Source organism: Melozone crissalis, unplaced genomic scaffold (genome assembly GCF_028551555.1).
Source record: "Melozone crissalis strain CALT ecotype California unplaced genomic scaffold, PUWL_Pcris_2 ptg000062l_1, whole genome shotgun sequence".
NCBI lineage: Eukaryota > Metazoa > Chordata > Aves > Passeriformes > Passerellidae > Melozone > Melozone crissalis.
Genome location: NW_026535840.1, coordinates 1,638,895 through 1,907,465, shown reverse-complemented (window position 1 = coordinate 1,907,465; position 268,571 = coordinate 1,638,895). Strand labels below are relative to the sequence as shown.

The window sequence follows — 268,571 nt, the reverse complement described above, 5'->3', positions numbered from 1 at the left end:
GCACAAGTAAAAGGAATCACTTTCCAAAAAGAATTGCCAGATTTTTGCTTCCTGCTTATGTCAGATTGCCTTCAAGAAAAATTACTCATTTTTTCCTTTAACAGATTATATTCCTTAAAATGAAGCATGTGTCAGAATCAAAAAAACTTCATTTAATTTTATTTGGTCATTGTGTCATTTATATATGTGAGAAATGGCTGTTACAATATTCATTCTTTCCCACAACTAAAAAATCATAGATTTTCAAAAATAATAGATTTCTTCTACAAACCATTAAGTAAGACCTTTACAGCAGAAAACCCTCAAGCCTTTTTACCTTTTGTACTATACCTGCAAAAATATTTTTTTTTAATTGAAATCACTCTTTGTAAGTCTCTACCAGAAAGGCAACTGCTCTGTGAGTTACTGAAGCAGGTTTTACAAGTCCCTGTTGATGCCATTTTCTCCACCCAATTTGTATTCTTTTGGGTTTCTGCTCAGGAAAAGCCTCCTCCCACCACAGCAACCATACTGTGTTAACAGCTCCAGCTGTAGGAGCCCAATTTACTGATTTCACACAGAAAGCATTGCAACTGCACCAACAGCTGAAAGTCATCACGTTTCTAGAGTTTCACCACAGACCAGAAAAATCAATGATCACAAAGATGGGCTGTCACTTCTCTTAGCTACAGGCAGGATATTTCAAGAAGATGCTTTGTCAGCCCTCATAATTTAGGGAAGGGTGCAAACTGTTTAGGGAAGCAGTAAAAAATTTGCATTGCAAAACTAAACAGAACATCTTGCATGGATATACTAACACACAAAGGAATTCAGCAATGAGCTTTATGTGCCTAGCTTTGTTGGGGTTTTTTTTAATACTTACTGGAATAAAGTGCTTTCAAGGTCTGTTTTCTTTATTAGAGACTGTAGTAGTTCGTTTGCACCTTTAAATCTTAACATTCTCCCCATTGTCACTTCATCTTTTTACCTCAAAATGCTTACACCTTTTACAAAATTTCTCTGGTGGCATCTCTTTTATGATGCATTCTTAAAAGTCATTAGAAATTTTAATGTTCTTTGGGTTACACTCATGTGTGACACTATGGCATCCTCCCCCAGTAAATCAATCAGTAGGGGAAGACATTGAAATTACAATACTCAGGAGCAGAGCTACAAATTTTTAAAAAGTCAAGCAGGTAGGTAGTTTTATCAATTGTAATCTGTTTCTGATTTTTCTGTTGCTAAACATACTTGGTTTTCTAAACACATTTTGAATATATATCAATTAAAATAGACTATTAAGGTTCTACTTAGGTAAGCTGTCCTTGTACTAGTGGTTGCCAAAAAGATTATTTTCAGTGCTCTCAAATGCTGGTGTACACCAAGCCCTATTTTGAGATAGCTGTACAAGTTACCATCAGGTGTCATACCTCTGTAAGCTTTTTTAGGCTTTACTAATTAGTGATCTGATGTAATAACTATCTAGTTGCCTGTTCCCTTGCCCCACACCATATCTACAGACATCAGATAACTTTCCCCACATGATAATCATTCTTCTCCTACCACAAAAATCACAGCTTGCAGGTTACAGCCCTAGCAAACCTCAGTTCCTCGGGACTGTGCTGTCCTGAACTCTCTTCAAGTCTGCCAGCAAGCAGCTGAAGTGCTTCTTCCTGAGGGGAGGTGAGCAAGGAGCCAAAGAGGAGCACAGCACAGCAGGTGCAGCAGGACTCACTGACAGCACAGTCCTGCAGGACAGACAGAGCTGGGAGGTGAGCAAGGAGCCAAACAGGAGCACAGCACTGCAGGAGCAGCAGGACTCACTGACAGCACAGTCCTGCAGGACAGACAGAGCTGGGAGGTGAGCAAGGAGCCAAACAGGAGCACAGCACTGCAGGAGCAGCAGGACTCACTGACAGGGCACAGTCCTGCAGGACAGACAGAGCTGGGGCTGGGAACAGCCTCAGCCAAGGGACAGCACAGGGCAGCTCCATGGCACAGCCATAGGGACAAGAACAGAAGATAAAGCCCAAAGCTAAGCTAGAGGCAAGCCTGAGGGTCACCTAGAAATCAAACCCAGACAACAAACAAACCCAGAACCAACACACAAAACAAACACACCTACACCAGAGCTTAGACAAGAAGCAATTACCTGGCCAGGCCTGAGCTTAGAGGGAGTTCAGGACCCATGAATCAGGTGTGTGGGTGGGGGCCCCAGGTGAGGCTGCTCAGGGCCAGGAAGCCTTGTTGACAGCCTCAGGACCCTGACAAGCCCAGTCAGTGAAGTCTTTAATGAACAGAAATATCTGACTGATCAGTTACCGAGTCTGCAAATGCAGTTGTGCCAAATTTCTCTGGCTAAGCAGGTGCCTTCCTTTCTTTCAGGAGCCAGGAGGAGGTGCGCCATGTGTGACCCCTGTACCACATGGCTTACTGCAAACGTGCAGCACACGTGAAGCATCCAAACCTCTTAGGTCTGTGCATGCACAACTCACCATGTCTTGCCAGATGTGTTTGCCAGCAAGGTACTGCACAATCATTCCGCTGTCATGCTTTTTATCACTCATGCACAATCATGCACTGAAGCAAGGGCCAAGATTTCCAATGGAAATAGAAACTGGCAGCAAACTGCTGGCCACTGCAGGACAGGAACATCTGTCAGGAAATATTTAGAATAAATGCAGTGGGCCTGTATCATGGGTATGAAAAGATGAAATCATAGTCCCTTCTGGCCTTATTTCAGTGTTAAATGGTGTTAACACTTAAAGTATCTGTGTTCTGTGTGCCTACAAATGTTAACCTGCTTTCAGTGCCAACCAGGCAGGTAGATACTATCTACAGAACCAGGGCCAAGAAAGACTAAATGAGGAAGTGGTTGTCAAAACCACAATTAGAATTCAAGAGTTTCTGCACTAAACTCATGTTGTTTGAGACTCCACTCTTTCAGACAGTGCCAACTAACAATGCTGTGGGTGCCTTATCTGATCATCTGTATTACAGATCCAAAGGCATTGACAGTTTTTGGCCTGTGTTCACCTGCATTCACAGGCACAGCACCCCATGCCAGTGTGGCACAGCTGGTCACATCTGGGCTGGGAGCAGGCTGGGCACTTTGTCATGCTGGACTCCAAGCTAATGAATGTGAGGCAGGCTTTGATAGAAGTGGAAGCTGTAATCTGTGTTTTGTAATCTCACAAGCAAACAGCCTAATGTTTCAGTATCACCTTTCCACTACAAGGGAAGCAGGGCTAGCTAAGATAGGCCTGGTTAGATCAAATCTGTCCCTTAAAAAGCAGTTTAGGTGTCTTTGCAGTGTAATTCTCAGAGCTTTTGTGTTGTGAAGAGCTGAAGTTCAGCATCAATCTAACCTTTCTTAGCTTGGACTGATCCTTTGCAGAGGTCTGATGCAGATGACTGCAGGACTAATTCAGGCATACCTGGATAGTTCTGCTTCCAGGGTCAAGGCCCTGAGGGCACTAAGAGGTCTTAATGGACCTGACCAGCTGCATCTGAAGTCTCCACCCACATCCTTTGCCCATTAGCCCGGGAGCTCCATTTAACTCTACCCTGGCTGAGGAATCAGTTTTGTTTATTTAGAGCCTCAGTTTGGGCTTGGCCCCTTTTAGACTGTATGGACTCTGTTCAGTATTCATTTGGGTTGTGTGTATTTTTCCTTACTCTGTGGGTCTCCAGACCAGTAGCTTGGGTCCTTGGTCAAACTTCAGCCCTACCTCATCTTCTGGAAGCTGTTTTGTTACCTGGCCTTGTGCCTGCATGCAGATGGTGTCCCTGGGCCTGTTCTGTTTACCCTGTGTGTGTACAATGGGGCTGGCTGGTGAGGTCCTTGTCCTGCTGGCTGTTGTGTGGGGCTCCCTGTCTCTCAGTGAGCAGCTGCTCCTCACAGCTCCCTCATGTTTACCACAGATTGAATTTTGCCAGAGCTGCCTGCAGTGCAGAGCTATTTACAGGTTTGTGGACTTTATTGCCTCATACCACACTGTTGGACTGACTTCATTCTATAGGTGGGTGTTAACTTGATTTTATCCTGGAGAATAGCATAGGGGTAGGAGCACTGTGTGAGACCAAAGGTCCAGCAGCTTAAAACCTTCCCCAGAAAAACAGGCAGTAGCACATTCACAGGGAAGGAGGCTGGGGCAGCATCCAGGGCCCTCCGTGCACGCTTTCAGCTTCAAGTAACATTTAGTTAAAACAGCACTGCTGTCTTGTGTGGTTTTGGTTTAACTTTCTTCCATCATTTTTGCTTTAAAGAAAGAAACTCCCTGAAGTGTTTTGTCTCTTCAGTGTGCTGTAGTAAGGAGTTCTGTGGTTTGAAAACATGTTGTATGAGGTTGCTGTCTATGTTCTGATTATGTGTTTGATCTATTGCCTTGATATCCTCTACTTTGTCTTTAGAGAAAGAGTTCATTGCTTCTCTAAACACACATTGAGTGAATGAGTAGCTCTCTCTGATATTACTTTCCATGCTGGATTTGTTTTTAATGTATTGGTAGGAATTTCATCCAGATTGCTGCCTTTCTAGGGTGGAAATAGTGGTGCATTTAGCTGCTCCATGTGCTTTTAGGGATAATTGCTATGTTCTTATGTGTCTTTCAAGTTTCCCTTTGTACCTTTTAAACCAACCAGACCTGCACATTATATTTGAGATATAAGTGCACAAGAGATCTGGGCTAAATAATGATGGTGTGGGGATGTTTCTGTTCACTTCTCCCCTTCTTTTGTAATGATCCCTGACACTCCACTCGAGCACACAGAACAGCTTCACTGCAGCACCTTCACAGCACCAGGGTCTCTGTTTTGAATGGTAGGAGTTAAGTCAGAAGCTGTGATTTCCATGTTTCATTCCATGTGTCTCACTTTGCATTTCAGTGAAACGATTTCATCTGCTGTTTTATTGCCCAGACAGTCATTTCTGTGTGATCTTTTTCTAAACATCTCAACTCAGCTTGTCTTGCTAGGCTGAGTATCTTACTGTAGCCAGAAAAGATTGTGACCTGGTGCTACTTGCTTCCCAGGATGGAAGCCCTCAGACCATGAGCACATAGGCCTGTAGGTGTGAAAATGAACAATTACTAGTTCTTGTTTGTTTCCTAGCCTTTAGCATGTTTTTAATGGAGCTGTGATTGTGTGTGTTGATGCTTGGGTGCTCCTGTTAACCTGTTTATTCTAAATAAACCTTAGCCCTCATGGTTTGTTGCTTTCCCTCAAGTCACTAATTTCTTACTCTGCATTTTAGTCAAGCCCATAACCTCTAACTTACTGCCATCTCCCCAAGAAAAATACTCTGATTATATGGGGTTTTATCATTGAGTTCCAGTTCCTTCAATTTCTACTGTGTGCAGCAGTTTAAGAGCAATAGTTCATTTACCTCTCAAATCACCTGTGGTTTTATCTTACAAAAATAGCTTGTGCTACCTTATATCTTAGCAGGACAAGTCTTTGGAATGATATAAGGCTTGATATCCAGCCTTGAGGAAGAGATGGAATGATTACACCCAGCAAAGAGAACTTGTGCATTGCTAAAATTCCCTGCCACAAAATTCAGGTGTCTGTGGTGTAGGTTTCACCTTGTTTCAACTGGAGTGCCTGTGAGCTTAGCTAAGATTCCCAGACTGTATTTATCTCTTGATGCAAGGAAGTGTAGGGCAGGTGGGAAGAGTGTGGAGGTGCAAATTGGTGACAGGCCACCTAGCCACCATCACTGAGGAGCAGCAGCGACAAGGAGTGTGCAGATCTGTGCTTCTCCTTCATCACACGGCACTTAAACCAGCAAAACGCTGGCATTTAAAGCATCTCTAGGAACGGGTGGATGTGGAGAGTGCTGCTCACTTGTGTGCAGCAGAAAAGCCTCTCTGCAGACTCACATCTGACTGGGCTGGCTCACACTTGAAGTGCTTTATATTGCAACAGCTACAGACTTAATAATAATGAAGCCTTTCTAAAAAAGTACTGCTTGGGTATATCGTTTCACAGATCCTATTTCCAACATCTGTTTTTCAGTCTGAAGAGATGTTAGATTTGGTGGCCTGCTTTTCACAAAAGGCTCTGGTGATAATGAGGGCTGGAAGAAGTCGGTCAGTGGACTGACTGTTCCTCTTACCATAACATTTTACTCACCCGTTTGTTTCCCTCTGGGAAGGAGCAGCAAATATCGTCAGTGGCTCTTAATGAATGAGGTGGGGGATGGGGAAAGAGCGAGGCTCATTATGTTTTACCTCCTTGCAGGAGGGAGAGGGCGGCTCAGCAGCTCTTCCTTCTCAGCCAGCATCTTCCCCATGCTTCTGGGAGGGTTTTTTCCACGCGTGGGATGGCCGGGCCCTGCTGGACGCTGGTGTCCGAGGCTCCTCCTGGATGGCACATGTAAGGGGAAGGGGGTTTGGCCCCCGGGAGCCCCTCGCCTGTCACGGCTGGCCCGGCTTTCCCTCTCCCAGGCTAAAGAGAAAAGGGTGATTTTATAGAGTGCCACCACCGCGGCTGACCGGGGGTATGCGGCGTGAAAGCACAGCCTCCGCAAGTATCGGGATAATTTACCTTTTCTCTTACTGCCGTCATTTAATGTTGTTGTTGTTAAATAACCCCCGGCGTTACCAGCCCGGCACGCCGACGGCGGCTCTCGTGGGCAGCCCTGGGGGCACCGCCGCCCCTCTCGCTGTCCCGGGGCCGCTCCGGGTCCCCCGGGGCCGCGGGTGGGCTGCGGGGGGCGGCGAATCCCGCTCCGGCCGCGGGGATCCAGGGCGCGTTTTGCCGCCCGCCGGGAGGGCTCGGAGCGGCGAGCGCCCCGCCGGGCCGCCCCCTCCCCGCTCCCTCCCGGAGGGTCCGGCCGGGGGCGCCGCCGCCGGAGCACCGAGCACGTTTCGCGGCCCGGGGCTGCTCTCCGCGCCATGGGAGCCGCCCGCCCGCGGGGGCCCGGGCCGTGACCCGCGCCCCGCTCCGAGCCATGCCGGCATCGCCCCTTGCCGAGAGCTGCGGGCCGGCCGCGCCGCAGCCCTGGTACGTGTGCGGGACGGCTGCCGGGCTGCTGCGGGCGGGAGGGGGAACGGCGGGACCTCCGCTCTCGGAACCCCACCTTTCTTCTTTCCTTTTTTTGGATCCCTCTGCTTTTCCACTCCCCTCTCTCTTATCCCCTTGGCTAGTCGCAAAGTTGAGCTTCGGGAGAGCGGGGAGGGGGAGGCAGAGGCACCGCCGCGGCCGGGCTCGGAGCCCCGCGCCTCGGGCCGCTGCGAGCCGAGGAGGAAGGCAGCCTGGGGGTTATTCAAATGCAAAACGGAGCGTGTTGGCCGAAAAAACGAAGGAGTCCGCTCTCCCTGGCTGTGCCGGAGCGTGTTGGAGCTGCAGCAGCCAGAGCCTGCCTGGAAAAACCCGCCAGGCAAGAGAAACTGCCTGCAGCCTGCGTGGAGGACAGGGAACAATTAAAAGGGACCCTGCCCGGCCGTAGGGCCCCCGGCCAGCCGAAAAAACCCGCAGCTCGCTCCCGGCGAGCGAGGGCTGTGCAGCATCCCCCTGCGGAGGTGCCGCCGCTGCTGTGCGGGGCTGGGGCAGCGTCCCCGCGGCTCCTCCCTGCCCGTGCCGCGGGAGCAGCCGGGCGCGTCCGGATGGGCGCTGCGGGTCCCCAGCGCCGCCGCCGGGCTCGGCCCCATTGTCTGCAGCCCCAGGGACGGCTCCCGGCGCTGGGGAGGCACGGCCAGCGGCGGGGCCGGGCCACGAGGAGCCCCTGCCGGCCCCTTCCTCCCCCGGGGTCCGCCCGCCTGCGCCAGAGGAGCCGGTGCCCTGCAGGGCTGTGGCCTCCGGGGCGCTGAGGGCTTGTCCAGCTGCTCCTGGAGCCGGGGGACGAGAGCTGCTGCTCTTATGGCAGCTGGAGGCTTGGTGCTGGCGGGAACGCTCCCTGCCGTGCCCGTGAAAGAGCCCGGGGAGAAGGATGAGGTTCCTCGAATGGGTGAGGAGAAAGGAGGCGGCGGCCTGGCCTACTGGGAGCCAGGAGCAGCTAACCTTGCCAGGTACGGTTCCTGGGCCCGGGCAGGAGCAGCTATCCTGGCCCAGGTACGGCTGCAGGGCCGGGCAGGAGCAGCTAACCTTGCCCAGGTATGGCTGCTGGGCCCGGGCAGGAGCAGCAAACCTGGCCCAGGTACGGCTGCAGGGCTGGGCAGGAGCAGCAAACCTGGCCCGGGTACGGCTGCTGGGAGGCAGGAGCAGCTAACATTGCCCAGGGCCGGGCAGCAGCGGGAGCAGCCGGCCCTTCTCCCGGCCCAGGCACAGCCGCAGTCAAAGGAGACACGCCAGTTGTGTGCCCAGCCTGTCCTGCCCTCCGCCAGCCCATCCTGCTGCACCCCAAAGATATTTAAAGGGCAATGGAGTCCGCATCTCTTGTGTGCCGTCCTAGGCAGCGTGGTGAGATTGCGACTCCTTTAAGGAGGAGAGGGGAATGTGGAGCAGGGCGTGAGCGCACCAATGTCAGCGCAGTGAGGCGGTGGGACTCGGCTCCTGTAAACAAGCTGGCCGGCTTTTTAGCATCTGTCTGAAGAGCTCTTCTTCTAGAAATTACAGTGTAATAATGGCAAAATGGACAAAGATCGCAGCATTCGGTGTTTTAACATGGCTGAGTGGAGTTCTAAGGCAGAGGTGTCTCTTTAAATTTTCAAGACAATGGAAAAACCTGTGAAAACAATATAATAGTAATATTCCAAATAATAATAGTTCTCCCCAGCTGTGCTCAGTGAGTTTTGAGGTACTCTTGTGGAAAGGCAGAAAGCTCTTCTGTGGTGTAATTACCCTGGTTTTGTTATGTCAGTCAACACGAATTAGGAAAACAGATTGAATTGGGAAAATTTAGCATTTAGTATTGGTCTGGGCAGGTAGCCTGGCCGACCCTGCCTGTAAAGGAGGGGAAAGCTGGTTTATGCTTTTCTGAGGTAGCACAAGGGGGGGTGGTGGCTGCTCTTGGGATGAGGGTCAGTCCCTCAAGATAAGAGTTTGTTGTGCTTGGGGGAGACAAGGGCAGACTGGGTTGTGTAAAGCAGGTAATGGGGAAGAGCTCAAGGTGAGATGTACCAAGGAACTTTGATATTCACAGTTTCTGTAAGACCTAATTCACTGTGTACTAATTTAAAATCTTCACTAATGGTGTTTTATTATGACTGGCTGTTGAAGCTGGCCTAAGCACTTCCATCCTGCTTTCTGTTTTCAGATAGTTAAAATTTCAAAACACCTTTCAGGCTGAAATTTTCCAGGCTTAATCTTTGCCTGAAGGTTCTTCCCTCCACCTCCCCCTTCTTTTAGCTGAGTTTGAGATAAGGTGATTCAGTTAATGGTGGTGGGAGTTTTTGTGTGTGTTTTTTTGTTTTTAAGAAAAGGCAAACCCCCTGAAGAATGTGGTCATATTATCGACAAGAAATGAAGTGTTTTAACTTCATAATGCAGAATTAGAGAGGCATATGATGAGCCAGGGTGTTTTGTTTGGTTTGCTTGCTTTTTTGTATTCAGATGTATCTGGAGTGTTCTGGTGGATGGGGTTTTCTTTGATGAGCCTTTAGAAATTCCTTGATATTTTTTTACATTTAGCATTCCCCCTGTGAAGGTCAGTGCTTGGCTGACTGCACATAGGTTAAAGTAAGCCCATGCTCCTGCCTGGCTGGAGAGAGGATAATGCACATGTGGTGTGAGTCTTCACAGTTGATTTTTGCTTCAAGTTGTTTGTCTGAGCCTTAATCTGGTTTGTGGTTTAGGCATGTGCGGTTCCTTGCCACAGTTGTATTTTTGTTGTTGTTGTTTTTTTCCCCTAATTGTTCTGATAGAGCTTTCTCCAAAGTGGGAGGAGGTTTTTTTTGTGGTATCCTTTTATCTGTGTGACTCACTGTGGAAGCTCCAAGGTGCATGAAGGCATTGCACAATGCTGCCCATGGCCATCTCCTGCTGGATTCATGGAGTGTGCCCATTTCCCAGCTCCTTGTGCGGTGGGGTGGCAGCTCTGCCTCATCCTCCACACACAGAGGTGGCTTCTGGGGCCAGCAAGGACAGAAATTTAAGATGAAGACCTTGCTGCTTGGTCTGCTCAGCACCATCCTGTGTTGCTGATGAGTGAGCAGAGGACTGTGCTTTGTGTGCCTTTGTCTGTGAGGCTGGGGTGGCATCCTGCAGTGCCTGTCCCACATTCCTGTGCTGCTGGAAAGTGTTACCTTGAGCCAAAGTTTAATCTGTGTGGATGGAATATGTCCAGCTGCTGAAGAATGGCATGGTCCTGTAACACAGAGCAGAAAACCTCTGTGGAGGAGAATGGAGTGGGGAGGCCTCTGTGCATGGAGTTACTCATGGTACTGACACGGCAGATGAGAAGTGTTGGTTTTGTTTCTTACCCAAGGCCAAATGTGTATTCAAGGATTAAAGAAGGGGGAAAGGGAAAATTGAAGCTGCTTCTCCCCTCCTAACCCATTTCCCTTCTTTTCATATACAAAGTGTTCTACAGAGCAATGAGTGGAACTAGGCCAGATTGGAAAGCAGGCTGGCTTTGGTGCAGCTGGGAAGAATCTGCAGATATGTGACATGCTTCTGCACCTGAGGGTCAGATTTTTTATTGTCTGTCTCCTCTGGTGTCTCTTGCCTCTTTCTCTAGAGCATTTGCTGCCAGAAGATGAGGTGGTCTTGACTTCTAAATTGTGCATCTGAGCTTGTGTGACAGCTTAGTCACATTGTGGCCCTTATTGCTTGGGACCTGCATGTTATTGAGTGCCTCTTATGAAAACCTCCAGATCTGTTTCTCCTAAGGGCAAATCTCAAGGGGCTTTTTAAAAGATACCTAAACACTGAAACAAAATGTGCTTAAGTACATCTGACTGTAGTGAAACCAGGTGACTAGTGGAACTAGTGACTGTGTCATTTTTCCCCTATACTGCTCTGTTTGTTCAGGGGTCACTCACCATTTTTCACAACACCGTAAAAAGCTGCCATCATTTTTAATGAGGACACATCTTCTAATATCTTTCTTTTTCCCCTGCCATCTTCCAACAAGAATCAAGTTATGTAACAGAATCTTGATTGACACAGTCTCTAGAGTGAAAATTTATCTTTTTTTTACCCATTTGTGTAAAGTGAAACATTGTGGGTGGGTTTGGGTTTTGTTTTTTTGGTCGGGGGCTTGTTGGTTTTGGTTTTGTTTTTTTCTGAAGGCGTTCTGAGAGTATAGGGTTAAATTTCTTAATTACTTTGTAGGTAGAGTTCTCATTATAATAGTTTGGGATTTTGAGAGGAGACAGTACTAGAAGATTTAGCCTTTGATTAGCTTTTCTAGCAGTGTTTGTTGAGGATTATAGCAGTCAGTAGAATTGTTCCAGATTTATTACCACGGATGAGCAAAACTTAAGCAACTGGCCTTAAACCCAGCTTTCAGCTTTGCACATGGATTAGGAGAGATAAGTTGCCTCAAGAAACAGCTTCAGGATGCGCTGATATTATCTAGGGCAGTTCCCTGCAAAGCCTCCTGTCACCCATTGCCCCTCTTACATCCCTGGGATGCCTGTGCTCCCCTGCCAGGGGAGGCATGGCAGGTCTCGTCTGGTTGGGCTTTCAGAAGAAAGCATTCAATAAGTTTGTTTTTCTCCAGGATGATAGAAAACTGACAAGTTATTATATTGCCCTGTGAGGTTTATGTTTTATAATCCTGTTGAGTCTGCATAGATGTTTTGGAAATATAATGAATTCCTTGTTGTGAAATATGAGCAATGTGGTAAAGCCATTTGTTGTCCTTTAGAAGCAGCACGAGATGATTTGCAACTGCTGCAGATCTCAACAGTCCTTGCCAGTGCTTTAAATGGAAAAGGGAAGGTAAAATATTTCCTGGGGTTACAGGAAACAAAACTTGAAAACCAACCTTGCAGCCACCTAATACTCTGGTGCTAGCTGTGGAAGGGGACACAAGAAATAGCCATGTAACTTACAGGACAGGTTATTTAAAATGTCAGGACAGTTTTTAGTGAGCAGTTAAGTGGTTTTGGCAGACTGGCATTCAAGGCTGGGGTTTTTAAGGGAAGCAGAGATCTCTTGCTAACAACCATTTTGCCTGAGACTGTGGGATCACCCTGCAGGTCAGGCACTCAGTGCCAGACAAATATAACTAAAGTGAAGCATCCACCCCTGCCCCCCCCAAAAAATTTCCTTTGGGGGTCTATTCAGATCTCTTCTGAAAAACCCAAAGTCACTCCAGTGACAAAAATGAAACAAAATGGATTAAAGTGTTGATGTTCTTGTGACCCTGTGTTATCATCTCTGAGTCAGACAAAGCCTTTGCCATCTTTTATAATGCAGCATTTAAAGCCAGGCAATTTCCTATGAATATCAGCATTCTTTTTTTAGCAAAAAAAAGGGAAGTCTTGAACCACTCTGTTCATAGCCTCTGTAAATTTGGCTGTGAAGAGAAGCAGTGCTTTGGCATTGATAGTTTTCTACATTCTTGCCAGACAGGTGTGTTTCTCTGTATTAATTTTTTTTCTTTTTTATGACAGAACCAACCAAAGAATTTCAGGATGATCTTGCCTCTTCAGTCCTGAAGCAATTATTTTACAATTTTCAAATTATGTAATTGCAGAAGGGTTTGAGTGGGAAGGGACCTCAAAGCCCATGTCATTCCACGCCCCTGCCATGGGCAGGGACGCTTCCACCAGCCCAGGTTGCTGCAAGCCCCATCCAGCCTGGCCTTGGACACTGCCAGGGATGCTGGGGCAGACCCTGTGCCAGGGCCTCACCTCCTCACAGGGAACAGCTTCTTTCTGGTATCTGAGGGAACTTGCCCTCCTTCACCTTGAAGCTATTCCTCCGTGTCCTATCCCTGTCCAAATGCACATAAAGACATTATAATGTACTTGTAGTAATGATTTAAAAAGTTACCAGATTGTTAGAAATTAAGCTTCAGATTGATAATTTTGATGGTCATGCTTCCTGAACTTGCACAGTAACAGCTGCTTGTGTAAGCAAACAGTGTGAGCAAAGCATCACTCACATGCAGCATTCTCAAAAATCCACTCGCTGTTTCCACTGCTGGCCTCCTGTATTCTCTGGTGATTCTGCTCCTGTTTTAGGGCTGATAAAGAGAAAAGACTTTGTCACTTCAGTGCCCCTCCTGATTCACACATTGCTGTGTTGCCTGGTCTTTGTTGATGGCTTGCTTTCTTCCTTGGTCTCCTGGCTGTGAGCTCTGGAAGTAGCTCAGGTTTCTTCTCCTGCCTCTGCCGTGGGTGCAGATGTGCCTGCTGCTTGCTTCCAGCTGGTTCTGCAGCCCTCCAGGCCATCCTTTGGAGCGAGATCCCAGTCTCTGTCACAGCCCCAAGACACTGGGGAGGCTTTTGCAGGCTGCCGACAGCTATTTCATGGGCCTGCTGCTGTGATGCCCTTTCTGATTCATGGAGTGGCTCCTGATGGCCATGTCCCCTTCCCCCATGTGCCTCCAGAGAAGGGCAGGGGCAGGAGAGCACTCGGGTTACCTTCCTTTCAGTGTTGTGTTTATTTTACTGTTTCACTGTCTGACCCAGCTTTTATGGAGAGCTTCTGTGGGAGCTGTTCAGGTGTCTTGTGCGACCTTTGAAGCTTCAGCCATGACTGTAAACAGCTGCACGTGTCTGCTTAGTCCCTCCAGGCTGGAAGTGTTGCTGTGGAGGAGGGATGCTATTGATTCAGCCTGTTCATTGTGTGTTTGGTGGGCACTGTTTTTGTTGTATCTTTTGAGATGATTGAGTTTGTTTGGGGAGTTGAGGGGCCTGTGCATTGCGGTTGTGACTGGGTATAAAAGCTTGGGACAGATGTGTGGTGGTTTTTTGAAGGTAAGTTAAGTCTTAGTGATGAAGCAGAGACATCTGTCTTGCATAAAACATGATATAGACCCAGTATGGAATTAAGGGCTGGAATGTAATACATTGTGAAGGTATTCTGGAAGGTAACACTGGGAAAGATCATTCTTCCCTAGTCCAGTTCCCCTGTAAAAATCGCAGGTTGATCTCTTTGGGGAGCTACTTATCCCATTTTGTATGGAAATTCACCACAGTGGGCTGCCAGTGGGTGGTGAAAGAATGATGGATGCCCTGTGATGATATATTGAGTATGCACAAAAAATAAACTCAGCTTTGTTCTTTTGTTCCTCAGTGTCCTTACACTGATAAATATTAACTTCTCCTTACTCAGGGGAAGTGTATTGGTTAATGAACTGGTAATAAAATTGAGAAAACTCAAACTTTTTAGTGCTGACATAAAATAGTAAATATGTGGTGTTGCCTGATCATTTGAGTTCAGTTTGCTTTTTTGTTTGTGTTACAGCTCTTTAGACAACCTTTTTATTTTATAGTATGCAAATATTTTAAAAGCATTTGTGCTAGTTGAACGTAACACCCAACACTGCTATTTCTGATTCTACTTCTGTATTTTTAAATATCAAAAATGGTGAGCTGAATATATGTGCACCTTTTTTTAATTAGAAGTCTATTAATGCTGTTTTGTATCTTTTTCTGTTTCAGAGTTGGCATTGTATGAGCACAGAAGGCAGCAATGGGAGTATGCAGTTTCCTGCTGAAGAGGTCTCTCAAGAGCTCATGATTTTTTTCCATCTCTCCTCTTGACATTGCTCCTGCTCCACAGACATGGCTCACCATGCCAGGCCTTCCAGATCAGCCAAAAAAGAAGAGTTTGGCAAAAGGAAAACTAACCAGGGCAAAAAGAAATCTAGCCAAGTGAGAAAGAAAAGCACAAAGGCTTCCACAAAAGCTGTTAGTTCTGGAAAAGGTAAAAAGCCAGGGCAAGAAAAAGATGTTAAGAAAAAACAGCAAGAAAAGAAACCAATCATGAGCTCTTCAGGTAGACTTCTCAGGAGCAATGTGACCTTGTCTGGAGCCTCTTGGGTGAGTTTGGAGAAGGCTGACAGTATCCTCTTCCACAGCCAGGATTCTTTCAGCATCAATGGCTTCACCATGGCTCTCCGGAACCGATCCTTCTCCAGAAGCTTGGCCCAAACTCCAATAACTGCAAAGCCCAGGAAAGCTGCTGCACAAAAAAGGCTGGAAACAAGGGAAAAACATGAACAAGAAGCCCTGGCAGTGGTAGAAGAGAAAAATGCTGCAACAGGTGAAACAGCTTTGAAAGAAGATGTAGCTCAAGAGGAGTTAGCTGGTCTGCCTGTGGAGGGCTGGCTGTGTGCTGCAGGTGAGGAGGAGCCTGTTATCCCATGTGCCAGCCAGCACCAGGAGGCAGAAATATCTGAAACAGACGACTCCATTCCAAACACTCACCTAACTGATGATGGTACAGAAGCTTCAGAGCTGAAATCTAAGCTTGAAGACCTGCCCTGTGAGCAGATACTCAGTGATCTTGATACAGGTAGTTTGGCTGAAGCATTTGTTGAAAGTGCTGCCCTGGTGCTTCCAGCTTCTCCTTCTGACTCTGGAATTGCCTCTGAATCAAACTCAAAGGTGCTTGCAGAGGCTCCCTTCAATGTGGTGCCCAACAGTACAGAACCTGACTCCAGCTCTGTTGATACCTCAGGCCTCAGCTCTGCAGTGCTGATAGAGTCAGTCACACTTGCCAAATTCCACATTGGAGCAGGGTTGGACATGGTGCTACCTAGGCAAGAACAAGACTTGCATTCTGCATCTCTAGTTACCTCTGAGTTTAACTCACAAGAACATTTATTAGAAGATGCAAGGTCACTGGCAGATTCCTGCTTGAAGGCAGGCTGGGGTTTGGAATCTGAGAATAAAGACATTGGTTCAAATTCCAGTTCTGTAGCTGCCTCTGAATCAAATTTGCTTTTACATTTTGAAGGTGCGAGCTCACTTGCAGAGTACCCCATGAAACTGGTTGTGGATTTTGTACCCATTCACAGAGAACTTGATTCAAATTCAGATTTGAGCTTTACAAAAGAGAATTCAGAATTTGACACAAAGAACATATTTAGAGTATGTGAACCAGTCTCCAATACCTCTTTAAACAACATTGAAGTAGAGGACATTGAACAGCTTGTTAAATGTATCGATGCAGAGACATTAATTTTGAATTCAGGGTATGTCCCCACTTTATCTTCAGATCTAGGAAAAAGCACAGTTGATAAAATCTCTGCTGGAAGCTCTGGACAATTCTCTGCAGGTTTTGTTTCAGAGTTGCCTTCAAGCATGGGAATCTCTGCTCTCGCCTCAGCAAAAGCCATAAATGCAGATTTGCCAGCTGACTCAAGACTGCAGCATAATGATTATTCATCACAGCTGGGAAGTGTCGGAGCAAGCTTGAATTTGGTTCAGGACAACAACGTGAACACCAGCACTGAAGCAGCTGAGGCCTCAGGGCCATGCTCTGTTAAAAATCCAGCTGGTGATTACCCTCTTCCATACTCATCTCTGCTCCCTATGCTGGAGAAGAAGAAGCGGAGGCGGTGTGGGGTGTGCGAGCCCTGTCTGCGCAAAACCAACTGCGAGGAGTGCAGCTGCTGCAGGAAGCGCAAAACCAGCCACCGGATATGCAAAAAGAGAAAATGCGAGGAGCTGAAAAAGCCACCGCCGCCAATCATGCTGCCTTTTGAGGTAGGACAGAGGAGTTGCAAATTAAGTCACTCTTCTGAGGCTTGAGGTGCATCTTAAAATTGTGCAAAGGGAAGTGCTGGCCGCATGACAGCTTCAGAGAGTTCAGGGTTCCCGTTGGTGCTAACAGGTTGTGCAGTAACTTCCCCTTGTCAACTACAGAGGTTAGAGTGAGCTGGAGTCAGTCTTGTTCCTGTTATATAAATGTGTCAAATCAAAGGTAAATATGGCTTTAACTCTGTGTCCCAGATGTTGGTATGTTGGCCAAAACATGTTGGAGTGCGTAAATGAGGAAGACTTAGGCACAGAATGCGGGAAGGAGGGAGATTGAGGGGAGTCTTAGGAGACAGTGAATTACAAGGGAGAGTGTTGGTATTTCAAAATACTGAAGGCTAAAAGCTAAGGAAGGCATGTTTTCTGCTCTTTGGTTCAGTTACAGTAATTTGCTTGTGATGACAGATTTGGTGGAAATCAATTTATAAACTTCAGGACCAAGTTGTAGCTGCATTTTCACCTTTCGCATCTCTCTGCCTTTCTAATTGCCTGTTCTTCTGTTTCTCTCATTTCACTTCTCTTTCCTCTCTCCCTTTCTCTTTTACGACATTCCCCATACATCCTTTCTTTTTCTGTGTTTCTTACTCATTTTTCTGACCCATCAGCCTTTTATAACCCAGGTGATAACTTTTGGAACAAAGAGGAGGGGAAAAAGACAGTCTGTATGCCCATGTGATAACAGCACTGACCTCCTGAGGGATTTCAGTTTCAAGATCAGGCTTTGAATCAGGTAAGTAGGGAGTTGAAGGTAGATTTCCCACATCCCAACTGAATTCCCTGAGCTGCAGTGAGACTCTGCAGTGCTGGGTCCTGCTGGGAGTGTTCTCCTCACGGGATCCAATAGTACTTGAAGCACAGAGGGGAGAGGCTGTCTGGGTAGTTAAATCCCATCTGCCTTGGGATGTGGGAAACTGAGGTTCCAGTCTCTGCACACCGGCTGTGCTCTGAGAGGAGCAGTTCCATGGAAATGCTGTGTTCTTACAGCAGGTAGGAATTCCTGTCAGCTGCAGAGGCTTCAGGAGAGCTCCTGCTTGCCCTGCTCTGTGCTGTGCTCACCAGGCTTGGCAGAGAAGTCCATTCTGTTCTCAGGTAGGCAAGCACAAAGCAGAGTCCTGGAGCAGTGAGGGGATATGGTGTATTCCCCTTTGTGGGGGGAGTATATTTTAGGGTATGATGTTTAGGGAAGTAGGCTTAAACAGTTTGGCTCAGAATTCATTCACAAACCTCTTTCTGTATCAGCTGCTCCTTAATGCTCTTAAAAAATAAGTGAGGAGAGGGACAGCTGTAATGTGACTTCAGATGGATATTAAAACAATAAAGGTGGTAGAGACTCATCCTGACCTTTTACAGCAAGAGAGTACTCACATTGTCCTTCTGTGTATTTAGTCAGTGGGATTGAAGAGAAGTTCATGGGAGAGGGTTTGTGGAGCTGAGGTAGGAAGGGATGTAAAAGCCGTGTTTTAGAAAGGGTTTTGGCAGGGTCAGTGAAAGGGAGCACTCCAGCTTTTCTGTCAGCCTTTGTTTTCCAGGCTGAACATACTGCTTTTCTTGTTGCTCAGCCTGACCTACTCCTTGCAGATTAGCTTTGCCTCTTCACCTTTGTCCTCTCTGGGCACTCCTTTTACTTTCTTTATGAGAGATTCCTTGTTTTTATTCTTTCCTTTGGCTGCTTTTATTTCACCTGAGTGGTCGCATTCTGTATGATACATTCAGAGCTGCACCAGAAGCCTCCTTCATTTCTTGTTAAATTTTGTATGAAATTTCAGGGTGCTGCATGGAGGAAATGAAGTATTCCTGACATTTAAGAACATGTCAGGTATTTTCTTACAAAATTGTATTTGAATGAAGCCTGGTGTCTTTTCAGATATTCCTAGAAAGAGGCCTTGGTTCATTTTCAGTCTCTAGAAACTGCTCTGAGGAAATGAGAAAGTATTTCTACAGTGTTGTATCAGCTCTTTCAAGGTGTTGGGGGATGGGGAATGCTGTCACTCAGTTTAGCAGCTGTCCTTTAGATAAGATTGCAGGGAATTCCATTGTTTTCCCAGACTGGTAGTACTGGGACTCCTGTGGCAGCAATGTGTTTCAAATAGAAAGCAGCTGAGGAAAACCCAAAACTGGAGGTCTCTGTCCATGGTATGGAAAGTGAACATAAATAATGAAATGAGATTGGCTTCAGTGTGTTCCTTGTTCAGGAGAGTCATGCTTCTTTCTCTCATGTTGGTGGAATGTAAGCATTTTTTGGAGGTGATTCACTGGGAGGAGGGTGTAGGGGGATAGAGCAGGAGCATAGTTGAAATGTTGCTGTTTTGCCTTAAAGGAATTATCTCTCCCCATTCTAACTAAAAAATGCAGAAGTCCCAGTGAAGTCAGTGAGAGCTGTGTGCAATAAATGGCTTCATAGCTACTGTGGAAAAGAAAACCAACACTTTTTCTTTCCTAAGCAGCAAGCAGTCCATATCTGCTGCTTAGGAGTGGAAAGGTGTTGGTTTTCTTTAAGATCTGAGGTGGATTTCCAGTTGCAGGGAGTAAGGCCTGGCTGGTGGAAGCCATGAATGTGAACTGAAGTGCATTTTCCAGCACCCATGCCCACGTGTGCAGCAGCACTCGGCCCTTGGAGAGTATCAGCTGCATGTTTGGAACTGGCAATAGTTTGGTTACTGTTATTTCCATTAATTCACACATCATCCAGATAAAGTTTTGAAAACTGTATTGGATTTAAAAATACCATTTAAAAATAACAGCCATATAAACATTAGGTGATACTGTACCTTCCTGAGTGTAATGGGTTTTGCAGGGATGTGACATCATGAAAGTCTGGATATGAGGCATTGTGGGCTCAAGTTCCCAGCCCCTGTGTGAGCAATATTGTTGTATATAATGCCCCTCTTCCTGAGGAATTCACACTGTGCCTGCTTGGTTTGGAGCTGGTAAAGAAGAATCCTAAAATATATAAGGGAAAAACATTTTCTTGCTTATTGAATTTTTTGAAAGGGCAGCCCAGTAAATAAAATGTAAGGAAGCTTTCATAAGAAGAGGAAAAAGGCTTTATCTTGGGTTACTGTCCCTCTCAGAATGAATAATGCAGGAATACTTCACAGTGAAGAGCTTGAGATGCTTACCCACACAGGATTATGATGCTGCCGCATTTTTGTCTTATCTTTAAAGACTGCTGTTTTCTGAAACAGCATTGCAGTTACTGAGGGCTTTTTACAGCTATTTTGTTCCACTACACTAAAGCAGCACAGAATGTGAAAAATATAAAAGCTAAAACCTGAGGCATCATTTTGCAGGGCTTATCAAGGCAAGGTGGCCGTGCTTTAGGGTCCTACCTAGTCAGGGAGCCCTCTTGAGTTGAAACCATCTGCTGTGGAGAGCTTTAATTCCTGTTAGAACTAAATAGCTGGATTCAGGGGGACCTGTAGTCAACAAACTGGCCATAAAAATGAGGTCACTGAGTGTTAGTTCACTTGGGTTGCCCAAGGTGTCTTGAGACATCTTATTTAATTGCTGCAATCTGAGTAATATGAAATATTAAATAACAATAAGGGCCTGCTTGTCTGTGGGTGTTTAACACGCTGCTGGAAAACCCAGACATATTGAAAAAGGATGCTGCAATTCAAGTTGCTTGGGAGCTTTCCAGCAGCCATTCCTTGAAAATGCTGAATGAACAGGAACCTTTCACAGCTACTATCTGTCTTAATGCAACTATTTTTGGGGAAGTTTCTCGAGGCTTGAGAAATTAAATTTCTGTTTAAAACTTAAAAAGGGGATGAGAATTATTAGAACATGTTGGTGGTAAGGGATTTTTGCCTGATGCAGACCAGGGGCTTGAACTTTTGTCTCCCACATTTTATCTGTCTCTTCTTGAATTTTGAAAGTTTTGCTCTGCTTTGGAACAAAATCAAGTGCTGAAATCTGAAAGAAAAAAAAAAAAAGCAAAATGGAATTCTTGTGTTCTAGCCAGGCCCAGCTATAATCAAGAAATTTAGACTTTGTGGTATTTATTTTACAATAGACTCCAGAAATATTTAAGCCAGTTGAATTTTAAAGGGAGTGCGCATAAAAGCACTCCTGAGTAGGGTACTTGAGAGTTTTGTAAGGGGTAGCACAGAGCCAGAGGAGTTTGGGGAGGTGTGTGATGAGCAGAGCTGCATGCAGCCTTCCCTACCCACAGATGCAGGGCAGGGAGCTGGAGCTGTGCAGTTCTCCTGTATTTTACACTGACACTCATTCTGTGGGAGTGTAAAATAATCCCAGCTCCCAGCCCTTTGCCATGGCTGTGTTCCTGGGCGGGGACCATAATGCAGGCTGAATTACAGTGAGGAGGATTAGTGTGTGCTCCAGTTATTTTCAGAGGCTGTATTTAACAAAAATTGCCTCTTCACTGCTCCTTATTTTCTGTGTAGGTTCTCAAACCTTTAAGGGGAAATTATTTGAAGAGGTTTCTTTCCTTCCTTGTGTCCGAGGACCTCTAACATGAGGTTACAAGGAAACCTGACACTGCTGTCCAGTGCATGCACCAGTCTGGGACTCAATCACAATTTGGGATCTTGGGTTTCTGAGCAAACAAAATACTGTTCATTTTCCCCCTGTATTGAGAAGCATCCAAGTAGCCAAAACTACCAAGAAGAATCAGATCACTAAGTGTGTGTGATTTCCACTCTCTCATTCTTAATGTGCAAAAATGACCCTTGCAGGTGTGGGGTAATTTGGGGGAAAGAATACAAATCAGTCTTTTAATTTTGCCTTACCCTAAATCCTATTTAATGCATCATTCTGATGCAACAAATTAAGAGCTTAGATACAAGGTAGCATCAGACAACAAAAAATGGGTGACAGCTTTCTCTGATTGAATTGCTACACTGGGGAATGAGTTGTGTGAGCATTTCTGCTGTTTAATTGATTTGGACCAGTAAGTGGACAATAATTCCATTACAGTCTAGCATCAGATGAGAAAACAGATTGCAGTTTGTAGCTGATGAGAAGGTGTTCTTACTGGTTTTTATATTTAGTGCATAAATCCATGGCCAACATTCTGGTTTAGATGTCAATTGTTGGGAATTCAGGGAATGCTTGGGTGCCTGCAGTGTGAGATCTGCTGTGGTTGGTTTGTTGTCCCTGGTTAGGGAATGAGGGCTCGCTGTGACCCCTCTGATGTGTGGAGCAGGTGGAGTTGTGGGGAAACAATTGTGTTTGATGTTTATATGGTGGCCAGTTCCATGGCAGTCCGTGTGCAGTAATTTGTTCAGCTGGGTGCTTGTGAAAAACGCCAATCACTTGGTTTTAAAACTGTAAAAGTTTAATAGTAATAAAATGGTTATAAAAATAGTAACACAATTAGAGGAATAATAATTTGGACAAATTGAATTAGGACAATATGAGAAAGTAGAGACAAAGCATTACAGAGGTCCGGGTACCTTTTTCTGGGCAGCAGGAGCCTGAAAAAGGAGCCACGTTAACAAAGGATTAACCCTTAAAAGCAACAGCCTGTTGCATATTCATACACCTCATACATGGTTCATAAATTCCACTCAAACACAGGATTCTGTCTGGGCAGTGTCAGCTTCTTCCTTTGAATCCTGTCAACTTCTTCCTTTGAATCCTAACAGCGCCTTCGAGGCGGGAAGAAGTTAATTTCTTCTGATAAGAGGGCAATAAATTCTTTTTCTTGGAAAGATTTAGGTATCCTGGCAGTGCTATTTCACTGCAAGTCCTTTCTTTAAAAAAAGTATCCTAAATAGCATAGTTTCTATTTTAACATTTTTTAATAACCCAAAACTATATTTAACACACTACTTAAGAGAATTCATGCAGCATTACTTTCTAACACAACGCATATAATATTCATTTGAATATTTGTGAAAAGCCAATCATAAAATATATGCATTTTTCACAGTGCTGTAGGAGTAGGTGAAGCCAGAGGAGTCTGTTGGAGCAGGGCTGCGGTGGGCGCTGGGCTCCCGGCCCCGGGCTGGGACTTTGGAGGGGCTGCTGCAGCCGCGGCCGCTCGGCTGGGGAGAGCAGGGGCAGGCAGGGCCTGTGCTGCGAACTCCACCGGGCAGCGGCGATTTCACTCTTGGCGGGGCGATCCGGCCGTCGGTGCCCGGTGCCTCACACCCGGTGCCCCTCAGGAGCGGGTCGGGGCTGTGCCGCCCGCTGCCGCTCAGGAGCGGGTCGGGGCTGTGGTGCCCGGCGCTGCACGCCCGCTGCCCCTCAGGAGAGGGTCAGGGCTGTGGTGCCCGGTGCCGCTCAGGAGAGGGTCGGGGCTGTGGTGCCCGGTGCCGCTCAGGAGAGGGTCGGGGCTGTGGTGCCCGGCGCTGCACACCCGGTGCCCCTCAGGAGAGGGTCAGGGCTGTGGTGCCCGGTGCCGCTCAGGAGAGGGTCGGGGCTGTGGTGCCCGGTGCCGCTCAGGAGAGGGTCGGGGCTGTGGTGCCCAGAGCTGCACACCCGGTGCCCCTCAGGAGAGGGTCAGGGCTGTGGTGCCCGGTGCCGCTCAGGAGAGGGTCGGGGCTGTGGTGCCCGGTGCCGCTCAGGAGAGGGTCGGGGCTGTGGTGCCCGCTGCCCCTCAGGAGAGGGTCGGGGCTGTGGTGCCCAGAGCTGCACACCCGGTGCCCCTCAGGAGAGGGTCAGGGCTGTGGTGCCCGGTGCCTGGCGCTGCACACCCGGTGCCGCTGAGGAGAGGGCCGGGGCTGTGGTGCCCGTTGCCCCTCAGGAGAGGGCCAGTGCTATGCCGCCCGGTGCCTCACGCCCGGTGCCGCTCTGGAGAGGGCCGGGGCTGTGGTGCCCGGTGCCTGGCGCTGCATCCCCGGTGCCGCTTAGCAGAGGCTTGGGGCTGCACGCCTGGTGCCTCACGCCCGGTGCCGCTCAGGAGCGGGTCGGGGCTGTGGTGCCCGGTGCTGCACGCCTGGTGCCCCTCAGGAGAGGGTCGGGGCTGTGGTGCCCAGTGCCCCTCAGGAGAGGGTTGGGGCTGTGCCGCCCGGTGCCTGGCGCTGCACCCCCGGTGGCGCTCAGCAGAGGCTCGGGGCTTCACGCCCGGTGCCGCTCAGGAGCGGGTCGGGGCTGTGGTGCCCGGTGCTGCACGCCTGGTGCCCCTCAGGAGAGGGTCGGGGCTGTGCCGCCCGGTGCCCCTCAGGAGAGGGTCGGGGCTGTGGTGCCCGGTGCCGCTCAGGAGAGGACCGGGGCTGTGGTGCCCGGCGCTGCACGCCCGGTGCCCCTCAGGAGAGGGCCAGGGCTATGCCGCCCGGTGCCTCACGCCCGCTGCCGCTCTGGAGAGGGTCGGGGCTGCGCCGCCCCGTGTGCGCACGCGTGCGGGTGCGCGGGGCCCGTGTCCTCGGCTGACCCCGTTCTCCTCGCGGCCCCGGCCGAGCCCACCGACCCTGGCCCCGGTGCCCGCGAGGGGCGGCCCGCACCGCCGGGGCCGTGCCCGGGACGCGGCGGGTCCGTGCCGGCCTTTGCGGGCGGCCTTTGCGGAGCCCCTTTGTTCGGGCGGGCGGCTGTGCGGCCGCCGGGGGGCGCTGCGCGGCGCTGCGCGCTCCCGCGGGGCCGCGCGCGGCCGCCGCTGCGGCAGGAAGCAAAGATGGCGGGGCAGGGGCGCCGCCGCCGTGAGGGGGAACGCGGGGCGCCCGCCATGTGAGGGGCGCCGCGGGGGCGGCGGACGGGCCGCCGGGAGCCGCCGCCGGCCCGTGCGAGGGCCGCGTGTAAAGCACTCGGGGTACTGCAGAAATATCGCTGTTCCATAATAAAAATCGGAGGTGTCCGCCTGCCTTTGTGACCACAACTTATATTCTGCAATTTGATGTTTTTTTAGGTCCTAACAGAAAACAAAAGGCCTCAGAGGAGGAAGCAAAGAGTTTTAAAGGTAACCGATGATTGCTTTGATATTTATCCCCTCCCGTTTTGAGCAGCATTTTCTTGTCATAGGGCCCAGGAAGGCAAAGGGTTAAAGGCTGGGTAGCGGCGCTTTCCAGCTATTAAGCAGATTAGCTAATTTTAAAAGCACAGAACATGTCCTTTCTTTCCTCTTTCTCCTCAGCGTGTTGTAGACATATTTGAACCTCCCTGCACAAGTCTGCAGACCAAAAGTTTGCTTTCCCTTGCATTGAACGTTCCCTTTAATTTCTTCTGCTCCTAGTTTTATACTTTCAAACGTAACAGTTAAATGTTTTTAGCATACAGGTTTTATGGCAGCTGAAATTTCATGGGGGAAGTCAACGTTAAACTGCGAGCCAAGTTAACAAAAGTGGAATTTTTACAGTTACTTTAATGAAGTTTTGATATTCTCCCTTTCTTTAAACTTCAGAATACCTCAACTGAAACTGAAAATCCTGTAAACTTACAATACCCTTCAGTTTCAGTGGTAACATATTCCTTCCACACTTTTAAAATGGCTATCTTTCATGATAACAAAAGATTGGTCTTTCAAATGCTAATATCTTAGTTTTTATACCAAAATACAGACTTGTTGCACTCATGGCTAATGTTTTGGGTTGTTTGGGTTTGTTTTTTTAAGTAACAGGTAGTATATTGGTATTGCTTCTCTCAGTTAATCTTTAGACTGTTTTGAATAGAAGTAAGTCATTAATTCTGTTGTTGCAAACTAACATGTTGGAGGGTGAATGGGACAAGTAAGGTGGATGGTATGGGTAAGATGAAGCTAGTGAAAATGCAAACAAAAAGTATGTTGTTAAATTTGCTTTGTTGAACTATTCTAGCTAAATGTAATAAGATAGTGTGTATTGTTATTTAGTATTGTTTCAGCACACTAAAATTTGAGAAGTTATTGGATATAGTATTTATAAATGCTGACTGGTCTGTAGTATCATTTTACTTGAAATCATCCCAATTTCTTAACAGTTGTGTTGTCATTGTTACAGTTACAGAAAGTTTGGTAAGACAAACCAAAGTTAAGATTAAGTAAGGAGCAGATAACTTGTCCAACCTGAAGGGTGTCTGTCTTTTCTTGTGGAGTAGTTGTGCAAACTAATTGTGGTTTTACAACACTGGCAAATATTAGTGGGCTTGTTCTGCATTAAAATAAGCCATTGAAATGTTTGTGTTTTTGTTGTTCTGGGTATGATCTTAATTATTCATTTTAATGCTGCTGCTCTTTGTAATATACCACATGGGTATAGCTAAAACTTGAAGCATTTGCTCATTCTGTCTTCTGTGCTGTTGACAAATGCAAAATAAGGAGTGTTTGTAAAGGAGTCAGTTTATGATGTGTAATTGGTGTGAAGAGTGGAAAATGTGGGTTTTTGGTTACAGACAGATGGGTGTCTGTCTGCACTCATGGCTCATGGTTGGTCTTGAGATTTTCCTCTCGAGTGCCTTTTGCCTCTGTTTGTGATGTGGTGGCCCAGCAGGTTGCTATGTAATAGGAGTCTGTCATTCCTGTCCTTTCCAAAAAACCTTCTGAAGAGTTTTTTTCCACCCTTGATTCTTGAATGGAAAGGCTTGTCTGCTTCTGTGTGTGTAATATCCATGTCAGTCGTTGGACCTGGGCTGGTTGTGTTTGACTTTTTCTTTGCTGAACCGATTCTGTGATATTTCCCTTTTGGTTTTAGGTACTGGGTTTGTGTTTTCTGGTATTTGTATTTGTTTTGTGGTGCTGGGGTGTATGTCCTAAGAGTTGGTCTCCTTGCATCCAGTAGCTCTGGAGGCATCTCATGGAATGCTGCATTGGGGCTGGTGGGGCTGCCTTTGGTTTTGGGTGGGAGAAGTGAGGCTGGGCACCTGAGTTACACTGCAGCTCTGTCAGCTGCAGCAGACTTCCAAAAAGCTGCATGCTTTGCACACTTCTTTCCTAGGGCATTTTAGAAATGTGGCATTGTGTTACCTGGCTCTAACCTGCTTTCTGCTGTTGCTGGGACACCATTAAAGACCATGACAAGTGGTGTTGTTCTCTCTGTTGAATTATGACTTCAGTGTTTGACTTTATGATTGGTAGTGGCTGAGGGCATCTGGCCACTGACATTTTCAAAATTCAAACAGGATGTGTCCTTTTTAATTTGTATTTTCTTCAAATACTATTCTTAGGCTCCTTAAAGGAGGATTTGTCGTACTTTCTTCCAATAATACATGGAGCTCTGGGTTTTTTCCCAACTCTGCTGAGTTTTGATAGATGCACATTTATTTACTTAGAGGGTTCATGTTCTAGGTGTGCTGCTGAGGACCAGGCCATTCCCAAATTCTGTACAGGGGAAAAGAAGCAGTGCTTTCCAGGTGCAAATGGGTTGGACAGATGAAAACAGGGATAAAAGTGATGCACACTATTACACTGTACCTTTTGTGTACTATTTATAGCTTTCTATACTCCTGTCTTAATGCTGCTTTCTGGTTATTGGGCAGCTTGTTTGGGAAATTCATCTGTGCCATAAATACTGTATTAGGTTCTCCATGTTTATTTTGAAAGAGCATCTGAAATATTCATCACTTCTAGCAGGCAAGTGCTCATTAAAGAAAGGAAGCTTTGTAAGCTCCCAGTAATGGATACAAGGGAAGGAATATACTTAGTTTTCCTTAGGGTTTATATTGTGTTCTTTTCCCAGTTGAGCAGACACTTCTTTAATTTTATTCCTGCTAATGGAAAATCTATATAGAAGGGATTCATACTTAAAAATTAATTTGCCTGCATTTCCAAAGTCACATTTTACATCCTGCTTCACTTGCCATCATCCTTTTTAGCCATTTGCTGGTGCAGAGCTCAGAAGAACAGGGCAGTTGCACATGACCTCGTGTTGTGGTGTCAGGGAAATCTCCAGGAGCACGTGCAGGAGCAGAGAGGAAAGTGAGGAAAGCTCCCCACAGAGGATCAATGAGACACAATCCATGGTGTTAAACTCCTGGGCTTCTGGGGAGCCAGCGCTGCCTTTGGGTGGCTGCAGGGCTTTGTTGCCCTGGTGGAGATTGAAGAAACCCAAAACAGCAACAAAACAAAAGGAAGGAGAAAGAAAGGGAGGGGAAACTAGGGAAGAGCTGGGAGAAATCCTGAGTGAGGTGTGCAGTGCTGGGTGATGCTGTGGCTGCTCTTCACAGGAGCAGCAGCTTTCACTGCAGGCTGGAACAGCAGCACTGCAGCTGTGGTGTGTGCACTGCAGGGCTCAGACAGGACCATCTGCCACAAAAGTGAATGCTCTGCATTTACACACACACAGCAGCCTGTCCTCTCATTCACAAGTCCAGCAAACCCCTTCTCTTAGGAAAATTAAATGTACAGCCCCATTTTACTATAGGGCACTGATTAAACTATAATGCAATACAGACAGCACCAACAAAACACTGAGAAAGGAATTCAGTAAGACACAAACCACTCAATTGTAAGTCAGCTCCAAAAACACTGTGCTGTGTTTGTGCATCAACACTGCAGCAGTGCCCACGGTGCCTGCTCACCCTCTGCAGCATCCCCTCAGCTGAGGGCAAGCCAAAGCCACACATGACTCAGTATCCACAACTTTGGGCTGTTTATAAACACCATACCAGGAACATCAAAGTTTTATTTCCATCAAGGCTGCAAATAGCTGATTGAGCACCCTCTTAATGTTTCTTTTCCAGATGTGCAAAGCATAGTCTTGTAAAAAAGCAACTTGAAAACATTAAGTTGGCTTGGCAGACCTGCTGTTGCCCTTTTTATGATGCAGTTTTAGTTTTGCAGCTTAAAGAAACGAAAAATACACTTTTTTGATCAAGGTCATACATGTGTTAACAAGGTTTAGAAATACAAGTGCTAAATTTCATGATGGTGCTTGGAGGGACCAAGGATTGAACTGATTTGGAACATTTATTCTAAATTATGGTGTATATTTTTAGTGCAGAATATCTGCCAAAATTTTTAGCTGGATGAAATTAAATTTTATTGCTTTTTTCCCTTTTGAACTGAGATATGAGCAAGTCAATGGATGGAGTGGCACTGCAGTGGAATTTTACAGGGAAAGAAGGAAGAATGGTACAATACAAATTGGAGAGGATGCTGTCCAGAAAGGACTTCTCATATTTTGTTGTGGTGTTTGTTTTTTTTTTTAATAGACATTATCACCTTGGAGCATATTCCTTCAGTAAATCCCAACTGAAATTGCTTTGAGTATGGATTGAAAGTTTCTTCTTGTTTTTTACTCCCTGTCTTTTTGCTCCTGTTTTTTTGATAGGTAGACCTTACTTTTGGTATCAAAGCATCCTACACAAACCAGTTCACTTGTATTTTTAAAAATAAGATAACTAACTTAGCTGTTACTTGGATTTTTTCCAACATTTTTTGAAAGAAATGTTCTCTTTTTCACCTTTATCAAGCTGAATGTACACCTGTTTAAATGGGATTAAATCTTTAATATTCTTTGCTTTTGTTAGAGTCATGCAACCCCTTGATGTGAGCAGGCATGGTTGTGGTTGTGGTTTAGCACAGGGCATTTGCCCCTCAGCTTTCCAGCACTTCCACATGAACGCACTCATGAACATGGGAGGCACTTGCATGTTGTTTGTGCAGTTCAGCCAGCACCACTCATGGATGTGGATGGTTTTGAATAGAGCCCTTACAATGAAAGCCTTTGTAAGTGATCTGTAAATTATTAGTCCTACTCTGTTTTCTGATCCTTGATTTTCCCAGTTTCTGGTGGAGTGGGAGCCTGTTCCTTGGGAATTCTTTCCTGGTGTGCAGAGATGCTGTGCTGCCTTTGCCCCATTCCTGGAGGGCTCCCTGATTCTGTGCAGCTCCCTCTCCTGCACCCCTGTGCTGCTCTTTGCCCCACAGCTCCCCAAAACATTGAGGGAAGAGAGGATAAGTGCCCTGGAGAGGGAACAGGGAGGAGCAGGGATTCTGGATTAACTCCTTCACTGCTGGAGCAGAGCAGTTGTGAGCACAGTGCCCCTCCTCAGGGATTGGTGGGGTGAGGCCCGGCTGAACCTCATGGTCACAGTGGTTTTGGAGGGGTTTGTGTGTTTTGAATCAGGATTTATTTGTAGATCTTGACTCTCATGGTCTGTTTTAGTGTAGAGCCTTCCACTTCATTGTATTTAGAAGTGGAGCTTCAAAAAACTAGAAAATGTGTTTGTGATCAAAAATGTCATAAAATATGCAGTAAAAGTAGCATAGCTTTTGGAAAGGGAGGAAAGTGTGCGTGTGGAGATGAAGGTCAGTTGTGTAGGTATGTTGTTTGATACATTGTTTAGATGTTCTTAATGAGCAATTACAAAATAAACACAGGTTTCTCTTCCAGCTGTGTTGCTTTGTTGCCATTGTTTGCATTCAGTACTGCATAATGTGCTTTATTCCATTCTTGTCCTTTCTGTGTGTGATGCAGACACTGAAATAACTGAGCTGGCTCTGCCAGTGCCAGTGATCAGTTCTCAGTGTGCTGCTGGCCATACATTTATTGACAGTAACACCTAAAAAACCCTTTGGAAATGGCTGCTCCCTGGTTAGGATCTGATACCACATTGCCAAGCAAGGTTGTTTATTGCTTTTAGCAGTTGGTGTGGGAGAAAACCATTGAGGAGCCCTAGACTTACCTGAGTGGCAGCAGACTCAACATTTGTGGTTTGTTTTTTTCTTTCTGCCATGTTATACCAAGAGTTTTGTTTAGTGTTACTGATTATGGGAAAGCTAATTTAATTGATTCTATGACAGCAAACTTTCCCACTGGCATTAGCAGGAGCCTTGCTTTTCTAGAGACCAAGAGATCTGATTTGTACTAAAATAAATTCTTAATTTTAGGATTTCACTGGGGAGGTAAGAAGAATTCATGCTTTCTTTTTAAATGTTAAATGTATGAAACTTAAGTGACATGAAGAAAAAGGAAGACAGCATTTAATCAACTAACAATAATCCCTTTTCATTCATTTCTGTAAAATTAATTTATAGACTATAGACAACAAGGCTGTCCTTGTTGTCCTAACAACTTTAATATTGAGCCTTCTAGAATATTAGGGGTTTTTGGAGCTGACTTACAATTGAGTGGTTTGTGTCTTACTGAATTCCTTTCTCAGTGTTTTGTTGGTGCTGTCTGTATTGCATTATGGTTTAATCAGTGCCCTATAGTAAAATGGGGCTGTACATTTAATTTTCCTAAGAGAAGGGGTTTGCTGGACTTGTGAATGAGAGGACAGGCTGCTGTGTGTGTGTAAATGCAGAGCATTCACTTTGTGGCAGATGGTCCTGTCTGAGCCCTGCAGTGCACACACCACAGCTGCAGTGCTGCTGTCCCAGCCTGCAGTGAAAGCTGCTGCTCCTGTGAAGAGCAGGTGGAAGTTACAGTGCAGATTCTGCCTTGAGCTTTACTTCAGCCACAGGTGTGCAAGCTCTCAGGCAGAAAAGGAATCACAATTTGCCATTTTTTAGGCTTTTTTGCCTCATGAGAGTAAGCAAAACATAGACGAAAAATCCTGAATAGGCCTGCCTCATAGCCTGGTGCCTTAAGAGATAAGCATGACTTATTTCTTTTTTCTTTTTTAATCTGAGTTAAGCTGCTCCTGTCACTGAGTTTTCTATTTCTAAAGAGTATGTTACTCCTTTTTATCTTGTGGCCCGTCATCAGCTTTAAAACCAGGCTGGAATGGTGTTGTGTGTTCTTAGTAGTTCTGGTCTGAGAGCTGCTACCAACCTGTAGTAACTTGTAAATGATGTGATTGCCTGTACAACAGGTGGTGGGGCACAGACTGTGGTCCTAAATTAAGGAGCTGAATATCTTCCTGCTTAGATTACAGGAACTGTGGAAAGTTATGTTGTTAGTTCAACACTTTGGATCTTCACTGCACTGAACCTGAAGAGAAGTTGTCTCAGTTTGGTTCACATGTGGTAAACCCAGGAAAGACCATTATGAACACTTGTTCTTGTGCTGGGAGGTTGTAAAACTGTATCCTTTTGTTTGGCTTAAACATAATTTTTTAAAAAGATAGCTGAAAGAACTGGAATTTGAAAATGCCCATGGATGAAAAGTGTATCCAAACATCTAACAAGATGCTTTAAAAAATTCTTTGCTCGCTCTGTCTTGTTGCAAAAAGTGCACCATAGTTCAAGGGCAGACTTCTCCAGCCTTAACTTAAAGTCATTGAGTCTTGTTAAACTTTTGTGTGCTAGAACAAGGAGCCCTCTGTTATCAGCATTCTTTTCCACATAGACTGAGCAGGAGTTTGTGGCTTTTCAATTTTCTTTCTCTTTGCTAAATTGGAGAGAGTGAGTAGAGATTGAACTTGAGGCTTTCACTTCAAGATGTTTCAGTCCTTTGTCATTCCTGTGCTCCTGGGAGCCCTCTCCAGCATATCAATGTCTCGCCTGAATTGGGGATGCCAGAGCAGGATGCTTTATTCTGCCAGCAGGTGCAAAAGTGCCAAGTGCAGGACTGAAAGTAAGCACTCTTTTCCTAATGCTATTGTTATTTATGCACCCAAGGATCTCAGTAACCCTTTCAGCCATAAGGCTGTGAGGAGTTTCTGTAGTTACTGTGCAGCTGTATTGCCCGTGTTAATGTGCCCCTGCTTTCCAAGGTGCAGTCCCAGCCTCCTGCTAACACAGAATGGCTCTCTAGCTGTAATGAAATGGCTGGCCTGCCAGATTCATTTATCAGGCATCATGTCTGTCTCTGAATGATTAGCTGTTTTCTAGGTGTTAATTGGCTGCTCTGTCAGATTGTTGCTAAGGAGGCTGCCCATGGCTGTGATTTGCTCCCTGAGCCCCTCTTGGAGCACTTGGTGATTCTCCATTTGCAGGGAAGGGCCAGGCAGCTCTTCCTAAACCCTGTGCTGATGGTTTCATAAATGAGTGAACCACAGGAGACATCAGCTGGGGTGGGCAAATTCAGAGACTGCATTTCTTTCATCTCTGCCTTTGAGCTAAAGCACACTGGGGCAAAGTTCTCTCAGGGAATACATATTGTTGCAGATTGTATCATTTTTCTTTGCTGGCTTAATTGAGTGCTGTATTTTCCAGAGCTGCCAGGGTCTCTTTGAGTGCTTGGTTTCAATGTTGATGACAAATGATTGAGTAATTCAAAACACCAGTAAAAAACAAGCCAAACCAAACCCAAAACCCAAGGAAAACAAAAATGACCAGGCAAGCTGCTTGTTTATATTTGCTTCTGTGGCAGAAAAAGTGCTGTAATGTTTGGGGCTTTTTCTTTCTTAACAAATCAGCTTTGGATGCCTGTGTAGAAGAATGGGGTCTCCTTCACCCTGGTTTCTCTTGCTCCTGTTTGTAGCTTTTACAAGATAGATATAGGAGTTGATGGAAACAACAATTTGAGTTTGTGACTGAGAGAGCCCCTTTCCAGGTAGTCATTCAATAAATACATTTCCATGGGAGCCACCATTTGAAGCCTTTGCAGTCAGAATTAGTATCCTGCAGTTTTTAATTTTGTAGTAAGTGTATCCTTTGGGGTCTGATACTGTAGATCTGAGCAGTCTCACTGAAGCTGTTGCACCCGGTGGGTGGGAGGGCTCTGCTCCGGTAGTGGTGTAGGAGAGAAAAGGAAGAGAACAAAGGTATAAAGACTTTGGGGCCATAATGTGCTAATTCCTCCTGGAAAGAGACAATGTAGATTAAATGGAGACAAAACTGAGAGCTAGGCTGCAGCTTGGAGAATGTTCTTTGCTGTTGTGGCTACCAAAATGGATATAAAAGCAACCAGCTGCTGGAGCAGACTTTGCAGCTGTACTAGGATCCAGTGTGGAACGCTCCTTGCTGTGATGCTCAGGTTGGTGAGTGGGTGGATCGATACTCAGGGAAGCTGGAAGTGAGTGGGACACCTCCAGGAAAGCCTGGATGTCGTGCCCCAGGTCAGGTTCCTTTCCCCAGAGTTGCAGAACCTCTTGTTCTCTGAGTTTCTGTCTAAAGCAGCTTCTGTGGTAAAACTTGTCTGCATGATCCTGTGCTGTCCCTCAGTGCCATCTGTGAACACTGCTCTCTTGCAGAGCAAAGCCCCTTGTACATCAGGCTGTGTTGCATTAACAAAGGGCCCAATCTGTTTCTGTGCATTAATAGTTAGAGAAAATGTGCCTTAGCTGGGGCACTGCAGGGGTGTGGTACCCTGAGAGACTCCTTCAGTGTGCTGGTAGCTGCTTTATTCCTGTGGTGAGATGGATGGGAACATTCCCCAGCTTCAGCTGGGCCCCTGCTCTGCTGTTCTCTGGTTTGGGAGCCTGCCTGGACACCCTGCTCAGGCTGCAGCCTTGGGCAGCACCCCACAGCATGCTGCTGCTGTCTGCGTTACTGCAGTATCAGACACGTCAAGTGGGCAGAAACAGAAGTTTGTTCTTAGTTGTATCGCTGTATCTGCCTTTTAATTAAATCAAAATCCAAGAAGAAAATGTAGCTGTATTCAGGAGGTGACCTACAGCTTCCACAGCATCCCCCTTACATCTGTCTGTTCTAAGCAGTGCACGGCTTCCTGCACAGCACTTGGCAGAAGCAGCTGCCTCTCCCTGGTGCCTGTCCTACCCATGTCCTATCTCCTTGTCCCTGTATTTTGGGCCTGTCCAGTGCAAGTGCTCGATTCTGCTGAATTTCTGCAGGAATTTCTACATGTACCAGGGAAGACAGCAGGAATAAATGACAGAAAATTAAATTGCTGCTCAGCTGGGTGGTGCTTTCTTGCTTCTTGGTGAGGCAGTGATACCTGACTGTTGGACCATGAGCCAAACACCTTGTTTGAATGTTAGATTAAATGCATTTGGGGTCTTCTCCAAACAGTTTTTCTGGAACAGCACTCATATTATATTGTGGTTTTGGCTCTCTGAGGAGCTGCCAGCTCTGTCCCAGCTTGGAGGGACACGTGGGGCTGGCTGTGTGGCTGCAGACCCTGCAGCAGGATCCAGGCTTACCCGTGGCACTGCAGCTGCCAGGTGCTTCTCACCCACTCATCCTTTTGTGCTGGCGGATGTGGTGACCCTGGAAGAGCTGTTCTTTTGGGTCATCCCCGTTTTGGCACGAGCAGGGGGTGCAGTTATTGTTTGGGCTGTTGGGCACTGGGTTCACATGGGACCTGAGCAGAATCTGACAGGGAGGGCTGCCTGGGGGCTTTGGCACAGTTGTTGTGTTACTCATCAAGACTTGCTTCTAGAGGCATTTTATCAGTAGTTGGATAGGACATCATCCGTTATTTCTCATTTATGAGAGTAATTGATCGTGGTGGTGTCCTTCAGTGGAGTGTGTGTTGTTATCACCTGTGGAGGTCTGAAAAGAGACACACAAATCAATGGGCTGCTTGCTGCTCAGATATGGAATTATCTTTGGCTTAACTTAAACATTGCATTTTGATTGGGAGTTGGTGAATTCTGCATTACCTCGGGGGCATCACGTGTTAAAGGAGAAGTTCTAATAGTAAATCCAACTTCAGAATGTCAAATGATTGCTGTAAGTGGCTGTTGGTGTGTGCTGAAGCGTTAGCTCACAGAGGAATTCTTGTGTGTGTATATGTGAGATAATATTTGGTTGAAGTTTCAGTAGAACAGCCATGGCCACAGCAGCTCTGTGATTCCCCATGGCCCAAACTAGCTCAGAGCCAGAGCCTGAGCATGGTTTGTGAGTGGCTGTGTCTCCTGGCAGAGTAGAGCTCTCCTTAGTGAGAGAGGAAATGGCTGCTATTGATCTGCTTTATTCCTCAGCTTCCATTGCATTTGTGTGAAAGCCTCAGAAACAGATCAGATCTGTGCTCACCTCCTGGGACTGCTGTCACTGTTGTTTGGGGCTGTGATATCCTTGGCTGTGCTTCTCATTGGGATTTTCACATGCAGGTTCAGGGCTTGGGGATTGATTGTTCCTAGGTGTGTGCTCACCTCCTGGGAGTGCTGTCACTGTTGTTTGAGGCTGTGATATCCTTGGCTGTGCTTCTCGCTGGGATTTTCACATGCAGGTTCAGGGCTTGGGGATTGATTGTTCCTAGGCAGAGGGGAAGAACCAAATGAGCTCTGTCCCTGGTAATGTGTCTGCACTTCTCTCTGGGCTGGAAATATTAACTGCTCATGCTAACAGACTATCCTGGGGCCTTTTCCGCTTGTGAGGAAAAGAAATGTATCTTTAGTATCCTCTGCAGTTCAGTAACAGGAGATAAAGCAGCACAGTGCTGGAAAGGCAGAGCTTAATTAAAACAATAACAGCTGATTTAATGACAATATTTTGCCTTCATGTGGAAAAATAGAATATGAAATAACTGACTCATGCCAGTGATATGATTCATCTGGGGTTTTTTCTTCCTCATTGCATGTGGGCAGCTTCTAGTAATGTTAGGAAAATATGAAGTATGAAGATTTTTTTTTAGGCAAGTCTACCTTTGCTGCTGGGATCACTGCAGTTCTGTAGGGACACAGCACTGTACCTGTGCAGCACTAGCAGATCATGGAATATCCTGAGTATTTCTGAGCATAGCAGTGCTTTTGATCAGATATAGTATTTTACTGAGGAACAGGCTAGTTGGGGGGACTGTGGTGACACTTTTGTACTGAGTGCTGTCAGTGGATTCTGTATCAGATCTTCTCATCTCTGCTAATTGTGGATGAAGCCTTTTCCTTCCCTATGCCTCTTATTACTCCCAAATTACCAGACCTGAGTTATTAGATTCTTCAATGTAGTGAACAATCCCTGTAATGATGAATGGAATACAAAATGTGGTGTTGTGTTGAAAATGTGCACTTGATGGGGAATTAGTTTTCATCTCTTTGATTTTATGTCTGCAGCCTCCTCATTGTCTGATTAAATAATTTTTAGTAAAAATTTTACATGGTTGGGAATATTCTAGATTGGTAGAGATGTTAGATGTACTTTTGCTTAAGAAAGAACAACAATTCTACTTCTTTCTGAAGTTAAGGCAATTGAAATTCAGCTTTTGTGCAGGTATAGAGTTGTGGGTTTTACTCTTTTATGGTGGACCCTTAAATTATTTTCTGGCACAGTGACAGAGACCTGTGTGATGCATCTACCCCTGCCAGTGACAGAATGGTGGGACCTGTTCAGCTTCTGTGGATCCCTTAGAAATGCTCAGTGACCCCCTGGGTCTGGGAATCACTCACAGAACATCACCAGGATCCAGAGGAGCTCCAGCTCACTGAGCATTAGTCAGGATCTGTGGCTACTGGAATTAAACATTAGTACATTAAATAAGGAATCTTTCTGTATATAATATTGACTTGGCTGCACAGGTGCTGGACATGTTTTTACACATTTCTGTGAGAGGTTATGAGGCCCCTCAGAACATCCAGGATGTGCTGTGGACTCCTGGGGTTGTGCTCTATCAGTTCTAAGGTGACCACTGAGCTCCAGATGGAGCTGCCTTGTTTTTTTGGGGGTTTGTGACAGTTCCATCTCTATGGCTGTAATTAATCATAAATCCATTTTGCATTGATTTTCCTGAGTTTTGTCAGAAGCCCATGCCCTTTGTTGGTATGAGCCCAGAACCATCTCTGAGTTAACTGAGTGGTTCATACTGGTGGGGTTTTCTGGGCACTGCTGTGAGGTACTGTGCCTACACAGGATTCATTAGCCCCTCATGGTGCTGATATTTGATTTGAAAAGCAGTCCTGGTTTTCTTTTAAGTGTAGCTTAAGGTTACAGGGGACTGAAGAACTCTTAAATGTTGCAATCAGATAAAGGAACAGCACTACCCACTGTGATTTAAAATTATTTTTAAAGGAAATTTAATATAAATAAAATCTGAATAGCATAAGAAAAATTGGATTCCTGCCTTAATTACAGTTCTGCATAACTTTCTGCCTTAATTAGTTTTCTTTTTACTTTGTATAACTCCTTACTTCATATCCATAATACTATCTTAAAACCTATATATATATCTATTCTTTCCAGGGCACAATGTTCTGACTCCCTGTAGATTTTGACATTGCTTCAACCACATGAACTGTATAATATCAGTGAAGATGAAGAACATATTTAACAAAACACTAAAATGTAGCACTTAAAATACAGTTTTGAGTAGCTTACATGAGGGACTGTGGAGAAACCTGGACTTTTCCAGCTAAATACAGAAGCTAAACAACTTTTTAAAGAGTAACTTCCAAGTGAGCTGATGTAAATTGGCTTTCTGTCATTTCTGCTTAATGAAATTAAGGTTTGTAATTATTTAAGGACTTGAAACAAGAATGGTTGGTTTGCAGGATTAGCTAGAGTATCCAGCCAAGAGGTATTGGTTAAGCCAGTTTATTGGTCTAGCCAAATGAATGCAATTATGCCAAATTACTGCTGAACTTTGTAATATAATGCCTTGGATTTCAGTCTTGCTTTTGACATCATTTTTTTACCCTTTTTTAATCTGCTCATGCAAGTGAATTCAAAATGGAATCCTTACATTTCCTTCTAAATGCTAACATCCTTTATCTGGCTGTTCATTTCATTAGTCTCCCACCACCACACTAAGCCAGTTTGCTCCTCTGTCCCTCAGCAGTGGGGAAAACTAGCTCTAAAAATGGATAGGGTCTTTAGCCTTCAGGTTGTTTTATAACTTCCTGTTTTGCTTATTTTCCAGTGTCTGTGCCTAATTAGGATATTCCTTGTATCTGTCCAAGTGGGGTTTAATTGCTGTAAATATGAAGCTTCTTATTTTGAATGTGCTCTGAACAGCTGTTACAACAAGGGTTTTTTATTGTTGTTTTATAGGCAAATCTAGAAAACAAAGCAGTCAATGGCCGCAGACCAGAACTCATGGAATGCAGTATATGTGGTCATGGTGAAAAATACAGGGTGAAGACAAACCAAGCGGTGCCCATTGAGAATGTGCTGTGTAAGGAGAAGGAGAGCATGACTGGCCTGGAAGCAGAGAGGTGGGCACATGCAGAGAAGCCATCCTTTGGTGTCCACGTCAATGGTGACATCCACGGAGCTGTGACAGGCACCCAGCACTTGAACCACGCTGAGCACAGCCACAGGGCAGCCCCTCCCTGTCACCTCCCTGAGCCAAAAAAGCCCTTGGTGCCCCCCATCAGAAATGGCATCAGCACCCTGCATTATTCACCACCAGAAGCAGTTCCCTCACTGAACGATGCACCTGCAGAGGAAAGGACAGACCTGACAAGCAACTCCCACATGCAATGGCCAACGGGTGGCACTCTGAGTGACACAGTAAGCACTCTGACAGGCGGCTCTGGCTGTGTTCACCCAGAAAACCAAGGGAATGTTTCAATGAAAGAGGAAAACTGCACCTGCAGCATCTCTGAGTATTCTGATCAGTCAGTTTTGCAGACAGGTTCCAGCTTGGATGTGCAAGAAAGCTTGAGTTGTCCTCTGCTGCCTGAAGGGGAGCTGCAGGCAGGGAAGGATGGCCTTACAGTACCAAGTGTGGAGACACAGCCTGAGAATACTGCACTCCAGCCCACTTTCTTGTCCCTGATTAAAACCAGAAATTTAACTCTGGAGCAGGTTGTAGCTATTGAAGCTTTAACACAGTTGTCTGAAGCTCCTTTAGAAACAACTTCACCAGCTAAAAGTGAAAGTACTGAACATACAGGAGAAACAACTTCCCACTTGCTCCACAGTTTTAAAAGGGATATCTCATCCTCCTTTACATCCTCTGCATTACAAGAAATCAAAGACACTTACTTACAGAATGAGCAGCAGCTCTTGGCTCACTGCGCTCACCCGCAGAAGCAGCTCCCTAATAAGGCAGTGTTGTACAATGGCCAAAGTTCAGTGTCTGAGTTGTGTGATAAACCTGCCAATCCAGCTGGGGGGATGTATAAATTGCAGTTACCCTCAAGAGATACCAAACCTTTATCTGACCCAGCATCTACTGCAGCATCGTTTTCGCGATACGATTCCAGCGAAAGTTGTGCTCCTGATCCACTGCCCCTCCCAGGGTACTGCAATGCTTCATGTGATGTCCAGCATTCAGGGAACAACTTGGAAGCTTCTGGCCAGTTAGAGCAAAAGCCATCGTGTGGTGATGTGAAATTGGAAGGTGGTTCTTTGGTTAAAGAAGGAGGAATTCACAGCCAGGATGAAGAGGACGTGGCCGCACAGCTAACTCAACTGGCAGCCCTGATTGAATCAAACCAGACGAATCCAGAGCACAAGAACAACATAAAGGCATCCCTGCTTAATCTAATATCACATGAGAGGCAGCCAAAATACAACCAAGAAGTGTTGCAGAAAAAAGAATCTGTATTTTTTAGGCGTAATTATAGTTCCTTGCTGTTAAAGCAGAAGCAAGCAACCAATAAGAAAGGAAATGGTGTGCCATGGAAACAGAGACACAGAAAGAAGCCTCAAGAAGCACGCTATCAACAAAATAATCAAAACCAGCTAGAGCTGTTGTCATGCCAGCATAGCGAGTTGCAGGACATTTGGATATCATCAAAACTCCATAAGCTTGGTCAAACCATGCCACAGGACTCCAGGGTAGCTCCATCTGAAAAAAAATCTCCAAGGACCAAAGTACAGAGAGCGCTCAGTCAAAACACTTTAGCATCACAAGAAAAAACTAGATTATTTCTTCCACAAGCACAGATAAAATTCCACAGGTGTTTACCTGAGGCACCACAGGAGAAAAAAAAAGACAGGTTGTTTGGCTGTGAAGTGGTGAATGAGCAAATGAAAACTGTGGGCTCCAGTGACCCACTAGGTGCTGATCCAATGAAAAATGAAGTTGCTGCACGTAGCCAGCACAGCGACCTGTCCTCCCGTAATCCTCTGGCTGGTTCTCAGCTGAAAACAGCATCCTTGTTGAAAAGGCCAACTGAAAACCTACAGATGTTTACAGAAAAATGTAATTCTCAGGTACAGCAAACAGCAAATGTCAGTCAGGCGCCTCCTTTGCCAGCAAGCGTTAACCGGTGTAACCTGAGAGCTAACCAAGTGTGTAGTGAGAGCAAAGCCCATGGGCAGCAGGGCACGCCGCAGGTAGAGCCGAAGTGCCAGGTGCTGCCCGCTCCCTGTGCTGGGGCCCAGGCGCCAGCTTCTGCTGGAGCTCTCAGGAATGTGGAGTGTGTGGGTGAGGTGACTGTTCTGACATCAACCAGATTGGGTGCTGACCACGCCCAGAGCACAGGCGACTCAGGGTGTTCCCCAGCAAAAAACACGCTCAGCAGTTTCCTTGAATCACCCATGAAGTTTCTTGATACCCCTACAAAAAATTTAATAGACACACCTACCAAAAAAGGACAATCTGAATTGCCAACTTGTGACTGTGTTGGTAAGTGGTTTTGCTAACTTTTGCCTGTACGTTTCAAATGGAGGTGTGCTCACGTTGCTTCCTCTAATGTGAGGAGGTGGATGTGACAGCTGTTGCCCAGGGACCAGTGTTTCACCATTGGAAGACAGGAGGAAATTGTCTTTCCCCTCTTTGCAACTTTTGCTTGGTGCTCTTCGGGCCTGCAGAGCACAGCACAATTGAGTAGGTTTGTACTGCAGCTGGCAGGATTAAATCCTCCAGTGAAATTTAAACCTGGAGGAAGGGGAGTTTTTCTGTTCCTTGCTCTGCCATTGCTGACCTGTGCTTTATGTGCACTTCCCTGCATTGCTTCAGGTCATGAATTTGATGGTCTAGAACTGGTTTGTGCCTGAATGGGCTGGCAGCAGTGTCCCTGTGTATTGTTCTTGTTGCTGAAATCTGTTAGACAAGCAGGAGAGCATAGCTGGGGTGGCCTTGCTCCTGCCACTGTCAGTCCTGATGGCTTGGAAGAGTCCAGGCCCAGGCTCCTGACACCTCTGGCCATGTGGGGAGAGCTCAGGGGCCACTTGCAGAGTGCCCCTGTTGCTGCAGGAGGTGTCACAGCAAGCTGGGCGTGGAGGGCTTGGCTGAGGGTGTCACACATGCTGTGCTGTCACCGTGGAGGCACCCAGGTGGAAGGACAGGTCAGAGCCTCACAGTAAATGATCTGCAGGCAGATTGTCACCTGGCTTCCATGTTCTGAATCAACAGAGGGCTTGTTTAGAGGTCTGGGTTATGGTTTCTGTTCTGTAGGATATGACTATCAGTTAATTTATTGTACTGCCCTCAATTCCTCTTTGTCTGAAATGAATTAATAATGTTCCTACCAACAAGGACATTGGGAATTTGATGTAGTCACTACATGCCAGCTCCTCTAATGAAAGTTTTACAGCAATGTTTTGCATTCTTTAATTAGGGTTTTACTTTATAACATTAAAAAAATGCTAGCAGAATCATTGGAGCATAAAATAATTTCAGAGTGTCTGAAGAGAAAAGCCTGTCATACTCTTTATTCAGGCTCAAACTTTGTGTTCTAATTTAGTTTGGAAGGCAATTCTGTAAACTGTTTCTAAGTTTACTTTTAATGGGGTAAATCAATTTTTGGATGTGCCAACATAGTTTTCTTTACCTGTTTCCAGAGCAAATTATAGAAAAAGATGAAGGCCCCTATTACACACACCTCGGGACAGGACCAAGTGTGGCTGCTGTGAGAGAAATTATGGAGAACAGGTGAGGAAAACCCAGCTTTTAATGTCATTGTGTTTTTGGCTGTCTAAACAGGGAAGAAGTAGAGCTTTGTGAAAGGAAGTGCTGTGCTTAGCTTTGTTTTATTGCACTTTTGTCAGTACTCATTTGTAAAGTGTTTTCTTGTTCAGATGTCATGAGGTGAGCATGAGCCCTGCAGGTCCAAACTCGTGTGTCTTCCCCGAGCCCAGGGCTGGAGGTCAAGTGCAGTGAGTTCTGAGGTGCCCTTGAAGTCAATAGGAAGGACAGAGATCAGCAGCTGGCAGAGTAAGGTTTTCTGGTGTCCTACCTGTAAAGAAGCTGTGGCAAACTGGAAAAAAAAGGTCATAATAGTGACTGATTGCACTAGGATTTATATGCAGATAACATTTCCTTAGTGGCAGAAGTTTATCAGAAGAGAGATGTCTAAAACTGCTCTTGCAAAGTAGGGTTTTAAATAAAAGGATTTTTTTTTGCTTTATAAATACTTTGTTTTTCTTCTGTTCTAAGAAAAAATAAATTCATTAATCTTTTATTGAAAATGTTTCATCTTATAATTGCCTACAGTAGTTTGTTTTAGTTATGAACTTTTTTTAATGCAGGTATGGAGCAAAAGGAAGTGCTGTAAGAATTGAGGTGGTGGTTTATACAGGAAAGGAAGGAAAAAGCTCTCAGGGGTGTCCAATTGCCAAGTGGGTAAGTTTTTATATTAAATCAATAAAGTTGTTTTGTGTGGCTTTAAATGATGTGTAGTCCTTGACCTCAAATCTAATCTGATCTTTAATGAAGATCTGATTTTGATTGAAGATCTGATCTTTAATGAAGATCTGATTTTGATTGAAAAGCCTGCCTGAATGATGAAGGAAAACATTTTTTTTCTTTTTTCTTTAAATTGAAGGTATGGTGCTGTATGTTATGTACTGTGGTTTGAATGAGTGTGAAAGGGAGAGGCTGAACAGAGCTATCGGGGATGAACAAGGGTAGAAACACCCTGAGAGCTGGAGTGTTTTCTGAAATATGCCATTGGGAATTGGGAAAGAGGGAAAAGAAGAGATGGTTGCTTGGGGCAGTTGGAAAACTCTCTGGGAGTGTTTTTAAAAACCCTTCTCAGTTGCATGACCACTTGAAGAAAAGAGAGTGATGGAAGAATTTCAGTCTCATATGCCAAAGGGCTCATTGCTATTTTTGAGGAACTGAACTCAGTATTTGAAAATGTAAGTGTTATGATGATAGTTTTCACCAAAGTCTTGTCTCACATTGCTTCATAGGAGCCAGGAAATGAGGTAACAGACACAAGCTCCAGGAGAGAGCTTGGAAAGAATTGATTGTCCTTAATCTTTGCTGAAACCACTGAGGGAGGTAAAAAGTAGACTGGAAATCTTGTAAACTGAGTTTTGGAAAATAATGAAAGAACTTGGTTGTTAAAAGAAAATATGTATTGCTGTATTTAGGGATTTCAGAGTTGATTGAAAAAACTGTGAAGGTAACTGTAGAGTTGGTAGGGTAGTGTTTGTAACCATGTGCCAAAATAAGGTTATTGCATATTGTGTGTGAGGGAATTTGCATGTTAAACATTTACTGCTTGTGCTTGGAACAGTCAAAATGTGTTTTTTATACTGAATACATAAACTGTTTTTTCAGAAGGGAATCATATATGGCTTGTGCTTCAGTTCATATTTAACACCAAATCCAGTATCCAAGAAAAAAATATTAAACTAATTTCATAAGCAACTGACCCAAAAAGAATGGAAAGATTTTTCTCAGTGCTTCAGCTAAGTGAAACACTTAGTTTGAACAGAGGACAGGAGCTAAAATTTGTACCATAGAAAGAGTTGTGAGCAGCTAAAAGGAGGAAGGCATTTCAAGGTAACTGTTAAGGTTGATTTTTCTGCAGCCAGTATCTGTGCCAGTGCTGTGTTTTGTGTTGGAGCTGTCCCACAGGAGTGAGCAGTGTGACAGTCAGAAATCCCTGGGGTGCCTATGGAGAGGGCTGGTTTCAGCTATGGGGACCTGCTCTCCAGTTAGATTTTCACCTTTCTGCATGTAAAATGTTTGTGAGAGCCAGCTTTAGTGTTCATGTAGCTGAAATTCTGGGGAGCAGTGACTTTCTCTTGTGTGGGTTCACACCTAAAGGGGAGAATGTTTTCCAAGTCCGCTGTTGTGTGTGACTGTGCAGTACAGGAGAGGGAAGGAATCCCTGACATCTCCAGAGCTGATTCATCCTCTATAAGATGCACATTTTGGGTTTAATGTGTTGCATTCATTTTTCATAGGCAGTGCTATTTTTAATCCTTTTATGGAGCATATTTGTATTTTGGCTATAACCAGAGAAACTGGATGGTGAGGTTTGTTTCAAAGTGTCTGGAAAAGGTTTGCTGTGCTTTGATACCTGCAGCTGCACAGGGACTTTCACTCACTCATTTCCAGTGTCCCTTGGAACAGACTCACTTCTGCTCTTGCCTTAGGGCTCCCCAGGGACTCTCAATGCTGAGAGCACTGGGATGGAGTTCTGCTGAAGGACAGAAGAATGGAACTTACCTGTTGATCCCATTAAACTATTTTTTCCCGACTAATTTTCCCCATTTCCATTAGAAATTTTTTTCCATTAGAAGTTATTTTCTCTTAAGTGACTCCCAAGATGCACCTGGTGTGTTAAACACCTTTTGGGACAGGCTCCTTTCGTAGATTTCAGGTTGCCATAAATTTGCAGAATTACTTCTTTCACTCTTTTAATACCAAGCATCTCTTTCATACAAAAGAGATGTATTTTTTTTTTTACAAATACGTTACATTTTTACAATACATTTTGTATTGTATGTTTTACAATACATTGTATTTTACAATACATTATATTTTACAATACCTTATTTTTTTATAAAATATCATGCATTTTTAATGTATTATATTTTAGGGTGATACTTTGCCCCTCTGGATATGAACAAGAATGCTCCTATTAGTTAAATATTAGTAAATATTGCCCAGGGTTGTAAACCTTGTGCCTGTTCAGTGTGTAGGTGTCAGACTGACACCCACATGGACTGGGAGATGAGCTTCTGATTGTTTTCACTGCATGAGGCAGCAACAACATTGCTTGACCTTTGATGGGGAGAAGGAAAAACCCCAAATTGTGTTGCCTCATTGGTTTGTCAAAACAGAGTGAATCGAGTTTTGCCACAGACTCCTAATGTGTGCATATCTGTGTGGGTGACAGGTGTGTGGTCAGAAAATAAAATAGCTTCCCATCCTGGGACACTTGCTGGGGTGGATGGATGCTTCCTTCTTTTCTGTCTGGATTTCTGGTGCTTTGTCCAGCTCATCATCCTGCTGTGTAGTATTTTAGAGAAATGAAGCTCTGAGGTGCTGCAATGCCTGCCTGTCACCCTGAGCAGCCTGTTTGTGCCGTGACAGGTTTTGTGGTGCTGTGCATCCCTGGCACAGCCAGTGGGGCCTGCACTCACTGTTTGCTCAAGGGCTCCAGCTGCTGACAGATGTGCTGTGCTTTGGTTTCTCCTGCTCTGGCCAGGGGTGAATTACAGTTACTCAGTTTATGGGCAAGGGTTGGGGAATTTGTGAGTGGTTCATGAGCAGCTCACTGCAGGCATCATCCTGCAGCACTGAGGCCAAAGACACATCAGTGCTGACCTCAGAGAGGGTGAGATTTGGGGCTCGCTGGTTTTTGATTAAATCCATTTCCTGTGGGTTCCTTGGATCACCTAAGGTATCATTGCTATCTTCTGCCTTCATTTGGAGTTGCAATGCAATTTTTAAGGCTCCAGCTCTGGGAAAAAGAAAAGAGGGAGAGGAAATGACAAAAGCCCTCCGGGGCAGGCTGAGGTTCCTTTTGCCAATATTGTGTCTCTCTGGCTGATCAGTAGCACAGAGGTGCAGGAGCAGGGCAGTTCCCTCCCACAAGACTCACTTGGTTTGCAGTAATTCACAGCTTTGTGCTTCCCTGAGCTGGAGGCAGTGTGTTTGTGTTCAGTTGCCCTTCATAAATGTCATCTTCTCCCTTTCCTTCCTGTTCCCTATGCTGGAAGTTAAAATGCAGGCAGCAGTGATTTCAGCCAGTGCTCCACTCCCAGTAATTCCTTGCAGTTGTTTTTGCTTTTCACTGTTGCAGAGCAGTGATTTGGCATTTCCATGGCCCTTTCCATCCTCATGCCAGAGTCCATTCCTGCATGGTAATGCCCAGCTCAGAGCCCCTCTGTGTCCAAAACCAGAGCCACAGAAATGCTGATTTGGGCAGTCTGAGCTGTCCCTGTGCATCAGCACTGCTGAGTGATGCTGCCTTGCCCACACAGACAGCCCAGGCTGATGTGAGCATGGCTTCAGGGGCTTTTTGCAGGGCTGGGTCCTCTTGGCAATCTGCAGGCCCTCTGGTGATAAGGTGTTAAAAGTCAAAACTGCAGATCACATTTAATACTGCACCTGTTTCATCCTTGAGTTTCCTGTGTGGGCATCATCTGAACTTGGCAAACTCCTGACTTTTTGGGGCAGGGAGTGGGGGTTTGGCTTTTGTGGGGTTTTTTTTATGATTGTCCTCCAACCACTTCTGTCAGGGCTTTAACTTCAGGAAAAAATTCTTGGGTGTCCCCTGTGAAGCTTTTCTGACATAGGAATCTTTGCAAACTCCTTGTTTGTGAGCATCTGAGCCTTATCTTCTCTAAATGCCTTTTTTCCCCCTTTTTTTTGTTTGGTTGGTTTTGGTTTTTGGATTTTTATTAACAATTGGGTGATCTGTTGACCTTTTGGATTCTGTTATACTGGTGGTAGCCCTAATTTCTTTGAAAATACAGTGTTATGGTGCTTTAATGCCTTTTGGAAGCTGTTCCTTAGACTCTTTCACTCATGGACTGTTTGCCTTTTTTGAGTTTTTATTTATAGCTTGACAGATCCTTATTTTCTTTATGCTGGCTGTTTATTAGTAGGCTGTATTAAAAAAAATAGGGGTGGAATAAAAACAGATAAAAATCCTCATTACAGTCCTATACAAACACAAACCTGATATTAGCCACTAAAAGTAATGTTTTTAGAGTAATGCTTTGATAGCCCACTGTTATAATCAAGATTTTCTAGATCACTGAACCAGTAGGAATTTGTAACTAAATGCCAGAAACTACATTTTGTGAAGTGCTGAGTGACACTCAATAACAATAAACTGTTCTATAGATGCAGAGAAGATTTTTTTTCAGTTTGGTCATTTGGTTTGAGTTGAGAGAGTCATTGAAAGTGGGAATTGAGAAAGTGAGGAAATGGAGAAGTTACTCCTGCTTTGACTCTCTGTTACTGTTAGTATTAATAATATTGTTAGTGTCATTATAGTACTGTTAATTATTAATTAGTGTCAATAATCCATTGAAGGAAAATGGCTCTGTGATCTGGTTATTTCTGTTCCTGCTTGGCAGTTCAGGGCTCTGCAGTTCTGGTGCAGCCCTGCTTGGTAGGGGATGGTGAAGCTGTCATGCAGTTTGGAACATGACTGGGGAATTTTTACAATAGATTTGCAAAAGACTTCAAGGTAAATTCAGTGGACTGACTGTCCCCTGGACACAGGTGTAAGAGGGATGTGCAGTTCCATTCTGCCTTAAACAGCTCACTGTACTTTGTGCTTTTATTGCATTTATGGAACTGTCTTTGTGATGAAGTGATGTACTCCATAGGAGAAGTCTTAAAGGAATTATTTTTAGCAGATAGAGAGAGTGGTTGGTGGGGGTTTTTTCACTTTTTTCCATGGTGTTTTATTAGAGCATCACTTTCTTGCCATGGTGTTGTACCACATTATGAGAGTGCGTGTAGCTGTGCAGGCACCATTTTCACTGTTGGCTAAATACAGAATTGCAGGAGTTTATTTGGGACAGAAATGTTTGTAACATCATCTGAAGTAAAGTTGTTCTTTAAGTAGAAGTAATAAAGTAAAAATGAAGTAGAAAACTATGTTAAGGTAAACAAGGGTAAGTATTATTAAGGAGCAAGAATTTTGATATTATCACTGCTTTATTTAGAGCAGTGTGACCTCTGAACAAACATCCCTCCCAAACCAGGTGCTGCTTTCCATGGCTGCAGTGTGGCAGAAGGGGAAGCCTGAGGGAGTGAGGAGGGGAAGGGCCCTGGGAGCTGAGCTGTGGGTTTTGTCCTCACCTCTGCAGTGCTGGTGGTGTGATCACAGAAAAATCCCTGACCCTGAGAGTGCTGCACTCTGCTCATCTGTAACCACTGCAAAATCCCTGACCCTGAGTGTGCTGCACTCTGCTCATCTGTAAGCACTGCAAAATCCCTGACCCTGAGTGTGCTGCACTCTGCTCATCTGTAACCACTGCAAAATCCCTGACCCTGAGAGTGCTGCACTCTGCTCATCTGTAAGCACTGCAAAATCCCTGACCCTGAGTGTGCTGCACTCTGCTCATCTGTAACCACTGCAGCAGTGCCAGGAGCAGCTGCAGAAGTGCTGCAGATATTGCACATCAGTGATACTCCTGCAGAAATGACTAAAGAACTTTACAGGGTTGGAATGACAGCAGCCTTGCAGAGCCAACTCTTTGATGTAGTCTGCCAGCAGTGAGGAGAGAAAATTCAGCAAAGTGGAGTTTATTTCCATTTTAATATCTCCTAGACATGCTGAGAATAAAAGGCTGTAACACTTTCCAGTAAGAAAAGTTTTAATGTGATTTAGTGTGTGTGTTTAAAGGGGCAATTAGGGAAAAGGAGGGCAGACTCACTTCTGTGACAAGCTGAGCCCTTTGTTCTGCTGTCTGTCAGAGCAGCAGCAGGTTTGGACAGCACCCTGCACTGGTGGAAGGAATTGTATTATTAATTATTAAGGAATTAGTTGGGTCTTGTCCTGTGTTGAGGGATCTCCATACACAGACTCTGTACAGAGGCAAAATCTTCAGGTTAGAAGACTTGAAGGCACAGTGCTGTAAATGAGTTTCCTATTTCAGGAAATCACAGGGAGCATTAAACTATGTTCTCACTTTCAAATCAATTGCTTATACCCTGCAAAGCAGCCATGGTTTATTTTACTGAAGAAATTCAGAATGGGCTGGAGGGAATACTGCAGTGGAGCCACATGGAGATGAAAAATACCTAAAAAGGACCTTTTTGTTGGTTCTGTTGTTTTGGGAGAGTTTATCCAGTAATTTACAGGAGTATTTAACACAGTTAAAATTTTGGGCTCTTTGCTATCAGTGTCTGGTTTCTGTCATGTTGAAGTTAACACAGCTCTTGTGGTGATGGTAATTGGAAAGTAATTTCTCATCCATGTGGTAATTCAGCATCTGGGGCACGGAGCTTCTGCAGGCTGGCTCTGAGCTACTTTCACAAGTCCTGTACGTGCTAATTTAGATAGACTGGCTTGTGTCTCAGGACATTTTTATTCAGTGTTCTTATTCCTTGTCCTAGAGCTCCTGCCAAGGAAGTAGAACACGAGCATTTGGACAGCTGAAGCAGGTTTTATTGATAGTGTAACTTTACTGGTGCTCTTCATTGCAAACTGTTTAGAAATTGTTTGAAAAAAATGGGAGACAGGAGCCATGATAAAAAGTTGTTTTTTAAAAAAGCCATCATGAAGAGCAGGAATGACTTGAAATCACAACAAATGGCCATTAAAATAATAGCTAAAATTCACTCAATTTATAATATAAAGTCCCACAAAAAACCAGTGTTGTGGTTTCATATACACAGTGATGGAGCACTGTTCATGCTCAAGATAATGGTTCATTAGACATCAGCTCGTTCAGCTGTGATGGAAACAGCAAAACAAACAGCTGGGAATTATTGGGGAGGAGCAAAGAAATCATGGAATGGTTCTGCCTCTGTGGAAAGTGTGTGTCCCTCAGGCTGGCTGGGTCTGGTCCCCATGTCCAGAGAGCCCAGCAGGACTGGGAAGGGAGAGGAAAGCAGGGCTCTCTCAGGGCTCTGTGGAGAGCTGCACAGCAGGGTCTTAGCCAGGCTCACCCTGCATCAGAACTAGAGGGCACTGGCAGGAGAGAGCTGTGCAGGAGGAAAAGGCAATGGTTCTTTCTTGCACATAATCTGTGTTTAAGCTTTCCTGGTAATTTAGTGGGGGGTAAATTGCTGCATGGATTTAAAAATGAGTGGAGAAATGCAGAAAAGGCAAATCCTTAAGAAGCTGGGAGAGAGCACATCCCCTGAGCTGCTGGGGGGTGGCTGGAGGTGCCTGCCCTCCCTGAGAACCATCTCTGCACATCCCAGTGCCTTTTTTGCTGCTCCTCCGTGAGCAGCTGCTGTTGGCCAGGCTCAGGGTCAGGGTAAGGCTGGCCAGTCTGCTGCTCTGACCTCATTCTTGTACTCTGCAGTTTTTAGAATCCCTTTCTGTCTCTTGACTATCCTTTTATGCAAAGGTGTGAACAATCTGAACTTCTCTTGTTTATCCCATAACTTGATGCTGAATTGCTGGAACAAATTCTGCTGGATAAAGCACCTTTTCAATAAATATGCTGTAGATTTTGACTCATGCTTTCTGGTAAGGAAATTGGATAAGCTTAGACCTTTGTGGCTGTAGAAGAAGATGTAGCTGTGGTGTGTTGCCCTAAGAGCTGCTGATTGTGTTTGTGTCTCAGTTAGCTGTGGCTCACCTTGAGGGCTTGCTCATGTTCTCAGGTTCTGTTTGAGCCTCTCTGGGCTAGCTGATAAGTTGAATTACTTGAGTTGCTGCCTTCCCTTGGATGTACATATCCACAAGGACACCTGGACAGCTGCAGTAATGCAGGACATGGTGGGGTGGGTGCACAACTACGGCACCAGAGCCAATCTAAACCTTCCTTGGGTCAACTTGAGGCTGTAGTTGCATTTCAGTGTTACATAATGCTTCACAAACTTGTTACAAGTCTGTTTTGTTGATTATGTTATTTTTTCAGTGTGAGTCAGACAGTCAGTCATGGTTAGCTTGTGTGGAAAAGCAATTGCAGGAGAAAGGTTTTTATTTTCCCATTCTAAAAACCTAGCTTTGAAGGTCCCCCACTTAACAAATGATTACTTTCTCATGCCTTTTAAATTCATTAGGGACCAAAATTAAACAAACTGAAGCATTAAGTTATTTACTTTATCACTGTTGCTAACTACATCACAGAAATCATGAGTAATACCAAAAACCTTTGGACACAAGGTTTGCCAGCTGATTTCTGCATTGTTCCAGAGTTCAGAGCTCAGTTGTCCTGCTCAAAACTTCTTTTCCTTACATTGAGGGTGGCATTGCTGCAGATTTATTACTATTCCACAAGAGAGACTGAGTTTAGCCCTTCTGTGAGGATGGGAGCACATGGTGTATCCTGACCCACAGGAGTGACCTTCACACCACTCTGAAATCCCTTTGTGGCCTCAAGGTGAGGGACTCTGAACTGTTTTGGGGTCCTGTAAGAATATTGGATTCTCTGCTATGTACACAATTGTTATTGTTAGGTTGGACATGACATACACACACATGTTTAGGGTCCAAGAAGAAAAAAGCTTTTTATTCTGCATGTTCTCCAGCTTATATACTCTTAACAAAGTGTGATCTTAAGTCAGTAACTACGTCACAATAACCTGTTATATTCATTGGTGCAAAGAAATTAGCATCAATATAATTGGCAAAAGTTTTACAGAAATTTAATAAGGCACATATACACACCCACTTAAGCACGTAGTCTAGCTTACAGAAATTTTCATGTATCTTTTCTAATCTATTTCCATGCTGATGGCCTTGTCTTCTTCCTTGCTATGGATGCACTTAAAAATCATGAATTATTTCTTCTATTAACTCAGCTTTCCATGCAGGCCAGCTGTCAAGCCTCTCCATACATAATGAAGCAAATTCCAGCTACATTGAACTCCAGAAAAGTGGGGTCTTGGTTTAAAGGAAACTATAAATTTTCTTTGTGTTCACTTGTTATTTTTCCTGGACGTTCTTTCTAGTTTAGAGGTATAAGAGAACTTCAAAAGGGCAACCTGGTGTTGTACAGTACCACACTGTGCTATTGAAGTTACAGCCTAGAAATAAATTTTTTTTAAAAAATTATAAAAGAGAAGTAAAAGCATAATTTCACACTGAGTAATAAAATTAAATTGTTCTGGCTTGAAGGAATTGTGCAGCATTGACATAGTAACCTGTACTGTGCATCAGCCCTAACAGATTACTGTAAATCTCACCTAAAGGTGAATGAGTTGGATTGTTTCTCTTTCTTTATAAAACATACTGAACTGTTTTGGAGTCACAACCAGGACTCCTTTTGAGGAATGGTCTATCAGAGGCATTTACTCATATTCTCATTAATCCTAAGGTTATTGTAAGAGTATATGATTAACTTTAGAAGGGCCATGCTTTATCCCCTGACACAAACTTTAAGCTTGCTTCTTCCTGCTCAGCCTGCACAGATGCTCTCTCCAGCTGCTCATTTGTTGCACACCTTTTCATTTACAGATGGACTGCAAGTGTGCTTTGGTCCCTGCTTTTGATGGGTCCAAATGACTTGGATGTTCAGAAGTGATCAGGCTAAGGGGTCACACATGTATGACATCTGCACATCTGGCAGCAAAGCAGATCTGACACCAGTCCAATAGGGAATCTGCCTGAATGCTCAGCTATTGGGAGGTATTGAAAGAGCAGGTGAGCTGTTGCCTTCCTGCTTTTCTGGTCCATGCCCAGTGCTGTTTGTTACCTGCTGGAGGGTGCTGGGTGAAGCCTGGCTGAGCAGCTGCATGCCTGCAGCAGGTGCATTGCAGCACAGCTGCACAGAGGGCTGCAGGGCAGGGCTTGGGGTGCACAGAGAGACACTTGCTGGAAGTTTTGTGCAGGCTGTGCTGGCTAAAACACATTGGATGAATAAATAAATCTGTTTTCAAAGACTATGTTCTAGTATTACCTAGCTTTAATGTGTTTTTGCTGGTCTTAAATACAGCTCTGTTTCAGATTGTGGCAAAAACTTAAATATGTGGGAGTAGGACTGTAATTGTTTCCCATTTTTATTCAGTGGTGTACTGTACTGTTCCATACTGGTTAGTGTGTGTGAGGAATAAGATTGTTCTGTGTATCATACAGGTAGCAAAAGCTTCAGCACTCTAAGAACTTTAATATAGGTAGTCTGGGGATATGTTCTGAAAAGTCACATTCCTTCCCTCACTAAGAGCACAGTCTGTTCCATCATTTTTTTCTAGTTTTTCTTTGCAAGGGGGGAGCCATCTTAGATATCTGTGACAGTGGTGGCTGCCCTAGCACATGCCTGTGTGTGCTCTGGGAGTGTGGTTTCACATAGGTATGAGCCTTCTGCAGTGTTAGGGACTGTTTTCTGTCACATTTTTAAGGTAATGTTGGGTTCTCAGGGGATTTGTTGTCCTTCTGGAGGTTATTTTCCTTGTAATTCATCTTCTTTATTGTTTGTGTACAACACCTAAATTATTACTCCTCCTGTAAAATGTACTGCTATTTCTGCTGCAGGGAAAAAAACCAGCACAAAATCATGTTCTACACCAGAAACTACACCAGAAATGAGTGTGTGATGCTGTCCCAGTCCTGCTAGCAATGGACACTCTCTGGGCAGCATTTCTTTTTTTTTCTTTTTTTTTCTTTTTTCCTTTCTCTCTTTTTCTCTCTTTCTCTCGCTCTCTTTCTTTCTCTCTTTCTCTCTCCCTTTCTCTCTCTCTCTCTCCCTTTCTCTCCCTTTCTCTCTCTCCCTTTCTCTCTCTCTCTTTCTCTCTCTCTCTTTCTCTCTCTCTCTTCTCTCTCTCTCTTCTCTCTCTCCCTTTCTCTCTCTCCCTTTCTCTCTCTCCCTTTCTCTCTCTCTTTTTCTCCTTGCTTTTTCAGGCCTACTTGTCCCAGAGGAGAGCAGCCCCTGCGGTGATGCCCATGCTTGCAGTAACCCAGCCATTGTTGCAGGTGATCCGGAGGAGCAGCGACGAGGAGAAGCTGCTGTGCCTGGTGCGTCAGCGCGCGGGGCACCACTGCCAGACGGCCGTGATCGTCATCCTGATCCTGGCCTGGGAGGGCATCCCACACCTGCTGGCAGACACGCTGTACGAGGAGCTGAGGCAGAGCCTGCGCAAGTACGGCTGTCCCACCAGCCGCCGCTGCGCCCTCAACGAAGAGTGAGTGCTGCTCCTGAGGGACAGGGGCTCAGTGGGGCACCCGCAGTGCCAGAGCGCTGCTGGGAGCTCAGCTGGGACACCCACAGTGCCAGAGAGCTGCTGGGAGCTCAGCTGGGACACCCACAGTGCCAGAGCACTGCTGGGAGCTCAGCTGGGACACCCACAGTGCCAGAGCACTGCTGGGAGCTCAGCTGGGACACCCACAGTGCCAGAGCGCTGCTGGGAGCTCAGTGGGGCACCCACAGTGCCAAAGCACTGCTGGGAGCTCAGTGGGGCACCCACAGTGCCAGAGCACTGCTGGGAGCTCAGTGGGGCACCCACAGTGCCAGAGCACTGCTGTCACTGCAGGATCACACCTTGCTGCTGGTCTTTCCTGGAGAAAAGGCTCTCATGGGAGCTTTGTGTGCCATGCCCAGGGCTCTCAGTGTGTGCCATGCCCAGGGCTCTCATGGCAGCTGTGTGTGCCATGCCCAAGGCTCTCATGGCAGCTGTGTGTGCCATGCCCAGGGCTCTCAGTGTGTGCCATGCCCAGGGCTCTCATGGCAGCTGTGTGTGCCATGCCCAGGGCTCTCAGTGGCCATGAGCTGCTCCTGGCTCTGCCCAAACACCACCAGTGTGCCCTGTGCTCACAGCAGTGCTAACAGAGCTGCCAAGAAAGGAGATGTGACTTGGTCAAGTAGATATGAGGTTGAACACTCAAAATCAGGATCATCCTCTGTGCCTCTGAGAGGAATTTAAATTGATTAGAGAATATCTGCAACTGCAGTGCTGCCTGTGTGCTGATTGCTGTGTAGCCCACGTTTAACAGACTGAGAGCTGTATGGGAACCTGAATCTAATGGTTGTGCTCTTAAAGGGTCTACTCAGAAAGTCAAATCAATTTGGAGTTAATGGTTTTGCTGCACATAACACAAGAGCTATTGGATTTAGGGTAATGTTAAGTAGCAGGGCTATTTTCTTGGTTGAAGATGTTATCTAACAGGATAAGTCAAAATGAATGCATGGCTGTATTTATATAGCTGTAACTGTTTATATTTCTGTCCCAAATTTGGCTGTTGGGGAAGTTGAGACTGTCTCCATGGAGAAAAGTCAGCCCTCTACACAGGAGTATTTTCTTAATGGAAAATACCTGGTTAAGCCATGAATTTCACAAATTCCTTTGTTATGCTCTGTGTTATAAAAGAAATAGCAAAATAGCACTGACCTAAAAAAAACCCAGACCCAAGAGCTGTGTTGCCAGCTGACCTGCTATGTCTTTATTTCCTTTTCCAGTCGTTCTTGTGCATGTCAAGGACTTGACCCAGAAACTTGTGGAGCATCATTCTCATTTGGCTGTTCATGGAGTATGTATTTCAATGGCTGTAAGTTTGCCAGGAGCAAAAACCCCAGGAAATTTAGGCTTCTCACTGATGACCCTAAACAAGTAAGATATGTTTTTTCTCAAAATGCCTTTTCTGATGATTTTCAGAACTAGACATTCTCCACCTCTTCTCTCTCCCAGTATGTTTAACTGACCAACAAAGTTTTTGTGACTGTAGTATTTAGAATAAATGGGACTGAGATTTCATTCAGTGGAATGATTACTATGTATTTATATACCATAAATGATTCTGAATGCTTTTGTGCATGCCTGTTTAGCTCACTGTGTAACTCTGTGTGAAATTTTAATTCTTTGTAAGTAACAGCCTTTTCTAAGGACCAAGCTTGCAGCTCAGGGTTTCAGGCCTTTTGCCTTGGCACAGAAAATGTTGCACCTTGGGGTTGCACTGCTTTCCCACTGCTGTAGGACCAGCTGACAGCCTGGGCTCCCCAGTCACCAAGAATAAACTGGATTTTTTCTGTGGACAGCATGTTTTTTAAAATAGTTTTGAAGGAATTAATACACTAAAATGAAGTGCAGTTAAATGATACCAAAATTTCTGCTTATGAGTGTTAGTGATGCCATAAAGGTGAGGCAGCACAGAAAACAGGGATGGATTATGTGAAGTAACAAACCTCTAAAAAAACCCAACCACATTAGTTACTTTACATTGAAATATTTTCCTGAAGAAGGAATAAAGGTGTTGTAAGCTGGTGCACAGAGACCTCTCAGGGTGACTCCACAGTGCCTTTTGTTATGACTGTAGGTGTGTGCAACCCCATTCCCTATGGATCTCCTAGGTAAAAGTGCCACATCTTTGCTAGCACAGCTGGCATGTTTTGGGCACTCTTGGGGTTACCCTGCAGTAATTGTTCTGTGTACACACAGTGTGAGATATCCTTTCTTCTTGATAGATGTCACTTGATTCACTGCAGGTAAATATTGCTCCCAGCTCCTGACTTGTTGCCCTAAAAGGGTTTTTGAGGTGTTTCTCATGCACATGAGTGCAAGCCCTCAGTCTCCCCTGAGCTGTGTGGCTACTCACAAACCTCACTGGGGTACTCACAAACCCCATTAGGGTACTCACAAACCTCACTGGGGTACTCACAAACCTCACTGGGGTACTCACAAACCTCACTGGGGTACTCACAAACCTCACTAGAGTACTCACAAACCTCACTGGGGTACTCACAAACCCCATTAGGGTACTCACAAACCTCACTAGGGTACTCACAAACCCCATTAGGGTACTCACAAACCTCACTGGGGTACTCACAAACCTCACTGGGGTACTCACAAACCTCACTAGGGCTGAGGGAAAGCTTCTGCCTCAGCACAGCACTCTGCCCCTCTGCCCTCCTCACCGAGCACCTTCTTGAGGCTCTGCAGCCAAACCCAGCCCTGCTTGTCACAAGAGGGAATTTGTTTTATAAACTTCCACTTAATAGAAAAATGCATTTATTTGGCATCCTTGCATTTTAGGGGTCCTGTTCCTTCTCTGTCCTTTGCCTGTGTGTTGAGGTTATCCCCTGTCTGATGCTGTGCATGGAGCATTCTGTGCATGCGTTTTCCCTGTAGGTTTCTGATGCTGAATGAGAGGAGGTTAAGGGTGTAATATATTGAGGAAGGAATGGTTCCTAGGGTAGATATCCTTCTGGTAGGATGGATAATTAAGGATACATTAACTTCACTGTGGTTCAGAAAACCTTGTGGTAGCCATTTACAGCTGACAAAACTGGGTTTAGTACAAGTTAAAAATACAGCATCATCTTGTAATGTTACATGCCATTGAAAAAAGTAAAGTCTCCTGGTGTTTATGTTGGTGTTTACAGTGTGTGGTGATAAGTGGGTTTTTTAAAATAAGAAATAACAGCTTGCTTCATTTTGCCACTATGCACTGGGAGAAACTGAAGCTGCAGTTCTCTCAAAGCTTGGTCCTTGGAGGAAAAGAAATTAGGGAGTGTGTCACTGCCCTCTGCTTTCCCAATTAGTTGGTGATTTTCCTGGCAAAGCAAAAACTTAGGATAAGAATTTAGGGATTGTTTCTACAAATAAGAGCTTAAATATGACACCGCTGTGGAAGCCCACTTCGCTAATTCTGTGTTTATATGGATCAGCCATATAAAGGGAATGTTATTTCTGAATCTAGTAGTTACTTCCGTTAAGTCCTGATTTTTGCCCCTCCAAAGAACAAAATAGTTATCAGAAAATGAGAAAAGTGCCTGAAAGAAGACCTAAGAGCTGAAGATAAATGCTATTAGGAGTTTCTCACATGGTGTCAGCACAGACTAAGGCTCCATAAATAAAACACCAACAGAAGGCCTGGGCTTCCATCCCCACTCAGCTTGGGGTGTGATTTTTCTCCTCTGGATGTTACTTCTGTGGTTTTGTGTGCAACACACCTCACTCCTTGACTGCATATGGAAAGTGATGCAGAATCAGTTCCTGTGTGCTGGGTTGCTCTGACCTAGCAGGTATCCTCTATTGTTATTTGGCTGATTTCTGTTTAACAGCTTTGATGGGTTAGTCATGCAAAAGCTGGCATTTATGGTTGGTGACAAAGGGCAGCAGAACAAAGTCAGTTTAATAAAATATGGGCTAGGAGCTGACCTGTTGGGCATGTCTAAACTGGCTGAGATTCTTTTCAAGCAAGCTGCAGCACCAAATGTTGCCTTTCCCTGCAGGAGGAACTTCTTGAAAACAATTTGCAAACGTTGGCTACTGATGTGGCTCCGGTTTATAAGAAGCTTGCTCCAGAAGCTTTCCAGAACCAGGTGGGTGTGTGAGATCCAGCTCTGATAAACAGTTTCAATCCAAGGAGCAGCCCCAGAGGGTGTTCCTGATGGCTGTGCATTTGGAATCCTGGTGCATTTGGCAGGTTTCCACACACTGCCCCTCTTTACTTGAGCTGCTTAAGCTACTCATGGTGCTTAAGTAGCACCATATTTTTATCTGTGAAAAATGCTGAGAGATAAGGCTGTAAATAAAATGTTTTTCTATCCAAGACATTTGATTGTGGCTGACCTGATTATCTCGTTGGCATCCAGCCACAGATGTTGCATGTTTCATAGGAAAACATGAACCCCTGAGTCTGCCTGGCTGCCCTGATGGTGTCCCAGAGCTGTGTGTGGCTGGTGGGGTTACACAGCTCACTCTCAGTGCTCAGTGTCTGCAGTTTGCTTTCTCTCTCCAGGTGGAAAAGGCTGCCCTGGTGGTGTCCCAGAGCTGTGTGTGGCTGGTGGGGTTACACAGCTCACTCTCAGTGCTCAGTGTCTGCAGTTTGCTCTCTCTCTCCAGGTGGAAAAGGCTGCCCTGGTGGTGTCCCAGAGCTGTGGGTGGCTGGTGGGGTTACACAGCTCACTCTCAGTGCTCAGTGTCTGCAGTTTGCTCTCTCTCTCCAGGTGGAAAAGGCTGCCCTGGTGGTGTCCCAGAGCTGTGGGTGGCTGGTGGGGTTGCACAGCACTCTCAGTGCTCAGTGTCTGCAGTTTGCCCTCTCTCCCTGCAGGTGGAAAACGAGCACATGGGCCCCGACTGCCGGCTGGGCTGCAAGGACGGCCGGCCCTTCTCGGGTGTCACCGCCTGCATCGACTTCTGTGCCCACGCCCACAAGGACACGCACAACATGCACAACGGCAGCACCGTGGTATGTACCCTGCCCTCCTCACTGTGCTCTCACAGAGTGCTGCTGCTGCTGCTGGGGGCTCATTTCATTGCAGTGGTTTCACTATTAACTGCAGGTTGCCGTTTATCCATGCTCATCTTGTTTGTATATATTTGTTACTGTCTGCAGAGGGCATGGGTTCATTTTATTGCATAACAGATCAAAATGGGAATGGGAGTGATCCTTCCTACAAAATACCTCCATTTTGTAAAGACTCGTTTGTTACTGTCTACAGAGGGCATGGGTTCATTTTATTGCATAACAGATCAAAATGGGGATGGGAGTGATCCCTCCTGCAAAATACCTTCATTCTCTAAAGACTCCTGGTCCTCTGGAGAGGCCTGGCCAGAGGGCAGGTCACTTTTTCCTGGGAAAGGGCTGATACTAAAGGGAAATGATTGTCTAACCAAGGAGCTGTACAGACCGCTGTGGAGGGAGAGCTAAAGCAAACTTATTAATTAGTAACTTACCTCCCCCAGGCTCACCAAATTCACTCTTTCTTGCACTGGGCACATACCAGGTTCCCTGTTAGTGTAGGTACAGGTCAGGAAGCAGACAGTATGGATTGTAGTGGAGCCAGGTGACCATTACAGTCTTTGAATCTCAGTATGAAAGGAAAACCCACAGATTGGTGTGGCTGTGTTATATACCTTGATGGATTACCAGTGAGAAAATTGGTTGGGAATTACTCAATTAAGTGATCTTTGACAAATTAACACCGTAGTGTTGAAGAAAGACAAGGTCAAGGCAGAAAAGATACAACTGGCAGTGTTCTTTGAGCAGCTGGAGCATCCCAGTGCTCTGAATAGTGAGGGTGACTGCTTGTACAGCAGTGCAGGTAACAAAAGTAACTTCCCTATCTATCAAAGGATGTATATCTGGAAAAAAATTATCTGAAATCTCTGCTTACTCTAGATTTTTTTGGTTTTGGAAATGCAAACTGAATTATTGTGTTGCTGTGATTCAATAAAGTGTTGCATTTACACCTATAGTTAACAATGAGCATTTCTATGTGACAGCAATGAAATTACTGGTACAGTTGCTTTAATGTTAATTTGTGTTTGTAAGGGGAGCAAAGGTCCATTCCTTTAAAGTATGGAAGCAGCTCTGGGAATCCACCAGGAATGCAGTCATCCATTGACTGTTATTTTTGCTTAGTGTTGGCAGTATGCATTGCAAAATTGCTTCTGAAGCATAGGAATTTGATGCCCTTAAAGATTCTAAACTTGAAAATGAGACCTCCTTGTCAGACAAACTACATTATGTGCTTTTTGATGAAATTTACTTTAGATGTTCTGAAAAGAATAATTTAAGTGCTCCATTGCCTCTTAAATTAGAGACGAAATGGCAGCTGAGTCTGCTACTCATTTTGCCATATGGATCCAAAAAGTCATAATATGGCCAGAAGCAGCTGGAGGGACAATTAAACCTTTTTTCTGGAATCATTGGGGAATAGTTCTACAACTGCATTTATCTGTAAGCACCTGCTGCCATTGCAGCTTCACATGGTCCTTGCTGGTGTTGATGCTTCGTGGATTCTGTGTGGTGTGTTTGCAAGTGGTTCCACATCTCAGAAACATGGAACAACTTGTGTGAGGTCATTGTGTGCTCATCACCATCACTTTCCACCCAGTTCTGCCAAATTTTGTCAGTTTTGCAGAACATGACCAACTGATTAGAACTGCTGAATACTCTGCCTTGCAGTCTGGTTTTCATGGGTAGCTCACTCACAAATAAACACTGCACACCTGTGTTCTGTTTATTTAGATAGGATTTCTCTTTATTTTGGTATCCTTGCAGCAAGGGGCTGTTTGTAAATAGAAACCAGCTGCAAGTATCAACACTCGAGTTTACCAGCTGGAATTGGGCCATTATGAGGGTGAATTGGGGTTGGGAGTTTCCTCATGGTCTGTGCAGCCTCCCCAGTGAGGAGCTGGGGCTGTGTTTGCTGTTCCTGTCTGTGCCCAGTTACACTCACATGAATTGGAAGCCTAAAGCAAAAAACATTGGTTTTTGCAAGCAGGGTGGTAGGACAGGCTGGGCTTGCTTCAGTCCAGATTTTCATGACAATCAAAATTAGGGTTGTTAGTTTTGGCTTATAACCAAGTCTGGGAATACCATAGGAAATGTGGTAAGGTCAGAAGAAGAAATTAGTGCATGTGATACCAGCACCTCCTGCACCATTCCTGTCTGGTTCCAGACGATGCTGTGTGACTGCCTACAAGGCTTAAAATCCACGATGATTTCTTATAAATCACTGATCATGATGGAGGGGATATTTACATTTTGTCTGTAAAATGTACTGAGTGCAGGTACAACTCTGAGGTGACGGCTCTCCCAGAGATTGCTTTCTCATCATGTGGTCATGAACAGAATGAGAACAATTTTCCCTGCACTGGAAACCTCCAGCATCCATCACTTTACTATGTTTCACTTTTTTTTTAACTGCTTGTCACACCTTACATTTTAAGGTCCCTACAGAGTGTACTTGTCATCCTGTTAGTGTTGTTAAGATTTCTTCCCTTTCCCCTTACAGGAACACAAAATCTTTATTTATAAAATTTAAAGTTCTTCTAGGCTAAAAAGGTTAAAGTAAATGCCTTGTGAGTTGATAATTGCAAACGCTGCTGGCTCTGTTATTGTGACACCTTTTCATTTTCTCCCTTCATCATTGGTAAATCACCTTTACTGCAAGTACCACAGGAATTCTGCATGGGCCACCCAAAGAAAAAGAAAGCCAGAGTCCATTCAAATTGTTTAAACCAGGCACAGACATAAGTTCAGCAAAGGACTTCAATGAGGTTAATAATAAGGAATAAGTTTCCTGTACACTTAAAAGAATATATTTTAAAACATTCTTGCATTTTTCTCAGTTTGTGTGTTTGATCAGCTGCACTATTTGTATCTGACTCTGAAAATTATTCATCCTGTAAAGTTTGTGTTAGCAGTGGGAGTGTCTTGGAAATGCCCTCTGGAGATACAAGAGAGAATAGCAGACCTTAACCTACACAAATTGGGGATTGCTGTTACATGGTAATTAGCACTGAAGATTTGAGTTGCTAAACATTGTGTCTGGCTAGCAGAGTCAAGCTCTGAATTGACCCTGCTTCTGGTAGAAAACTAAAATCAAACACTCCCTGCTTGCTCTGGAGTACAATGACAGTTCTACAGAGATGTAAACTAATGTGTTTGTCTGAAAGAAGCAGAAATAATTTCTGCCTACAAAGTGAGTTTTTAAAGAACCTTTAAGGCAATAAATGTACCATTCATTTTTACTTAGACTCTTTTGTCATCTCAAGTTCTCCTGAGGGCCACTGATGTGTGTTACAGCTGCAGTGTAGGGTGCATGCTCCTTATGGATGTGAAGCTAAATGGGCAACACAGATAAAAGCTTTATAGCTATTGATGGAGCCTGTGAAATGTGAGGACTTCTGTTCCTTTATCAGATTAGCTGTGAAGGGCCATGCTCTTCATAGCTGTGGAGATCCATTTAAGGCACTGGCAGTGTTCTTGTTGGGGTTTAAAGGTGACTGGGACACAAAGGCTGCTGCTGGTTCTGCAGTTTGTGTGGGTGTTGCTCATCCTTGGGGCAGGGGGCCCTTGGTGCTGGGCTGAGGAAGGACAGACCAGCTGCAGTTCTGCAGCAGACATTGGGAAGAAGGGGAGGAAGATAAATCTCTGTTTTGAGGGCACCCACAATATGTCAGTCATTACTGGCAGTAGAGCTAAGTACTGACAATCACCAGTCTGTCCCCAAACTCTTTGGGGTTCAGATAAACCCCCAAACACTCTGCTTTTGCCATGCCTTGGTGTATTTTGGCAGATCACAGCACTGGCAGGGGGCTCCAGGCCTTTGCAGGGGCTGACAGGGTGGCTGTGCATGGTCACACCACTGTCTGCACCCCCTGCCCACTTTGGGGGCTGCAGCAGCTCCAGGTGCTTCAGTTGGTGCTTCAGTTTATCACAGACAGGAGGAAGATGAATCCCTGGGCCTGTAAAGGAGGAATTTCTGTTGGGTTTTTCTATTGTGCAAATGGAGAAACGTGAGAGGGTCACTCTGCTGACCTGTGAGCTCCAGGGAGCAGTTCTGGGCTGCACCCTGTGTCTGATGGCACAGCCTGGGGGCATCAAGTGGGCAAAAGCAAGAGAAGTTTGCGGTTCCCTGCTCTGGTTTTGACCTGCATACACTGGTTCAGGGTAGAGCAGGCCAAGAGAACAACGTGGTTTGTGCTGGCTGCAAAGGAAAAGCAAAGATGTTTTATCCATGATGGTGGGCAGGGCTGCAGCAGCCCCTGAGCCCCCAGGGGCACCCACTGTGTCTCCAGCTGCTCTGGGAGGGGTGCAGGAGCCTGATTCCATCTCCCAGGTTTGGAGAGGCTGTTTGACTGCTGAAACCTGAATGGGAACCATCTGTTATTGCAACACAGTGGAAAAGGCTCCATCAGTGCTACATGTGGGGTTCAGGAGGACACAGGCACATCAAAGAGAGCCAGAATAACACACTGGGAGCTGTGTGGCTACACATGGATGTCTGCAGGGGATTGCACTGAGTTCCTGGTGCATTTGAAGTTTAAATGAAGGGAAAAGTAATCAAGTTTCATAAACATGCAACTTTTACCATGACATCACTAAACCCAGAATAGGTAATGAGTTTGATCACCAAGCACATTGGAAAGCTAAACAAACCTTTTGGCCAACACTTCTTTGGCCTTTGAGCATCCTGGATGGTTTAGCTGCCTGTTCTGGAAAAAGCAGAGTAGCAGGATATGCAGCTTCATGCTGTAAATGGCCTTTAACAGACTTGATGGCTTTCTCATGCTTGTGTTTCATTTTGGTCAGTTTGCAGCAGTGTCAGCACCAATGGAAAATTCTGCTTTTCACTTCTCAGCAGTGGCTCCTAAGTTAATGGAATATTTTGCACAGGTTTGAATATTGGAGTATTTTTTAAGCAGAAATTTCTCAATTGATGATTTACCACCTTTAGCTGTAAGTTTTTAGGTAATCTGTACTACCTGAATTTATGGCTGGTTTTCTCATATTATTATTTTCAGTTTAGATAATCTGTACTACCTGAATTTATGGCTGGTTTTCTCCTATTATTATTTTCAGTTTAGATAATCTGTACTACCTGAATTTATGGCTGGTTTTCTCCTATTATTATTTTCAGTTATCTGTTTGCCCTAGCACCCTTACTTTCACGTTAAAATATTTTAAGGGGACACTAACTGTGAAAGTATATATGTATTAAAATTGGTGTTATGGCATTTAGGCTGTAGATGTATTGGTCTTCAGATCTGGATACAATTTTGGTTATACATTAATTTCCTAATATGTATTTGAAGTCAGTATTTAATATCCAGGGTGTGCTGGAGTTGACAGTACTTGCAGCACAGTTGTGTCAATACAGTACAGCCCCCATCTTGTTCAGTTCCTCAGAACAGTTCTTCATCTTGTTCCACAGGGTGTTGGCTTTTGCATGGAAATTTATAATTGTGAATTGGATGAGGGTCTCAATATTCAAAATAAAAAATATTGTGGATTGAACCTTCAAGACTTCTTTCAGACTAGTGCCTGGGCCAGACACAGGCTGGACATGGTATTCTATAAGACCACTGCCCATTTCTGGTGAAAACAAGAGGGAGCCAGGCCCCTCCATGCTGACTTTATTACTGCTTTTGTTTATCATTTAGAAGGGGAAACCTTGGGGTCTTTCTGGGTAACTGCGATCCCGAGAATGTTAAAAGTCTCTTTTCCCAGCCTGGCACTTGAAGAAGGAGTCAGAGTTCTTAATTTCTCAGTCTCAAGGTTGTTTATTGTTCCTTATCTATAAAATTCTTTCTCCTGCCCTGCCGAGGTTTGCTCAGCAGGACAGTCCAGGCACTCTGCCTGCCCCAGGGTGGTGTTATGTCTTTATACTAAAAACTACCTGTACAATATTTACCATAACTTCCCAATGCCTATCACCCATGTTAGACACTGAGCTTCTACTCTAAACCAGTCCCAAAGTGCCACCATCACAGCAGAAGATGGAGGCCAAGAAGAAGAAGGAGAAAGGCTGGACATGCCCAGATTCCTCCATCTTGCCTCCTGAACCCCCATACCAAAAACCCCAAAATCTATTTTTCCACCCCATGATAACTTCACTATTATTCTACCTAAACTGTTGTGGCCTGCTGATCTCCATCTAAGGTTGGTAACTTGCTCCATGGGTGACAATCAAACCCACAGGTGTTTTGGGCTCTGTGCCAGGGTCTCTGAGCCCCCTGGCAGGGTCTGGGCCGTCCTGGACAGCCGAGGGATGTCCTGGGTGCCCACAGGGACACTGCACTGGGCTTTCTAAAAACATCACTCCTATATAATGATGCTCTCTGTATGTGCAGCCCTCTGACCCTCCCTGAATAAAGTGGCATCTGCTGGCCAGTTTCAGGCAGGTGTCGCTGAACTTGGCAGGAACAGAATTGTCTTTGGGATTTGGAGGCAGTTGCTGTGGGCTGTGCAGTGTCCCTGGGGGTGAGCTGGGGGGCTGCATGCAGGGAGGAGGTGCCCAGGCAGGGTGGGAGCAGGGGCCCTGCTGGGCCTGGAGCTGTGGGAATGTGGCTGGCAGAGCCCACAGGCAGCAAGGTTCCAGTGCTGCTCACTGAACAACTTCTGTTTTCTCTAAATCTGCCTCCTGGTGTAGAGGCTGCCCAGAGGAGGTGAGTACCTCAGTGAGTGCTACAAAGCAGCTGCTAACTGCCCTGGAGCCCCTCTGCATCCTTCCCACTGCCTCCTGAAAAGCTCTTCCTCCTCTCTGCCCCCCAGATTTCCTCCTTTTGCTGCTCTGCAACTGCCAAGCTTTGCATAGAGCTGTTGATAAGCCCGAGCCACCACGTTTTTGGTTCAGGATTTTTTAGTTTGTGTTTCTGTACTTTTATTTTTCTAGAAATAATTGTGTGATGCCTTTATGCAAAAGCTGTGCTATGAAATAAAAAATGTTTGAGTTTTTTCATCCCCTAAATAATAACATTCTTCTCCCCTGGAATGTTAGGAATGGTGAGAAGATTGGGAAATTGGATTGACTGTTTCTGATAGGTGTCAGATTGAGCCTGCAGAATGATGGAATGCTAAGCTTCCATTTAGGGAATAGAATTTCATCCTTGGATGGTGCTCCTGTTCCTTTCTGTGTGTAGTTAGTGACTCCTGTGGGGCAGCAGCTTCCCTGAGCCATGGTATCCATGTATGGCTTTCCAGCCTTGGGAATGGAGGTGCCAGAGCTGCAGAAGGTGAATGTTTGTACCAGTGCTCAGGGGTGAATGTTTGTACCAGTGCTCAGGGGTGAATGTTTGTTCCAGGGCTCAGGCACACAGAGCTGTTGCCATCCCTTGGGAATGACCCCAGGGATTGCAGTGCCAGTGTCAGTGCTGCTCTCTGGGGGATGGGTTGGTGTTGGTAACAGCTGGAACTCAAGGAGTGCTGGAAAGGTTCAGCATTTATAATGATAACAAGAAAACTATTGCAGTAAATTGGAATATTTATTCCTATTTCTGATGTGAGCTCATCAAACTGGATATAATCAGCACTCTGCTCTGGGCTCCAGCATCTCACAGCTCAGAATAACAGGAAGTAGGGCAGTGGCCTAAGAGAACATTTCCTGGGTCCTGTGAGTTAATTACAGTGGGGTGTTGATTTAAGAAAATGTTGAGAGAGGGAGAGAGTTAGAGCTGAGATTTGCAAAATGTATAGAGCAGTATGAGTGACCGTTTGTGCTGGTTTGGGGTTTTTCAATTACCAACCAAAACCAATTCCAAATCATGGAATAAATTCCAGATCATAAACACTTTTTGTTTAATGCAAAAATAATTTTTCATATTTTATAATCCTTTAGAATTAATCTGAACATCAATGATGTATTTACGTACTTAAAAAAAATCAGAATGCTTAGGAACTTTACAGTATATTTACAGCTGAGATTATTTACCAAGGTTGGCATACTGTAAGCTGAGACAAAATTTCACTTTCTCGTTGAAGACACGTGCCTTGATCTTAAAGTATAACAGTTTTTCTGTGTCATCACAGATGATGCTATTTGTCTGACAAATAATTTGTCCAATTATTTGTCAGCTGTTTGCATTTCAAGCCCGCTGGTGTTGAGGCCTCAGAGCAGGAGCCAGCAGTGGAGGATGAGTGCCTGAGCCTTTATTAGCTGCTGCTTTGTGCTGTGGATGATTTGTGGCCCTTGTGCCCCTGGCAGGTGTGCACCCTAACCAAGGAGGACAACAGGAGAGTGGGGGTGATCCCGAGCGATGAGCAGCTGCACGTGCTGCCGCTGTACAAGATCTCCCAGACCGACGAGTTTGGCACCGAGGAGGGCCTGGAGGCCAAGATCAAAGCCGGAGCCATCCAGGTGCTCACAGCATTCCCCAGGGAAGTGAGGATGTTGGCTGAGCCTCTCAGGGCTGCCAAGAAAAAGAAACCAGACACAAGGAGGACCCCGAGTGAAAAGCAGCCATTAATAGATAAAAAATATTCAACACCGGTAAAACTGAAAACTGAAGCCCCAGAACATCTTGGCAACGCTTTGCATTGTTTAGGTGAGTGATACTTGGGAAATTCTACCAGTCTGTTCTGATTCTGTGTTCTGTTACACATCTGATGGGAGGGAAAAGCCCCTTTAAAATAAAGCACTTGTATATTCTGCATTTTAGGGGTTAATGAACAAGTCACTGCAGCCAGTGTTGTCTCATGGGGCAGAATAAACCTCAGGTGATCACCCAAAAATAGTTTGTTGGTGGTCTGTGAACACCTGTGAAGTATTTCCAAGTTCCCTTATTCTAATAAATAATGGCAGTTTGACCACCTTGAAAGAACATTGTTGGAATTTTGACCTAAATAAGCACTTGAATTTGTGTCACTTTGAAGTACAAGACCTGTGTTCTCCATTCCTGTGGCAGACAGTGGCTTTCTCAGAACTGAGCTGTGACCCTTCCCTGGCAATGGCATGGACAGTGCTGCACACCAAGAGCTGTGTAAAAACCCCAGATTTCATCAAGTGGCACTGCAGATTGTCCCTTGCAGGGCTGTGGCAGGAGCAGGGCAGGGCAGGCTGCCAGCAGCCAGGGAGGTGCCAGGAGGCCCTGGTGGCTCCTCCTGTGCCCGTGGGCAGTGCAGGGCTGTGCCAGGCTGGGCTGTGCCTGGTGTCACATCCTGGCTCAGGCCTCCAGGGAAGGGCTGCTGCCTGGGACTGGCCAGTCCTGAGAGACAGAAAAGAGGAAAGAGGTGGAAGAAGCCATGGAGTTAAACTCCCTGATTAGCTGGTGAAAAATAAATACAATTAAAGCACAGCCTGTTAGGAAGAAGAGAGGAAAACTAGCCCATCTGCTGTAATTTTGAATTTCATTTCATAAGAGACATCCAGACTGTCTTGGTTTGGAAAAACAGGTGCCTGCTAAGGAAGGCAGGAGCCTCCCCTGAAATGGAGAAAATGAACCCCCCCCCCAATTGCTATAGGTTTTAAATTAAGGGGCTCTCAGGCAAAAATATGGGAGAGGAATAACAGTTGTTTAATAGGGAAGAAAATAAAAGGATAAAATAAATAATGCAGTACACTAGAACAACACTGACAGAGTCAGAACCCAACCTGACACCCTGTGGGTCAGGGTGTTGGTGGCAGTCCCATTGGAAATGTGACTGCAGCCCTCCTGCAGTATCAGGGGTGGTTCTGCTGGAGCAGGAATCCTGTAGAGAAGGATGTATTCTGCCTCTGAAGATCCAGTGGAAGGAGAGACAGCTGCTGTTCCTCTGGGGAATCCCATGGAGAAAGCCGTGCTGGTGTCTCAAAACCTCTGGATTATATCTGGGTAGCAATGCTTGGCTCCTCCCTCTGGATTATATCTGGGTAGCAATGCTTGGCTCCTCCCTCTGGATTATACCTGGGTAGCAATGCTTGGCTCCTCCCTCTGGATTATATCTGGGTAGCAATGCTTGGCTCCTCCCCCTGGATTATCTCTGGGTAGCAATGCTTGGCTCCTCCCCCTGGGCGGAGCATCTCCCAATGGGATGTTACAGTTCTTATCAGCCATGCAGTGACATTCAATAGTCTGTTATCAGCAATGTCCCCTCCCGAGGGAGGTGTGATTGTGGTCACTCAGAGAGAGAGATAAGGCAAACTGCCCACTTTGCAAAAGACAACTGCCACACAGATGGTAATAAATACATCTTGCCTTGCAGTCTGGAACACAGACCTATGTAGCATTTTTAAGGGGAGGAATAACAGGTAAATGTTTCAAAGAGTATCTTCGTTTTGGGGGAATAACATTTAAAAAACAAGTAAAATGCATTTGTTACACTTCCATAATTGAGTGCTGAGAGTTGTTAAAACTTATTTTTACAGAACAATCTCTCTCCTGACATGATGGAGAATGCAATTCTCAAATGCTGTGTTTAAAGTCTTTAGGGCAGAGGCCTTGCCCTGGGGTGGGGGCTGTTAAAGTCATTAAACACTTTGTGGTTTATTTCACAGAAAGGTTTTTATAGACTTGATGTGGCCTCCTCCTGTCCCCATAGAGCTTTCAGTTTCTGCATACTAACTATTGTGCCTCTCATTATCCCACTTTGACTTTTGTGCATTCCTATGGGAGGAATGTTTTTAATTCTTCACTGATTTATAAATTACTAGGAGACAGACTAGAAGAACAAATTATGCTTCTACACTGTGTAAAACTATTAACCATTGTGTGTATTTAGGGAATAAAGAAACACTGACAGTCCTCTGTGAGAGTAAGCAAGAGCTGTGTGGGTGCCAGCTGCCAGCAGAACATGTACAGCCATGGCAGGGCATGGCAGAGCCCAGCAGAGTCAGTGGAATTCTTCATTCCATGGGCTCTGAACCTGCCCATGGTGAGAGCGGCCCTGGGAGGAGCCTGGTCCCAACCCAGCCCAGCAGAGACAGCCGTGGCTGCAAACTAGTTCAGGGCTGACACAGACTGCACAAGGATGCCTGCAGAGAGACCTGAAATAGTGGGGCAGTTAGATGGGAAGGTGCAAGGCAGCCAAATCACATGACTCAAAATCCATTTTATAGGGATGGGTTTACCTGGAGCATGTTGCCAGATACCTTTTTTTTTTAAGGTAATTTCTGAGTCAGCATTGGAATACATGAGTCATTGTAATGCAGTAACTGTTTTTGCTGTGATGGACAAGATCCATAAACATGCTTTTTCCTTTCATTATAATGTGGGGTTAAGGCAGGCCAGAATTTTAACTGATTCATAGACTGAATTTCATCAATTATGTAAAAACTGAAGGCCAGCAGTCAGCTGCTGGGAAGCATTCCTGTAGGCCTGGGCTGTGTGAATTGGGAATTAGTGGTTATTTAATTTTTTCTGTTTATTTTCTTCATCTCTCACTGAAATACTTTTTTATTTTATGTACCAGCAGCCTGACTGGAAAAGGTTAAGGCATTAATTGAGCAAGGTTATTTTATATGTATGTGTGTGTGTGTGTGTGTATACATATATATATGATAAATATATGTGTGTGTATGTATGCTATATATATATATATAAAGAGAGATGTGTACAGTCATAGACATACTCCTGGAAAGCTAAAAATAATAATTTTGAAAAATCTGTATCAGTGTGCATTTTTCATGTTAGAAAGCAAGTATGCAAATAGAAGAGAGGTATTTTATTGATTGAGAAGTACTTACAACTTTGGTGTGCATTTCTTTCTTCTAGGGAACAAACCAGATGCTTTAAAACCTGGAATAAAAATGGAGCCTTCCAACCACCTTTATGCCATGAAACATTCTTCAAACACTACTAAAAATTGCTCTTTACTGAAGCAGTACACGGCCTCCTCCCCCTTTAAGGTGGATGGTTTACATCCTTACCCATCCCTCGCACACAAGTCTGGCCTAACTGCAGTGACTAATATTCAACAGGATTTTTCAGTTCCCTACGGGTATTTTGAATGCAGTACCAAGCAACCTCACGTGCCACCTTACGTTAGCTGCAAGAGCTTTGATGTGTCAGTGAAGGATTATACTGGAATTGTGCTGGACGAGGAGGTGAACGGCGCGCCACCCGTCCTGCCCGAGGTCACTGCTCCAGGCCCCCCGGCCCACACAGAGCCCCTGCCCACCGTGCTTGAACAGCAGCCAGACACACAGAACTGCCAGCTTCAGCTGGACACCTGTGCCCCCCCGGAGCAGATCAGCTCCTGTGACCCAGCGCTCCCACCGAGCTCCTTGGCACAGGACGCCCTCGCACCCGCGGCCGACTGCTCCCATGGGTGCCCCGTGGAAAAGGGCAGCTCCCATGGGGGACAGAGCTGTGACTTGGACTGTGCTGATGTAAAGCAAAGCAGTGCGCTGGGACAGGCAGCTGATTCTGAAGAAAAGGCTGAGGAATTGTGGTCAGACAGCGAGCACAATTTTTTGGATGATGACATCGGTGGGGTTGCTGTGGCCCCTTCTCACGGTTCTATCTTAATTGAATGTGCGAGACGTGAGCTCCACGCTACCACGCCGATTAAAAAACCCAACCGCAATCATCCCACCAGAATTTCTTTAGTTTTCTACCAACACAAAAATTTAAATGAGCCAAAACATGGCTTAGCCATGTGGGAAGCGAAGATGGCCGAGAGGGCGCGAGAGAAAGAAAAGGAGGCGGAACGATTGGGAACGGAGAACGCCGAGCTGGGCTCCTGCAGCAGGAACGCAAAGCAGCCAGGTGAAAGCAGAGATATCTTTTATGAAGACAACGAGTTCAACCAGATTCCATCCCGCAGAGCACTGACAGTGACCAAGGACAACGTGATCACGGTGTCTTCGTACGCCCTGACGCGGGTGGCGGGGCCCTACAACCACTGGGCGTAGTGCCCGTGGGGCCGGCACACGCTGGTGCTTTCGGGGGCTCACACAGAACAAGCCTCGTGTCCTTTACTCTTTGCTCATCTCAACCATTCTAAGGCTGAGGTAAAAACAAAAAAAAAGGGGGGGGATTTCTTCTTAAACTGTGACTTTAACATTTGGTGGTGCTCAAGCACATTTTAAGCAAAAAAAAAAAAAAAGTTGTATAGTTTTAATACATTCTAAAGAAAGATTTTGGTTAGGTTATTAACCTTGATTGAATCATTCAGTTTATTACCTTTAGGAATTTATATTTTGGTGCTTTAAATTGTCTGTTTACTACAAAAATCATTTATAGCTATTTTAACAGGTTCACATTTTATGGTGTTAAATCAAGTTATACAGTTATAGCTCTACACAGCTCTTGGTGCTTAACCACATCAAACAGTTAAAAATAAATAAGCTGAATTATTACTTCATGGTGCCATTGCTTTAACAACTTCCAACCATTGCTGTATAGTCCAAATCACAGACCAATCTTTTAGAAAACCCACTAATTTTGTTTTTTAGATTCGTCAGTAGAATGAAGTTATTGGTAAGGATGGCTGGAAGTTGTTTCTAAGCTGTAAATATATATTTTAAAAGCACTTTCTATTTTTAAAATTAACTTGAAATAGTATAGTATAAGGATCATATTGTCTAAGGTTTGTGCATACTCTACAGAAGAAATGATTTTGTTCTTGCTGTGCAGAGTTCCATGGTGTTACAGGTGCAGGATGTATGCTGACAGCATATGTGGTTGTTTTGAACTTGCCCTTTTTCACTGAAGATTTTATGTTGCATATAAGCAAGCAGTTATGAATTATAGCCCTTTTTTTTCTTTTCCAAGAGAGTGTACAAACGTGGAAGAGGAGATCTCTGGTCAATCTGTGTGTTGCTATTGGGAGTTATGAATATTACCTGTTTTTTTAAGGCAGCATTTGTTATGGTTTCTTTGAGCAATAAGTGCATCAGTCTCATTTGTTTGCAGCCTTCTAAGTTAACGTGGCAACCAAATGTTCCTAATGCCTCAGGGGTAGGATTGTTTTGGGATAAAAAGCTACCCCCTAGAGCTGCCTTATTCTATTCTGATAGAAAAAATAATTTGGGAAAAATACAAAGGAAGTGTTGGAAAACTATCAAATTTCTAATATTTAGCAGCAAAGTTTTTGTTAATAACCTATCTGTTATATTCACCAACTTTCTGAGTTCAGTTTTTTTACAAAAGTGTTTTGTAAATTTTTGAAGCAATTTATACATTTGACATAGAAAAGGTTGCATCCTTCCTTGAAATTTATGTTCTTCATTTCTGTTGAGAAAGTGACATATCACAAAAGGAGTATTTGCTAAACCAGAGGAAAAACAGACACTCCATTGCTTTTAAATACTGTAGCATCCCACTCTTCTTTCTGATTCTCCTCTCCTATGTATTTCTTGTTTAGACTTATTTATTGAATCAAATTACCAAATGACAGCATAGCTAAGGACTGACCTCATCCTGCAGCTTCTTCCCCGTGAGCCGGCTGTGGGCAGGAGGAGCCCTGGCCCGGGGTCCCTGGTGCTGGGCAGCCACAGCCACAGCTGTCCCCTCCTGTCCCCTCGTGTGCCTCAGCCTGCAGGCACAGGGGGCACTGCAGTGTGGGGCATAACCACATACTTGATACAATTACACTGTAGTGGTGCTGTCTAGAGGAGTAGCAGCTATCTGGATCTGCTTTATTTCAAGACAAGGTGCTTTTCCCTTGAGGAGCTGGAGTGCAAGAGCTCCACTGCAGTTTGGTACGAGGTGCATCAGCGTTTGACACACAGAGCCAGTCAGGACCTTGGTGCTACAAATCCTTTGGTGCAGGGCAGATCCAGGAGCCTCCTCTGGAGCCAGGGCTGCAGCAGCAATCCCTGTGGCGTGATCCTGGCTCCAGTTCTGCACATTCCTGGCCAGGTTGACAAAGCTGTTAATGGCAGAGGGTGGAGGAATTGAACCAGTTCTTTGGATCTTACCTATTTGAAGTAAAACCTGTAAAAACCGGGTATGCTGCAAATTTTAGTTCAAAGCTTAATATTAGTTCAGATAGAGGATATGAAGGGATTGTAAATAATGATGAAACAGAACCAATATTATGGCATTGTTTTGTACCAGCGGTTTTATGCTTATTGACTATGTAATATACAGTATACATCAAATCATTATGGTATTTTGTGTGCCTTAGATTTCCATTTTAAAACTTGTATATTTTTGGTGAGCCGAAGATGAGTAGGAATTGCAGCTGCCCATCCAGTCAGTGGTGCTGTACATTCCATAGCTGCTCAGCCATGTTCTTGTCCCACCATGCAGAGATTCATTTCTTGGTTTCTGATAGCCCTGACAGCTTCAGTTTCTGCAATGCTGTAATTCAGCACTCTGGTGTGACAGATTTCCTACACAAAGTTGGTAAGCTACAGAGCCATCTCTACCTTTTAAAATGTTCATACCATTAAAGTGGATCATTTTTACTTGAATCTTCTCCTACAAATGCCCACATTTAACTTACTGGAAACTTCAGATTAAAATGTTCCATTGAAAAACCAGCAGCTTCCCTCTAAGAAGTGAGGCACTGAAAGGTGGACCTAAAAGGATCCCTTCAAACAGGTAGCCCAGCTCTACCTTTTCTTGAAATGGCAATTCTAACAAAGAAATGTGTATGTTAACATAATTAATACTATTAACTGATAGGTGCTAAACTCACAGTTACTACTTCATTAATGTTACTTACATGACAGAAATAGATCACCCACACAATAGCAGATCACCCACGGTGCTCCTTCCTTGGCTTTCACCTAAATTGCTTTTTCAACTTCTCCTGCCAGGCAGGCTGGGCACTTCCACTTCCTGCTGTGCTTTGAGAAGCTGATCCTTTCTGTTCTCTACTGAAGTATAGGAAATGCAAATATTTACTGCTTTTACAACTCTGTGCTATTTTTTGTAACACTTCAGGATATTTATCAGTCTTGTAACATAAATTGCATTGTTTTCAGTAAGGTTATCATTTTACAACAGTGTTTATCTCTTAAAATCTTCAACTCTGTGGGTCTGTTCTTTCCTTTGCAACCCACACAACCACTTGTAATTTGCTCTTAGGTTTTAACCCAAGTCCTTCTTGGATAGCCAGACCAGGAGCTGGATCAGAAATGAAGGTAGCTGGCTTGGTCAGACCTGCATGTTTTATTTGGTTTCCAGATGCAGGTGTGGGCTGGCGGTGGGGTGTGCTTGTCTCTGGATCAATTCTTACGGTGTGCCAGGACAAACTGTCGTGATCAGCACAGGGCACCTCTGACTTCCCAGAATTGTCTCATCCCTCTGTCCCCTGGCTCCAGTCCCACAGCCCCACCTGCCCTGGGAGGGAGGAGCAGGGCTGGTTTGGCTCCCTGGGGCACTCACTGCACTTGTGTCCAGTTAAACAGTGAATTTACTGATTGTTCACGTGCTGGTGTATTTCAGGAAATAGAAATATTTCTATGCATACTTTAGTCACAAGATCCAAGAAGCTTTTTAACTACTTACAAATACTTGCAGCTTCCAACCTGCAACAGTTGTATTCAGATTTTTTAAGGACTTTCTAAGAATGTTAACTGCTGGTGAAAGTCCTTGTGTTACCTATGACAGTGCTCCTCTAGATGTAGAACAGAAATAACAAGCAGTTAATCTTGAACAACATTTTATGTTAAGCATGGCTAAATGACAACTTGCCTAGTACTCAAGATTCTACCATACAACTGTATGGGTTTTTTTAAAGAGCTTTTTAATTTCATTGTAGTATTAACTGAATATGGTGGATTAAATCTGGGTCCTGTTCACACTGCTGCAGCCCTGCTGACTGCAAAGGGCTCATCCATGAGGTTTTCAATTGGATGGATGTGGACAACAGTGGACCAACATTTGTGCCAACTCAGAGGTCACTCTTGCTCTTTCACTTCCCATGTAGCTTCTCTAATGTTGAAATTAGCTCCATTTATCAAGCAGTCACCAGCTTTGTAATCCATTTATGTATTTGGTTGTTCCTTTTCCATAGAAATCCTGTCATTTCTAGGCTGTCAGGAGGAAATGGCTGTGCTCTCAGATACAGAAAACTCAGTTGCATGGCCACTTGCATGCTTTGTGTGTGTTAACACCAGACACATTCAGGCAGTGGGGAGAAACTCCTTCTGGCTGATTGTGGTCACTGAAATTCAGGTTAGGGTCTTTGTGATGTGTGCTCCATGGAATTGGGTTTGATCTCCTGTGTGAAGGGTGTGCCAGCTGTGAGCTGGGATGAGTTAAATAGAGATGAGGAGCAGTGCATCACTTTTGGGAATTCCTGCTTTAGCAGTGTTGATGGGACTTGCAGGAGGAGGTGTGGAGGGAATGTCTTTGTATGGTACTGCCCTGCAATGTCAGTGTCCCAGCACTGCTCTGGCCAGTGAGGTGTTTCATTGTGGGTATTGGGTACAAATTCACCCCTTTCCACAGTTCCTCCACAGGCAGAAATCTCTCCTTTGGTCTCTGCCTGCATAATCTGGTTTACAAAAGCATCAGAGGAGGGAGAGAGTTGGCCCCCATTGTCAATGTGCACACACAAACAAGGCAGCAAGTGCTGCTGTCATGGGCAGCCTGCTGCCCTCTGCCCCAGCACAGGGAGCACAGAGAGCACAGGGAGCTGCTGCTGCTGCTGCTGCTGCTGGAGCTGCTGCTGCTGCTGCTGGCCCTCCATGGTCTCCAAGGTCCTTTCCAGCCTTGGTGATTCTCTGCACAGCACAGGTCAATCACAGGCAAAGCTGTGAAGGTACAGTTGGGTTTTGAGTCAGCCTTCTGTGTACATGTGGTTGCCATGGTACTTCTTGATCCTGACACTTCTGTTGGCCATCTGACTTTAAATTCAGTGGCTTATTTTATTCAGTCTGTGACACACTTAACATTCTCCTTGAATCTAAACAGTGACCGGTGTCAGCAGTCCAGAGGATGTGGCTGCTTACTCTCAGCAATTCAGGAAGTGGTTTCAGTCTCCTCTGGGATTACCTGATGTTTAGCCAGTCTTTCCAAGTTGTCCACATTCTGCTTTAGGATGTTGCTACAAAATTGTGATTACATCAAGGAAGGAGTTTTACATTCGAGGTTTGCTGAAAGGCCAAGGATTTCTAACAGCAGAACCTGATCAGGCACCAGGCTACATATGGATCACTTCCCCTAAGGAGAGGCTGAATATGTGCTGTGTTTGTACTTCCCTGTTAAAGCCTTTTTGGTGCTTTTAGAGAACAGGCAGAACTTTTTAATACTGTCACATTCTTGACTGAATTATGAAGACTTAGTGCTATGTGATGTTGTGTTGTGTCCCTGAAAATCACTTAATATGGCTTGTGTGGATCAGTGGGTACCACTTTTATTCTGTGCAGCTGACACTGGATTCTCTGGCCACCTTTCTCCATGCTCTTTCCAAATCATCATCAGTGCTCAGTTATTGTCACCTGCTGCTGGCTGCTTTCAGTGCTTGTAACTGCCCCAGGAGTTTCTCCCTTCACAGACCTGGTTCAGCACTGGGCATGAGCAGCACTAAGGCTGCCAGCCTGTCTGTGAGCCCCTGCACTCTGTCCTGCTTGTGGAATCAGCCACCTCCACCTCAGCAGTGTCACATTGAGCTGTTCTCCTTGGACTCTCCCCCTGAAATCCATTTATTTTATATCCTGGAACAGGCTGCCCAGAGAGCCTGGGGATGTGCCCCATCCCTGGAAGTGTCTCTGGCCAGGCTGGACAGGGCTTGAGGTAACCTGGAGTGGTGGAAGGGGTGGAAGGAGGTGAGCTGTAAGGTCCCTTCCAAGCCAAACCAGTCTGATTCCTTGATTTTATACTCTGTATGTGACAGTTCCAGGGCTTTTACTTCACATTTTCTCATACAGAGCCTAGAATATTACAGGTGGGATTCCTTTAATGTCCAATTCATAATCTGTCCAATTTAAATTAAATAATCAGTTTTCCAGTTAATTTTCAGATTTTTTTGGTGTAGTTGTTACAATCTTGTATCTGCAAGTAGCCAAACAAAAGAGACTTTGCAAGACTAGAAAACCATCATTCCCTGAGAAGGAAAAGTCATTCCTTCTCAGAGTACAGGATTTCTTCATGTGGGTTGCATCTCTGTGTCCTCTTGTCTTTTGAGTCACTTTTAACAGCTCTGGTCCATTCCTGACACCAGACAGCTGCTGCAGCCCTGCATGATTGCAAGAGCAGGAGTGTTTCTTTGCGTCTTCTGTAAACCTTAGCTCAGTCTTTGTGAGATATCCAATGTACGTTAAATGCCTGAACAAACACAGGACTGCTTGGAAAAAATGTTCTTCCTCCGGCAAAAAATGGAATTGAAGGAGCTTGAGAAGAACAGGAGGTGGTTACTGCCTTTTATTAGAGGGTATTGAGGTGGCAGCATTGCTGTTTCTTTGTCTCTCTCAGAATTAAGACTTTAGGATTTTTTCCAATCCAGTTCCCAGTGCACCATCCCAGCAATTGCTCATGGTGTCCAACCATGTTCTGCTGAGCTTCAGTTTTAAAAGGTACAAGTTGCTTCTTGGTGCTGTATCCTTAATTCCTCCAGACAGTGTATTTTCCTTTCTTCTGCTGGGCCATATGTTTGGCATTTTCCACACACCACTTCTGTTCCTGTGCCAGAATATTCCAGCAGCATCCCTGCAGTGGTGCAGGACTGGGGTGCTCAGTACCTGAAGGTGACAGGTCTGGTGTGACACCAGTGGTGCTTTTGTCCACACCCTGCTCCCCTTGCAGACATTGCTCAGAAGCTGCAGCTGTGGGCAGGGCAGGTTGGGCACTAAACTCCAGAGTTACCCCCCAGAGCAGCTGAGCTGTGCTGCTGTTGCTGCACTGGGGCCAGGGAGCTGCTGCTTTGGGTGTTCAGAAGTGCAGTTGTTGTCACAGAGCGTTTTAATGCTGTCGTGGGAAGTTTTGTGACCGGATCAGTATTTTACATGTATATCTGTATTTTTATTATACTGTAATGGGAAAAGGGTCTAGGGTTGGGGAGTTGTCTTAAAGTAAGAATGGAGGCCCTGATTCTCATTTATGCTACTGTCCTTTCATTGCACTGGGAGGATGAAGGGGCCCTAAGTGGAGCTCACTTTGGCTTCCATCCTTTGGGGTATCCACCACACTGATCAGGGCATAAAAGGGCAGTAGTATAAATAAAAGCAAACAGTTAGCAAGTGACTGATTTGTACAATCATCTGAAATTATTTCATGGTATCCTTACTGCACATGTACTGGCCAGTAACATCCACATGTTCTTAGTTTAGAAATTCAGGTTGAACAGACCTGCTTGGGTTTTACCAGGTTTGAAATATTTGCTTGTATTGGCTGTCCTTTGCCCAGCACTCTCTACAAAGACAATGTGCTAAAAGATTTGTACCTCTAGGTAATGGCCAGCCCAGAAATCTCACAAAATTATCCAAAATGCTATTTTTCTGGTAGTTCTTCTTAAAATACTTGCTACCCTTTATCACAACTTGGATCCCTTTTACTTGACGATATAAGCTGGGGTTGTGACAATCTCCTGAAGTCCCCTGTGTCCTGACTGCACCCCAGCAGTGTGCAGTGCTGTGTGCTGCGTCACTCTCTGTGAGTTTGGGGACACAGAGCTGAAGCCAACACCTCCTGCCTCCCCTGACTGTGGTGCTACTTGGCAGGGAGAGCCCTGGCCTGGCTCTGATCCCGAGTCCTGCAGAGCTCCCTTGCTGCCCCTGCAGGTTCTGCGCGAGCGGCAGCCCCGCCGCGTGGCAGGGATGCAGTGCCAACTTCTCCTTCAAACAAAGTGTGAGGAAAAGGAAATATTCAGGAAATGTACTTTCCTTCTGAAATTTGTACACTGCAGTGATACTGCAGAGCCTAATGAGAACAGATTTTGTACCAGCTTTGTGAAGGCCTGTCTAACCCCTGCGACTCAAAAGGCAGCAGCTGAACTTCATGAAGCTCTTGTCCTCTAAATGAAAAAATAATCGGAGTCCAGAAGAACAAATGGGATATCCCATTGCTAAAAGAAAGGCGGTTCTAACCAATGCAAACATTTGTACATTTCAGTTTTTAAAGTGAATTACTCTATGATTATTTGCTCAGTTTGGAAGAGACAGCTCTCCATAATGTGACAATTTCATGCCAGGTCACAAGTACTGATCAGAATTTGCTGTCATTAGGAAAGAACGTGAATTTGTAAGGACATGCTGGACTGACGTGCAGTGGCTAATGAATTCCTTCCTGCTTTGGGAAGATAACAGATTATGCCAAAGCAAAAGAAAAAAAAGTCATTGTTTTTTTCCTTCTCTCTTTCTTCTTTTCAATCTTTCTTTCTTTCCTTGGGATGCGTTTGATATTTATTTTTCAACTTCGAGTTTGAGGTTTTCTTCCCAGCTACCAACGTACTGTATTGAAATCTGGAACATAAAATTAACATTTTTAAGCAAAAGGTGATGTACAGGGAGAAAAAAATCAGAAAGAAAAAGCACTTCATTATGTCACAGAATTTACAGAAGAAAGTGTAAAAATGACTTCTTTTCTCACAAAAACAAAACCATTTGGGGCCTGATTCTTTCCTAGTGTAACTGAGCCCAGCTCCCCGAGGCTGGTGGAGCTGGGCAGAGTTGTGCTGGCTGAGAAACTGAACCTTAAAATCTTCTTTGCAGACAAGGGAACCCTTACCAGCAGTACTTGAAGACTTGTGAGTTGTGACTGCATGTTACTTGAAAGATCTAATTAAGCTATGTTTTTTGGTGCAAGCAGTTGTTGTACATGATTTCATGTTTATGTAGCAAGATGCATTGAAATGTTGATACTAGTATTGAAACATACATGTAAAAATTGTCGTTGTGGAAATTGTCCGTTCTGTTCTATTTTTCTTGTGTGTCTCATCTGTTTAGAACGTAAACTTTCTTTTTTTATTATTGTCCTAACTGAATAAGGCTAAATGAATACTGTAATTGAAAATATATTTTAAATCTTGTCATGAGTTTTTAAAAAGACTATTACAAATTGTATCATTCCTGATTACACAGAACTTTGTGGGTGGTTTTAAATAAATTTTATACTTCTATTTTGCACTTAGTCGTCTAATTTTTCTTTCCTGCTCTTGGCAATTATAACCACTGTCACGTGTAGAAGTGTATTTGTTAATTAGCAATATCTACAGGGGCTGCACCCAGAAGGTCAGCAGGTTCTGAGTGGGAAGGGACAGGCATAGAACCAGTCCCTGTTCTCAGTCTGCCTCTGCTTCGGCCTGGGCTGACCTGTGCCCAGAGCAAGAGGAGCAGCCACAAAATCTGAACTTCATTTTCTGACTGAAAAGGACAAAGCAGTTTGTGACCACATCTGTACAGGGCCTCTCTTTGCTGCCTGTCTGGCAGAGCAGCTTCTGGGAATCACTTACTGTGGCATTGAATTACCAGCCACTGGAAATGTTTCTATCAGGTTTTATTTGCTGCTATCAGAGGATGTGGCTGGGGCTTCTCCCTCAGCACTCAGCACCAGCCTGCTTCACTGGCATGGCAGTGCACAGCAGTGCTAACCAGAGTGAGTCCCTGTTGCTCAGGTCTGAAGGAAAGGAGGAACACAACTCTGCTCATACCTGCTGCTTTTCCTTCTCCAGTATGTGCAGCAGCAAAATGAGCAAAAAGCACCTTCCAGGTAAGTGGAGTCTCCTAGAGAGCAGAAGAATGCTGGTGTCCTCTGGCTCACCAATGGCCTGGACAGGAGCTCCACCATTGTGTGATGTGTACCTGCAGTTCTGGGGATGGATGGGTGTGATGTGGGTACATCCTGCAGGGAGCCCTCTCCTCACCCCTCCTGTGTGAGCTGCTCTTGGCAGGGCAGTCCCTGCTGGGCTTTGGCAGCAGCCTCTCCCTGCCCAGCTGCCCTAGCCCTCCATGAACTGCCCTGTTCATCCTTGTTATCAGTCTGTTATCAGTCCCACCCTCCAGGGTTCAATGGCAGTGAGGAGCCCCCAGCACGGTGGCCTAACAAAGCCCAAGGCTTTCTAAAGTCCCTCCAGCCTTGGGGCACACCAGGAGCAGCATTCCTGAGGAGGAGCCATCCATGAGGAACATTTCCCACTCCCACTGTGAGGTGCTGCCAGCCCTGGGCTGCCCTGGCACTGCCAGGCAGGGCTGGAGTGTTCCCTGAGAGGGGGCAGAGCTTCCCCTGTGCCCTGTGGGACAGAGCCGGCCCAGCCTGGGCTGCCCTGGCACCCCTGCTGCTGCCAAGGGAGCCACACCTGGGTATCCTGGATCTCTCAAACACATCATGCAAGGTAACAGAATGTTCATGTGGCACACTTGCCTGCTTTGAAACTCTTAAACCTTAGATTGCAGTGCCTACTAAAATGGTGTTAATTGTTAACAATTAATTAAGCTGCAAAATGAGCTTTTTTGCTGGTGTTACAGTTAAGTTTTCTGTAGTACTCCTGCACTGCTACACATCACAGAACACCAGGATTTGCTGTTCAACAGTGCTAATGTTGGTTCCTGCTGCTGATGGTTAAATATTAACACACAGGAGTAGTTTACATTCAGAAGGGTATTCACCAAAATATTGGGGTTTCTGTGCACTCTGTATATCAGAGCAAGCAACACATTCAAATGTGATGTAAACACAAGCAAGGTAATGCTTCAGTGAGTGTTTTGGTTCAGGATGCAGCCTAGGTAGTCTAAAATAAAATACCAACAATCCCCATCTGTGTTTTTAATCTCAGACAAACTGAAAAAGTATTTAAAATGTGAAAATTGAAACCCAGCTATTTCAATAACCATTGGCTGGAGCACACATCCCAAGATGGGCCTCCAGTTCCATGTCCACTATTTACTTCTGGATACTCTAATAAAAAATCCTTATTGTTAGCATTTGAGTTCTTGAAAATGTCCGTCTTTTTACACCAGGCCTAACATGACTTACAATCCTGCTGTCCCACGTGTACATCTCCATTTGTAACACAACTGGGCAGTCCTTCCATGCTGTTTGATCCTCAGGGAGTCCTGAATGGCTGCTGCAGGAGTGATGTGGCCTTCTCCCAGCTCAGAACAGCAAACCCTTTGTTTCCTGTGGTGCAAGAAGTGAGCAGTTGAGTTTCTTGTGACCCCTGTGTTTTACACACGGGCTGTTTGTGCATGGGGATGGCTCAGTCCCTTCAGGAAATGAAGCACTGAGCCAGTGCCTCACCAAGCAATCGCTCAGTGCTGGACCCCAACTCCCACAGCAGAAAGCCTGTAAGGCCTCACCTGGATGATGGATCCTTTAAGGGTGGGAGTTGTTGATGTTTTGTGCTGTTCTGTCAGGGTAAGAGGCTGTGAGTGCTTCAGGTGTGTCACTGCATAGCAATCCTGCTCAGGCCACAGCTCTGCCTAGGCAGGCACTCAGCAGGATTCAAAAGAAGAGAGAAAGCCCAAGGGTGCTGTGTGTGGAGTGCTCTCAGCAGGCCTGCCAGGGGCTCTGGAACCCCCAGAGAACACAGAATTCATTCACAGGCAGCTGCTGTGGCACCTGAGCAGGCAGCAGCAATCCGGTTTAGTGCTCCTTTGCTGTCTCAGCTCAGTCTTGGTGAGATATCCAAGTATTGTGTATGTTAAATGCCTGAACTAACACAGGACTCTGTGGCAAAAGTTGGAATTGAAGGAGCTTGAGAAGAAAATCATTGATGTGGTTCCTGCCTTCTATGAGAGGGCATTGAGGTGGCAGCACTGCTGCTCCTCTGGCCTTGGCTGTCCCTGCCTGGCTCCTGTTGCACACAGAGGCTCTGGGGCTGCTCCTCCTGGCCATGGCAGCTAAACTGGCAGTCTGTCCTGCAGCAGGAACTGTGTCTGTCTGTCTGTCTGTCTGTCTGTCCTGCAGATGGCAGGGGCTGAGCACTGTGGCAGGGGGGAAGGGAAATGGGTTCTCAGCCTCCATCTCCTGCTTCCCCAGCAATGGGGCTGAGGTTTTGAAGTGGTCAGGATTGTTCTCCTCACTGCTCTCCTGCAGTAAAGGAGTACATCTGTGTACATCTGTGCCTTCACTGGGCACTCGTGGGCTGGGTTACCCCTGGAAGGAGAGAGCTGAAAACCTTCTCTGGGTGTGCAGGCAAACCCACACACCTGAGAAACACCTGAGAAACAAACCCCACACCTGAGAGACAAACCCCACAGCTGAGAGACAAACCCCACAGCTGAGATACAAATCCAGCACCTCCCTGAAGGTGCTGAGGGCTTGATCCCAGGCCCCTGCTCCTGTGCTTCCTGGGCAAGTGAATTACAGCTCTTTTTTTTCATGTGATCTTATGAAAAACGCCAATCACTTGGTTTGGAAGTTTTAAAATTCCAAGAGTAATAAAATGGTTATAAAAATAGTGATATAATTAGAGTAATAATAATTTGAACAATTGAGATTAGGACAATATGAGATAATAAATACAAAGAGTTATGGACAGTTCTAGTGCCTTTTCTGGGCAAAATAAACCCGAAAAAGGCCCCACGGTAACAGAGGATTAATATATGATGTATAAATTTTATTTGAACAAATTATTTTGTTTGGTCACTGTCAATTTTTTTGTTTTGAATCATAATGGCATCTTCAGGACTGAGGAAGGTGGGAAGAACTCGATAATGGAGCAATAAATTCTCTTTCTCTGAAAGATTTAGGGGTTTTGTGGCTGCTGTTTTGGTGGGAGTCCTCTCTTTAACAAAAGTATCTTAGTATAGTTTCTATTTTAACCTTATGTTGTAACTTAAAACTATATTTAACACACTACTAAAAAAATGAATACAGCATCACTTCTAACATAACACAGATAGCATTCATTTGAATATTTGCCAAAAGCCAAACATAAACCACACATTTTTCACAATCTTCACAGATCACAGAGCCCCCCAGGTGCTGGGGACCCCAAACCATCACCTGGGGCCACCTTTTGGGGAAAACAAAGCCCAGGAGGGATTTCCCAGCACCTGCCCAGCTGTGCCTGCAGAACCTCCTGGGATGGGCACTCTCTCAATTCCTCCACTGAAAAAAAATTCTCTCTTTCATCAAGATGAAGAATTTCCTCTGTGCTTCTGGTGTCTATTACCTACAAAATAATTAAGAATTTATTGATGCCATGACATATTTACTCATTTAAAACTTTGTCAGAAATTTGTTCTCAATGCACTTAATTTCATTGCAGTATAGCAATAAAATATTGCCATATAGCAGAGCACAAAAGCTTTTCTGTCCTTTCTCTGGGACTCTTAAAAACAACCAACCAACCAACCAAATAATTGTTACTTGCAATCAGCTAAACCTGAGCAGGTTGGTTTAATTCTGTTACATCCTTCCTGTATTCTTGAGGGGTCTGGCCAGTTCAGAATATATATATATATATGTGTGTGTATGTATGTATGTATGTATGTGTGTGTGTATATATATATATATATGTATGTATGTATGTATTTTTATATATATATATATACACACATAAAATATATATTGTCAAATACTTCATGCAGCAGTATGCAATAAATTCAGTTTATTGTATTTCAGACTTGAATTTTGGATTAAATTGTCCAATGCACTTAAGAGCTAGTCTGGGGGCCTGGAATTATTTTAAGGAACAAGACCAGAAGTGCAGATGTTTTCCCCTGCCACTTCCAGTACAGCTGTTTTTCACCCCAGCAGCGCGGTTTGGTCTGAGCAGAGGATGCAGAGACCTCAGCAATTCCAAAGGAATCATTGCTGTGCTAAAAATGGACAAAACCTGCCAGGTAATGGCAGCAGTGTGCACCTGGGGAGGGAAGTACCAGAATGTTCTGTCTGAGGTACAGGAATCAGGGCTGGGGTTCCTCCTCTGGGCTTCTGGGGCTTTCCTTGAGAGCCTTTATTGTCTGACAAAGAGAGCCTGGGCCAGAGGAGTGCAGAATGCTCCCAGTACTGATATTCCAAGTCCTGCAGCCTTTTCAACATTTAATCTTGTCTCCGGGTTAAAGGGTACAGATTCTGCTTTGGTCAACTGGCTGAGCTGGGTGGAGCTGTGCCAGGAAGAGACAAGCATCAAATGTGTAACATTAAAAGTAAGAACTGTGCTTCTGAGTGTAAAACATCTAAACCCTCACCTAATTTGAAATAGAATTTAAAAAGCAAAGGCAGATCTGTCTTTATATATTATGAACTAGCAGATGCTGGCAGAAATTTACTTGCACCTGGTGATCTCCTGCTTCTTTATCCAGATGCCCTCCTACAAGATGACCCACCTCACTGCAAGGGAGTTTGATGCTGCTGCTTCTCAGGATTGTATTCCATCACCCACTTCTGTTTTTAATGACAATGTAACTCTTCCAAGTCCTGTTATCACTTACGAAGTGCTGGCTTAGTCTCAAACGTAGATAGGAATTAATGTCTCTTATCACCTTCAAAACAAACTCGTGTGAAAATTTATGTGATGGAAAGCTGTTTGTAACAACCCAAGGTCAGGGGTTCCATCAATGCCTCCAATAATCGGCCACTCACTCAAAGAGCCGGACTCGACGATCCTTTAAGTCCTTTCCAGCTCAGACTAAGCAAGAAGAGAAATGACTCTTGCCAGAACTCCTGAACTGCTTACTGCACTGATCCTGGCTGCAATTTCCGTCCCAAAGCATCTTAAGAGCTTTGATGCGTCTGTGGCGCGTCTGCCCTGCCTCACCTCAGCTGACCCCTGTCCCCACAGCGCGGCCCGAAGGTGTGGGCCGGGAGGGGGCTGAGGGCGCCTATCTCGGACAGGGATGGGGCCCGTTGGGTGTGTGTGAGCACTGCCAGCCTCGGTGGGGCGGAGGGGCCCGCACAGAGAGCCCGAGCCGTGTCCCGGCCCGCACAGAGACCCCGAGCCGTGTCCGGGCCCGCACAGGGACCCCGAGCCGTGTCCCGGCCCGCGGGGCCCTCAGGGCGCTCCCGCCGCAAGATGGCGGCGCCGCAGCCCCGCCCCGCCCGCCTCGCCCAAGATGGCGGCGCGGCCCCGCCCCCGAGCGCCCGGGCCCCGCACGCGGCCGGGCCGGGCCGAGCGCGCGCCGCCTCGCGCGGTCGCAGCCGTGACGTAAGCGGGGCAGGGGCGCATGCGCGGGGCGGGCGGCGATGGCGGCGGCGCGGGCCCGCGCAGGTACGGCGGGCGCGGCGCGAGGGGCCGGGGGCGCGCGGGGCCGGGGCTGCCCCGGAGCGGGGCCGGGCGGGGCGGCAGCGGCACCGGCACCGGCACCGGGGGCAAGGAGGACGCGGAGGAGGGGGCGGGAAGGCCCCGCTTCCCGCGCGCCCGGCCCGGCGCCGCCGCCTCCGCCTCCCTTTGCCTTTCTGCCGTGCGGCGCTTTCCGGCGGGCGGCGGGGCCCGCGCACGCGGCCGGCAGCGGAGCCTGCCCGGGGTAAAGCAGCTCTGGCGGGCCCGGGGGGAGGCGGCGGGGCCGGGGCGGGCCCGGCCCGGCTCGGCTCGGCTCGGGCCGCGTGGTGCCCGGGCCCGGCCCCGCCGTGCGGAACGCGAGCGGCGCCGGCGCTGCCCGGGCACGGCCGGGGAACAAACAGCGAGTGTGAACTGGGGGCCGCGCAGGCACCTTCCCTTCCCGGGGCCTGGAATGGGAATTTTCGCGTTTTCAGACGCGTTTGTCCCGGATTTAAGAAGTGGGAGATGGCGATTGGGCCTTGGGAAAATAACGTAACTTGCCTTACAACTTTCTGCGTTCCCCATCCGCGACGCGTGTTCCCCACCAGGCTTTAGGGATGTAAAACTAATATTTCGAGACTTTTTTTGTTTTTTCTTTTCTGGTATTGAGGTTTGATTTTGATTTTTTTGTTTTGGGTTTTTTGTGGTTTTGATATTTTTTTTTCTTGCCCTAGAATTAAAATAACCTGCCGGTATTTGTTTCAAAGATTGCAGCTGCGCTTTATTTTATATTATTTTATTTTATTTCCCTAGATTGCAGTTCCGGAAGATAGACACCCGGGCGGTTCTACCTTCTGCCATGGCTCAGTTTGGAGGACAGAAAAATCCCCCTTGGGCTACTCAGTTTACAGCCACGGCGGTGTCTCAGCCAGGTCAGTTTACACTCGGTGTTTGAGCCCTGACCCCTCGGGGATTTGGCGATTCCATTCTTGGCTGTGCATTTCAGAGTGCCACGACATATGCTGACTGACTTATCCAAAGTCTGTTTAGGTGCTTTAAATCAGGAGTTTTTTCCCACAATAGAGCCTTTAAAAGTCGTTGCCTGATGCTGTCTGTTGGTTTTGTTTGTTATTTGGGTTTCTTGAAGGGTGTGAGTAAAATCCCCCGTGAGTTTGTATTGATTGTTTCAGTCGATAAACAACATATCCAGTTAGTCACAGCCCAAGATGTGTAAATCAAATTACCTCCTATTAAATTACATGGTTCTGGCCTAAACAATACCAGCTCTACTAAGGTGTTACAGATTTCCTAAGTGCTGCCTGAGTTTTATTTCCTGGGCAGCCTGAATCGACGTTTACAAATTATTTTATTCATTTGTTTTGTTAATCGATTAGAAATAATCAAATAATCCACATAGTGGGAAGTTCTGTGGAGTTTGTTACGTGGGTGGGAAGGGGGTAATTTATTTTTTAATGCTGAGATAGAACTCAAAGGTCCCTATAACCAGAGGTATTACCCTTGTAATGGCAGAGAGTTTCCTTTGATTTAGCTGAGAAGTGTTTTTAATTGCAAGGCACTGGTTAACAAACCTGTCTGGCTCCATTTGCATGTTCCCTTACAGCACAGAAGGTTTGAGGCAGGATGTAAAGTTTGATGCATGATGAATTTTGGTGCTTCCATTTCTGGAGCCACCTCGTGCTTTTCTTGAGTACAGAAATTTGTTAATGAAATGTTGGAGGTGTGTTGTGCAGAGTGAGGAGAGCTCAGCAATGCTGTGGCACTCAGAGGGGTCTGGGTTTGGCATGGAGTTCATGTCACACCTCCTTTGGCAATGCCAGCCTGGCAAAGCTCGGGAATTGTGGCCGTGTTCAGAAGGGTCCCAGAGACGAGAATGTTGGCTCCATGTTTCAGAAGGCTGATTTATTATTTTATGATATATATTACATTGAAACTATACTAAAAGAGCAGTAGAAAGGATTCCATCAGAAGGCTGGCTAAGCTAAGAATGGAAGAGGAGTGGAATGATAACAGAGGTTTGTGTCTCAGACAGAGAGTCCGAGCCAGCTGGCTGTGATTGGCCATTAATTAGAAACAACCACACGAGACCAATCCCAGATGCACCTGTTGCATTCCACAGCAGCAGATAACCATTGTTTGCATTTTGTTCCTGAGGCCTGTCAGCTTCTCAGGAGGAAAAATCCTAAGGAAAGGATTTTTCATAAAATGTGTCTGTGACAGGGAATGTGTGACATTTTTGGAGGTGTGTGACATCTCTGGGGTGGGAATCCTTCTCCTCTCCTGACTCAGTTCCTTTCCCAGGGTGACTCCTGTGTCTGCAGTGTTTCCCATGGCACTGCTGCACTCACTCTGTGCATCCCAGGGAGTGACTGCATCCTCTTCCTTCCCCTGGGATTGTTCTGCCCAGCTGCTGTCTCAGTGCATACTTGTTCCCCTGCTTTTTTAATTTTTAATACAAACCAAGAGCACAGGAAGCATCTTTTGGGAGGTGAGCAGTGCTCTCTGACCCTGCTGGGAGCTGAAGAATGGTGTTTGTGCTTGAGCTTGCCCCTTTCAGTGTGAAGTTGTGACCTTCAGGGAGGCTGTATTCCCAAGGAAGAGGTGCTGAGAGCTCAGGTGTGCTGACCAGCCTCACCTGCTGCTCAGCACCCAAGAAATGGTGCAGATTGGATTGTCCTTGTGACCCCCAGTGATAGTAAACTCTATTTAGAATCATCCTTTCAGAGGGCTGGCCAAAGCTGTTGCATGTATTTATGCATGGCAGCTGTTTTTATCCAAGTGTCAGGTTCCTTCTGCAGAGCTTTGAGGTGCTTGGCTATGAGGGAAGGAGATCTGGATTTTTGTAACACAAACAACATGATATATGGTTATTTTCAAGCTGTCAGAAGCAGTGAGTGATGGTGTTAGAAACCCAATTTGATTATTACAAAAAAGGTAGGATCAGTGTTGGGGGTTTGTGTTTTTCATTGGTTTGGTTTAGGGGTTTTTTAAAATTTCTGATGTGGAGGCTGTCTTGGCCATCCCTGGTGAAGAAGTAACTAAATGAGTTAAAGCTGTTCATTATTAAGGGTTGGCACGCTGGTTGTGGACTGAGGGCTGTGTAATGAAGGGTCTGTGATCCCTCTGGGAGGGTTTATTAATTACTCTCTGAGGAATTAAAAGAGGGATGGGCAATTCCAGGTGCCAGCAGAGATGGATGTGTGAAGGGAAACTCCTACATGGAACACAGTGAATTTTTGCCTGCTCCTCATCTCATTTTGAATTTTGAAGATGTTTCCCTGACTTCTAGGGATTTTTAGGGTTTAGATGTAGGAAGAGGGACTACTAAATACTGTCTTTGTGTTGTTTGCAGTGTCTATAACCCAACCCAGAGCTGCAGCCTGGGAGCCCAGGTTCTGTCTGAGCCTGCCAGCTGGAGGTGCCACTCAGTGTTTGGTGCCAGTTGGGGTTATTTGCCCTGCATCTGAAGGAAGGCATCTCCATCACTACTTACTGAGATGGTTACAAACCCTGAGGAGCTGTTGTTTGCCACTGCAGATGCTTGTGGCAGTCAGATGTGGATTGCAGACTCAGTCTGATTCATTCGGTCTCGTTTTTCTGTGTGATTTTTCCTTTTTGTTCTCTTTTTTTTTTTTTTTTTTATTTTTAACTAGTAATGCAAGCTCAGTTGCCTAATTAATTGGAGCCTGTTTGGCCAAGATGAGTACACAGATGAAAGGCAGTCAGATGAAAGTCCTGGAATACTTTGGGGCAAATCAGTGGGAACAAGATCCAGCTTTGAAAAACTTGTTACTACAGGTGTTATCTTCTGAGAGGATCTGGGCTGCCTTTTGTCTTTGCCCTTTCTCAGTAGGTTGATCTGCAGTGTTGCAGACTATAGACACCCAGTTAATGTGAAATGCTCAAAAAGTGACAGTAGAGATGGTAAAATTTCTTGGTTTTCCTTAGTTGACAAAATGGGATAAGGGTCTTAGGATGGGCTGGGGATTGCTTGAGATAATTGTGGGTTATGCTGAAGTGGAAATTGCCATAGTGAAGCTGAATAGTCCCAGGATCTGGTTGGGACACAAAGTAGGAGAAAACTTGTGAAATTTGCTTTTGGTAATGCTTCCCAACTCCATCCCCCTGTGCTGGAACAACTTTGGGATGGAACTTTGGACTGAGTGACAATAGCTGGCATAGTCACACACGTTCAAAGGTGACAGCAGGCAGCAGATTTCTGCACTAATGGGAATTTCTGCTCGGTGTATGGAAGGAAGAGGAGAAAGATGAATGCACTGACTGAGCCAGCAAAGTGTTCCAGCCAAGAAAAGTCCCAGGATACAGCAGCAAAGCTTGTAAATTATATTTAAAGGTCTGTTTAAGGTGTATTAAGTGAGACAGTGGTGAGGGTCCAGTTGAGGGTGTCCTTCTGGATGGTCCAAGCTGCACATTCAGATTGCAGCTGGTGATCAAGCAGGAGGATGAAGACAGTGGAGGGTTTGTCAGGAGAGAAGCCTCAAATTTTGTTTGCTGGCTTCTAAAGAAATGCAAATTTTGGAATTTTCCAGGGGGGAAAGTTAATGATATGCTGTACACTGTAGAATGCTTGATTTCACTTTTAAAATCCTGTTACTTCCTGGAATGCTTGTGTGGCAATATTTGATAGAGATCATAGTGATAGGAATTATTTTCAGTGCTTTATGTATTTCTCTCCTGTTTCATCCCAAAATTACAAGATGATCAGTGCCATCAGCAAGGTCTGCTCTGCTGGAAAGGGCAGTGTGGTGTGGTGGGAAGGGTGACATTATTATTCAGGACCTGTGGAGAGGGTACAGCATTATTTATGGTGACAGTCACCAGCTACAAGCGGGGTTTCACTGCATCCCTGGATCAGGAGTGAAAGGTTCCTTTTGCATCAGTAAGAAGAGTGCACAAACTCTGCAGGAACACTGTAAATCTGTTCCTCATTCCCCTGTGTGTCTCTGAGGGCTTTGGAAGAGAGGAGAGCTGTGTTAATCCTGAGTGTTGCTCAGTTCTGAAAATGGCTGCCTGACCTGTTTTTGCTGGCTGTGTTTCCCTGCCCAGTTTCTCTCTGGTTTTATTTAAACATGTGCACTAGGCTGATAGTTTAGTGAAGTGATATTTGATCATGCAGCTGCCCATAACTTTTTACAAAACTCCTGCCAGAGAGGGAGCAGGTTTCCAGATAGGTTTGCAGTTTTTTGCTGAGATTTGCATTTTGCAGGGCTCTTTGTCACCCAAGAGATCCCTCTGTAAACGTTGAGCATACCTTGTTCAAAAGCACAGCCTGTGCATAGCTGCTCCTCATGATTTGCTTATGTTCTGTGGTGAATTAAAAGCCAGCATGACAATAAAATAAACGAATCTTTCCTTCCAGGCAGCGTGAGCCTGGGCAGCACAAACCCTTCCTACTGAGAGCTGCAGAGAGCTTGAGTCCCCTTACACATGCAGGCTGATCAAACTCTCTGTTGTTCCAGGGCTGCTCCTTCTCCACCAGCCCCCCTTCACAGGGCACAAAGACAGCACCGAGTGAAGCAAGAACTTGGTGATTTCAGAGGACACGTTCCATGAGCCTCTGTTTCACAGATGCTGTTACAGTAAAGCTTTCTCTTGCCCTCAGTAGAATGCAGTGTATTCATTGACAGAGCAGAGCAGCAATCTTCATTTGGCTCATCCAAATAAAGGTTGTCCAAGGAAGTACACGGGGGAGGGGGTGGGTGCAGGTGGGGATGACAACTACAGAGCTGGAAAATCATGAGCGTGGAAGCAGAGATGTGTAATGGTCTCTGCTCCTCTGCTGTGCTTCACTATTGGCAGATGAATTTAGAAGAATAGTTTGGTAGATTAATCTAGAAGAAAAGCTTGGTAGATGAATTTAAAAGAAAAGCCTCTGTGACCGTGTTCACAGGGGTCCCAGGATGAGGGAAGAGACGAGGATCTGACTCCATGTTTCAGAAGGCCTGATTTATTATTTTATAATACATATTACATTAAAACTATACTAAAAGAATAGAAGGAAGGATTTCATCAGAAGGCTAGCTAAGAATAGAATAGCAAGACGAATAACAAGTTTGTGTCTTGGACAGAGAGCCTGAGCCAGCTGACTGTGATTGGCCATTAATTAGAAACAACCACATGAGACCAATCCCAGATGCACCTGTTGCATTCCACAGCAGCAGATAATCAATGTTTGCATTTTGTTCCTGAGGCCTCCCAGCTTCTCAGGAGGAAAAATCCTAAGGAAAGGATTTTTCAGAAAGTATCAGAGCTACAAGGTTGGTAGATCAATTTAGAAGAGAAGCTAGTGGGATGTGATGCTTTGTGTTGAATGTGGGAAGTTGATTCATTGTAGGAGCGTCTGGGGGTGGGATGGTTGGGACGGAGAGCAGAGATCTCTGCAGCCAGGTTGTGGAACTTACAGTTTATTGCAAAGAGCCTGGGGCAGGGCCCTGCTGGGAGCTGCCAGCCTCAGCTCAGAGAGGGGCAGAGAGGATGAGAGGCTGAGAGAGTAAAAGAGGTAAGAGAGTGAGGTTCCCATTACAATACCATAAATCTTCTGTGTTGAATATTCTAGTTCTCGCTAACCAATCTAGTGCAATATACAAATCCTATATCATTTCCATACAGCCTGTAACAATCACTACATTACCACAGTGTTACATTTTAAACCCTAAAACCTCCTCTTTGTGCCCCTTCTGCCAAGCTGCAGGGTCTGCTCTGACCCTGAGGCCTGTCTGCAAGCAGAGGGTGTTGTTCCATCAAAAGGGGATCACCTTCAGCTGGCCATGCCATTGTTTTCCAGTTGTTCAGTAACTGAGGGATCTCAAAGCTTGCTTTCATTTCAATCTTGCTTATAGTTTCCATATTCTCAAAATCTTTTGGCAGGCAATCATACTATAAGGCTTTCCTGTTCCATCTTCCCCACCATAATGGTCTCTGCTCCTCTGCTGTGGTTCAGTAGATGAATTTAGAAGAAAAATCAATTTAGAAGGGAGGGTGTTGGGATGCGATGCCTTGTGTTGTATTTGGGAGGTCGTTTCCCCACCGCGGTGCTCCTGGCTGAGGCGAGCCCCGCGCCGCGCGTCCTGCGTGAGGCGGGCTGGCCGCGGTGCTGCGGGCGCTCACCGGCCGCGTCCCCCCTTCCCTCCCTCCGTGTCTCCGCAGCTGCCCTGGGCGTGCAGCAGCCCTCGCTGCTGGGAGCCTCCCCGACCATCTACACGCAGCAGACGGCGCTGGCAGCCGCGGGGCTGACCACGCAGAGCCCCGCCAACTACCAGCTGAGCCAGAGCGCCGCGCTCCAGCAGCAGGCGGCAGCCGCGGCCGCGGCCCTGCAGCAGGTAAAGCACCCACCGCGGCCGGCGCTGCCCGAACTGCGGCCGGCTAAAGGACCCAGGAGGAAAGGAGAATGGCAAATGGTGAACATCGCAGTGTGAACCTGTCTCTTATCCATGGCGGGATGGGGGGGATAGATGGCGGAGGTGGAGTTGGTTAGGGGGAAGTTGGGATGGGGAGGAGCTGAGTTGTAGCGCTTTGGGAGAGTGGGGCTGCTGCATCTAAGCTGAGAATCTCAGTATCTCCCATCTCTCTCTCTCTATATATATGTATATATCTCCTTTATGGAATTTTGCATGATTTTGTAATGTGCCTTAAATACTATCTTAAGTGTCAAGCTTAACAAAAATTGCTGACTTTAGCTAGAAAGTGAATTAGTGGGAAGTTGGGCTGTAGAGGAGCTGATTTTTAGCCCTTTGGGAGAATGGGCGTTGCTGCATCTAAACTGAGAATCTCAAGTATCTCTCACCTCTCTCTCTCTCTATATATATATATGTATCTATCTCCTTTATGGGATTTTGCATGATTTTGTTATGTGACTAAATACTATCTAAGCATCAGGCTTAACAAAAATTGCTGACTTTAGCTAGAAGGAGAACATCAGGGCCCACTCTAAAGGCTCAGAATAATTGCTACGAAAATTATATACATTGATATGATGAAAATGATATACATGGATATGATGAAAATTATATACATTGATATTATGAAAATTATATACATTTGTTATGAAAATTGTACACATTGATATTATTAGTTATTTTTAAATTAAATTTGTTAAAGGTTAATTGCTTTTATCTAGAACTCGCTAAGCAGGTAACTTGTATTTGATGTTGTTGTGGTAATAATTCTCCTGTTTATGAGATATTTTGCTTTTATCTGTTTCAGCAATATTCACAACCTCAACAGACTCTCTATAGTGTACAGCAACAGGTTTGTCTGATTCTTACTGTGTACATCACAAATAACTTTAAAATAATGTTGATTGTGTGTCTTGTAGGATTTGTCTCCGAAATCATCCTCATGTGGGAAGTTGTTAAAGAAACTTAAATAACTTAAAGAAACTTTGTGTGGCAAAAGAGAGCTTGAAGTTCATAAACTTGGAAAGATGTGTGCAGAATGGAAACCTGCCTACCTTCCTGCAAAAACAAATTTTAGAAATACTTTCTGTTCCATGTGTAAATGATTTTCTGCTGAACTTTGCTCCAAACAGGGCCGTGTATTTTAACTGCTGGAAAGACGCTGTCCAAAAACGTTCCCTTTTGGATTTTTATTATGATCTTCTAACTTAACAGGATTTTTTAAAAAAGAATAAAAGTACAAGGGAATTACATGCCTAAGCTGTTCCAGCTGCCAAAATTTTTTTGGTATTGATATTAACTTTCAGTTCAAAAAAATTTAGCCTTTCTCCTTTCTGTATAAACCTGGGTTATACAATCTCAAAACTAACCCCAGAGGCACAGTTTTACAGATGTGCAAACTGCTGAAATGACCAAGCCCTAAAGGACTATTAACTGACTCAGATTAAGCAAAAACTCTTACTTGTAAAGAAGAGGTAGAATTGTACAATTTCCTTAAGCATATAAAATTAATTTATAACTTTATTTATTTTAAGTTGCAGCAACCTCAGCAGACCCTTTTAACTCAGGTTAGTTTGGCTTTATTGTTTGGTCTTCATCCCCAAACACAGATAATGCAAGAGTGCAAATTTGTGACATCTTGGTATTTTAATCTGTAAAATGAACTAATATGAATGAACATTTTATTGGTACAGGTTTATTTCATCCAGATGTTAAAATATGCATAGCCTTGGTTTCAAAAATTAATAGCAACCACTCTTCCTTAATCTTGAAGGGAACATGTGTGTTGATTATATTTTAATTTTTTTTTTGTTTGAACTTCAAGTGTCCATTTGTTTTGCAGTAAATAACAAATGGGGAAAATCTTTCTCTTCTCTGTGAAGGAATTTAATTTCCTGTATTAATAGTATGTGTATAAAGAGGTTTAAAAAGAACCTTGCTGAGCTTGACAGGTTTAAAACATGCAGCCATTTAACACATTGCAAGTTCCTCTAGTTCCGTTTTCACCTGAACTTTTAAACAGGCTTTAAAAAGGTAAAAATGTTTGACTTGATTTCATTACCTTACTGTGTTCTGCTTTTGTGAGGGAAGTACATGACCTGTTGAGCTAGGGAAGGGTTTTGTTGTCCTCAGCCTTTACTGACTTCTAATTCCAGGTGGGATTTAAATGCAGAATGACCTCTTAAGCATTTATTCCTAGCAAAGCTGGGAATTTATCTCCACTTCAGGCCCACTGTGTGTGTTGCCTGTAGACAGTAATGCATCTTCATGCTTTTTGTCTGGACAAGGTACATTTTTGGGGGAAGCTGACTCTTACAATAAAGGATAAACAAAACCAGTCTTCATTAAAGTAAGAAACATATCATCTTCAAAAAAACTAACAACCTGACAAAAACCACAAGAAACTTCCATCATCTGAAATATCTGTTCTAGGTGCTCTAGTCCCTGGCAGTGTGAGAGCACTGAGTGTTGCTCTGTTTTACCTGAAATGTGTATTCTAGGTGCTCTAGCCATGTTACACTGCTGTTTCTGTGGCTGGAGGAGCTGCTCCATGTCAGAGTGGCAGCTGTGCCAGCCCTGAGCGTTGCTCTGTTTTACCTGAAATTTGTATTCTAGGTGCTCTAGTGATGTTAAACTGTTATTTCTGTGGCTGGAGGAGCTGCTCCCTGGCAGTGTGAGAGCACTGAGTGTTCTTTTGTTTTACCTGAAATGTGTATTTTAGGTGCTCTAGCCATGTTACACTGATGTTTCTATGGCTGGAGGAGCTGCTCCCTGGCAGTGGCAGCCGTGCCAGCCCTGAGCTTTGCTCTGTTCTGCCTGAAATGTCAGTTCTGGGTGCTCTAATGAAGTTAAACTGTTGTTTCTGTGGCTGGAGGAGCTGCTCCCTGGCAGTGGCAGCCGTGCCAGCCCTGAGCTTTGCTCTGTTCTGCCTGAAATGTCAGTTCTGGGTGCTCTAATGAAGTTAAACTGTTGTTTCTGTGGCTGGAGGAGCTGCTCCCTGGCAGTGGCAGCCGTGCCAGCCCTGAGCTTTGCTCTGTTCTGCCTGCAGCCGGCGGTGGCGCTGCCCACCAGCCTGAGCCTGTCCACGCCGCAGCCGGCGGCGCAGATCACCGTGTCCTACCCCGCCCCTCGCTCCAGCCAGCAGCAAACCCAGCCCCAGAAGCAGCGGGTCTTCACGGGAGTGGTCACCAAGCTGCATGACACCTTCGGCTTTGTGGATGAAGATGTCTTTTTTCAGCTTAGGTAAGCTGTGAGCGCTCACCTGCAGATGTCATCACTTTGGGATCCATCACTTTGGGATCCATCACTTTGGGATCCATCACTTTGTGATGCTCTCGGTAGTCAGAGGTGGAGATGGTTGCACACTAATTCTGTGTGCAGTAGTGTGTTGTTTTCATTCAGCAGTGAAAGTCAGAGAGGTTAATAGATGTCTGAGGTACTTTGTGGTGCTGTTCACAGGGGTCCCAGAACGAGGGAAGAGATGAGGTTCTGACTCCATGTTTCAGAAGGCTTGATTTATTATTTTATGATATGAAAACAATACTAAAAGAGTAGAAGAAAACATTTTATCAGAAGACTAGTATGCAAGAAGTGGAATGATAACAAAAGCTTGTGACTGACTGAGAGTCTGAGCCAGCTGACTGTGATTGGCCATTAATTAGAAACAGCCACATGAGACCAATCACAGATGCACCTGTTGCATTCCACAGCAGCAGATAACCATTGTTTACATTTTGTTCCTGAGGCCTCCCAGCTTCTCAGGAGAAAAAATGCTAAGGAAAGGATTTTCCATAAAATGTGTGTGTGACAGTACTTCATGTGACCTTTTGATTTTTTTTTAGTATGAAGCCCAAAGTCAGGAGACCCAGGGCTTACTAGCTTCATGTAGTAGAAAATTGCAGAATTTGTGAGTGATTAAAAGCATAAAACCTGCTGTCTGCATGTCTTAACTTGGTACTGTTTGGGGATCTTTTCCTTTAGGGCCAAAGACAGGGAATTACTAAGTTCCTGTGCATACCTGAACTGAAGCAACTAATGCTGAATTTGGGGGTAGATGCTCTTCCCATAAGCTTTTTTTAATTAATTTTGCCTACTTTCTCCCATCTTCAAATGAGACATGCAAAAAACCAAGCTAAAGAAGCCTCTCACACACATTTTCTGTAACGTTTGCAGCGCTGTCAAAGGCAAGACCCCTCAGGTGGGTGACAGAGTTCTGGTAGAAGCCACGTACAACCCCAACATGCCGTTCAAATGGAACGCCCAGAGGATCCAGACCCTGCCCAACCAGGTGGGTGTGGTGCAGGTGCCAGGGCAGGGGCCCGGCTGCAGCTCCCTGCTGACCCTCGGTGTCTCCCCAGAACCAGAGCCAGGCGCAGCCGCTGCTGAAGACGCCGCCGGCCGTGCTGCAGCCCCTGGCCCAGCAGACCTTCGGTGTGCAGGCACAGCCACAGCCACAGTCCCTGCTGCAGGCGCAGATCTCTGCAGCCTCCATCACACCCCTGCTCCAGACACAGCCTCAGCCCCTGCTGCAGCAGCCACAGCAGAAAGGTGCTCCTTCAGTGAACTTCTGGGGGTCACTCTGGTGGGAGTGATGGGGGGGGGCACAGACAGAGACGAGATATCTCTGAAGCCGGGTCAGGAACTTGGGGTTTATTGCAAAGGGCCGAGTGCAGGGCCCTGCTGGGAGCTGCCAGACACAGCTCAGAGCAGGCCCCAGAGGGAGAGAGAGGTAAAGAGAGAGAAGGCAAGAGCATGGTAAAGAGGATGAGAGATTAAAAGAGAGGATCAGAGAGCGAGGTTCCCCTTACAATACCGTAAGTCTTTTTCTGTCCTCAGTATTCTGATTCTCACTAACCAATCTAGTACAAGATACAAATCCTGCAGCATTTACATACAGCCTATAAGAATCATTGCATTGCCACACTGTGTTACATTTTAAACCCTAAAAACTCCTCTTTGGGCCCCTTCTGCCAAGCTGCAGGGTCTGCTCTGACCCTTGGAGCTGTCTGCAAGCAGAGGGTGTTGTTCCATCACAAGGGGATCACAGCAGCCCACACCATTGTTTTCCAGTTGTTCAGTAACTGAGGGATCTCAAAGCTTGCTTTCATTTCAATCTCACTTATAGTTTCCATATTCTCAAAATCTTTTGGCAGGCAATCATATTTATAAGGCTTTACTGTTTCATCTTCCCCAACAACTCTGGTGCTCAGTGGGTGATGATTGTTTTCTTGTTAATCAGAAGGTTGAAGTAATAGCTAAAATAATATGGAGGGGACTGTGCTGAGTGTTCAGATTGGATATGTCTTCCTGCACCTTTGTGCAAGGCACGTTGCCTGCAGTAGCTCAGAAATCACCTGGTTACTGAAGTCCCCATGGACTCCTGTTCATGTTAAGATTTTGTAAGCCAAAAGCAAATTCAGTGTAATTTTTGTTCTTTCTCAGACAAGTTGAGGAGTTGAAAGTATTAATAGCACTGCAGTCCTTCAGCATCTTCTGCAGTTTTCCACAAAATCAGGTTTCACAGTTGTGTTCTTAAAGCTGTTGTTTCTTTGCTTATTAATTTCAATTAGCCAGGTGGGCATCTGAGAGAAGAAACACTGTCAAACATGGCAACTCTAAAACAAAGGCTGTGAAGTCTCTCGAACTTTGAGTGGCTAAGGAATCAGTGACAGAAATGATAATATTAGGACTGGTCTTAACACAGTAAAGGCAAGGGCAGAAGAACCAAAGCAGAATTGTTTTGCATAAATGCTTACTGCAATTTAATTAGTCCTAGTTGTTCATTGGAGTTCAGTAACATTTGCTCCACTTAAATCACTTGCTGAAATGTCTGAAGGCAAAGAAATTACCTGCTGAGGGATTGGTGAGCAGTGTAATATATTGATTTAGGAATCACTTTTCAGGATGCCAGTTATTTTTATGTATGAATAGCCTTAAAATGAAGATTTCAGTTTTACTTCAGTAAAATGAGTAGGTAGTATATCTGTAATTTAAGTTTTTGGAAAGGCTTAGCTATTTATTAAGATTAATTCTGTGTGCTTAGGTTATATTAGCTTCCATCTCAGGAAGATGCTTTTAACCAATTTCACTTTGATGAGTGTCAGCTTGCCTCAGTGAAGAAAAGTTTAGTTCTCTTGAGTTTCTTTGGGGGGCTGTTAAAAGATAAATTTAAAATCAGCAAGTGAAGCAGCTGCAAGCAGCAGTGTTTGCCACGTGTAGGTGCTTGCCCCTGTTCTGTATTGGTGCTGTCCATTCTGTTGCAGGTGGTTTGCTGCAGCCCCCAGTCCGTCTGGTTTCACAGCCACAGCCAGCTCGAAGACTCGACCCACCATCCAGATTTTCTGGCAGGAATGACCGAGGTGGAGACCCCATGCCAAACCGAAAGGATGACAGGAGGTAGGTAGGCCAGACTGTGATCCATAAAGAGCTTTCCTCACCCAGAGCTGAGCTGCCTGCTCCAGAGTGGGTCAGCAAGAGCCACAGGTGGTGTTACCCTTAGGAATTAGGGAAGAGTTCCTATCTGCCTGAAAGTAAGGAGCTGTGTTATCAGTTTCTCTGGTAAAGAGACTACCGAAACCTCTTCCCTTTTTTGAGCTGTGTCTGACAGTTGTGCTAGACGTCACTTTGTGTTCCCAGCCCGCATAAACCCTTGCGTTCTGTGTGTCGTTGAAGCCGAGAGCGGGAGCGGGAGCGGCGCCGGTCCCGGGAGAGGTCCCCGCAGAGGAAGCGCTCGCGGGAGCGATCGCCGCGGCGGGACCGGGAGCGCTCCCCGCGCCGCCCGCGCCGCGTGCTGCCCCGCTACACCGTGCAGTTCTCCAAGTTCTCCTTGGACTGGTACGTGTGCGCGTGTGCCTGCAGCTTGTGTCGTCGTGGCGCGGCTGCTGGAGCTGTGTCGGTCACCCGCGTGTCTATGAGTGATGGTCCTGGCTCTCAAGCTCTTCCCATAAGTTTTTAAAATGAGTTTTCCCTATTTTCTCCCATCTTTAAATGTAACATGCAAAAAACCTAGCTAGTCAAGTATGTAATGGCTAAGAACCTCATATGGTGAACTTGTTGGATGTTCTGTGTTACTTTAGAGTGCTATTGCAAAATAGCTTTATTGCATTGCTTAGTGAATATTCCCTAACATGCAGACCCCTGAATGGGAAGAGTGTTTAATAGTTACTTTTTTAAACTTCATCCATGACATTCAAACGCAATATTCTTGAGATTTTATGTATCCAGCACCAAATATACAGTGGTTGTATTGCCAGTTAATGCACCTCTTGAGTTAATAGTCGATAATTCTGTATCTTTGCACCCTGCCTGTGTTCCAGCCGTAGCTGTGATATGATGGAGCTGAGGAGGCGTTACCAGAACCTGTACATCCCCAGCGACTTCTTTGATGCTCAGTTCACGTGGGTGGATGCTTTCCCTATGTCCAGACCCTTTCAGCTGGGAAACTACTGCAATTTCTACGTAATGCATAGAGAAGTAGATCCTATCGATAAGAACGCTGCTGTCCTCGATCCACCTGATGCTGATCATCTCTACAGTGCTAAGGTTTGTGTGCTTTTCCACTGATAGCACTATTCATTAGAAGTTTTTAATCAATAGGGTGCAAAAGGAGGTGTAACTGAACTGAAGACATTCTGCAGCCATTTAAGCAAAGTACAGCATTTTAAAGTTTTCAATAAAAAACTAGTATGTAGAGCTTAAAGAATCACAGCTGAAATTCAGTTTGTATTTCTGTGACTAGAGCTGTGCTAAATCTTGTGTTTACAGAGGGCTCTTCCATTGTCTGCACCCAGTTGCAGTGATGTGGTTATAGGAAAGAAAGCCAGCTCCTGCAAGGTCTCTGAATGATTTCTTAGGCAATTCATTTTGAGTAGTTAATGGAGTCCTTTTTATTCCTTCAATACAAACTTGATGGAAAAATCTTGAAAGCAAGAAGGAGTGATGATGTTTTAAACCTATTCCATTGCTGAAATAGTCTGTGGAAAAAAATAACTGAACTCTTTCTGTGCAGTTTGTGTTATTCTGTTTAGTGGTATTTTTTTTCCTTATTTCCTGTTCATCTCAATATTTATTTTTTTGTTTGAAGTAAATTGAGATCTATCTTTATAATGTAATATTTCTAACACAGATTGGTAAAATCTCAGACCTAATTTAATGACAGACTTCAAATGGAACAGGTTTTAGGAAAATGTTTTGGTAAAGGGGTCTTTTGTACATGATTACAGCCCTTGATGCAGCATATTTTGACATTCACATAGAGAGACTTAACTAACTTGCCTTCTGTGTGCAAAACTTGTAAAGCTCAGGTATCAGACATGCTGGTTTTTCAGTCTGTGCAGAGCAAGAGCTGCCTTTCAGAAAGCTGAGCTTCAAAACATAGTAACTGAGAAGGAGTTTATCATACACCTGTTTAGGGTGTAGAGCAGCCTTGTTAAGTGTTGGTATGTGTGTTGGTGCTCGTTGTTGATCAGTTGTAGTGAGACCTCCACCAGACTGCTCTGACTTGCCCCACAGGTGATGCTGATGGCCAGTCCCAGCATGGAAGATCTCTACCACAAGTCCTGTGCTCTGGCTGAGGATCCCCAAGAGCTTCGGGATGGATTTCAGCATCCTGCTAGACTTGTAAAGGTAAATATGCTTCCATGCCAGACACTTTTGGCAATAAAGGTTGGTTATAGAGCTTTGCTGTTTTTGACAGTAGGACAGGAGCTGGTAGACAGCTGAATGATGATTTCATTTTTCCTCTGAAGAGACCTAGTTTATATGTCAATTCTTTTCCACATATAGGAGCTTCACATTTACTGCTTTGTTCCACTTAGTCAAACTAAAACAATTAACTTTGTTAGCTGCTTTTTACAAGCACTTAGTGATTTTGTTAGGGCTCAGCTGTGAAGAGAATACACCTGAAACAACAGTTAAGCAGTTGTTGTGTTAAGTGAAACTTAACCATTAAACTGAAGAAGCTGTAAGTGCTGTGGTGTTTCAGGACAACAGACTTGTTTTCCAGTTAAATTCTAACTTACAGCACACAGGAATACTTTCATTTATAGGTATGATGCTCTTGTGGTCTCACCTTCTGTAGCTTTTCTTCGTCACTTTTAAGCAGGTGCATCTCTAAATGTGCATCAGAGTTAAGGCACTATTTAAGTTACTGTCTGTCTTTTGGGTTAGAAAGCTTTGAATTGCAAGGGGACAAGCCTATACCAGTAAACAAACTTGATGGAAAATCTTGAAAGCAAGAATGAGTGATGATGTTTTAAACCTATTCCATTGCTGAAATAATCTGTGGAAAAAAATAACTGAACTCTTTCTTGACTGATTTTCATTTTCAGATTTCAAAGTAATTTCACGGTGTATTCACGGATTTCAGTGTGTGTGCTATGAAATATTCTTTGCACTTTGGGAAAATGACCTTTTACCCCTAGCAGGGGAACATTCAGAAGCCTCTTTTTGTCTAGTTTTTAGTGGGTATGAAAGGCAAAGATGAAGCTATGGCTATTGGAGGACACTGGTCCCCCTCACTGGACGGGCCTGACCCAGAAAAGGACCCCTCGGTGCTGATAAAGACGGCAATTCGCTGTTGCAAGGCTCTTACAGGGATTGACTTAAGTGTGTGCACGCAATGGTAAGTACTGCATACTGCACTGCACTGCCAAGTGCTCTGTAGAAATAAATACTTGTCTGTTACCAGGACTTAAAAAAACAAAACAAAACAAAAAAGGCTGGGAAAACCCTTTTTTCTTTGTCAACTGCTCTTGGTAGTTCAGGTGAACTACTCAAAGGATGTTCTGTTTGGTAATCAGCTTGATTGGTGCCAACTGTGCTGAATACTGCATTAAGAACTAATTAAAAATTCTGGGTTTATTTTGACATGTTAAACTGTAATTTTTTTAATGAATGTGCGTTGAAAATATTTTTCATTTTGTGCATAGCTGGAGAGGATCGTCAAGAGAACTTCATTTCATTATTCTTTTGTTATAAATAAATAGCCGTTTGTTATACAGCCATATTTTCTCTTGATGAGTTTCTGTCCTGCATTAACACTCACTGTGGTTGTACTTATACCAGGAAAGCCAATTGTATGCTAAATTTGAAGTTCTTCCACGACTTCTGTTTGCACGTAAAACCTACTTGGTCTAAACAACAAGTTTTATGAAAAGCATTTTGTCGATTTTCCTCCTTTTCAGTCGCGATACCTTTTTACAAGTGTGCCAGAAGAGAAAATATGGCTCCCATAATTTTTTTCTTTAGATAAACCTCAAGGTCTTGCAGCAAAATTTCTTTACTTGATGTGCTACAAGTGATCTAGGCTCTTGAAAAATGTATTGTAGAATTTTTTTTCCAACATGCTTCTTCCCTTGCAACAGGTACCGTTTTGCAGAGATTCGCTACCATCGCCCTGAGGAGACCCACAAGGGGCGTACGGTTCCAGCTCATGTGGAGACAGTGGTTTTATTTTTCCCGGATGTTTGGCATTGCCTTCCCACCCGCTCAGAGTGGGAAACCCTCTCCCGAGGATACAAGCAGCAGCTGGTCGAGAAGCTTCAGGGTGAACGCAAGGAGGCTGATGGAGAACAGGCACTGAACGCTAATCCCTTTTTCTATTTCTGCTTCTCACAGGCACAGGAACACAGGCACAAAATGCACACCACATACTACACAACATACATACACAGGAGGAACATAACTGGTAACAATGACTGGTAAACCAGCTTTCAGCAGTGTAGTGAATGTTGCTTTTGATTTTTATTTCAGCTAGTTCACTAACTGTAAATGTGTATGCTGATATCACAAACGGAATTAAATTGTGCTTACGATGCGCAGACATCTTTATCGTAGACGTAGTTGCTGGAATCTGGGACCAGTTGTTGAGTGAGATTCAGTTTATGAATAGCTGTCTTCAAACATTTTGCCATTTTCTGAAATTTCTAAATTCTCTCTCGTGGCCAGTTCTAATTGTGATATTTGAAATTGAACAAACATTAGTCCGAAACATCTGAATTTCAGGCCATGTGGCTGATCAGCATCTTGGAATAAGGGAAGGTCTGACTGAACAAAGAGTAATTTGGGGCATTTAAAATGTGGGGGAAGATCACCCGCTGTGTGGTTACTGGAGACCAGCAGTGTCTGTGTAACCCCAATATCCTTTGTGGTGTTGCTTATCACCCTTTTGTGTTCCACAGATCTGGCTTGTATTGGCTGAGTGGCACTGTGATCATTTATAAAGTGGTAGAATGTGTGTGTGAACTTGTCTAAATAATAACTTTAGGAGAAGACTATCTGAAACAGTTGTGACCTTGCACAGATCAGCAACAGAATTTTAAAAATAACTGAAATGCTTTCAAGCTTTCTGAAGGATAATTTTGAAATTTTGTTTGTCAGGATGAAGAGGAAAAGGATGATGGGGAAGCTAAAGAGATCTCTACGCCTACACACTGGTCTAAACTGGATCCAAAAACAATGAAGGTAACAAACACTTCTGAAAACTTGTACTTTTTCACTTCTAAGACGTGACCTGAAATGCAGCAGTATGTTCCCTTAACTAAGCAAGAAAATTCAGTAGTGTTCTGCTGAATGTATAGGTACCAGATGTAGTATCACAGTGTGCAGGGATGACTCCTGCTTGTACAAAGTGAAAGCTAACTAAATCTGTTCTGAACTTTGTACAATTGTACAATTAAAGGATTTCACCTATGATACATGAACTGGAAAACAAGAGTTCTGCTGTAATCTGCCAGATTACTACTTAACTAAGAAATGTGGGGTCTAAAATAGTTCAAAAATTGTACATTTTTGTACAATTACTGCCTTTTTAAGAAGCTCTGTCAGGAGACATAATAAAAACTTTCCTTGAAAGCAGTAGTAACAATAAACTATTTTACTTTAGTAGAATCCTTTCCCCGCCTCTGTGAAAAGTTCCCCAGAAAGAAGTTTTTTGTGGAAAACATCAATTTAAATGCAATGGGGTTTTTTGTGACAGTAACTATTAGTGTTTTTCAGCACATGTTTAAAAAGTTCAGTTGACTTTTCAGAGCTGTTGATTTTTACCTCACTTTCTCTGCTAATCCAGTGTTCTGTGATGTCACTGCCTGCTGCCACTGACAGAGTTTTCCTTTGCCAGGTGAATGACCTTCGCAAAGAGTTAGAGAGTCGAACCCTCAGCTCCAAGGGACTGAAATCCCAGCTGATAGCTCGGCTGACAAAGCAGCTCAAAGTAGAGGAGCAAAAAGAAGAGCAAAAGGAGCTGGAGAAGTCTGAGAAAGAAGAGGAAGAGGAGGAGGATAGGAAATCTGAAGATGATAAAGAGGTTAGGATTTGGATTTACTTGGTTTAAGTCTTAAGTGCATATGAAATATATTAAATATTTGTATAAATATATATATAAACACAAAAAGTAGAGGCATGTGCCTACTTCTGCTGGGATTTTGTTGTTCTCAGGTGACTGTACTGGAAACTCTTGCTGTACCTTGAGCTTGAATTGGGAAGAGCTCTTGGCCAGTTTGAATTATTTTGTGTCAGCCAAATCAGCTCAAATGTGCCACTGCACTAAGGGTGTCTGAATTAATGTTTGACCTTAAATCTACGGAAAAATAAATCCAAGCCTCCTGAGAAAAGCCATGCTCAAGATGAGTGAACACACTTAACACTACCTTAACTCCTTAAACCTACATGAAAAGCAGTTTTAGTTCTGTTTGCCTCTGTCTCTCACAGTCCAGCTTCTTCACGTGGCAGATGGTTTGCTTGGGTTTGTTTGGGTTTGTTTTCCCTTATTATGAAGATTTAATCTTTACTTTTGGATACTTGCTGTGTATTGGAGTTTCTCAGTTTTGTGGTTTGTAGTTGCAGTGCCTGTCTGGTTTGCTTCTTCACAAAAATTGACAAAATCTGTGCAGTAAGGCCAAAGCCCAGCCATAGAAAAGGGGCAGAGTGTCTGGAAAATGGCTTGTGCTTTAGTTGCTTTTAAACCTGCCTTTTTGTATGTTACCTGCTAACCTGTATGGGGTGATTGGAAGTTTGATATTTTTATACATCTCTGTAAACCTTGTTGGGGGAGGAAAGGCCAATTCTGTTTGCTAATTCTGTCAGCTGCTGCTGCCTTTTCCCACAGCTTGGATGGGGTTCAACTAGCTTGGGTTTCTTGCCACAGCTTCCTTTAGGGTTCAAGGGGAGCTGTGATTGTGCTGGCTTTTTATGAAGCACAAGCTCTGCCTTGACTTTCTTTGTAGTCAGGAGACTTCAGTATTTGTCTCTCGGCAATCAGTAAGATGGTGACGTTTTACATTTGGTAACCCTTCATTTCATTTGCATCAGGTATATCTATAGAGATTGCATTTCCATAATCAAGAGTTAGATAAATTGTCATCTGTAGCTGTTAGAGCTGTGTTGGGTGTCTTTGGAGAGGTGGGGTATGAACCTTTCTCTTCCTTTGTAAGGAATAAACACCTCTCTGTGCTGTACATCTGTGTGTTCCTTCCAGCAGCTTGGGCTTTCCTTTGCTCAGGAAAGCAGTGAGTCCCAAAAACTCATGTAGAGGCTGAAACTTCAGCTATGGAGTGTGGTGTTGGTTTCCAGGACGAGGTGAGAGATGAGGAATCTGACTCTGTGTTCTCAGAAGGCTGATTTATTATTAATTTATGATATTATATTGGGTTATATTATATAATATTTATTGTATGTTACGTTATATTATAGTGTATTGTATTATAGTGTATTATAGCATATTATATTATAGTGTACTATACTATATTTATTATATTTATTATAGTATATTATACTATATTATATATTATGCTATCCTATATTATACTATCCTATATTATACTATCCTATATTATATTATACTATCCTATGCTATCCTATACTATCCCATACTATCCTATACTATACTATATTATACTATCCTATACTGCTGCACTATACCTAGTGTAGTATGTCTAGTGTAGTCTATCTACTATATTTTATATTATAGAATGCCATACTAAAACTATACTGAAGAAAAAGAAAGATACAGACAGAAGGCTTAACAAGAATGATAATGAAAAACTTGTGACTCCTCAGAGTCCGACACAGCTGATGGTGATTGGTCATTAAGTAAAAACAATTCCCATGGAACCAGTCAAAGAGGCTCCTGTTGGATAAACAATCTCCAGCCACATTCCCAAGCAGCCAAACACAGGAGCAGCAATCAGATGATTATTATTTACATTTTTCTCTGAGGCCTCTCACCTTCCCAGGAGAAAACCCCGGCGCAGGGATTTTCCCAGAGCACGCGCAGCGCCGTTGGAGCGTGCTCCACCTTGCTGTTGTGTCCCCTTGCAGGAGGAGGAGAGGAAGCGGCAGGAGGAGCTGGAGCGGCAGCGGCGCGAGCGGCGCTACATCCTGCCCGACGAGCCGGCCATCATCGTGCACCCCAACTGGGCGGCCAAGAGCGGCAAGTTCGACTGCAGCATCATGTCCCTGAGCGTGCTGCTGGACTACAGGCTGGAGGACAACAAGGAGCACTCCTTCGAGGTGGGGACACGCTCTTAGCTCTTCTTGTTTCTCTCCAATTGTCCTGTGAAGGTTCCTGAGTTGCCACGGCTTTGGTACATGTTACGATAGGAGTGCGCTCACTGCGTGGCATCCAGAGGAACACACAGGTTTTCAGATAAAGTTGTGTGAGGATTCCACGTTCAAAACAGATAGTAAGAAATCTGACACTTCATAAAATTCTGATATGGTGGGAGTTGCTAAAATTGCACCTTCTCGGGGATCTCTGGGTCAGGATGACCCAGATGTGTTAGGGAGTCTCTTTTCCCAGCCCAGCAACCAAAGAAGGAGTCAGGATTCTTCTGTTCTGCTTTTCAAGGTTGTTTATTTTCTGTTATCTATGACATTCTTTCCCTGACCCACCAAGGTCTGTCCAGCAGGTCGGGTTGAGGCACACTGACACTTTCAGGGTGGTGTTATCTTTTTGTACTAAAAACTACCTGTACTTTATTTACAATAATTTTCCAATACCTATCACCTATGATATATATATATATATATATATATATATATATATATATATATATATATATATATATATATATATATCTTTTTATACTAAAAACTACATGTACATTATTTACAATCATTTTCCAATACCTATCACCTATGTTAGACAGTGTGTTCCTACTCTAAACCAATCCAAAAGTGCCACCATCACCCAGAAGATGGAGGCTAGGAAGAAGGAGAAAGAAGGACAAGGCGCACCCAAATCCCTCCATCTTGGGACCCTGAGCCCCCATTCTAAAAACCCCAAAATTCTGCTTTTTCACCCTGTGACAAACTAACTAGCATTCTACTCAAACTTTTGTGGCTTGCAGACCCTCATATAAGGTTGGGTATTATTTCCATGGGTCAAAATCAAAGGCACAGGAGTCTTGGGCTCTGTGGCAAGATCTCTGATTCCCCTGGCAGGGGCTCAAGCCATCCAGGACAGCCAGAGGGATGTCCTGTGTTCCAACAGCACCTCATAGCTATTTTATCATAATTATACAAGTTTTTAATACATGTTTTAAAAGTTTTTGTCACTTTTCTTCTTTGTGTGCAGGTATCATTGTTTGCAGAACTCTTCAATGAAATGCTTCAGAGAGATTTTGGTGTCAGAATTTACAAAGCACTGATTTCTCTCCCAGAGAGAGAGGACAAAAAGGACAAAAAAAGCAAAAAAGATGAGAGAAAAGAAAAGAAAGAAGAAAAAGATGATGAAACAGATGATCCAAAACCTAAAAGAAGAAAATCTGGAGACGATAAAGATAAAAAAGAAGAGAGAGATGAAAAGAAGGTCTGTAGTTAGTTCATATGCAGTCTAGCCTGTCTGGATAAATTTTGAAGTGTTTCTATTTCTATTTTACATTGCTCCTTTCAGAAACTCAGCTCTTGTTATGTTAGTTAATTGATTTGACTTTTTGATCTATTTAAATATGCTTCAATTATATTCAGTAATTTAAAATTTTTGCAGGTGTATTGGGAGTAGTATTTTAACATTCAGCTGTATCATATAAATTTGTATCTGTGTTCTTAGTTGACTTATGTATGTATGTAATGTAGGCAAATTTTGACTGGCAATGAGGGTTTTACTTTGCTGGGTTTTGATTCTGACTAGATAAATATTTAGGAATTTTTGTTCCAGAGGGAAGATAAAAGGAAAGATGATTCTAAAGAGGAAGAAGAAACAGAAGAGGACAATAATCAAGAAGAATACGATCCAATGGAGGCAGAAGAGGCTGAAGATGAAGATGAAGGTATCTTGAACTATGACTTTTGTGACCTTTAACATTTTTTTTATCATCACTGATTATGTTCTTTCAAGCTGGAGAAGGCACTGGAACTAGACAATTCAAAATTGCACTATTAAGCTGATTTTATTCTGGGAATTTTAACCAGTTGTACATCAGATGTAAGTACCTTTAGGCAGGCCCTGGATGAACACAGTGACTGTGAGCAGGCTGTGCTGCTCCCAGCAAGGCATGCATATAGAAGTGGTTTTATTTTTTTCAGAATGCAGACCACTCACAGCTCCCATTGAAGTCAGTAGGAGATGTGAGTATTCAGCACCTCTGAAAAACCAAGCCACTTTTACATGCCTGAGTTCCTGCTCCTCAGTTCTGGAATGCCATCCTGGCTTTGGCTAGGACACAGTGCAGTGTGGGTGCTCTGCAGCCCATGGTACAGGAGGTTGTTCTTTGTTTGGGTGGAGTTGTTAGCTGAATAAACAGGAGAAGGGTCTGGAGGGCGCTGCAGGCAGTGGCAGCAGCTCTTCCCCTGCTCAGGGGGTCAGGAAGGTGTAAAACATCCTGTGTGCTTTTTGGTTTGCACTTTGGGGCAGTTGCCTTTCTGTGCAGAGGTTTTGCTGGGCATGGTTTGAACTGCAGTCCCAGCATTTTCACTTGTATTTTTGGCAGAGTACTGCACCAGCCTTAAGGAGCTGATGCTAATCTGTGGTTTCCAGAACAACTCCTATTTCTTATAATTTGTCTGTAAGAGTGGCCTGGGCTTGTCTGTTCTGTACAAGTGCTGCTGCTGCTTCCCAGAGTCTGTCCTTGTCCCATTCCCAGTCAAGAGTTGCTGAGAAAACCCAACAAGCCTTGGAGGTGCAGGAGAAGGCAATTGGTTCTCAGAAAAGGGTTGGTAAAATTAGCCAAGTGTTGTAATACATAGTTTTTCCCAAGTTTTCCTCACAAGGAAGGTGAGCTTAAAGCTGAACTTGGGACATGATTCTCTGTCCCAAGACTTGCATGGAAGGTGCAGAGCTGCATGCCATAATCCATCCCAGCAGTTGGTTCACTTCTATCTCTCTTTCAGTCTGGTTTTTCTGTACTGCCTGCCTTTAGATAAAAAACCTGCCATTTGTAATTCACATGTAATAAGTGATGTGATCTGTAACTTCCTGGAGAATCTAAGTCATAGGAAGAGTCATCTCTCACTCAACATAAGCACATGGTTTTAATTACATAGTGTATATGGGTTTATTGTATGAAATATTTGAGAGTAAATAATACTGAATTTGAATAACCATAGCTGAGTGCAGACTCTGCCAAGCCTCATTAGGGAGAATTGTGGTGATTTCCTGCACACCACTGAAATAGATGGACATGTTGGCAGCACTCATTTTGGCCTAGTTTGCATTTGTTTCAGCTCTGCTGTCCTGTGTGTGAAACAAACACAGGGAAAAAATTATAAATGGCTTATGTTAAAATAAGAGAAAAATCAGAATTTAACAGCTCTCACTTGAATGCATTTTTTTAATAATTTTTCAGGGAAGCATATTGCAGATGTTAGGGGGTTTATGTGACTTTTATAGTGGCGTTATGTATTCTGGTGATGGTTATACAAGGGTGTGCTGTGGGTATGCTGAATTTCCTTTCTGTCTTGCAGATCGGGACGAAGAGGAGATGAACAAACGGGAGGACAGAAAAGAGGGAAATAAACATTGCAAAGAGAGGGCATCCAAAGATAAAGTAATTAACACCTTTCTTAACGACTGCACACACCTTGTTAGAGGTGTCCTAATTACAGCTTAGCTTTATTTTTATTATAAGAGCTGTTTTCCCTTTGAAAGCAGCTGTTAAGTAAATGATTGAGGGCAGAGGGGATGTTTCCTAGTTTATAATTAGATTAATTCTATGTCCATGTTTTACATACTAGCATGAACAAAAGGAAATTGTGTCTACCAGCTATTACTATCCATTGTGATGTATTTCTTCTAAATACTGAAAGATTACTTTTCATATATAGCTTAAAATAGTCTTAAGTAAAGTGATCTAAGTAATTGATAGTAACATTAATTACTTTACTTAAAGTAACAATAAAATGAACAGAGAATAAACTTCTGTTAGGTCAGAAGTTGGAATATTTTTGGAATGATATTTTAACTCCCTAATGATGCCATAATCACTTTTCTCTAGGAGAAAGACAAGACCCAGATGGTGACTGTTAACAGGGATCTCCTGATGGCTTTTGTTTATTTTGATCAAAGTCATTGTGGATACCTGCTGGAGAAGGACATGGAGGAGATCCTGTACACTCTTGGACTTCACCTGTCACGGGCTCAGGTTTTGTGTACTGCTAAAAACCTTTCCAGATGTTACAGGACTGGTTTAACTGGGATAAATGTAATTTAGCTTCTACAGGCTTTGCTTGCATACCCGATCTCTTATTTTTATGCAGCCACTTCATATTTACAATGAAATCAGAGTTTAAGCTTTTGTAAATTGACTGGGAGTGAAAAGGTGAAGTTTGCAGTTTATAATATGCCCATACTGTATATGTAGCTTTTGTCTCTAAATTGTATTTATTCTTTTCTTATTTTTATTCTTATTATTTCTTACTTTTGCATTTTAAGCCCCAGTATGTTAAAATTCAAAAAGCTGTGCAATTTCTTTTAAGTTCTCCAAGCTAAACCGTTCTTGTTTAGGTAACAGGATGTCTGGGTATTAAATAATTATTAATTATTTCCTTCCATGTGTTGTAGGTCAAGAAGCTGCTCAATAAAGTAGTGCTTCGAGAATCTTGCTTTTACAGAAGACTAACAGACACTTCTAAAGATGAGGAAAACCAAGAGGAGTCCCAAGAGCTACAGGAAGATATGCTAGGTGGTATTTTCTTTTCCCCACAAATTTGCAGAGAGTTATTTCTGTGTGATAATGAGAGTTCTGAGGTACTTGATTTCTTGCAGAAACTACTTGAGCCAGTTTAGAAAAGCACATCCTTGGCAGTTCAAAAGTAACAGGGTTTTTTGTGCTTCCAACACATAATGTTGCAACTCTAGGATAAATCTTAATGTCTTGGAACAGGAAAGAGGACAGAGGTTAATGTTCAATATTGATGAACAGCATTCCTTGTTACTAGTTTTGAAGTCAGGAGGCTCAGAGCTGCAGGTAGTAGAGTGGAGCCTGAGTTTTGAAGACGATTCCTGCAGGAAAGAGGCACAGAATGATGTCTTGAAAGAGAATGCTGCTTTTTGGCAGGGGGGAGCATTGGGGTCAGGAGAAGGAGAGAGAGAAGTGTGAGGGCTAGAGCAGCAACCTGGAGTCTGTATTTGTTCTCCTGAGGAGTGTGTGGGGTTGGTGTCTAGAGAATGATCCTGTGGTTATTGAGGACAGAGCGGCAGCTTGGGTCAGTGTTTGCTCTCCTGAGCAGTGTCTGGGGCTGGTCTCTAGGATGATGTGGTTATTGATGATGGAGCAGCAGCCTTGGGTCAGTGTTTGCTCTCCTGAGCAGTGTCTGGGCTGGTCTCTAGGATGATGTGGTTATTCAGGGTAGAGCAGCACTGAGAGGTGTCTGAGGCTGGTGTCTGGAATGACCCTGTGGTTATTGAGGGTAGAGCAGCACTGAGCAGTATCTGAGGTTGATCTCTAAAATGATGCTGTGGTTGTTGAAGATAGAGCAGCAACCTTGGTCTGTATTGGTTCTCCTGAGGGGTGTCTGGGGCTGGTCTGGAATGACCCTGCGGTTATTTAGGATAGAGCAGCACTGAGAGGTGTCTGAGGTTGGTCTCTAGGATGGCATTGTGGTTGTTGAGGGTAGGGCAGCAGTGTCTGAGGTTACTCTCTGGAATTATGTGGTTATTCAGGGTAGAGCAGCCCTGAGCAGTGTCTGAGGCTGCTCTCTGGCCTGACCCTGTGTTTAGGGAGCACAGACCAGCACTGAGGGGTATCTGAGGCTGCTCTCTGGCCTGACCCTGTGTTTAGGGAGCACAGACCAGCACTGAGGGGTATCTGAGGCTGCTCTCTGGCCTGACCCTGTGTTTATGGGGCACAGACCAGCACTGAGGGGTATCTGAGGCTGCTCTCTGGCCTGACCCTGTGTTTAGGGAGCACAGACCAGCACTGAGGGGTATCTGAGGCTGCTCTCTGGCCTGACCCTGTGTTTAGGGAGCACAGACCAGCACTGAGGGGTATCTGAGGCTGCTCTCTGGCCTGACCCTGTGTTTATGGGGCACAGACCAGCACTGAGGGGTATCTGAGGCTGCTCTCTGGCCTGACCCTGTGTTTAGGGAGCACAGACCAGCACTGAGGGGTATCTGAGGCTGCTCTCTGGCCTGACCCTGTGTTTATGGGGCACAGACCAGCACTGAGGGGTATCTGAGGCTGCTCTCTGGCCTGACCCTGTGTTTATGGGGCACAGACCAGCACTGAGGGGTATCTGAGGCTGCTCTCTGGCCTGACCCTGTGTTTAGGGAGCACAGACCAGCACTGAGGGGTATCTGAGGCTGCTCTCTGGCCTGACTGTGCCCTCCCCCTGCAGGGAACCGGCTGCTGCTGCCATCCCCCACGGTGAAGCAGGAGTGCAAGGCTGTGGAGGAGAACGTGGGGCTCATCGTGTACAACGGGGCCATGGTGGACGTGGGCAGCCTCCTGCAGAAGCTGGAGAAGAGCGAAAGGGTGCGGGCAGAGATTGAGCAAAAGCTGCAGCTGCTGGAGGAAAAAACAGGTGGGATGTTACTTTGAGGGCAGTGCTTACAGGGGTGCAGGGCACTGAGACTTCTTTAGTAGAGAAATCAATTTGGGTCATATTTGTGATTAAATTTTATCCAAGTTGAATGCAAGACTTTAAATGTGGTCAGAATTAAGTATTATCAAATGGTAATTCAATGCAGTTTTTAATGTTCTTTAAAAATTAATATTATGGTGTTGCACACAAATGGAATATTAAATTACAAAGTACCCAGCATTGGAAGTGACTTGACATTTTCATTTCTTCCCTTCCTAAGATGAGGATGAGAAAACGATTCTACAACTGGAGAATTCTAACAAAACTCTGTCTGCGGAGCTGAAAGAAGTAAAAAAGGACCTTGGCCAACTGCAAGAAAATTTGAAGACCTCAGATGATAAAAAATTGCAATTTGAGGGTCAGCTGAATAAGACAATCAAAAATTTAGCTACTGTTATGGATGAAATACAGAGTGTTCTCAAACAGGTAAGAATTGTTTAATTAAATTCTGGTTTTTATTATTGTAGACAAACTTCTGTAGACTAATTATTGAAACAAACACACCAATATAAAAACAATTTTGACGTGAATTCAGGGCAGGAATATCTTAACATATCTAGAGAAGAAGCTTAATGTTTGATTGAATATTTAAAGATAACAAATTAAATTAAATGTGTCTTTTTCCTTAACCTGCAACATATGTTCTTGACTTCAGTGTTTTTAAAAAGGCATAACTATTCATGTAGATCTCAAACTGTCTGAATGTTTTCCTGTCCTGATCTTGTCCAAATCTGCTCCTCTGTTTTACTGGTCAAGAGTACTTTCACAAGGCAGAATTCAACTATTTCAGTATGTAGGAGTATCTCAGTAAAATGAGTTTTAAGCAAAACCCAGAAGCTCCAGAGCATTTCTACCCTTCAGTTTTTCAGGAAGATCCTAGAATTGGTTGTAACTAACAGTTCACACAGTATCTTAAAGATACAAACAGTATCTGTCTCATAAAACTCATAAAGTATCTGCTGCTTTACAGTTTGCATGAGAAGTGTAGATTCTGCAATTCCTCTCATCCTGTCCCTTTTTCCCTTTGAAGGACGTGGTGAAGAACGAAGATAAAGATCAGAAATCCAAAGAGAACGGAGCAAACGTATGATAAACTGCTGCTGTTAGAAGAATGGTGTTACATAATGTAATATAAATCATGATACCAGAATGTATGGGAAGTGATGCATGTTTGATTTTAGTAGTATAAATATCTTAGTTCCAAAAGATGTATAAAGTTTTATGAATGTGTCTGCTCCAGAAGATTGCTTGTAATTCTTAGCATTCAAGTTGAGACACTCCTCGAGTGAAAATAATTTTGCATTGCGAAAAGTTTTAGGATGAACTTTGTTATAGTTTTAAGCCTAATAAAGTTCATCAAGGTAACAAACAGTAGCAAGTATTTAATTACCAAATGTTTTTCATTGAAGTCTAGTGAAATCAAATTTTTCATTATTTATAGACTTGCCATTTTTTGGTTTTTGTCTTTATTTCGGTCTAATTAGTCTTTTTAAATTCAAATATAAGTCACAAAGTAGCATGCTGCTTAATTTTACAAGTAAAGTTTTTTTTAAAAAACAGCTTCTTGGATTTTTTTTTTGTTTTCACTTGTCACAACTTTTTTTCCCTTCCAAATATACCTTTCTTTCCCAAAGCTGCTGTATTAAAGCCTTGTAATAATACAGCAGTTTGGATGAGTTAGAAAGCAATAGAAACCTACCAAAATACTGGTAGAGTTGTGAGATTTATATGAAAATACATGGGGCTGGTTTAAATGTGTTTCATTTGTGTTCACTAAATTGTTCTTACCTTTGGATTAATATAAATACTCCTTTTGAATAACAAATGCAGTCTGTTCGGATGTCCAGTTGGATGCCAGGCCAGCAGATGTCAGAATAATGCCTTACCTGGAGAAAAGCTGCCAGTGTCAGCTGCCTTGGGTTATGAAATTTGGACTGCCAGAGTGGGTGATGACTGCTGAGACTTCAGTCCAACCACAGCTGGATCCACAAGTGACTGTGCTGCATGTTGTAATTGCAAAGGAGCAGGACACGGTTGGTTTGTTGACAAGGGGTGAGGTGGCCTTTCTTTGTGCTCACACATCACCAGAGATGGAAACTCACAGGTTTGTGTGACTTCCTTGGCAAAGGCACCTTACTCAATGTGAAATATCAACACTTGTATTTTGGTGCAACTTTCAGGAAAATTAAGGGTTTGAAAGTTGGGACAGAAGTGTTTTCTTACAGAAATGGTTAATTTTAGCAGATGTTTTCTTTTTTAGCCTAGATGTCCTAGGTAACTAAATACCTGTTAGGAAAGTCCAAGTGCCATAAAATGTATGAATAACCTACATGGAAACTCATGTAGCTTTAATGAGATACACATTAAAATGCCTGAATTTATGTTCAAAAGAGTCTAAGCTGGTGCTTTTATCCCTTACCTTTCTTGGCTCTTTTGGGGCTAGACAAGTGAAATATCTTTCATTCAAGTAACATGCACAAACTTCCCCCTCATTCATCTCCTTTGAGTCATTGTATAATACCTGAGCTGTTCACAGTCCAGCAGGAAATACTATAAAAACACTAATTGTATATAAGCACACAGAAAATACATGCTTTAAAAATTGGAGATAACATCTCAGAATGATTGAATGAGGATGGTGATAAATTTATCTTATGGAAAGCATTATCTGTGGTGTACAGATGGTGTTAAATTCTTTTGTAATCAAATTCTATTTTTCACCTTTACCTTTGTACAGATTGTTGACAGCATGTTTAATTTTTGACGTTGAGCACCATTTGTGTAAATGGACTTGAAAAAATTGCATCTGAAATACTTTGTTCCTGAATTTTAGCAGTACATGTGAACATACAAGAAAATTAGTCTAGAATTTAAGATAAAAACATTTTAGGCACACTGAAACATCTGAAATATTTTGCTTGGGTATTTTTACCTTAAACTGCTGAGCTGGAAGCAGTTTTAGAACAAGCAGGCCTCCTCATCTCATTCAGTGAGGGCCCTGTGAGACACTTGCTAGAGTGATACAGATTTTTACAATATTTAAGAAAAAGAGTATTTGTTAGAATGACTGTAATCTTTATATTGATTTGATGTAATAGTGTTTCAGATACTATGTACAGTCTGCATTTATGTTGGAAAGGAAATTAAATGGGTAAAGAATAACAGGAAAACAACCAAGGAAAGGTTTTGCAACCTGCACAGAGCTTGACCAATGTCCTGAAGCACAAATAATCTGAGGGAGAACAGGCTCCTCTTACAGCCTGTGTGACTTGCTGGGCCAAACAGCACAAAGTTCTGTGTGTGACCCACACTGATGCTGTGTATTAGCTAAAGCTTCTTAGTGTTATTCCAGAAATAGAACTGATTCTAAGGAAAATTGAATAGAGTATCAGTAATGGGGGGTTGGAGAATCAGTCTTTATGTTTTGATTTATGAACCAAGTTTTTGTGTTTCATGTCCACGTTTCCCACCTTACAGTCTTTGTATTCTGAGTTTGTTATGTCCCAGCTACTGGCAGAAGGCTGCTGAAGGTGAGCCTTGGCATCCCACCTGTTTGGACTCCTTAACTCATCCCAGATGCTCAGTAGGAAGTGGTAAATCTTGGGCTGCTTTGTTCTGTAGAGAGCCCTACTACAGCAGGCCATAAATGGAACCTGATCTCTGTTTATAGACTTATTTCCCTCCCTTTTGCTATTTTGTCTAATGAGGGCAAATTAATGAGTTTAACCCTTCCAAAATGCCATTCAGCCCCGTGGATGTCTGTGAATGAGCTGAAGAAAGATCCAAGTGCCCCGTGCATGCAGGCTGGCCTAGGATAACACAGGCTCCAACATTATAAAGCCCAGTCCTGTAACATAACTTCATTTCAGTGTTTAACTGCTTTGAGAGAGGAATGGCTTCCAGTCCCTCTTTAATATGCTGTGTGAATGTGTTTGGACTTATGTAACAGTTAACTTTCACTGATCATTTTGTCAGGAATGTGCACAAAATGTGTTTTTTCTCTTGCTTTTCTGTACTGTTTGTGTACCCAGGTCAGGTTCTTACCTTGAATGCGTTTGTTCAGTGCAGTTTCTATTTTAAAATATAAAAGATAAAAGAATTCATTTGGAGTGACTGAGTCTTACAGCCAGCAGTAGGTTGCAGAATGTGTAGGTGGCACAGTCACTGCACTTACACTGCTACCTTCAGAGAAATGGGTCAAGCAGAACTTCAGCTGGGACCTGCACATTGCCATGGAGTGTGACAATAAAGATGCCATGAATAATGGATACTTCCACTCAGCCATCAGAACTGCCGGTGTTCCTCCAACAAGCTTTGATGCTTCTGCACACTGGGTCTCATTGATGCATTGCACAAAAGTTGTAGTAAAAAGCTCTAATAACAAAATGCATTGCTTTCAAGTAAAACCAATTTCCCTTATTTATTCATCCTCTATATAATCCACAGCACCACCATACAGAATGTAAACTAGAGCTTTGGAACACCAAATCTCACCTGACATTGTGTGTGTGGTGGCATAATTGTGTTTTGGGATGTTGCTTTTGAATTTCTAGGCATTTAATACCCGAACTTTTCTTGAAAATGTGATGCTGCTTTTGATTTCTTGTATCCAGCTGCTTTTGAATTGTCTCTAACAAGTGAAAACCAACTGGTTTGAGGGTTTGGATCAGGTGCCCCACAGCAGGTGTAAGAATCAGTACCTTTGCAGGTGTGATTTAATGATGCTCCAAGTTGTTGTATATAGTCAAATATTAGTTCAGCTCACTTTATTCTTTTCTTTAAAAGGACAGCAGAATAATGCTGCTGGGTAGATTTGTTGCATGCTGCAGTTTGATGTTTATTTGTAGCAATTTCCTGAGCTGGATTCCAGCCCAGTGACAGATTCCCAATGCTGGATTCCAGCCAAACTGACAGATTCCCAGTGCCAGGTGTTCTGATGGGAATCCTGAGCTGGATTCCAGCCAAACTGACAGATTCCCAATGCCAGGTGTTCTGATAGGAATCCTGAGCTGGATTCCAGCCCAGTAACAGATTCCCAATGCCAGGTGTTCTGATGGGAATCCTGAGCTGGATTCCAGCCCAGTGACAGATTCCCTGTGCCAGGTGTTCTGATAGGAAATGGGTTCCCAGGTTATTTTCTGAGGGACACAGTGCAGGGATGATTGACTGAGTGGCTGTTCCCATTTCATCACACACAGCTTGGTAGGGGGAAGAGTGGGGAGGAGGAAAAACTGCAAGGAATTCCAGTCTGAAATCTCCCCACCCTGCTTTTCAGCAGGTATCTTTCAAGTACCAATTTGCTTTATTATTTTGTTGCAACTTTTTTGGTGGTATACAGGATTTGAGTTTCAGTGGGGTTTTCTTCCCTGTATTGCTTAAATCTTTTCAGTTTTCCTGACACAGGATCATCCAGTTACATTCCTGTTTTATCATGCAAGGGGCAGAGACAGCTGGAGAAGTGCAGCCTTCATTTTTGGTCCCTTTTTAGCAAGGCTGGGTGGTAGCCAGCAGATCAGATGTAAAAAGCAGGAATTGCTGCCACATTTGTTGTAGAGATGAGCAGCTGCAGACAGAAGTACCTGGCAGTGCTGCTCTCAAGGACACACTTGTCTCACAGACCAAGCTGCTGTGCTGTAAAACACAGAGCACCAGGTGAAGGAGAAAAGGGAATTTTGCCTCCAGGTATCAGGTACATGCTGGGTGGATGCCTTGTTACATTCCCAGCTTGGACACTCTAATATTAAACAAACAGCAGAGCTGTGGAAGCTCTCTGAGCAGCTGGAAGGGCTCCTGTCTGTTCCACAGGAGGTAATTTATATCTCCCATAAAAGACTTGGAGTGCTATTCAGGTGAGTTAAACACTTCACTAACATTAAATGTAACTATTAGAACATTCATGTTACAAGTTGTGAAGTCTTGGGAAAGAGTTTGCAAAAGCAACTTCAGGGTGTTCATAAATAGAGAAAATGCTGCCTCTGGTGTAAAAAAGCCATGTATAATGTGACTAAACAGATGAAAATACAGATTAGCTGCTTACCACTATTGAACCTGATTTTTCTCTTCATGTTCCTCCTGAAATCAAGCTAAGAACTTTTTTTTCCTTTTTTCTTTTTTTCCTTTTTTTTCTTTTTTGAGTGGAGGGGTGATGTTTTCATTATAACAAGGAGAGGAAAAATGAGTGACTGTTGTACTGGGACATTTATGGATGGCAGCACATCTGTAAATTCTCAGACCATCCATGGCATCCAGTAATATGCTTGGAAAGAATGTGCACTCAGCATTTCCAGCCTGGTGATTTGAGCATGTAGTGATGGGCAGTACAATGCATAATACTGTTATTATTATATTATATATATATTATAATAGAGTCACACTATATCAACTCTGCTTTTGTCCATGGATTTCATGGACAAAATATATAATATAATAATATAATATAATATATATAATATAATATAATATAATATAATATAATATAATATAATATACTATAATCAATGTGACTTTTGGGTAGTAGTGGCTCGATATGTAGTATTGCTAAGAGGTGGCTGTGCAGATGATGTTTTGAGCAGTGAATTAATTTTGTTACCTACTTCACCCTTTAAAGAAAAGGAAGATTAATCCACTTAAGGTCTTATTTTCAATGCAGACAGTTGAAAAAAAGATTATTCTAATGCAACATGGAATTTAAGAACCTATAAAAATTCCTTAATAGCACAGTGAGTTGGACACCAGATCCCTCTGTGAAGGCAAGCTGTGCCCTTACCCTGTCTGGCAGGGATTTTGCAGGGTGAAGGAGAGGGTGCAGAGCTCTGCAGAACAGGAACAACCCGTGCCAGTGCTGTCACCAGCAGGCTGGGCAGGGCTGGAGCTTGGCCTGGGCTCTGCCGGCCCTTCCCCAGTGTAATCTGAGACAGGGCAGGAGATCTCCCCGCTCCTGGGGGAGAAGGGGAGGGAGCCTTTTGTCTCTGTGAAATCTCAGTGCAAAACAGAGGCAGGTTCCTCGAGCCCAGAGTGGGGCTTTCTGCGGGAAGAGAGCCCTGCCCTGGAGCTGGGAGCAGCGGGGACAGGGGGAGAGCTGGGCCAAGGCTTGGCTGCAGGGCAGAGGCACAGAGCCAGCGCTGGAGCCCCCCGGTGCCACCGACTTCACTGGATTTCACTCTTCTTCACTCTTCTGTCTGCATTCTGCGTGTGGGACCCCGATGGTGACATCTTCTCCTGTGGAGCTGCCACCAGAGGCCTCACCAGCTGGAGCACCAAACCACTCTGAGGGCAGGTTAACTTCTCCTCTGGCATTTTGTCACTTGGAAATCCTGACAGGCAAAAGCCCTGTGGCCAGGCTGCTGGGAAAGTGGTGAGCAAGCAGAGCATCAGCAGGACAGCTTTGTGCAAAGGGACAGCTTTCTGCAGAGGCACAGCTTTCTGCAAGGACACAGCTTTCTGAGAAGGCACAGCCTCCCCATCAGTCACACACTTGGGCAAACTGGGTTTGTGATGGCCTGGTGACTGCTGAGTGCACTGCAAGGGACACTGGGCCCTCGGCATTCAGGAGAAATGTGGTAGAAGCAGGTGTGCCAGGGTTCTGGTGTTTTGTTTCCTGGAAGAAGTGGCTGATTTAACGTGTCTGGAGCCCCAGAGTGAGATGAACTGCAAGGTGCATTCAGAAACAGTGGAAGACTGAATTAGGTTCATTCTTTGTGGATGTTTTAAGCAAAGCATTGGAAAGAACGCTGGGGCTGGATGGGATGGATTGAGTCAGCACAGAGATTCCTGAGACAGAGCTCCACAACGTGCTGCTGCTGCTGGAGAAGGTGAAAAGGTAAAGGGGGAGGGTGCAGGGCACAAAGGGAGGGGTGACAGCTGCCCACTGGGGCAGGCACTGCTACTCTGAAATCAGCAGCTGCTTTTAGTCTTACATCCTCTGGAAATGCTCACACACACACACACACACACCAAAAAAACCCCAAAAACAGCCCTACAAAATGATCCTTATGATCCTTTAAACCTTTTCTAAAAGTTTATAAAAGTGGTCATGATGAAATAGCTAAGAGGAAATCAAGCTCAGATGCATTCAAGTTGCTACCCTAAATATCTAAGTATTCACATTAGTATTTACTACATCATGCTGGTGAATGTTTATCCATAGTTTTCATTTGCTACCTGCAATTAGTACATGTGCAATTGACTGTTCTATTGACCTCTGCAATACAAAGAGACCAGGCTGCAATGAAGGGTTTGGTGTACACAGCAACTACAGCTGAGTGTTCTTAATGAAAGTTTGTCAAGAAAAGTCCTGTGAAATGTGATTGCAGAATACACCCACCAGCATCACAGTTGTGGGTCAGATTAAATTTCTGCTCCTGGTACTGACTGCTGCCTCACAGCCCGTCAGTTTCACTCGGGGCATTGGTTCTGGTCAGTAAATCCCTCCGCAGTTCGGTATGCAGGGGTCATTAACCCTGGAGTGTTTTACTCTCGGTCTGTCCTGCAGAATGCTGCTCTCTCTGACCGACCTCCAGCAGAGCAGACACCACCACAGCACCTCTGCAGTTCTCGCAGTTTTCAGAGTGCTGTGGGCATGGTCAGTGAGCACTGCTCTCTGTGGAAGGTGCCACAGGAGTTCTCACAATCAGCCTAGGGCAGGTGAGGGACACCCGAGCAGGGCAGCGCTGCTTTGTGCCGGCTCAGACATCAATGTTTGCATGGGAAGGGCTTTGTGCTTTAACTTTGCCAGGATAAAGGATAGGAAGCATTAACAACCCAACCAGGAATGCTGCAGTGGAGACATTCAGCTCTCCAGCTCAGCAGCAACTGCTGGGTGCTTGGTGAGGTGCAAACAAATCTCTTTTCACTTGGATTTCCAAGGGTTAGTAGGGATTTTCATAGCTGTTATGTTTATTTGTACTTTTCCCTGACTGCAGCTCTGCAATCCTCTCTGTCTAGGGAGGAATTATATCATAATTCATATCCATTCATATATCTTCATTCAATTCTATCTAGAAGTGCACTTCATTTCAAGCAGGACTGCATATTAGATCACAAAAGCTTTTTGCTGAAGCTAACTAGCAATTCTTCAAGAAAGAATTCAAAACTGCACTTTTTGTCAAAGCAAGAGAAATTGCCAACTTTTGGAAGACTGAGGAATTCTTAATGATACATTTAAAAACGTTTAACAGGAAAATATCTGATGTCTAGCCTGTGTTATCCTTGGCTAGCTCAACCTCATTATTATTTCTTAACACTGTTTAACTTCAATCACATCATTCTTTTTTTCCTGTTTCTGGTATTTACCCTTCTTTCCCAATAATTTGTATAGAACAGCCACTCCCAGTTGCAGCCCCATTTTCTGGCTATACAATTTCTCTCTTCCTCAGTCATTTCTCGAGCACTCTGCTAACTTCACTGAGCTGGTAACATCTGTTAATGCCAGCTGGAGTTCATTTCTCTAATCACAAATTCACCTGCTGCCCTCTTAACTCAATCCAGGTGAGGAGAGGAGTTACAAGGAGCCAGAGTGCTTTGTTGGTCTCCACCTAAAATGCAGTAACATCTATAGGTATGTTGGGAATGGTTCTCTCTTGTTCTAGTTAAGTTTTATATCACTGATGAAAAATTATGTTATTGCTGGTCTCCTGGGCATGATTTAGAGAACTTTACTCCATTGTTTTTACCTCCTCGTTCCCAGTAAGCTCTTTTCTGATGCTCAGGATGGCTAGCTGAATACAAATGTAAGGTCAGTAAATTAATTACATTATTTCCCCTATTGTCCTGCCTCTTGCTACAGTAACAGCCAAAGGGTTTCTTACAAGTTAGAATTCTCTCACTTGTCTCTGTGAATTTCACTTTTTCTGATAATTAATGTTGAAGTGATGTTTTCATGATTTTACTTAAATTTCTGGAAGCTTTACTGAAAAAAAAAATCTATTTGAATGTCTTTATTTAGGTAATTTTCTGATTTTAAATTATATATTCTATATATAATTTATCTTCTTTCAAAAGTCATCATAATGGCCATTTTTCTGCTCTGGATTACTTTTCTCACATTTCTTATATATATTTTGCTCTAGAAAAGCAAGTAGCAAGTTACACAACTAAAATGCAAAGGAGAATGTTTTATTGGGGTTTGGGTTTTTAAAAGAAACTGCCATATTTAAAAAATGAAGCTACTGGTATCAGATTTGCTGTCTGTATTTAACACAGAGATTTGACTGCATTTTTAATCTATCTGCTCTCATGTAACTATTTGCAATAATGAGAAATTCGAGCCACTTGGGTTTTTCACGTTTCCTGACCGAAGGCTGGGATGTTGGGAACCCAGCAGTGTGGTTCCTAGGAATCATTTCCTGCACGTGTAGCAAGAGCAGCATCTGCAAATTCCAGCAGCGTTTGTGAAATGGCACAAATACCTGGGTGTACCAGGTGCCAGAAACAGAAATCACTCAGCCTGCAACCTCTATTCTTGGTTGTGGTACGCGAAAAGAGTTGGGAACGAATTTCCAGACTCATGAGAACAATGAGCTTTTGAGGTTTTTCCTTTGAAATCCACCCCCAATTGTTTGCTGGGCAGCAAGGGGCGTTTGGCGCCGCAGTTGATGTTGCCCAGTCCCATTTCAGTGCAGAATTACCCAGACCCTGCTGTGTGCTGGGTTTAAAGCCCTGGGCACCCCGAATTCCTCCTCACTGCTTATATCAAGGAGCATTCCTGGCTGTTGTTTGTATCAGAAGGCGCTGTGGTCCCACAAATCGCTGCTCTTTATCCCAGCAGCTCAAATGAGCTTTGTTCTGGAGAAACACACCGGGGCACTGGAACCCTGACCCTGAGTCAGGTACACCCTGACTCATACTGGTCACCAGAACTTTAATCAAATAAAGGGAAACTTCAGTCCCAAAATCTTGTAACTAACACAAACTGCCCTGCTTTTTTCCCAGATAAAATCCAGCAATCTCTCTCTGATGGGGATCTCATGGGGTCAATGGTACACACAGAACTGGGTAGGAGCTTTTATATTGTGCTTGGGATGTGGAGGGGAAGGGAAAAATCACGGCAATTAGAATTTTCCTCAAAGGGTGAAGCTAATTTTAAAAACTCTTGATCTGATAACTGTAGGAATGCCGAGCATGTCCCGTGCTTAGCTGAGGTGTTCAGCCAATTGTTCACCAAACGAGGGGCGAACTGCTCCGTACCACCCTTCCTGTCCAGCCCGGGGGGATGCACGCAGGGAATTGGAGCGGGGGACTCCCAGCTGAGATTAGATACAATTACAAACACTCGATTTGAGCGCACTGACCTCCTGAGCCTTCGCAGAGGGAAACTGGGGTGACAGTCCAGGAGAATGTGTCTCAGTAGCTGCTTGCTTGCTGTCCTTGGTGGTCACCAGCTCCTGTCTGCCATCCCAGCCTGCCTGCAGCATTCTCCTTGTGCCTGAACCGCCCCACTCCTTTGTGGTTCCTGTCGAGTAGAAGAGAAAATACCAAAATGAAACATTTTTGCTTGGCCTATAGAGGCTGGATTTGCTGTCGGTTCAGCGTCTCTCTTGCAGAACTATAAATTATTCACAAGGAAAGTTAGGAAAGCCCTGTCCTTTCCAGCTAGGCTGGAGCTGGGATGGGCATGCAGACTGGGACTTGGTCACCTTTTCCAGTGAGGGCTCTGCTGCAGGCTGGAAATTTCTGTCTCTTGGGAAATATCCTGTTGGCGAGTGACATTGGAAGGATGCACTTTTCTGTGAAGTGTCAAGTTTTATACGTTTTTGCTGGAGGTATTGAATGAACTGGAATGAGATCAGACAAGGAATTGTTTTGTGCTCTTGTTTGTGCATTTGTAGAGTTATCTGATAGGTCTAACTCCTCACTGTTCCTTGTGTGACTCCCAGAGAACATGAGGAGAAGAGAAGCAGCTAAAAAATGGGCAGATAGTCCCTGAAGCTGCTTTGAAACTCAAACAGAATCCTTATGATAAGAGAGGCATGGAATTGAATCTCCTGAAAATGTTCAGCAACAGGTTAAGGAGTAGAGAGCAAATGTTCTGCAGAACTGTGGCCTGCAATAACTTTTCAAAGAGCTGGCACAGCTTTGGGGAAGTCTATTAGTGCCCAGGTGTGACTGATTTAGTGTGCTCAGCAGGCCCTGCCTGGCTGTGGAGCCCCTCATGCTCAGCTTCTCTGCACCAGCTTTTGGGAAGAGTTTTGAAGTGCCACTGGTACACCTGGGCCCCACCTACAGCTGGGTATGTGAGCATTTCCTGCTTATTAGCAATTCTCAGAGTTGTTTAAAATGAGAGGCAGATTCCTGTCCCCAAGCTACCTGGCAGCCTTTTAGGACAGATTTGTTTTCTATTGAGTAATTTAAATTTGTGCACAGCAGTGAATGTCAGCGTCAGCTCGGTTCTGCTGCACATGTACTGAAGCCACAATGAAACTGTGGCCCTGTGAGCAGCTGGTTTCTGTCTGGCCTACAAAAGGTCACTGCAGTGGGTATGGTGTGTCAGGCGCTGCAGTTGCACACAGGAACACACAACTTTAGTGAGGATGGCAGCTCAGCAAGAGGCTGGGATGTGCCTCCTGGCATTCCTTTCTTTTGGAGCCCCTTTCTTCCAGAGTCTTTCATCCTGCCCCACAAACAGGGATTTGTTTGTAGGTTTGCAAGTCAAAGGAGAATAATTTTGTATTTCAATGGTGCTGTTTCTGTGAAATGTAACTCACAGCATGTGGTCATGCTTAGCTGGTTAGGATTATTTAGAATTCTGTGTCTTTTTATTTTTATCAGGCCTGAAAAGAGTGGGTGACTTAAAATGGTGCTTTATTTTGCACTGCTGTGGATAGGCTGCCAAACATGAAGAACAGTTCGAGTTTCTAAGAGTTTTGTTGTCAAACACTCCTTAAAAAGTTATTTTCAGTAAGGTATGTGATTCAGAACTTACATACTCACATATTCTGTTGTAACTGGGTTTTACCTGTTATCACAGCTGCTCCAGTGATAACTCTGCTGATATATTTTAAGGAGGAAAAAAGGAAGAAAACATTTGTGCTCTTTGAAGGAGCTTTTTATCTACCTTGCTATTGTTTGCTTTTGATCTAATTCTCTTTGTGTGATGATTGTGTAAAACTTCCACTATTTCATAATGTTTAGTACCTGATTTTAGGGGGCATTTAGCCCTTACCACTGACATCAGATAATACCCTTGCATGTTTAGTGCATTTCCATATAAAATTCTTACCAATGTGTTAATCCTGTATTACAAAAGCCCTTTCTCAGTAGAACATGCATTGCACTGGCCTTAAATGCTGTACTCTACTACTGATTGAACTCACAGCAGCAAGGTACCAGGGCCTGTGATGTTCTTCAGAATCCTGATGCATTCACCAGATCTGCTCAGATTGAATCACTTGAAAGGTGCAATCTGTAAAATCCCTTGTGCATGCAATTTTTTTCACACTACCCCAGCATTACTTTCTAATCATACTGTTTAGCAAGTACCACTGAACAGAAGTGTATAATTTTTTATAATAAGCTCCATTCAATTTAATTTACTCTGATTTTTTTTTTTTTAATAATCTCTAAGCAGATTAGTTGGAATGAACTTGGTATGTATTGTGTATTTCTTGGTGCTAAAGACTTTCAGCAGCAAAAGCTATTGCTTCTGTCTTTTGGGTGAGAAAATAATTCAAGAAAATAGGCTGAGCAGTGCTATATCCTCAGTCTTTTGAATTCTTGCACCTTGAATCATGAAAGGCGGATCTTAACTGCCTTAATGCTCTTTTAGAATCAGGGTAATTTAACAGGCCTACTTTTTTCTGTCTCAGACAAGACAACAGTTTGTGTTAATATCATGAAGTTAATGAAATAAATTGCATTAGTTTGTAGTGCTTCTGCTGTGGTTTTTGATATGGTTTCAGGATCAGAGACTTCATTTCAAGGCTGCTTTTGGCCTTTTCTCTACTGCCATCTTGCTTTAGCACACATCCTGTGCAGAGCCCCAGCACTAACAGTGAGCCCGTGTTGGGGTCCCCAGCTACACCTGGAGTTCAGCTATGCAGCAAAAGTGAATAACACAGGAGCTATTTGTTTGAGAGCTGAAGAGAAAACCAGCAGTTGTGTCACACGGATGCTGCTTGGATGGCCTCAGTACCAGCGTGAGCACAGTGTGACCTTGTTTCTCTAACTCAGTGTCACCCCAGAAAGCCTGGCAGCTCCTGGAGGGCAGCAGTGCCCCTGTGCTGGGTGCCACAGGGCAGGGTGGGCTCAGGGGGGCTGTGGGAGGCACAGGCACAGCCCAGCTGCGCCAGGGATGCTGCACTCGCTCATTCCTGTCCCCCCTCCTGCCCAACGGGGTCAGACAGGGCCGCTCTGGGCTTTGCTCAGCCACAGCCTGGGGGCTGCACAGGCTCCCTGGGCACGCTGCCCCACAGCCACGCTCTCCTCAAAGAGAAAAGGCTTTGGGGATGGCAAACCTGATCCTCTGCTGCTCCAGCACGTGCCTGGTGTGTTTCACTGTCCCACCACGCTCTGCTGCTGCAGGCCCCTCCAAAGCTCTTTCTCCTCCAGATTCTACAAGAGCCATTCCCTCTGCTGTGCCTCCAGGCCTGCCCATCTTAGTGTCCCTCTGCTGAATTTGTCAATTCCTTAGCTGCTTCATAGATTCTGTAATTTATTTTTGCCCCTGAAATTGTTCTGCATTTTCAGCATCCCACAGACACATGCACATCTCTATAATTTCCTTTGGAGGCTTCACCTTGGTCTGTGGGATTCAACAAGCCAGTATCTTCATTGTAAGTGTTCTGCCAAAGTGGCTTTTGAAAAAGCATTTACTATTTACTGAGTCCTCTGTAATACAGAGGAGTTGCTTGGTTGCACTGTTGGTCTTCTGTGACATCCTTTTGGCTGAAATTTGGATTAACTGAAACATGGAAAGGGTGTTTTATAGCACTAAAGCCATGGAGACAGTATTGGGAACTGCAGACTAAAGTCCTTGAGTTCAGACTAGTGCTGTTTAATCTGCAGCATCCAAACAATTCCTCTGAGACTTCTTATGGCGGTAAAGATGCTGCTTTTCATTTCTAAACAGGTTTGTTTTGTTTTTCCCTGTGAACCATGAATTGCAGTCTAATGAAAGGGTGCAGAAAGTCATTTTCTAGTAAAGGGAAGAGCCTTGAAGTTGGATTTCCATTTAGAGAGAGTGGAAGGAAAAGTGGCTGTGCACATCCATCAACTTCCCAGGCAGGTGTGAAGTTGCCCCTACAGCATTGAAGTCTTGTACTCAGCTGAAAGGAAAACCTCCCTGCCATAGGATTTGTCCCAAAACAAGATCTTGGGCCTGTTTAGTTTTGTGTTATTTTTTATCTTCTTGCAATGAATGTTTTGAATCAATCTGTCTTTTCCACCAAGCCTGACACTAAATGCTGAAACAGTTAAAGATGATCTTCCTTGCTATCAGCTGTGCTCTGTGTGCTCAATGCATACATGAATTGACTTAAAAGCCATCAGCATGCTACATTATATGAAAAATAATGATCTGCAGTGCTGTTGCTCATAGTGGAATTGTTCTGCCAGTTTTGCAGTGCATGCCCCAAAGGTGGCTGTGCTTATGCAGTTCTGCTTGTTGGTTTTTGTGCTAGCTGGGGTGAAATGCAGATTCCTGGACACCCTGGGCTGTGCTCATGCAGTTCTGCTTGTTGGCTTTTGTGCCAGCTGGGGTGAAATGCAGATCCCTGGACACCTTGGCTGTGCTCATGCAGTTCTGCTTGTTGGCTTTTGTGCCAGCTGGGGTGAAATGCAGATCCCTGGACACCCTGGGCTGTGCTCATGCAGTTCTGCTTGTTGGCTTTTGTGCCAGCTGGGGTGAAATGCAGATCCCTGGACACCTTGGCTGTGCTCATGCAGTTCTGCTTGTTGGCTTTTGTGCCAGCTGGGGTGAAATGCAGATCCCTGGACACCCTGGGCTGTGCTCATGCAGTTCTGCTTGTTGGCTTTTGTGCCAGCTGGGGTGAAATGCAGATCCCTGGACACCCTGGGCTGTGCTCTCTTGGCCAGTGCATTTGGAGCTGCATTCCTGCCTGTGTGCTCAGGCAGGGCCTGTGCAGTTTGAAACCTGCTCCCAGGATGCTCTCAGCATCCACCTGGACACATCAGTGGCCTTGCTAAGGGCTGAAGGGGTTAATCTCTTTGGAAGTCAGAGAGACATTCCACTGGCAAAAGCTGACCCCCTGTGCTCTGTGGTGGTGCTCACGGGGGTCCCAGGATGAGGGAAGAGACGAGGATCTGACTCCATGTTTCAGAAGGCTGATTTATTATTTTATGATATATATTATATTAAAACTATACTAAAAGAATAGAAGAAAGGATTTCACCAGAAGGCTGGCAAGCAAGAAGAATGATAACAAAAGCTTGTGACTGACAGAGTCCGAGCCAGCTGACTGTGATTGGCCATAAATTAGAAACAACCCCATGAGACCAATCACAGATGCACCTGTTGCATTCCACAGCAGCAGATAATCAATGTTTGCATTTTGTTCCTGAGGCCTCCCAGCTTCTCAGGAGGAAAAATCCTAAGGAAAGGATTTTTCATAAAATGTGTCAGTGCTGAGTTTAGGAAAACTGTACCACACTGAGTGTGTTGCTGTCTGCTGTGTGCCCTGTTCCTGTCTGGGCACTTGGGCAGAGGTTGCAGGACAGAGCTCTTCCTGTTCTTCCTGAATCTTGCTTTGCTCTCACCATATCTGCCTGTGGGGTTTTTTATTAGCTGGTGAAAGAAATTATGGCTGTGGGTTTCCATTGGCACTGACATTAGAGTAAGGATTTCATGATGGCTCTTGGGTAGGAACCTCAGAGAGCACTTAGAAGTCGTATTTCCAAAAATTCATAACACTTGCACTTGGGAATAGGCTCTCAGATGTTGTTGGGAAGGCAGAAAAAGTGGTTGGCTTTTGTTGGTTTTGTTTACTTCTTATTAAGTTGCATGGCATCATCCTTTGAAAGTTGCGAGAAATAAAAAGTCAATAAGGACTTAGTAAGCATAAGTTAATCACAGAAAGTTTGGGACTGTAAAAACCAGAAATTGTGACCAAATGGAGGGCACTCTGTCTAAATGTCCTGATTTGGGAGTGTCTGTCCTGGCTGGAATCAGTAGGTACAGAAATCTGACATTTTCATGTGTTTGTAGCTTCTTTGATGTCAGCTGAAGAAGTGCTGGTGGCCTTAAAGTGACACTTAATTGTTTCTCTGGGGGTTGTACAAAGTAATCAAAGAACAGATATTTGCTGCTGCTGAGAGCTTTTGTTTGTTTCAGTAATAGATCAGACACATTACAAGGTCTGACAGTTTCATTGAGCTATTTACTCTTTGCTTCACTGAAAGGATGTTTCTGAAAACAGCACCTAGTACAGAGTACTTGTGCCAAAACAGAGTTTCTCTGTTATATACTTAAAATTGAAAATGCTACTCTTAACTGCCTTTATAATCTACATAGAATTTTTATTCATTAATAAGAACACGTCTTGTAAACTCATCAATGTTCAAAAAGGGTTTTGCTAGAGTTCCCAACTTGCTATGATGTTCTTATTAACATTTTGTTCCTTAAAAATCTTTAACTGTAATATGTGATTTTTGCTGTAAAATGTGATTATGATGCACTCTAGTCTACAGAAGATTCTTTAACTATGACATGTGATTTTTGCTGTAAAATGTGATTATGATGCACTGTAGTCTATGGAAAATTTTTTAACTATGACGTGATTTTTGCTGTAAAATGTGATTATGATCCACTGTGGTCTATGGAAAATTCTTTAACTCTGATATGTGATTTTTGCTGTAAAATGTGATTATGATGCACTCTAGTCTACAGAAAAGCAGAAGCCTTGCAGTTGGCAGCAGTACTGCTCTTGCTTATGATCTTCTGCAAAACTGAATTACATCAAACAAGCCAAGGCTCTCATGCAGAGGATCTGTGGCATCTTTTGTATAATCCATTCCATGATAGGTTCTCCCAACTACAGAAATACCAATCTTCTATTTCCACATGCTGTGTCTTCTCTGCCCATCAGATGTTTTGGGTTTTTTTCTGGAATGGATTTACTCCTAGCCCTTTATTGCTCTGCAAACAGCTTACCTGAACTCCTAAGAAGTAAATTGAGTGCTGTTGTAACAAATGCCTCTCTGTTCAATTCCCCAGAATCAGCCTGGGTTTCACCCAGATCAACTTGTCTTGTGTGTAATTTTTCTGAATAGCCTGAAGATGCACAAACTCTGCAGCTGTTAACCCACTCAGTGAAAAATGATAATGCTCACATTGCAGAGATGGAACAAAAATCACTTTGTGCTAGTCAAGAATACCCAGAGGCTTTTCTGTGTGCTGAGTTCTGTTACCCAATGCTCACATTACAGATGATTTCCCACTCTGTGACCAGTAAGTGCTCCAAAAAGGGCATTCTTGGGTTTTAGGTGTCCAGGTAATGAGCAGAGCTTGAGCAGACCTGTAAAGCAAGCTGAAGGGTAAGAACAGCAGAGCCCTGGGCAGCTGCTTTAGTTCACGTGGCTCTGCAAAAGCTGCAGAGATGGAGGGTGGGAGGTTCAGGGGTTGCTGTATTCACACCAGCAGGGGAGAATTTGGGTTTTTGACTGCTGTGCCCTCACAGAGGTGTGACCAAGGCCCTCCTGAGACTATGAAGGCAGCAGGAAGGTGATTGTCATCACATTTATGTAGAGTAAGTGGGCAGGGCATTCTGCAGGGGACTTTGAGCTGTAAAAGGACAGACTCTAAGGAGCTTTAATGAGAATGGTGTTCTGGTGATTTTGCATCAGGCCTATGAGGCACAGCTTGCACAAACTGATAAATCTTCTCCATGTGCAAATCTAAGGGATGCAGCTTTTTAGTATTTCCAATGAACTTGGGAGACTGTTTGAAGCACAACAGCAGTTATTTAGCTATGCAAAGTAAATCTACAAAGTTTTTCATAAGAACTTGATAGATACTTGTAGGGGTGCTGCCTGGGCCTTATCAATATCACCAGTGATCTGAATCTTGCTTTCACAATTTCAGATTGTATTTCAAAGTCAGGAGAGAATGATATCTAATATTTATGTTGTTAGCACATGTGCACTATTGACTCTGCAACATTTTACACTTGTGTTCAAACATGGTTTTAGATTTTTTAAAATTCCTTCAGTATCAAGCTAGCTTTTGTTTAATGCTTTGAATATTATTCTGAAATAGCCTTCCCTGAGTGGAGGCACGGGATTTGATGCTGCAGAACAGATACAGACAACAACAGCAAAATAATAATATAAAGATAATGAACAAATTTTAATTACACTTGGTATTTTACTCCTTAGCAGCCTGGTGCTCTGCAGGAGCAAATGGTCAACTTGGCAGCACACAGTGTGCCCACAGCAAACTATTCACAGGAGTCATTCCTGAATGCTCATGGCCTTTTCCATAGAAAAAAAAAAGCTTGCAATGGTTTCTGCACCTGCAAGGAGTTTCCTAGCAACACCACCGAGCAAACTGTGTGCCAGGATTTTCTTTTCAGAGCTCTTTTTGTTGAATATAGCAGCAGTTGTAAAACAAAGGTCAAGAGCAACTTCAGCTCTTCAAAGCAATGTTGTGCATTACATTTACTCAGAGGAGAGTTTGTGTTGCAGTTCTCTGCCTGGAGGATAAATATTGGGTTACAGTGTCATCCAATAGACAAGGGTGGTTCAGTTAAACGTGAACACAGCTTAATCTAAAATGTCACTTTTTACTTGGGGAGATTGCTGTTAGTGTTTAACAGAGGGTTATCCTGTGAAGGAGGCAGAGTCCCTGCTGCCTGCCTGCCTGCCTGGCAGAGGGCACAGCCAGGGAGCAGGGCAGCACAGAGCATCACCTGGGCAGGAACAGAGCATTAGTCTGACTGCAAAAAGAAGAAAGGGGGGGTTTGATTTTTGTTTTGTCTGAGGAGGTGTCTGCAGTCACTGTCTCACTGTGTGCACGGACCTCAGGTGAGTCCCTGCAGGGCAATCCTTATTTCAGCTGCAGCACACACAGGTACCGGGTCAGGAGTGCTTGCTGGGCTTGTCCTCTGCCAGCCTGGGGAGAGCTCAGAGTGTATCTGGGATTTTTTATGGATGGGGAGTTCAGGTGAGGGACTGAGACCCTTTCCAGCCCTCTGGGCTGGGGTTGCAGAGGTACTGGGGAAGATGGGCCACACTCTGGGCCCCTCCAAACTTCTGCTTTTGTCATGCAGAATAAGAACAATGTTTTTGTCTCTGACCAGGACAGATACTGAGGTAGCCTAAAAAATGCATGCAGTTGTAATAAGAGTTTTTGCTCTCTACCCAGTTTACTAAATAATCTCTAGTTCTAGAACCCAGTCTAAAAGTGGCATTTTACCATTTGTATTCAATTTTATGTGCAAGACAAGGCACAAAGCCTATTACTTGTATTTTTTTCCTTGAGCTCTGACTTGGTGAAAGCATTTTGTACTTAGATCATTGGATGTTGACCTTTTCCCCATTAGCTACTTGGAGAAGTACAGGTTCTGCATGGTTTAACGTGTAAGCAGTCTTCTAAAAAATCAGCAGTCATCAGAATTAATTCTCTCTCTCAGCTCCCTGTTTATGAACCCAAATTATGGCTTTGGCTGGAATTCTATACCAAACAAACTAACGTGCTTAAGGCAACCTTGTGTTTCCTTCATTACAAAGGCTCCTGACAAGTGCTAGCACCACCTCCTTCCTCTCAGAAATATTTCTGAGTAATTTGCTAAAGAAAATTAGCTGGGGACAAGGGAAAATTTCAGTGGAAGTCTTTCAGAGCTAATAGAAAAAGTGTGCACTATTCCAATCAAATAATTTTCTTTTCTTTTAGGTGATGTGAGCCCTGCTCTGATGAACACTCTCTCACAGCCAGGCTCTGTTCCTCTGGCACAAGGAATATGCTGGACCATATCAGACATGAATGCAGAGCATGTGGTGGTCACTCAGGAAACTCTAGTGGAGCAGTTAGTGAAAAATTATCCAGGTAACTTGTTTGTTTCTCCCTCCTTTAAAAAGTGGCTGTACCATCAAGCTTGAGTTTCTGATGTTGGACAAGGGATGAGGGAATGCTTACAGGCAAAGCTGGCAAGGTGAAGGAGGAGGGAACAGGGAACTGGTGGATAAATGAATGTGCAAACTTCTCATCAATCTGTGAGTGTCACTGCACTGACTTCAAATCCTTTCCACAGATGTAATGAATCTTTGAGAATCTGAGGGAACTGGCTGTAGTTAAGAGTGTGCCCTTTTAGGGGCTGGGGAAGCACAGATGTGGTATTTAGGTGCTAGACATGGAACAGCATAAAATAGACTCTTAGATCACAGAGACTCCTCCTTTAAGAGCCAGGAACACAGCTGACTTTGCCAAGGGACTGGGTAGGAGTCTACATCTGGTGTTAGCTATCAAAAACTATAACCAGCCTCAAATTCAGGTTTGTTGGTTGTATTCTAACTCTTTCCTTCCTGAAAGGAAATTACTTACACTAAGTGATCTTTAGTTCTTCACTTCTAGCCCAGTTAGTTGGAGCATGGTGCAAATAATGCAAAGGTTGTGCATTTGATTCCTATATGGACCAGTCACTTAAGAGCTGGGCTCGATGATCCTTGTGGTCCCTTCCAACTCAGAATATTCTGTGATTCTGAGGGGGTGGCAGCTACTTCGCTTAATATCTGAAAAATATTCCATTTCCCTTAGATCTGTAATATCAAAGTGTTATTGTGATGGAGACTTTGAACAGGCTCATTCTGGCCCTCTCAGGAGGCTGCTTTGTTTGATGCTGAGCTGCTTCTTTTGAGTCCTCTTAATGTTACAGCTCTGTGAATGTTACAGGCTGATCTGGTGGGCATTTTAACCAGTGGGAAAAATATTAATGCAACCCCACAAAGTGGCACAGAACCATGCCAGGAATGTGTTGCACTGTGATAACCACAAGGCAGAATTTGTAGGTCAGCCAGCAGTAGCATTCTCAAAGTTTCAAGGGTCTGGAGGTATTTTTGCTGTGTTTTCACCTTGCTGGAAGTTCTTAATTTGATGGGCAGGAGGTCAGCTGTGACCAGACTAAGGACTCTGAGACACCTGATGGAAAACTGCAGCTGAGCCCAGTCTCAGTGAGGTAATAAACTGACATCTGACCAAACTACAGAAACTTCAGAGAGTGATGAAAGCCATGTTAAATAACATGCCAGGAGGGAAATGCTTTGAACAAGAGGTTGTTTGCTTTGTACCTGGCAGAAAGTCTCTCTCATGAATATCGTGTTCTGACAGACACAAAGACAACATCCTTGCTCCCTCACAGTGCTGCTGCAGTGGCAACACAGCTAAATGCTTTACTATTTTATTTTCAGATTATTTTAGGGCTGTTGTATGAGAGAGATCTTTTGGCCAGCATCCATTTTATTTGAAAACTTGTTACTGATTTGAAGTATCTGTCTCTTTGTTCTAGGCATTGCAGTGCCCTCCCACAATGCATTATATAATATCCTTGGCACTCTAATTAAGGAAAGAAAAATCTATCACACAGGAGAAGGATATTTCATTGTGGCTCCCAACACTTACTTCATCCCAAATGATGCCACAGAAGACAACAGAAGGATCCTGCTGGAGGACAGCTGTTGCTGTTCATCCCCTTCCGTCACTGACCTGGTGAACATTAAGTCCTGCACAGACCTAGTGAAAGAAAGCATTCCTACAGTATCCTGTTACAGATCCTGCCATTGCTTCCCTGACCAAAATGAACTCTGTGAGCAAAGGCAAGGGCAGGTGAGTAGCCATGGATCTAATGCACAGGGACAGAGAGGCTGCAGTGAATTGAAGCCTTCAGCTCAAACTCAAGGCATCTCCACATCTGCTGAGAACCATTCCTGGGACACCATCAAATCCCTGACATCTGTGAAAGCAAAACTGAAAAGCAAAATGTTTGGCCTTGGCCTCTTCTGGAGAAGTGGTTCTAAGCAAGAAAAACACAAGAAGGAGTACTCCACTTTCTCAGGCCAGTTTCCTCCCCAGGAGTGGCCAGTCAGAGATGAAGATGACCTGGACAACATTCCACGTGATATTGAACATGAAATCATCAAGCGAATTAACCCCACTCTTACCGTGGATAATTTGATTAAACACACAATATTAATGCAGAAGTTTGAGGAGCAGAAAAAATGCAGCAGTGAAGAGAAAAAATACATCAGTGATGGTACCTTGGCTGAAGTGCCAACACTCAGGCAAAACCACCTCTCAAAGGATCGTATTCAAAGGGCACCAAGTAAAACAGCAAAACACACCAGGAAAAGCAGATCCAAGAGGGAAAAGCAGATGAGCAGGAAACCTTACAGACAGAAGGTAACACCCCAAAATGTGCAACTGGCAGAGAGCTTTTCCCTGCCCAACAAACCCCAGGAGCCGCCTGCTGCAGCAGTGCAATCCCAGGGGATCTACAAGAGGCAGATTAAGAATCCTTTCCAGGGTCTGCCATGGAGAGCTCGCAGCTTTCCTGCCAGGGGGCACCAGGGTGGTGCCAGCAGCCAGCTCCAGTGCCAGACTCGCAAGGGAGCAAGGGCTTCCCACAGGCCACAGCCCTCGGCCTCCTCAGGACCCTCTGGCTGTGAAACTGAAAGGCTGGGGGCAGAAAGTGAGGCTGGCAAAGCCAAGCAAAACAACCCACTCCGTGTTCATAGGTGTGACCTTCAGCTAAAGACAGACAGTGTCAGTGAAAGGGGTGGTTATGCACAAGGCAGTAATGTGCACATAGAGAACAGAAGGAGATACTTCCTGGACAGTAAGATTTGTGAAGAAAATGTCTATAAAAGAACAGTAAACAAGAAATCCCCTTGCTCCTACGCTGAAGATAGTGGTGTGTGCAAAGAGGATGCAAGATGTCCATCCCACCTGAAGGATGAGCATTGCAGATGCAAAGCAGACGCTGTATGTGAGCTCTTAGATCAAACAGCCAGTGACTTTCAAAATGTCCATCTTTCAAATTGCACGGCCAGTGTTAAGCTGGCCCCCAAAAACGGTGTGACATACAGAGCAAAGACTGATACAGAGTGAACTTCCATTTAACCACCCTGGACCAAGGGAGCTGGAAAGGGAAGGGTTCACTGCTAACTCCCATCTTCTGTACCAAAAGGGACACGATGGTGACACCTGTCCCTTGTCACACCTGGATGGCAATTCTGAGCACCTGCCCCCTGGCCATGCCTGGTCAGGCACGGGAGACTGGAGCACAGCTGTGTCCCTAAAAGCCCCTGAGGTTGGTACCTGCCCTGCCCAGCACGACACAACCATAAATAGATGTGATACGGGATATGAGGGGAGTGCTGGCAGTGCAGAGGGCTCCAAGGAGCACCCTAACCCCCAGTGCACAGAGGAGAGCTGGCTGTGCAGCCCCAGCAAGGAGGCAGGAACTGAACTCCCTGAGAGTGGGCAGGGCTCAGCTGGAGCAGGCTCCTGCCAGGCTGGCTCTGGCTGTGGCTCTCTGCAGAACCTCACCTGTGGGGTGGGAGAGGGAGCAGCACGCTGTGCTCTGGGCCCATGGATGAGAGAGAGACACCCTGCAGGACAAGCAGAGCAGCTTGTGAAGGGTGCATGTCCTGTGAGGCCAGAGCAGAAACACCCAGAGGGCACAGAAAACCACAGCACCACAGGGGACAGTGGCATTGACTCCCCAAGGTAAGCAAACACGGGGCACTAAATGCTTTATCTCCAAAGTGACCAGCAGGCTTGGGCAGAAATGCTGCAGTAATCACAAACTCCTTCCCCAACAACATTTGTAAAAAAAAATTACATTTGTAAAAAAAAATTCTATTTTTTTAGACTCGAGTGTTCTGATCCAGAAACACCCAAACTGCATAGCTCTGCTAACTCCTTTAACAGGAACATTCTCCCTGCATTGCTGCTGTTTGCATCTTGCATTTGTTTTCATGAGGCAAGAAAGCAGCACAAGTTCTGTCCTGCAGGTAGAGAGGACCTAGGACAGAAATGTGAACAGAAATGAGGTTTGATAAATTCAGTGTTAAACACAGTGTTGTTTGCAGGCTCAGCTCACACGGATCTCCCCATGTGACACTGGATGTTGTCACAGACTCCCCAGCTGGACATAAAGAACAGAGATCCAGCAGAAACTTAAAGCAGAAAACACCATTTGACTTGCTCACAATGTGTACATCACCTGGGCTTTCACAGTGTACATTTTGCCTGTAATTACTCCTGAAAATCCCTTAATGGAAAATAAATTGCTACGCAACAAACTTTTATACAGAGACCTCCAAAATTTAACTAAATTGGCAAGAATCTATTTTACAAGTCACATCCTTTTTTTTTTTTTCAACAGCAACACACATTCTTAATAGCTTAAATGAGTGACATTTAACTGTAATTAAACCATTGGAGTCTTCACTAGATTTGTACTGTCCCCTTGAGAAGGCACAAACCACAAACTCCAGTTTCTAGGGGAATGCTGCTAATTGTTCATCTTTCCCTTGGCTGTGCACCCTTCCAAGCACATTTCCTGTGCATTACTTGGACATGAAGACTTGAAATCTTCAGCAAAATTTATTTTTCAGAGGATCATTTTGACTGTGTGTACATATGCCCATCTGTGGCACTAAAAGCTAAGCCAACCCAGTTCATCTTTGGAATGTGGAGTCTGATTGGTAATAATTATATTGTTTTAGGTGGACTGAAAAGAAGATGAAGCTTCCTGCCAGATTCTAAAAGTACAAATAACAATGCAAAAAGAAGGACAAGTGAAAGGACAATTGCAACAAAATTCCTTCCTTCATCTAACTCTGGTTGTGAATATTTGATTATTTTTTAACGAGGTTGGAAAACTTTCCCCTTGTAACAAGGTAACCATGGAGCTGGTCACATCAGTGAGGCAGTCTCTAAATCAAAGCTGTTTGTTAAAACTTTTGATAGTGTTTGGAGAGGTCACGTGTGTTTTGTTTGCCCTCATCTTTAATTATTTTTTCGTGTGTCCTCGTGCTAATAAAAGTGAGAACTGGCATTCTTCATTCATACCACAGCACTGACCTGCAGGGGGTTTGTTTCTGCAATAGGAACTGCTGTTGGCTGTTTCACACTGTAACTCTGCAAAGTGTGAAATCAGCACGTGCTTCACTTTCCCTGCTCAAAAACAGAACAAATGAACTGGACACGCACCTGCTGCTACAAAATTTCCTTCACTGCCAAGGTTCTCTGCCCGTGTCCTGCAGCACCCTCAGCTATCCATCCTCAGTGTGTGTTTGTGTCTGTCAGGCATGGTTTAGGCTCTGTAAATGAAGCTTTGGCAGGAGCAGCAGCTGAGGCCGGTGCCACTGCTGCGGGTTTGGGCTCTGTAAATGAAGCGTTGGCAGAGCCAGCAGCTGAGGCCGGTGCCACTGCTGTGGGTTTGGGCTCTGTAAATGAAGCGTTGGCAGAGCCAGCAGCTGAGGCCGGTGCCACTGCGGCGGGCCAGGCCCTGCTCTGCTCCTGCCCTCCCATTCCCTCAGGAATCCACATCCCGGCAGCCGCCAGGATTGCTTCACGCATTTTCCTTCACACATTTTACTTCCCAAGGCTAACTTGGACTTCTTCCTCTCGATTTATCTACGAGCGGGTTGTGCAGGGCTCATGCTGCGCATCACCACAGGCTTGTGGATTTTAAATCTCAGTCATTTGGTCACACTGCCCTTTCCTGCTTCAGACTTTTCACTGCTACTGAACGCCTCTCTGCGGTAGTTTCGGAGGCTGAAGCCGTCGGTTTGTAAAGCTGCCGGAGATTTGCTCTGGGGACGGCAGGGCCTGGCGGGGCCGGCGGGACGAGCCGAGCCCTCATGGCGGCCCCGTCATGGCGGCCCCGTCATGGCGGCCGCCCGCTCCCAGCGTGCAGCGCGCGCAGGGTGCGCCGGGACTTGCAGTCCTCGCGTTGTCTCCCGGGGCACGCCGGGAGTTGTGGTCCCGCGCCGACGGCCGCAGGCGATTGGCTGCCGGACGGCGCGGCCCCGCCCCCGCGCTGCCGGATCCGCCGTCCATTGGCTGGCGGGCGCCGGGGCCGCTCGGAGCGTGACGTGCGGCGGGCGCGCGGCTGGTGCGGAGCGCGGCGTGGCGGAGCGGCGGCGGCGAGCGGAGATGCCCGAGGCCACCCGGTGCAGCAGCAGCAGCAGCAGCGGGGCCGAGTCGGGCTCCGACTGCTCCATGGACACCGAGGGGGTCCCGGAGAGCGGCCGCCGGCGGCACAAGGTACCAGGGAAGGGCTCCGGGTACGGCCTGGCCGCGCCCGCCCGCTGAGGCCGGCGTCCGGCGAGCCCGGCCTCGGGTGGCGGCCGCCCGCAGCGCCGGTGGCGCGGGCCGGGCCGGGCGTGCGCGGCGCGGCCGCGGGGCGGCCCCGGCCGGGCGGCCACGTGCGCGGGCGGGCCGGGCCGAGGCCTCCTCGCCGCGTGTCGGGGCGGCCCCGCCGGACGCGCTGGGCCTGCCGGAGCCGGCCGGGAGCCCGGGACGCGCCCTCCCCGGCACCCGGAGCGGGGAGCGCCCCCCAGCCGAGGCCCGGTGGTCTCGTGGTCGGTAACGTGTCTCCCGAGCGGCGGCGGCCGGCGGGGAGCTGTTGCCTTGTGTCAGCCACCGCCCCCGTCAGTAACTAGAACGTGCGCTTGAAGCTTTAACTGTTCTGCGCCCTCTTCTCTGTTCCGTGTCGCTTGGATCCACGAGCGTGTGTTTTCATTTGCTCTGTGCCTTGTCAGAAGGAGAAAAAGGAGAAGAAATCTAAACGCCGGGACAAGTTTCAGAGGGGTAAGACTCAGACAGATGACAGCGAGGAGTCGGATGAGGAGCGTTATGCCCCGAAAGCCAAGAAATCAAAGAGTGTCAGTAAACAGAACGGTCACACGAAAGAGGAGAGCGTGGAGAAATCGAGATTGTCCTTTAGCAGCAAATCCTCCCGCAGGAGCCGGCAGAGCAGTTCCAGTGAAACGTCAAGTGAGAGCGAAAGTGAGAGCGAGCAGGATCAGGTAAAGCTCGTGGCTGGTTTTAGTTATAGAGGTGTGTTAGGGCTTTTAACTCCTGCAGTGTAACACACCCAAATTTTGAAGGGTTGTATTCCATTTCCCCCCCTTTTCCTAGTCAGTCCAAAGTGCTGTAAAAGGTCAAGATTTAAAGCCCTTGAATTGCTCAGTCTGCTAAGAATTTGCAAGAGTTTTTAATTATGAAAGTGCTGAGGTGTTGGAGCAGTGCGTCGTGATTTCCTCACTTCAGCAGCCTGGTGCTGTGGGGCTGTTGCAGGACAGACAGATTGCACTGAGATAGAGTTAAAATATGATCCAGCATCACGAGGTGTATGTGATTTTTGGGGTTGTCCTGCACAGAGCCTGAAGTTGGACTTGGTGATCCTTGTGGGTCCCTTCCAATTCATGATATTTTATAATTCTAATTAATTGTTTGCAGTTTTGGTTTGAGTGTTTTGCTTCACTGTGCTTTTAGATATGAAACAGCCTTAACCTACAGATCACTTTTGCTAACTTTGTCCAGGTTTGCAATAAGATGTTAAAACAAGGCTCTTTAGCCACAGCTGTGACACTGTCCCTGAAGAGTATGACACCAGTGCCTGTGCTGAATTTGCTTGAATTACCTTGAATTTATTGACAGTCATGAGATATTCTCGTGGAATCTTACCTGAGTTATTGCTTACCTAACAGGAGTTGACTGGAGAACAGAAGGAGGGTGCTTTCTCCAATTTTGCTATTTCCAAAGAAACTGTCCAGCTTCTTCAAGGTAAGTTTCGTGGCAAGGTGTGACCGTAGAATTTTGTGTTTTTATGCTCAAACCCCATGGATCAATAAGCTTTGAGATGTGCTCTGCTCGTGCCCATGCAAGCAGGGATGCTGTGCAGCAGACATTGATTGCCTGCTCTAAATACACCTTAGAGCACACAATTTCCTGTTTGCAGTGTTGTCCAGTTCAGCCTTTGCAATAAAATTCTAAACTACATGAGCCAAGAAAAAAAATTATATGTGAGAACTTTTCAATTAAAGGTTATTTTGGTGTGAATAAAGGAAAACCAGTTATATTTAGTATCTTTGCTGTTTGTTTATACATGAATTAGTAAGAACTAAGAACAGAAGGGGTTTTGAGGTGTTAATTATTTGAAAGGAAGAGGTTTTCACAGATAGCTGAGGAGTATTGCACAAATACAGGCACAGTGCTGACAGTCTCTCATAAAGGCTGATAACTTCCTCTGTCCTAGCTAGCACTGTGTCTGGTGGGGTGAAGTGGCAGAATAAAATTGACAGTCCCAGAGTACTCTTTGCAGATGACTCATCTGATCAAATCAGTGGAGGTGATGATACGCTCCTGACATACTCTAGAGTTGATGGAAGTTCTTCTTGCAATAATTTTGCAATGGTTTCCAGTGAAGAGTATGAAAGAACAGTTGTAAAATGACCATATTAAGGAACTCTCTTGCAATTGCCCCAGCTCGAGGAGTGACGTACCTGTTCCCTGTGCAAGTGAAGACCTTCAACCCCGTGTATTCTGGCAAGGATGTCATTGCTCAGGCACGAACTGGGACAGGGAAAACATTCTCTTTTGCCATTCCCTTGATTGAGAAGCTTCAGGGAGACTCACAGGAAAGAAGAAGAGGCCGTCCACCAAAGGTAACAGTGCCTGCCTAGGATGGTGATGTGCTTTGTCTGACATCTGAGTGATTCAGGTATTTCAGGTCTGTGCAGGGCTAAGCTAACCCGCATTAAAAGTGATTTGAAAGCTGTGTCCACTGCATCCTGTGCTGCCTGCCAGCCTCTGATGGGGAGTGAGCAGCACAACAGCTCTATCCACTTGTCAGTTCCTTTTTCTGCCACAGGGAGACCAAAACTACAGGTGGACAACGTGTTCCTGTATAATTCTGCTCAGTCACGTTACCAGTTCAGGGCTAGTGGCTCCTGGATGCTTATTTTTCTCCTAAATTGCTAACAGATTAGTTACTAATTGTAACTTGACAGCTTGTTAAAAGCTGTCTACTCAAACATGTTTCTTTCTAAAACACATAAACAGTGGGAGGTTTTAAAAATAGACTTAGTTTCACTAGGAACACCACCAAATGTTGAGGCTTCTGCTCCAGGGAATGCAGATTTGTTATGAGCTGTGTTCATTCTGCTAAGAATACCTCGTGTGCTTTTTCACTGAATTCCTATGATGCCTCCAAAAAACCTAGAGAGGACAAAGCTGAGCACATGCTCATTAATAATTTCTGTCAGCTTGTTTCATCTTGTCAGTCATCTCACAGATCACCTGAAGGGCCTTCCAAAAGTAGCACTAGCAGTTTGGTGTGCATCTGCCCATCACAGTTCTGGGCTGACTGAGAATGCTGTCTCTGCATTTGGCACAGTCTTTTGGAGAAGGAAGGGAGACATAAGCCTTGCAAAAGATTCCAGACCTCACTCTGCCATAATACACTGCTGCCTGCTTTAGGTAGTGGGTTTTGATGTTGGAGGAGGTACAGGGATAAGGATGTTAAGGTTCCTTTGTGAGGTGACTGGTCCCAGGTTGGAGAGCAGTGCTTCAGCCACATTTTAACACAATTATTTCACCTGCCTGCAGGGAGGGCTGCATGCTGCAAGAGAGGATGGCTCCCTGGGTGCCTCTGCAGGGTGTGGGTTAGCACAGCAGCTCTGCAGACTGACATATGTTTCCCTGAGCCACAGGGAAGCTGAGAGACTGCTGACAGCTCTTGCACCTCTCACAGGACTGTGAAGCAAAACCCTTTTGTTACCCACGTCCTTCAGTCCTGTGTTCAAACAGCATATGCACATGTAGAAGAACACTTGTAGCTGGTCTGTTCAGGAACTAAAGTTAAATAAGATTTAAGTCTCTCCTATCCTGTTCAAAAAGAAGTTAGCCTGTCCTAAATGAATATATGTTGAAGAGTTTAATGATGTTACAAGAGACTTGAGCAGTGTGTTTCTCCAGTGTGTTTCTCTCAAATTTTAAAAAGATTTTTTTAAAATTTTACAAAGGGTCAGATCTAAATTAATGATCAGATGTCTAGAGGTTTCTTGGCAGAAGCCATGCTGAGAAAACACCTGTTTTATCTTTTTTTCTCTGCAGGTTCTAGTTCTTTGTCCAACAAGAGAGCTGGCAAACCAGGTTGCCAAAGATTTCAAGGATATCACAAGGAAGCTGACAGTCGGTTGCTTTTATGGAGGAACTCCCTATAATGGACAAAGTAAGTGACTCTTAGGACTAATAATTTAAATATTGATTGACTGCCATATTTAAGAAGTGCTGTTGGGTCTTTCCAGACATTTATAGCTCAAAAGCTGGAGACTATTAATGGTAAATTCAGCAGTTCAAAGTGTATCTTCTTATGGAGATGAATAGCTGTGGTTCTCAGTTTATATTCTTGGTGTTACTTATCTCCTCATGTACCTTAAATTAAAGTGGAACAGTATGCTGTGTGTGTAACCTGTATCTGGGTTTAGATTCTTGGAAACCCATTTTCATTAAAGAAGTTTAGTCTAGTTTAGTTAGCTGTGACTGGGTAGGTGTTTTTGCATGTGATAAGGGATATGTAGAGGATTTGTAAATTGTTATGATAGCATAATGTACTGCCTTGGTGATTGTAACAAGGAATGAGAGCGAGCTCTTTTATTGTGATACATCTTGAGACATTAGGGATGATTTTTTTTCAGAACCTCAGGAAGGAGTTGATTTCAGTAATTTGGATGGTTAAATAAATATTTTTTTCAAAAGTCTCCAGTTAAAGTAGATAATTTGGGAAGAGCTGACTATTTCTAAAGAGTATTAAAAGAAGCTCACCCTTGCTACTTTAAAGCACAGGGAGAGGGAAGGGTGGTAATGGTAAGTTCTTTTTTTTTCCTTCTGGAAGAGCAGTAGATTTTCTACCTTACATTTTTTCCAGCTTTTCTCTTCCAGTTCATCATTTGTTCTCACTTTTGTAAGGAGAGTACTTATGAATGGTTTAAGAAGCTGTTGAGTTGTGACCATGTTTACCTGCTGCAGAGAGTGCTCCCTGGCTCACTGCTAACTGTGTGTTCCCTGTTTGCCAGTTGACCTGATGAGAAGTGGCATTGACATTCTGGTGGGCACCCCTGGTCGGATCAAGGACCACCTGCAGAATGGCAAGCTGGACCTCACCAAGGTCAAACACGTTGTGCTGGATGAGGTTGACCAGATGCTGGACATGGGGTTTGCTGAGCAAGTGGAAGACATTTTACGAGTTGCATACAAAAAGGGTAATCTCAATATTGAAACAAATAGTAAGAAATGTTAGTAATAATTTAGTTGGCAGAAATTCAGGTATAAGGTGATTTTGTTTAGAAATGACTGAATGTTATTGTGAATATGTGGGAGTCATTCACAGAAGCTGTGCAGAGCTTGGAGTCCAGTACCGAGGGGTCTGTAAATAAATGTCTTTGGCACCTATCTTTAAGTTGTGCTTGGACTTCTTCAAGTTAAAAGGAAATAGCTTTTTACCCTTTTCACTGCTTGAAAACAGACTGCAGTAACTTTTTCATAATCTTGAAATGATTTAGACTTTCTAGAATATTTTTTACTCCAGGTGTTGGTAATGCATAAATCTAAAAAGCTCAATTGGCTTCCTTACATTAGGTACTGATATTTATCTTCATTTTTAATCACCCATATAATCAACTTGTATACATGTGTTAGGTGACATGTATGAGGTTTGTGAAACATTGTTTTGGGTTTTTTTGTAAGATTCTGAAGACAATCCCCAGACACTGCTGTTCTCTGCCACTTGCCCACACTGGGTGTATGATGTGGCCAAGAAATACATGAAGTCCAGATATGAACAGATTGACCTTATTGGGAAAAGAACTCAGAAGGCTGCTACAACAGTAGAAGTGAGTAAGCTCATGTGAAACATTTTCAGGCTTTTCTCCTTTTCTTTTATGCTACAAAAGTCACCTCTTCCTAAGGTGCATTATCACTGTGATGTTGGAAGTTGTTTTCACAATTTTTTCCAAGCATAAGGCGTGTTACAGCTGGTCAAGTTGGTTTTGGGTTTAGGATCTGTCTTCTCACATCACAGGTAGAGAAGATTTTCTTGTCAGTTGTGTGGGTTTTCAGAGAAAAGCAGAACCTGAATTTATCCAAGCTTTAAGCAAAAGGCACACATTAACATCAGCCTGCTGCTTTTGTTTCTCCATGGACTTCCCAGCTGGCCTCTGGTGTTCTGTGTACAAGATACTTTTTTTAAACTTCCTGTAGTATCTCACCTCAGCAGCCCTTTGCTTGCTGTGCAGTAAATACCATAGCAAGGAATATAATACATATATGGAATATAATATATGTAATACATACATGCTAGACGCCTGATTTTCTCTTACTGTAATTATTTTGCTGAACATTAGACTAATTGTGGTGGGCATAAATAAGAACCTTATGGATTTTGGATGTTCCAGGATCATGAGTTAGCACATTTTCTCCATCAGGGAACTGTATAACTCTTTACTATTTCTGTATTTAACAGCTCCAGATGTATTTTAAAAGAATTTTAACTTTACAGAAGCTAATCACTGGAATTTTTTTCTGTAGCATTTGGCAATAGAGTGTCACTGGTCTCAGAGAGCTGCAGTTATTGGAGATGTCATTCAGGTCTACAGTGGCAGCCATGGGAGGACCATTGTCTTCTGTGAGACCAAAAAGGAGGCAAACGAACTGGCTCTGAATGCCTCAATCAAACAGGTATTTTATCAGGTGTATTAAGTAACAAAACCTGTCAGAGATGCATCAACGCCTTGATACCAGACCTATGCTGAGTAAGTTTTAAAGAGAGAGTTTCAAAGTGTATAGGGCAGGCTTTTGTGTGTGGCCAGATAGGATTTCACTCTTTCTCATAGATATAAAACAAAAATTGTAGATTATTATTTTGACACAGCCAAGCATTGCATAGATGATGTGGATGGCAAGTTAGGGCAAGGTTTTCATATGTCTCAGTAATTAGACATGAGCTGAGACACACATTGTTTCAGTTCTGTTTTCCTGCCATTGTTAAAGGCCTTTGAGGTATATGAATAAGAATTACTAAGTACATATTGTGAGACATCTAAAATATGAACTCAGGTAATTCAGTTGTTCTTCTTTACCTTGCCACTCAGTGCCCATCAAATACCAAGATTTTGTACCCAAAACTGACCATAGAATGGAGCAGTGTCTTGGATTGTGGTATGATTGTAAATAATACTGTTTTTCAGGATTGCCAGTCGTTGCATGGTGACATTCCTCAGAAGCAGAGAGAGATCACACTCAAGGGTTTTAGAAATGGTTCATTTAAAGTTCTGGTTGCAACCAATGTAGCTGCCCGTGGTTTAGATATCCCAGAAGTTGACCTGGTTGTACAGAGCTCACCACCAAAGGTAGGAGACTGTTATGTTGGATGTTTTGTAATAATCTGTACTCTTGTTTTCAAGTGGTATAATGCTACCAGCTGATGGTATTGATCACACAGAGTTCATCAGCTTTGTGCTTAAGGGAGAGAAACATCCAGATATGTAGAAGCAGTTTCTTTGAGGATTTTTTGGGAGTGTGTCAGTCCCTAGTATGTTTAAAAATTATTTCCTTAAAATGTCTTCTTATGAGGCTGTTCAAAGCCTTCCTTGGAAGCTGGGTGTTGTGATTGCAAGGCTGGGAGCAGTGGGAGGAATGATTCTCTTGAATGGGGGTGACTGTGAGGTGTGGACCGCAACCATGAGAACACTGGTGCTGAAATTCTGAGGGTTTAAAAGAAACAATGTAATGTTTCAGTGAATAAGCTGTTAATACTTGCAAAAATGCTCCTGTGGATGTGCAGGAGGGGAATGGGATTGTTGCAGAGGTACACACACTCCAAATGTGTGGTGATGCATGAAGAAAAGTTGATCCATGCTCATGGCTCTGGTTTTCAAGCCATGATTTCTAGATGATGATGGAAAAGCATATTTGGTCAATACTAGTGAAACAATGTTTTCTGATTTAATTCTGTGATGCACTTACTGTGCATTGTTCAGGCCTAACTGTAATGGCTGCTGTGAGTGCTGTGATGCAGTGGATTGATGCCATGGCAGTGCATTAGGTGACTCACAGGCCCTCCCTCTGTTTCTGAAGGATGTGGAGTCCTACATCCATCGCTCGGGGCGCACGGGCCGCGCTGGGCGCACTGGGATCTGCATCTGCTTCTATCAGCGCAAGGAGGAGTACCAGCTGCGACACGTGGAGCAGAAAGCGGTACAGCACAGCTTGCTTCTCACTGCCACACTCCTGTTTGTTCAACTGCAGTTTGTAGGGCACCCAGAGGAGGTTTGGGTACCTTGAGGAGTGGCTGCAGTGTCACCGTGCAGCAGGGAGAGCACTGCAGATCCTAACACCCACTCCTTTTCAGCAAATGCCACTAAGGTTGTCCTTGTGGAAATGAGAAAAAAACTCGCAGTGTTTCTGTGTGGTGTTCATCCTGGGTATCATCTATCAGTGATGTGCATAGGTGCAGCTTTCCTGAGAACTGTTACTTGCATTTTTGCACTTTATGCAGTGTTCCATATGCTAGTTTCCTCAACAATTGTGTGGTTTAGATGAGATGGTTTATTCCTGGCACATTAAGCAGTGTTACATTTAGACTAAGGCTCTGTAATTTGTACTTAAATCCAAATCTATTAGACTAAAAGTAGTAATTTAGAATTTGTAGGACTCTGTTTCCCCCAGAAATGTACCAAAGTGGTTTCTGTTTTCAGTCTAAGATCACTGAGTCATTTAAACTGATCTGGTACATAAAAGCCTTTTAAGTATTACTGTTTTCCTGTAAGCTGAACCTTACAATTTTCACTAGGAAAAATTGGAAATTTAAAGGTGAAAATAAGAAGAAAAATGACAGAGTTAAATGCTTGTTGTATTGGAGTTCAGCACTGCTTCTTTAGAACTGAATTATTTATGGTTTGCAATTTTTATTTGTCTTTTGGCTTTTAAATTTCAGGGCATTACATTCAAGCGCGTTGGTGTTCCTACCGCAACAGACATAATAAAGGCTTCCAGCAAAGATGCCATGAGGTGTGTTTGGGGACTCAAGCCCTGTTGTATCTTCCTGCCTTCTTCAGAAGGGCTGTTTGAATTATTCTTTACAGTCTCTTTGAACTTTCTGTTTGAGCACTGTTGAAATCTTGGGCTACTGTGATTTTTTTCTGTTCCAGAGCCTACTGGTGTATAAATTGTTCATATTTTTTTGCTTTAACTACTTAGGTGCCTGGATTCTGTTCCTCAGACTGCTATTGAGTATTTCAGAGAATCTGCTCAGTTGCTAATAAAAGAGAAGGGACCAGTTAATGCTCTGGCTGCAGCCCTGGCCCATATTTCGGGTGCTACTTCCATTGAGCAGCGCTCATTGCTGAACTCGGATGTGGTAAGGAAGGGGCTGTGGCTTAATGCTTGTCTTGGAACTGCAAAGAAAGAACACACCTCTGTGTTGTGTGAACAGAGAATTATTTATCTCCTGACCATTTTGTTTAAGAGCTAAAGCCACTAGGAACTACTGATATTGTTAAAAGCAATAATATAGTGGCTGTAAGGATACCTGGTGTCCTGAAACACTACCTACTTGAAGATTTAATTACTACACTGTAAATTGGCAGGTTTTTCCTGTCTGATACATGTGCTGAAGCTTATTCCTCTGCCTGAGTGGAACATGCCCCGTTTCTCTTTAGGGGTTTGTTACAATGATACTGCGCTGCTCTGAAGAAATAAGCAACATGAGCTATGCCTGGCGAAGGCTGCGGGAAGTGCTGGGCGATGATATTGATCGGAAGGTGAACAGGATGTGTTTCCTCAAGGGAAAAATGGTAAATTTCTGGTTTGTTTCTTTGATGCTGGGCTCTTCTGAGTGCAGCCTTTTCTTAGCAATTGTCAGGGGAGCTGTTTGGTCTTTTTCTCTATTCCAGGCACTGTTGATGCTGGGCCTCAATCTGTTTTTTTAGTGCTTAGGGCTCTGCTGGCATGCTCAGGAGGTAGGATAATGCATGGCTGTGGGGATAGCAGAAAGGGTGCAAGGTATGAAGTGTGTTAACTCTGCCTTAATGACAGAACAGAAAAGTGTTTCTTAGGACAGTCAGTTCTAAAAGTGCCTGCCTGTCAGGTGTAGAATTGTGGGCTCTCTTGTTTTTAGTTGCAGTCATTTAAAACGCTTACCTTGTATGCATTAAAATGATTCCTTCTTTTTAGGGTGTGTGCTTTGACGTTCCTGTGGCAGACCAAAAAGACATAGAGGTACGTTCATTGCAAATTCTGGGTGCAGCAGGCTGAAGGTGAAGCTGGCTGGGCTGGGTTAGGCTGAAAACATTATGTAGCCTTTATCCTGCCTTTCCTAGTGGCAAAAGGGATTGCTAGGAAGGAATCGAAGAACAGAACAAGCTCACAGGGTTTCTTTTCCAAGGCATTCCCCCGTGACCAAAAGTCTGTAACTTGAAACATTAGCACTGACAAAAGTGGTGCTGGATTCATCTTTGTAGGCTGCAAGCTTTAATCCCCTTTTCTGTATTCCCTGCCTCTGGTTCACCCAGAATTCTCTCCACAGTAAAGGGAATTCAGATTTTTGCTTGGTAGTCATTAGTATAACCAAAATTATTGATCTCTTCAGTTAGAAGCTTGAACCCCATACATCAGCTCACAATTTTACCTTTTCAGTTGGGCAGATTTAATGATTATTACATACCCTGTATCTGCATTCCTAGAATTTAACTTGCTGTGTCTGACTCCATTCCCACAGACAAGGTGGGAAGATTCAAAGCACTGGCGTTTGTGTGTGGCCACCGAATTACCAGAGCTGGTGGAGTCTGCACGAGGAGGAGGAGGAGGAGGAGGCAGTGGTGGAGGGAATGGCCGAAGCTTCTCCAGCTCCAGGAACGGTCGGCGTGGTGGCTCTGGTAGAAACAGGTTCAGGAGCAGAGGCCAGAAACGAAGTTTCAGCAGAGCCTTTGAACATTAGCTTCAACAATTCAGAAGTGAGAAAAAAATGGGACTGAAGTATTTTATATTACATTACACTAGGCTGTTTCTGTGTGTTCGTACCATTGGAGAAAATACTTCATTAAGATATTTTTTTTTGTCAGTACTACTTTGCTCATAAACAAGGTTCTGTTCATTAAAAAAAAAAAGTACAAAGGAAGAAAACCCAAAAAACCTGCAAGAAAAAAATAATTGTTTCTTTTGTTTCTCATATTGCTCTTTGAATCTTTCCATAATATGTCTGTTGCGTTCAAAACTGTAGCCTGGTTCACTGTATAATACATAGATCTGAATTGCTGCTCAAACCTGTACATTTTCTGATGAAATTAAATATTATTTTACAACTTCATATTTTGTTGTGATGTATTTGAAGCAGTATTTTATAGGTGGAGATGTGGGAAAGTGCCAGATTTGGGACTTTCAAGGCAGCAGGAGCCCTTGAAAGAAAAAAAAATCCATTTGGTTTTTATTTCGTGCTGTAATGAAGCTCTTCTTTCCCTAAAACAAAAATAGTATTTCTTAGTTTCTGTCCCAAGTTATCACTCCTTATAAAATGGAGGTAGGAAAAGCAGTTTCAAAAGCATGAGGGGAAGCCCCCTGAGGAGCAGGACCTGTGAGGGAGACCCATAACCCTGTGAGTGTTGCAAAAAGTGAGTATGCCAAGATTATCACGTTGGTAAGGATGTTCTTCAGTGTAAGATCTTTGTATGTTTTCAAGCCCGATCAGTGGAACGAATAGCAGCGGCCCTTACTCAAGGACAATCTGGAGCTAACAAGCTTTAAGGATAAAGTGAATCAGTATGTTGATGTATACGCTGCCTGGTCGGCAAAATACTCAGGGTCCGCATATCCTATGGGTGAACTATGTTTTAGTATTGTAACTTAAAATCAGGGCTGTGGGTCAGAAAGATGCCTACCTAGGGGGTCAAGGCCCTTTTCTCGGGCATGTGGAGACGTTGTCTGGGATCACTTAACTTGTATGGAAAGCACTAACCAATCCCTATGTGGGGCTGTGCTGGGCACGTTGCTAACCCTGAATTTCTGTGTATGAGTGATGGTGGCGCCACACTCGTGCAACGCCACCGAGCACCCGGCCTTGCGCAGCTCCGAAATCATTGGGGTCTCTCAAGAGTGTGGCATTATCGGCTTGTTGCACACCGGGGAACGAGCCCGGTTTAGTGGGCAACCAGGGGAGCCCCGTGAGGGGAGCTGTGTGGAGAGCACCGTGAGGGGAGCTCTGTGAGGGGAGCTGTGTGGAGCGGGCTGTGAGGAGCGGTCCGTGAGGGAGCTCTGTGGAGTGCACCATGAGGGGACCTCCGTCAGGGGAGCTCTGTGGAGCGCTCCGTGAGGGAGGTCACGGCGGCGGAGGAGCTGACGGAAGGCGCGGGGGCGGTGCGGCGGAAGGGGCGGTGCGGGGCGGTGCTGGCGCGGCGGCCGCATGGGGGCCGTATTGGGTCGGGCAGCGCGTCTCGGGCTCCCCGCGGCGCGGGCGGCGGCGGTCCCGGCCAGCGGCGGCGGGCGGCGGCTGGGCTGGCTGTGCGGCGCCGGGGCGGGCCCGCTGCTGCCGCTGCTGGCGGCGCTGCCCCGCGGGCCGGCCCGCCCGCCTCACTTCCTGCGCGCCGGGGCGGGGCGCGCGTCCTGGGGCGTCCGCGCCGAGACCGGCCCCGCCACTGGCACTGGTAGCAGCGCTGCCGCCGCGCACCTGCCCGGGGAGCAGCCGGCAGCCATGCCCGCCGCCGAGCCCGAGCACAGCCCCGCCGAGCCCCAGGCGCCCGCCGCCGCGGAGTCGGTGCGGCGCGGCCGCCGGAGGAAGGTCCAGGTGGGAGGGCCACGTGCGGCCGCGGGTGCGGCCATTTTGTACGGGCTTGGGGGGCTTGAAGGGGCTGGGGCGGGCAGGGGGGAGAAAGGCGCTCCGTCCCCCCCTCCGTGTGACCGCGGCTTTCCCGCTGCAGGAGGAGACGCCGGGGAAGAAGGTGAAGCAGCAGGTGAAGGCGAAGCGGCGCGGTAAGGCCGAGGCCGAGCAGGCGCAGCCCGAGGAGAGCGGGCTGGGCGATGACGACTTCGAGCCTCCCGCGCCCAAGAAGACGAAAAAAGTCAAGGAGAAGAAGAACGGCTTGGTAGGAGAGAGCGACGCGTCCCAGCAGGCGGTGAAATCTGCCCCCGCTGTGAGCGGCAGCGTGACATCCCCGGCTGACCAAGAGCAGGACAGCGACGCCGAGGTACGGATGCTTTGCCGGCAAAGCCTTTGTCTTGGATAATTAACGTTTTGCTAGTAATTAGTGGGTTTAGTAACGCGTGCTGCGTGCTGTGTGGAAACTTGAATTGTGGGACAGTGTGGGAGCACGAGGCATGTGTTGTAGACACATTGGGCCGCGGCCATGCGCTGGTTCCTGGGCATGGGGAACGCCGAGCATCCGGCTCGGCAGCGCTTGCACCAACACGTGGGAGCTGCTCTCTCCGCGTGCTTCCCCTTCCCGGTAAATCCCGAGCGGGTAAATGTCCCGCAGGGAATGCGGCTGGCCAGGGAGCAGTTTCCGTGTGTGCTGCTCTTCGTGTCACGGCTTGTTGGTGTCCCACAGCACAAAGGTTTCTGCACAGGCAGCCACGGACCAGAACTGTGCCGTGCTTTGTGCTGTGATGGCTTTTTCTCTCTCTGGTGGCAGCACCTTAGAAGAGGAATTGGCCAGGTGTTCTGTAATGGAGAGCCACAGTTATGCTCATTGATCCACACTTCTCACACAAACGTGCAAGGGTCTCTCTGTGGGTAGTTTTGTGTCTAAGGTGGGAGCATGAATCAAGAGAGCTTTTTGTACCTCAGGTGTAACGATGTGTCTCTGAAGTAAAAGCCACATTTTGTGTTTTGAGTATTTACTCGTGTGAAGTTCAAAGCTCTTTGCATGGTGTAACACATAGAGGGAAAATCCTGCTTTGCACAATGAATTGTGACACCAGATGTGTTTTATTGTGAAAAACAGTTTTCTCGTGGTTTCAGTGGACTTATAATTAAGATTTTTAACAAATAGTTTCTATTTCCTGACTTGCCAAGCATATATGTACAAGTGCCTACATCAAAAAGGTTTTCTTTTTCACTGAATAAAAAGTAGGTATCTGGTTAAATTGTGGTTGTAAAGCTACAGCACAGCTTTTATTAAGTGGCTGTGTATGGTATGTTCTGTGGTCATTTTGGAGGGATACTAAGTATTTTTTCTGTTGTTATTTTATTTTTTAAATCATATTAGGAGCTGACAGAAGAAGCAAAAGAAGGTGCCTTCTCTAATTTCCCTCTCTCACAAAACACTATCAGCCTTCTCACAGGTTAGTTCATTTCTGTAAATGTTTGGTCAGAATTGTGCTCTGTTACTTGCATAAACCAAGGGTAAATACTCCTAAATTGTGTTACATCTGTATGGTAAGGATGGCGTGAGCAGTCACTGTGGATTCAGAGAATCTGCCGTTAGTAAAAAAGTTTTCTGGTTTGTTCAATTTCAGGTGCCTTAATATGAGATTATTCTTCATGGAGTGGTTATTCTTAGATAGACATTCTAGAGACACATTTCTCATCAGCATCATTCTGTGTATCTTCACTTCTGTTCCTGTGTCTGCTGCCTACAGTATTGCTTCTTAGACAAGCCTAATGGAGCTTTTTGTATGAAGAATATTTGCCTTGTGTGAACAGATTTTCAGGTCTTCAAATGGATTGTTTAGTCTCACAAATAGTTTGGTGCATTTTCATCTCTCTTTGTGATTAGTTTTGTTGAGGAAGCAATTGCTGTAGGTTTCTTGTCCCCTGTGTTGGGTAGATGAACAATTCTTGTCTGTCAGAAAAAATTCTCCTTATTGCTTTCTGTCTTCCTGCTCTGAAGTTTCTTTTGGATGGCTTGTTTCACTTCCACTGGGCACAGTCTCTTTGAAGTTTGTTTTGAAACAAGCTGCATCACCCTCTTGCCTTCAAAACCCAGCTACCACAAAATCTTGAGCTGTTTTAGAAAAAACATGTTGGTTTTTTTCCTTGCTCTCCTGTTGCCTTAAACTGCACATAACAAAAAAGCCTGTATTTCATCATGGCTGCTCAACACTCACTGTGTAGGTGGAATGTCTTTTGATCTAGAGCAGGAATAAAACACAAAAATACGTGGTTTTCTTCTAAACTGCAGTTTCTGTTGTGTGCAGGGTTTGAGGTGGTGTGCCCTTCATATTTGGGCAATTTATATATGAGGACTTGTAACTGTTAGTTCACCTTTTAGTGAAACCTCTCTCAATTATCTTTCAGCTCGAGGTATCAAATACCTGTTCCCTGTGCAAGTGAAGACTTTCCAGCCCATCTATGATGGCAAAGATGTGATTGCTCAGGCTCGGACAGGAACTGGGAAAACCCTTTCCTTTGCCCTTCCTCTGATTGAGAAACTCCAGAGTGTCTCACAGGATGGGAGGAGAGGCCGTGCACCAAAGGTAGCTCACACTTCAGGTTTGCACCAAAACCTTAGAGCATGGCACGTTTTGAAAGTGATTTTACTGTTGCTCTGGGGTTTTGTGTTGGGGACTTCTTTGTCCTTTACTGGTTTTTGTAATAGTGAGTGGTTTGCTCAGATCAGGAGATACTTTAGCAGCATCACAGTAATGACACACTTTGTGTTTGGGGTCCCCAAACAGTCAGGGCACTGCAGCAGTGCCTGGGGAGCTCCCAGGCTGCTGTCCTTGGGCACACAGAGCATGCAGCTTTGGGCTTCAGTCCCCTGCCTCTTTGAGGGGGTGTTGCAGTCACCTGGATTGTCCCTGCTTGCTGAGGTTGTTTCTCACTGTAAATTCCACGGTGAGAACTGAAGGCTTTTGGGGTTCCCCCCCCCCCCCCCCCATGTCTGGATCCTCAGGAGATGCCAGTGGAGTTTACCAGGGATGGAATTGGCAGCCTGATGTCAGTGATCAGATCCCTGTTCCCATGCATTGCAGTGCATGTATTTTTCATTGGGCTGCAGAACTGTATACACTCTGCAGATTTGTTGCTTTATGTGTTTATTTTATTAACCATAAAGGCAATGTAAAATTAAAAATTCTACTGCCTGAAACAATTTGAGAGATTAATTCAGCTCTTTGTGCTATTGGTTTATTCTTAAATGTTGGGGGTGTTTAATTTGTTTTAAACTTAAGTGCCTCTCCCTTTTTTACTTAAATGAAAAGAGGGAGAGGGGAAGGGTAGATACTGGAGGAATGCAGCTTGGTGGAGAAAAGGAGGGATGTGTGGCTGGAATGCATCACGCTATGTGTGTATCTTTAAAATCTAACTGCACCAGATTTACTGACCGTTCCTACCCTTTAGGGCTGAGCTGCACCTTCCTTGCCCTTGGTAATGTTGCAGAAGTGTCTTTTACCTGGCTTTAACATAAGAAAGAAAATTACTGTTGTCTTGGTTACCTTGCAGCACTTTCCCTGGTTCCCTCCTGCTGGCTCTGAGGCTCCTTGTGGCAGGGAATGTTAATAACTTTAACATAAGAAAGAAAATTACTGTCATCTTGGTTATCTTGTAGCACTTTCCCTTGTTCCCTCCTGCTGGCTCTGAGGCTCCTTGTGGCAGGGAATGTTAATGTTGCTGGGAAGCTGTGGGCACCTCTGCAACAAGTGTGGAATGAAGATGGGAGTGCAGGCTGTTTGACATGAAGTGAACTCTTTTCTCCTACACCTTCTCCCAACACAGCTGCATTTTTGTCTGCTTTTCTCTCCCTTCAGGTGCTGGTTCTTGTTCCAACCAGGGAACTGGCCATTCAGGTAGCCAAAGACTTCAAGAATTTCACAAAGAAGCTGTCAATTGCTTGTTTTTATGGAGGAGCTCCGTACAAAGAGCAGCGTAAGTAACTGCCAAGGAGTTACTAATGGGCTGGAGCTGACTTTCTCCAAATGCACCCCACAAGTAAAAATGGGCTTTTTGCCTCCTCAGACTTTGAGTTCAGTCAGGAACTCAATTGGTGGGGCTTTCAAAGGAAGCACACAGCCTGGGTTGAATTATTTTAGTTCCAATAAATCTTTAGGGAAAAGAATGGTTGTAGTTCTGTGAAGTGTCTAGTCCTTTCAATTTCTTCTTTATTGTGTTTTTGTGTGGACACAGACCAGGACTGGGTGACTGTCCATGGAAAGGGGAGAGCTGTGTGTGTGCCTGTGGCTCTGTGTGTCTCCAGAGGTAGCTGTGACAAAGTTTAGCTGGAAAACACAAGTGTTTCCATGTAGTAGAGTTCTGCAGGTTTCTAATGCCAAATGATTGTTGCTTGGAGATTGGTGTATTTCCTGTAACTTCAGTGAGGTTTGGCTGCTACGCCTGACAGAGCAGGAAGGACTGCACTTAACTTCTGTGCCTGTTACTGTGGAGATTCTGCTTTAAGCTGAGGTTAAAAGCAGCAGCTTCTTGCTGCTGGAATGAGAAGTGTTGCTGTTGCTAACTTCTTATCCTGCTGTCTCCTAGCAGTCTGACACTGCCCTTGTTTCTGTCTTCCAGTTGATGTCCTTAGAAGTGGCATTGATATTCTGGTGGGAACTCCTGGCAGGATCAAAGACCACGTTCAGAACAGCAAGCTGGAACTCTCCAGTGTGAAGCACGTTGTTTTGGATGAGGTGGATCATATGCTGGACATGGGCTTTGCTGAACAAGTGGAAGAGATCTTGGGATCATCCTATAAGAAAGGTGAGCTGAGACATCAGGGCAGGAATAGGGGGCAATGCAGAAAATACAGTTATGCTGCTCTAGAAACTTCTGGTGCACCTCGAACTTAAATTCTCTGTGTGATGCTAGAAAAGGGGAAGGTAGAGTTGGAAAAGGTTCAAAGAGAGGTGACACAAGGCTGAAGGGCTGGAGTGGCATCTCTGGAAGGAGTAGAGTGAAAAAAAAAAGGGAAAAAGCAGCAAACCCAACTCCTTAATCCCTAATATTCCTTGTCCTGAGTGAGGTGACTTGAGCAGAGGGTTGGGGTTTGGTCTGTCTGTACACTTGTCACCACACAAGGCTGACAACAAGGGAATATTTGCTCTATTCTGATGTAGTGGGTGTTCAGCAAAGCTGTCAGGTACCAGGTATGGTGCAGGAGGAGGTTATTTTAATGTGTGGAACTCCTTGCCACGTTTCACTAGTGCCAGAATTTCTGAAAAGGCTTGAAATATTAGGAATAGAAATCACTACAGCTTTGAAAGCCATGCAAAGCTGATTGCTGGCAGTGTTCCTTCACATCCTGTACAGACTTGGTGCCCACAGAAACGTGTCAGTGTGAGAGCAGCTCTTGCTCTTTTATCAGTTCCCAAGTGTCAGGGTGTGCTGAGATGCCTGAAGTCGATGCCCTTTCCTTGCAGGCTCCGAGAACAACCCGCAGACGCTGCTGTTCTCTGCAACCTGCCCACGTTGGGTTTATGATGTGGCGAAAAAATACATGAGAGCTGAATATGAGCAGATCGACCTGGTGGGAAAGAAGACTCAAAGGACAGCCACAACTGTGGAAGTGAGTTCTGCTGCAAGGGCTGAGAGCAAGTGGCCTTGACAAAATGGGTTGTGCATTGACTTCATAAATGGGTGTGTGGAATGACTTTGCACATGGCTGACACACAGATTTTGTAAGCAAAACTTTCATGTGGGACCTGTCATGTGCAAGCTTAAAAAATTAAAACGCTTTTTTTGTTCATTTTGTCTGTCCCTTGCATGGCTTAGATTAACACAGGTTTCTTGTTACTTTCCCAAACAGCACTTGGCCATACAGTGCCGCTCCTCTCAGAGGGCAGGAGTTCTGGGGGACATCATCCAGGTCTACAGTGGCACCCATGGGAGGACCATTGTCTTCTGTGAGACCAAAAAGGAAGCAAATGAGCTGGCTGTGAATGCTTCTCTCAAACAGGTACTGGGGCTGAGTGGAGAGCAGTGGCTGGGATTGCCAGGGGTGGAATGCCCTGAAATAAATAGGGGGTTGCAATGGTGTGGAGAAAATTGTTTCTGTGCATGGTTTTAAGAGTTGTGAAAAAAGCTGTTTCTAAAAATTCAGCTTTGAAGTTAAAACATCCTCTTGAAAGAGATTATGAATTTATTCCTTTGGCTTTAAAATAATGCAGGACATGGATCAATAGGAAATACACAGCCTATGCTGAATAACCAGGAGATAGTAATAATTGTAAGAAACAGGAGCTAGTGTAGTGGACATGTCCCATCTTATATTAGTGTGCTTTTTGGATTCCCATCTCTTAATGGCATTTGGTCTTTGAACAGTCATTCAGGAAAATCCAACTAATATGGTAGAATGAAATGCCTTGTTGCCCTTGGAAGGTTTGCCAGGAGTTTGTTTGGAACACAGGTGATCTGTTGAGCGGGTCTCCTGTGATTGCTTGAATTACTGCCCTTTTTCTGAATGTGGGGAAAAGTGCTGCATGTTTTTCAGAGAAAATCCTGTTTGATGCTAAGTGCTGGTTTATGGAGAGCAAACAGTGGTGGGAATACATGGTTTGCCTGGTATTAGAGATATCTCATTACCATCCCCATTCAAAACTTGCAGCAATAATTTCTGCCTGTTGGCCATGCTGCTTTCACAGTAAATCCCAGAGAAGGATCCAGCAAAGTAGGATGCTTTATATTCCTTTGCTGTCAGCTATGCAATTATTTTCTGTTGCTCTGCACAGTGTTTTGGGGTTTGCAGTTATTCTTTAGATGCTGCATCCTGGACTCCCATGAAATTGCATGTTAATGGCTTGTTTTACTGACAGGATGCCCAGTCCCTGCATGGTGACATTCCACAGAAGCAGAGAGAAATCACATTAAAAGGCTTCAGGAACGGTGTGTTTGAGGTGCTGATTGCAACAAATGTAGCTGCCCGTGGTTTGGATATTCCTGAGGTTGACCTTGTTATACAGTGCTCACCACCAAAAGTAAGTCATTAAAGGAAACTAAAATTAGATTAATTTTTTTTTTTGTGCCAAAATGGTGGGTTATTTCTCTGTTTCATCAGAAGTATGTTCTGTTCAAATTAATTTTTGAATTAATGAATTTTTTGTAAATGCCTGGCCTAAAATTTTGTAGTTATAGTTTTACAGTTTGAGCTATGATTAAAATCTTGGGTTTTTTTACTCTTACTGGAAACTCTTAAGATATGTTTTGACATTGTGAAACTTTCCTGAATTCTTTCTGAATGTTGCTGAGTTTCATTTAAAAATCCTAAAATATTTCTGCTGCTTTTTTAATCTTTTGAAACTCCAGCGGAGCATTTTATTTAGAAAACTTGCAATGTTTGTTAAAACTGAGCAGCATACTTTGGGTGGGGGAGCACGAGCAAACCTGAGTGATTTATTGTAAGTTTAGGTATAAACACATAGTGTATCACTTCTTAGGCCTCTGAATTTGGGTTTAGCTTGTGTTTAATGTGAAATGTCAGCAGTTTAAATAACACATTGCCCTGAATTTTGAAGGATGTGGATTCGTACATCCATCGCTCCGGGCGCACGGGCCGGGCGGGCCGCACCGGCATCTGCATTTGCTTGTTTCAGAGGAGAGAAGAAGATCTGCTGAAGCAGGTGGAGCACAAAGCGGTGAGTTGTGCCTCAGAGCTTGCTTAAGGAAATCAGACAGCTCCTAACAGGACCCTGCCACCCTTAGGCTTGGTAATCAGGGGTGGCCGAGTCCAGAACGGGAGTCTGCAGTCCCATAAAGGAGCAGGCCTAAAGTGCTGGTATTTGGTGTTTGGAATTGCTTCTGTGTGGGCTGTTCTTGCTTTGCCTGAGTTTTCCCATGCTGGCAGTCCCCTGTGGATGTCAGCAGGCAGGCTGGGACAGGAATGCCTAAGGCAGAATGTGCCTTGCATCACAGTCTGTATGTACATTGGAGTAAAGTAGCTCCAGATAAGAAAGCTTTATTTTAACTCAGCTTTATTTTAGCTTTAGAAATGACTTAGCAAAGAATATGTTGATCTTGCAAACAGTAAGTAGAGATCTCAGTAGTGTGATTTAGGCAGGATTGAATTGGACACTGCTGAAAATACCTTTAATTTGTTTTCTTGATTTCAGGGTATTACCTTTAAGCGTGTAGGCGTTCCCTCTGCTACAGATGTCATTAAAGCTTCAAGTAGTGATGCCAAAAAGTAAGTTTATTTTCCTGTTCTTAAAGAAGGTTTAGAGATGTTGTTGCTGTAGATGCTTAGAGCTTAATGCACAGTCAGGCCTGTATGTGAGCATGGCTTTGCCTGTGTTGTAGGAGTCAGCTGCTTTGTGTATAGACAACATAAGATGGTATCAGTACATCTCTGTGTGCTTGACACAGACCTTTTCATAGAACATTATGTTCTCTAAGTTTTTGCAAAAAATTAACCCTTGTTTATAAAATCAGAAATGAGTGACAGAAGAGGGAAATACTGTTGTGAGGGGAAACTGATTTTGTCTGCTCACATGACATGGTGGAAGCAGCATGCAAAAAGCAATACTTGGTATACTGAGGAGTTACTCTGCAGCAGTGAGGGTGTGGTAGCCCTGGCTTGTGTTGTTTCTGAGGGCTGTGGCTTTTATTCCATGCAGCTCTGTTTACATTTGCTGCCCCTGTGGTGGAAATTGCCTTGAAGCAGGTTATTATAATTAGTGAGGATTTGACCAGTATAAAGCAGATGGTGGGCATGGTGTTGGCTTCACTGTGTCCTGAAAAACGATGGGGGGAGCTGTTGTACCAGAAATGGCATTACAGAAGGAGCTGTTCTTAGTTTCCTGTCTTTTTTTCCCCACTGTCCTTTTCAGAAATAACTGATTTAGGGTATGTCTTGAACATGGCTGCACTTCACAATGGCCTTTTCTTATCTCTTTAAACCCATCTTGTAACTGTGTAGGTTGCTGGAGGCCGTTCCTCCCTCTGCAGTGGACTACTTCAGAAAATCAGCTGAAGAGCTGATAGATGAGAAGGGGGCAGTGGCTGCCCTGGCTGCAGCCCTGGCACACATTTCTGGGGCAGCTCACATCCAGCAGCGCTCCCTGCTCAACTCCACAGCTGTAAGTGATGGTGCACCCCTGGTGACAGGGATGGATGCCTGAATTGCTTGTGTGGCATCTCCTTCCCAGGCTTTTTCAGCTGGGTTTCTGAATAGCTGTTACACCCAGGCTCCTGCTGTGTTGCTTGTTCCTTAGCTGGAATCAGCTCTTTCCAGGAGAAACTTAAAATCAGTCATTTTTCTTGTGATGAAAATTGAAAGATTTTCTCCAGAGACTGAAGTGACAGAAGACTTCAATGCTCTAAGAGAGTTTAACTAATGACATTTTACAATTAATGACGTTTTACAAGCAAATAGATTAGTTCATGCTGTTGTAGTTTCCTCTTTATCAAGAATCTTGATAAGAATCTTCTGCATTTGTTGCATTGCAAGCATGGCATGTGATTGCCTGATCTCAGAGAGATCTTGGCTGAAGGAAAGTACAGCACTTCTGTTTTCTAATGCATTTATGGAGAATGTGGCCCAGGGCACGGTGTGGTAACCGAGTTTTGCAAGAGCTGTGGTTCTTGTATCAGTTTGGGGATTTTTACCTGCTCTCTAGCAGCAGGTTTAGCCTTGTTTAACGTGTTTCTCTGTTTGCTGCAGGGCTTTGTGACCATGGTGCTGAAGTGCTCCATAGAGATGCACAGCATGGGCTATGCCTGGCGGGGGCTGAAGGAGCAGCTCGGGGAGGAGGTTGATAACAAAGTGTCAGCCATGCGTTTCCTCAAGGGGAAGATGGTGAGAGGGGCCAGCCCTGGGAATGGGGGGATGTGGGGCTTTGTGAGTGTGTTGTAATGTCACCAGTTTGTGCAGGGACTGAGGCTGGAGTGCTGGACTGCTGGTACAGAATGTTGGTACTGCTCCATCCCTGCTCAAACTCATTTCTCAGGAAATTATAACCTATCTCGAGTATGTTTTTATGCATATGCTATTGGAAAAAAAAGGCTTTGGTAGTAGCTGAGTGCTTTAAAACACTTACTAGAGACATTACTCTTAAATGATAATGCAGGAATTGCCTCCTAAAAAAAAAGCATCAGAAATAAATATATGTCACAGACATGTTTTATGAAAAATCCTTTCCTTAGGATTTTTCCTCCTGAGAAGCTGAGAAGCCTCAGGAACAAAATGTAAACATTGATTATCTGCTGCTGTGGAATGCAACAGGTGCATCTGGGATTGGTCTCATGTGGTTGTTTCTGATTAATGGCCAATCACAGCCAGCTGGCTCGGACTCTCCGTCTGAGACACAAGCCTTTGTTATCATTCTTTTTCTATTCTTAGCTAGCCTTCTGATGAAATCTTTTTTTCTATTCTTTTAGTATAGTTTTAATATAATATATATCATAAAATAATAAATCAGCCTTCTGAAACATGGAGCCAACATTCTCGTCTCTTCCCTCATCCTAAGACCCCTGTGAGCACCATCACAATTATGTAGTGGGATTGGTTATTGAGGCCTTTATTCTTTCATTGTAAATTTGTGCCTTTGTTTGTTTGTTTGTTTTTTTAGGGCGTGTGCTTTGATATCCCTGTTGATGAGCTGAGTAATATACAGGTATGTTTGTGTAGCCAGAGCTGGCTTTAAAACCTGGTGATTTGGAAATTGGCAACTGCTGTATAAGATTGAGTGTGGGGCGGTTAGGGAGGTTTGTGGTTTAATAAGGATTTTGCATAGGCAACAGAGTGATTAGACAGAACACAGCATAATCATTAGAAAATACCCTGCTGTGCCTCTTCTCATGTCCCTTCCTATATTACCTGATTTCATTAAACAAAACTCTATGGTCGTTGGCTAGCCTGTGCTTTGGCCTCTCCAGTTTTCTGCTGACTTCGTTCCCGCTTGCGTTTTGTGATTGTTTATCCTTTGTCACAGGGCTGTGTCTCCCAGGGGGGATCTAGTGGCCTGTTTTGACAGGGGTGGGGTTTGTCTGGAATGCCTTTGCATTAAGCATTGCTTCTGATGCTGCAGGTGCCTTGCACACCGCTGCAGCACGTGAAGTGTGGTTCCATTGCTGTGCTTTCAGGAGCAGTGGAGGGACACGCGGCGCTGGCAGCTCTCGGTGGCCAGCGAGCTGCCCGAGCTGGAGGAATATCCCCAGGAGGCAGCACGAGGCTTCTCCAGGTTCGGGAACAGCAGGCAAGGAGACTTCAAGAGAAACAGCTGGTTCAAGAGTGGAAATCGGGGACTTTAACAGAGCACTCGCTACAGATAACGGGACTGAGCTGAGTTCTATGAGGCAGTAAAAGCCTGTTAGACACTCCTCTTTGTCTTTATTCCTTGATAAAGCAGCCTGGTTTTGAGGATGTCGAAAAAATCACGTTTGCTGAAGTGACTGGGTGTTTTGGGAGATTGTTTTTTTGTCCAACAAGGTAGCTGCTGCCTGTGAGGGCATCTGCGACCCAGCAGTGGGTGTGCCTGGAAACTCAGCCCTGCGAGGGAACAAGATTCATCCAAGCACGGACAGTGACCGTGAGGCAAGGGAACTCCTTGCCTCTTCAGCTAAAAAATCGGGTTCTGAAATAAATATTTTCAGAAAAATTGTACATCGCGCCCTGAGCGCGGTTTCTCGGCAGTGCCGGGGCTCGGTGTCCTTGTGGCGCTCCCTCAGGGCGGCCCGGGGGGGCGGGGCCATGGCGGGGGCGGGGCCAGGCACGTCAGGCGGGGCGGGGCGGGCAGCGGGAAGATGGCGGCGGCGGGCGGAGGGTGGCCCGCGGTGTGCGAGAAGTTCCGCGCCGCCCGCACGCTCTCGGCCGTGGAGTCCCTCAAGGACCCCGAGACGGAGCCGTACCGCTCCAAGTACAGCGCCCGGGCGCTGCTGCAGGAGGTGAAGCAGCTGCTGAGCGCCGCCGAGGAGGGCGGCGAGGCGGTGCTGGCCGTGCGGCGGGCCGTGCTGGAGTACGAGCTGGGCGTCAACCACACGGACACCGAGGAGCTGTCGGCCGGCGACGAGCACCTGCAGCGCTGCACGCAGCTCCTGGAGCCGCACCGCCTCTCCCCGGACTGCGTGTCCCTCTACATCCAGGCCCAGGTGCGCTGCGGAGGCCGCGGGGGCCGGCCCGGCGGGGCCTGGGGGGTACGGCCGAGCGGGGCCTGGGCTGCGCGGGCTGGGCCGGAGATCTCTGCCTCTCGCAGAGAAGAGATCCAGGGCCTCTCGCATCCTGAAAGATGCTGCTCTTTAACCTTAATAAACACCGCGGCCCCGGCCTTAGTTCTTGCGGGAATGAATCATTCGCCGGTGGTGCTTGTTGGAGGGATGCTTGTCTGATTTGAGCCTCCTGCTGATGCCTCTGGGCATGCGGAGCATCTAAAATGTGTTCTCATTTTTGATAGATCAGCGCGCTCTTCTGGACGGACCGAGGCAAAACTTGTAAGAACTGTGCAAGAATAAATTAGAAAATGGCCTCACTACGTCCAGAATGTATTTGTGATGCATTAACTCCTTGGTTGTCATAGCGATGCTGGGAGATGCTTTTGTTGATGCATTATCCTGAAACGATAAATTGTTTCTTTTTCAGCTTTACCTTTTACATTTTGTCCCAGATGCATAAATACAGTTTTGTTGGTGTTTGAAGTAATAATATTTTCTCTTTGTTCTGAAGAAAGGAATAATCAAAATTAATTCCTACTACATGAAGATTCACAGAAGGGCCTTTACTGATCACTCTGTCATGGTAGCTGGTGCTCAGCGTCTGACTCTAGACAATGAAATAGTTTTCTAGTACATGAAATAGAGCAGTTATTTGCATATCTATGTCAAAAAGGGTTGCCCTAATTAGAGAAGGCTCCATAGTGCTTCCTCATCAAACTGTCAGGGAGTTGTGGGCTGGCATGGAAAGGTGGAGGTGAAATGATGACATTTTTGATTTAAAAGCAGTGATTACCATCAGTGGCAGCACTCCTCCACCCTGTGCGATGCCTGCAGTGTGTTACCCTGTCCTGACTGCTGTTTTGTAGGAAGAACCATTCCTTTTTCCTTGCTGGGCCTCTTTCTTGAGCCCCACTTGTGCTCTCTGAGCTTTCGCTCAGGATTGTGTTTGCCAGGCTGTGTCTGCTGGAGTCTGGCGTGTTCCTCTGCATGGCCTTGGGCAGAGTGTTCAGCTCATAAACAACATGTGATGTGCTGCCTTATAAAAACAGAGCAATGGAGCTGAAAGGGGCACAGGACTGGCATGCAGCTGCACATTCTCATTATTTTGAAGGTTTTGGGGTTTTTTTAGCTCTCTTGAGTTTTGTAACAGCGCTGCCTAGGATTTAAATTAGCACATCAAACATAGATCATTGTTAACACTATCTTATTAATAAAATTAGAGGTACTTTTTGTCAAAGTTGGGTTCACAGATGAAGTTGCTTTAGTTTAAATTTGAAGGCAGTAGTCTGTAACTTTTGGACCTCAGAGGTTCCTTTAATCTCTCTCCATTGTTGAAAATATACAAGCATTCATTCCTCGCATGTTTTTTCTTGTTAATATTTTTCTATGGCGCCATGTTAACAAATTTCTGATTTCTTGTCTCTTTTTATGATATTTGTATGTGATAAAGGCTGCGTGAATTGGATGCAGAACATGGAAGAAGCTCATTATTTGAACACACTAGTCCTTATGTAGCAGAGTAAACAGAGAAGGACTGTGAGGTGCATTTTTAATGTGAAATTTGCTGTGTGAAAATCACCTCCCTTTTGGGCCACTCACAGTGAAATGTGTGGGCACAATTTCTGAAATCCATTGTGTTAGAACACACACATATATAAGGATGAAGACTGATCAGTTGTTTGGAAAAAAAATGTCTAATTCAAATGGAATGTGACAATTTTTTAATTTTCTTTTACCTTTAGAACAATCTGGGGATCCTGTGGTCTCAGAGGGATGAAATTGAAACTGCACAAACCTACTTGGAATCTGCAGAAGCCTTATATAATCAATACATGAAAGAGGTACAGTGTCAGTGTCATGGCAGCTCTTCCTTTCACCTGCCACCTGTAGGTTAAGTAACCTTTGAAATAAACATGCAGTGGAATTTTGAGTTTCTGTGCTTTATGCTGGCTGCTGCGGTACTTTTGGCAAGTGATACAAGTTGTACTGCAGTGTAGAACAAGGCAAATTAGAGCATTGCTTGCTAATTTCAAAATAGAAAAAAATTTGCTCAAAAAGAATGGTCCCTTTAGAAAGCCCTTTAATAATCCAAAGTTGACGCCTGGCAGAATTTGGATTTTAATGAGGACTATCATTAAATGTTATCTTGGAAATGCAGTAGAAATATCCATTGCTTTCAGTGGGAAAAGGAAGCAAAACTAATATTTGCATGGTTTGCTGTGACTGTGCAGTGTTGTGCAGGGGCAAGCAGTTCAGTTCCATATCCAAGAGGACAGTCCCACAGACAGCTAACCCTCTCATGCATATTAAACAACCTTTGGAGCTCTGGATTCTGCTGAGGACCCTACAAAGACTCCCTTGTGCTATTTTTAAGCTCTTTGCAAAGCTGTTCCTACACTGAGTTGCCCCAGGGACAGTTCTGGAGTGAGCTGAAAACATTTGTGGCCTTCAAGAAGCAGTAGCTGTGTCTCAGCACAGCTGAACGGGTTGGGCAGACCTAAATTTCATGAAATTACAGGTTCAGTTCAGGTTTTACCATGAAATTGGTTTAGAGTACTGATTATACTCGTGGAGATTTTTAGGTTTTTTATTTTATTGGTTGGTTGCTGCCCTCTTTCCACCTTTGCAGCCCCAGTGATGGGAGAGGTAATGGATCTAGAAGGGAGCCCCACTTGTCAGCTTATTTCCTGCCCTCAGGATCATTTGGGCTAACCAGAGATGCTGCATCTCTCTAATTAATTCCTTTGGTATTTACACCCAGCCCCAGCTATCACATGGCTTCCAAAAGCATCTGGCACTTGCTCCAGCTATTGTGAAATATAAATGGTATGGTGGATTAAGGTGCTGCCAGGTACTTCACATTTGCACTGTAGACTTTTCTGAAACTTGAAATTTTTGTTAGTAGTGGTTACTGAATGTTTCTTCTGGGGCTTTGCTGCCTGACCAGGTGTAGTGGTTTTGGTTTGTTAATTTGAGATTTTTTTGGTTAATGTATTAGTGACTGTGGTGGGGTTTAGTGTTGGTTGATTGTCAGTGTATTTTTTTCTTGTTGGGAGGTAGGATTTGGAGAAAGGTAAAGTAGGTTTAAAAGGAAAAGAAAAATTTATTAACAATAATTAAAGGGTAATAAGAATAGAGTAAAACTTTTAGAATACTTCTGTTGCTGCCAGGTGTCCCCAAGGGGTAATAATTAGCATTGACTCCATGACTCACAGAAGACTCATCAATCACTTTCTAAACTTATTAAGAAATACTTATTATACTTATTTTAAAAACCCATCACCCTTACTCATGACACAGGTGGGCCCAGCTGGCCCTGGAATCCAAACACCATCACCAGTGGCCAACCAAGAAACCTCCCTTAGGAAAGCAAATCTCCATAAAGCATTCCACATGTGCACAGCAGCAGGGGCAGCGAGTGGAGATAAGAATTGTTTCTCATTCTTTTCTCTGATCTTCTCACAGCCTTCCCCAGGACAATGCCTGGGAGAGTTGTGCCTTGCTCTCTGTGACCACACTCTTCTCCTTAGAACTTTTTTATTCTTACTGACAAGGCAAAGAAACAAAAGGTAAAATTTTAGTTAGTTTACTACAAATTTTAAAAAAATCCCACATTTCTTTTGTTTTTAACATTTTTTTTCACAAAGACATACACAACTCTCTAATACTAGAACCCTTACATCAGTTTTGTAAGTACTTCCCATACAAACCAAAGCACTGGGGTTATTCAGACCTGCTGATCATTTGCCACACTTTCCCCCACCATTATTTACCACTCACAGTTCAAGGCACTGTGCAGTCAAACATAGCTGTGCTTTAAGTCTGCTTCCTTTTAAAAGGAGCCACAGATTTATACAACGATAACAGTTGTCTTTCCCAAATTATAAATATGTGAATGTAGTGTTTGTGACATTTCCCATTTCCAGGCTGTCAGGGAGTCTTTGGTAACTGCTGATGATGGAGGCATTTTCCTGAGCTGATGGATTTAGTTCTGTACTGACTGGGTCCAATTAATTCACAAACTGGGTGGTTTCTCCCCCTAAAGCAAAAGCAAGGCAAAGAGCTTGGGCTGATGAAAACCACTTATAAAGGAGAGTTGCAGAGCTCTTTCTGAGGATAACTAAAGGCATAAGGCTTGATATCAGAGATAGATCTGCAGATATACAGGAAGGAGGCAAGAATTTTGCTTACTGTGTCATTTCAGTTCTTTTCTTTGCAGGAATAGCTCTAGTCTTGCCAGAATAGATTCCAAATCTTGTTAGAATGTTTGTATCTGAAGAAAACAAGAGGAGGAGTTAAAAATCCACCTCATAAAAACTAATGAGGTGCAAAGACCTACAGATTAAAAGATCAGATACAAAAATCTACATGCCTCTGGTAAGTTAGACATGCTTTAGTTCATTTGTCACTGTGTGTTTCAGGTACATTTACTCATTTTTTAAGGTGAATAAAACACTTCCATTAAAAACAGGTAAATGAGTCTGTTCAGGGATCTTTAATGAGAAGCAGTACAAACATAGTAGGTGTTCTTTCCTGTGAAGTGAGTGTGTTCTCTGCCCTTGTTCCTGCTCCTACCTCGGTCTGCATTAACTCATGAAAAGTATTTATTGAAGCTGATTTTTATTTGTTGCCTTACTCTCTCTTGGCTGAGAAAGAAATGGGGTTAGGAAAGGCTGGACAAGCTGCAGACTAACCTGGACTGTTGCTGGTAGACAGGTTGGACACCCTCCAGGATGCACCGTGTGATGGGACAAAAGCTCTCTTTAAAAATGGTTTCATTTGAAGTGTTCTAGAGTTGGCACCTGAAGTTTTTCACAGTTGCAAAGGGAATGGGACAAGCCCAGGCTAACAAAGCTCTGCCATGAGCAGTGTTCATGTGTTGGGACTGCCTGGGAGCTGTCTGGTGACATTAGTGACAATTGTCTCAGGGCAGGTGTGCACACAGCAATGCCCAAAGGTGTGTATTTGTCTGTGTAAAGGTCTGACACAACTCATGGCTTGAAGAGCAAAAAAGTGCTTCTAATGATGGGAGCTACCACAATTAATTAACACTTGCATGTAGGTTGTGCCTGATAGGAACAGTCAGCAGTTTCATCCTCCAAAAACAGTGTGGCTTGTCTGGTTTGTTTACCTGGCTGAATGTTCTTGCCAGCTCCTGGACTCTGGGAGTCCCTTCAGAAGAACCTTCCCAGCAGCTCTGCTGAGCTCTCAGCACTTGTGCTCTCTGCAGGACTTCCTCAGGATGTTTTCTTGCTGCTCTGCGCTGCAGCTGGGCAAACAGATATTTCACACTCGAAGGCTTGGTGTTAAGTGGATGCCTCAAAGCCCAGAGTGTTACTGCACAAAGCAAAGATGTCCTGCAGGCTCCAGGCTGAGCATCTCTGGTGCGGGCAGTGTGCATTGCTTTAAAGTACATAAGCAGAAGCCTCCTGCAAGCTGTGAGCTTTGTCATTGCGTGTGGAATTGTGCCTTTCATCCTCTAAATCTCCTGAGTGTTGTGGAATTGCTCTGGAGAAGGGGCACAGAGCTGGGTTATGTAAAGCTTTGTTGAATTTGGGATTGGCAAATGGTCAGTGGTGTGTGGCCAGGAGAGGGAGCACTGTGCCAGAGTGAGAAATGCAGTTTGCTGAATGTGCCCTGTACCCTTGCAGGATGGAAATCCTCCCCTGGATCCCAGTGAACATTTCATGGCAGAAGAAGAGAAACTCACAGACCAAGAAAGATCCAAAAGGTGGGTGTTAAACAGTGTGCTTATATTATTATTACTCTTACTCTTTTTTTAAAGTGATGAGTTATAGGAATGTGCCCTCTGTTGGCAGAGTGACAAAACTTAAAAAGGAACTGAGCCCAGAAGTTTCTCTCCTCAATTAAGTGAAAAGCCACCTCATAGGCCCAGGGGACTTCACCTCAAACTTAAGGATAGCTAACTGGACAGGAGCCAAAAAGTCCTGCCTGGGCAATTTACTAGAAAAAGAAGAGAGCAAAGAAACCAATCACTTTTGTGAGGTGTTTTACCCGGAGCAAAGACCTCCTGCACCTGGCTCAGTTTTCTCTGTTTGTTATTTTGCCTTTTATTAAACCTTTTTGTTTCCAACACTGCCACAGAAGCCATCCTGCTGATTTTGGTGCCTCCAAGGGTAGGTGTGTTATACACCTCCAAGATTATTAGACCTAGCTCAAGGAGGCTGCTATAACAATGGGTATTTAGGGAGGGAAGCACACCATCTAAGAGGCTGCTGTTGTTTTTCCAGGTTTGAAAAGGCCTACACACACACTCTGTATTACCTGGCCCAAGTGTACCAGCACCTGGAGATGATTGAGAAGGCTGCTCAGTACTGCCACACCACGCTGAAGCGGCAGCTCGAGTACTGCGGCTACTACCCCGTGGAGTGGGCACGTAATGCTGCCACCCTGTCCCAGTACTACCTGTCCAAGGTGACCCTCAGGCTGTCCTGCTGTCCCTGTGCCCCTAATGTCACTGTCCTGCTGTCCCTGTGCCCCTAATGTCACTGTCCCGCTGCCCTTGTACCCCTAATCTCACTGTCCCGCTGTCCCTGTACCCCTAATGTCACTGTCCTGCTGTCCCTGTACCCCTAATGTCACTGTCCTGCTGTCCCTGTGCCCCTAATGTCACTGTCCTGCTGTCCCTGTACCCCTAATGTCACTGTCCTGCTGTCCCTGTGCCCCTAATGTCACTGTCCTGCTGTCCTTGTACCACTAATGTCACTGTCCTGCTGTCCCTGTACCCCTAATGTCACTGTTCTGCTGTCCCTGTGCCCCTAATATCACTGTCCTGCTGTCCTTGTACCACTAATGTCACTGTCCTGCTGTCCCTGTACCACTGTTGTCACTGTCAAACAGCTCCTTGACACAGAGCTCCAAATGAACTGAAAATGGGTGTGACGGTGTTCACAGGGGTTCCAGGATGAGGGAAGAGATGAGATCTGACTCCATGGTTCAGATGGCTGATTTATTGTTTTATTATATTAATAATAATTTATTAATTCATGCAATTTTAATACAATTTATGTATTAATTGGTGTAATTTTAATCTAATATTATTAATATAATAAATTAATATTTTATTTTTTATGATATTAATAGTATTATATTAAAACTATACTTAAAGAATAGAAGACAGGATTTCATCAGAAGGCTTGCAAGGAAAGCAAAAGAATGGAATGATAATAAAATCTTGGGACTGACCAGAGTCTGAGCCAGCTGACTGTGATTGGCCATTAATTAGAAACAACCACATGAGACCAATCCCAGATGCACCTGTTGCATTCCACAGCAGCAGATAATCAATGTTTGCATTTTGTTCCTGAGGCCTGTCAGCCTCTCAGGAGGAAAAATCCTAAGGAAAGGATTTTCATAAAACATGTCTGTGACAAACGTGCACCTATAAAACCACAAGTTGTCTTCTGACACCAAGCATCTGTCAGGTTTTGTCTGAAGAGGACATGGTGGCTTTCCTGTGGGGTTGTGATGAGCAGGGCTGTAAACATGAGAAAAGCTCTACAGTTAATGAAATATTAGCAGTGGTGTCATGTCATGTTCATAAGTAAATTTTGGGGTTATAATAATTGAATTTAAAATTCTTTCTTATATTGTTCTCTTACTGTGAAGTTTGGAAACAAAAAGCATCTCATGAGGGCCAAGCTATGGCTTTTTGTTTACAATAAATGATTGTTCTTTGAGCCTTAGCATGTGCTCAAGAGTTGTTTGAACCTATGTGAGCACGAAATGAATATGTGAGTTGGCAGCTGTTTGCCACGTGTTGACTCTAAACAATCTACTGTTAGGATGTGCTTCAGCTTTATTCAGGAATTTCTATATTCCAGGCTATTTAGATGCTCTTTTCTGATGCTTAAAAAGATTCCTGCCCTACCTAAGGCAGTTGATGCTAATGTCAATAGTAACTCCTAATTTCCATATCTTTTTGATGCACTGATAGCAGCAGTTATTTAACAGTGCACTGCCAAATATGGGTAAAGGAATCTAGATCTGACTCAGTGTTGTGCCACAAGGCATCACTTCCTTCACCTCAGGGAGCCACAACACTCAGAGCTTCAGTGGGCATTGCCAGTGTTAAAGGAAAGGCTTGGTGTTGTGGCTGTGGTACAGAAAAAACAACAGAAAATATTGCATTCACTAGTAGGTGTGGAAAAATTGGGTTTTCTTCCAGTGCCTGGGCAATATGCTCCAGAGCCTCTCAGTTCTGTCATTTCCCTTGTGGTCATGTGTGCTCCCTCTCTGAGCTGAGGGGGTTGGCCAAGTGACAGCAGTGCTGGAGCTGCTCAACCCTGCTAAATGCTGCTCTGGTTCTCTCAGGAGCTGCTCACACCCTGTAAATGCTGCTCTGGTTCTCTCAGGAGCTGCTCACACCCTGTAAATGCTGCTCTGGTTCTCTCAGGAGCTGCTCACACCCTGTAAATGCTGCTCTGGTTCTCTCAGGAGCTGCTCACAGCCTGTAAATGCTGCTCTGTGTGTCTCAGGAGCTGCTCACACCCTGTAAATGCTGCTCTGGTTCTCTCAGGAGCTGCTCACACCCTGTAAATGCTGCTCTGTGTGTCTCAGGAGCTGCTCACACCCTGTAAATGCTGCTCTGGTTCTCTCAGGAGCTGCTCACAGCCTGTAAATGCTGCTCTGTGTGTCTCAGGAGCTGCTCACACCCTGTAGATGCTGCTCTGGTTCTCTCAGGAGCTGCTCACACCCTGTAAATGCTGCTCTGGTTCTCTCAGGAGCTGCTCACAGCCTGTAAATGCTGCTCTGGTTCTCTCAGGAGCTGCTCACAGTCTGTAAATGCTGCTCTGTTTCTCCAGGAATGCTTCATGGAGGCTCGACACTGCCTAGCAGCAGCCAGTGTCATCTTCAGCCAAGCTGGGCAGGTGCCATCTGCTGAAGACTGTAAGTTTATAAAAGAGTTTTGAATAAAATTCTTGTGAATTAAGCATCACTGAAGTTTAACAACATGTGCAAAACTTATCCCGGTGTTAATTTCCTAAAATACTTTTCAATAGAGTTGAATGTTTCTGAAAAGTGACTGCTACTACAGCTCAGGGTTGGCTCTGTGTAGACCCTCTGAGAAAATGTGCTTGTTTCTGGTGTTTCAGAAAGCAATAATTTAGTAAAAGTGAAATTTAAAGCAATATCCACTTCATCCTTTTGGGCTTGTACACGTGCTAAAAGTGCAGTTTGCCTCAGTGATGAGAGGGCAGTGATTCAGTGAACCACACCAGATGTTCCCTGGGAAAGGCTTTGAAAGACGGAGCAAAGCTGCAGCTTCTAAAACCCCAAATCCAGCAGTTGTTTGTGTTGTGCTGGATGCTGCAGCCTCACCAGTGGCTGCTTTTGGAGCTGTGGCTGCTCTCCTTGTTCTTTGGGCCTTGATGCAAAGGATCAGCTTGGCAGTCCAGTGTGAACAGCAGGAGAAGAAACTCTGAGAGATCTGACCCTCATTTTAGGGACCTGTGGTTCCATGGTAGTGTCATGCTCTGTTGTAGGCCTGGGCTTTGCTCATTTACAGCATTTTTGTGTCTGTCTTGGGCAAGTGGAGGCTTCCAGCTGGTAGAGCTTTAATTCATGGGGAGGGAGCAAGTATGAGCCAGCTGAGTTCTGTCTTCATTTCTTCCTGCACCACAGAGGAGGAGTGATAATCCCATTTGTTCTGGTGAATATTTGCTTATCCTGCCTTCCCTTCCTTTGCATGGCACAGAGCTGGGCTGTGCACTTGCAGAAGGTTCTGATTTACAGTAAGAGCAGTACACAGTCAGCTTTGGCCATTCTCAAGCACTTTCATTTTATCATGTTAATTGGGATATAAACTAACACAGGCATGACTAATAAATATGCCTTTTCTTAGATTAGCAGCAGTTCTTAATTCCTTAATAAGAAATTAATTTGCTCTAAGGAAAGATAATGAGTGCATTGGGTCTGCGTGTGAAGTTGGCTTTTTATTTGGTGATCAGAAGTGCTGCTGTCCTGTAGGAATGTCCTCTCATTGTTCAGCTGCCTCACTGCCTTCTGCATGGAGACTGGGAAATGAGTTTTTGCTGAAATCTGTTTGGTTTATGAAAATGTCATCTTGAGACATCAGCAGTGCTGCTGTGCTGGTGGGGAGACTCTGGGGAGAAAAATACAGAAGTTAGAGGTAATAAATGTAATGTTTGTACCAGGTAGCTTAACCAAAGGCAGTTTCCCCTATTTTGTTCCCTTTTTTGGTAGCAAGTCTGGGGCCCATTGCAATGCAAATGCCCTCACCATCCTCAGACACAATTACTGGGCAGGCAGCTGAAGCTCAGAAAATGAATTATCCTGATTTCTTTCTCTTACTACAGAGAGACCTGGAAACCTTTTCCAGTAAAACACCTTGAAGATGAAAGGTCTTTTTAAAGATAGATTATGATCTATTTATTTTCAGAACTCATACATGACAAATCCTTGTTAATCTATGTGGGTTTCTACCAGGAATGGCAGTTTACAGAACTATTACATAAACTAACATGGAGAACATGTTTCTGTCTAAGCATGAGGAAAATGAAATACAAGTGTATTCTATGCATGGAACATTTGAGGGTCTTGCTGGAGTGCTGGACTTCTCTTAAAGTTTTTATGTGTTTATGTCCATTCAGCAGATGAAACAGAGCCAGACCAACAGGACCTTCCAGAGAGGAAAGCTGAAATTGCAAGGTGTTGGATCAAGTATTGCCTGAATCTTCTGCAAAGCGCTCGAAAATTGCTTGAGGTAACAGAAAATTGTTCTGTGGCTGTCATTGTCCAGCAGCAAACTGAGGCTGCTCTGGTGCTTGCAAGGGGAGTCAGTTTGCAGCTGGTAACAAGGAATAAGCAAAACAACAAATGCTTGCAGTGTAGCGAGTGTTGCGTGGTGTGCTTTGACTTAAAGCACTTAAAGAGTAAGCACAGGTAGGGGAGCAGCTCTGCAGAGTGATCAGTGCATTGCTTTTATGATTGAATTATTATTAAGGTAGTTTCATTTAATTATTGTTATTTAATTATTTAATTTTGTGCAACTTCACAAAATTTTCTCCTCTCTGCTGCATTTTCTTGCAGCTTGATTTGATGTTGATAAGATTTCTTCTTATTTAACTGCTAGTAAGAACGTTCTCTTAATATGCAACAAGTTTTCTGTGCTGATGTTCTCATTCATCCAAGCATTTGATGAATTCAGATTTGATTCAGTTCACTTAATTTGTTTGAGTATTTCTTCAGATGTTTAAACCAGCATTTGCTGAAAGGCTTTGTGAAGCAGAGCCCTTGTGTTTAACATTTATTCCTTTGCTGTTTTGTCACACAGGGTAGGGAGACTGAACCACTTTAATTTTATGTCTTTTCAGAATTGATAATGCAATTTACATGATTTTTTTGTTAATATAAGGCCTCATATATCAAAGATTTCTCTTTTGTTGTGTTGCTCACTAGTTTACATTTCAAAGGTGACTCAAAATGATTCAGTCTCTCTTTATAAGGCAGATTTGTTTCAATTAGCATGCTTTGTCATTTCAGGATAACATAGGAGAGCTGGATCCAGACAGGCAATTGGAACTTAAGGCCCAAAGGAAAAAGGAAGAGGATGAAAAGGAGAAGGGCAGGAAGAAAGCTGTCCTTTTTGGGACAAGTGACATCTGTGACTCTGTCCTGGCCATGGAGGAGAAAGTGAGCAGCGTTTATCCCTTAGATTTTCAAGAAGCCAGAGAAGTGTTCCTGGTTGGTCAGAACTATGTTCAGGAGGCAAAGGAGTTCTTTCAGGTGGATGGTTATGTCACTGACCACATTGAAATTGTGCAGGATCACAGTGCTCTGTTCAAGGTCCTTGCTTTCTTTGAAGAGGACTATGAGAGGCGCTGCAAGATGCACAAGCGTAGGATAGACATGCTGGAGCCCATCTACACTGACCTGAACCCCCAGTACTACCTGCTGGTCCGCAGGCAGCTGCAGTGTGAGCTGGCTGACACCTACTATGAGATGATGGATCTCAAGGTGGCTATTGGCAACAGGTTAGAGAAGCTAGATTCACACACAGTTAAAAAAATTAATTCTCTGGCTCAGTTTGCAATCAAATACTATGAGCTCTTCTTGGATTCTTTGAGGAACCCTGATAAGGTGTTTCCTGAAAAGCTGGAGGAAGATGTTCTCCGCCCTGCCATGGTGGCTAAATTTCACATTGCACGGCTCTATGGTAAGCTCATTACCTCAGATAGCAAAAAGCAACTGGAAAACATGCAGACATCACTGGAGTATTACACATTTCTGGTAGACTATTGTGAGAAGTATCCAGATGCTGTCCCTGCCGTTGAGACTGAACTAGAGCTCAGTAAGGAGATGGTGAATCTTCTCCCAGCGAGCATGGAGAGGCTAAGAGCAAAGGTGTCTTCGTTTGTGTAAGTGCTTGCCTGGGAGGCAGTGGCACTGTCAGAGCAGTTCCCTGTCCAGGGCAGTGCTGTGGCACAGCTCCCCATTGATTGATAGAGGTCAGGGACATCACCCAGAGCCTGCACCAGTGTAACCCTGTGAACAGCTCTCCTGGTCTGTAGCTCACCCGCACTAATGGTATCAACTCTAAATGTAAAGTACAAGTCCAGCTCATGCTTTGTACTGTGTGTCCTATATGTAAATATGGACCTTTTCTCCCTCACAGCTTTTTCTTTGGTGTATGGTTCAGTTCTTAAGTGTAGTGCTGTATGAAAATAGTTTCTTTTGAGAGAATCTTCTTCTCTAAGAAATTTTTTTCTTATAAACCTGAGGCACGTTCTTCCAGCTAGAATGCATTTTATCTCTTCTAAGGTTTGTCCCCAGAAAACTTTATCAATGTGAAGGGAACTTGTTTTCAGTATTTATTTTGTATGTTGCTTGTTGTTCTTTTCCCTTGCTAATCAAAACCCAGTTGATATAGACTCAATAAATGGACTAGCTTGGCTAAATGTTTCTTCAGAGTCCTTGGAGTTCTGTTTCCTGTGTCTTACTAAGATACAATATATGTTTTAATTTTGACCATCTTCAGTAGAAACACAAGAGCAATTGTAGTGCCAGAAGCCAGAGTAAGAAAGGAGACAGATTTCTTTGTGTTGGGAGACAATGCTCTGCTCTTAACACACCATGGAATATTCACAGGTTACAGATCCTGGGCTCTGCTGCTCCAGATGTTTGCCTGATACAGCCTGGTGCCATGGGAGGCTTCTCGTGGTGCTGCTCAGGGAGTTCTTTCAGCAGGGAGCTCCCTGAATTGTTAGAGATGAAACTCAGGCAGAGCAGGAGGTGATGGGCAGAGCCTCCAGGGACAGTGGGACTTCGTGCAGTAGGGTGTTGTCATCTTCTTGTCTCCTTATCACAAAACTTTCACACTAGCTTGGTGTGTCTCATGGGCAGCTCTCAGAGCACTGACTCTTTCTTCCCAAAGCAGCCAACTGACCCCAGTTCCCTTCTCAACCCCACCCCACTCTTTTATAGACTTTTCTCACTGGTTGCACCTGTGGCCTGGTAAAGTCAGGGGCACAGACATTTTTTCATAAAATCCTTTTTTTTAGGATTTGTCCTTTCTGGGAAGCTGAGGCCCCAGAAGAAAAACGTAAACAATAATTATCTGCTGCTGTGGAATGCAGCAGGTGCATCTGTGATTGGTCTTCTGTGAGTGTTTGGATTTACTGACCACTCAGTAGAGAGGTTGTCCTTGCTTTCTGCCTGGACACAGAACCTTGTTTTTAGATTCTATTCTATTCTTAGCTTAGCAGCTTCTGAACTTTACTCTCTATTCCTATTAGTATAGTAATAATGTAATATATATATCATATATCAATAAATCCAGCCTTCTGATCATGAAGCAAAATTCTGGTCTATCTATCTCACCCTGAGGAATCCTCACAAGTCACTACAATAGTCAGGCCTGCTCCTAATCTTGGATAATTGGCCCAGCTGCAACTCCTTAGGGGTGAGATTACTTTCTGCACCATATTTATTTTCTTATATTCTATCCCCCTCCAGCAGGGCACCAGCAGTGCTGGCAGGGTGGGAACGTGTTCACAGCACCAGAGGGCACTGAAGGAGAATGGTCCAACAGCTGGATCCTTCTGGAGATGGAAGGGGAGGAAACATCACGTTTGCTTAAAGGGTGTGACGGGAAAGCAGGCACATCTGAATGGTAAAAATCCCTTCTGCAGGCTAGACTGCTAACCACAAACAAACAGGCCAACAAAAACGGGTGCTGGAAATGAGCAGCAGCAAAAGTCAAAACTGGAGCAGCTGCTTGTGTGCCTGTGGAGTCAGGGAGAGAGTGAGTGCACGTGCCTGAGTGTTTTTTCTGTTTTACTAAATAGTTGTCTAGTCAGCCTCTAGGAGTTTCATTTCTGCAGCCAGATCTTTAATTCAGATTTTCCCGTGGCCTGAAGTAAGACAGCCCTAGTTTCTCAGTAGAACATTTCTCAGCAGGCTCTATTGCACATTGTTTTTGTCTGATTTCAGTTAAAGCTAGTGTGCACTTTTACCACAAACAAAAAGATTAAAATGTTTTCTACTGACTTTTAGTTTCATATTCAAGTAGAAGGCAGCAATACATGTTTGGAGTATTGTTTGGGGTTTTGTCCTTCTATACTTTGAGCAACTTTTGTAGAGCATCATCATTAGTTTTCTTGTAATTTGGAGGAGGATAGTTCGTGGGCTATCCTAGCATAAAAAAATATTTTTTTTTTCCTTTCAAATACTGGTCTGAAGTAAGTGTGAAAAATGACCTGCAGGTAACTGCAAAGCTGAATGAAGTGCAGGGTGATGGATCCTTTTTAACCATCAGATATATCCCTTTTAATAATTTGATATATCCATTTAAACCATCATCAGGTGTGCAGAGAAACACCCCGAATCCACCAAAACCACAGAGAGAGCTCAGCAGACAGGTAGGAGTGGGTCCAGAGGTAAGAAGGACTGATGGAAGAAGGATCAGAGCTTTTCCAGCACAATCAGTGTGATTGGAGAGCTCTCTCCTCTGGAGATACCCAGAACACTTTGGCCTTCCAACTTTTAACAAAAATATATTTCTTATAAATGCATATGGAGTTACAGAAAGCAATTATGCCAGTTCATCTCCTAGAATAAATGTTCAAGGCTCTGCCAGTTAATTCTGTTTTTTTACTGGAGACCGCATCTGCCAGATGCTCAGCACACAGTGCTGTGCTGTGCTTTTAAGGCATATCTTTTTAAAAGGCCCTTTGAGTAATTCCTGTTTGTTCAATGATTTGAGAGAATGAACTTATGTAAGGTTCTGTATTTAGTTAAAAAAAAAGGAGGTGGGGAGCTTGTTGGATTAGGCAGCAAAGCTCCCTTCAGGAATGTTGAGTTTTAACTGTAAAGTATGTGTGAGGTCAGGCATTTATTTCAAAGATTAATTGAAGATTAGGTTCCTGTGCACTCTGTTTAACCCGCATTTCTATTCCTTTCTGTACAGCAGAAACGTCTCACAGCTCCTGTAACCTCCTTTTTGTTGTTCTACTTGTTTTTTCTCCTTAGCCAGCACAAAGCAGCGAGATTTACAAGAAGCCCCAGTTTCTGCAGAATTCCTGTCAAGTGTGAGATCAGAGCCATAACCTCAGTGTACTTCTTCAAATGGCATGCAACACTCATGAGAAGTGATTTGGTTTGATTAAAACCATTTTGGGTTTAATTGAAGTGCTAAATTCTTATGCTGGCTAGAGATCTGGTAGGTGTCATAAAATGGAGTGATGGGCAGGGTTGTTGAGAAAAATGCCAGTCACCTGTTTTTGGAATTTTAAAGGTTTAATAGTAATAAAATGGTTATAAAAATGGTAATATAATTAGAGTGATAATAATTTGAACAATATAAGACAATAGAAACAAAGAGTTACAGACAGTCTGGGTGCCTCTTTCTGGGCAAAATAAGCCCAAAAAAGGCCCCACGTTAACAGAGGATTAACCCTTAAAAGCAACAGCCTGTTGCACATTCATACACCTCATCCATGATGCATAAATTCCATTCAAACACAGGATTCTGTCTGGGCAGTGTCAGCTTCTTCCTCTGAATCCTGACTGAGCCTTCAGGGCTGACCAAGGCAGGAAGAACTCGATAATGGAGCAATAAATTCTCTTTCTCTGAGAGATTTGGGTGTCCTGTGGCTGCTATCTGGTGGCAGTCCTTTCTTTAAAAAAAGTATCCTACATAGCATAGTTTCTATTTTAACATTTTGTTATAACCTAAAACTATATTTAACACACTACTTAAGAAAATGAATACAGCATAACTTTCTAACACATAACTTTCTAACACATTTGAATATTTGCAAAAAGCCAGTCATAAAATACACATTTTTCACAGGAGGTTTTCACAGGCTCGGTGTGGATGGTTTCCTGCTCTGTGAGCACATCAGTTGTGTCAGTGTGATGGTGCTTTCACCTGCAGAAATGCTGTGTGAGCATGGTTAGCCCTGACAGCAGGCAATGAGAAACATCTGCTGAGTTTTACTCAACGCGTGCCTTTCCCCAGCTCACTTTTGTTTGGGGCTTCCTCTTCACTCAGCACGGAGGGAGCAAAGGAGACTTTGTTTGTACAGAAGGACTGAGATGGTTGGTGTTTCCTGGCTGTTTTCTGAGGAACTGTCCACTGCAGGATGCCCAGATGTGCTCCTGCAAAGGAGGGTGTAGCTGGTCTGGCAAACCCTTCTCAGTCCCAGAATTACAGAACCAGAGGCTGTTACGAGAAAGCCAAGTGCATCAAGCTGTGGTGAGAAGCATTTGTCAGCTTTCTTTCCTCTTCTGTTGCAACATCTGTGGCTATTTTAGAGCTGGCTACAGATGATTAATTTTTAGTTTGAAAAGTGCTTTTACGTATTTCCTGGGAACTCTGTCCCAAGAGCCTCCTTGAGCTGCTCCATTTTGAAGTTTGGTGGTTTTAACTCCTCCTTGTCACAGGTAGGTGCAAAAGCAGTGGTTTCCTGGTGAGAGCTGTTGGCCTGGCTGCCTTTTTTCCAAAACCATTGTTTGGCTGCGCCTCTGCAGCTGAAGGGCCAGGCAGAATGCTGGGATATGAAGCACAGCACCTTTGGAAAACGTGTTGCTTCCATTCAGAAGAGAAAATGTCTGTGGTACTGTTTGTTTGGGAAAAGTGACTGATAAAGCGGTCCCTTAACACCAAAGGTTTTAACGATTTGGGTGTTTATGGCAATGTTTTAAATATCTAGTGCTTGTTTTTTTGGCATCCGGCGTGCACAAAATACAGCACGGTGTTTTTACACGCTCATTGCTGCTGTGAAAGAGATTTGCTGGTTGGCATTGGACCAGGATACAAGGATTCCTCTATCTGAGTTTTTAATGCAATTTTCTGCAGGAAAAAAAAAGAGGAATTGGATGAGTGATCAGTGAAAGACTGGGACAGGCATGTGATGAGTGAGCTGGTGCTAGTCTGTGAATACTGTAGGAGGAGGACAAAGTGCTTGTGTCAGAGTTATTCTGAGATCTGTGGGTGAAATGCATTTTTTAAAAAAAAAAGGAATGAGCAAGATGATTTTCTGCATACTTAAGTATCTTGGAATGGAGCAAGAGCAAGAAGTTCCCAGGCAGGGTCTCAAAGCACTCTGAGCCCTCTCTGGGTTGGCAGTGGGCTCAGGTAACACCTGAGGATTCTCACAGCAGCCCATCAGAGAATGCAGTCAGGTGGGCCCAGAGCCTCCTCCCACCTCAGTTCCAGGAGGTTTTCAATAACAGAGGCAGGGATGAATCGTTAGAAGTGATTTCTAGTGCAGACAAGGAGACAGAAATTGAGATGCTGCATTGTGCCAGCATATGGTCTGCAGAAAAGGAGGGGACAAAAAACCCAACATAATCCCCTGCTAGCAAAGTTGATTCTGAAATCAAATAAGCCCAAACACCAGCTCTTCTCCACTTTACACACAGCTCTGCTTCATGGGGAGACCTCCACAGGAGAATCACTGCTTCCCGCTCCTCTTCACCTTCCCAGGTTTGCTGAGGTCCTTTCTCCCCACCCATGGTGTGAAGTTTGTCTGGGTCACCAGTGGTGCTTGTGCACAGAAATGAGTTTGCACTTGTGCAGGCGGTGGAGGTAAGGTGAGCTGCTTGGGGTGGATCTGTGGGCTGACAAAAAGCATCTAAAAGCTGCTGGGTAGCTCACCTGTGTGAGGCTGTCCTGTGCTGGAGAAACCATCTGATGGAAAAACAGCTGTGCCTGATTCCTGGGTAGCTGGGCTTGAACCAGCAACACCAACTGCTTCAGAGTGAAACACGTTCCCTGAGAAGCAGTGCAGGAGCAGGGCACCAGGCTTTGCTTTGGAAACATCTTTGTGCCACCATCCTTGTCTCCCTTGTTAATTCCCTCTGGGTTTAGGGGCATTTCCCCAACTCCTCCTGTGTGACCCCTCGCTCCACTGTGCAGGCCCTGCTTGCACTGTGGGGCTGCTGCTGCTCTGGATGGAGCTTTAAAGGACACCCAGCTGCTGAATCACCTCCCTAATCAGTAACCAGAGCCTGGCTGCAGTGCCATGCATTAACAAGCTGCTGCTTTTGAGCTGTAGTCCTGGAACTGCCAGCCAAGCCTTGCGCTCCAGCAGGTGGAAGCAGAAAGCATCAGCAGTCCCAGCAGCAGGGAAAGCTGCTTTTCCCACCTGAAGGCCGGGCCTGGTGCTTGGTTAACATTTCTGGGACACAGGGGACATTGCTGGTGGGGAAGGGTCGTGGGCAGCTTCGTTGTGCTGAGTTTGGTGCAGCTGTGGCTTCCCAGCAGAGATCTCCCCCTGCACTTGCTGACCTTCCCCATGGGAAGAAAGGAGGAGCTGTTCTGCTGTGAGATCTCGATGGCAGGAGTGCCTGATTTCTGGGTGATAAATTTCCTCAGAGCTTTCTGACAAGATCCAAATCTTATCTGCAGGGCCCAGGCGCTGGTGCTGCCCTCAGAGCAGAGGGGGTGGCACAAGGGGCTGGGGGGTGCCTGGTGCTGCTGGGCTGGGCACAGTGCTGAGCTCAGATGTCACCCAGGTTAAGAATTAACTTTTCCTCGTGGCTGGATTTAGAAATCCCCCCAGCTGGACCCAAGCCTCTCTCTCTGGGTTGCCAGCCCTTTGCTATTTTGAGGAGATTTTTGGTTTCAGTCCCCAAAGGTTGGTTGGTTGAACGTGAGCTGGTGGCAAAAGGCATCCCTAAATTCATCTGGGCTGCCTGCCTGGAGGGGAGCTCACTTCTGAAGGGCATCAAGGGGATTTTGGGCATTTAACAGGGCAGCTCACGGGTACTCCCTGAGAGGGACCAATGTGCCCAGGGCCTGTTGGATTTCCAGGATATCCAGGTCTCACAAATCTCATCCAGTTCAGCAGTGAGTGTGGGGGAAGAAAACTGTTCTGCCTTCCCAAAATGCAAGATGGGCAAAGCAAATGCTCCTTGTGTTGGACCCAGCTGCCATTCTGACACTCTCCCCTGTGCTCTGTCTATCCCCTGGTTTTTCTTCTGTTGCCATCATTCTCTCTTCACTCTTGTCTCCAGCCCTGCTTGTAACAGATGCAGCCTTTTCTGCACTGGCTGCTCCCAGAGCACTGACCTGTAAAAAAGATGTATTTCTATTTTCTCAGCAGAGCAAATACAGAGCTGAGCATCACAGGCAGGGCCCAGTGCTTCAGGAGCCCCAGCTGCTCCATGGGATGGGGTTTGAGGGCTCAGCTTGGATCCCCATGGAGCCAGGGCTGAGCTCGTGTCGGCCAAGGCAGGGAAAGCTGACCCTGAGAGCAGAGTGACCCCACAGCAGTGGGGCTTTATCTGATTCCTGATAAAGGCCTGCACAGATAGTGCCTTGCCTTTGAGCCTCCCTGATAAGCACCAGGCCTGGGGGTGCCCCTGCACCCATGGGAGTCCATCTGTCCATCTGTCAGGAGCACAGGCTGCAAAGCAAACCTGTGCTGCCTGCTGAGGGGTGCCCTGACCCTGCTGTGGCACACTGCTCCTCTGCACCAGCCTGCTCCCTGAGCAGAGAAGGGTTTGGTGCCCAAAGGATTGGCGGAAACACCCCTGAGGAGCCCCTCTGGGATTTCCTTTGCCCTGGTCAGCAGAGATGATGTCCTTGTGTCCTCCTGCAGTGTGATCCCCATTTAGTGAGGTTCTAAATGAGTGATTGCTCCTGAGCAATCTGGGAGACACAACCTGAAAGTTACTGCTAAGGAGCAGCTCCACACTTTAGTGTTTATTGTAGTTTAAGGCTACTCCCAGATTTTCCAGGCAGGTTTTTTTCTCAGGGGTCTGGGTGCACAGTGTCAAGGCAGCCTTCTCCCCTCTCCACAAATGAATGCCTTACAAAAATGCAAAGCAAGAGCTCTGCAGGGTAAGAAATCTGCTTTGCATGAAAATAATGGCAGCACTTCAGTGCAGGGGCTGTAAGCAAGGCTCCAGGAGCAAACTGTGCCCTCAAATACCTGCTCCTCATTTATTTGCTTCTTTCTGTAGGCCTGTAGGGATATTTTGTACTTCTGTTGGGATATTTAATCTTTCAGTTTGCATCCACAGGATCCAGACAGGAAAAACATTATCCTATGAACCTTTCTCACAGTTTATAAAAGGCAAATTTGAGGTAGCTGACCTTGGGATGGTGACTGAGCTCTCCTTTGTGGATTTAAAATATTTAACTTAAAATCCTGTTTCTCTTGGACTCTGATAGTCATGCCATGGCACGTTTCAAGCTTAGTGTTCCAATATAGTTTAGCTCATGTGCTGTTCTCTGTTTAAGAAAAGAAAGTTTGTTAACTTTCAGCAGTTTGTGGCCTCTAGGCCAAGATGAGATTTTTAAAAATTAGAGCTGTGCATTTTCATTCTATGTCTTGAGTGGTTCCAGACAGTGCTCCTTGGGCATCCCATGGCACCCCACAAAGGGAATGCTTTATCTGACTCCTGCACATCCCAGCCTGGCTCAGATCCAGCTCTCCAATCCCTTCCCTGTTTGTAGGAAGGTGAAAACTCTTCCCTTGCCAAGCACAGCGGGGTGTGGGCATCAGCAGAGTGCAGCAGGGCAGGAGATGGGATGGGCACAGCTTCAGGGCAGGGGATGGGCACAGCCTCAGGGCAGGAGATGGGCACAGCCTGAGGGCAGGAGATGGGCACAGGCCCCAGGGCAGGAGATGGGCACTCAGGGCAGGAGATGGGCACAGGCCCCAGGGCAGAGGATGGGCACAGCCTGAGGGCAGGAGATGGGCACTCAGGGCAGGAGATGGGCACAGGCCCCAGGGCAGGAGATGGGCACAGCCTGAGGGCAGGAGATGGGCACTCAGGGCAGGAGATGGGCACAGGCCCCAGGGCAGGAGATGGGCACAGCCTCAGGGCAGGAGATGGGATGGGCACTCAGGGCAGGAGATGGGCACAGCCCCAGGGCAGGAGATGGGCACAGCCTCAGGCCCTGTTACACACATGAACGTGAGCCAGGGTGAAACATTTGCTTGGGACTTCCCACAGCTACCAATTGCACAGCAATCTCATTTCCTGAGGCGTGCTGTGCACACAGAAAAACCCAACCAAACCGTGTGGCACAACTGCCAGTGCTGCAACTCCCCCCGCAGCTGATGGCACGAGGCAGATAACTGCAGATCTCCACACACAGGAATTTGCAGCTCCCCTACCACAGCCATTGGGGCCTGCACGGTGGAAACTGCCCTGGGCTGTGGGGAGGGCAGAAATATCCAGTGGGGTTTTGTTTTCTCACACGGGGGTGGTTGTGCACAGGGGAGGGTGTGGGGCAGGTCAGGGGTACCCGTGATCAGTGGAAAGTGAGAGGGGCTGGGCAGGGGTGGTTTCTGCAGCCCACAGCGAGTGGGGGCTCATCACCTCCCTCCTGTGCTTGCACTGCTTCCTACTGATGGAGAGGAAAGGAAAGGAAAGGAAAGGAAAGGAAAGGAAAGGAAAAGGGAAAAGAAGAGGGAAAAGAAAAGGGAAAAGAAAAGGGAAAATAAAAGAAAAGGAAAGGAAAAGGGAAAAGAAAATAAAAGGAAAGGAAAAGAAAAGAAAAGGGAAAAGAAAAAAGGAAAGGAAAAAGGAAAGGAAGAAGAGAAGAGAAGATAAGAGAAGAGAAGAGAAGAGAAGAGAAGAGAAAGAAGAGAAGAGGAGAAAAAAGAAAAGGGGAAAAGAAAAGGGGAAAATAAAAGGAAAAGAAGAGAAAAAGAAAATAAAATAAAAGGAAAAGGAAGGAAAAGAAAAGGGGAAAACAAAAAGAAAAGAGAAAAAGAAAATAAAATAAAAGGAAAAGAAAAGGAAAAAGGAAAATAAAAAAAAAGAGCTGATGCTAAAAATACAAAGTAGAAACGAGGGTGCTAATAAAAGCCACTGCACACGAGTCCTCTGCCCCTGCCTGGTTTGAGGCTCGTGTTTTTGCTGTGCCAGAGCAAAGCCCCGTGTGCAGAGGCTCAGAGCTGAACACACAGCTCAGTCCCTCAGCTGGTGGTAAATCCCAGCCTGGAGAGGGCAGGGAGCTGCTGGAGTCTCCTGTGCTCTCTGTGGGCTTTGGTGGAACACCGTGCCCTGGGGAAAGGCACTGCTGAGCCCAGAGCCCCACTGGGGCCTCCGTGGACTTTCCAGCACACAAAAATATATTTCCCACAGACAACTTGCACTCTCAGCCCCGGGGCTGCCGAGGCCGTGCAGAGCACGTCAGTGCCCCAGTTAATGCAGCAGCTCTCTGTGCGAGGGAGAAAACCTCCAGGGCTGTGACAACCCCCTGGTTTGCCATTTCCTCTGCAGGGAGCTCCAGCCTGCTCTAATCACAGCCAGAGGCAAGCAGAAGGTACGAGCCAGCTGAGAGGGAGCTTCTCTTTTTCTGTCTTTCATGGCTTTTCAATGTGTACCTTGTGGAACCACATGGGACCCAAACCCTCCCTTTGCCACATTCCCCGGGGTGTTTGCACCACACAGTGATGATCTGGCCAAGCAAACTGCCTGAGCCCTTCCAGAAGGAGGTGGTCTGTTTCTACCAGAATATGTTATCTAACTTAACACATTTTTTTCACTTCTATTGTGAATATCTATGATTCTGCTTTCCAACAAACCCAACAAACCCAAGCCTGGCATGAGATGCCAGAGATTATTTACTCACTTCTGTGGGAAAAGAGGATTCCCCAGCTGGTGAAACATGTCCTGACTGTGAGTAGCTGGCTTCTAACCCATCTGCTGGACTGCTGAGGGCTTGAGGCAGGGAAAAGCAGTGCCAGTGCCAATGCAAAAATGCAGCTGAACTAAAATCAGGGAACATTAGGCACTGTTTTTTTCACTCTCAGCATTGGGCAGGGGCTGGGTGGGATGTGAGCCTGGCTGGCAGCACCACCTTCATTCCAGCTGGTGGGTCCTGGGTTTGCTCTCCTCCTCTGGGCAAACCAGGAGATGCAGGCAGAGGAGCTTGAATCTGGCCTGATGGAGGCAGGAAGGCCCCAGAGCCGGGCTTTTCTCTTCGTGTCTCACCCCCAGGAAGTGGTGACGCAGGTTATGGGCTGGGTTTGAGGTTTTGGAAACTTTTTCTAAAAGTCGATCTGGTCCTCGCCCCTCTCATTCCCGCGGCGTGTCGCTGAGGTGAGGGCTGCTTGGAGCACAGGGATGCCAGCCAAGATGCAGCTCCTCATCAGATGGAACAGGAGGATTTGCCTGGCTGTGTGTTTAATCCTCTTTGTGGGATGCACAGCACAAGGTAAAACGGGGCGGTTGTTCTCGCTGTAATCCTCTTTCTGGGCTAGGCATGGAGGCTGAGAAAGCAGCCTCTGAATTTTACAAACTGGCCTTCTTCTGGGGGTAATGAGGTCTGTCAGAAAGGCTGTTTGCTAATGTTTCCTTTTCTGGGGGGAATGGCAAGAAAATGTGCTTTTTGCAATTGGAGCGCTTCAGTTTTTGAGCAGAGACTTCATGTTGTTGCACGTGTGTATGTTTTCAGTCTGCATATCTCAAGATACATTTTTCTAAAAGTCCCTTTCAAAGTGGTGTGGTTGCTGCTGTTACCCAGTTGTGAGTTGCAGACGTGGTGTGTAACAGCTCCCATGTCATAACTCCTACGGTCTTGTTCTGGGGGCAGCAGGGAAGGAAATTGGGTGTAAGCATGAGGAAACCAAACGGTTCATTCCGTAAAGCATTGCACCACGCACCACGAAAATGACAAAAGGGAAATATTGATTCATGATGCCGTGCCCTGTGGACTTGTTTCTCCTGAGAGAAAAACTGCTCTTCAAGCATGCAGATATAATATATATAGATATAATTTGTCTACAAACCAAAGCTGTGGTAGTGATAGGCTCTCAATATGCATTACCACTCTGAGGCTGATCTTTCAGGGATTATGGCCTGGTTGTTCTGGGTTGCTTATTTGCAATTTTTTCAGCTGCAGCTGTTTATTTTGTTGCCAGTGTTATCATTAAAAACCTTCTTAATAATAGGTGAGGAGAAGAAAATAAGTATGAGGAAGGAATATGCTGTAGAGGCAGCAGGAAATCACACCCGTGAGATGTTTTCTCTTTTACAGAAGAGTGTAGGAGGTAGCTGAAAGTCATCCAGCACATTATGGAAATATATAGGGCAATAGAGGAGTGTAATTACACAAAGATATTCCCAGGAAACGGAGAAGAAAATAGATCAAATGCCAACAGGTTGAGAATGCACCAGGAGGTTTCTGAACAAATTAATTACACGAGACCAAGAGGAAGGATGAAATGTCACTGCTCCTATCTTTATTATGTGATCCTTATTTTATTGTTTTGGTATTTTTTGAGGACACACATTTTCAGTGACAGCCCCAGTCAGGCACCTGGGGAGCACCAGAACTGAAAACAGGATTTACAAAGCCTTGTTGTGTCTAGGACACACCCTGAAATGTGTCTCCTCTGGCAAGTGCTCCCAGAGCCTCCACAAACCCTCAAACCTGCTTTGAGTTTCTCATGTCCCCACCAAAACTCAGCCAAAACTTGAAGGGGCAGAGCTGGAGCCACCAGATGAAGGAGAGCACAGCTCTCTGCTGGGTGCCTTGTCCCCAGAGGTTTTCTCCTTATTTTCACCTGCAAGGAGAGCTGCAGGAGGCTGAGCCCCCGCGGCTGTGCCATACTGGGACATGAGCCTTGCTGTGCCAGCAGGGCTTTCCCATGGGCTGCTCTGTGTGAGGGGATTCCCTGGGATTTCCCATGGACTTCCTCCTGCCGCGTGCGAGGCGTCCCTGATGTCTCAGATGACAAAAATATCGCTTGGGATGTCAGCAGCCATTTAAAAAAGAAAAGTCTTCGGGGTAACTTTACTTTTCCGGAGGTTGAGCAATCAGGGCCACGCAAATTACCTCCACCCGCTCCTTGAAGCCTCGGTAGGTGCTGATAAAGCTCCCAGGAGCTGGTGAATAATGTCCCTGTGATTCCTGCAGGTGCTCCGACGCAGAGGGCGAGGTACAAGCGGGTGAGGTGCCGGCCCTACCCCTGGTCTGCCAACTGCATCGAGGAGCAGGGGCCCTGGTTCCACATGCCCTCTGGTGGGGCCAACAGGATCCTTCCTCCCGGGGCTGACCCCTTCCTGTGAGTTCACAACGCCGGTCACTCCTTTCTGAAAATTTAAAAGTAATAAAATGGTTATAAAATAGTAATGTAATTAGAGGAGTAGTAATCTGGACAATTTGAATTAGGACGATATGAGGCAATAGAAACAAAGAGTTACAGACAGTCCAGGTGCCTTTTCTGGGCAAAATAAGCCCAAAAAAGGACCCACGCTAACAGAGGATTAGCCCTTAAAAACAACAGCCTGTTGCATATTCATACACCTCATCCATGATGCATAAATTCCATTCAAACACAGGATTCTGTCTGGGCAGTGTCAGCTTCTTCCTCTGAATCCTGACAGTGTCGTTCTGCCCGAGTGAGGCAGGAAGAAGTTCGTTTCTCCTGATAATGGAGCAATAAATTCTCTTTCTCTGAGAGATTCAGGTGTCCTGTGACTGCTGTCTCACTGCGAGTCCTTTCTTTAAAACAAGCATCCTACATAGCATGGTTTCTATTTTGACATTTTGTTATAACCTAAAACTATATTTAACACACTACTAAAGAAAATGAATACCGCATTAATTCTAACGCAACACATATAATATTCATTTGAATATTTGCGAAAAGCCAATCATAAAATACGCATTTTTCACACTAGCACCCCAAAATGTATTATTCCTGCCTTGACAGTCCTGTCACAGCGTGACTTGCCCACAGTAGTGTGAGGCTTTGCTGTGTTCATCTGAGAGGTAAAATTGCCGCTCTGCGTTTCAGGATGAAGAAGTACCAGGAGCTGGGTGACATATTTCCTCTCTCCAGTGAGGATGCCGGCTCTGGCTCCAACACCGTGGTGGAGGCAGAGCCAGCCTCTGGCTCGGGGCTGGGTGACAGTGACAGCTTCTCTGCCCTCCTGGAGAGCCTGCGGGGCAGCGAGCTGCAGGAGAAGCTGTCGGAGGAGGATTTGCTCCTGTAGGGCCGGGGATGCCCCTCATGCGCCGCTGCCTCGCCTCTTCCCCACAGCCTGACCCGACAGCCACGACGCGGTTTTAAACCAGCATGAATAAAAACTCTGCCTTAAGATCTTTACTGCTTTCGCTTACTAAAAGCATTGTTGTTCAGTCTGAACTGCCTTTTTATGTGTGTGCGTGCGGCAGCCATCCCAATGGGGGGAACAACAGCGATGGCCTGGGCCAGCGATGGGTGCGCAGTCAGCTCTGAGGGAAAGCCATCGTGAGGGGAAAAATTCAACCCTTTGTGCGCTGGGAGCCGCCTGCACTTTTACAGCAGCCAGCCAATCGCGTATCCCGAAAACGAGCGCCAATTCGTGCTCAAAGCAAAGGTTTATCCCTGGGTTATTTATTTTATATGAGGGGAGCTCCCAGCGCTGCCCCTCCCGGCCGCCAGGGGGCGCCCTCCGGGGGAGGGCGCGGGGCTGGAGGGGCGGTCACGTGCGGCGGGGCGTGGCTCCGGAGGGGGTGGGCGTGGCCTGGGGAAGCCGTAAGGTCACATGAGCAGGGGCGCGCGGCCGGGGGCGGCTGGTGCTGTGCGCGCGGGGCCGGTGTCGGGCCGCGGAGGGGGCGCGTACCATGGTGAGTGCGGGGGGGGAGACAGCGTGGCGGTTGTGAGGGGAGCGCAGGGGGGCGCGGAGCGGGCGCGTACCATGGCGAGTGCGGGGCGGGGGGGGGGGCAGCGCTTATCCGCCATCGCCTGAGGCGGCGGCGGCGGCGGCCTGGGCAGGGCGGTGCCTCCTCTCCCCCTCCTTCCTTCCAGAACTAAGGATTTAAGGGATTATTAATTTTATTCGCGGATAAAAAGTGCCCGCATGACCTGGGTAGGGCGGGGTTTGGCGGTGCGGCTCGGGTTCCGTGTGCCCCGCGGAGCTGCCGTCGGGCAGAGCGGCCGGGCGGCCCCGGGGTTATCGGGATCTTCCGGCAGAGCCGTGAGGCAGCGCTGCCAGCCCCGAACCGAGCACACCCTCCGGGAAACTGCCCGCAGCTGGGCCGAGTGCTCGGGGTGCTCCCATGGAGAGTTATAAAATACGTGCTTAAAGAGCCTCTGGATCGATGGCTTTGTGTTCTGGGGTGTTCGCGTTCCTTCAGCGTGCGGGAGCTGCTCGGGGCTCCGTGCGAGGCCGGGGTTTCTGTCCCTCTGTGAGCCCCCGGCATTCCCACAACTCCTTCCGTGCGGCTCTCGAACGCGGCTTGCCTCAGGTCCTGATGTAGCAGAATCTCCAGAGTCTGTCTTGTGCACAAAACCCAGAGCGGAGCCTGGCGTTTGGCCAGTTTCTGGAAACCCCAGTTCTCTGTCTGCATTCTCTTAAACTGTAACATAATAAGCCCTGCGATAGCTATCTAAAATACTTCTTGTTTTGCATAGTTTCCCCACAGCAGTGTCTTCGATAGCAGCTGGGGGAGATGCCTGCTGCCGACTTCTTTATTTCATATGTTCTTATTCTCTCTGAAGGAGATCATAGCTAATCTCGGAGGAGTGCAGTTGAAATATTTACGTGCAGTCTCCTGAGGAGCGACGTGTTACCAATGTTTGGTCTGGCTGACCATTTAAATGGTCTGCTTGTAATTCAGAAGGTACTGTGAGAGCATCCTGTGTAGTTTCCTTAAGGGCAAAGTGCTTCCTTCTTTAGTTAGAGGGGAGTATAAGACTAATCTGGAAAACAAGTACAGTTTCAAGGAAAAATGTGGCCACGCTCAAAAGTATCTTGTGTCCATAACTCTTTGTCTCATATTGTCCTAATTCAAATAGTCTACAGTTTGGAATTCTGAAGCCAAGAATCAGTAATGGTTCTAGCGTGCACTGTTTGCAGAACAAAACAGCAAAAAGAATTTTTCAGCAGTCTGCACGAATCTGTGCTTGGCAGAGACTTGGAGTACATTTTGGTCTTCTGTCTGCTGGCCCTGTTGGTCATTGCTGCTGCTTTCACCTCAGAACGTGCAGTGGATGTAGCAGGGTTCAGCTGGAGTCACACACACACCTTTGTGGGTTGGTGTGGGGCTGATTGCTGAGCACACACAAAGTCAGTTTAGTCTGGTGTGATCCACTGTTCTATAGCTCCAGCTTGCTCTGGGTCCTTCCTTTAGGAGGTGTGAGCATGAAGTCCCTCAGTGTTCCTACTGCTGGGCAGTAGCGTTCTGATCAAATCCTCCCCTAGGCTCTGCACTTCAAACTTCAGGTCCCCAGGGTGTGTTGGAAGGAGTTCTCACTCCTTTATTTTAGTGTTAAATTGATGAAGTGGCAGCGATTGTGTCGTTTAACCCCACCTGGCAAGAAAGCACCACCACAGCAGCCCGGTGGGATGGGGAGGAGAAGCAAAAGTACAACTTGCAGGTGGAGATAAGAGTTTAATAATTGAAGCAAAGTAAAATATAATAATGGTAAATAGTAACATAAAATGGTAAATAATAACCTAATAATAATAGAAAGGGAACATGAATGAGTGATGCACAATATAGTTGCTCACCACCTGCAGGCTGATGCCAGAGCCCTGCCAGCCCCCTCTGGGTAACCCCCCCAGTTTAGGGGGGACAGGACATTCTGAGGTGGGGAATATCCCTTTGGTTTGGGTCACCTGCCCTGGCCGTGCTCCCTCCCAGCTCCTTGGTGTGCCTCCCCACTGGCAGGGCATGAAGCACAAAAGAGTCCTTGACTTAGAATGAGCCTGACTTAGCTAAAACCTCAGTGTGTTATCAATGTTATTCCAGACTGGATCCAGAAAACATCATTGTATCAGCTGCTGAGAAGAAATTAACTCTAGGAGAACTTCTATCTAGAAGAAGTTAGCTCCAGCCAAAGGCAGGACAGACTGTTTCATGTGTACCAAATTCATCTGCTTGAAGCAGATGTTCTCATGGAGAGCACAGTGTAATTTCTCAAAAAACCCAGAAAAATCACACTGAATTAGTGAAGTGTCGTCTGCTTTAGTACATCAAAGCAGATTAGTGCCGAGGCCTTTGGAGGAAAATGTGAAAATGTTGGCTTTTGCGCTAATCTTGTTTGAGTTTCCCACGGAGCACGAAGAGCTGCGTGTTTTGCAGCTCCTTGGAAAGGGTGTTTGTGTAGGATCTAAAGGATGGGCTCTTGCGTTTGGTGCTGGTCAGAAGTTGGAGCACAGAGAATCTGAGGAGAGGAGGGGACAGCTCTGTGCCTGGAGCAGTGTCCCAGTGTCACACACCTGTGACACCCCTCTGTCACAGCTGAGAGCTGCCTGGAGAGCTGCTGGTGCTGTCTGCACAGACAGCTGTGCTGTGTGGGCAAGGCAGCAAAGAAATCCCAGTTCCCCTTCCCCAGCCAGGGGATGCTTTGGGCTTTGCATTATATCCCCTGTTACTTTTATATTACTCTTTCTTTCCATTCTGCTTTGCTCTGGAGTTTGAGTTTTGTAGTGGTAGCAGTGGTAATTACGCTGTGTACTTTTTATAAATGTGATGTTTAGTGAGAGCTGTCACTGCTTGTTACTGACCTGGTTCCAGTTATTTGCTGGATGAACAGCTGTCCTTTGTCACCACTGCTCCTTGGGGCTCTGATACATAATGGCTTTGTCACTTGGTGGGAACACAAATGGTTTTTCCCCAGCATATAGTGTACAGCTGCAAGTAAGCACCACATTTAGACTGGAGTGTTCTCTGTGTAGTAATTTACCCAGTTCTTGTTATTGCAGAGTTTTCTTGGAAACCTTTTCGTTCCTGTGTGTGAGATTGATGTTGTACTCAATGATGCTGAGACACGGAAGCCTGCAGAAATCAAAACAGAAGATGGCAAAGTAGAAAAGCATTTTCTCTTCTACGATGGAGAGTCTGTTTCAGGAAAGGTAAATTTTTATTTAAAAGTGACTCTTAATTACTGTTCTTTTTCTGGCATGCAAATGCATTTTGGAAGGTAAATGAAAAACTGCTGTAAGAGGTACGTTTTCAGCTTGTGTTGTTAGTCAAAGAGGAAACTCTTTTGCTATATATGGTTTTTTAAACCACAGCCATTCAGGCAGCTGATAGAAGTCAACATTTTTGAATGGTAACTGTTTATTTCTGGTCATCTGATATTTATGAATAAGCTTTTTGTGCAATGATGTGCAATCCTGCTGTTGCTTCTGATGAGAAAACACTTTCAAACTGGATCCCCCTGCTTCCCCTTCCCTTTGAACTCCAAAATCCACAATCCAGTACAGGTAACAGTAATTTCTGGCTGGCAATTTGCATACCCTGAAGATAAGCCCTGCTCTCCAGGCCCTGAAGTGATTTCTGGATTGCAACAGAGGAGCAAGTATGAAGTTCAGCTGACTGCTGAGTCAACAGGAGTGTTTCTTACTGGGAGAAAAGACAATGAAGTTGAGCTTGCCAGAGAGATTTCCCTGCATTCAGTATTGCACCTGGGCACTCCTTGCCATCACTCTGTTTCACTGGAGCCATTCTCACTCTGAGTATTTCTGTTATGATTCGCTCTTCCTTCAGAAGAGTTGAGTTGGGTTCTGAGATTGACTTCTGAATGCCTGCTTTGGTCTTGGCTGGCCTATAGCACTGGGCATCTCCCTGCTCTGGCCATGCCTTTCTGTACAGAGATTTTGCCCCTCTGGAAGGGTCCTTGCAGGGATGTGAAGGGCCACAAGACGAGCCTGAAACCAGGAGACAGAGGGAGAAGATTGTGTTGCCCTGCTGGAGCACTGCTGGCTTCTATCAGGGACACCTGAGAGGTCCCTGATGAGTTTTGGCTAACACAGGCACAGTGGCACAGGGAGGTGTGGGAGACCAGAAATTTTTTGGGCAGCTTCTCTCTACCCCACCCTTTTTTTCACCCCGAAGATGGATTGTTCCAGTGATTTCCTTCCAACTCAGATAGTGACAGTGTGCTGGATTTTTGTACAGGAATTTCTCTGGTCATCACTGCCTTGCAAGAAAACATTCTATATGCTTAATATTTACATGTCTCAATACAACCTAACCTTGTGGAACCCTTTCTTGTCTGTTTTTGAGAATCAGAGCCACAAATGGAAATCTTCACAGTGGGTTTCATGATCTGTTATTTTTCATTGACTTAGCCAACACCAGCATTTAGCTGTCTGCCAGAGAAGGGACTGAAGCTCACATGACTTGAAAGGAATCAATCTCATGGCATTTCATTTTTGAACTTGCAGATGTGACAGTCAGAAGATGCTTTGAAGCATCACGACTGGCTCTGCTTGAGCTCTGGCTTGGATAGTTAATTTTGGGACTTGAAAGTTCCAATTTTAGTTATAAAATTCAGTCTTGTGAATGATTAGATTTTTCTTGAACGTTTTAGTGGTGCCTTGGAAATGCTTAATTTCATGATCAGCTGTTTGATCTGGCTGCCTTTTAAGTTCTTGAGATCTTGGTTTCCTTTTTCTTGGATGTTTTCCTTTTTACTGAGATTGTGTTAAGAGTGAAAACGCTGAAAAATTTTAACTTGTGTTTGTTTTTTTTTTGTTTTTTCCCTTGGTAGGTGAACGTCTCCCTTAAACATGGGAAGAGACTAGAGCACCAAGGAATTAGAATTGAATTTGTAGGACAAATTGGTGAGTTTAAGCTCTAAAGGGGCTTTTAGGTGCTTGTGTTTATGGAACTTGGCATTGTGACTGTCAGCAGTTTGGCCCAGACAATGCAACCTGTTCTGATCAGTGGCTGATAAGGGCCAGAGGAAAGTTGTTTTCCCTACTTTAAGACAAGTGATGTACTAATTTGTGCTACTCAGAATGTCATTGTACATGGGAGGGAGAATTGGGTTGGTGAGTATTCAGTCTCAGACTAGCTAAAAGTTGGATTAATAACCAAGATTTAGAGATTTAGGAAAACTAAACTTGTGGTCTTCTCTGAAAGAAAAGAGGCATAGAAAAGAAATTAAGAGGCAGCCTATAGCAAAATGCTTTAAAATTTTTATGGTAGTTGGTTTTATAAAACCTATTAGAAATGTAAATTCGTTGTAACTACCAAAGTCTGCCTAGCGTTGAACTATGAGGAATCTTTATTATATTTACTAACCAGTCCAGGTTATCTCTCTGCACCCTTGGGCTGGTACTAAAATTCCTTCCCTCTCAGAGAGCTCTTTGCATTGGTGTCCCCCTTGGAAGTAACTGCTCAAGTTTCAGCCTCGTACAACTGACTTTAAATGGAATCTCACAAATTCCCTGTTTCTCATCACTCAGTAGGCTCCAGTGTCTGAAGTGTGGTGTAGCAGATATGGCTGAGACCTGGCACCTGCTGCTTTATGCTTGGAGGTTTTGATCAGTAAGGTTGTAAAATTAAACTTTGGGAATAAAGCAGCACTGTGATGGGAGTGAGGCATATAGACAGGAAAAAAGGTCTCAGGTGTGTCACCTTCCTTTAGTCTGTTGTCTTCTAACAGCTGTACAGATTGGTTTTCATCTTGACTTACACACTTTATTCTCTAGATGAATTTAATTTGATGTAGTGTTTCTTGAAATTCACGCATTTCTGGGACTGTGTTATGCTACATTTGGAAGTGCGCAGAGTTATGCAGATGTGGTTTAAGCTGCTGCTCTTTGTACTCGTCCATGTTTTCTTGCATCCTTCCAAGTGTTAGTATAGAAGTGCAGAAAGCATTCCAGTAGTGTGATATCTGCACTGTTTGCAGACTAACTCCACATCAAAGCTGTATTTTAAAGCAGCTCTTCAGAGTACAGCTTTTCTGAGTGGCAAAAAAGTATTTGATATGCAGCATTAGATAAATTCTTGTCCCAGCAAACTAAGTACATTTTTAGACAATTTGTGGTCATATTAGAAAGTAGGGGTTACTAGTTAGTGTCAGTTTCTACCACATTGGTGGTGATAAATTGTGGAGTTGGTTTAGTTCATTCATTCTTTTCTGAAAAATTACCAATGCTGATGTCCAGTTTTGAATGGTGGAAAAGCTTATTTTTAGATACTGAAGTGTTTGGGTTTTGATTTTAGGGTGATATGTGGTGAGAATTGCATGGCACATGTCTAGGAATGAATCACTGACAGCACTCTGGGGACAGGAGATGCTGTGGCTGTGGAGCTGCCTTTGTTTCCAAATGACTGACTTAGACCAGGGGCCATAAGAAGCCATTTGACTGTACACTAGTAGTGACAATAAATTATTTGCCAGATGTTGTTAATTTGCAGACCAGATTGGGATCACTGGCCTGTCCTAAATAAGGCAGCCCTGACACTGCTTAGAGTTTTGTCCCTGCAGCAGTAAATGCTGGAATACCAGGCAGTGCTAATTACAGAGCATGCAAAGCAAGAAGTACTTATTAAAGCTAGCTAAACTGTCATTAACAAACAGTGCCATGCCAGTGAAGCTCTCAATGAGTTCTCTTCATTCCAGTTAGTTCTTTAGGGATGTTAACTGTAGGTTGCTAGGACTGAAGGTAATTAAAAAACCTGAATAAAACATTTGGTCAAATATGTGTATTTTAAGTTAATTGCTTCTCTCATACTCTCCCACCTGCTGCTGCCAAATTGGAGGCAATTTTGTTTGCTAAAAATAAACACTGAAACATATTTTCCTTTAACTTTCTACCTTTAGAACTCTTCAATGACAAAAGCAATACGCATGAATTTGTAAACTTAGTGAAAGAACTGGCCTTACCTGGAGAGCTGACCCAAAGCAGAAACTATGACTTTGAATTCATGCAGGTTGAAAAGCCATATGAATCCTACATTGGTGCCAACGTCAGACTGAGGTTTGTAACTGCTAAACCCTTTTTTTTTCCTCTCCTCCCCTGCAGAAAATTCATAATTTAGCAATTATGCTGCCCCCTCTTTCTTCCTTTTAGTTATTACATAGAACATGTAAAAGCCAGTAGCTAGTGTGCCTTGATTGGAGTTGTGGAGATTTTAACACAATGTGGTCTTTTCTACTTAATTTGGAATTGCTCAGTGCTGTTTGTATAAATAAAATTCCCCCAGTTCAACCAAGTGAACACAGTCCATGTCTCTCATTTAAAAGAAAAACCCATACCCACAACTGAAGGAACCACTCCCACATGTGTTGTGTCTTGTATTTTGGTGTCTTACTCTTTTTTACAGATTGTACACTGGTCTTTCCAAGAACAGTTGTACTTCAGAACATGAGGACTCTTATTAGCAAACCTGAATAATTCTGGCTAACCCAGTGGCTTTCCTCCTAGGTATTTTCTGAAAGTGACAATAGTGAGACGGCTGTCAGACTTGGTGAAAGAATATGATCTGATTGTTCACCAGCTTGCCACATACCCAGATGTAAACAACTCCATCAAAATGGAAGTAGGCATTGAGGACTGTCTCCACATAGAGTTTGAATACAATAAGTCAAAGTAAGTGTCAGAGTAAAGTGCTTTTAAGTAAGTAACTTGGTCTAAAAGAGTCCAGTATGTGATATATGGTGTCCAACCTCACCTTCTGGAGAGTTAAAATGTAAAGTACTAATTACACAGAGGCCTTTTTGGGATATAGTTGGCTGTTCTGTCTTCAGTGCTAACAGGAAGGTCACTAGCAAATATTTAAGACTTAATTTTTGCATTTACACCTTTTCAGTATGACTGATAGCACTTCCCTTACGGTACTGATGGAATGATGGAAATATTTTAGTTGCTCTGGTCTGGCTGAAGTGCTTAGTTCACTGGGGAAGTGAGCTCCAAGTAGTTTCTAGGCAGATAATTGCCTGTGTGACTTGTGTTCAAGAAGTTGCAAAACTTGTGTTTATTCTTTAACAAAACCCCCCATTTTGTTCTCTTAAAGGTATCACTTAAAGGATGTGATTGTTGGAAAAATATATTTCCTCTTAGTGAGAATAAAAATTCAGCACATGGAGTTGCAGCTGATCAAAAAGGAGATTACTGGAATTGGTAAGAGAAACAGAGTCCAAATGAAATGGCAGCTTGTGTGCCAGCTGGGCCTCATGCAGACCTGGAGAATGAAGTCAGTGGTTGCAGTGCTGGCTGAACAGTGCTCCACCAGCTTCTTTCTCCCTGCTGTGTGACTGCCATTTGCATTTTGTTCTTTGGCAATAATACTTTGTAGTCAACACGGCCAGTCTGTTTAATTGCTCTGGGGTTGTGACTCTTGTGACTCTTCACACATGTGGACCCTTTAACTGGAACTTGGGCATAAATACACAGTAGCTTAATCAGCCTCAATAGATAAGAGCAAGGGAGGAGGTGTAAAATGCATCCTGGAGACCCCTTGCCTCTACAGGGATTAACTGGTTAAGGGGGCTTGGTAAACATCAGCAGGAATCAGTCATGTTCTAGAAATGTGCCATTTTCTGTCATCCAAAACAATGGGTAGGATGGGAATACCAAGTGGCTTTGAAGCAGAAACAGCTTGGTTATTGCAGATCAGGTTTGTACTCACTGGAACAAGGGGAGGCTGTGGCTCAGGACACTTCATTCCCCAGTGGCTGGGCTTCTGGGGATCTGCTTCTATGGAGAATGAGAAAGCTTCCACTATAGGAAGGGCAGAAAGCTCTGCTTTATTTCTGGCTGATAACCCTTCATTTTCTAGTTTGAGCATGGCCCAGCAGTAGCAGTTGCTAGCCCTGCTCACCAAGCAGAGCAGTTTCAGGATTCCAGACCCTCTTGCTTGTCCCTTATTTAAAGTTTGCATATCCAGGGCTCCTTGAAGCTCTGCTGCCTGCCTTGCTGTGCCAGTTTGGTGGGGAGAGAGCAAGAAGTCCTGCCTTGGGAGAGAGTTTTGCTTGCTTCAGCCATGGCTGACTTACATGCAAGACAAAGGCAAAATTGCAGTGCTGTGTTAGTTGAAAAGCTGCAGGATGGAAGTTGTTGCTATAAAACTTTGTGAATGTTTAAAACTGAAGTGTGTGTGCTCACAGAGAAAACTTGTTTCACCAGGACCCAGCACCACAACAGAGACAGAAACCATTGCAAAGTATGAAATAATGGATGGGGCACCAGTTAAAGGTAAGTAATTGTGATTGTTTTCAAGGGGGAGCAGATGGTGCTAAAATCCTATTTAAAATATCTATTTAATTTAAATTTATTTTAATTTAAATCCTATTTAAATATCTGGGACAGAAGAGAAGACTTAGACAATTTTTTTAATTGGAGAAACCACACTTCTCCTTAGGTTGCTGAAATGATGATGCATTTTCTATTTGGAGATGACATTTTTATGGGCTTAGGCCATTTCCTTGGGATCCTAGTAACTTTAACTCTTATTTACCATTGGAAATTCTATGACTGATTCTTTCATCAAACCTGACTCCATGGTGTAGACCAGTTCTAGAGAGTTCAAAATACTGATCCCTCTCGCTTTCCTGCTTGCAATGAGAAAGGGTTCTCACTTTTCATTTCATACTTGCTTCTGTGCTCAGTGTTATGTTTCTGACTTTTTGGTGGGTATTTTTTTGTCTTGTGCATGTTTGTTTGTTTTTAACCAAGGAGCAGCACAGACAGTGCTTGGGAAACACTTTTTATTTTGCATGTCTTCTGAAACTGTGTTAATTTTTCCAGATGTAAGGAACTAATTTAAAGTCTGGTTTTTTTTGCAGGTGAGTCAATTCCTATAAGATTGTTCTTAGCAGGCTATGACCCAACTCCAACAATGAGGGATGTGAACAAAAAATTCTCAGTGAGGTACTTCTTAAATCTGGTGCTTGTGGATGAAGAGGACAGACGATACTTCAAACAGCAGGTATGGTCCTGGTGCAGAATTACCTGGGCTGTTTTAGTGCTGCTCTGAGCCTTCACCTGTGCTTCATATGTGGCATAAGCATTTGTGCTGGCAGTGGTGCTGACAGCTCTGTAGGTGATGAGGCCTTGCAGAAAAGGAGCCAAGGGGGATGCTGGATGCTGTTCCAGCAAGGACAGGGTGCTCAGCACCATAGAACCTGCTTTGGGGATACCCAGACAAAACTCTGGTTGGTAAAATGAGCTACTGGTGCATTTGTTTGCTTCCTGAAACTCCTGCAGAGGAATCTCCCCTCCTGCACTCCTGCACACAGTCTGGTTTTAAAACTGCAAAGTGTTAATAAGGAAATTTTCCTGAAAATGTTAGAGGTGGTGCTGAGGGAAGGGGTAGCCAAAAGGGTCACTGGAAGAAGCTGTGTGGATTAGATCAAAATCTTCCTCCTACAAAGGAGACAAGACAGTATAATTAAACATGGGAAACTAGGGGGAGCTGGAGCATAGTGGCTATGGTAGGCTTTGGATTTTGAGAAAAGGAGGAAGAAAAATTCCTTGAACTCTTGAATACTGTTAAAATTGAGGGTAGTATAGTTAAGGAAGGTGTGACTGCTCAAGATTGCAAGTATTCAAGCAGAAACTAAAGATGCAAACTTAATGGTGGTGTCTTTCTGTTACTTTTATATGAACTGCACTGATAACTTGTGGGGAAGCTTATTTTTGTGGACTCTTGTGTTTGGTTATCATTTTTATTTTCCCAAAAGTTTTAGTTTGTCAGGAAGTTGATACTCGATGCTCTTGCCTTAATGGCAGCTGTTGGTTTCAAGAGTGTTTTCTTCCTCAACCAGGAAATAATTTTATGGAGAAAAGCTCCCGAGAAGCTGAGGAAACAACGGACAAACTTCCACCAGCGGTTTGAATCTCCAGAGTCACAAGCATCTGCTGAGCAACCCGAAATGTGAACTGGTCTGAGGTGAAAAACTTTGCAGTGCTTCAGCAGGTTCAAGATGGCAGCAGCCTGTGGGAAAAGAAGGCCAGAATTCCCATTACAACTGTCTTCCTTCATCTTGCAGTGCTGCGTTTACCATGCTACTAAAGCGTTCTTCAGTTAAACATTCAAGTATGTATATACATTTAAAATAAAGTGCTTTCTCAAACACTGGAACTTTCTTAAGCTACTATTTTATACTGCACATTTACTTTTATTTGATAATGTTGTATGCACTTGGGTATGCAAAAGCTTAAGTCTAGTTATTTCCATGCATGGTAGGCTGGTATATTTGATTTTTGCTGCTCACCTCTACAGTGTAGACTAAAGCATTTCCTGTCTCTCATGTTGTTTATTGCATGTTTGTTTCCAATGTTGCTTATTTGCTTTGTTTTGTGTTGAAACTGCATTAAGACACAATGACTAAATCACACTAAAAATCAAGGTTTATGGTGCATTTGTCCTAAAATCTCCTGATTACTACATTAGGCAGGGTTTAACCGAAGCTGCATGTATGTGCACTATGGTATGAGCCCTCAGACCGGGGGTTCTAAGAGGCTCTGCATCTGTCAGTAACAAAGATTATAGGGAAACATCTTTGCCCTCTCTCCCCCAGTTCTCTGTCAGACTTCTCTAAGTGTTTCACACCGGTTGCTCCTCACTTTTGGGGGCTCGTTACCCAGTAATTAGCGACTGTAGGGATGTCATGAGTTCACCCTCGGGTGGTGAGCGAGTAAAGTATTTGAACATAGTTATCTTATTGATAAAGTAAATGCTGGTAACATTGATTATTTTGCAAATATGTGAAACTGTGTTTCCTCCTGGCTTCATGATTCCACTGTCTTCACAGTCAATGTCTAAAACAGGAGAGGCAAATGTCCCCAAAGGACATCCCTCTGGGGACTCTTAGAGCAAACGAGCTTCTTTGGGCTTCTGCAAAGGTATCCAAAGCCAGGCAAGCCTTAAAACTTGGAAGCTTGTCTGGCCAGCAGATTGTTTGTGTTTATCATCATCTCATAGGCATGTAGTGTTTGGAGAAGTAGCTTAAAGGAGTGAAGTGTTGATTGTTCACACGGAGCCTGGCTCTGTGTCACACCTGTGGCTTGGCACAGATGGAAGCCTGCTGTGAGGAAGGCAACTTGCACTCAGTTCTCTTGGCCTTTAAACCAAGGCTTCTCAGCTCCGGTGCAAGTGTCATTGGTAACCTTACTTTATGAGTAAGTAAATAATCAAATTACATTTCTGTAAGAACTGTTTTATTACTGTGGCACTTTGATAAAGCAGAGACTCTGTGTACTTTATGCTAGGATACTCCTAACGCGGATATCTTCGGCTGAGAGCAAATCCAACTCCCTCATGTAAGTGCCTGTTCAGAGACTTAAAAGAATAAAGTTAAAAAAAACCAAAACAACCAAATATTTTCATGGTCACTTGCATGTTGTAAACCTGGAAACGATGATTTTGAAAAACCTGATTGTGCAACCATGTGTAACGAGCGGGGGGAAGGCGTCCTGAGCTGCTATTTGAATTATTAAACCGGCTTTATTCTCACTAACCGCGCCTGGTCTGTGTGTGAGGGGCGCTGCGCTCCCTCAGGGTGTGTGTGGGGGGGGCGGGGGCGGCTCGGCGCACGCGCGGGTGGGCGGGGCGGGCGCGCGCCGATGACGCGTTGGCCGCGCGCCGCCGCCCTTGTCCGCGGATGAGTCGCTGCGCGTGGCCGCTGCTGCGGCGGCTCCCGGCGCGCGCCGCGCTCGCGCTCCGCCATGGCGGCGGCTCCGCTCCCCGCGCGCGCCCCGCCGCCGCCTCAGCCTCCTCAGCCTCCTCCTCAGCGAACGGGGACGGCGGCGCCTCCCGCGCCCCCGACACCTCGCTCTTCGTGCCCGTGCCGCTGAAACCCGGCCTCGGCGGCGCGGCCGAAGAAGACGTGGGCGCCGAGCTCACGCGGCCCCTCGACAAAGGTGAGTGCGGGCGGCACCGTGAGGGGACGGGGCGGGGGGCCCGGGGCTCCGACCGTGAGGCCTCGGCCGCCCTCTGCCCGCCGGCGCCGGAGGCTGCTGAGGCCGCGCCTCGAGCGCTCTGCGCCGCTCGGCTCGGGAAGGGCGTTCGGGAGCTCGAGCCAGTCCGGGGAACGGGCTGGGCACAGATCGGGTGAGGAGCGGCTGGGGCTCGGCCAGGAGGAGAGGAGGCTCAGGGAACACCTCGCCTTCCTTCTACTGCTCCCTGCAGGAGGAGAGGAGGCTCAGGAAACACCTCGCCTTCCTTCTACTGCTCCCTGCCAGCCAGGAGGCTGCAGCCACATGGGAATTGGGCTCTGCTCCTAGGGAACAGCCTCAAGCTGTGCCAGGGGAGGCTTAGGTTGGACAGGGATTTCTTCACTGGAAAAGTGAATAAACATTGGAAGGGGCTGGAATCACCATCTCTGGAGGTGTTGAGGGACAGACTGCCTGTGGCGTGCACAAGTGGTGTTTGGCCATAGGTTGGACTCGATGATCAAAGAGGTCTTTGTGGCTTAGCTGATTGTGTGATCTGCTGCTCTGAGGTCCTTTCCTGGGCTCAGAAACACCCTCTGCCCTAAGAGCAGGGCTCCTTCCCTGCAGCTTGTGTGACCTGTCGCTGGTTGTGCCCGTGAGGGTGAGGTGGGATGAAGGCTGTTGGGTGAGATGGCACCTGCATGCGGTGGGGTTCTGGAGCTGTGCTGAGCAGGGTGATCCTTCCAGCTCAGGGGGTTCTGTGATTGCCCAGGGCCTGTAGGTGTCACCTGTGTGCAGGAACCTCCGCTGGCCCTTCCTCCATCCCCTGGTTTGGCCGGTCGGGATAAAGGTGCTTGGCTTGGGGCGTGCCCCGCAGCCAGACTGCATTCCAGAACCAGAGCTGTGTCTGGACTTCAGAGACACGGTTTCCTCAAATATTGCTGTTGCAGACCGAAGAGATTGTGTGTGTGTGGGTGTGCTTGGATCAGAAGTGGGTGAAGTGACAGGACAAGGGGGAATGGCTTCAATTGGACAGAGGGTAAGTGGAGATCGGGTATTAGGAAAAAATTCTTCCCTGTGAGGGAGGTGAGGCCCTGGGGCAGGGTGCCCAGAGAAGCTGTGGCTGCCCCATCCCTGGCAGTGTCCAAAGCCAGGTGGGATGGGGTTTGGAGCAGCCTGGGATAGTGGAAGTGTCCCTGCCCATGGCAGGGGACTGCAGTGACACGGTCTGTAAGGTCCCTTCCAGTCCAGGCAGTTCTGTGGTCTTATGGCTCCACGATCTTTGAAGGTTTGGTAAATAAGAGCCAAGGTCTTGATTCTTTTGGTGTTTGCTGGTCTGAAAGCGTTAATGGTGCAAATGGAAATCTTTCACATCTTCTCGTAATTAAGTGTGGTGAGGACGCATTATTTATCTTTACTCCAGAGTATAGGAGCATGGGCAAACTATCTTAATAGTTCAGGACTGTGGAAAGAGGAATATCTGGCCTTGAAAGCTAAAAAATCCCAGTCAGGATGAAGGATTCTGAACAGCTGTAATGTGAAAATCTGCATTGTCAAACTTGTCTTTGGTATGAGTAGTGCATTCCTCAGTGCCAATAAAGGTGAGTGATGTCTCCTTACTTGCACATTACCTGTTGTCTCATTTATTAGAGGAACAGTTATGCTGGATTTCTTCACAACTACAACTAAAATGCTCTGGGAAGATAAGTACAGATTCTGTTAGGTCTTTGCTAAGTTGTTGAGAACAGACTGGCTGAAATGATGTGGAAATAAACTATTTCAGACAGCCTGATGTTCTTCCCTGTGGGACTGGTGAGGAATAGCAGCCAGTGTAACCTGTGTGCTGCTCATCTGGCTCTCTTTACTGCTGTCAACAATATTTTGAAAAAACAATAATGTATTTTAAAAGTATTGGTATTTTGAAACCAAATAATGTTAGAGAAGACAGGACAAGACCTTCTTAAACATGTAGCCATTTTTAAAAAATGAAATAAAAAGTCTTCCTCTGCTTCCCCCTTCAGGTTCTGACCACACACAGTATTATGCATCTATTTTTTTTAAATTTTAATTGCAGATAGTTTGTCAGATTCTGCTGCTCAGTACTGACTAGATTCAATAAAGATGTGTATTTTTGAGCTTTCTGGTTGCAGCTGGTGCAGAAACTTTGTTAGTGAGCATACTTGCAGTGTGAATCATCCTGTTAGCTTGTTACTTGCTCGAGTGAGAGTGATTATTGTTTTCACAGTGGTCAAACACTGCCGGGAAGACTAAAGGTCTTTTTAGGAGCTTACTTTGGTAAAGCCAGTTTTGTAAAAACTTCATTACAGACCTGGAAATTGAGTGCTTTCAATTTCTGATGGATGCTTTCAGTTTTGGTGTGTGTATCTTCTGCATCGGTTGTCACTGAGTGTCGGGGCTTGGTACGCGCACGGGTTGCTTGGAGTGGACAATGGGAGTCCAATATTTGGGACGGAATTGTGAAATAAAGCACCTCACTGCCCCAGTGGTTACAGACAGCCTGACTGCACTGGGGTGTTGGCATCAGAGATGCAGGGAAATGACTCCAAAGTCTCCTGCAAACAGGGTTGAAACATCTAAATTAATCTGATGATGCATTGGAGACTGAGTGATTTCTGAACTTCACTGCAGTTGGGCTGTCTTTTTACAGGGAACCTTAAAAATGCTGCTGAGAAGCCAAAGTAATTGAGTAAGAGCTGAACCAGCTCTAGAATGAGAGGTAAACACAGGGAGCTCTCAAAGCAGGAGTGGATGGTGAAAGGGTGGTGGTGAGACAGGACACATGCTCCGAGTGCTGTGTGCAGTTGGATGAGCTCACATGGCTGCAGTGCCAGTTTTTGTTAGATTTTCCTCATTGTTGGACAGTGTTTGTGCTGGGGAAGGCTCCTGACCTTGGGCACACGGCCCCAATGTCACAGGCCTGGGACAGGAGCGTGTTTGGCACTGACCTTTCAGTGTTGTAGCGAGGCCAGTGGGCTGTGAGCTGAGCTGCAGACCAGCACGGGGGCTGAGGATGTGTCGGTGCTGGAGCTGCTTGGGGAGGCTCTGCGGAGCACCGGGCCCTGGGCTTGCTGTCCTGCACTGTTTGCCAGTCTGCCTTGGGTGTCAGGGCCCTCGAACGTGGGTGTGGAGGCTTCCCAGGCAGTGTAATCCTGCTGGGGCCCGTGCTTCTTTGCTGCCTTTGGGAGCATTTCAGACACGAGTTAATCCCTTCAAACGCTCCTGTGGTGCTATGGGATGTGCGTTTAAATCTGCCATATTCTCCTCAGCTGCTGATTTTCCTTGTGCCAAGGGGGCTGTCTCTGTCACAGCTTTTAGAGACAATCTTCCCATAATTGAAGGTTGATTTCCTGGGAGCTTTCCATGTTACAGAAAGCAGAGCCTGCCAGTGTTGTGTCCAGTGACTTGTGCTACATTTGTCACTCCCAGCATTTTATAATGCAGCAGTCACACACTTGAGTTTTGAGAATAATGGCTGCTCATGAATAGGTGTTCATGAAATTTGCTGGATTTTTTGTGAATTTGTGATCTGCTGTAGATGGAAAGGGGGCGCATCTTTTTGTACTGTCATTTAACTAACATTTAGTGAGCTAAAATCAGCGTGTGCTTGAGTAAGTAGAATTTTGTTGCAACACTAAACTTGCCTTTTAGGAGAGGGAAAGAGTTTATTAAAAAGTTTAATAGATTTTATTCAAAGAAAGCTGAGTAATTTGTGATACATCTGAAGGAACTGTGGTTTTTTTCTTTTTTCCTTCCTTCCATTTATTTAACCTGAGACAAGAGAGAATACTGTTTCTGGATGACCTGATCCTTCTGAGGAGTCTGTCTTGGAAGCAGGGTGGAACAGAAGAACATCCCTCAGGATGTTGATTAAAGCTGTCACCAAGTAGCTCAAGCAGATTTGCTTTTCATATTAAAACCTTCTGATAGGTGCTGATGAAAAGCAAACAAAAACCCACCCCAAAACATTAATTAGTTAGTTCCATGAGTTGTTAGCTGCACATTCCCATCTTTATGGTTTCCTATCAAGCACCAGGGGGATGGCTGGCACCACCTTAGTGGCAGTTCTTACTCTGCTGTATTTGAAAGTTGTCCTCCACAATAACCCCAATCTCACTCCATGACTTTATTTGATTTAGGGGGTGTTCATTTGTGTCTGTTCAGCATGGAAAGATTGCCTCTCTCCAGAGTATAAACCAGGATCTTTGGGCCAGGAGAATGTGATTAAATTTTGTGGAAACTCTAAAAAAAGTTATTCTTTTTCTACAGGTGAAGTCCTAAAAAACTTAAATAAATTCTACAAAAGAAAAGAAATTCAAAAATTAGGAGCTGAAAATGGACTAGATGGTAAGAAAATAATTTAAGTTTATATTACTTTAATGTGAAATCCGTTTTGCTTCAAATATGGCATTAGATGTGATCTTTTTATCACAACACTGCTTCTTTACATTGTCTCTGCCACTTAGTTCAAATAATATTTATATTTACTTTCAATAGTTTATATTAAGCCACAAGTTTTTAATGAACTGCTTCAGTGTTTTATGGAGTGTTTACAAATAGAGTTTTCTGATCCTGGCCACATTAATTTTGTTCTTTTTCTTTTCCTTTTTTTTTTTCCCCAGCTCGCCTCTTTCACCAGGCATTTATAAGCTTTAGGAAGTATATCATGGAATCCAGTTCTGTGAGTGCTGATTTGCATATTATTCTCAATGATATATGCTGTGGTGCAGGCAAGTATCTGGAATGCTTGTAAAGTAAAATGTGCATTTTTACTTGGTTTTGCCCTGTGTACATGTGGACCTCCTACTGAGAATTATTATTCAATATGATTGAGAATTAATTCACTGCTGTCAGAGAGATAAAAAAATCCCTGCTTCCCTATCAGAAACATCTGTGCCCATCCAAGGGAATATTCAGTTGTTAAATCTTGTGAAGTGGGAACGCAAGATGTGTTAGCAAGAAGCACCCTGTGCTTGCACAGCATCTGTTCAGGGCTGAAATGAAAAGTGCTGCTCTGTTTATTCCTCTCTTTGCAATCCAGCAGTCACTAGGGGGCACCTGCAGAGCTCTGTCCCGGCTGGTGGCTCTGGGGACAGCTTTGTGACAGTGCTCTGTCCCCTGTGGCACTCTCAGAGGTGTCCTTGCCTGCTCCGTGCATCCTGTGTTGGCATTAACAGCTCTTACCTGGGAGGTGATGCCAGCTGGGAGCAGCAGAATCCACACAGAAAGCTTGTGGGATTTGCACAGTGGGATTTAATGATGGGAGCAGCAGAACCCACACAGAAAGCTTGTGGGATTTGCACAGTGGGATTTAATGATGGGAGCAGCAGAACCCACACAGAAAGCTTGTGGGATTTGCACAGTGGGATTTAATGATGGGATTTTGAAGATTGCAGTGGCTGTGAGTTTTGTCTTAAAATGTAAATGTGTAGATTTTAAATGTTGGCCATCTTAGGAAATCGTCTCATTATATTTTTTGTGCATAAAATACTGCACAGGGTTTTCTCATTTCCACTCCTTATCTGGTTATAGATGACCGTTATGCCTTATAACTCATATACAGAAGTACTGAAATTTTTAAATTTGAGTTTTGCTTGTCCAAAGCTGATAATTTAATATTCCACAGTTTTAAAAAATTTCCACAGTAATTTTTTATTAATTGAATAATAATTCTCAATTTAACCTCCCCCAAAATCAAACATCCCCCCCCAACAAAACGAAAACACTCCAAGAAACCCCAAACCACTGCTTTTTCTTTTTGTGTGTGTATGTTTGATAATAACAGTGGTTTAGATCAAGGCAGTTCTTTGAAATTCTAAGAGAGCTGGACAGTAGGAGTGTGACCTGAAATGGGACCTTTAAGGCCCACATGTCTGCTGTGCAGACATTCAGAAGAATGAACCTGGATTTCTCTTCTGAGTTGATTTTAGAATTTGGAACCAGCATTCTAAGTCTTGGTAGCTTGGAGAAGCTGCAAATCTGTTTTTCTCTGTTTATTCATAAAAGCCTTTTAAAGATTCTCCTTCTCCTTCCCCTTCCCCTTCCCCATTTAGGAAGAAGGGGCTAAAGTCTTCTTATGACAGAAAAACTATTTCTCATCCAGCTTTTCCACAGTTTCTCATTTTTACTTAGAACTTCTGTATGCAAATAGGCTGAGCAGAGTGGATATACTGAAATGAGATGCACTTTTTCATATTATTGTGCTTGTATTCCATTGCCTAATGAGTCCAGGTACTTGTGTTAGTTTCCCTTTCTGCCACTGAGGTAATTATTGAATTTCATAGAGAGCCAGAATTGAAAGGATTACATAAGTGTGGGGTGGAAATGGTAGAAAATACTTTTCAAAGTTTTTAATGAAGGTAGACACTCAGACAGGCACAGAAACTTTCTGAAAAGGGTTTATTCCTCCAGGTCACGTGGATGATCTGTTCCCGTTTTTCCTGAGGCACGCCAAGCAGATCTTCCCCATGCTGGACTGCATGGATGATCTGCGCAAGATCAGCGACCTGAGGCTGCCCCCAAACTGGTCAGTGTGCTCCAGGGGCTGCCCTGGTTCCTTTTCCTACTGCCATGGAATTCCAGAGTCTGTGGGCTTCAGCATTTTCAGTGCTTTTCTCTGTTTTTGCAATAATTTGTGTCAAGACCTCTGGTTACAATGAATTAAAAAGAAAATAAGATAATATCAGCTGTGAAAGTCACTGAGTTGCTTTTCCAGAAAGATGTTTTCTGGCAATGTGTTTGGGAGGTAGCACATCAAAACATTAAAATATTGATAAGCTCAAGGAGAGAGAATTGCAGGAATAATAAGAATTATTTTGAACACAATGTGTGAATTTCACTCTGAATCTTTGAAAGCATTGTATGACTCAGAAGATCAATATGTAAGACATAATAACCTCTTTATACTGTCTCTAAGAACTTGATATTATTGCTTTCAACACACATTAAAATTATTAATGAATAAATGCTTGATATAATTTCCAGTTTCTCCTGAGTCAGTATCCAGATAATGTTCAACAGATCACTTTTTTTCTCATTTTTACTTAGAAGTTCTGTAGGCAAATAGGCTGAGCAAAGTGAATATACTGAAATCTACTTTTTTGTCTTTGCTTTAGGTATCCAGATGCCAGAGCTATTCAGAGAAAGATAATATTCCATGCTGGTCCTACAAACAGTGGAAAAACTTACCACGCTATCCAGAGATTTTTGTCAGCCAAATCTGGAATATACTGTGGTCCACTAAAACTTCTGGCTCATGAGATCTTCCAAAAGAGTAATGATGCTGTCAGTATGTCATGTTACTTACCAACACCCTTAGTGCTGGAACAGTCTCGTGAATGCATGTCTGTGAAGTTCTGTGGTGGCCCCAGGTGCTCCTGGAGCCCTTTGCTTGCAGTGCTGTCAGCTCATGAGATCAGTTGTGCATTTCTGCTTTAGCTGCAGAATGGAACAGTGCTGTCCCCAGAGCCTGTGCTGTGCCATCATCCCTGTACCTGCCTCTGTTCCTCTGGGATTTGTTGCTCCCTGGGTTAGCCAGGTGCCACTATCAGCTTTTTCAGTCTTCCTTTGCCCATGACCTTTATTATAGCTTGTACCCAAAAAAATACTCTTGCCTAACTCCCCTCAACCTTCTGCTTCAATGTATAAATATATTTCACTTCACCATCCTTGAAAAATTCTGCAGATTCAGATGTGTTGAAGGGCAGAGCTGTACTAGAGGAAATTCTCAATAGTGTTTCATTTGGCATGTTTTTGGAGGTTCTTCACCAGTGTGTTTCCAGCTGCAGAGAACCAGACCAGTTCTGAAGCACTACAACCACATATCACATGTTAACTCAGAACAGTGTGTGTGTACAGTACTGATGTTGTGATTTCTCTTTTTTTGATGTAGAATTTGTAACTCCTAGCAACACATCAGAAAGATTGTTCAGTCCTAGGAGACAGCTGTAATGTAGCACATGTGTTCACAGAGTGACTGTGGATGCAGTCAGTGATGTTCCTTGTTCTCCCATGTGTTTATGTGTGTGAGAACTTGTCACTGGCTGGTTCCTGGATCATGGATCATCTTTGGGCCCTTGGGGCTTGAACAGGGCTTCCAGCAGGGCTCTGTATGGCTGTAGGTATGGATGGAGCAGGCATCAGCACCAAGGAGGGTAGGGCTGGCAGGGTGGTGGCCTCAGCTGTCTCTCACAGCTGGTCCTCATGAGCTCTTGCTGTGTGAGCATGAGGCAGCAGGGCAATTGCCAAAGGAGTTGGAGCTTGTGAGGCTCCTGCATTGCTGGGCCTTGCTTTATGAGCCCCTTGTGCTCTTCTAACAGTTCTTTGGTGGCAGATGTCACAGCTCTGAAATACTCATGGGAAGGTGTGACCTCCTGCAGGTGTAGGGGAAGGTATCTAATTACAGACACCACGTCTTCATTAAACCTCCACTCTGACAGGACTTAAATACAAGGCACAAGTCTCTCAAGGCTGAGCAGTAATTTCCTGGATAACTTCTTTTACACTGTCCTGAAACTACTGTAAGAAACTGTTTTTGTCCTCTTGGAAAGGGGATTCTTTCATGTGCAAGAAACTTACCCTGAGATTTGTGAATGCCCTCAGAAGGTGCCCTGTGACCTGGTGACAGGAGAAGAGCGTCTCTTTGCCAATGAGGACTCCAGACAGGCCCCTCATGTCGCCTGTACCATTGAAATGTGCGGCACTAACACACCTTGTAAGTACAGAGAGTTGTTTCTGTCCTATCTGTGGTATCCTTGTGTGTTTGTTATTCTTTGGACTCCAAAGTAGCTGACCTCTTCTCTTTCACTCTTATTTCAACAATTCCTGAACTATGATAGAGCAGTTCAAGAAACATGGATCATCTCAGAATAGCTTTTTGGTGATAGAGGATTAGCTTTGTTTGAGCAACCTTTTTTAGGAAACCTTTAAAATTCCTTCAATTCCTTCATGTCTTGTACTGCTGTTCTAGATTCTCTTCCTTGGTGCATCATATTTTTCTTTTTTTTTTGTTTTAAGATGAAGTTGCTGTGATTGATGAAATTCAGATGATCAGAGATCCTGCCAGAGGCTGGGCTTGGACAAGAGCCCTTCTAGGTGAGCTTGGTGGTGTTGGCAGTGAATTAGCTTAATGGCACATGAAATACAAGCTTAGCACTTGGTAGAGTCAGTAGTGGTTATGTGATGCAAAATAAAAGTATTTGTTTTTAATGTCTTCCCACAGCAAGTTAGAGATACTCTGCCTCAAAGGGTTTGTCTGCATGATAAGAAGCTACCTGTTGTGTTTTGCTTAAAAAAGGGGTCTTTAAAATTTTGTTCACATGCCTCTTTTATTTTTCCTTCCCTGGATAATAGGGAGTCTTTACTACATTGTGTCTTTACATTGACTATTTCCAAGAAATACGCTTTTCTGTTCAATTAAAACAACACCAGTTTTTGAGATAGTACCTTTGTAGAGATTGTGCTAAATAATGGTAACTTTAAATACTTTATAGTGTTAATTTCAAATGGCTCATTTATAGAGCTGCATCAATCTGTTATGTTCTTACAAGAATGCTTATTTTGCTAACTTTAGAATATTTCTAAAGGAATTTTGGAAACAGTTTTCCTCGTATTTGGAACAGAGGTTTGGAATCTGATTCCCTCTTGACCCTTTCTTTCATTGCTTTTGATTCTAAGTTCAGCAGATTTGTCACACTTCCTTTACTTCCTGTTTTTCCCTTTTGTGTTCTGACTGAATTAGAGGTGAATTCATGCAGAAAACAAAACCCCTCAGTTCTGCTATGGTTTGGGAGTTAGTAAAAGATGAGTAGTAAGTGAAACATACTCAAAGCTTTGCTCCATTTGTTCAGTGGCTGAGGGTACCTCTTGTTTTGGCTGAGAGGGTGCAGAGAGGTATTGGCTGCTCTGATTATCACACTGATGAATTGTCAATCACCTGCTGGTAAGAGATCAAGAGCAGCTCTAGGGAAATAGTGTATTGTGGGAGAGGCTATGGGTGCAGGTTTGGCTCATTGAAGGAGGTGAAATTCAGTGTTCATCGTGTTTAGCAACTAAAATATGACTTTTTGGTACCTTAAAAGGCAGCTAAAGCTACTGTTGTATATAAACAAGTAACATTTTGCTTTTTATTTCACTGGGCTTTGTTCAGGCCTCTGTGCAGAAGAAATCCACGTTTGTGGAGAACCTGCTGCTATTGACTTGGTGACAGAGCTCATGTACACTACAGGGGAGGAAGTTGAAGTAAGTAATTCTGAGAAGCTGCAAACACAATGTCAGGTTCTCTTTGCTGTAAAACAGGAAAAAATGTAGTGTAGGGTCCTTTTGGGGATGTCACTGCTCAAAGTTGTCCTGCAGGAAGTCTTGTGTGACCGTGTTCACAGGGGTCCCAGGATGAGGGAAGAGATGAGAATGTTGACTCCATGTTTCAGAAGGCTGATTTATTATTTTATGATATATATTATATTAAACTATACTAAAAGAATAGAAGAAAGGATTTCATCAGAAGGCTGGCTAAGAATAGAATAGGAAGGGAATGATAACAAAAGCTTTGGTCTCAGACAGAGAGTCCAAGCCAGCTGACTGTGATTGGCCATTAATTAGAAACAACCACACGAGACCAATCCCAGATGCACCTGTTGCATTCCACAGCAGCAGATAATGCTTACATTTTGTTCCTGAGGCTTCTCAGCTTCTCAGGAGGAAAAATCCTAAGGAAAGGATTTTTCAGAAAATATCATGGCCACAGTCTTGTTAAATTGTTTTTCAGTTTCTGTAAAGCAAAGATGTTGCAAAGTTCTTTCCTTCCCTTTTTAAATAGTGGTACTGTTTTTCTGTAGGAAGAAAAGTGGTTTGCTGAGTTCCCTTTAGGGTATGCTGCAGCTGGTACTGTTGCAGTGTGTTGTTTATGGGCTTTTCCAGCTCTGATCTTCCAGGGGGTACAGTGCTCTTGAGTTTGCTGACTTTACAGGATGCATTGCTGGTCAGGCTCTATATGATGGAATTTGAGTTTAAAAAGTACCCTTTTTGACAACTTGAATTGTAGGTCAGGAACTACGAGCGGCTGACTCCCCTGACTGTGCTGGATTATGCCTTGGAGTCCTTGGATAACCTCCGTGCTGGGGACTGCATTGTGTGCTTCAGCAAGAATGACATTTACTCTGTCAGCCGCCAGATTGAGGCCAGGGGATTGGAATGTGCTGTCATCTACGGCAGCCTGCCCCCAGGTAAAGCCCTGTGCTTTTATTGCTCAGGGAGTGTTCTGCTTCCTGTGCCTTCCTCAGGAGAAACGCCCCAGTACTGCTTGCTTTATGGCAGAATAAAGCACTGCTGGTTTCCTGCTTTGGCTTCTTTATATAGCTAGAGAAAGTAATCAGCTTTCATTGGCTGGTGTTTTAATCTTGGGATTAGACCTTTATTATGTACTTAATTTTGATCTTCAGATAGATATAATTAAATGAGGTCTATCCACAGCTCTGGGAATGGTTTAAATCCCTCCTGCCTCCTCCTCCCATCTGGCCAAATACCAATCAAATACCAATTTATTTATTTTCTTCCTCAGCCTATTATAATGACATTGGACTTAGTGATATGTTGTCTAAATTTTGTATGGAGTTTGCAATGTGAAGTGTTCTGTCATTCTGTTTTAGGAACAAAGCTTGAACAGGCAAAGAAATTCAATGATCCTGATGATCCTTGCAAAATTTTAGTTGCTACAGATGCAATTGGAATGGGACTCAATTTGTAAGTACTTGCAGCAGGTTATGGTACTTTTATTTTCCTTCAGGTGTGATGGCCACATTAATTGCTTTGCTTTTTGTCTCCTCAGTCTGATTAACTCATCTAAATATCTGCTGTGTCTAGGTAACACAGTACATACATTTCAGTTTTGAAGTAGTGATCAATTTGGTTAGACAGAACTAAGCTTTAGTTTTAAAAGTGATTCCAAGAACTAAATGGCTCCCTGGGCCTAATTCAGTGTGATGGTTGGCCATGGAAGACAGGGCCTACTGGATGAACTGGAGTCAAATGGGCTGGGTTGTCAGAGTTATCATTCTCTTGCATTTCTGAAATACAGAGCAAGCTCAGCCCAGTGCCAGATGTATTCCATTGGTGAGGGACATGCAGTCACATCCCTACAAACTGCTGAGGCAGGTGCTGGTGAATGGATTGGGAGGCAATTAGGACATGATTGATGTGTGCAGGGATGATTATTCTCCTGCCACTAGCCAGTGCCCTTTAGAATATGCTGTGTCCATAAGTAGTATCTGTGATACACTACTTTATAGAGGAGAAAAAAACTTATAAAAAAGCAAAAAGCTTTAATTCTTCATATTGGAAGTAATTAGCAAAAAAGGATTCCTCTTTGTTTTTGTTGAACTGTTTCAGGTGCATAAGAAGAATAATTTTTAACTCCATAGTGAAGCCGACAGTGAATGAGAAGGGGGAGAAGGAAATAGACACCATCACCACCTCGCAGGCGCTGCAGATCGCGGGCAGGGCCGGGCGCTTCGGCTCCTCCTTCAGCCGGGGCGAGGTCACCACCATGCACCGCGACGACCTCGCCCAGCTCAGGGACATCCTCAGAGAGCCTGTGCCCCCTGTCCAGGTGAGAGCCAGCCTGTGCTCTGGGGCTGGATTATGGTATTCTGGTCCTGTATTATTGTTCCTTCTGTTTGCGACCCCTAAAAATGAGTTGTGCCGCAGTGACTTTGGATACCCGTCCCGTTTGGAGACTTGTGGCATTCACGTTCTCTGAACGTGATTCCTTCACCCAGGGTTTTTCTCCTGGCAAGCTGAAAATAGAAAAGGAAAACAATTCTTATCTCATTTGCTTCTCCTGTGTTGTGCTCATGTGGAATGTGTTTGGAGATTGTTTACCCACAGGTGATTGTTCCATTGGATTTCAGTGTGAGCTGTTTTCACTCTTTGGCCAATCAAGGCCAAGATGTGTCAGACTCTGGAAAGAGTCACGAGTTTTCATTATTAGCTTTTAGCCTTCTGTAAGTGTCCTTTCTGTATTCTTTAGAATAGTATAGTATTCTTTAATACTATACTATACTAAAGTATAGTGTAGTATAGTATATTTTATTATATATAGTATATAATAATACTATATAATACTATATATAATATAGTATTATACTATTAAATTATTATAATATAGCGTAATAATACTATATAATAGTATATATAATATATTATTATACTATTATCTTGTTATAATATAGTATAATAAAGTAATTAGCCTCTTGAGAACATGGAGTCAGATGCATCATTTTCTCCCCTCATCAGTGGACCTGCATTTACAATAGAGACTTTCTATGCTATTTTTATATGAAATCTGCTCTTTTAAGAATTAAAAGCTCAAGCACAAAAGCTCTTAAGTTTCAGCTAAGTGTGCTTAATAAACTGGAGTCTGCAGGGTGCTTCGGTTTCTTGCATTTTGTCTTTCAATATGTTGTTTCTGGTGGATTAACTTTAAAACAATGTTGAGAATTAATGGAAATTTTTTTCTTTATTTTCCATTTAGGCAGCTGGACTACATCCTACTCCTGAGCAGATAGAAATGTTTGCTTATCATCTTCCTGATGCCACTCTATCCAACTTAATTGTAAGGATGATAAAAATATTAGCTTCTTCTTTAAAAATGGAGTATCACTGATAGTCGTTGCTTTGTACAGACCTGCCCTTGGGAGGCCTGACAGACAGCCTTGTGTGTATTTTTTTATCAATTGGATTCTTCTCTTTGCCACACAAGTGATTGCAGACAAGTTTAGGATGTTCAACTTTTCTGTGCTAGACTTGGAAGTTTTGAAACATGTCAGTCATTTTTACATGTGTTTAAAACTGTGCAGCAGCTTTTTCATTCCAGCTCTTCTGAATTTTAAGTGTAGATATTTAGGTCTAAGGCTGAAGATATTAGAGATCTAAAATTAGATAAATTATTTGAAAATTCCTAGAAATCTGGTTATGTCATATTTCCATATATCTGATATCTACCTGATTGTTTTTCCTGTTTCTGTGGATCTTGTGGTAAAACTGTGTAACTTTTAGAAAACTGATTTTGTGGGATCCATTTGATCTCATCTTTAGATAGATACTAGTTCTTTTGGATGTATCTAAACATTATAAAGTAGAAATTAAGATTCTAATACTGTATTAAAAAAACATTATCACAGCTTTTAGTAAACTGAGAAATCCTTGGCAGCTTTCATGGTTTTAAATGTGCATTATTGTTGCTGCTGATCTGCTGTTATGTAGCAAAATGCAGATTTCTAACCTTGAAATAAAAGATTATACCTGGAGACCTCCTGGAAGACTTAGCCTGGTAGTGTAACAGCACATCTTTAAAATTTTTAAATTAGCAATTTCTGGGCTAGCATAGCAGTGTTAAGACAAAAACCTTGTGTTGTTTTTGATCTCTCAGATATTCAGTCACATATTTAATTAAAAAGCTCATAGTTTCTTTAAAGATGTTTTTAAAAACATCTTTCAAAGATTTGCATTACAGAAATAATTTTGGGGGCCCATAAAATTTCCCCTGCAGGAGGCACTGCATCTTCCATTTCTCCAGACCTTGTGTGTGTCTCATATTTTCTTTGAACTCCTCTATTGCAATACTGTATTTAGCTTGTGTTTTCTTTCTTCCTAAAATAGATCTGATCCTGGCATTGAGCTAAAAATACCTCAATTATTGCGTTGCATGCTGGAAAGTTAGCTTTTTGGGTCATGCTAAGTGACAAACCTGGAGAAATTTCTAAACATAGTGGTGACTGGTTCCTCTGATGGTGTTCTGACTAAAATGTACCCTTCCAAAACTTTGTTTTTTAGGAGACTGATTGAAAGTGTTAAATAAAGTGTAGTGTGTTGTGTCTTCTCTGATCCTGTATTGGAGAACGTAATGCAAATTCTGCTAAAAGAGCAGGAGGAGCTCCCCTGCCCACTTTTTTATTACTGTTGTCAGATTTGAGGGTTTTTAATTGTTCTTTCAGTATAACTAGTCTTTCAAACTCTAAATAACTTTTTGCTTTGGTAAGACAAAGTTGAAGAAGCCTCTCCTGTACTAACATTCTTCCATTTGGTTTTATTTTCCCAGGATATCTTTGTGAGCCTCTCCCAGGTCGATGGGATGTACTTTGTCTGCAATATTGATGACTTTAAATTTCTGGCAGATATGATTCAGCACATTCCACTCAATCTGAGATCACGATACGTCTTCTGCACTGCACCCTTGAACAGGAAAGAGCCTTTTGTGTGCACCACTTTGCTGAAGGTCAGCTACTTTTTCCCCTCAAAACATGTGGTGTTTATATTGTACCAAGAGGCATTTGGTGCACTGGGACTGTATCTAGCTGCTGTATTTGTTGTGGGCTTTGCTATCAGATCATCTGAGAGCATTCTTAAAGTGCTCACAGGTAGCATAAGGGATATAAAATAGCTGGACATGTATTGAATTCTTCACTGTTTTTATTGACCAAAGCTTTTAACCTCTGAAAACTGGTTCTCATGATGGAAATTCAAGTTGGGATAGCTTCTCTGCTGTTTGATTCTGAAAATCCTACTGCTTGTCCTTGTCTGTCAGCTGTGAACTGGGAGGGATGAGAGTGGTGTTCCCTGGTCACTGGTGCATTGTTAAGCTTTGCCACCAGCACGGTCCTAAAAGCAGTCATTGAAAACCAAGTTACTGCTCCTGTGAGCTGTTGGCTTGCCAACAGAAGTGAAGAATGTGGGATTAAGGGTGATTGCTGATGCTGTTATACAGTTACACAGAATTTAAACTTCAGAAAACACAGAGCTGTAAGTGGCTCTCAGAATTATATGACTCTACTTTTCGGGCCTGGATGAATTGGTTTTGCTGTGCCTCAGGAGTGATTATTTTGTGGAATTTTTAGTTCAGCTGATTTTTCAGTTTTTCAGGTTTAATAGTAATGTCACTTGGGACTGTTTGTTAGACAGTATTGCCATTGCTCCCTTTTCAAAGACTGCATTAAACTTTTAAAATAGTATAAATGAAACTGATGTGGTGCTCTCATGTGACAAATATTAGAACCCTGCTTTTCAAAAATGGCTAAAAATCTTTTAAAAATGAGTGATTGATTAAAGAGTTGAAAAAAGTGCTTCCTTGGGAAAATGCTGAGCTTTTGGATTCCAAGCAGTGAAGGTGCAGAGGGGCATAATGCAGTGTTAGAGGGAGGTAGGCTGTTATGAATGCTTGTGTGAATTTAAGCCCCGTTCCTTGGCCAAGAAAACCCAATTTAGTATCAGCCAGATAGGAAGCACTTATTCCAAGTCATGAGTACTCTTGAAAATTTTAGATTTAAATCTTACTTGACTTGTTTTTCTGTTAGTTGAAGAGCTGAGATGCCTGGATTTCAGAAGCGTGGATTTCTAGGGCAGATTAATCTGTTTGGTTTGTGGGTAGCGTGTTTCCTAAACCAGGGAATACATTTAATATTCCAAACTCTGGCAACCCTGAAACAAGATAATTAACCAAATAGGGTGAGGAGGATTAAAAAAGACACAAAGTCCATCTGCTTTGCTAGATGCAGTCAAATGCCTTCAGTGTTACACTTTTCTGGATAGCTCTGCGCTTTTGTTGCTTAACTCTGTGCACAGCCCATGGACAAATTGTGTTAATGAGGCCCTGGAAAGGAGAGCTGACTCCTGTGTTGAGTAATTAAGTAAAAGAATGTGTGGCATTTGGGTTGTGTAAAGCAAAGCAGGTGTTTTATGGAGTATTCTGTGCATACAGACTCTGGGGGATTGAACTCTTTGGGGATCTCTTGTGTTTGTTTTTCAGTTTGCACGGCAGTTCAGCAGGAACGAGCCGCTGACGTTCGACTGGCTCTGCCGCCACACCAAGTGGCCCTTGGCTGCTCCAAAGAACATCAAGGAGCTGGTACACCTCGAAGCTGTGCATGATGTTTTTGACCTCTATCTGTGGTTAAGGTATTGTCTTTGTGCTTGAAGATTGGTTATTTTTTCCTGTTATTTATGACTTGCGGTCCTAGAAGTGCAGTGTCTTGAAGCCTGTCACAGACATCTTTTATGGAAAACCCTTTCCTTAGGATTTTTCCTCCTGAGACGCTGAGAGGCCTCAGGAACAAAATGTAAACAATGGTTATCTGCTGCTGTGGAATGCAACAGGTGCGTCTGTGAGTGGCCCATGGTGGATGTCTGTAATTAATGGCCAATCACAGTCAGCTGGCTCAGACAGAGAGCTGAGCCACAAACCTTTGTTATCATTCCTTCCTATTCTATTCTTAGCCAGCCTTCTGATGAAATCCTTTCTTCTATTCTTTTAGTATAGTTTTAATATAATATGTATCATAAAATAATAAATCAAGCCTTCTGAAACATGGAGTCAGATCCTCATCTCATCCTTCATCCTAAGGCCCCTGTGAACACGGTCAGAGAGGCCCATATGTACATGGAGCAGGATGGGCTCCTTTGGCCTTTTAGAGGATCTAGACAAATCAGTGTTGAGGGAGTGAGTTCTGCAGGGAGCAGTGTGTGACTGACAGAAGGAGAAGGGTAGAAACAAGGACTGGAGCAGCTGAAATGCAAAATAAAATATGTATTCCCATGCAACATGCAATGAATATTCATTTTACTTAGTACATAACCCACTTTTGTCCCAGTGAGAAGGTTTAACTGTGTGTCCTCTTGCCTCCCTTCAGTTACCGCTTCATGGACATGTTCCCTGACGCCGCCCTCGTGAGGGACATCCAGAAGAAACTGGATGACATTATCCAGATTGGTGTCTGCAACATCACAAAGCTGATCCGAGCCTCCCAGTCTGTAGCTGCCCCTGGCACAGCTGAGGTGGTGGCAGAAGATTTTCCTCTCTCAGGGACTCAGAGGGACCCCAGGGCGGTGTCGGAGCGCCAGGGTGCAGCCTCCACAGAGGCTCTGTCCATCGCAGTGGAGGCTGCAGGGCTGAGGAGAGCCAAGAGCGCGAGACCCTCCCGGCTGGGGGGCAGGCAGGAGGAGCTGAAAAGCCACGGCCGGGGATCCCTTGCCAACAGACTGCTGAGGGAGGGACTTCTGACCCAGGAAATGCTGAGACAGCTGGAGAGTGAGTGGCAGGATCAGCACAGGAATGGTAGACATGGCTTTGGCTCAAAGAGAGATGATCAGCATAGTTCAAAGGAAACAAGGAAAAAGAGAAAATAGAACCGTGCCCTAATTCTGTTTAGTTTTTATTCATAAAATAAAATACTATTTTAATAACAACTGTGGCATTTCATGTTTACACTGCTGCAGCTCCTCGATGCTTTTCCTTCTCCTGTGACCAGTAATGTGAAGCACTCAGAGAACTGGACTCTTCAAAGCTCAGAGGCCATAAGTTTGTTTTAACCACTTAGCTGTACACTCTTTCAATCATGGTGTTCAGCATCAGTGTGTGATCTACTGCTGTGTGAAAATTTGAACTTGGTGTCTTCTTGCAGGATATCCTCTCATCATCAATAAATGTCAGAAATTTCACTAGTAATGAATTAGCTACTCATTCCACCCCTTCCCAAAGGGCAGAGTTTAACAGACCACAAACAAGTGATGAACAGCCTGGAACAAAATTGGCTTAGAATGGTGATGGGAGTCATGTGCCTCTAACCATTGTGTCCTGTTAAAATGTGTAAGGAGGTTAAAAGCATTTGTGCTAATGTGTCAGGAGTGATGGAATGCTGGCCACAAGAATTTTGGAGTGGATTTCAGTTATTGTGATTTGGTTTTCAGCTTTAAGGTGGGCGCTTGAGCTCCCAGTTTGTATGCTGGAGAGTAGAGAGAATCAGATGCTGAAACTGCTGTGTATTTACAGAAGGGGTTTCAGCACTTGTACATGTTGCTGGGCTGCCTGAGGAGAATAATGCTACACTGGCTGTGTATAAGTGCACAACTGCTGCTTGAGTCAGTGTTGGGAAACCTCTAAGATCCAGGCTGAGTTTCATTGTCAAATACCTGACTTTATGAAATGATCAGCTGTGGTTCTTTGCAGGCTGAAGTTTGCTCTGAATCCCCTTTTCTTTCTCCTGGTATCAGTCCTTTATGCTGCTGTTCAGAAAGAAATCTGCAGCAGTTTGTAAAATGTTTTTACAGCTGTTTCAGTGTAGCTCATGTACTCTTTCCTCATGGTTTACTGAAAAGCAAGCAGTGTGTAAATGTTTCTAGCCCATGTCATCTCCTGCTGCTTTCAGTTCAGTGCTGGTGGGAAGAGAAAGTTTTAGCTCCTTCCCCTGCAAAACCACATCTTTTTTTCCTTCCCCAAGAAAAACCAAGCAGCTGTGTGTGTGTGGCAGTGGCCATGTGAGTGTTGTGGATTTTGTGCTCTGCAGACGAGTGGTTCAGCTTTGCTTTCCCAGAACAGCAGCACCACTTGCACAGAGTGCAAGCTTGCATTAACCCTTACAGGTGTGTTGTGTTTGCTGCTGTCACACAGCTCGTGTGATGTGGCTTGTGTGGTGGAGTGCTATCAGTTGCTCCTTGGCACTCACTGGAAGGGAAGCAGTAGTTGCTCAAGCCTGAGGCACGTTTTGCCCTCATGTGTTGTCCTACTTACCCCTGGGACTGCACTTCCCCAGGCTGGATGTGCAAACCACTGTTTGAAACCCGCTGGGTTGTCCACCATGGACAACTCTCCTTTTCTCTGGCTTGTGGGAGACCCACACTGATGTTGTGCTTCTGTTAGGCTGAATTTGTGCTTTATTGACACAGTAAGCTGAGTGCTAGTGTGTATTTTTGAGCAAGGAAAGAGTGTCTGGGACTTCAGGGTGTAAGCCAGCCTTGTGTTTCAGCACCAAGCCCTGCAATAAAGAAGCTAAATGACTAGAAGCATTCTTTTTTTGTATTTTGCTGAGATTAGCACTTTGCTTAACTCACTGCTTGTTTCCATAGGGACTCCATAGTAACTGTTGTAGGAGCTCTGAAGTTTATTCAGGCATTTCCAGGCTGACTTTATGAAAGTTTTCTTTTCTTCTGAGCTAATGGTGTGGCTGTCATTGACTCCCACTAGAATGGCTGCCAGATTGGTCCCATGTGCTACAATCTGGACTGCTGTGGTGCAGTTACCCCAACTATCCATTTTTAATCTGCCTTGTAGGGCTGTGCTGAAGCTTTATTTTCAAGCAACAACAATCTGGGAATCATGTTTGCAAAACTATTTCAGGTGTTCAGATTTCCAGATTCATTTCAGGCATCAAAATTGGAGATGTTTGGAAGTTTATTCATTAATTGTTTATTGCTGTCCTTCAAATGTAAGATGCTGGCTGTAACAGCACTGCTTGGTAAAATCCTTCTGTCTTTTAAGCCCAGTATGCTCTGTCCTGTCTGTGCTGTTTCCATCTCTATTCTGGTTTTTCCTGTCAGTCCCCTCAGGTGTTCTGCCTTACTTTATGTGCTGATGTTGCCCTAGGAGTGGCATATGCAGGGGGAATGGACATGGGGACCCCTTTCTCTCCTGAGCTTTGATGATTTTATGGGAATATAAATTCAGGGGGATGAACCTGCTGCTACTGCAGGGAAGGGAGAATGTGTTCTAGGGGTTGGTTTTGGAATCACTGATGCCTTGTGAAGGTTGACTTTAGAATAGAGGCTGGACAGAGCTAAAGAATAAAGTAGGGATTCATTAAAAGAATCTCCTCAGTGGATCTACCTTGGGCAGCACAAGAGCCCAGCCAGGGCTGCACCCAAGATGAACCAAAATGAACCAAAATGGACACCTGGTCACAGGGTCTCTCACTTTTATGAGTTCTGCTCCATTTGCACCTTGCAGTTCATTGTCCCATTCCAGCTTTAGCCCAGGCAGTCCCACCCTGCTTGTTTTCCTCTCTCCAGCCCATGGGGTTTGTGCTCCTGGGCTGAGATTTGGGTCATTTGTCCTTGGTGCCCAGCTGGAGCAGGAATTGTTTTGTCTCCCTGCTCTGTGCACAGAGCTCACCATGCCCTGATGCGAAACCCAGACCCACACAGTAGAGCAGCACAGAATCTGAAAAATATAAAAGCTAAACCTGAGGCATCATCACAAACTGTAACAAAGAAGGATTTCCCCTGATGACTCACTAGTAACTTTGTCCACTGTCTCCATGTTAACCTGGACACCAAATTTTGCAGCCAGCATTGCTACTGCCTGTGATACCTCACCAAAGATAGGTGAGTTTATCTCACAATAAAATGCTTATTGATGTGGTACCTCTTTCTGGGGGTAACAAGGGCACGTTTAGCTGATGTACTCAAGACTTTTTTGTGAGTTTCCCCATTGTAGCTATGAGCTCCTTTTCTCTGCAGGCCTTTGACTGCAAGGCTGTGGGAGGCAGATGTGCACCAGACTCTTCAGGATTCTCCATGGGGTTTGGAGGCACAACTGCAGGAGAGGAAAGTACAGAGTGAGGCATTACAATTTTAAACTCTTGTTGGCCCTTGCAAAGCAGGGAGGGGAGGTTTGTGAATGATTTTTATTGTTGCATGCCTAACAAAAGGGAAAAACAACATCCCCTCAAGCTTCCAAGCTGCGTGAGGTTGGAGCTGATCTGGGCTGGTTCCCCTGTGCTGGCCAGGATGGGTACAAAGTGGCTGTGACACTTTTGGGTGTTGGGTGCTGTCTGGGTGGAAATGAGATCATGTCTTGTGTTCTCTTGCACAGCAGCCTGCTGGAAGCTGGGATGCACCGAGGGTGAGTGAGCAGCTTACACAGTGATTGTGACAGGTCAGGTATTTCACAGAGCCTGCTGCCAGCTCAGGAACACTGAGATCTCTGAGACCCTTTTCCAGTCGTGTCCGTCAGAGAAAGAAAGAAAAGAGAGAATGAAAAATAAATCTGCTGTATTACAGACACAATGAGCTCTGGATCAAAGGGGGATGGAGTTTGAAAGGTGATGTTTTCAGTTTTGCTGGCCAGAGGGGTTGTGCCTCAGTGGCATGGGTAAACAATGAGGAGAGAGACAGTCCCTTTGGGAGTCAGTGTCTGACTTAACGAGCCAGCAGTTATTGAGAGATGAATAGAGGAGAAGTGAACCGTGCTTTCTGGCTGCTAGTGTGGCTCATTTTCTTCTTTCTTTTCTCTCTCTCTCTCAAAGATCAAAGGCCTAATTTTAGAGCAAGCCCTATTTATGGACTGCTCAGCCACTCTGTCTGCTTTACTCTTGTTCTAGAATAATGGAAAATAAATAGAGCTAGCAGGATCTCCCAGTGTCCAGAGCTCATCCCTGATGCAAGGCAGGAGGAGAAAAAAAAGAGAAAGACCTTTCCTAGCAGAGGTTCTGTATGATTTGTTTCTGCAGAGGGAGTTCCCCTCCCTCAGCTCTTTCAGTCCTTCCTCGTGATCAGAAGCTGCAAAAATGTGACCTGTGAGTGCTCCTGATGCTCAGCAGAGCAAACTCCTGATCCATGCCACAGCTGACAGGACTGGGCAGAGTCCTCTTTGCAGGGCTGCTGCTGAGTTTGGAGCTGAGTGTTGGTGTGTGTGCCTCTGGATTATCCTCCTGTAGATGCAGCCCACCACGATCAGCTGTACTTTTTTCTTTTTACAATAGCATGAGATGGTTGGGTCCACTCTAGGCTATGAACTGATGTGGCCAGACATCCTTTCTACTGACTGGCTGCCCCTGCCCTTCTCTGGATCTCTAGACAATTCCCACCACTCACTAGTTCTTTGTGTTTCCTCACATTACTTGGCACTCCCCCTTTCTTCTTCTCCCCCTGCTGTTTTTCTAATCTATCGAAATAATTTTTAATTGTTACCTTGTTCTGCAAAATTCAGGGTGACAATTGTCTGCAGTAGCTGTGCTCAGTTCAGCTGAACAGCAACTGGGGGGGAAACACATTCTGTGTGAGTGTAGTTTGAGGGTGAGCCTCTCATTACCCCATGAGAATGCCTTTTACTTTCTTCCTCTCCTTTGTGTCAGCATTTCACCGAGTTTCCTTGGGATGATGTTTCCATGGTCCATATCACTTGATGCAGTGACAACATCCTGGAAACACTGGTGTATTCAGAGTGGATTTGAGAGTGATGGTTAAAGGCTGTGTCAGGCTCTGATGGTGTAAGGAAGCTGCTCTTGCATCCTTCAGTGGGACAGTGTGATACCCACACTGCTTTCTGCCAGCTAAATCTCTCCTCCCCCCAGGTTTTGCAGCACTGAGGATCTTCACTGCTCTGGAGCTTTGGGAAAAGGGAGAAGAATCAGCCCAAAACCTCCCTGCTGGGAATTGCACAAGAGGCATTCCAGCTGGGGGCAGGGGTCTGTGTGTCTCTGCTCTTTACACGGCTGAAGCTTAATTTGTACAAAGCTGCAGATAAGGGTGCACTGTGCAGAGCTGGAGTGAAGGCAATTCATGCAGAAGAGCTGAGCAGAGGGAAGAAGTCTCCTAAGCCGTTCAGCTGCCCAGATTCCCGGCAGCCCTGGCCGTGGTGGGAGCCCGTCAGCCCCTGGAGCGGAGCACGGAGCGGGGCAGGCTGCGTAGCAACTGCTTTGAGAAGTGGTAACAATTCCCAAGTGGGGCAGTAACAAAATCGATTTTTCTCCCCTTCAGCTTGGCAGCTCTCCAGGTGCCTGCTGTGGCACAATGAAGTGTGCGGCTGGGGAGGGAGGGAGGGACTTTGGGGTGATGTGTGGGGGTGTGATACAAAGAGGCACAAGTTTAATCACTGACCCATCACACTGCATGGATTTATTTCTGGACTCAATTTCCCAGGAACTCTGCTATTGCACACGGGGGAAAATGCCTCTGCTGAAGTTTCTCTAGCTCCAGCTTGGTGAATAAAGATCTGTCGCTTTGGAGTTACTCACAGCAGCTCTGTCACTACTGACTCATCCATCTGCTTCAGGAAAATGTTTGCTGTCCACTTGCTAGCTTTCCATTTCACAAAGCTAAAAGAGGATCAAATAACGAAGGTAAGTTGCAGCATTAGCTGGTTGCTATTTTAGGAGCTGTGTTACCCAGATACAGAGGGGTCTGCAGTGAGTAATGCAGACCATATAATGGCATTATCCACTAAAACCATTCAACCAAATGGGGTAGGAGGTGTTTAGACCTTAAACCACCTGGTGAGTGTGAAAATAGGTCTGGTTAGTGGTTTTCCCTGCACAGTCATAAGTGCTCTCCCAGTAACAGAGCAAATTCTCTGCAGTAAGGAAAAGTGCTTAAGCTTTATCTGGCATGGTGTGGAAGAGCCCAGAGGACAGAAGGGATGGCTCTGGCAGAGTCCCCTTGCAATGTATCATGAATGATGGGATTTCTCAAGCTGAGCAGGAATCAGGAGTCAGTCACGTAGCAAGGACAGGGAAAACCCCTGTGGTCTTTGGTCTGGGTCTGCTGAGATTCAGGAGAGATTTCCAGCTGGTGTTGGGGTTCCTGTGCCTCCTCTGTGGTTATCCAAAACTGGCTAATCACTCTGATGTGTATAGTTGGAAAAGCTTGAGATGGCTCAGATCTGGAGTTATCAGTACTGGCAGTGAGCTGCCTAATGGTTGCTCTTCCCCAATCTACTTTCATGCCATGCTGAAATGGGTTTTTGGGCTTGTGTCCATCATGAGACCGTGTGAGACCTGTAAGCTTCATGGCTCAGAGGTCCTCTGCTTTGTGGACATGTCCCCTCTGTACTCCTGGGGTCTGCACTGAGTGCTGGCAGGTGCCATTGCTGCCAGGCTCTGTTCTCTGGTTTCTGGAAAGGTGGGAGCTGGGGCTGTCTGTGGGTGTGGTGGGAGATCCAAGGTGCTGGTGCTTGGATCTGCCTCCATCACTGAGCTCATCAGCAAAGGGAGCAGCTCCAGCTTCTCCTGTCTGTGCCCAAAACATGGAGTGGCCTGTTCTTCCATTAATTCTGTTTTGGAGAGATTCCAAGGGAAGTACTGGTATCTCAACAATCAGATGTCCCTGACTCAGTCATGGCCCTTTTATCCCTGGGATTTAATGTGATCAGAAAAAGGCCTCACTGCCCCTCCCCTCTGTGAGGAGCTATCTCTTATCTAGACAGAACTATTTCTTCATTCTTTTTACTAAGAGAGAGAAGGACCTTGTGGAGCAGTGCTTGGATGGAGTGGGCTTTGCAAGGAAACATCCAGCTTGCAGCTGAGTGAGGACAGTGGAGACAAGGGAGCAGAGGAATTCTGGCAAACAGAATTTTGCTGCTCTGGCAAACAGAGCAGAGGAATTCTGGCAAAAAATTCAAGGCTGCATTAAAAAAAATCAAAAAGTCTTTCTGTAAGGTGCAGACTAGCCCTTCCTGAAGGCAAGAAACCACATGCTCCTCAGACTTCTCCTACAGGCAGCCCAGGATAGGATTTACAGAACAGAGCCGATTCCTCGCTTATTAGAAAGAAATTTCTTCCCACCTCTCCCTCTCCAGGCTTATTTACTCTGTGGTGGCAAAACCAAGAGCCTCCTGCCATGAAAACAGAGCTGTTTCCATAAATGAGGCAAGGCCCTGTTCCTGTGCCATGGGAGGGGGTTGACCAGTTTGGTTTAGCACAGCCTGGCCATTCCTGTGCTCACCAGTAAATGGTTCTGAGAGCAGGGCCTTGCTCAGGCTGTGAATCAGGCTGGAGAGCAGCAGGATTTCCTGGGCTCTGCCTTATCTGGTTCCTTGGAAAGGACTGTCTGCTCCTGTGGTTGTAGGTAAACAGGGTGGGGAATGCAGTGTCTGGGCAGCAGGGAGCTGGTGCAGGTTCTCTGCAAACAGACACAGTAATTTTTATTACTCTTGAGAGCTTTTCCCCCACAGGGGTTTCTGTCACATTGCCATTTGGGTCTGTGTCAGAGTGCATGAGTGCTGCATGTCTCCAGTCACTGCATTTTCTCCAAAAAACCAGTACAGGTGCATAAGCTAAGATGATGGATCCTACACAGTGGTGGAGCTTCAAAAAACCATTGGAGGAAATGAAATACTTGCACAAACAAGGGCTACAAAGACAAATCTGAATAACAGCCTTTTCAAGGCACAGCTGTATCCAAAGGCAGCTGCTGCTCTGGGACAATTGGATGTTGTAGTTTAACATTTTCTCCTCTCTGTGTCTGTTAAGTGAGTGCTGGAGTGACTTTCAGGATCCTGGCTCTTTCTGGTGGGTTATTGCTGACCATCAGTTTAAAATGGCACTGTGAATAGGTAATTAGTTTGTACCTCATGAAAATAGGCAGTCAAATAGTCCAAACTGCAGCAGAGACCAACTTATCTACAACCTGCACTGCCCTCTGTTTAAGCAATGCAGCCTTTTAAATCCAGCCATGGTGGGACTTTGTATGTATGTGTGTGGTCCTTAAGGAAAAAACCTTTCACTTTGTCCTGATGAAGCTGTTCATAAACACTGGTTAACTTCTCTGCCAGTTTATCTGAGCTGCTTCATAGATATTTGGAATTCTTTTCTATTCAACTGCCTTCTATTTTGATGTATTCTGTGAGTTACAGACCTTTAACAAAGGGTATTGATTGTACCCAAAAAAATGTGTTTTAGATGTAATCCTAGAATCACAAGAGAATGGAGAGCAGAGCTGGAGTGGGAAAAAGGCTTTGAGTTCCAGCCTGGCATGCCAACAAAGTTAATTGTCTGTGGAGTGAAGCAGTAGCTGAATAGACATTTTTGGGTTGTGGCTGACATGCTTGAGTGCTGATGGCATTTTCTGGAGAGGTCAAATTCTCACCAGATTGACACACTTTGCAGTTCTAGCTCATTACATCTCTAGCAGGAGAGGATGGTGTGGAAACAGCTTGTCAGGGTACCAAGAAAATCTCATGGCTTACATAGATTGTCAAGTTACTGAGCCATCAGAAGAGACGGCCAACTTTTGGGCAGTGATTCACCAAGGCTGCACTAAACATTTCCAAACCAAAGTTTCTTTAGAAGAGTGAATGCCCTGATGATGACCTGGAGCTTGCTTACAATGGCAATCATGAGAACTTCAGTGCTGAGGTCGAAAATGTGTGGTGGTGTCTGAGGGGGTCACCAGGACGAGGGAAGAGATGAGAATCTTGACTCCAAGTTCTCAGAAGGCTGATTTATTATTTTATGATATTTTATTAAAAGAAAATGATATACTAAAGAAAGAGAAAGGAGACATCAGAAGGCTAGCAAAGAATGATAATGAAAGCTCACAACTGACTTCTCAGAGTTTGACACAGCTGAATTGGGATTGGTCATTAAGTAAAAACAATTCACAGGGAACCAATCAAAAATGCACCTTTTGGACCTCCAAACCACATTCCAAGCAAGCAGATAATTATTGTTTACATTTCTTTTCTGAGGCTTCTCAGGAGAAAAATCCTGGCAAAAGGATGTTCATAAAATATGTCCGTGACAGAAAATGAAGCGAACAAGCAGCGCAAGGAGCCTGCATGGCTGAGTGCCACCTTCCCTCCCTGCAGGTGGACAGGTTCCTGCACCAGCTGCGCCTCCCTGATGATGTCCTGCAGGATGTGGCAGCTCGTTTCCAGGCTGAGATGCTGAAGGGGCTGGCCAGGGACACCAACCCCACGGCAGCAGTGAAGATGCTGCCCTCGTTCGTGCGCTCGCTGCCCGACGGCTCAGGTGGGTCCCTGCTCAGCCCTGCTGCCAGCAGCACAGCACACACACACACACACAGGGCAGCCAGGTCACTCACTGAGAACGTGTGTGTGCTGATACTGAGCCTGGGGAGGGCTGGCATGGTGGGGAAGATGAAACAGGAAAGTCTTATAAATATGATTGCCTGGCAAAAGATTTTGAGAATATGGAAACTGTAAGTGAGATGGAAATGAAAGCAAGCTTTGAGATACCTCAGTTACTGAACAACTGGAAAACAATGGTGTGGCTGCCTGCAAGTAATCCCCTTTTGATGGAACAACACCCTCTGCTTGCAGACAGACCCCAGGGTCAGAGCAGACCCTGCAGCTTGGCAGAAGGGGCCCAAAGAGGAGTTTTTAGGGTTTAAAATGTAACACAGTGTGGTAATGTAGTGATTCTTACAGGCTGTATGGAATTGCTGTAGGATTTGTATCTTGTACTAGATTGGTTAGTGAGAATCAGAATATTCAACACAGAAGAAGATTTATTGTTTTGTAACGGGAACCTTGCTCTCTTACCCTTTTACTCTCTTATGCCTCTTACTCTCTTACCCTTTTACTCTCTTACCCTCTTACTCTCTCACCCTCTCATCCTCTCTGCCCCTTTCTCTCTCTGGGGCCTGCTCTGGGCTGTGGCTGGCAGCTCCCAGCAGGGCCCTGCACCCAGGCCCTCTGCAATAAACCCCAAATCCCAGCAGGGCCCTGCACCCAGGCCCTCTGCAATAAACCCCAAATCCCAGCAGGGCCCTGCACCCAGGCCCTCTGCAATAAACCCCAAATCCCAGCAGGGCCCTGCACCCAGGCCCTGTGCAATAAACCCCAAATCCCAGCAGGGCCCTGCACCCAGGCCCTCTGCAATAAACCCCAAATCCCAGCAGGGCCCTGCACCCAGGCCCTCTGCAATAAACCCCAAATCCCAGCAGGGCCCTGAACCCAGGCCCTCTGCAATAAACCCCAAGTTCCTGACCTGGCTGCAGAGATCTCTTGTGTCCGTCTGTCCCGACTGTCCTACCCCCGTCACTCCTACACTGGCAGAGTGGTTTTTCCCTTGCACCAGGTGGATTTTGGCCTGGAGCCGCTTGTTTGAGGAAAGGAGCTGGGAAGTGCTCAGGAGCAGCTTGTCCCGTCTGTCCTAGTGCAGGCCTTGCTGCAGGAGCTGTGGTGGACATGGCAAGGGCAGCCTCTGCAGCCCAGAGCCTGCAGTGCACTCTGCTGGGGCTCTGGGATGTGTGACCTGGCCTTGGAGCTGCAGGGAGGGCAGGGTGCTGCAGTGAAACCCCTCAACCTGCCAAGGGACGGCAGCAGGGCATCCTCAGAGCTGGGACCCACAAATTCTGCACTGCTTCTGCTAATTCCCCAAAAAAGTGATCCCTTCTGCCCTTCCTTCCTTGCCTTCTCCATTGGAATAAACTGCTCCTCAGTGGGATCTGCCAGGAACTGCTCTGCTTCTTCAGCTGAGACTTGAACAGAGAAAGTGCAGTGGTGTCCTCTGGGAGGATGAGATAGGAACTAAAAGCTCATCTTGTTTGGAGAAGCAAGCACACCCAAAATAAAACTCCTCAGCTGGCTCCTGGCAGTGCAGGCTGACAGAAAATGGCATTTTCCCCAGGTTTAACCAAGTTAATTTGTGCAGGATTCTGTGTCTCACCGAGATCAGGACTCGGTGTAAACCAGCTGTGCAGAAAGCTGAAATGTTAGCTTTGTACTTTTCCACATGACTTTGTTCCCTCTGATGGTAATTTCCCTGCAATTAAATGAGGAATAACAGCTTTCATGGCATAAAAAAGGCATTTGAAGGCAAGTGCCTTGAAATGAGGCATGTCTGAGAGAAGTTATACACAAACGGATGGAAGGGGGCACTCTTCCTTTGCTGCTAGTTTTGCCAAAGAGAAACAAGTCCTTTTTTAACCCTTGCCATCTCAGTGACAGTCACTGGTCACTGGTCCTGGGGTCTCACAGGTCTCAGATGTTGTTTTGGAACAGCAGGGAGCCCCTGAGGCCAGGAGACCTGGAAAATTGCATGTAGTGTCATCAGCAAGAGCTGATGTCTCCCAAGGCCAGGCTTGGATGGTCTGTGTGGCCTTTCCTGTGTGCCAAGGACATGCTGCAGCATCAAGCTGGGCCATATCCTATTGACACACTGCCCACTCCAAGTATCACACTGATTTTTCTATTTTTGCCCTCTGGAAAAATCCTTGTTGGTTATTTTGCTGCCAGACTGGTTAAAAATTCCAGCAGGTTTAAACCACTCAAACTTGGATGGTTATTCCTCCATTATTTATTATTATTATTGAGTCGTCCTCCTTCTCCTCCTTCTCCTCCTTCTCCTCCTTCTTCTTTTATTACTATTACTATTATTATTATCTTAGAGATTTTTTGGTGCCCTCAGTGTTGCTGTCTGAAATGACTCATTTAGAGCATCTTTCATAGTTTAGGGATTAACAGTCTGACTAATGTCACAGTTTACTGAGTAACCCAATCTGCCTCCTCACCTTTGATAGCAGACCATGGTATTACAGGTAGAATTTCCTGCTTCCTTCCCTTTCAGGACCAGATTTTGTCATGTTTGGACTGTGGAACAAAGATCATGCAAGGCTAGGCACATACCCCACTGTGTTTTCCTTTGGGGAAGGGCATTTTCCTGTGTGTGGGATAAACAAATTTTATTGTAGCAGCGAGGCCAAGCTGTCCTTCCATCTGAGGTTTGCTGCTGGAGATGTGTGTGTCTCAGCAAGCCTGTGAAACCAAATGGGGCTTTCACAGAAACACCAAAAGAAAAGGAAAAGGATTGTGTTGGTTGACTTTGGGTGGCAAATTGGCTTTGTCCCACTTAGAACCTGACTTCTGCACTAGAGCTGAGTCTTAACATGTGTCTGAAAATCCTGCATCCTCCACTGGATACAGGCAATGACCTTGTGCCACATTTCAGGTGATGGTTTGGCAGCCCCTGTGTGCAGGGGGAACAACCCAAACTGCCAAACAAACATTGAATTAGCTGTTACACAGCAGGCTGAAAGGAGAGACCTGATCTTGCTGAGGGTCTCTCAGCCCTCCTGATGCTCCCAGGCCCATCCAGGATCAGGATCTGCCATCCTGGGGCAGGAGAGGCTCTGCCTGTGCTGAGGGAGGGCCCTGGGCTGTGCCCATCAGCAAAGCACCTTGTTAAACCTTTGCTTTTTTTGTTAGGGTCAGGATTAAATGTGGGAGATGGTATTTCTTGTTCAGATTCAGATGTTTGTTAGTTCTTATTTATGTTACAGTTTTATAAACTGTCAGTTTTACAGCACTTCACTCTAATAAACTAAAAAATGGAGACCTCTCTCTTTACAAGGCTTTTCAGGGGTAAACTGTCTAATTTAAAATTAGACAGTTTACCCTTAAAAAACAAAAAATGACACTTAAATTATTTTTACTTTTAACTTAATAACTCACTATCTGTGGCCCACAATGTGGACTCTTTAATCTAATTACATAATAATACTTAAACTTGTGAAGAAGAAGGACTAGCTTCTGTTTTAAAACTTCTATCTTGTTTTATGTGTATTCTATCTTGTTTTATATATCTTAATATATTCTGAAACTTTAAGTTTTCTACTATGTGATATTACACACTTCTATTAAAAACTGGAGACCTATCTCTCTCTCTTTACAAGGCTTTTAAAAGATAAACTGTCTAATTAAGAAATGGCACTACAATTATTTTTACTTTTGACTTAATAACTAATTATCTGTGGCCTGCAATGTGGAGTTTTTTATCCAATTACATAATACTACTTAAACTTGTGAAGAAGAAGGACTGGCTTCCGCTTTTAAACTTCTATCTTGTTTTATGGATATTCTATCTTGTTTTATGGATATTCTATCTTGTTTTGTTTTATGTATATTCTATCTATATTGTTTTATACATATTCTATCTTGTTTTATGTATCTTACTATATTTTAAAACTTTAAACTCTAAGTTTTCTATTCTGTGATATTACACATTTCTATTCAAACTACACGCCAATGATTTCAGTCCTATTATTTAATTTTGGAAGTCTTCTATACAGCCTTAGGTTAAATGTAGTGTTCTTTTGGGGGTCAGTGCCTGTCAGCACACAAGGTCCCAGATTCCCAGTTTCCAGGTTCCAGCAGCCCCTGGCCATCTCTGTGGCCATCCCAGTGATGTTGTTGTCCCCTGTGTTGCAGAGAAGGGGGAGTTCCTTGCTGTGGACCTGGGGGGCTCCCAGCTCCGTGCCCACCAGGTGAGGGTGTCTGATGATGGCAAGCAGAGCAGCCAGCTGGAGAGCAAGTTCTACCCCACACCCAAGGAAGTCACCCAGGGCAACGGAGCTGAGGTAGGGCACCAATGCTGCTGTGCTTTTTCTGTTTTCTGAAAAATCCTCTTCACCAGCATTTCTTCTCCTGGGAAGATGAGGAGCCCCAGCTTCTCCATGCTTTGCTGCTCTGGAATGTGGTCTGGAGATTGTTCATCCAAACATGTGAATTGTTTTTACTTAATGACCAATCACCATCAGCTGTGTCAGACTCTGAGGAGTCAGTCACGAGCTTTCACTATCATTTTCGTTAAACCTTCTGATAGATCCTTTCTTTTTCTTTGGGATAGTTTTAGTATAGCATTGTAATACAATACAATATAATATCAGCCTTCTGAGAACATAGAGTCAGATTCTCATCTCTCAGCTCATCCTAGAAACCCTCACAAACACCACACTGTGCTGCTGCTGCACCTGCCTGTGGGACACTGCCCAACCGTCCTCTCTTCCTGCAGCTCTTTGATTACATTGCTGACTGTCTGTCAGACTTCATGGAGACCAGAAACCTGAAGCAGAAGAAGTTACCTCTTGGCTTTACCTTTTCTTTTCCGTGCAAACAGACCAAACTGGATGAGGTAAGGTGCATAAGAAATGCTCTTGTCGAGCTCAGCTCCTTGCAGAGTCTGGAGAAGCTGTTGTGAGTGCAGGTGCTGCCCTGTGGCTTTTATCTGGGGTCATGCTTAAATAGCTCTTTGAAGAAGGCAGGGATGACTTTTAGTACTTAACTAGACCTGACTATCCTTCAGTGATTCATTTCTCATCTCAAGGCAGCAGCATCTTTAAGCTAAAGCTATTCTATTGCTCTGTCAGTACCCAATTCCACAGGAACCATGTGCCCTGCATTAACACTGTTAGAAAGAGATGTGCACTTCTGTCACACATTTTTAGTTTTTTAATCACTCCTAGTTTGTTTTTTTTTGTTTGTTTTTTTGGTTTTTTTTTTTTTTTTTATTTACAGTTGATTCTGAATAGGAAATACCTGTAGCTGAGCTGCTTGAAATACTTCTTAAGGAAACAAAAATTATTTTGTGTTCTCTCATTCTAGCCTCTCTTATTTCTAGGGGTCTGTGCTTTGGGCTCCAGTCCTGCAAACGCTTTTTGCTTAATGCTATTAGACTGTGATCAGCATAGGAAAGCCACATGTGCTTTAAATGAAGCACAGGGAGACACATTTACGGAATTGGGACTTTATGACTGTACCTTTTTGGCTGTGTTGGTACTGACATGCACCCCAAGGTAAGATGTGACTTGGAGGTTGGTACTGACAGGCGCTCCAAGGTGAGATGTTCTACTCTGACTCATTTTGGCTGAGTTTTAATAATGGACTTCTCCACACTCTTCAGTCTTGACTGGCTTTGTGGTTTGTGTGCTAAATTTGTGTGCTTTTGGGTCACTGCCCTGTTTCTTTTCAGGGGGTTCTCCTTGAGTGGACAAAGCACTTCAGGGTCCGAGGAGTGCAGGGCACAGACGTGGTCAGCTCCCTGCACAGGGCCCTCCAGAAGCACCAGGCAAGTCCATTGATGGCAATTTTTAAGGTCAGCAGTAAGAAATTATTAAATCTGCCCTTGAACTAGCGGACAGTCTTTGGATAACACCATATTTTAGTATTTTGGAAAGCCTTGCTTTTCATGTTTGGTGCTATTGGTAGCACCAGCCAAGAAATTCAAAACATCTTTCCATATCTTGCTGACTTTGTAGCAAAGAGGAGACTGCACAGCCTCAAGGGAAGGGCTTTCTGCTTGAGTGTGGTGTTGCTGCATGTTGTAGCTGCATTTCTGTGTGTTCCTGTCCCACCTGGTGGGTTCTGCTCAGGTGGCAGAGGATGTTGTCCTTTCACCCAGCACAGTATCACAACACTCACACCAATAATGTGTCACTTTTCTGGCAAATGAGGTGGGATTGGGGAAAAACAGATCCTTCAAGCAAAGAGGCTGGCGAAACACTTCAGAGACATTTGTACCCTCACAGGGCTGTGGGAAGAGTGTTGTAAAAGGAAGCAGTGTCTTCCAACCAAGGAGTTTTCCTGAATGAGGCCTTCAAAGTACAGGCAGGGAATATGTCTGCATGCTGGTGCTTTATCACAGAGGAGGCTTTCTGAGCTTTTCTCCCTGTTAATCACCCATCTTTCTGCTCTTAGGACCTAGATGTTGATGTTTTGGCCCTGGTCAATGACACGGTGGGAACCATGATGACTTGTGGATATGATGACCCGCGCTGTGAAGTTGGACTCATAATTGGTAATTTTTTCTGTTCACCATGAAGGGTTTTTTCCCCTCTCATTTGTTGAATTACTACAAATCTGAAGTAGGAGGGAGTTTCACAATAGAGGAAAGAGCAGGAAGAAAATGGAAAAAACAATGGTTGGATTTTCCAGCCTGGCTGCCTTCTGTAAAGCAGCTGTTTTTATGCTGATCACATTGCCATCAAATACCACAGTCTCCATTTTGTCTGGGCTCAGTTGTGACCAGCATACTAAACTTTTCTGCTGACTGTATAGAAAATTACTGTGTCTATCCAGAGAAAGCTGAATTCCCCTCACGTCTGGTAGTTAGTACCAGCTATGCTTTCCACAGTTTCTCCATTTCATGCACTATGATGCCTTTTATTAGGCACACAGAAGTACATTTGAAAGAGAAAAAAATGTTTTTAAACAAGTCAAATCTTAGAATAATTTCAGTTTTTTTTCATTCCCTGTGAAATGATGATTTCACGGGTGCAGGTGGCTTATATGGACATCCTGTGCCACAGGGTTATGTGTTTGTGCTTTCTTCCAAGGACAATATACTGACTTATTCCCAAACAAAAATCACACATGGAACAAACAGTGGTTTATCCAATGCCCACAGGGACTGGCACCAACGCCTGCTACATGGAGGAGATGAGGCACATCAGCCTGGTGGAGGGGGACGAGGGCAGGATGTGCATCAACACAGAGTGGGGGGCCTTTGGGGACGATGGTGCTTTGGATGATCTCCGCACGGAGTTCGATCGGGAGCTGGACCTGGGATCTCTCAACCCTGGAAAACAACTGTAAGTGACTCCCTGTCTGAGCTCCCAGAGAGCTTTTCCAGTGTTTGCCCCATTGGAACAGGAATTGTCTTAAGGGAACCTGAGATGACGTGGTGGTGGTTCTGTGTAATCCAGATCTTTCCCTTCTGGAGAGGGTGAGTCCCTTCCTGCAGCTTCCTGCTGCAGGCTGTTGTGCTGTGATTTCAGGGTTTACCTCAGAACCTCGGGTCCCTCCCCTGATAATTCCCTCCCAGGTGTGTCAGTCACCTCTCCTTTCCCCTCCCAGCACTGTCTGTCAGTCCTGGAATTCCAGAAGGCATCGAGTGATTGGCAGATCCTAAGGATGCCCTCTACCCCTGGGGGACATTGGGCCATCCAGGTGCCCTTTGTCCCTTTGTCCCTCCCCTCCTGTACCTGGTTGAGGGCTCCCTGCCCCTCTCCCCAGGGTTAAAGGAGCAGCAACCACGGGCTCAGGGAGTTCTGTTGGAGCTGGTGCTGCATTCAGAGGCCTGTGGGCCAGAATAAAGCTCTGGATCCAAACCCTCCATCAGGGTTTGGATCCAGAGCCGACTCCTTTCCTTCAGCATCGCCTTAAAGCTTCTCCACAGAGGGAAACCTGAGCAGTGGTTTCCCTCTTAAAGGAGGAGGCTCCATCCCAGCACCACCAGAGCTCCTGCAGGCCTGGACTTGTCTCCATGTGCCCAGATACAACATCCAGCCAGCCCAAAGTGTCTGTGGGGTGAAACACCACACACCCAGCCAGCCCAAAGTGTCTGTGGGGCAAAACACCACACATTGCACAGCCAAAAGTGTCTGTGGGCTGAAACACCACACAGCCAGCCAGCCAAAAGTGTCTCTGGGGTGAAACACCACAGTTGCCACTATTTGGCTCAGCACCAAGGGCCAGAGAAGCTCAGTATTGTCCTGTACACAATATTGGTAAATTCCAATATAGGAGCCAAGGGATTGCTGCTGCAGCTGCCCATGGGGTGTTAAATCCAGGTGGTTGCTCTGCTATGATGCTGTGGAGGAAAAGATCTGGTGAACACCTCCTGAATCCTTCCTGTGCTCTATTCCAGGTTTGAGAAGATGATCAGCAGCCTGTATTTGGGGGAACTTGTGAGACTCATTCTCCTTAAAATGACAAAGGAAGGTCTGCTCTTCAATGGGAAAGTGTCAACAGCTCTGCTTACTAAGGGCAAGATTGAAATGAAACACGTGTCTGCAATGGAAAAGTAAGAACTTGTGTTGGTCAACATCCCAGATGCAGGTTGTTCAAACAACCTCTCTGGAGACCTGAGTGTGTGGGACAACTGCTGCAGTTTTCAGCCTCTCTGATGTGGGAATCCTGGGGCTGTGGAGATGTAGTACAGATTATAAATCAGCTGATGGATGACTGCATGGAAAACTGGGATTCTGATGGTCCTCACTGTCACTCCAGGAATTATTTTCTTTGTTGTACTGAGTAAAGCTGTATATCTGTTCTTGTGCTCTCCTTCTTTGGACTGGTTTATCCCATTCTCTTCTTGACTAGCTGATTGGTGTCACCAAGTGCTGAACCCCAGGAAGTTCAGCATTGAACTCTCTCCCCTGGGTACTTCTGGGAATGCTGTGGGAGACACATGGCTGGTTTATAGGAATCAATTATCATGCTGTCTGATAGGTTGTGCCGTGGTCTCCTCTCATTTCTCTTTGAGCCAAGGTGTTGATTTGTAAGTTTTTGCATTTGGTGATGAATTCTCTTGTTTTGGGGGCAGGTACAAGGAAGGCCTGAGCAACACAAGAGAGATCCTCACAGAGCTGAAGCTGTTTCCCTCAGAGGAGGACTGTGTTGCTGTGCAGCACGTCTGCACCATCGTGTCCTTCCGCTCGGCCAACCTGTGCGCGGCCGCGCTGGCCGCCATCCTCACCCGCCTCAGGGACAACAAAAAGCTGCTGAGGATGAGAACCACCGTTGGCATTGATGGGGGGCTCTACAAAACACACCCCAGGTGAGCAACAAAGAGGATTTGATATTGGTTAAGAGCCTCCATCTGCACATGTGTGTGTGGCTTTTCAGAGAACTGCTGGTTTTGCTTCAGCTTTGGGGTGAGGGCTAAGTGGCTTTGGTATTGCAAAGCTGTCCCAGGAGCTTTAGAATTTGGAGTGGAGTTGGAGCTGGGGGTGCTCAGCCTGGAGAAAAGGAGATTCAGGGGTGACCTTATCACTCTACAGCTCCTGAAAGGTGCCTGTGCTCAGGTGGGGTTGGTCACTTTCTCAGGCAGCACTGACAGAAACAGAGGACAGAGCCTCAAGCTGCACCAAGGGAAATATAGGTTGGATATTAGGAAAAGAGTGATAAAATTCTGGATTGGTCTGGCCAGAGATGTGGTGGAGTCCCCATCCCTGGATATGTTTAAGAAAATCCTGGATGTGGCACTGGGTGCCATGGTTTAGTTGAGGTGTTGGGGCTGGGTTGGACTGGATGATCCTTAAGGTCCCTTCCAACCTCATCATTCTGTGAATTCTGTGAAAAACATGGAACACCTGGAATAATGGTGTTGGAGGAAATGCAGCTGATTTCTCACATGACTCCTGGGCCTCTAGGACACCTGCAGTTCACTGTGGGTTTTTTCTTTTCTTTTTTTCTCCCTCCACTACTTCCCTGTTTTTCCACCTGTGCTTTCCCAAACTGGAAACCTCCCCCAACCATTCCCCCAAACTGGTTGGAGGCCTGATTGCAGCCAGAGATGAAGTGAACTTGTGAAGTGAAGTTGTGGTGTGATTTCATGGTTTACCTCAGAACCCTGCATTCCTTCCCTGATGATTCCCTCCCAGGTGTGTCAGTCATCCCTCCTTTCCACACCCTGACCCCTCCCAGCACTGTCTGTCAATCCTGGCATTCCAGAAGGGTGTTGAGTGATTGGCAGATCCAAAGGATGCCCTCTACCCCTGAGGGGCATTGGGCCATCCAGGTGTCCTTTGTCCTTTTGTCCCTCCCCTCCTGTCCCTGCTTGGTGGCTCCCTGCCCCTTCCCTGCCCCTCTCCCCGGGGTTCAAAGGAGCAGCAACCACGGGCTCAGGGAGTTCTGTTGGAGCTGCTGCTGCATTCAGAGCCCTGTGGGCCAGAATAAAGCTCTGTATCCAAACCCTCCACCAGAACCGACTCCTTTCCTTCACCATCGCCTCAAAGCTTCTCCACAGAGGGAAACCTGAGCAGTGGTTTCCCTCTGAAGGGAGGAGGCTCCATCCCAGCACCACCAGAGCTCCTGCAGGCCTGGCCTTGTCCCCATGGGCCTAGCTGTAACACCCAGCCAGCCCAAAGTGTCTGTGGGGTGAAACACCACACACCCAGCCAGCCCAAAGTGTCTGTGGGGTGAAACACCACACACCCCGCCAGCCAAAAGTGTCTGTGGGGTGAAACACCACACACCCAGCCAGCCCAAAGTGTCTGTGAGTGAAACACCACACACCCAGCCAGCCCAAAGTGTCTGTGGGGTGAAACACCACACACCCAGCCAGCCCAAAGTGTCTGTGGGGTGAAACACCACACACCCAGCCAGCCCAAAGTGTCTGTGGGGTGAAACACCACACATTGCACAGCCAAAAGTGTCTGTGGGGTGAAACACTGTGATCGTGTTCACAGGGGTCTGAGGATGAGGGAAGAGACAAGGATCTGACTCCATGTTTCAGAAGGCTTGATTTATTATTTTATGATATATATTATATTAAAACTATACTAAAAGAGTAGAAGAAAGGATTTCATCAGCAGGCTAGCTAAGAAGAATGATAAGGTTAGCTAAAAAGAAAGAATGATAACAAAAGTTTGTCTCAGACAGAGAGTCCGAGCCAGCTGACTGTGATTGAACATTAATTAGAAACAACCACATGAGACCAATCACAGATGCACCTGTTGCATTCCACAGCAGCAGATAATGCTTACATTTTGTTCCTGAGGCCTCTCAGCTTCTCAGGAGGAAAAATCCTAAGGAAAGGAATTTCCAGAAAATATCATGGCTACAAAACACCGCAGCGCCGCTCTTTGGTTCAGCACCAAGGTCAGACAAGCCAAGGCACATCCCATACACAATATTGGTACTACCAATAGTAAGCCATGCCCCAAAGGGCTGTGAGAGGCTGAGGGAGGGTCTCTGTGTCCCTGCCAGGTACGCCCAGCGGCTGCACAAGGTGCTGAGGAGGCTGGTACCCACGTGTGACGTGCGGTTCGTGCTGTCGCGGAGCGGCAGCGGCCGCGGGGCCGCCATGGTCACGGCGGTGGCACTCAGGCTGGCAGCCCAGCGCCGCCGCCTCGATGCCACCCTCGCCCCCTTTCTGCTGCCCCCCAGCACCCTGCAGCAGGTCAGGGACAGCATGAGGGCTGAGCTGGAGTACGGGCTGAAGAGGGAGGCGCGAGGCCAGGCCACGGTGAAGATGCTGCCCACGTACGTGTGCGGGATGCCGGATGGGACAGGTGAGGCTGGCTCCTGAGCGCCTGGAAGTGCTCAGGAAAGCTGCTTGTCTGTTTTTGGTGGGGAGGAGTATGCTAATTAATCTGGCACATCCCAGGGGATTGATGTTGTCAAACTGGTGCTTCCTGCTGTGTTATCTGTTATCTTCAGCCCTATGCTAGCAAGCTTGATGGCATAAATGCCATAGGGAACAGAGTGCTATCATCGGTATGCTGTTCTGACTGGCAAACGTGCTAGGAGAACCACCAAAATGAAATGCCTTTCTATTCCTTCAGAGAAAGGAAAGTTCCTTGCCCTTGACCTTGGTGGCACAAATTTCAGGGTTCTGCTGGTCAAAATCAAAAGCGGGAGAAGAAGATCAGTGCAAATGTACAACAAAATCTTTGCCATTCCTTTGGAGATCATGCAAGGGACAGGAGAAGAGGTAATCTGGAATGAGTGTTTTACTGATCCAGCCAAGCCCCATTATATGGGATTACTTATGAGATTTTTATGCCTCTTCTTTCCTTCCAGCTCTTTGACCATATTGTCCAATGCATAGCAGACTTTCTGGATTATATGGGGATTAAAGGTGCTCGGCTTCCTCTGGGCTTCACCTTCTCCTTCCCCTGCAGGCAAACCAGCATTGACAAGGTAAGGGCTGCAGTAGCTCTGCATCTGCTTGGTGAATGACATCATTTTGGGCAAGGCTGACTTGTTGGTCTGGAGAATTTATTACTTTGCTTTGCAAATCAGTTGTGTTTCATGAGAAAATTATTGTCCTGTGTTATCCACCTGCCTATGGGAGGCAGAGCTTTCACTTTTTGTCTCTGGTAAGCGGTGGACATGAACTTGCTTTTGTTTTATAAAGATTTAACCCTCATGACAGCAAAATGAAGTGCATGTTTTTAATAACCCAGGAACCTCCTTATGCTGCCTTAACTCCTCAATGGCATGAGATAACAAATGGCTCCTTGTGCTTGCTCAGCTACAGTCCCAGGTTGTTTTCCAAGCTGTGCTGCACAGCTCTGACTGTGTAACTTCTGCACCACATTAGCTTCTTTTTGCTGAGTGGCTGTTGACAGACTTGAGCTTACTTGCTCAGCTTGGAAGAGTTGGCTTTTTGACAGATATCATGTCTTTTATCTTATCTGAAAAGATTTATGGATTTCCAAGAGGGGCAGGGGTTGTTGTGCTGCTTAGTTCTAGTCAAATATGTAAGATATTGGGGAAATGAGAGACTGCTATTTTATTGAATGTTTTAATGTCCTGGTGGGGTTCACAATAGCTTCTAAAGCTGGAAGTTAGTCTGCTCTGTCTCAATTTCCAGCTCACTGTTGAGAGTATAGCAACAGGACTTGGCCTTTTGTGGAAACATGAATTCATGTGCTTTCTGAACCTACAGACTAGCATTTAGGTCTTGACAAATGATTAGGAAGCAAATTCCAGAGTATTGATGGCAAACTGAGTGAGACACATCTGTATCCCATGATATGTTGCTCTGTGTGTTTGGTCTTATGCTGTTGCTGGAACTTGAGGGTGTTTCTTAATATCAGCTTTTTCTCCCAGTTATCTTCTATGGTTTTTTTTCCCCTTTGGACAGACAGTCCAGAGCCACTTAGGAAGTGCAAGGCTAATTACTTCATGTGACCTGGAAAACAACTTCTGTCAGGCCAGGTTGTTGTCTGAAAAGAAACAAATTAGTGTTGCCTGGAGTTGTGGGATCATACCAAATGTCCTTCAGGAAACAGCCCAAAAATTAACGGTAGATTCGTTAATGTTTGATGGGTGATTGATGATTTACAACAAAAGCATTTTCCAAATGAGTTTTAGAAGATACTGAGTGCAGTGCCTTGACAAAAAGCTGAGTAAACTTGGAGCCACTTCCACCAGCAGTGGAGTAACAAAGACACACGAGCACAGCCTGCACCAGACACCCACAGTAACCTGTCCAGGCAAATATGTCATTTGGGAAAAAAAAAAGCCTTGGGGTGGGAGGCAAGAAAAAGCTGATGCTTGCAATGTACAGTCTGCTCTTTGTCTCCACTCATGGCTTTCTTTCTCTTCTGCTTCAGGGAACACTTGTGGGATGGACAAAAGGATTCAAGGCAACAGACTGTGAGGGGGAAGATGTTGTTGATATGCTGAGAGAGGCCATCAGGAGGAGAAATGTGAGCTGGTTTTTCCTGCTCATTTTGGTGTATTTAAAGCACTCTCACTCTGGCATTCCATGCTGATCGTGACTTGTGTTTCAGGAGTTTGACCTGGACATTGTAGCCGTGGTGAATGACACTGTGGGGACCATGATGACCTGTGGCTATGAGGACCCAAACTGTGAGATTGGCCTTATTGCAGGTACAGTGGTGGCCAAGTGGCCACTGAGAGAGGGAAGCACCTATGTAGAGCTGGGCTTTGGCATCTCTAAACCAGCACCTTTTATTTGAGTTTGATATATTAGAATATATATATATATATATTAGTATATATTGATATATTAGTGTATATATTGATATGCTAGTGTATATATTGATATACTAGGATATATATTGATATACTAGCATGTATATATTTATATATTAGTGTATATATTGATATACTAGTGTATATATTGATATATTTATTAGTGTATATATATTGATATTCTAGGATATATATTGATATATTAGTATATATATTGATATATTAGTGTATATATTAATATACTAGTATATATATTGATATATTAATGTATATATTTTGATATACTAGGATATATATTGATATACTAGTATATATATTGATATACTAGCATATATATTGATATACTAGTGTATATATTGATACACTAGTATATATATTGATATATTAGTTGCTTGGGGTTCTTGGCAGATTTGTGTGGTGCTCAGCAGGAAACTTAGCAACATCTGCAGCAGATAAGTTCCTGAACCTGTTGGATTTTTGATCATCTCTCTGGTGGTGCCTAACAAGTGTATGCAGGGTAAAAGAACAAAAGCAGGTAGAGCATGAATTCTTGTTTTGACAAGTTACTGTGCAGCCAGGTCACAGACCATGGAAGAAGCAAATGTTTTTAAAAATCTGAATGAATTCTTGTTGGGCTTTTTAGATTATTCCCCCAACAGGTTCCTCCAAGTTTTGATCCAGAAATATATCAAAGCATAGAATCATAAAATGGCCTTCGAATTTGAGATGAGGCAAAGAGAACTTTAAGATGAGCACTGCAATCATCTTCCATCAGTTTCTGGTGCTGCTTCACTTTTCCAGCTGAAATCTTGTAATTTCTTTCCTTCCAGGAACAGGCACCAATGTTTGCTACATGGAGGACATGAAAAACATAGAAACAGTGGAAGGGAATGAAGGAAAAATGTGCATTAATACAGAATGGGGAGCATTTGGTGACAATGGCTGCATTGACCACATCAGGACAAAATATGACAGAGAAGTAGATGAAGGCTCCCTAAACCCAGGGAAACAGAGGTAAACGTGGTGGTCCTGATGCCAAGAGCCTGATGGAGTCAGTCTTCGAGAGACACTGGCTGCTTTTTAAAATGTGCTTAATGAATGAATAATCAGAAAGGAAATTTTAATATTGCATTTCTTTTGTTGCTTGGTAAGTAACCTAGATATAAAAAAACCCAACCAAAACCAACCAACCAACCAAACAAAACCCAAAAAAAGAAAGAAATAAGCCAAAGACATACATGGTTACCACGACACTGTTTTCAGCTTAAAGCATTACCAACAGTGCAGCTTTTAAGATTTCCCTGCAAAGTCTAGGTCATGCTTTGTTCCTCCTCTTAGGGTGATTTTTCAAAGGCAAAATACAACTGAAGCTTGTTGGGTAAAGACAATATTGATCAGATGTGACTCTGGTGAATGCATGCTGGAACAGGCAGGAGTTTCTCTTCAGTGTGGACTCTGGCTTTAACACAATATTCTGTTTAATATTGCAAAGGTTTTTTTCCTACTTCTGTTACCATTTGGCATAGGTAAATATATTGTAATTAATGTTTGCACTTGAAGTCTCTGCAACAGATTTTTGATGATTGAGAAATGGAGTTCCATGGCTATTGCTCTGCAAGGTTGGACTGCTTTTTTTTTGAGTTCATGGGGCATGTACATACTACTCAAGCTAAACAGAGCCATCTCTTTAAATGAACATTTTTATTCTTCTTTTGACCCACCAGGTATGAAAAAATGACCAGTGGAATGTACCTAGGTGAAATAGTAAGGGAAATTTTGATTGACTTAACCAAACAAGGGCTGCTGTTCAGAGGACACATTTCGGAATCACTCAGGAAAAGAGGAATATTTGAAACAAAATTCCTGTCTCAGATTGAGAGGTAAAGTTGTTAGATTTACATGGTTTAAATCCTTGAAGTCTTCTGGGACACCTAGAACACAGTCTTTTGCAAGTGTGGGGAGCCCTTTCCTTCAAGAAGTCAATTAAGTCAGTTTTCTTCTTTGTGCATCCCCCACCTCCAGAATGAAAGTTAAAAATAAGAAAGTGGGGAAGTCACAGAATTATTGCTGTAATTATATGAATTATCATTTCCTATCCACACAACTGGGTTATCTTGGATGCCTGAGCCATCAAGCTAAGTATTTCTTGTGGGACTTTAAACAGCACTTATTTAAGAAAGCAAGAAGTCAGCGATACACGAGTATGTGCGTACCCATATATCTACGTGGTTACAATAGGGTATTTGAAACACTTTCTGCTGTGGAAAGCCTTGAAAGGAGGGTCTCAGGAAAGTAACAGTTGTGTGGCTGAGCTGGCTGTGCTCCCTCGTGGCTTTGGGGTTAGGTGGCTAATTACTGTTCGAGATGCAGCCTAACATGGCAAAGGGCATGGCAGGAGCAGCTGTTCCATCTGAATTCAGTCAGAAACCAGCCTTGAGGGAACTGGGGGGTGTTAGAGCTGAGGTGGGCCCGTTTCCCTTGGCCCAGAGCTGTGTGAGGTGAGGAGCTGTCCCTCACTGCTCTGTGTCCCTCACTGCTCTGTGTGTCCCTCACTGCTCCGTGTGTCCCTGCAGTGACCGGCTGGCCCTGCTGCAGGTGAGGCACGTCCTGCAGCACCTGGGCCTGGACAGCACCTGTGAGGACAGCATCATCGTCAAGGAGGTGTGTGCAGCCGTGTCCACCAGGGCTGCCAGGCTCTGCGGGGCAGGGCTGGCTGCTGTCGTGGAGAAGAGGAGGCAGAACCGAGGTGTGGAGCGCCTGCAGATCACTGTTGGGGTGGACGGGACTCTGTACAAGCTCCATCCGCAGTGAGTGCCTCGGTGCCGCTTCCCTTTGCTGTTTGCTTGTTTCCACTGTGAGAACAGACCTGTGCCAGCTTTCTGCTGAGAGATTAAAAACCTGAGGTGGAGAAGGATCTAACACATTTCACTGCATTTTGTCATTTCCCTTTCCTAGCCAAAGGATCAAAAATTGTAAAGTAAGCTCCAATTGCCACTGGGAGGCTCTTTTCTCTGGGAAATACTTATTTTCCTAATACTTATTTTCCAGTGTTTTGGTAGATTTCTACAATATCTGAGTCTCCTAGATGGAAAGCTGTCTTGAGTTTTCGGAGTTGTTCACAGTATTCTGTGAGCAAGGCCTAGAAACAGCATTAGCTTTTGAGCTGGGAGGAGAGAACCTCCTTCAGGATCTCTGAAGATGTGGCATCATGCTGAACAAAAGTGAAATGGAGAAATAAAAATTAAAATCTGATTGTGTACAAAAGTTTGCATCTTTCATGAATAGGAGGAAAAGCAAAAGAAAGCAGTGGCCGAGGTACCTTGCTTGTAGGTGAAAACAAAGATCTCAGATCAGAGAGCAGCTGCTGAAACGTTCTGCTCTTCTCTCCCTTCCCTTTCAGTTTTTCCAGGATCCTGCAGGAAACAGTGAAGGAGCTGGCCCCTCAGTGTGACGTGACTTTCCTGCTTTCTGAAGATGGAAGTGGGAAGGGAGCTGCCCTCATTACTGCAGTTGCAAAAAGGTTGCACAACGTTGGACAGAAGTAGAAATGAGAGGCCAAGGAACCCCAGCCCTGCCAGGCGTGCGCAGCAGGGGTTTGCTGGGTGGTGGTTCCACAAAGCTTTGCCAGCACCAGCACACAGGTAGCTTTTATTGGGGAGCAGCTGCTTTTGACCAAGCAGGATTGTGGATTTTTGGTAACTTGGGTTAGGTGCTTCTGCTCCCCACTGGAATTATATCTTGGCATGGCACAGATCCTGTAGTGCATCTCCAATGCACGTGGGAGAGTGAAAACAAAACAAAATCAACCCAAATGTGTCTTTTTACAACATCTTAATTAAGCTACTGCACCATAACTAAGTTTATTACCAGTTTCTTAGGATTCTGTGCTTAGTTTTGTCTTGCCCTGGCTCGAAGAATATTGAGATTCTGATGTTGCATCTCATCTAGTGGAATATTTGTTCAATGCTTCCCAGGTTTTACAATAAATTTGGAGGTGAAATAAATTAATGGACTGTGGTCATTGATGCTCCCCCTGCTGCTGCACTGGTTGCAAGTGTAATGCAATACTTCCCTGAGGACAGGAGGCATGTTTAATTGATGAATGTAAAGTAAAAAAATGTGATTCCACAGAAGATCAGTTTGTGCCAAAATATGTCAGGGCATCTGAGTCACATAAAACTAAACCAGTGCTGCATGGATGCTGACTGTGACTGATTCTTTGGATCCTGAAGGACACAGAGAATGTAAAAGGAGATACAGAGTCTGCAGTGTCTGTGTCAGGGCTACACAGAGGGTATCAAACAGGCCACCCAAATAGTGTGTAGAGGGGAAAAAAAATCACCTAAATTTCTGAAAGTCTCCTCTTTGTTTTCCCTCTGTTATCTTCTTGCATGTTCCTGAGAGAATTGTTTCCATTTTGTGCAAAGGAAGTTTATCCTTGGTTTTCATTTTCTGTTGCCTGACTGTTTGTAGTCTGTTTGTAAATAAATCTGTGTTGTTGTGAGCCTTTGCTCCTCTGTCCAGTGCATCTTCTGAGTTGAGGGAAGAGCATGCAGGTAAGTGGGAGCTTTCTTAAATCTAAACCTTTAAACCCAAACCTTCCTTTAAATCTAAATGTGTTTGTGTACTCAGCAGCACTGCAGTGATTGTGAAGGGGTTTGTGGATGGAGCTCATGGCCTTGTGTGACCAAATGTCCCTGACCTGCTCCACCCAGGAAAAACCAAAACAATAATATGGCAAAGAGGGGCTGCAAATCTGTGTGCTGCCTGTTGTCTCTCCTCAAATATTCCTGTATCACTTTTAATCCTCTCTTTGTGGGTATTTGCTTCCTCGTGGGCTGGCAGCAGAAAGTGGGGCCAAGAAATGTGCTTGGAGCCTAGTTAGGTCAAAAGTAACTGTGGTGCAGGGGGGTGAGCAGTTGGGTTTATGTAATGATCTGTAGCAAGGCTGCTGCTGGGTTTAAATTTAGCAATCCCAAATTCAAAATTGGAAGCTACACCAGACTTTTGCTGTTTTGTAGTTTTTTAAAAAAAAACCCAAAATGTGTCAACAGCTCTATGTCTGTGTTGGAGTTACTGGATGGGTAGAAGATACTTGCAAATAATTTCACTTCTGAAGGAATTCCTCATAGTGCTTAGCTCACTGTACCAAGTTGTTATCTCCTATTACATTTAATGTTTTTCTCCTTTTGTCGAGAAACTTAGTATTTTACTTTATATTTCAGAATCCACAGAGCAGCAGAAGCCAAAGTTTCCTGTGTAATAAGGGCAGTGATCTGGAGTGGAAGTTTGTTGCTGGTAACAAACAAGTTAAATCTGGAGGGGCTGGGTGTAGAAGAAAAAAAATTACTCAGATATTGAGTCTATGTGAGGCCTAGAATAGCTATTCTAGGCTGTTTTAGGCCCCAAAGGGAGAAACAGGTATTTTGGCACCTGAAATCCTGTACTATCTGTGTGGTTTTGGGCCTTTTTGGGGGAGTGGGTTCTGCAAAAGTGCACCTGTGAATGAGGTATGTGCCTGTACATCTGACATGAGGTGATGCCCCAGGATGGCCATGTGAGCATGGTGCAGAACACACTTTGTACTTTTATTCTAAAGCCTGTTCCGCACAACTGGAATGCAGATCTGTAACAAAACAAGGTGAACCTCTCACAAATAGAAAGAAATCCTATTTGCTTTGATTTTTTTTTAGTCTTTTTGGGAAGTTAAATATTCACACACTTTCACCTTACACCTCAGCTGCAGTTACTCCTTTTCCTGCAGTAGATTAGGCCCACACAACGATATTGTTTTGCACGTGCAGTTTGTTTTTCCCCAGCGAGGCTCAGCCCTCCTGCAGTGCCAGCTGTGGCTCTGCTGCAGCAGGGATCCTGCACAAGGGGGGAGTTTTCCTCTGCAGCTCCAGGGCTGCTGCAGATGGGCCTGGGCTCCCTCTGGCAATGCAGGGCAGCAGAAAGCTGCTCCTCTGGGAATGCAGGGGGCAGAGGCTGCTGGGGTGTCCCAGCACCTCAGATTGGATCCAGGGAGGAATGCTTGGCTCCTCCCCTGGGCGGAGCATCTCCCCACGGGATGGTGGGATTGGATCAGCCATGCAGGGACACTCACTGGCCATGGACAGAAGAGAATTAATGATTAATGGCCCATGGACAGCAGAGATCTCCTGGAGGGAGGGTTGGTTGTGGCAGAGATAAAGCAAACTGCCAATGAACAGAGATAACTGCTCCAGCTCTGACAGATGGGGATAGAACACATCTCCAGCCACATCTTCCAACCTGAGACCACTCCTCTGCCATCTGTCCCATCATGGGGGGTGACTCAGCTTAAAGCCCTGGCTCACAATAAAAGTATTAAATTATTAAATGTAACGCAGCATATCCTGTGCTGAACAGGATGTGCTGCAGTTCAATACATGACATGGTTAGCCAATATAAAATAAAATGGAATTGTTCCAGTTTCACATCTTAGATTTTTGTTTTTCTACTTTTATTTTTCTACTCCTTCCTGGATAGCTGTGTGATGCTTCATTTCCACCTGCCTTCCCTCCAGTTAATACATTTAGTGCTTGAATTTATCAATTTATTTGTGATGCTTCTTGAAGGCATGAACATCTTTTTTCACATCTAGGTGACACATGCAATCCGGAGACATGAAAGATCTTTAAATCACAGGTATGATGTGGTAAAGTGACAGATACAATAGAAGCATTACTGAGAGAAAGAAATAATGTTTGTGCCTTTCAGAAATTCTCAGTAGATGGTTCCAGTTACCTTTTCATCCACGGGGGAAAAATAATCCTAAATATTTTGTTTTGCCAGATAGAGACACGTTTTTGGGGCTGCAGGCTTGGACTTGACTCATAGGCTTGGACCCTTGACTCATAACCCATAACAGAAAATGCAGTGGCAGCTCAGTGGTGACATATTCCCTTTGTCACTCTGACAAAGTTCAAAAGTAAATGTAGGATCATGTGGAAATCCTTCGGAAATCCTGATTAGCATGATCTCCCTTCTTGAGAAGTCAATATTATATGGGATTAGCAGATTAGTGTAAAGGAGTTTGAGGCTGACGTGTAGGTAATACCAAAATGAAAGTATTGTTCCTTCCATCTTTTTTGATTTGTTTATTTGTGCTTGGTGAAATCAACTGGCTTGGGTTTGAGGTCACCACAGAAATTAGGTGGTGAATGTTGTCCTGTTCTAGGTAAAGTTGCAGGTTCTCTAGAAATTACCGCCACTGCCTTGAACTATCACTGCAGGCTGATCCAGAGCATCTCTCAGACCTGTAAAGTCAGTAGCTTGTCAAGGGATAAATAAATCTATAGATATAAAATAATAATTATATATTTATTAATATAATAAAGTAAATAAGAACATATAGATATAAAATAACAATATAATTATATTTTATAATATTATAAAGTTATAATAATGCAATATAATATAATATAATATAATATAATATAATATAATATAATATAATATGAGCTATGATATGATATGATATAATATATTACTGCACACAGGTGGCCTGTCAAGGTGAGAGGAGGAAGGGAAGTAAGGCAGATATCTTCTTTGTCCCAGCACTGAATCCACTCTGTAAAGCAGATGTGGAAAGCAAGATATAAAATCACCAAAATTTTAATTAATATTTTCCTTTCTCTCATTGATACTATCACCTTGCAGGTGCACACTGAAGGTGCTGCAAACGTGATGGGTCATGTCTGTCTGAGAGGGGAATGCCAAAATAATTTTGATTTGGTTGTGCGCTTCTTTAACACCCTCCAGATGCCAGCCCCATCCCTGCTGAGCATTACACTCGTCTGTGTAAATGATGACAAAAACCAAACCAAAAAAGACCCCAAAAAAACAACGAAAACCAAAAGAGATGGGGAGAGACTGAGTCCTTTTCACTGCCACTATATTTTATTTTATTTTATTTTATTTTATTTTATTTTATTTTATTTTATTTTATTTTATTTTATTTTCTTCTTTCGCTGGAAAGGAGGAAGGCTGTTAGGAGAAGAGGGGAGAGATGTGTAAAGAGTGTGGCACATCAACAGCTAAAGAGTCCCCATAAATTTGTTACTGCATATCAGAAAAACTTGCAAGCCAGTCTTAATAGCGGGGAAAGGGAATGACAGCAGGGCAAGGTGTGAAACTTTAAGAGCTGGTAATTACAAGGACAATTCATGGGCATTAATTGAGTTAAGTGTGAAAAATGCCAATCAGTTGTTTTTAAAATTTTAGAAGTCTAATGATAATAAAATGGCTATAAAATAGCAATATAATTAGAGTAATAATAATTTGGACAATTTGGATTAGGACAATATGAGGCAATAAAAACAAAGAGTTACAGACAGTCCAGGTGCCTCTTTCTGGGCAAAATAAGCCCGAAAAAGGACCCACGTTAACAGAGGATTAACCCTTAAAAGCAACAGCCTGTTGCATATTCATACACCTCATCCATGATGCATAAATTCCATTCAAACACAGGATTCTGTCTGGGCAGTGTCAGCTTCTTCCTCTGAATCCTGACTGAGTCTTCAGGGCTGAGCGAGGTGGGGAGAAGTTCATTTCTTCTGATAATGGAGCAATAAATTCTCTTTCTCTGAAAGATCCAGGTGTCCTGTGGCTGCTATCTGGTGGGAGTACCTCATTCCTTTCTTAAAAAAATATCCCACATACAAAATTCCTATTTTAACTACAAAAGTTCCCTTTTAACTACAAAACTGCATTTACCATACTATTAAAATGTTTATACAATATAACAAAATACATATAGTAGATATCTGCATAGAGCCATATAACATGCACTTTTCACAGCAGGCATTCCCCCCAGGGCTCACCTGGGGCAGCAGCCACAAAAAAAGGATTGAGATGGAAGTGGTTAATGGAGCAAACCTGCTGGGATGGACAAGCTGGGCCTGGAGGGGAGCTCTGAGCAGCAGGAGGAGGAAAGGGGTGGTGGGAAGGCACGGAGGCTGTGAGCAGGCAAACAAGGAAGGTGCTTTCCTTTCCCAGCAGGCACCACCTGAACGCTCCAAAGCGGAAAGTTACGGACGCTGATTTGGGAGCAGCAGCTGATTCTGGAAACAAATGGGATAAATACTGGCATGAGAAAGAAAAAAAAAAAAAACCAAAAAAAAACAAGGTTGAAATGCCTGAATTGCACATCTGCTGTGGCCAGCAGTTCTGCAGGAAATGCACTGAGACCAGAGAGAGTCGAGGAAACTGGGCATGAACAGGGCTCCCAGTGAAGCCCAATGGGAGCTGAGGGCCTGGGCAGTGCCTGTGGTAACTGCTGGGAATTTGGCTGAGATTTGGCTGGGAATTTAGCTGGGAATTTGGCTGAGATTTGGCTGATAATTTAGCTGGGAATTTGGCTGAGATTTTAGCTGGGAATTTGGCCTCCTTCCCCTGGCTCTCCCATGAAGTATCTGTGTTTAACACGGGCCCAAGGCTGGCTGTGCTGAAGGATTTGTAAAGGTGTTTTGTGCTCTGAGCTCAGAAATTCTGCTGCAGCCTTTTCTGTTGCTTTCAAGTGTGTGTTTTCAGAGCAAGGTCTAAAAAGGGTTTTCAGAGCTGTAGGTCTAAAGCTCAGTGTGTTGGTCTGAAATTTGAATAATTGCATGGTCATTAAATTTTGCACAAAAAGGAATTGACTCTAAAAGCAGCTGATATGTTATCATGATTAGAGCAATAGCAATGCCTTCTTTCATCACAATGAAGTTACATTGTTAGGGAGCATAATTGACATTTTTTATTGAAAGATTAAGAAGAACTTGTTTACGGGTTGCAAACAAAGAGGTTTTAATTCAACAAACTGCAGCAGGAATAAGCAGTAAGTGGCATTTTCATCTGCTGGCTGGCTAGACCTTTAGCTGCAGAATGCTGTGGACAGAGAAGTGTGAAGGAATTTGCAGCTCAATATCTGCCCAGTAAAGCGTGCACCAGAAAGCTGACAGGGAGAAACCTTGAGTGCAAAGGAACAAAGGGCTGGAGTTAATATTGGCACCTTTGGGGAGGACACCACGGATTCTGGAGAGCAGCTTCATGCCACCTGTCGTGCAAGGTATGGCATTTCTGAGGATGCTTTTGCCATGGAACCCTCGGGATGGCACCTGGCTGCTCAGCTGGCTGCTAAAGTAGGTATCTGGGTTATTTTTGTTTCCCTGGGTTTATTGCTTCGTGGTCCAACAGGCTCAGGAGCTGAGTGGTGCTGGCATTTCAAAGTGGCATGTTGTGATTGGAAGGGGCTGCTGTGGAAGGGTTTGGAAAGCAGAGCCAAATGAAGCACTACTGCCATTCGACTGCAGAGAGGCTCTTGTGCTTCTCAAATCTATTTAGGATCCTGTTTGGATCAACAACAAACAAATCCTAAACAAATATGTTTAGGACCCTGTGCTGGTGGTTGTGTCTTACTTTCCAGACTGCTCTCCAGATAAAGCCAAGGGTATGTGAGAAATTCAGGGTTTTTTTAAAGCAAATTCCTCTTGTGCAGATGGAAGTCGTTTGGATTTTTTGTCCCAGCTCTGGTCAAAGTTTAAGAGCCCAAGCCAAAGCTGCTGTTCTGAATGCGGAACCAGTCCCCTGGGGGCACTTGGGGGGCTGACAAATCTCTGCAAGGAGGGTGCTCATCCCAGCAGCCAGGGCAGCATCATTGCATGATGGATGAGCCACATGAAATGACCCAGCTGGGAGGGGAGGGGAGGGGCTGGCCCTGCACAGCATCTCACCTGTGCCACACCTGAGACCTGCCTGCCAACCTGAAAGGGCAGCACCTGATACAGAGGGCAGGTGGTGGAACAGCTGAGGGTGTTTTCTGGGTCTGAATGTTGACTGGTAGCCACAGGCTGTTGTTGCTGTCATCTGCCCAAACCCAGGTTATAGATAAAACTTGTGATTAAAACATGTGTTTGTATCCATGTCAAAAGTCAGAGTAGAAATATCCTGCAGGCAGACAGGGGTGCCCATGGGTCTGTCAGTGCTGGGTCAGTCCCAGACAGACTCTGCAGCTGTCAGAGGAGCCAGCAGGGATGAGCTGCAGTGGCCCGAGACACAGGGGCTCTTGTGAGGAAACTTCTGCTTTCCTAAAAATTGTGTGTTCTTCAAGAAAGGAAGGGAGAGACGAGCAGGGTGGGGTTATCTCTTGCTGCAGTGAGTGCTGGGACCACAGCTGAAATCTGGGGGCAGAGCTGTTCACCAGGAAGTCAGTACAGCTGAGTTCCCCATTTAAAGCACCGAGATGACAAGAAAAGATGATTTTTCATATCATGATTTACTATTATTATTTATAGTGTTATTTTTTATTTTTTTTTAGTATTGGGAAAATATCCATCACCCATCTTTTGTAGCTATGCAGTGAAGCCAGACTCTCAGGCTCTCAGGTTTCCTACCAGGAATGGGTCAGGGGGATGGAGAAACCTATTCAATTGAATCAAGAACCTGCTTTCTGACACATACACAAGTTCTTTATTGAAATTTGTTTATTCCACCTGTGTGTGGCAGGAATCTCAGGGCACCTTGGGGCTGTGTGAGGGGCAGTGCCAGCTGACATGTTCCCTGTTCCCACCTTTCTTCTGAGTCACACCTGTGCTCCACAGCCCATATGTCCCCAATTTCCTCTCTTTCTTGGGGTGGTTTTTGCTGATTTTAGTGCATGCACCTACTGTATCCCAGCTCTGGAGGGGTTTTTAAGACAGCAGAGCAGTCTGTGGGGTGTGTGGCTTTCAGAGACATCCTGAGGCTGTGCAAACCTACAATTTTGCCTCTCTCTTTGCTGGCAGTGCCCTGTGATGGCCATGTGACATGACAAGGGGTGCTCCTGCTATGGCCACAGGGGAAGAGCCCAATGCTGTGGATGTCCCTGGCTCCTGCTGCTCCCCACTGTGCCAGGTGAGTGCCCCTGCTGGGGAGAGAATATTGACTGCCCCTGCAGGGTCTGACTGCTGAATATTGGCTGCACCTCACACTGGGGCTTGCTGGAAAAGGAGCACAAACCTGACGCCTTGGCACCTCTGTGTTTGTGGCACAAACTGATTTTTGCTAGCATCAAATGCTGGATGAAGGAGAAATGTGCATTTTTATGGAAACTGGCCTCTTAGGCTGGGTTGAGAGGGGTCACCCTGCCTGGTGTTGGTGGAGAGACACAGAAGAGGGGCAGGTTGTGGTCTCTGTGCTGAAAGGACGAGCTCTTGGTTATGGATTCACTGCTCACAGAGCAAAGGTGTGTGAAAAATGCCAATCACTTTTTAAGAAAAAATGTTAAAAGTTTAATAGTAATAAAATGGTTATAAAAATAGTGATATAATTAGAGTAATAAAAATTCGAACAATTGAGATTAGGACAATCCAAGACAATAAAAACAAAGAGTTATGGACAGTTCAGGTACCTCATTCTGGGCAGGATGAACCTGAAAAAGGCCCCACGTTAACAGAGGATTAACCCTTAAAAGCAACAGCCTGTTGCATATTCATACACCTCATCCATGATGCATAAATTCCATTCAAACACAGGATTCTGTCTGGGCAGTGTCAGCTTCTTCCTCTGAATCCTGACTGAACCTTCAGGGCTGAGCGAGGCAGGAAGAAGTTCGTGTCTTCTGATAATGGAGCAATAAATTCTGTTTCTCTGAGAGATTCAGGTGTCCTGTGGCTGCTATCTGGTGCCAGTCCTTTCTTTACAAAAAGTATGCTACATAGCATAGTTTCTATTTTAACATTATGTTATAGCCTAAAACTGTATTTAACACACTACTTAAGAGAATGAATACAGCATTACTTTCTAACACAACACATATAATATTCATTTTAATATTTGTGAAAATCTCATCATAAAATAGGCATTTTTCACAGGTGCACTGCTGTTAAATGGCATTTTAACAACAGTTTAAGGTTTGGCCCCTGCCATTCAGACCTGCCTGGGGCAGTGCACAGACACCAGTGAATGTCCCTGCTTCTCCCAGGGCTGAAGGACTGCTTTGGTTTAGAGTATTACACTGTGGGTGAGTTAGAGCTAAATTTTGGCAAATGAGCTCAATGATCTGTGAGGACCTGAAAGCAGATTTAGGAAAACTGTCTCTATAGAGTACAGTAAATTAGATTATATTTTCCTTTGTTTAAATCATTGCCTTATCACTTTAGCGAGTTGCTGGTTATGCAGCCATCCTTTTACTGGTGTTGAACTGCTGCTTCTGAAAATAACATTCGAATCAAACAACTGAAAATACTTTAAACTTGCCTCTTTTGAAATTTTAAACCAGTTTGCACTCTATATTTTGCCCTTTTTTCAGCATAATTTCTTTTAGCATTGTTTACCAGCACTGGACATTTAGTAGATACAAGAAATCTGCACTTGTGGTCATTTCAGTTTGCTGGCATCAAGAGATGTTTTATGAAATGAAACAAAGGTTTCACCTTCTGGTCAGGAAAGGCAGTTCATTGAGTTTGTTGATATATTTCTGTTTGCATATAAATATGTGTGTGTATGGTGTGATTCATAGGTATATGAGCTGCAATAATGACTTACTACCAACGCACTATAAAAAATGCTTCCTTGACCCAGCAGTTCTCACCTCGATGGAAAAAAATGTTTAACTGGTGCAGGGCCCGAGCTGAGTCAGAAAACTGGAATTGTTATTGCCTTCCTTTGCAGAGATGTAAAATCAGTTGTATTTCTGGCAGTGGAGAGAAGGAAGGTGCAGTGGTGAATGTCTAGGACAGGAAGGGAAAGAAGCAAGAGATCAGTTTGGTTGGATTGCACTCGTGTTTCCCCTTGGTGTGTAAGGGAAGAGCAGAGTGAGTGACTTGCATGCCACGTGCCAAGGGATGCCAGCAGCTGGACCTGAGCTGGAAAACCTCAGAGGGGTGGAAAGCAGCACAGAGTAGCTCTGCTGTGCAACACAGGAGCTGGAGTTTGGGTTTTGTGGTGGTGAGGCTCCACGTAGCAGTTCCCTCTTTTCCCCACACATGTGCAGATGTGGGGAGTCCTTTGCAGTATTGCTCAGGCAACCCATAGCTTTTGGAAGCAGCAGTTAACTAAATTTGGAGTAATTTGGTTTGTCCCCAGTTTAATGAACCTTGCAATCACCGAGAGGCTGAGAAAGAATTATTATGCAGACCTTCCAAATAATGAGGTTTAATTGTAAGCCATGAGTCTGGGGCTTGTGTTTATCTGGTTTCTTGGTTCCTTTTTGGGGGGGTCATGTTCTTTGCACCCCTCTGATGCTGAAGAAGAGCAGCTGGTTCAAAGAAATAAAAGCCAACACAGCTGGCTGAGGCTCAGGTATGGGGAGCTGAGGCACAGAGCATCTCCCTCTGCCCCAGGAGTGTTCCCATGTGAATCAGTAAACATTCCTTCTTTGCTGGATATGCTTCCTTCTCCACTGTCCTCTCATCTATGGCCAGAGTTGAGAGTCCAGACCTGGCCGTTTGTGATCCTTAGCTGCTTAGTTCACACCTCACAGAAGTACTGCCTTGTCTTTGGAGGGATTTCAGCCTGGAAACCCACAGGTGTGCAGTGTCTTCAGCCTCAAATGCTCAGTGTGATTTCAGCCTGGAAACCCACAGGTGTGCAGTGTCTTCAGCCCCAAATGCTCAGTGTGATTTCAGCCTGGAAACCCACAGGTGTGCAGTGTCTTCAGCCTCAAATGCTCAGTGTGATTTCAGCCTGGAAACCCACAGGTGTGCAGTGTCTTCAGCCTCAAATGCTCAGTGTGATTTCAGCCTGGAAACCCACAGGTGTGCAGTGTCTTCAGCCCCAAATGCTCAGTGTGGTGAGGTGCTAAACCCTTTCCAAAGGTGGGGAGTGTTATCCATGCTAAACCCTTTCCAAAGTGGGGAGTGTTATCCATGCCTTGATGAAGGGATGGGACTATTGGGCTCAGAAGGATTTATTGCTCAGATAAACGTCAGCCTCAGAGGCTGTGGGATTTCAGAGCAGTAAGAAGTCAGGCACAGCTCAGAGTAGTCACAAGTTTCTTCATTACAAGGCAACATATAACATTCCAATCCAATGGAAAGTTGCTACAAAGTTTATTTTGTATTTCTAACCTATCACCTTTACCCAATTCTGCTGCACTGTTTACATTTTTAACCACTGGGCTGCTACTACACGTAGACACACATGTTTCTACTTTAACTTCTAAACTCAGCTTACTCTATGCAATTGCATTGCTACACTATAAAACCCTTCACTACCTTACTCAATAGTTTCTCACGTATTTAAAGCATATTCTTATTTACAACTATAGAAACATAAGTTTATAATATTTCGGCTTAATGTTTGTGTACTTTTATTTGTGCATCAATCCAAGCTTCTCCCAAGGCTGCAAATCAAACCCTTCAGCGTCTGTGGAAGTTTTTATCTTTCCATTTCCTACAGGGGACTTCATTAAAAAGTAGCTCCCCCTTCCCCTGGAGCATTTACAGAAGATTGGGCCAAACCCCTTGTTAGTCTTCCTGCCTTAAACATCTTTTGGAAACACACTCCTGGAATGCTGTACCAGGAGCACAAAACCCACTTTTTTAAAGTGCCCAGTGCTCTGTCCACACATGGGATGGCCTTTCCCGTGCATGGAATGAGCTCCCCTCAAGGCATTCCTAGCTAATCTGGGTTTTCCATGGGGAAAGCATGAGAGAAAGCATCCTGTGTGGTAGTGCCTGCTTGCTGTGCCCCCTGGCAAGGTGAAACTGCATATAATGTGGTTAAACTTGTTCCACCGAATTGCTCATCAAACTGATTTATCTGCTGCTTTCAGATCTTCTTGGTAGCTTCTGCATTAAGTTCAGCACAAAGAAATGGTGATTTCATCTGTGCAAGTATTTGGTTTCTTACCCTGGGATGGGAGATTTCCCTCCTCAGCCAGAACTGCTGGCAGGAACTGGGAACTTAGTGTTTATTAGAGATGCTGCTTTCTTTCTCTTTGCTTTGAGGATTATGAAAGGAAAATACAATGTGGGAGTAAAGGGGATCGAGCATTTCCCAGACATCTAAAAGAACCCCCGGCAAACACACCTACAACTTTATTTTTTTCTTACAAAGTAGGAAGCATCTATCAGCTGTGTACATCAAAACTATCTAATAATATTTAAACAAAAAAATCCCCTCATTGTACACTTCAATCAGAATGCAGACTTGTATACAGCAGTGAACACTTAATGAAGAAATTGGCAAAGTGGGGGGGGGGGAAATCTTACCCACATCCAGGAGAGCTGATTCACAGAATTACTTCAGTCAGCTGAGACACTTGGGCAGCCTTAAACGGGGCCAATAAGATTAGAGCTCAATGAAAATAGCTGCAAGTCATCAGGTGTCACGTTCAGCCTCCAGTAATTTGTCTTAAAGGACAGTGCCTTTCAGAACAGCCTGCTGGGTGCCTGGCAGAGCACCGAGATGCTGGTAATTAATTGGCTGCTGAATTGATCCCTTGCAGGGACCCAGAAGGGAGAGCCCAGGGCTGGGTGCTGTGGCAGCAGAGACTCACAGCAGTGCAGAGCTGGCTGCCTCTCCCTGGAGCCTGTGCTTTTACTCTGTCAAGTCCATTCTTCCTGAGTGCCATGCTCAACAACTGAAGACAAACCCAATTATTTGCAATACTTGTTTAACCATCTCTTGATTGGTTTTGACTTTGTCACATTAACCCCCTTCTGCAGCAGTCTAGACTTAATTCTTTAATTTATTTGGGGGACTGTGATGTGTGCAGGTTTTATTTTCATCACACAGAACCAAGTGTGAATCATAGGATATCCTTGTCTGGTGATGTTTTGAACTTACTTTTTGCTTCTTGTAGCTTAAAGGAAATCCGAGACTGTTGTTTCTGAGTTTGGAAATATGTTACAATACAAATGACGAGGCAGCCAAAGGCCACTTTAGTGATCTATGACATTCTGAATTCACTCCCAAGTCAATTTTGGCAGACAAAAAACCCAAACATCCTCCTCTTGCATATTCTTGCAACAGGGTGTCCTATTAAAGAGAAGACCACTGTGAGTATTTTAGCTGTCTGATTCAAATTCCTTGACAGCCAGAAGGGATACTTTGAATTCCTTTTATTTGGTCAAAGATTGGTTGAAAACCACTCAAGTTTGTGTCCAGGTGTTTTAAATGAGCGAGCATTCCCGTGGCAAGGTAACTGAGGGGGGGTATTGTGCATGTGGGTGGTGTTTGGAGTGTCTGAGCAACAGGAGATAGATAGTAGCACTTGTAAACCACACGTAGAGGCAGCTCCAGTGACATAAATCCTGTGGGAACTGAGCAGTATCAGGCAGCATCCAGACCAAAAAGAGCGAAATCTGTCTCACCTAGTGGAGCAAAAGCTGTGAATGTGCAGGGTTACTTGCAGGGTATTTATAGAAAGCTAGAGCCGGAGAGTGAGGAGAGTGGTTTCAGATGAAAGACAGGGCTTAGCAGATGACAGATGGATTGAAAGCAGGAGCAAGCCTGGCTGGGAATTAAAGATAGCTTCTGACCAGCAGCAGAGCAGGAGCGTGACTGAGCAGGGAATTACATCTGCAGGAGAGCTCGGTCAGTCTGTGCTGGGGATTGGTGCCACCGCTGGACATGGGGATGATTCAGCTGAGCCCCACGTCCCTGTGGCACCCTGGGCTCCAGCTGTGAGCTCCAGCTGTGCTGTGGCAGGGCCCTGTGCCTGCAGCGGGGCGGCCTGGCTGCTCTGGGGAGCACAGCTTGCTCCTCAGCTTGGCAAGGGAATGAGCAGGAGGAACACGTGCAGAGCAGTGAAATGCCTGGTGGAAATCTCTCTGAGCCTGGAGCCAGAGAAGGAAACCCTGCCCACCCTGCCTGCAGTGACCAGGGCGGTCTGCAGGAGCATGTGCCTGCCAAAGCAGCTCTTGATTTTGGCCAGCGAAGCCATTTAATTAAAGCAGCACTGAAAAGGAAGCCGGAAATCCAAGAGGCAGATTTTTAATCACTTATAGTGTGGTAGGCAATCTGCATGCAAATCACACCTCCTCCTTTGCACGGGTGCGTGTTCCTGCCCCTGTGCAAGGACAAGGTGCTGACATGAGTCACTTGACAAAGGCATTTAGCTGTTTTTGGAGGGCCCCTGTGTTCCTTTGTGAAAAATGCATGTATTTTATGATTGGCTTTTCGCAGACATTCAAATGAATATTTTATGTGTTGTGTTAGAAAGTAATGCTGTATTAATTTTTTTAAGTAGTGTGTTAGATATAGCTTTAGGTTATAACATAATGTTAAAATAGAAACTATGCTATGTAAGATACTTTTTTTAAAGAAAGGACTTACAGTGAGATAGCAGCCACAGGACACCTGAATCTTTCAGAGAAAAAGAATTTATTGCCCTCTTATCAGAAGAAATTAACTTCTTCCTGCTGTTAGGATTCAGAGGAAGAAGCTGACACTGACCAGACAGAATCCTGTGTTTGAATGGAATTTATGCACCATGTATGAGGTGTATGAATATGCAACAGGCTGTTGTTTTTAAGGATTAATCCTCTGTTAACGGGGGTCCTTTTTCGGGCTTATGCTGCCCAGAAAAAGGTACCTGGACTGTCTGTAACTCTTTGTCTGTATTGTCTCGTATTATCCTAATTCAAATTGTCCGAATTATTATTACTCTAATTGTATTACTATTTTTATAACCATTTTACTACCATTACATTTTAAAATTTCAAAAACAAGTGATCGGCGTTTTTCACAACTTTATGTGTGTGTGGGCCCTCAGAGCCCTCAAGGTGGTGGATGTCTCCTTGGGGCGCAGGGGAATGCACTCCAACAAGGCAAAGTTGTGGGGAGGAGGAGCCCTCTCCATCGGTGTTTATCGTAGAATCACAGGACATCCTGAGCTGGAAGGGACCCACAGGATCAGAGTGGGATTGCTGGCCCTGCACAGGATCCCTGTAACAATCACACCCTGTGCCTCCTAGGCCTGACCCCACCGTGCCAGGGTATCCAATCTTTCCTCACACCTCTCCAGGGAAAGTGACTCCACTGCTCCCTGGGCAGCCCATGCCAATGCCTAATCACCCTTTTCCTAAAGAAATTCCTCCTAATGCCCAACCCAAACCCTCCTGGCACAGCTCAAAGCTGTGTCCTCTTGTCCTGCCTCATCCTCTCGTGGCCGCAGCCTCCTGTCAGGGGGCTGCAGAGAGTGACCCTGAACCTCCTCCGGGCTCAACACCCCGGCTTCCCCAGCCACTCCTGGTCAGATCTGCGCTCCAGACCCTTCCCCGGCTCCGCTGCCTTTCTCTGGACACGTTCCAGCACCTTCCCG

The 268,571-nt window shown here is 44.8% G+C and overlaps 10 protein-coding genes and 2 non-coding genes across 21 annotated transcripts; all 12 read left to right on the top strand.

Annotated features, from left to right (window-relative positions):
* Window positions 1–17,197: 17,197 nt before the first annotated feature.
* Window positions 17,198–71,895, top strand: TET1 (tet methylcytosine dioxygenase 1). The gene is made up of 11 exons (XM_054288458.1): window positions 17,198–17,316; window positions 24,394–24,444; window positions 38,170–40,699; window positions 41,857–41,947; window positions 42,544–42,637; window positions 53,811–54,019; window positions 55,291–55,441; window positions 58,063–58,152; window positions 58,884–59,021; window positions 67,270–67,609; window positions 70,754–71,895. Exons 3-11 carry the CDS (start codon window positions 38,215–38,217, stop codon window positions 71,893–71,895), a joined length of 4,740 nt encoding a protein of 1,579 aa, XP_054144433.1. The 5' UTR covers window positions 17,198–17,316; window positions 24,394–24,444; window positions 38,170–38,214.
* A 15,094-nt stretch (window positions 71,896–86,989) lies between these two features.
* Window positions 86,990–116,591, top strand: CCAR1 (cell division cycle and apoptosis regulator 1). Of its 6 annotated transcripts, none has more exons than XM_054288471.1 (25): window positions 86,990–87,032; window positions 87,837–87,955; window positions 94,209–94,381; window positions 95,265–95,309; window positions 95,998–96,024; window positions 97,506–97,699; window positions 98,630–98,744; window positions 98,815–99,004; window positions 100,720–100,852; window positions 101,129–101,290; window positions 101,773–101,998; window positions 102,968–103,081; window positions 103,912–104,078; window positions 104,821–105,031; window positions 105,836–105,919; window positions 106,575–106,760; window positions 108,773–108,964; window positions 110,031–110,264; window positions 110,613–110,724; window positions 112,358–112,440; window positions 112,888–113,034; window positions 113,454–113,574; window positions 115,229–115,414; window positions 115,695–115,900; window positions 116,505–116,591. In XM_054288471.1, the coding sequence occupies exons 2-25, from the start codon at window positions 87,883–87,885 to the stop codon at window positions 116,562–116,564; spliced, it is 3,441 nt and encodes a 1,146-aa protein (XP_054144446.1). In that variant the 5' UTR covers window positions 86,990–87,032; window positions 87,837–87,882; the 3' UTR covers window positions 116,565–116,591. The 6 variants fall into 6 exon arrangements, with proteins under 6 accessions (XP_054144446.1, XP_054144445.1, XP_054144443.1 ...); XM_054288470.1 differs by having other exon boundaries at window positions 95,992–96,024; XM_054288468.1 differs by having other exon boundaries at window positions 94,209–94,459.
* On the top strand, window positions 102,390–102,453 carry LOC128944964 (small nucleolar RNA SNORD98). Its single transcript, XR_008483845.1, has one exon. It is a non-coding gene; the product is annotated as a small nucleolar RNA SNORD98 (small nucleolar RNA).
* On the top strand, window positions 103,697–103,760 carry LOC128944962 (small nucleolar RNA SNORD98). Its single transcript, XR_008483844.1, has one exon. It is a non-coding gene; the product is annotated as a small nucleolar RNA SNORD98 (small nucleolar RNA).
* Window positions 116,592–123,112: 6,521 nt separating the features above from the next.
* On the top strand, window positions 123,113–142,222 carry STOX1 (storkhead box 1). Its single transcript, XM_054288334.1, is given in 5 exon segments — window positions 123,113–123,293; window positions 136,317–136,469; window positions 137,926–139,513; window positions 139,515–139,592; window positions 142,159–142,222. Coding segments are annotated over 4 exon segments (1,863 nt in total). The 5' UTR covers window positions 123,113–123,293; window positions 136,317–136,336.
* A 329-nt stretch (window positions 142,223–142,551) lies between these two features.
* Window positions 142,552–153,798, top strand: LOC128944889 (nucleolar RNA helicase 2-like). The gene is made up of 15 exons (XM_054288353.1): window positions 142,552–142,694; window positions 143,192–143,458; window positions 144,143–144,218; window positions 144,921–145,099; window positions 146,550–146,667; window positions 147,512–147,697; window positions 148,182–148,327; window positions 149,022–149,171; window positions 149,681–149,842; window positions 150,570–150,689; window positions 151,429–151,502; window positions 151,692–151,851; window positions 152,153–152,287; window positions 152,667–152,711; window positions 153,211–153,798. The coding sequence occupies exons 1-15, from the start codon at window positions 142,584–142,586 to the stop codon at window positions 153,427–153,429; spliced, it is 2,148 nt and encodes a 715-aa protein (XP_054144328.1). The 5' UTR covers window positions 142,552–142,583; the 3' UTR covers window positions 153,430–153,798.
* Window positions 153,799–154,503: 705 nt separating this feature from the next.
* LOC128944871 (nucleolar RNA helicase 2-like) lies at window positions 154,504–166,740 on the top strand. The gene is made up of 16 exons (XM_054288333.1): window positions 154,504–154,688; window positions 154,854–155,268; window positions 155,402–155,668; window positions 156,689–156,764; window positions 157,720–157,898; window positions 159,171–159,288; window positions 159,931–160,116; window positions 160,776–160,921; window positions 161,162–161,311; window positions 162,168–162,329; window positions 162,867–162,986; window positions 163,461–163,534; window positions 164,267–164,426; window positions 165,011–165,145; window positions 165,918–165,962; window positions 166,432–166,740. The coding sequence occupies exons 1-16, from the start codon at window positions 154,504–154,506 to the stop codon at window positions 166,597–166,599; spliced, it is 2,586 nt and encodes an 861-aa protein (XP_054144308.1). The 3' UTR covers window positions 166,600–166,740.
* Window positions 166,741–167,083: 343 nt separating this feature from the next.
* Window positions 167,084–180,442, top strand: KIFBP (kinesin family binding protein). 2 transcript variants are annotated; one of them, XM_054288460.1, is made up of 7 exons: window positions 167,084–167,436; window positions 169,239–169,337; window positions 173,148–173,227; window positions 173,748–173,931; window positions 176,322–176,406; window positions 178,134–178,243; window positions 179,023–180,442. In XM_054288460.1, exons 1-7 carry the CDS (start codon window positions 167,092–167,094, stop codon window positions 179,899–179,901), a joined length of 1,782 nt encoding a protein of 593 aa, XP_054144435.1. In that variant the 5' UTR covers window positions 167,084–167,091; the 3' UTR covers window positions 179,902–180,442. The 2 variants fall into 2 exon arrangements, with proteins under 2 accessions (XP_054144435.1, XP_054144434.1); XM_054288459.1 differs by having other exon boundaries at window positions 178,131–178,243.
* A 10,609-nt stretch (window positions 180,443–191,051) lies between these two features.
* SRGN (serglycin) lies at window positions 191,052–194,012 on the top strand. The gene is made up of 3 exons (XM_054288461.1): window positions 191,052–191,167; window positions 192,872–193,019; window positions 193,755–194,012. The coding sequence occupies exons 1-3, from the start codon at window positions 191,077–191,079 to the stop codon at window positions 193,951–193,953; spliced, it is 438 nt and encodes a 145-aa protein (XP_054144436.1). The 5' UTR covers window positions 191,052–191,076; the 3' UTR covers window positions 193,954–194,012.
* A 475-nt stretch (window positions 194,013–194,487) lies between these two features.
* VPS26A (VPS26 retromer complex component A) lies at window positions 194,488–207,152 on the top strand. The gene is given in 10 exon segments (XM_054288382.1): window positions 194,488–194,544; window positions 194,546–194,569; window positions 197,653–197,802; window positions 199,446–199,518; window positions 201,513–201,669; window positions 202,117–202,281; window positions 202,706–202,812; window positions 203,818–203,886; window positions 204,477–204,619; window positions 205,458–207,152. Coding segments are annotated over 10 exon segments (1,059 nt in total). The 3' UTR covers window positions 205,572–207,152.
* Window positions 207,153–207,354: 202 nt separating this feature from the next.
* Window positions 207,355–226,071, top strand: SUPV3L1 (Suv3 like RNA helicase). Of its 3 annotated transcripts, XM_054288430.1 has the most exons (15): window positions 207,355–207,555; window positions 211,855–211,932; window positions 212,208–212,315; window positions 213,997–214,111; window positions 214,701–214,869; window positions 216,187–216,298; window positions 216,601–216,678; window positions 217,733–217,824; window positions 218,627–218,807; window positions 219,231–219,324; window positions 219,970–220,189; window positions 221,114–221,194; window positions 222,680–222,856; window positions 224,384–224,532; window positions 225,264–226,071. In XM_054288430.1, the coding sequence occupies exons 3-15, from the start codon at window positions 212,252–212,254 to the stop codon at window positions 225,757–225,759; spliced, it is 2,028 nt and encodes a 675-aa protein (XP_054144405.1). In that variant the 5' UTR covers window positions 207,355–207,555; window positions 211,855–211,932; window positions 212,208–212,251; the 3' UTR covers window positions 225,760–226,071. The 3 variants fall into 3 exon arrangements, with proteins under 3 accessions (XP_054144405.1, XP_054144407.1, XP_054144408.1); XM_054288432.1 differs by lacking the exons at window positions 207,355–207,555; window positions 211,855–211,932 and having other exon boundaries at window positions 212,222–212,266; XM_054288433.1 differs by lacking the exons at window positions 207,355–207,555; window positions 211,855–211,932; window positions 212,208–212,315; window positions 213,997–214,111 and having other exon boundaries at window positions 214,806–214,873.
* A 5,162-nt stretch (window positions 226,072–231,233) lies between these two features.
* LOC128944959 (hexokinase HKDC1-like) lies at window positions 231,234–253,017 on the top strand. Of its 2 annotated transcripts, XM_054288466.1 has the most exons (18): window positions 231,234–231,467; window positions 234,932–235,094; window positions 239,297–239,445; window positions 239,880–239,999; window positions 240,837–240,932; window positions 241,562–241,661; window positions 242,271–242,454; window positions 243,513–243,668; window positions 244,191–244,424; window positions 246,578–246,882; window positions 247,156–247,304; window positions 247,394–247,513; window positions 248,935–249,030; window positions 249,115–249,214; window positions 250,150–250,333; window positions 251,044–251,199; window positions 251,893–252,126; window positions 252,720–253,017. In XM_054288466.1, the coding sequence occupies exons 1-18, from the start codon at window positions 231,405–231,407 to the stop codon at window positions 252,862–252,864; spliced, it is 2,754 nt and encodes a 917-aa protein (XP_054144441.1). In that variant the 5' UTR covers window positions 231,234–231,404; the 3' UTR covers window positions 252,865–253,017. The 2 variants fall into 2 exon arrangements, with proteins under 2 accessions (XP_054144441.1, XP_054144439.1); XM_054288464.1 differs by lacking the exons at window positions 231,234–231,467; window positions 234,932–235,094; window positions 239,297–239,445; ... (10 more) ...; window positions 249,115–249,214; window positions 250,150–250,333 and adding an exon at window positions 250,341–250,466.
* The last annotated feature ends 15,554 nt before the right edge of the window (window positions 253,018–268,571 follow it).

Bases quoted from the DNA above. Each gene is read 5' to 3' on its own strand.
- LOC128944889 (XM_054288353.1), top strand. From the start codon at position 142,584: ATGCCCGAGGCCACCCGGTGCAGCAGCAGCAGCAGCAGCGGGGCCGAG. The intron at 152,288-152,666 runs GTAAATTTCTGG...CCTTCTTTTTAG, and splicing joins GTTTCCTCAAGGGAAAAATG to GGTGTGTGCTTTGACGTTCC. The intron at 152,712-153,210 runs GTACGTTCATTG...CCATTCCCACAG, and splicing joins CAGACCAAAAAGACATAGAG to ACAAGGTGGGAAGATTCAAA.
- KIFBP (XM_054288459.1), top strand. From the start codon at position 167,092: ATGGCGGCGGCGGGCGGAGGGTGGCCCGCGGTGTGCGAGAAGTTCCGC. The intron at 169,338-173,147 runs GTACAGTGTCAG...GTACCCTTGCAG, and splicing joins ATAATCAATACATGAAAGAG to GATGGAAATCCTCCCCTGGA. The intron at 173,228-173,747 runs GTGGGTGTTAAA...TTGTTTTTCCAG, and splicing joins GACCAAGAAAGATCCAAAAG to GTTTGAAAAGGCCTACACAC.
- SRGN (XM_054288461.1), top strand. From the start codon at position 191,077: ATGCCAGCCAAGATGCAGCTCCTCATCAGATGGAACAGGAGGATTTGC. The intron at 191,168-192,871 runs GTAAAACGGGGC...TGATTCCTGCAG, and splicing joins TGTGGGATGCACAGCACAAG to GTGCTCCGACGCAGAGGGCG. The intron at 193,020-193,754 runs GTGAGTTCACAA...TCTGCGTTTCAG, and splicing joins CCCGGGGCTGACCCCTTCCT to GATGAAGAAGTACCAGGAGC.
- LOC128944959 (XM_054288466.1), top strand. From the start codon at position 231,405: ATGTTTGCTGTCCACTTGCTAGCTTTCCATTTCACAAAGCTAAAAGAG. The intron at 247,305-247,393 runs GTAATCTGGAAT...CTTTCCTTCCAG, and splicing joins TGCAAGGGACAGGAGAAGAG to CTCTTTGACCATATTGTCCA. The intron at 249,215-250,149 runs GTACAGTGGTGG...CTTTCCTTCCAG, and splicing joins TGAGATTGGCCTTATTGCAG to GAACAGGCACCAATGTTTGC.
- SUPV3L1 (XM_054288430.1), top strand. From the start codon at position 212,252: ATGGAATCCAGTTCTGTGAGTGCTGATTTGCATATTATTCTCAATGAT. The intron at 214,112-214,700 runs GTCAGTGTGCTC...TCTTTGCTTTAG, and splicing joins CTGAGGCTGCCCCCAAACTG to GTATCCAGATGCCAGAGCTA. The intron at 214,870-216,186 runs GTCAGTATGTCA...GAATGCCCTCAG, and splicing joins TCCAAAAGAGTAATGATGCT to AAGGTGCCCTGTGACCTGGT.
- TET1 (XM_054288458.1), top strand. From the start codon at position 38,215: ATGGAATGCAGTATATGTGGTCATGGTGAAAAATACAGGGTGAAGACA. The intron at 40,700-41,856 runs GTAAGTGGTTTT...ACCTGTTTCCAG, and splicing joins GCCAACTTGTGACTGTGTTG to AGCAAATTATAGAAAAAGAT. The intron at 67,610-70,753 runs GTGAGTGATACT...TCTTTCTTCTAG, and splicing joins CAACGCTTTGCATTGTTTAG to GGAACAAACCAGATGCTTTA.
- LOC128944871 (XM_054288333.1), top strand. From the start codon at position 154,504: ATGGTGGCGCCACACTCGTGCAACGCCACCGAGCACCCGGCCTTGCGC. The intron at 154,689-154,853 runs GTGAGGGGAGCT...GTGCGGCGGAAG, and splicing joins AGCACCGTGAGGGGAGCTCT to GGGCGGTGCGGGGCGGTGCT. The intron at 160,117-160,775 runs GTGAGCTGAGAC...CTTTCCTTGCAG, and splicing joins GGGATCATCCTATAAGAAAG to GCTCCGAGAACAACCCGCAG.
- CCAR1 (XM_054288467.1), top strand. From the start codon at position 87,883: ATGGCTCAGTTTGGAGGACAGAAAAATCCCCCTTGGGCTACTCAGTTT. The intron at 95,310-95,991 runs GTTTGTCTGATT...ATTTATTTTAAG, and splicing joins TCTATAGTGTACAGCAACAG to TTGCAGCAACCTCAGCAGAC. The intron at 98,745-98,814 runs GTGGGTGTGGTG...GTGTCTCCCCAG, and splicing joins TCCAGACCCTGCCCAACCAG to AACCAGAGCCAGGCGCAGCC.